The sequence below is a fragment of the Erythrolamprus reginae genome, chromosome 2 (assembly GCF_031021105.1).
Source record: "Erythrolamprus reginae isolate rEryReg1 chromosome 2, rEryReg1.hap1, whole genome shotgun sequence".
NCBI classification, from domain to species: domain Eukaryota; kingdom Metazoa; phylum Chordata; class Lepidosauria; order Squamata; family Dipsadidae; genus Erythrolamprus; species Erythrolamprus reginae.
The window spans coordinates 275536709-275815690 of record NC_091951.1 but is presented as its reverse complement, the minus strand read 5'-3'; the positions used below and the strand labels follow the sequence as shown (position 1 = coordinate 275815690).

At 39.3% G+C, this 278982-nt stretch overlaps 2 protein-coding genes across 5 annotated transcripts; one reads left to right on the top strand and one right to left on the bottom strand.

Moving 5' to 3' along the window:
- The first annotated feature begins 14949 nt into the window (after positions 1-14949).
- Positions 14950-30177, top strand: RFK (riboflavin kinase). The gene is made up of 4 exons (XM_070742692.1): positions 14950-15273; positions 19766-19917; positions 25627-25729; positions 27568-30177. The coding sequence occupies exons 1-4, from the start codon at positions 14979-14981 to the stop codon at positions 27699-27701; spliced, it is 684 nt and encodes a 227-aa protein (XP_070598793.1). The 5' UTR covers positions 14950-14978; the 3' UTR covers positions 27702-30177.
- A 7264-nt stretch (positions 30178-37441) lies between these two features.
- On the bottom strand, positions 37442-264027 carry PCSK5 (proprotein convertase subtilisin/kexin type 5). Of its 4 annotated transcripts, XM_070742701.1 has the most exons (38): positions 263037-264027; positions 238699-238803; positions 211955-212068; positions 183709-183852; positions 175971-176047; positions 169829-169917; positions 165004-165176; positions 154260-154472; positions 144102-144202; positions 132694-132797; positions 126046-126163; positions 124862-125071; positions 122935-123071; positions 115796-115939; positions 114969-115071; positions 112347-112540; positions 111508-111592; positions 110493-110590; positions 108688-108817; positions 107388-107503; positions 87555-87657; positions 86179-86318; positions 84328-84531; positions 82816-82884; positions 79356-79398; positions 76984-77126; positions 72723-72923; positions 71784-72023; positions 61092-61175; positions 57483-57678; positions 54314-54531; positions 51072-51308; positions 49431-49661; positions 46518-46692; positions 44752-44969; positions 42819-42919; positions 39605-39788; positions 37442-38191 (listed from the first exon to the last, which is right to left on the bottom strand). In XM_070742701.1, the coding sequence occupies exons 1-38, from the start codon at positions 263241-263243 to the stop codon at positions 37770-37772; spliced, it is 5871 nt and encodes a 1956-aa protein (XP_070598802.1). In that variant the 5' UTR covers positions 263244-264027; the 3' UTR covers positions 37442-37769. The 4 variants fall into 4 exon arrangements, with proteins under 4 accessions (XP_070598802.1, XP_070598803.1, XP_070598805.1 ...); XM_070742702.1 differs by lacking the exon at positions 71784-72023; XM_070742704.1 differs by lacking the exon at positions 71784-72023 and having other exon boundaries at positions 61092-61169.
- Positions 264028-278982: the final 14955 nt, after the last annotated feature.

Here is a 278982-nt window from a genome sequence, read left to right as displayed (position 1 = left end):
ACATCAGTGAACAGAAGCCATGATTTGTTACGGTCATCCACAGCTAATCTATATTAATCAATTCCACAGACCTCTATTAGTTGGAGCCTTATGTTTGTTTTTCCTATGCTCAGAAGGGCTTAGATTCTTTCAGCGTAACTCAATTTGTAGCTTGTACTTCCTTTGAAGGGGCCATCAAAGGAATTAGCCAACCTTTTCTCTAATAGTTCATTCAAAGCCGCTAAGCTGCAGATAGGGTTTGCTTAATTGAACTTTGGTGTTCAAAGATAGCCCTGGCTGTACAGAAACAGCAACAGAAACCAAACTCTCATGATAAAGGCTTAGTCTCTGTAAAATTAGGCATTTGGGATAATAGGAGATGTATTGGCATTTCATCTTATAAACATTGATGGGAGCAATTGAGAGGCAATTTAACAGCCCAAGTAGAATAATAACTCATATGAAAGTTAATCAAATCATCTTTTTTACTGGCTAATATGGAGAATATTCAGTTAAAACTACATCAAAACATTATGATGGTTGCTGCAGGGAAAGACTGGAGGATCTCTATGAGAAGCTAATGATTTCTATTTACAGTATAACAATTGACTAGAGCCTGTTTGTAATGTGATGTTCTTACATCGTGTTCGAAGAGGACCTTGACATCTAATGGGTTGTGGGCTGTACACGATGTGTCCACCAGTGGCTGGTGAGGCCTATTTGGGCACGAAATGTTCCGCCACATGTTAGGGAGAAATGTGCAGGCACCATTGTCACAGCATTTGCAGCTCTGACTTTGTGGAGTGCTCGCTTCTCTTCTGCTATGAATGTTGTTCTGGCCTCAGATGTCTGGCAGCCTTCGTGGATCAGCATGCGCCATGTTGGTCGATCTTGTACCAGGGTTTCCCAGGAAGTGATGTCAATATCAAGGGACTAATAACAAAAGATTTAAGTGCCAAAGCCTACTGCAACAACATAGCCAAGAAGGCTTCAAGAGTTGTAAACCTAATCCTACGTAGCTTCTGCTCTGGCAATCTCACACTACTTACCAGAGCTTACAAAACTTTCGCCAGACCCATCCTCGAATGCAGCTCATCTGTTTGGAACCCATCCAAAGATACTTCACCAGAAGAGCCCTTCACTCCTCCAATAGGAATAGAATACCCTACGAGACTAGACTTTCAATCCTGGGCCTAGAAAGCTTAGAACTAAGACACCTTAAACAAGATCTAAATATTGCTCACAAGATCATAAGCTGCAACGTCCTGCCTGTCGGCGACTACTTCAGCTTCAACCAAAACAACACAAGAGCACACAACAGATTTAAACTTAATATTAACCGCTCCAAACTTGACAGTAAAAAATATGACTTCAGTAACCGAGTTGTCGAAGCGTGGAACTCATTACAGGACTCCATAGTGTCATCCCCAAACCCCCAACACTTTACCCTTAGATTATCTACGGTTGACCTATCCAGATTCCTAAGAGGTCAGTAAGGGGTGAGTACAAGTGCACTAGAGTGCCTTCCGTCCCCTGTCCTATTGCTCTCCTATATCTCCTATACCTTTCTTCTATTCCTATATCTCTTCTTCTATTCTTTCATTGATATGTTCTATTCCTATATCTTCTTTCTTAGATATATTTTACTATGAGTATATCCTCTATAACCTTCATCATGTATTTTACTATGTGTATACCCACTAAAACCCTCATTGTGTATTGGACAAAATCAATCAATCAATCAATCAATAAATAAATAAATAAATAAAAAATAGATTTGAAGGAGGCTTTCAACGTTTCTTTGTATCATTTCCTTTGTCCCCCAGGCGATTGCTTTTCTTTAGACAGCTCACCGTTGAGGAACTGTCTACACATGTCTGCCTAACATGTGGCAGACCATTGAGGATGCAATGGCCTAGCATTCTAGCAACATGGCCTGCCCAGCGTGTTTGGGCTTTCCTCATCAAGGTGGGAATTGATGGCAGGCCTGCTCTGGAGAGGACTTCAGTATCAGGTACCTTATTCTGTCACTGGATCCTTTTGAAACGTAAATTACATTTACATTGAATAACATTTGAAATGTAAGTTGGGTATGAGTCACCTCTGCAACATTTCCTTCCTTAAAAGTGGTTTACCGATATAGAATCAGGTTGTTGAGTGAATTTCCATTTAGCTGGTTCCTCATTTTGAGCTTTAATCCCACGGCTTAACATAATTTAGATGGTTAATTTATGTGTAAATGCTCTGACAGCTACTAAAATGATCAATAGCGGTACTATTAAAACACACAGGCCACAAAATCCACAAGGGACACCCCGCGCCACTTTTTTCCATTTTAGCTTTAAACTTCATTTCCTCCATGAGTTCCCCCTCCTCCTGAAATACAGGAGAAGGAGGAACCAAGGGGCCAAGGAGAATACTGCATCTTTGACATGTAATCAAGTGGGAGGGATTGAGATTCATTATAGTGCATTAATTAAATCTCCCTGGAGTTGAGCACAACTCCTGATGATTTATGGACATAGGCATGTATTTTTCTTTTGGGCATGTATTTTTCTTCTACAGCTATGGAGAGCTTTTGGCCTTTTTAACTGCATTTGTTTGACTGCCAAATCTATAGCCCATGGCAGTGTTCCCTCTAATTTTTTGAGGGGTGGGCGGAAAAGTATAGTGTCTGAGCGGCAGTTCCTTTGGGACTGGGCGGCACTCTTTCCCTCTCACTCTTTCCCTCTCGGCTTCTGGGCAGGTTTGAAAAACTCTGAATTGATGACGATTTTTAAGTGAGCGATTGCTCACTGCTCAGCTTAGAGGGAACTATGGCCCATGGTCTTTCACAGATTTTCAAGATCAGTAAGGACATCAATTTAGAATATTCTGCTGCCTTCATAAGTCTACTTACTTGAACGTGGTTTGTATTTCTCCATCCCCCCAACTAAATTATTAATTTTTAAAAAGTATATCCAAGTAAACACTCAGTACCATTGAGCCTTTTAACCCTGTAATAATCTTACTGTAGATAAAAAAGGGGATATAAACTCGTGTAATAAAGTAATAAAGGACTCTGTTGGGAGGACCAACCCAGGGCAATAATGGCAATATTTTTTAAAAAGGGCAAGGCTTGACAATGAAAGTTATTAAACGAAAGTATCCCACAACAATATTAACCTTAAATCCATGCATATTTAATGGCAAGATTTTCCAGACCTTTACATAATGTACACGTCCTTCAAAGTATTTTTTTTTCAAAAAGTATTTGTTAATTTTTTAATTTTTAAAATTTATTTATTTATGTATTTATTCCATTTTTATGCCGCCCTTCTCCTTAGACTCAGGGCGGCTTACAACATGTTAGCAATAGCACTTTTTTAACAGAGCCAGCATATTGCCCTCACAATCTGGGTCCTCGTTTTACCCACCTCGGAAGGATGGAAGGCTAAGTCAGCCTTGAGCCGGTGATGAGATTTGAACCGCTGACCTTCAGATCTACAAGTCAGCTTCAGTGGCCTGCAGTACAGCACTCTACCTGCTGCGCCACCCCGGCTCTATAATTTCTTCTGAACATGTGCAGAAGCCAAGTTTCTGGCACCGTGCATTTTTGGCTTCTTTTAAAAAAAAAATTTCCCCCCTCGCACTGCGCATGTCTGTGCGTGAAGCACCCTCATGCCCACGAGGCTCGCATACTGCGTGGGAGGGAGTGAACCAGCAGCAAAGTAAGTTAGAACACATCCTGCAGCTCACCCTCCTCTGATGCACGTTGGGAAGCACACAAACATTTCCTATAACAGGACTGGTATCTACAAGTTTAGGTTGCCAAGGGCTGGTACCTTGGCAAGCCAAACTACTACTCTGCAATAGCATTATGGTTTCCTGGCTACTGTAACAATACCATACCGCCAGTGAAGGGCTACCCAAATTTTTACTACCACACTGTGGGCGTGGCTTATGCAGGATGCCCTGCATTTTCTTTCAACATCTTTCTGTGCAAATTGGGTGCTCTGGGGTGGAGCTCCATTTTTGCTACCTCACCCATCCGGGCAGTAGCCCACCCCTGCACACAGCTCATCATCATCATCATCATCCTTGAAAAGGACTTTATAAATAGACAACAATTGCAAATACAGTGTTCCCTCGATTTTCGCGGGGGATGCATTCTGAGACCGCCTGCGAAAGTCTAATTTCCGCGAAGTAGAGATGCGGAAGTAAATACACTATTTTTGGCTATGAACAGTATCACAAGCCTTCCCTTAACACTTTAAACCCCTGAATTGCCATTTCCCATTCCCTTAGCAACCATTTACTCACCATGTTTATTTATTAAAATTTATGAAAAAAATATTTATTAAAGGTAGATGAAAGTTTGGCGATGACATATGATGTCATCGGGCAGGAAAAACTATGGTATAGGGAAAAACCCCACAAAGTATTTTTTAATTAATATTTTTGAAAAACCGTGGTATAGACTTTTTGCGAAGTTCGAAACCGCGAAAATCGAGGGAACACTGTATAATCTGAATTTGTTTATTTATTTATTTATTGGATTTCTATGCTGCCCCTCTCTGAAGACTCGGGTCTGACCTTGCAACAAACAACAATAATAAGCAAGTGTGTTATTTTAGAGTTTGGGTATTTAGAATTCTTGGATGGAACTCTCAGCAGTTTCAAGGCCAATGATGAAAGAGTTTTAAACGTTTGAGGATCACGGAAGAAGGAAAAGCTCATGTGATGGCTTACAGAAAACTCGGATCCCCTGTCAAAGCGTCAAAGGTAAATGAAAATTACCTTTCCCTATTGGGAATTGGGACACTACTAAATGAGTCATGCAGCAGTAGGACTTGTAAAGCCTGCTCCAAGGCAATTTCAGGTTGTGGGAGGGTGAATTTCTCTTCTTACTAATTATAGTGTTGCTTCTTATTTCTCCCAGCCTTGCTCTATGTCTCTGTATTTGAATGTGTAATTAAAGTCTCAAAAATAGCACTCATTCCTTTTGTAAGAAGTAACTAATCAGTAAACAGATTGTAGTCAGGAACAGAAATCCCATCTCCCAAGGACAAAGGAACAAGTCAGTTTTATTGATTATAGATATAATGCGTTGCATTTATCCTTAAAGCGATTATTATATCCGCTCAGACGCCCCACCCAACCTTCTAATCACACAGCACACCTATGAACTATCAGTTTCTACAAAAGGAGAAATCCAATGTAACGAGAATTGAAACATTTTTGGATTGCTTTAGGAAAATTTCTGAAGATGGGATAGGTTCAGAAATCGGACTAGGTTACTAGCAGCTGGCCAATGACCCTTCATTAAAACCTGAGTCTTAAATCAACCCAACTGGAAATGTTTGTAGTTGATTATTCTAATTTGCTGTCTCCATTTGCCCATCTCAACTGTTTTAAACTACTTTTCCACAATTTTTGCAGAAGCAACAATAGGTACATGATATCGAGGGCAAAATAGCTTAGTTGGAAACCAGTATATATGATCAGAATCTAATGAGTTGAAGCAACATACAGCATTTAATCACTGACATTGTTTTAGTAACACTTTGTTTTAATTCCTGAGATCTTTCCCTTTAGGCTTATAATGAGAGCAGGTGACATAATCTGGGTTTGTTGTGTGTAGGACACTCAGAGAAAGTGTAAACATGAGTTTGTGCATATCAACATAGGTAAATTCTTGTAATAGCCTGATCATTTGAAAAGGTTTTTTTAACCCAATGGTAACCTCTTTAACAACCTCTTTAACACATTCTTCGCCTCAGTCTTTGTAAATAGCAATTGCTCATGCCAAATATTTCCTAGTCCTATGACATAACTACAACAATCTAACACAAATCGATTTTACAGAAGATAATGCTGGAAAGGCTTTACACAACCTAAAACCATCTCTACCTATTGGACCCGATGGACTATGTGCATACTTATTAGCTCTCCTCATCCATAGCTGAGCCTCTAAGCATAATTTTTGAAAAATTCTTCAGAATTAGCTTCTTACCCAATTTATGGTCACTAGCTACAGTCATCCCTATCTTCAAAAAAGGAGATCGAAGTAATGTTGAAAATTACAGTTCAATCTCTTTATGTTGCACTATCTGCAAAGTCATGGAATCAATCATAAACCAATCCATTACCCTCCATCTAGAAACCAACAACCTACTCTCTAACAAACAATTTGGTTTCAGAAAAAAAATTATCCTGTAACCTGCAACTCCTACACTGCAAAAATCTTATGGACTACACATCTCGATCAACAATATAAAACAATAGACACCATTTACATAGACTGTAAAGCCTTTGACTCAGTGGTACATGACAAACTTCTGAAACTCAGATCCTAAGGCATCTCAGGTCCCCTTCATGATTGGATAACTGCATTCTTGTCAATCAGACAAGTAATTAAAATAGGAAGTGCCCTATCAAATCCTGCACCTGTCAACAGTGGTGTCTGGTGCAGTGGTTCTAGGACCAACACTATTCATACTTTATATAAACGACCTCTGTGATCATATTACAAGCAATTGTGTCCTCTTTGCTAACAATGTTAAATTATTTAATACCACTGACAATACTGCTACCCTTCAAAAAGATCTTGACCATGTATCAGAATGGTCGAACAATTGGCAACCCCAAATCTCAACCAATAAATTCTCTGTCTTGCACATCAGCAAAAAGAATCAGAACACAAAAAACAAACTTGGAGGACATGACCTTATAGATCAGTGTTTCCCAACCTTTTTTGAGCCGCGGCACATTATTCATATTTTCAAAATCCTGGGGAACACTGAACGGGGGGATGGGGGGGCGCGGGGGGGCTAAAGAAAAGTTTGGACAAAAAAAATATCTCTTCCTCCATTTCACTCTATTTCTCCCTCCCTCTTTCTCTCTCTTCCTTCCCTTCTTTCTCTCTCTCCATCCCTCTTTCTTTCTTCCTCTCTTTTTTGCTCTCTTTCTCTCTCCCTCCCTCCCTCTATGTCTTTCTCTCTCCCTTTCTCTCTCTCTGCCTCTCTTGCTATCTCTCTTTCATTCTCTCTCTTTCTCTCTCTTTCTCTGTCTCTCTTGCTATGTCTCTTTCTTTCTCTCTCTATCTCTTTCTCTCTCTCTTTCTCTGTCTCTCTCTCTGTCTCTCTTGCTATCTCTTTCTCTCTCTTTCTCTGTCTCTCTTGCTATCTCTTTCTCTCTCTCTCTCTGTCTCTCTTTCTCTCTCTTGCTATCTCTCTTTCTCTCTCTTTCTGTGTCTCTTGCTATCTCTCTTTCTCGCTCTCTATCTTTCTCTCTTTCTCTGTCTCTCTTGCTATCTCTTTCTCTCTGTCTCTCTTTCTATCTCTTTCTGTCTCTCTTGCTATCTCTTTCTTTCTCTCTCTCTCTCTTGCTATGTCTCTCTTTCTCTCTCGGGCGGGGGGTGGGGGCTAAAGAAAAGTTTGGACAAAAAAAATATCTCTTCCTCCATTTCACTCTATTTCTCCCTCCCTCTTTCCTCCCTCCCTCTTTCCATTGTATCTCCCTCCCTCTTTCCTTTCTATCTCTCCCTCCCTCTTTCCTTTCTATCTATTTTCTTTCTATCTCTCCCTCCCTCTTTCCATTGTATCTCTCCCTCCCTCTTTCCTTTCTATCTCTTTTCTTTCTATCTCTCCCTCCCTTTTTCCTTTCTATCTCTCCCTCCCTCTTTCCATTGTATCTCTCCCTCCCTCTTTCCTCCCTCCCTCTTTCCTTTCTATCTCTCCCTCCCTCTTTCCTTTCTATCTCTCCCTCCCTCTTTCCTCCCTCCCTCTTTCCTTTCTATCTATCCCTCCCTCTTTCCATTGTATCTCTCCCTCTCTCTTTCCTCCCTCCCTCTTTCCTTTCTATCTCTTTTCTTTCTATCTCTCCCTCCCTCTTTCCTTTCTATCTCTCCCTCCCTCTTTCCTTTCTATCTATTTTCTTTCTATCTCTCCCTCCCTCTTTCCTTTCTATCTATTTTCTTTCTATCTCTCCCTCCCTCTTTCCTCCCTCCCTCTTTCCTTTCTATCTCTCCCTCCCTCTTTCCTTTCTATCCTTCTCTCCGTCCCTCAGCGGCGGCAAAGAAGAAGGAAGGCAGGCTGCAGAGGGCACCGAGGACAAGAGCATTCGCTCGCTCCCTCACCCTCTGACTTCCCTCCCTCGCTGCTGAAGGGACGAGCGCAGGCACGAGCGCGCGCGCGGGCCCGTTGCAAGAAGTTTTTGTTTGTTTGTTTTTTCCTTCCCCCGGCTCACGGGAGAGAGAGAGAGAGAAAGAAAGAGTGCAGCCAGGGAAAGCGGCCTCAAGCCGAGTGCGAACTGCAGGATGTGGCAAAGGACTCCTTGCCAACCAAAAAGGGGGTGGGGGTGGTGAAGGCAAAGCCTGGGAGGCGGGGAAGGGAAGAGCGGAAGACCCCCAGACAGAACAGCTGAGGGGAAGGAAAGACGGAAGGAGGGAGGGATTGAGAAGCGAAGCCAGGGAGGGCTGAGAGAAAAGGGGAGCGGCGCGTGCGAGAGAGGGGGGGCGGGCATTCCCGAAACGGACGGAGAAAGCCCTCTCTCGCAGCGAAAGCGCTCCCAGCTAGGGGGCTGCGAGAGAGGGCATTCTCCGTCCGTTTCGGGAAAGCCCGCCCCGGCACCGGCAGTGCCCCGCCCAGCTGGAGCTTCCCTAGGAGCTCCACGGCACACCGGTTGGGAAACGCTGTTATAGATGACTCTCACTCTGTTAAGGACCTTGGAGTACTCGTATCTAATGACCTAAGTGCCAGAGCCCACTGTAACAATATTGCCAAAAAGGCACTAATAGTTATTAATCTAATCCTGCATAGCTTCTTATCTGGCAATACAAACATTTGCTGTAAGTGGTTCTCAATTTTTCTAATGCCGCAATCCCTTAATACAGTTCCTGTATTGGTGACCCTTAACCATAAGTCAACGCCAGTTCTCCAAACAGCTTTAAGCTGATTGGCAGGAAGGTCAGAGGGACACCCCCACTATAAACACCTGATTGGTTGGATTGTAAAAATATATTCCAAGGAACCAGAATAGAAGCTTTAGTTCCTAACACCATGAAAAAATTGTCTTTTCCCATGATCCTAGGCGACCCCTGTGAAACCGTCGTTCAACCCCCAACGGGGTCCCAACCCCCAAGTTGAGAACCACTATGCTAGACCAATTCTTGATACAGCTCACCTGTCTGGAACCTGCACTGCATATCAGATATCAATACAACCGAGAGAGCCCAAAAACATTTCACAACAGACTACCTTATTACGCCAGAAATTTTGGCCTTAGATAGCCTAGAACTTCATCGCCTTTGATATGACCTAAATGTAGTTCACAAAATCATTTACCACAATGTCTTACCTGTCAATAATTTCTTCAGCTTCAACCGCAACAATACACGAGCACACAATAGATTCAAAATTAATGTAAACCCCTTGAAACTCGACTGCAAAAAATACTTCAGTAACAGAGTGATCAATGTCTGAGATGCACTACCTGATTCTCTGGTTTCTTCCCCAAACCCCAAAAACTTTAACCTTAGATTGTCTACAGTCTACCTCACCCCATTCCTAAGAGGTCTGTAAGGGGCGTGCATAAGCGCACCATTGTACCTACCGTCCCTGTGTTACTGTCCTGTTGTCTAATTCAGTGTTTCCCAACCTTTTTTGAGCCGCGGCACATTATTCATATTTTTAAAATCCTGGGGAACATTTAAAGGGGGGGGCGGGGGGGGGGGGCGGGCTAAAGAAAAGTTTGGACAAAAACCCCTCTCTCTTCCTCCCTTTCGCTCTATTTCTCCCTCTTTCTCTCTTTTCCTTCCTTCCCTTCTTTCTCTCTCTCCATCCCTCTTTCTTTCTTTCTTCCTCTCTTTTTTGCTCTTTCTCTCTCCCTCCTTCTCTTCCTCTATGTCTTTCTCTCTCCCTCTCTCTCTGTGTCTCTCTTGCTATCTCTTTCTTGCTTTTTTATCTTTCTTGCTCTCTCTCTCTTTCACTGTCTCTTGCTATATGTCTCTTTCTTTCTCTTTCTCTCTCTCTGTCTCTCTTGCTATGTCTCTCTTTCTTTCTCTTTCTCTCTCAGCCTCTCTTGCTGTCTCTCTTTTTCTCTTGCTATGTCTCTCTTTTTCTCTCTCTCTGCCTCTCTTGCTATGTCTCTCTTTCTCTGCCTCTCTTGCTGTCTCTCTTTCTCGCTCTGTCTCTCTTTCTCTGCCTCTCTTGCTGTCTCTCTTTCTCGCTCTGCCTCTCTTGCTATGTCTCTCTTTCTCTCTCTCTCTCTGCCTCTCTTATATGTCTCTTTCTTTCTCTCTCTCTCTCTCAGCTGACTGCAAGCGGGAGCCCTGACAGCGGCAGCTGGACATGCTGCTGGACGCCGTATATGCCAGGCCCGCAGCGCCACCATGTACGGCGTCCAGCAGCATGTCCAACCGCCACCGTCAGGGCTCCCGCTTGCAGTCAGCTGAGAGAGAGAGAGAGAGAGCTCCCTCTCGCCACCGCCTGGAGCTCCCTCTCGCCGCCGCCATCTCCCCGCGACTGCCTGCGGCCGCTGCAGCTACCCCCTCCCACCGCCAGTGCCCTCCCGCCGGCCCCAAAGGACACTTGCCGCTGACGCCAGAGAAGCTCCAGCTGGGCGGGGCGCTGCCGGTGCCTCCGATCTGGGGCTCCCACTCGCAGCTGTCCCTCGGCTCCTGCCTGATGCCACGGTTTCTGGCGCTCTCCTGCTGGGCCTCAAAGAAGGAAGGCGAGAAAAAGGTGCGAAGAATGAAGCTCTCCTTCTTCCTGCCTTCCTTCTTTGGGGCCCAGCAGGAGAGCGCCGAAAACCGCGGCATCGAGCAGGAGCTGGGGGACAGCTGCGAGCGGGAGCTCCAGGTCGGCACCAGCAGCGCCCCGCCCAGCTGGAGCTTTCGTGTGCCACGGCACACCGGTTGGGAAACGCTGGTCTAATTTACCTGTACCTACTTTACTTTTGTTTATGTTTATACCAATACATGCTATCTTGTACACAGTTTGACAAATAAGCAAATACAATTAAATAAACAAATAAATAAATAAATTATATAGCACACTGTTTTAAAATTCAAACTTCTGTTTTGAAGTGATTGTTCCTTAGGAGTCTTTTTTAGAACAATAGGTAATATCTGCCATCTAGTGGACATAAGAGAAATATTTAGTTAATTTGGCTTTTTACCAAACTTCTACCTTCTAGATATGTTAGGTAGAAACTACCCTTAGGCCAGCTAGCAGTTGCCATCACCAGACTGGCATTCTCTACATATGTTCCAACAGAAACCTTTTAAATAATAGATCAGGATTGTTTAGGTGAATTCCAAAAAGAAGCATGTCTTAACTCATTTACAAGAAAGCTCCACACTGAAATATTTAAGAGAGCATGTTAGAGAGACATTAGGACGGCACGGAAGGTATGCTGGTGCACTTATGCATGTCCCTTACTGACCTCTTAAGAATTAGGTGAGGTCAACAGTGGATAATCTAAGGGTAAAGTTTTGGGGGTTAGGTGATCATACTACAGAGTCAGGTAGTGAGTTCCGTGCATTAACTACTCCATTACTAAAGTTGCATTTTCTGCAGTTGAGTTTGGAGCAGTTTACTTTAAGTTTGCTTCTGTTGTGTGCTCGCATGTTGTTGTGGTTGAAGCTGAAGTAGTCAGGAAGGATGTAGTGGATGATTTTATGGGCTATGCTTAGGTCCTGTTTAAGGCAATTTAGTTCTAAGCTTTCTAAACCTAGGATTGTAAATCTAGTTGTGTAGGGTATTCTATTGTGAGTGGAGGAGTGCATGTGTGTTTTGGAATTTGTTATGTGGCACTTCCATTCGTCTTTGTAGTGGATTATTTTAACTTTATTTAGTTATGGGTTTGGGGGGGGGGGGTTAGTTAACTTTTAGATATTTTAATACCTGACTTGATAATATAATTAGAGCTACTGAGCATGGGATTTGCTCCCTGTTCATATACTTCTGTATATTTGCTCTACTAATGCAGGTAAGGCTTTCTTCTTGGTAGTTTCTCAACTAGGATATTATTCTGCTTGATTGTTCCTTTAGTTAATCCTTCATTATCTGGATGTAGGCTGCTGGAAAGGTTGTGTTCTGCACTTTATTTATTTATTTATTTATTTATTGGATTTGTATGCCACCCCTCTCCATAGACTCGGGGCAGCTAACAACAATGATAAAAACAGCATGTAGCAATCCAATCCAATACTAAAATAACTAAAAAGCCCTTATTATAAAAACCAAACATACATACAGACATACCATGCGTAAATTGTAAAGGCCTAGGGGGAAAGAATATCTCAGTTCCCCCATGTCTGACCGCAGAGGTGGGTTTTAAGAAGTTTACGAAAGGTGAGGAGGGTGGGGGCAATTCTAATCTCTGGGGGGAGTTAGTTCCAAAGGGCCGGGGCCGCCACAGAGAAGGCTCTTCCCCTGGGTCCCGCCAAACGACATTGTTTAGTTGACGGGACCCGGAGAAGGCCCACTCTGTGGGACCTAACTGGTCGCTGGGATTCGTGTAGCAGAAGACGGTCCCTGAGATAATCTGGTCCGGTGCCATGAAGGGCTTTATAGGTCATAACCAACACTTTGAATTATGACCGGAAACTGATTGGCAACCAATGCAGACTGCAGAGTGTTGGTGTAACATGGGCATATTTGGGAAAGCCCATGACTGCTCTCGCAGCTGCATTCGGCACGATCTGAAGTTTCCGAACACTTTTCAAAGGTAGCCCCATGTAGAGAGCATTGCAGTAGTCGAACCTCGAGGTGATGAGGGCATGAGTGACTGTGAGCAGTGACTCCCGGTCCAAATAGGGCCGCAGCTGGTGCACCAGGCGAACCTGGGCAAACGCCCCCCTCGCCACAGCCGAAAAATGTTTCTCTAATGTGAGCTGTGGTTCGAGGACGCCCAAGTTGCGGACCCTCTCTGATGGGGTCAATGACTCCCCCCCCCTAGGGTGATGGATAGACAGATAGAATTGTCCTTGGGAGGCAAAACACACAGCCACTTTCCTTGGATTTTTTAATTGTCTCTTTTGAATGGTCTGTCAGTGTGTTCTATTCATGCGTCTGTTGCTGGCTTGATTTATCTGAATGCCAAGCTTCTAGGAATTCTGTAGCTTTTTGCATTTGACTTGGCCTAAAATGCTGTTTATTTATTTATTTATTAGATTTGTATGCCGTCCCTCTCCGTAGACTCCTTTCTTGCCTGGTTGAAACTCTGGTTATCTGGGTATTAAGGATTTAAGGATTGTTCATTGTCTTCTGCTAGTTGGTGTTCATGCATGTGCTCCGCTAGTCTTCTGCCCATTTAACCTACAAAACCCCTATCATCTCCATCCAGCATACTCTTCCAGCTTACAGAGATAACTGTTAACTGGTGACCTCCCAGTTTGGGAAGGCTGGTTTTATCATACCCAATATTACTTTTCGAAAGAGGGCCCTGGAGTCAATTTCAGTAACTAAAGCTGTACATTGTAGGCATCCATGTATTGAATGAAACACCTTGTACCTTTCAAAGTGGATGCTCGTAACATTCAGCACTTTTACCAGCTTTTCCCAAAACTGATTCTCTCCCCATGTGCTTTTATTACAATTCTCACGAGTGGGGGTGGGGAGGGTTGTTGATATGAATTAAAAGTTTTAAACGCTCATTATGATCCAAGGAAGGAAAGGGGTAATATATATATTTAAATTGTTGAAGTTTGTCAGCAAAATAAGTCTCTTCGATAGTGCGGACTGCCCGAGAATCCTCGTGATATATAGATTATAGTTCAATTACCAAAACCCCAGTTGAAAACATTTACAAACTCCAAAATCATTGTACCTACCATCCATCTTACTGCCCCATTTACCTGTACTTACTTTATTTATGTTTATTCAATGCCTGCTATCTTGTATGTTTTTGAGAAAAATAAATTTTAAAAAATTAAAATGAAGCCTTTTCTCTAAACCACAAGAGTCATTGGTTTCTATCTATCTATCTATCTATCTATCTATCTATCTATCTATCTATCTATCTATCTATCTATCTATCTACTATCTATATATTTTTGCTAGTCTGTCTAGAATCAAGTACCAACAATACACCTTTTTATAATTAAAAAGAAATTCAAACTGTTAAAGTAAATTTTAAACCATTGGTCCGTACATTCACCCATTTATCTACATTGCTCAAAAAATAAAGGGAACACTTAAAAAACAGAATATAACTTCAAGTAAATCAAACTTCTGTGAAATCAAACTGTCCACTTAGGAAGCAACGCTGATCAATTTCACAAGCTGTTGTGCAAATGGAATAGTTGTGCAAATGAAATATTCAATGAGAACATTTCATTCATTCAGATCTAGAATGTGTTATTTGAGTGTTCCCTTTATTTTTTTTAGCAGTATATAGCTTATGTTGTACCCAAAGTTCTTCACCCATTTTACTATACAATATGACATATTCATCTTCCATATAAAAATGCTTCAGTAATTGGATGGTCATTTCCAGAACACAAGTTGATATCCAATTCAGTATGATTTTTAAATTTTATTTATTTATTTTGTGAAGCACGTACAAGGTATTGGTATAAAACATAAACATTAGCAAAGTAGGCAAATTAGGCAATAGGACAGTAAGACGTCTCGAGAATCCCTGAAAACAAGTCGGTGCCTTTTCTTTCATAAAGCCGGCAGCAGCCTCCGGCCTTGGACTGCCAACCATTTCGCGGAATAAGAAGGGCTCGTCTGGAAGAACCAAGGTCGCAGCCACCACCACCGTCATCTCCTCCCCTCAAAGCGCACAACGCCGGCGAAGATGGCGCATGCGCCCTGGCGGCATTTTTCCCCTCTGGCCAATCTCTCGCGCAGGGCGGAGATGCGGGCGGTCCCACCCACCGGCGGCTGACGAACTTCGGCACCACCTTCGCAGAAAGGGCAAACCGCCGAGCGTGCTAGAACGTTCCAGCGTCACTTTCTTCTTCCTCCTTCTCCTCCTATCCACCCTCCCCACTTCTGTGACGCAAGATGACGCCCCGCCTCTTCCGCACCGGCAGTTCTCTCTTACAATCGCGTGCGGTCACGTGTGCCTCCGCCGCCGCTCGGACGAGACACAACTTGAACATTCCGGGCAGCGCGCCGCTCTTCTCGTCTTGGGGACCGGCGCCGCGATTTGACGGGCACCCAGCCTTGAGCCGTCTCCTCCGCCTTCCGTCCCGCGGCTGCCTTCGTTCCATCGCCATGAAGAACCTGCCCTACTTCTGCCGCGGAGAGGTGGTGCGAGGTTTCGGGCGGGGCTCCAGGGAGCTGGGCATCCGCACAGGTGAGCGGGTTGGGGATACGACGACGACCGGGAGCCGCTCCCGGGGAGTCGGGAGGAAGGACGGGCGGGCGGCGGCACCTCCTTCTCTTCGACGGCCCCGGTGGGGCGGGGAGGAGGTCGGTTTTCCTTTCTCTTTCTTGGCTTCAATGAAGAAACTAAGCTTTTAATGTAAGCCGGAGGTCGTCAAACTTGGCAACTTTAAGACTTGTGGACTTCAATTCCCAGAATTCTCCAGCCAGCTGGCTGGAGAATTCTGGGAGTTGAAGTCCACAAGTCTTAAAGTTGCCAAGTTTGTGTGTGTGTGTGTGAGTGTGTGTGATCTTTTCCCCCTCTCCACACACCTCCATACAATGCAATAAACCTTCCAGTTTCACACTTCTTTTCCTTCCTGCCATTCTCATTTTGTCATTCGGATAAGTCTAATCAAATTCATTATTGATGTTTCTTAATCTATAAGAAAAAAGCAGTATCTCTCAACATTTTAAACAATAATCATGAAGCCATAGCGCCTCTTTCTCCTCTTTATACACTTTCTAAACCAACTATAAATATACCGTATTTTTCGCTCTATAAGACGCACCTGCTGATAAGACGCACCTAGTTTTTAGAGGAGGAAAATAGAAAAAAAATACTTTGAGCCAAAAAGTAGGCTAAAATATTTATTACAATAACACTGCCCTAGGGGAATTGGGAAAATATACAAACAAGCCCCCCTCTCTCTTTCTTTCTATCTCTCCCTCTTTCTCTCTTCCTTTCTTTCTCTTTCTCTCTCTCCCTTTCTCTGTCCCTCTCTTTCTTTCTCTCTGTCCCTCTCTTTCTTTCTCTCTGTCCCTCTTTCTTTCTCTCTGTCCCTCTCTTTCTTTCTCTCTGTCCCTCTTTCTTTCTCTCTCTTATCTCTCCTTCTCTCACTCAATCTCTTTGTATCTCCCTCTTTCTCTCTCCCCCTTTCTATCTCTCCTCTCCCTTTCTCTGTCCCTCTATTTCTTTCTCTCTGTTCTTCTCTTTCTTTCTCTCTGTCCCTCTTTCTTTCTCTCTGTCCCTCTCTTTCTTTCTCTCTGTCCCTCTTTCTTTCTCTCTCTTATCACTCCTTCTCTCACTCACTCTCTTTGTATCTCTCTCTTTCTCTCTCTCCTTCTCTATCTCTCTCCCCCTTTCTATCTCTCCTCTTCCTTTCTCTCTCTTTCTCTCTCCCTTATTTTTTCTGTTTTTCTGCTGTGGGCGGTTTAGGGCCCCTCAAACCCCGACGACCTTGCCCCCGGATCCTGGCCGGGACAGGACAGCTTCCTCTGACAGGCGCCGCGCGGGGCCGAGGGGGCTCAGCAGGAGGCGCAGCGGCGGGCGGAGAGAGGGAGGGGGGGCAGCGGCGTCCCTCCTGGCCTTGGCGGGCCACCCGATCCTCCCCACCTCCTGCAAACGCGGCAGGCAGCGGGGGGAGAGCGAGGGGCCGGCTCTGGCGGGCGCGGGGCTTGGCTGGCTGGCTGGCGGGGGGAGCGCCGCTGGTGGTGCGAAGGGAGATCCTCCTCCGGGAGGGAGGAGGCCAGGCAGCAGCTAGCCAGCCGAGTTCGCAGCCAAACTTTGCACAGGCGGCGGCCGGCTGCGAGCGACTGGCTGGGTTTTGTGTCTTCGAGACCTCCCCGCCTCCTGAAGCGATTCCCGTAGCCTTCCCAAAGGCTCGGAGCCGCCAACGCTCCTCCGGTGCCGCTCCGCCTCCTAAACCTGCGGGGTGGAGGCGTCCCCCGGCCCAGCATTTCCGGAGGCCGAAAGGCGCGGCTCTCTTCGGGGTTGGGAAGAGGAGAGGCGGCGACAGAGGCGGCAGTCTCAAGATGAGTATATCGCCGCCCCCCCTCTGCTCCAGCGCCTCCCCCTCCCTGCCTGCATCTTCGCTCCATAAGACGTGGCTGATTTTTCATCCTACTTTGGGAGGAAAAAAACTGCGTCTTATGGAGCGAAAAATACGGTAATATAAATATTGTTTATATCTTTGTATACTACCAATATGTACTTGACAAAACAAATACATAAACTAAAAACCCTTACTTAAATCACCCCTACTTAAAACTACTAACAAACAGAAATACAAACACAAAACATAGGAATATTTTTTTTTGCATAATCAAGGTCCAGTCATCCCTTTTCACATTGCCATCTCTCTTGTCTAAACTCAAATACTTTCTTATCTTTTTAGTCCCCTTTAATTCCTTTTCCTTCCCCCCTTTTCATCACTGAATAAACAATCTTTCCAAGATTTTTAATTTCAAATTTAATTTCTCTTTTAGTCTGCCAACTCCAGTGTACCTGATCACGTCTTTTCCATTTTTAATAGTGCTTATCCTCATATCATCACATAGAGTGTGACCTTCAACCCCTTCATTAGTCAAAACATTTTCAAATTATTTTATCCTTTTACCTCTCTTTTCCTCTCCTTCCACTTCACTAATTGTCACTACGCAATATGAATTATCAATCATATACTGTATCTTTGAATCTGTCCAGTTTGAATCACTTCGTTATTTTTATCTTCATAGCTTTCTGTAGGCTGCTCAGTCTTTTCATCATTCTTGTTTTTATCTTCACCTCCTCCATCTAATAGTATTCATCTTGATCTGGAACTTCTTGTAGTTTTTTTGTGCTTTTGATTGTAAAATCAATGCCATTTCTCAATGCCTCTCTGCATTCCTTCATGCTTCTAAGTATATCATTATGTAAGTTTCTTATTTGTTGACTTTCCATTTCTTCTTTATTTTAAAAAAGACTTTATCCAGCTGCCTAGTAGACATTCCAACAGCCTAAAAGCCTAAAAAGAAAAGCCACTTCTTTTTTTTAGACTTTACATGAACTTTAGAGTTCATGTAAAGTTCAGAGTAAAATAATTTCTCTATTTTTCTTCTCTATCGCTTTTCATAAACACCCTGTTCAGTTCTATTGAATCAAGGTCACATCTGGTAAAACAAAAAATTCCAGCCAACAGCCTCTCCAGTCAACTTCCACCAGCAGATGTCAGCAATGTCAATTACTGACATCTGATGTCAATTCTTTTACTTTTCTTTAAATTCTTTAAATTCAAATATAATCAAAACTTTAAGTTTTAACTCAGTTTTTTCTTCAAATTTCTATTTTCCACACTTGTTTTTTAGTTAGCTTTTCAAGTCCATTTAGTATAAATTGAACACTTTCAGTAATAGGACAGCTGCTGTCTCTACCACCTCTTTATCTTTTCTCCAGATCTCCAAGAAACAGTTCTTAAAAAGGTTTTTGTTCCGACATAAAAGCTTGAAAGTTGCCAAGTTTGAGGACCCTTGTGGAGCTGGCCTTGGAGGCTATTTTGGATCTGGTTATGCGAAGTCCTGTTCAAAATCCAGCTCAAAGACTACTGGTACAGTAGTACCTCGTGACACGAACAGCTTGTCATACGAACTTTCCGAGATATGAACCTGGGGTTCGGAAATTTTTTGCCTCTTCTTATGAACTTTTTTCGCCTTACGAACCCGCCCGAATGCCGAAGCCAAAAGTTCGGGTTCGGGAGGCCGCCGAGAAGCCCCGCCGCCCGGCTGTCGCCTTTTGAAACAGCCGGGGGGCTTCTCGGCGTCCTCCTGAACCCGAATGCCGAACCCGAACTTTTGCCGAACTTCCGGGTTTGGCATTTGGGAGACCGCCGAGAAGCCCCGAGCCTGGCTGTTGCCTTTTGAAACAGCCGGGGGGGCTTCTTGGCGTTCTCCCGAAGGTCAAATCCGGAAGTTTGGCAAAAGTTCGGGTTCGACGTTCGGGTTAGGGAGGATGCCGAGAAGTGCCCGGCTGTTTCAAAAGGTGACAGCCGGGCAGCGGTGCCTGGCAAAGCGCCGTTTTTGCGTTGTTTTTTTTGCTTGTACGCATTAATTGATTTTACATTGTTTCCTATGTGTTTCGTCTTACGAACTTTTTGCCTTACGAACCTCCTCCCAGAACCAATTAAGTTCGTAAGACGAGGTATTACTGTATTTATAAAGTAATAACTGCTGGAGAAATATCAAATAAAAATAAAGTATTTTTGTCCTATGGCCAGCCCCCCCCCCCTCCAAATCTTTGGAGGTATTCCAGGAGGCCGGATCCACCCAACAACCAGCTTTTTTCTTATTTTCCTACCCAAAGTCTAAGATGTATCTTACAGTTCAAAAAATATGGACTATGTAAATTACAAAATCACAAAACAAATGTCTGTCTGTCTATCTAATCTATCTATCTATCTCCATTTGTATGCCGCCCAACTCCCTAACGACTCTGTAGCCTGGCCTTCTTATTGAGTGTATGTGCATGTTTGCATTTGAAGAGTGCCTTAAACATTGATGTAACTTACATATATATATATATAGACTACCCTAAGCTATAATCAATCTCATCTGGATCACAACAAGATATTATTAATATAATAATATGCATTGATCTAAGATTTGTGCCTGCTCTTTTCACATGTGCTATGAGTTATTTCAGTGGTCCATATAAATGTTTTGTTTTTCAGCTAACTTTTCTGAAGAAGTGGTTGATAGTTTCCCACCTGATATATCTACTGGCATATACTATGGATGGGGTTGTGTTGGAACTGGAGATGTGCATAAAGTTGTTTTGAGTATAGGCTGGAATCCATTTTACAAGAATGTTAAGAAATCAGTGGTGAGTATGTTGTATATTAATATCTTAAAACCAGCTCAGGACCTGATCAATAGAAATTTATTTTTGGACAGTTTTTGTTGGAATTTCTAATTATTATTATTTTTATTTATTTATTTATTTATTTATTTATTTATTTATTTATTTATTTATTTATTTATTAGATTTGTATGCCGCCCCTCTCCGGAGTAATATTAATTACTATTAATATAAACATTTACCAAGATTTGCTTAATGGCAATTTTAATTCCTGACCATTGTGAATAAACCTTCAATAAAGTGAATTCATTATCAAAATCTTATTCAATACAGAATATACTAATTCCTTTATTCTATAAAATAGAGACTTTTGTAACAGAAATATTATGCAGGTAACCCTCAACTGTTAATTTTGCTAAATGAAACATTAAGTGAATTTTGCCCCCTTTTACAAACTTTCTTGCCAGTGTTGTTGAATGAATGACTGCAGTTGTTTAAGTTATTAACCCGGTTAATCTGGCTTCCCCATTAACTTTGCCTGTGAAAAAGTCACAGAAGGTGGTCACATGACTCTGGGACATTGCAGTTGCCAGGTGTCTGAATATTGCTCACCTGACCATGGGGATGCTGCAACAGTTGTAAGTGTGAAAAACAGCCTGAAGTCACTTTCAGTGCTGTTGTAACTTTGAAGGATCACTAAATGAACTGTTATGAGTCAAGGATTACCTGTACAGGTAGTTCTCAATGATCTAGTAGTGGGTTCCTACCGGAATGGTAAAGGATGCCATACAAATCGCAAAACCTGAGCTGCACATGCAGCTTTGGGTGTCTTGTGCATGTACGTATCCCAGCATGTTTTTGCACAAGCATCAAAATCTCGTGAGGATACGGCCGTGAGATTTGGGCAATTTTTTTGCTTCTGTGCATGTGCAGAAACAAAAAAATTGCCAAAATCTCTGACGTGCATCCCCTCGCAAGATTTTGCTTCCTGAGCATGCGCAAGAGAAGCAGAAACACACTGGGATGTGCACATGTGCAAGACACCTGAAGCTGTTCATGCGGCGCAACGGTAGGAGCAATCCATCCCTGCAGTGATCCTAATTGGATCATTTCCTAAGCGAAAGAGTTGTGAAGCACAACGTTACATGATCACAACACTTACCAATATCATTTTCAGAGGTTCCATTTGTTATATTGTACGATTGTTAGTCCAGGAGCTCACACTTATCCTACACTCACCTTTGTTTTAACTCCTCCTCCCACCCATTATTTGGGTGGCAGGAGGAGTTTGCCTTTCGCAAACTTCTTAAAACCCACCTCTTCCATCAGGCATGGGGTAACTGAGTCATCTCCCCCTGGCCTATATAATTTATGAATGGTATGTTTGTGTATGTGTCTTGGTTTTTTTAAATAAGGGGTTTTTAGAGACTTTTTAATATTAGATTTGTGATACATTGTTTTTTGTTATTGTTGTGAGCCACCCCGAGTCTGCGGAGAGGGGCGGCATACAAATCCAATAAATCTATCTATCTGTCTATCTATTTATCTATCTATCTATCTATCTATCTATCTATCTATCTATCTATCTATCTATCTATCTATCTATCTATCTATCTACTGCCCCCCACCTCCCCAAAATCTCTGCTCTTTTGGGCATCTGTTTATCCTTGCCATCCCCTGCGGACTTTTTCTGTCTTCCCCTCCTGCTGTTGGCCACTTGCAATCCTGGAATGTGTGCAGCAGAGCAGGGGAGCTTTCTCTGCCTTGCCGTAGGGAAGTGTATCATGGGGTTTGTTTGTTTGTTTATGTTTATTTAGATTTGTTTGCCGCCCCTCTCCGCAGACTCGGGGCGGCTCACAACAAAGTGGAAACAACAGTATATAACAAATCTAAATTTCTACTAAAACATTTAAAAAACCCATTTTTCTAAACACGCATACATACACACATACCATTCATAAATTGTATATGCCCGGGGGAGATGTCTCAGTTCCCCCATACCTGACGACACAGGTGGGTCTTAAGAAGTTTACGAAAGGCAAGGAGAGTAGGGGCAGTTCTAATCTCCGGGGGGAGTTGGTTCCAGAAGGCCGGGGCCGCCACAGAGAAGGCTCTTCTCCTGGGGCCCGCCAACCGACATTGTTTAGTTGACGGGACCCGGAGAAGGCCCACTCTGTGGGACCTAATCGGTCGCTGGGATTCGTGCGGCAGCAGGCGGTCTCGGAGATATTCTGGTCCAGTGCCATGAAAGGCTTTAAAGGTGATAACCAACACTTTGAATTGTGACCGGAAGTTGATCGGCAACCAATGCAGACTGCGGAGTGTTGGTGAAACATGGGCATACCTAGGTAGGCCCATGACTGCTCTTGCAGCTGCATTCTGCACGATCTGAAGTTTCCGAACACTTTTCAAAGGTAGCCCCATGTAGAGAGCATTACAGTAGTCGAACCTGGAGGTGATGAGGGCATGAGTGACTGTGAGCAGTGAGTCCCGGTCCAGATAGGGCCGCAACTGGTGCACCAGGCAAACCTGGGCAAATGCCCTCCTCGCCACAGCTGAAAGATGGTTCTCTAATGTGAGCTGTGGATCGAGGAGGACGCCCAAGTTGCGGACCCTCTCCGAGGGGGTCAATGACTCCCCCCCCAGGGTAATGGAAGGACAGATGGAATTGTCCTTGGGAGGCAAAACCCACAGCCACTCCGTCTTATCCGGGTTGAGTTTGAGTCTGTTGACACCCATCCAGGCCCCAACAGCCTCCAGACACCGGCACATCACTTCCACAGCTTCGTTGACTGGACATGGGGTGGAGATGTAAAGCTGGGTATCATCAGCGTACTGATGATACCTCACCCCATGCCCTTGGATGATCTCACCCAGCGGTTTCATGTAGATATTGAATAGCAGGGGGGAGAGGACCGACCCCTGAGGCACCCCACAAGGGAGAGACCTCGGAGTCGACCTCTGACCCCCCACTAACACCGACTGCGACCGACCGGAGAGGTAGGAGGAGAACCACTGGAGAACAGTGCCTCCCACCCCCAACCCCTCCAGCCGGTGCAGAAGGATACATGGTCGATGGTATCGAAAGCCGCTGAGAGGTCAAGAAGCACCAGGACAGAGGATAAACCCCTGTCCCGGGCCCGCCAGAGATCATCCATCAACGCGAGCAAAGCAGTTTCCGTGCTGTAACCGGGCCTGAAACCCGACTGCTGGGGACCTAGATAATCGGCTTCTTCCAAGGATCGTTGGAGCTAGAGTGCCACCACCTTCTCGACAACCTTCCCCATAAAGGGAAGGTTGGAGACTGGCCGGTAGTTATTAAGTACGGCTGGGTCCAGGGAAGGCTTCTTGAGGAGAGGGCGCACGAGCGCTTCTTTATAGAGTGTTGGAAAAACTCCCCTCCCCAAGGAAGCGTTGGTAATCTCCTGGACCCAGCTCCGTGGCACCTCCCTGCTGGCCGAGACCAGCCAGGAGGGACACAGATCCAGTAAACAGGTGGCGGAACTCACAGCTCTAATGGCCTTGTCCACTTCATCAGGTGTCACCAGATCAAACTCTTCCCAGACAGGTGGACAAGTACGGGCCCCAGTCACCTCAACTGACTCGTTGTCAGCCGACTCTGAGTATGGCTGTGTCCAGGGAAGGCTTCTTGAGGAGGGGGCGCACAAGTGCCTCCTTATAAGGAGCCGGAAAGGACCCACTCCACAAGGAGGCGTTGACAATCTCCCGGACCCAGCTCCGCGTCACCTCTCGACTGGCCGAAACCAACCAAGAGGGACACGGATCCAGTAGACAGGTGGCGGAACACACAGCTCCAATGGCCTTGTCCACTTCCTTAGGTGTCACCAAGTCAAACCTCTCCCAGACAGATGGACAAAGACGTTTAGCCCCAGTCACCTCGACTGACTCGTTGTCAGTTGACTCTGTTTTACAATTGGAGTCGAGGTCCGCCCGGATCTGAGAGATTTTATCAGCGAAAAACGTGTTAATCGGCACTACTCTCTAAGGGGTCCCCAACTCCCCTCTGATTAAGAAGGGAGCGGGTCACCCTAAACAGAGCGGCTGGGCGGGATTCCGCTGATGCAATCAAGGCGGCATGATACGCGCATCTTGCCGCCTTGAGCGCCACTTTGTAAGTCTTAATAAAAGCTCTTACAAGTGTTCGATCGGATTCAGACTTATTCTTCCTCCATCGCTTCTCTAGACGTCTCTTCTGGCGTTTCAACTTCCGGAGCTCCTCGTTGAACCATGGAGCTCTACGGGGTCTAGCGCCATGGAGAGGTCGCAAAGGCGCAATCCGATCAAGAGCCTCCGCTGCAGCCTTGTTCCAGGCTTCCGCAAGAGACTCCGCCGAACTGTGGACGAGTGCATCTGGAATAACCCCAAGCGCCGTCTGAAAGCCCTCTGGGTCCATCAGGCGTCTGGGGCGGAACATCTTAATTGGTTCCGCCTCCCTGCGGGGAAGGATTGGAGCCAGGAAGTCAAGCCGTAGTAGAAAATGGTCTGACCATGACAAAGGCAATGCTTCTAAGCCCCTTAGTCTCAGACCATTACTCAATTGCTCGGAGAGGAATACCATGTCAGGTGTGTGTCCTCCCTCGTGAGTCAGACCCTGAACTACTTGAGTCAGGTCCATGGCTGTCATGGTGGCCATGAACTCCTGTGCCAACCCAGAGGTTTCGCCGAGTGACGGCAGGTTGAAGTCCCCCAAGACAATAAGTCTGGGGAACTCCACCGCCAGCCCGGCTACCTCCTCGAGTAGCACAGGCAGGGCTTTTGACACGCAGCTGGGAGGCAGGTACGTGAGAAATAAGCCCACCTGAACCCCTAAGTCCAACTTCATCAAGAGAGACTCGCAACCTGCAATCTCTGGAGCAATGAGTCTACGTAGACAAAAACTCTACCTGGCTACAATAGCCACTCCTCCCCCCCTTCCCTGGGGTCGAGGTTGATGCCATATCTGAAACCCGGCTGGGCAGATTTCAGAGAGAGGAACTCCTCCCTCCGGGCCCAGCCAGGTTTCAGTAATACATGCCAGGTCGGCCTCCTCATCCAGGATCAAATCCAGGGGTGCTCTATCAGTGGCCACAAGAAAGACAGGTCATAGCTCGCTGGGCAAAAGTGGAGGCTGTGAGGAAGCGGCTGTTCAAGGTATTTGCAGAACTAAAGAATGGAGGGTGAGGGCTTCTTGGAAGTTCAGCGCATGCACTACAGCTCACATTGGGAGCAGTCCGGGAAAGCATCTTCAGGGCCAGCAACGGGTTTATGTTATTTATTTATTCAATTTTTATGCTGCCCTTCTCCTTAGACTCAGGGCGGCTTACAACATGTTAGCAATAGCACTTTTTAACAGAGTCAGGATATTGCCCCCACAATACGGCTTGGAGGTGAACCCAGCCTTGGCAGAGCCTAGTCACACTCTCTGCTTGTTCTTGCCCTCTTGCAAATGCTCCTGCAAAACGTGGGCAGGCTACAAAGCGTCCAGGTTTTGATTACGTGGCCACAGGATCACACGCAACAGCAAAAAAATATTTTCAGTGCTCTCCTAACTTGGAACAGTGACTGAATGGTCAATAGGCAAGAACTATCTGTACTTTGTATAGAAATTAATAGTTGTTTTGGTTTTACTCATATTTAAAACGTTTAAAAATAAGTACAGTCTGTCTTTATTTCAGTGCTTTAATATATACATAGACATGCTGTAAAATTGTTGTGGGTTTTTTTTTTTTTTAGGAAACACATGTTATTCACACCTTCCCGGAAGACTTTTATGGGGAAATACTTAGCATTGTCATTGTTGGTTATATAAGAGCAGAACAGAACTTCAATTCTTTAGGTAAGTCTTGAGTATCTATTTGACAAATGATAATGCCTATTCATAAAAACAGATATTGAATATCATTACTATATGACAGGAGTTCTTAAAATTTAGGTTGCTGGAGCAAACAATATGAAAGAACGTTTATTTGGTATTATGTACTGTACTGTTTTTTTATTATTGTTGTGAGCCGCCCCGAGTTTGCGGAGAGGGGCGGCATATAAATCCAATAAACCTAAACCTTATACCTGTATTGGTTTGGGTGAAATTGTAGATTAGAAACATTTTCTTCCTGAAGAAAACTTACACTTATAATGTCTGTCTGTTGTGCGCAGAAAAGTTTGGAAAATTATTTATTTATTTATTAGATTTGTATGTCGCCCCTCTCCGTAGACTCGGGGTGGCTAACAACAGTAAAAAGACAATATGAACAAATCTAATATTAAAAGTAATGTAAAAAACCCCAATTTAAGAAACCAATCATACATACAGACATACCATGCATAAATTTTATAAGCCTAGGGGGAAGGGAATATCTCAATTCCCCCATGCCTGACGACATTGCAATTGTATGGGTGTAGAAAGCACTACCCAACTGATAAATATCAATTTGAGTGGTAATTACATTGTACTGGGAACAAGAAGATCCAGTCTATTGGCAATATAATGCTGGAAGCTTATATCGCTCAGCCCAATTTACTTCACAGGATTGTTGATCTGCTACAAAATCCATTTTGACTTCCTGGAGAAAATGTATAAATGTATAAATTATAATTCAGTAATACCATGGTTTGACATTATATGAATAAGACTCATGGCTTTTTTCTTCCTCTGTTTCTTCTTCCTCTTTGGCAAGATATGGGTTATGCAAACTATAATTAAAAGCTACATTGTTTCGAAGTCTTTTAACTACTTCCTCAATTCCTACCTTTTCTCCATAGAAAAAGCAACATGTATATAGGCACTCTCAGACTATAACTCACCCAGTTTAGGTGGTATAAAAGAAATGTATAGAGAGGCGATGCTTTAAATATTTCATCTTGAATCAGGCATTTGGCAATATTATATAGTTTGGAATTTTACTGCCTGCGGGCTGCGAGAGCAATCATGGGCTTTCCCAAAAATGCCCATGTAACACCAACACTCCGCAGTCTGCATTGGTTGCCGATCAGTTTTCGGTCACAATTCAAAGTGTTGGTCATCACCTATAAAGCAAGGTATCTATGATTTGCCGCACAAATCTCAGCGACTGGTTAGGTCCCACAGAGTGGGCCTCCTCCGGGTCCCGTCAACAAAATAATGTCGTTTGGCGGGGCCCAGGGGAAAAGCCTTCTCTGTGGCGGCCCCGGCCCTCTGGAACCAACTCCCCCCGGAGATTAGAATTGCCCCCACCCTCCTTGCCTTTCATAAGCTCCTTAAAACCCACCTCTGCCATCAGGCATGGGGGAACTGAGATATTCTTTCCCCCTAGGCCTTTACAATTCATGTATGGTATGTTTGCATGTAAGGATGTTTGGTTTTACAATAAGGGTTTTTAGTTGTTTTAGTATTGGATTTACATGCTGTTTTTTGTTACTGTTGTTAGCTGCCCCGAGTCTACGGAGATGGGCGGCATACAAATCCAATAAATAAATATATATGGTTTACAGGTGATCCAAGTCTGGCCCGTGAAGGGTGAGACAATGACAGTGTTGGAGCAGGAGATCATCAATGGGGTGACAGCAGCAGTCTAGGGGGGTTGGGCAATAGCACTGTGACCTTCCACAGCAATCCCAGTTTGTCATGTGGCCCTTTGAGAAAATGAAATGCTCACCCCTGCTTTCCAAGTAGTTAATGTTTTATTTTTTCACCCACAGAGGAACTTATAGCTGCTATTCAAAACGACATTGACCAAGCTAAAAATCTACTAGATTTGCCAGAACACCAGAAGTATAAAGATGACAACTTCTTTCACAGAGGAAATGTTAGCAGTATGACTAATGGGCATTAAATATTTCCCTTTCTTTATTTTCACTGCAGTTATTTAGACTGAACTGATCTTCAGATGTTTCTTTTTAATAGAGAAGACTGCTCTGCTCTTTAGTGTTATACTCTGTTAGCATTACATGAAAATGGTTAGTGATTCTCTAAAAGTAACACTATTTTTGTTTTTTGTTTTAAAAAGGGCAATGTAACTTAAGAAATAGAAAGTGCAATCTGTTACATGTTGTTAATGCCATCCAATTGCAGACAAAAGTTTGTTTCCTAAATGTTTCTAAATATTTCTAATGATTACTATTTATTAATTAATAATGCCCATGCTGAATATTTTTGTAGTGAAAGATTTCCAATGGAAAAGTAGAAATGGTATCAGTAATTTTACTGCCTGAATAATTGTCCTAGTGGCTTTTAATTGTTCATTTGAAATATTAGCTGGATTCATTCGAAGCCCTTTTTAATCTCTTTAAAATAGGATTTAAGCCCTCTGTGACTGAATTATGCTATTAATTTCAGTGGGAATGAAAACATAACTTAATTTTTTCTGCCTTCAACTGAGAATTCCTAGATATTTATAGAGCTTATTTATTTCACTGTTTTATACTAGAGTCAAGAATAGAAAGCCTTGATCTTAAGAGAGGCATCTGAATCTGGAATAAACCTTTATTTTCCCAAAAGCTCCTTTACTTTTGATGCAAGGTAGCTGTAACAAATCAGCCTTTCATTTGATTAAATGCTCCTTTAATTTTCTTGGGAAGAAATGTGATGAATTTGGGTCTGGATGAATGTCAAAGTCATAGAGCAGAATGGTTGTCAAGTGATATGTCATGTGACTGCTTCACTTAGACAACGTAATTGTAGCACTCTCCATCATGGTCATTAAGTGATCTCATGGGGGTTAGCCGGACTGAGTCACAAGGAGCATGGTGGTACCTTGGGGTAACCGAGGCCCTAGGAGGCTTTGAACAGGCAGTAGGTGAATTGGATTGCAGGGCAATGCAAGGCCAGAGAAAGAAGCTGTAGCCATCCCTGGAAGTCACAACTGCAAAAAATGCCTGGGAAGTTGCAAGTGCACAGCACAAAGCAGCCACCCCTCATACACAAAGGGCTGTATACACAGTGGTGTACAAAGCAGCTACCCTGTGGAAAGTGGAAATTAGAGGGAGATGGGTTGGTATTTGGAGTTGCAATGCCTCTGCAGTCATAAGTACATTGTACTTTTTATTGTAGTACGCTGCCCGCAGTCCACTAGGAGAAGGGCGGCCTATAAATTTAACTAAATAAAATTAAAATAAGTACGGATAGGCAGCCAGGTATGTCTACAAGGCCAGTGCAATACCTGTAACTTCAGTTATGGGTCACAAATCCCTTTATTCAGTGCTGTAACTTTGAATGGTTGTAAGTGAAGGACTACCTGTATGTATGTGTTGTATGTCTGTGTATGACCACATACGTGCATATCTATATGTACAGTCAATTCTTGTTATTCATAGAAGTTACATTCTGAAAGTAATAAATGCTGATTTGCTAACTATTGAACCATTGCTCCTAGGGGAAATGTAAAGTACTTTTATAGTATGGGAAATGATATAAAAGGCAAAGTATCACTGTATCAGCCTCAGTGGGGAATATGCATGTTAGGTGACTCACATTTTTCACTGCTCTGAGCCTGTCTCCAAGTGACTGCAAAATTGCCATGAGTAGCTGGCATTACATACACATTTCAGTGCATAGGTGAAATTGTCCATATGAAATCCACAAATAATGAGGATAAGCTATGCACATGCATTTGTGTCTGTATACTTGACTTGTAAGCTGCCATAAAAATATATGTGTATATATGCAGATGTGTGTATTAGAATGTAACTAGCATTCCTAACATGTTCCTGTTGTTGCAGCTGTCATAGCATCTCTGTCAATATAGGGATTTCCTTGTCCAAGGACATTTATATGCTTGGAAAAACAAAACAACACCAGAAGCTTATTACCAAATTATGTTTTGTTTTCCGCTTATATTTTTCATTTTGATACATGTTTTTATGTAAAATGCAACATAAATTCTTTTAATTAAATGTTAATTGGATTGGTAAATGTTGTTGGAAAATGGGATGCTTGTTTAATCGAAAAGTCTAGTCTGGAAATGTGTACACTATGTGTATGGAAGATGAAGTAAAAAATTCAGTGGATTGCACTTTGTTGATTTTACAAATGCACTAATGGATACGAGCTTCGAGGGATTGTGTAGAACATTTGAATCTTATTTGTCTGTAGGGAAAAGCTCATATTGAATATATGTAAATAAATGCGTCAGGGGAAAGACCACCCCAAATACATGGTAACCACATGAGCATCATGAATTGGAAGTCTTGTGTCTTTCATTTAACAGGCCCCAAATTGTTCATTTGCAAGGAATCCTGAATTATGTTTTTCATGGTTCAATTTTTTAATTATTTCATACTTTTATGTTACCATTAAACTTTAAAATCATGGATTCCTCTTATTTATGTCTTGATAAAGTGCCCATGTTTTCTCTCTTTACACACTCTGCATATGCAGTCTTAGCAGTATCAAGACTTTACAGATAAGCCTCAATTTATGACCACTTGTTTAGTAATAGTTTTAGGTTCAATGGCGCTGAAAAAATGACTTCATTTGCTGCTGTTTGCACTTAGAAAGTGTTGCGGCTCCCCCACAGTCATGGAATCAAAATTTGCAAGGAATCCTGAATTATGTTTTTCATGGTTGCCTACCTATTTGGATTTGTAATGGTTGCCACATTTTGTTGTCACATGGTCACCATTGCTTAAACATTTGCTTAATGACTAGAAAAAAAAAAGGAAAAAAATTTGTGACTCAGCGACCACATCGCTTAGCAACAAACGTTCTGGTCTCAAATGTCATAAGTCAAGGACTACCTGTGCATATTTCTTTGTAGCTTAATACCATCTAGGACTGACACCCATTTCAACATGTGTGCCAAATAATATATTTTTCAGACTGCTGATGGGGCTGTGTATCTACAGGTAGTCAATTTAAAACAGTTCACTTAGTGACCATTCAAAGGTATAACAGCACTGAAAAAAGTGACCATTTTTCACAATTGTATGGTCGCGGCTTCCCATGGTCACATGATTAAAATTCAGACGCTTGGCAAAGGACTCATATTTGTGATGGTTACAGTATCCCAGAGTCATATCATTGCCTTTTGTGACTGAGAAGCAAATTCGATGGGAAAATCTGATTCACTTACCAACCATGTTACTTACAGGATGTCTAGCAAACCTGGAAAACAGGGAAATCGGCGGTCCGGGAAATATCAGGGAGTTTGTGAAAAAAATGGTATAAATCAGGGAAAAAACAAACAAACTGTTAAAATGCTTAAAAGTCAGGGGAAAATCAAACAAAAATGAGCATAACTGTGGCAACAACTTGCTTCCTCAGCTACCAATATTTCTCCATGTCTTAGCTGTTTGGTATGACGTCATCTAAGACCGCAACTTAACTAGGTCACAAATTACAGGGAAATGTCAAGGAAATACCAGGGAATTTCAAAATGCTTTCCCCCTGGACACCTTGTACTTAACAACTGTAGTTAAGTAACCATGTTGCTTAATAATTGTTTAACAACTGGGGCAAGAAAGGTCATAAAATGGGGTAAAACTCAATGTTTTACTTAGAAACATAAATTTTGGGCTCAATTGTGGTCACATGTCGAGGACTACCTCTATAGCCACTAAGACTCATGCTGTGGTTGCCATCTCCAAAATGTTTCACTGCAAATAGAAATCTTTTTATCTGAATGGGATGTCTCGTCTGTGTAACATTCTGAATCTTGCAACTTTCAACGTGCTTTTGGTTTTTAAGGAGTTCAGCAATGAGTAGAATTGGGGGGTGGGATGTCTTTGTCAGCTAAAAAAGTTGTAGTTCTAAGCAATTTGGGACCACAATAATTGGTAATAAAGTTAATAGATTTTCAGCACTGTTGTTTTCCCCTCTTCCTCCTCATGCTCAGCATGTAGCCTTACTAGTTCCATAACTAGGAATGTTGCAAGATCCCAGATATAATTGAATATAATGTTGGTGGTGTATATTTGTCAATTGTTTTGTTACTTTAGAAAGTGCCTTCTGACAGGGTTATGTTGTGAGATTGCTAACCTATCAATCATGACATGTATATAAATTATTGTTTAAGAGAATGTGTCACAGACAAAACAAAGTTTTGGAAGCAGCAAGTACAAACCAAAAATCAAATATATTGAACAGTTCCGGTTTTAAAACAGCATATGGAATCAAATGAATATGTATTGAATTCTGCCTTTATATATATATAGATAGATATGCAATTTTAAATTTATTGTGATTTTATTGTTTTATTTTTCTATTAATTTCAACAAATAAAAGAAAGAAAAGATATATGTTTTGTATTTTTTTTCATTCCACACAAATCAGAAAAATATCAAATACCATTATATTGTAATGAAACCGTAGGTAACTTTTGGATGACTGCCAACATTGTTTCTGGAAAGGGTAAAAGAAATATGATAGAGCCAGTTTTTTTGTAATAATTATGGCACCAGGCAAGAAGCCAGGAAACATTGTTCTAGTCATATCTTTAACACAAAGCTAGTTGGGCAACCTTGGACCTGTTACTGTCATTCAGGTTACCTCATAGCCCTCTCCTAGAAAGGAGGCCAACACAAACTATTGCAAAATCTTGCCAAAACTTCAAGTTCAGGCAATTGCCAGGAATCAATGCAGACTCGCTAGAGCAGTGATGGTGAACCTTTTTTCCTCCGAGTGCCGAAACTGTGTGTGTGCATGCTACCCACACCCATAATTCAATGCCGGGGGAGGGTGAAAACAGCTTCCCTCACTGTCCTGGAGTCACTCTGGAATGTAGAAACATCCTTGTTTCCCAACTTCTGGTGGGCCCCTTAGGCTTGTGTTTCACCCTCTCCAGACTCCGGGGGAGGGTGAAAATGCCCTCCCCCCTTCCCCCTGGAGGCTCTCTGGAAGTCAAAAATGCCCTCCCAGAGCCTCTGTGCAAGCCAAAAATCAGCTGGCCGGCACACACATGCACGTTGGAGCTGAGATAGGCAACGGCTCGCGTGCCAGCAGATATGGCTCCACGTGCCACCTGTGGCACCCGTGTCATAGGTTCGCCATCACTGCTCTAGAGTTTCTTTTTTGAATCCCTATTATCGTAATTTCCTTGTACATTACATGGAAAATTCCCCTTGGGATGTAAGTCCAGTCAAGGTTAAGGTTAGAAATCAAGTTAGTTTTAGAATTTGACATTGCAATCTACTGAGATTTGCATTTAGGGCTTGGGTTAGGGTTGCGCTTTGTGTTAAGAGTTTGAGTTAGGGTTAGGGTTAGCATTAGGGTTGTGTGTTGCATTAAGGTTAAAGTTAATGTTCTGGTTGCTGTTAGGATTAAGCATTAGTGATGGGATCCAAAAAAGGTTTGGGTTAATCCACTGTGAACATGGAGTATAAAACCATGAGAAGCTGATTGAAAGACTTGTTATGCTTTAAGAGACCTCATACTTCTAATCCCTCTCGCTTCATTATAAAATGTACAATAAAATATTATTGGGATGTAGGTGCACTTTTGGGGTTTGGAGTTAAGACATCCATGAACTTGGAACATCCCTAAAACATCAGTAGTTTCAGAAGCCTTACTATTCTTAAGAGACCACTAACAATTCTAATTCCATTTATACTTTTCTCGAAGAGTATAAAAGGTTAGGGTTAGCCGACACTGAATTTGGAGTATAAAAAAAGTTTTTTGTTTCTAATCTTATTTTTGTTTCATTATAAAAGGTACAGTAACATGGATGGAAACACGTAGGGGTAGGTTTAGGCATCCATGAACTCGGAGAGTAAAAATAATGTCACTAGTACTTTTGTAGAGCCTCATTATGCTTAAGATGCCACTAGTGAATCTAATCCTTATGAATAGGAATAGAAATCAAGTTAGGATTAGAATTAGAAATCCGGTTAGGGTTAGGGTTAGAATGGCAATCCAGTATGGGGAAGATTTAGGGTGGAAATCCAATTAAGGTTAGGGTTAACATTTAAGTTTAGTGTTAGAGTTTGTATTATGGGTAGGATTGGGTGCTTGGGGATAGATTAGTATTAGAAATGGAAATTCAATTAGGCTAAGGTTTAGGTTTAAAGATGGATATCCAGTTCAGTTTATGGTTAGATTAGGATGGTGGTTAATGTTATGGATGGAAATGCATTTAGGGTTAAAGTTAGGATTATTGTTAGATTCTGAATGGAAATCTAGTTATGGTTTGGCTTCCTTGATGTTAGGGTTAAATTCAGAATCTTTTTAAGATAGGGAGTGAAACTTTCATCAGAAAGGCAAGGCTTTAAAGCAGTGGTTCTCAACCTTTCTAATGCTGTGACCCCTTAATATAGTTCCTCATATGGTGACCCCCAACCATAAGTCTAGCGCCAATTCTCCTAACAGTGCTTTAAGCTGATTGGCAGGAAGGTCAGAGTGATAACCCCACTGTAAATGCCTGATTGGTCAGATTGTAAAAAGGTGCCAGAATAGAAGCTTTAGTTCCTAACACCCCGGGAAATTTGCCTTTTCCCCTGGCCTTAGGCCAGTGTTTCCCAACCTTTTTTGAGCTGCGGCACATTATTCATATTTTCAAAATCCCGAGGAACACTGAAAGGGGGGGGGGGGCGGGGCGGGGGGGAGGGCTAAAGAAAAGTTTGGACAAAAAAACCCTCTCTCTTCCTCCCTTTCGCTCTATTTCTCCCTCTTTCTCTTTTCCTTCCTTCCCTTCTTTCTCTCTCTCCATCCCTCTTTCTTTCTTTCTCTCTTTTTTGCTCTCTTTCTCTCTCCCTCCTTCCCTTCCTCTATGTCTTTCTCTCTCCTTTGCTCTCTCTCTCTCTGTCTCTCTTGCTATCTCTTTCTTGCTTTTCTCTCTCTCTTGCTCTCTCTCTCTCTTTCACTGTCTTGCTATATGTCTCTTTCTTTCTCTTTGCCTCTCTTGCTATCTCTCTTTCTTTCTCTTTCTCTCTTTCTCTCTCTCTGTCTCTCTTGCTATGTCTCTCTTTCTTTCTCTTTCTCTCTCTCTCTGTGCCTCTCTTGCTAAGTCTCTCTTTTTCTCTTGCTATGTCTCTCTTTCTTTTTCTCTCTCTCTGCCTCTCTTGCTATGTCTCTTTCTCTGCCTCTCTTTCTTGCTCTGTCTCTCTCTCTCTGCCTCTCTTGCTATGTCTCTCTTTCTCTCTCTCTCTCTCTTTCTCTGCCTCTCTTTCTTGCTCTGTCTCTTTCTCTGCCTCTCTTGCTATGTCTCTCTTTCTTTCTCTCTCTCTCTCTGCCTCTCTTATATGTCTCTCTTTCTTTCTCTCTCTCTCTCTCAGCTGACTGCAAGCGGGAGCCCTGACGGCGGCAGCTGGACGTGCTGCTGGACACCGTATATGCCAGGCCCGCAGCGCCAGCATGTACGACGTCTAGCAGCACGTCCAACCGCCACCGTCAGGGCTCTCGCTTGCAGTCAGCTGAGAGAGAGAGAGAGAGCGCTCCCTCTCGCCGCCGCCATCTCCCCACGACTGCCTGCGGCCACTGCGGCCGCCCCCACCCCCCGCTCCCATCGCCAGTGCCCTCCCGCCGGGCCACAAAGGAAACTTGCCGTCGACGCAGGAGAAGCTCCAGCTGGGCGGGGCGCTGCCGGTACTTCCTCTTGGGGCTCCCGCTCACAGCTGTCAACCGGCTCCTGCTCGATGCCGCGGTTTTCGGCGCTCTCCTGCTGGGTCCCAAAGAAGGAAGGCGGGGAAAAGGCGCGAAGAATAAAGCTCTCCTTCTTCCTGCCTTCCTTCTTTGGCGCCCAGCAGGAGAGCGCCGAAAACCGCGGCATCGAGCAGGAGGCGGGGGACAGCTGCGAGCGGGAGCCCCAGGACGGAAGTACCGGCAGCGCCCCACCCAGCTGGAGCTTAGCGGCACACCTGGCCATGTCTCGCGGCACACCGGTGTGCCGCGGCACACCGGTTGGGAAACGCTGCCTTAGGCGACCCCTGTGAAATGATCCTGACCCCCAGGTTGAGAATCACTGCTTTAAAGCAATTTGCACTTATCATATGCCTGCATTGAAATATAATGCAAAATGTTATTTATTTGGAATTATATAGAGCAGCTAAAGTCTTTGTTTCTATGTTAGACTAAATAATTTGTAGTTAGTGTTAAGTATGCTTCGTGGAAGCAAAATCTTCATATATTTTATTTTTCTTCAGGGTGTTAGGGTATTAGGCTAGATCATTGCATAACTACAATTGGAATTGTAAATTGCCAGGCCCTGAATAACTGAATTTAGAAAGTGGAAATAGAAAGTTTAAACTTTCTGATCCCAGGGTTCATTGCAGTTCAGTCTTGCAATGCTAAACCAGGTTTTATTGATGTGTGCAAACCACGTCTTTCTCATTGGTTGATTAATTGGTCCTACTTACTTCAATAGAAGAAAAAAACCCTCATGAAATTACCTAAGAGCTTTCTCTATTCATCTGTGCTGCAAAATAGATTCCTAGTCACACAAATTATAAATGTGTATGATATATTCTCACCAAAAATCAGATTATTTTTTGCTATGAGAAAAAGTTTCGGAAGACTGGATTATATAATGACCCCAAACATTTCTTTGAGAATTACCAAACCAGTGAGGTGAACAAATGACAAACTCTCTATATAATAGGCAGCTTTTGCCTCTTGGTTTTATAATGTTCAGTTGTTCATAGTTAGTGTTGTGGTTCGCTCATGTCCGGTGAAATTAGTCATGGACTCAGAGCACGCAGACAGTGGAGACGAGGTACAGGCATCCTGTGTTGTTGTTGTTGTTGTTGTTGTTGTTGTTGTTGTTATTATTATTATTATTATTATTATTATTATTATTTGGATTTGTATGCTGCCCTTCTGAGATTGAGATTGACAGTGAAGGAGTTGTGGTGTCAGAGGCGGAACAACAACCATTTCCTGAGAGGAGTAACTGCACTTCCTGAGAGGAGTGACTCGGCACTTCTTGAGATGAGTGACTCATGAGAAGAGGATGAGTCTCTTCTGGAAGCTAGGGTGTGCAGGGCATCTAGGAGACATGAGTGGATTTCTAGGAGGAGATTTACGCGTGAGTAGCACTACTGGTTATTGGGTCACACCCTCAAACAATTTAAGTATGAGGCACACCACGCCTCTTTACAGAGAGCAATGCAGTTGATTTTGGAACATCTCGTATTATCTATTGAATTTGGCATGTTTCAAAAGAGCACATTCTTGGTTTTGCTAATGAGTTTTGGTCTTCCAGGTAACTTCTGATATCTACGCCTTTGAAACCTTGCTTCACCTGGTAATTATTATTGTATTTATTTTCTTTCTGGGAGTCTGGCCAGCTGATAAGACTTTGCTACATTTGGTTCTCCTTTTGAATTTTTTTTAAAAAGACTTAAAAAATGGACACTTTTGTAAATATTAAATCCTTTTATTAGTTATACAATTTGTGTGCATTTCATTATTGGGGGCTCGGCGCTGAGACAGAACAGTTAGGCTGTTGCATTTTTTTTTCTTGTTCTACATAGTCTGAACTCATATTATTTCTTGTTTCATCTCTGTATTGGTACATGAGGCAAGAGGAAGTTAAAATAGAGCCCTGCATCAATGGTGCCATTTTGTCCAATGTTTGAAAAGTTGTGGGCAATTTAATTCAAGAAATGTCAGTTTTATTAGAAACATTTTATCTCAGACAAGTGCTTCATGATTTGAATGATATAATTTTAATATAAAAATGCAGGAAGAAACGTACTTGAAACATGAATGAGTGAATACAGACAACCATTTACTAAAAATGGCAACCTACTATGGTGGATGATGATTGCTTTGCTCAACCAAATAGTGAAGAAACATAATACCACAATACAGTATTTGCAGATATGTAGTAAGTGCTTATTTTTATCATTTAGGTGAGATTCTGAACTTGTAATAAATTTACATACATCTTTGGGTAACTTTTTCAGCAAAGCATTACAAATGCAATGACATTTGCACAAACACTAACATAGAAACATAGAAACATAGAAGGTTATCTAAAGGAGTAACTTTCATCATCATATTCTAGTTCATCTACGTCATCATCTTCCAGAAGTCCATATTTAAATTTACGATAGACAGTGCCATCACGACTCATATAGACAATATCGTGGTCATCTTCATCGTCGTCGTCGTCATCATCATCATCCCGATCCTTGTATTCATTCACTTGATTTCCTGGGGAGCTGGTGCTCTGGTAGTGATTGCTCTTGAAAGAACTGAGAGCCTTTGCATTATCTGACAACTTCTTATATCCAACCTGCTTAACAGACATAGGTCTGGCTCGCAATCTTTTCCATATGAAGACAGAGGCCCCAATGATGACACTCAACAAAATGAATAATGCCACTGTCAAAGCCACAGCTTTGCCTCTGATATTCTCTGGCAAATGAGGAATGACCAATATACACTCATCTAAAAAAGAATTATAAACAAATTTGTCATATATTGCTGGTCATGGAGAACAAACACATAGCCATATTGCGTAATCAATCTTTTCTTTTATGTACACTGAGAGCATATGAGCCAAGGACAAATTCCTTGTGTGTCCATCACACTTGGCCAAAAAAAGAATTCTATTCTATTCTATTCTATTCTATTTATTCTGGCTGAAGATTCCTCTCACTATCTCTGTACCAATTTTCTCTCTATTCTCCACCTACACATTGACAGAGCATTTTCTGTAATGCCTCTTCCAACTTCTTGTAGTCTGGCGGCATTTTGGAGATTACTACTGCCCTATGATGAGAAGATCTGGCTTTGCGACAAGTCATTTGGAACCACTTTTCTGCCCTGCTGCCACCACCACTTCCATCATTCTGTGCATTCATTGTATGCATCTGATTATTGGGGGCTCGGCGCTGAGACAGAACAGTTAGGCTGTTGCACCACTAAGAGGTTTTTAGAGACTTTTTAAATAAGGGGTTTTTAGAGACTTTTTAATATTAGAATTGTGATACATTGTTTTTTATTATTGTTGTGAGCCGCCCCGAGTCTGCGGAGAGGGGCGGCATACAAATCAAATAAATAAATAAATAAATAAATAAATAAATAAATAAATAAATAATTAATAATAATAATAAAAATAAATAAATAAATAAATAATAAATAAATAAATAAATAAATAATAAATGAATAAAAACAAACACAAACAAACAAACAAACAAACAAACAAACAAATCATCACCACTATCACAGCAGCAACAGTAGCCACCATTGCTCTTATGGGACAGACGGTTGCTAGTCTTGTGGAATCATGGTGAGAAGAACATTACGGTAGCAGTGGTTTTAAAATCAATCTACTTTGCTTACAATCTTAGCCCTGTGATGTGGATTTAGCAGCAAAGGCAAAAGCTTCTCCACAAATTTTTGGCAAATAACAAAGCTGTCTATTTAGACATATTTAGACATAAATATCAGCACTAAACTATAAAGTCGGGTGACTGCTTTATGATATTGGTTGTAGTATGGTCAACCAATTTCTTAGATAGATTTGGTATTTTTATTTGCCTTTTGAGTCCTTCTCATGAATCTGAAATGAGCAAATGTCGTGGTTGGTTGAGCTGAAAAGTATCGTCCCAGGATATAAACTGTTCCAAGTACAGTAAAGCTGCTTTTGTAATTGACTGATTTTGTCAATGCTTTCAAGTGGTGCTCTAGTTGTTTTGAGATTGCACCCATTAGTAGTTGTATTACTTTGACTTTCATTGCTATTGGTATATGGTATGCACTGCCAAGCTAAGACAAAGATAGAGATTGAAATTTTAGAAAGATTAGAAAAATTTATTGGAAGAGATATACGGTATAAAATAATGATGAGATTATTACCTGACATAGTGCAATTACAACATTCCTGAGTTTCCATCAATCCAGCATTCTTACAGCATGGCACACATCGATATTCATCAATATATAATCGGGCATTAAGATGACATGAAGTACAATTGAAGAGACCAGGTCCCTTGCACTGCATACAGGAATCATGGCATTTCTCACATTCTGATGCTTTAACCTTGCATTCAACAAAGAACAGACAGAAAAGGGAGCTTTGGTTAAGGTTTTCAGGGGAAATAGACAATGCTATTGCTGAATTAGCATATTGCATAAAGTTATCATAGGATTTATTTGATTTTGTCTTAGCAAATTTTATGTGTCTTGCCATTGTAAGTAAGTAAGGTTCTACATTTAGGCAAGAAAAACAAAATGCACAGGTTCAGTATATGTGGTACCTTAAGTTTAAGTTTTATTAGATTTGTATGCTGCCCCTCTCCGAAGACTCGGGGCGGCTCACAACAACAGCAATACAATATACAAATATACAAAATACAAATCCAATATAAATTAAAAGCAATTTAAAACCCATAAATATTAAAAAACAATCATTACTACACAATCATACCAATCTCATATATTACAGTCAGAAAAAAGGTGGTGCTGGGGGGACAACATAGTTATCCCCCCCATGCCTTGTGACATAGGTCTTCAACATCTTACGGAAGGCGGGAAGAGTAGGGGCAATTTGAATCTCTGGGGGGAGTTGATTCCAGAGGGCCGGGGCCGCCACAGAGAAAGCTCTTCCTCTGGGTCCCGCCAAACGGCATTGTTTAGTCGACGGGACCCAGAGAAGGCCAACTCTGTGGGACCTGATTGGCCGCTGGGATTTGTGCGGCAGAAGGCAGTCCCTGAGGTATTCTGGTCCGATGCCATGTAGGGCTTTATAGGTCATTACCAGCCCTTTGAATTGTGACCGGAAACTGATCGGCAACCAGTGCAGGCTGCCGAGTGTTGGCGAAACGTGGGCAGATCTTGGAAGCCCCACGATAGCTCTCGCGGCCGCATTCTGCACGATCTGAAGTTTCCGAACATTTTTCAAAGGAAGTCCCATTTTTCAAAGGAAGCCACCTTACTCAATAGCAGTAACTGTGACAGGGATCTAGGATTCCTAGTGGACAACCATTTAAATATGAGCCAGAATTGTGCAGCAGCTGCCAAAAAAGTCAACACAGTTCTAGGCTGCATTAACAGAGGGATAGAATCAAGATCACACAAAGTGTTAATACCACTTTATAATGCCTTGGTAAGGCCATACTTGGAATACTGCATTCAGTTTTGGTCACCATGATATAAAAAGAATGTTGAGACTCTAGAAAGAATGCAGAGAAAAGCAACAAAGATGATTAGGGGACTGGAGGCTAAAACATATGAAGTATGGTTGCAGGAACTAAGGAGAAATTTCCTGACAGTTAGAACAATTAATCACTGGAATAGCCTGCCTCCTGAGCACTGGACATTTTGTAAGAAGACCTTCAAGGTCCCTTCCAACTCTGTTATTCTATTCTGTTCTGTTCTATTCTATTCTATTCGTTAGTACTACTGTATACAGTAGTCCCTCGCTATATCGCACTTCACCTACTGCAGCTTCACTTCATCGCGGGTTTTCAAGAAATATTAATGAGAAAAATTATTTGCGGATCTTCGCTGGTTCGCGGGTTTCTGAGGAAGTCGATCGGCAGATTTAAACAGCCCGCCGAACTCGATCGGCAGGTTTTTCAAAAAAAATATATCTAAAATTGTAAATACTGTATTTAAATACTGTATCTAAAATAAATACTGTGTGGGAAGGGTTTATAAACACTTAAAACAAGGAAAACTTACCAAACAATTACAATATAAATACTTAAATAAGTACTATCAGTGGATAAATTCCCCATCGCGGATTTCACCTATTGCGGCCGGGTCTGGAACGTAACACCAGCGATAGGTGAGGGACTACTGTATACAAGAAGTTGGGTTTGCAATATAGAAACAAGCTAACAATGAATGTCTATATGTATTGAATTAATATAGCTTTAAGAGGTAGTGCTGCAAATTGCCATAAGAGGGAGCCGGAAAGCATGATTCTCTTTCTCTGCTCTCTCTGTTCTTTCTGCTGATTCACTGTGACTGATGTAGTAAGCTCAGTGTTAGTTTGGTGTAATGGAAGCTGTAATGCATGTCTGATATGTAAGACAATACAATACGACACAGTACAATAATTGAGAGATATTGACTGATTTGAATGTGAATGACTGGACTGTTTAACTTGATTGTGCTATTTCTAAGTAAATACTATTTTATATACTGTACTTTAATGTATCTGTTTTTGTATGACTGAATAATTACTCATATCTGCTGGAATCCCACATTTTCTTCTGTGCATGTCCTTGATAACTCAAGAGTTCTGCACACTCCTTAACACTGGTTATGGGCCCAGTGAGCTATTTCCAGTGAGGCATTTCCAGTGAGATATTGATAGTGAGTAGTGAGAATATTCAGTTTTTATAATCAGACAGTTAAAGTTGTATTGTTGAATTAATAATGGCACAACTACAGTCGACTAGATTATCCCTGATAGCCCAGCTGGATGGAACAAACTATGTTTCCTGGCCTACAAAATGTAGCCTGTTGTTACATTGTGAAGAACTATGGACTACGGTAATTAACCCACCAGGAATAACAGTCTTGGATGACTCAAATGATGAAGATGCAAAGAAAATAGCTGACTTTAAATGGGATAATGAAAAGGCTCTTAGCATACTTGGAGTAACATTGAATGACCAACAGCTGGTTCATATCTGTGGTCAAGAATCTGCTGCTAGATGTTGAGAAATTTTGAAAAGGATTTATGTTTGTGATAGTGTGAGTGCATACATTCATCTTAAACAAAAACTGTTTAGAGCCTGTTTGCTGAAAGGTGGTGATATGTTAGCTTTTGGAATTGATGAAGAAGAGCTACATGAAAAAGAACTGATGTTTTCTGAATTGCATCAGGTTTACAAAATTCTTTCTTCATTGGATGAGAATTATGATGATTATGTGTTTTCATTTGATGTTTTGACCAGAGATGAACTGACATTGACTGACATAACTGGAACACCGATAGAGGAGTCAAGGAGAATACTTATAATGTAGAATATTATTTATAATGTTTCAGAATGAATGCTAAAATTCAGGTTTATATAATTGTATTAAATCAAAATTTTCATTAAAAAAAAGAAAGTACCTCCAAGTCTTTATACTCTCCAAGTAAGCAGACCGAGTTGCACAATCCAGCTATGAAATGATAACTTGTTACGCAGGTTGTACATTCAAATTCTCCCTTCCCTTAAAAGGAATAACATTAAGAAACAGTTTGTTGAAAATTGTCTAATTCATACAGTAATTGCTTTCTTTTAGCAGCTTTTAACCTTTGCAAATGTGGAATCCTTCTACTCCAAATGTGTGTTTGAGACCCTAGATTTTGTACAATTTGTGGGGGTTGCAGTCTCACTAGAGCGGTGGTTCTCAACCTGGGGGTCGGGACCCCTTTGGGGGTCGAACGACCGTTTCACAGGGGTCGCCTAACACCATGGAAAAAAAACAAATTTCCCATGGTGTTAGGACTTAATGCTTCTATTCTGGCATGTTGGAACATGCCTTTACAATCTGACCAATCAGGCATTTACAGTGGGGGTCCTTCTGACTTTCCTGCCAATCACCTTATCACCTTAAAGCTCCATTAGGAAAATTGGTGCTAGACTTATGGTTGGGGGTCACCACAACATGAGGAACTGTATTAAGGGGTCGCGGCATTAGAAAGGTTGAGAACCACTGCACTAGAGTAAGAAAACATTAGTTTGGGGAAGGCTGGAACAGTAACACTCATCTCTTGGTTGAAAACCAATGTCTCAATCTCTCCATTAAAACAAATGACACTGATCTTTTCAATTCTGAATATGTTGAAAGTAATGATGGTAGTATTTAGGATTATGATGCAATGGATTTAAACTGTGATGCTAAAGACCAAGGGTTTATGGAATTGATGGAAGAGAATATTTATAGTCCAGGGTTTAACTGTGGGATCCTAGGTGTTCTCTGAGCTTGGTGGTTTTTTTGCAGTCATTTCATTACCAAACTAGGTAACATCATCAATGCAAATGTCTGCAAAAAAGCCACCAACCTCAGAGGGTGCCAAAGACCTCACAGTTTAAGGAATTTCGGAATGCTAAATATTTGAAGGGATTCAAGAGAGGCAGAATTATTCAGATGATTGACTGCTTGGGACTAATCACTAACTGACTCATTGGTATGTGATTTCATTTTAAAAAAATCTATAAAGCAACAAATACAAACCGTTGTACTGTATTCTAATTCAATTTTCACTGTGTTGTGGTTCAGCCTGAGGCTGCTCAGGGACCGGCTGTGTCTCTGCTGGCTCCATGCCCGGAGGAGGATGACAGCGAAGAGGAGGGGGCTGAACAGTCGGACGGGGGAGAGGAAAATCAGGAATGGGATGAAGGAGAACAGCATGAGAGCCCCGGGGGGGGGGGCCTCTCCCCAGCCAGTAGTTTGGAGTCATTAGGTGATGAAGCTCAAGCCGTCATTGACATGCGACAGAGACAGTCAGATCAAAGAAAGGAGCAATTAAAGAAGTATTATCAGCACTGAATTAGGAACAGCTGGGTTTGGGTGTGGTCCTCCTTAGCAGGGTTTAAAAGGCAGGCAAGCCCTTGAAGCCATGTGGAGTGTTATCAGTTTGGAGTTGCATTATCCTGTCTTGTTTCTCGGTGTCTCTGTTCCTGGCTTGTGGCCCAGCAGTTTGAAAGACCCATGGGAGGTGTAGGTCTGCTATCTACAGCCTCGTCTTGGCAGCAAGAATCCTGTATTGCTGCATGGACTTTTGCCTTTGTGGATATATTGGAAGTTCTAGCGTTTCCCTGTTTGTAAGGACATTTTCTGTTACCTGTGTTTTTCTTGAATTTTATAAACTGCCTTTGCCTTTTAACTGTGTGTCTGGCTTATCTTTTTGGGTTGGTATTGGCTTCTGGAGTGACCCAGACAGAACACACTGAGAGTGGGGGTTTTTTTGTTTGTAATCTTACCAAAGAAATTATTTTAAGAATTGAAACTAAGTGTGACTTCAGCCTTTATTTATATGGCTCTGAGCCTGAACTTACCTTTGCAAGTGTGACAAATTGGATGGCACCGTTCACAGGTCTGAGTATCAAGATCGGCATAGTAATATTCAGGGCAGGGAGAGACACATTGGTCAGAGGAGTGCAGGAGGAAGGAATTTTCCACACAGGATAAGCATTCTGTAGGTGCCGGTCCCAAACATTTCTGGCAGCTTGTGTGACATTTCTCACAGGTCCTGGTGACATTATTGACATAATACCTGTACCAATGAAATAGTAAACCTGTAAAGCCAAGCTGAGTTGAGTAGAGAACAATTACATTGTAAATAAAGATATAATTTATTTCAATGCATTTTGTACTTTGTAAATCTATGTTGTTAAGTAATGGGATGGGCTGAGAAGATGGAGCTTCTCCGAAGGCAACTAAGCTATTGAATCTGATGTCCTTCCTAGTGGGGAGTCTTCCAAACTTAAGACTTGTTTGTATGTAGTTTGCCTCAGCTAATATTCTAACCCCGTAATTGTGAACCTATGGCATGTGTAGGGATGAGGGGACATGATCGAAACATTTAAATATGTTAAAGGGTTAAATAAGTTTCAGGAGGGAAGTGTTTTTAATAGGAAAGTGAACACAAGAACAAGGGGACACGATCTGAGGTTAGTTGGGGGAAAGATCAGAAGCAACATGAGAAAATATTATTTTACTGAAAGAGTAGTAGATCCTTGGAACAAACTTCCAGCAGATGTGGTTGGTAAATACACAGTAACTGAATTTAAACATGCCTGGGATAAACATACAGTGTTCCCTCGATTTTCGCGGGTTCGAACTTCGCAAAAAGTCTATACCACGGTTTTTGAAAAATATTAATTAAAAAATACTTTGCAGGTTTTTTCCCTATACCACGTTTTTTCCCACCCGATGACGTCATATGTCATCGCCAAACTTTCATCTGCCTTTAATAAATATTTTTTTTAATAAACTTTAATAAATAAACATGGTGAGTAATAATCTGAATGGTTGCTAAGGGAATTGAAAATTGCAATTTAGGGTATTAAAGTGTTAAGGGAAGGCGTGTGATACTGTTCATAGCCAAAAATAGTGTATTTACTTCTGCATCTCTACTTCGCGGAAATTCAACTTTCACGGGCGGTCTCGGAACGCATCCCGCACGAAAAGCGAGGGAACACTGTATATCCATCCTCAGATCAAATACAGGAAATAGTATAAGGGCAGACTAGATGGACCATGAGGTCTTTTTCTGCTGTCAATCTTCTATGTTTCTATATCTCAGGGCACGTGAGACGTTACCATATGTTAGCTCCAGCACACATGTATGCACTGGCTAGCTGATTTTTAGCATTCGAGAAGGTGGTGGAGGCCGTTTTCACCCTCCCTACGCTTCAGGAAAGTCTCTGGAGCCTGTGGAGGGTGAAAAACAGACCCAGCGGCCCAACCAGAAGTTTGTTTCTGAAAACAGCCTTCCACCCAGCCAACGGGCCTACCAGAAGTGCGGAGGCTTCAGTGCGGTCTATGTGCATATGCGGGAGGGCAGTATGTGTGGGTTGTGTTCACATGCATGGGGGGAAGGTTTTGTGTTATGAGTGTGGACACACATGCGCTTGCTACTGCACAAACACACAAACACTTTTGGCACCCAAGCAAAAAAAGGTTTGCCATCACTGTTCTAACCCTTTTTGGATAGTTGCCTGTCTAAGCCTTAATCTCTTTGCTGTTTTGTATCTCTTTCTTTCTCCTTGCTATTTTATTCATCTCTTCCACGATCCTTGTCCCCTTTTCAGGCTCTTACCCAGCTGTACATTTCTGGACACACAAGTTGTCTTGCTTATACCGGTTTAGAGGGCATTGAAGGCACTGGGTGCTGTGTTTTCCGCTGCAGGTTTTACAGGTTCTGTGACAAGGGTGGCAGTGGGAGTTAGTATCTTCATGGTACCCATCAGGACAGGAACCGACACAGGTTGTATCTAAGGCGAAATAGCAAAAGACAACCTAACATTTGGGATGACAAAGATTTAATACAATATGTAGCAGAGACATGGGGAAATTCTTTGGACCAACCAAGCAACCTTTCTACATTTGAGCAGTGACTGAGCTGTCACCTGCTGTTTTGAATGTGAATAATAGGATTACAGTACTTGAAATGAGCAATACTTTAATTCTCTATTCTACTCCCAGAACCTTTGTAGAATGAAATCTAATATTGTGCAAGTGGACTTCACACAAAATAATTCCCTCCTCTATGGAGCAGATTTTGAAAATGCAGGAAAAGCTGTAGAAAAAAGGGCATTTCTTTATCATATTGTCTTTGGGTTTATACTATTGAGTGTTGCTTTGTTTATTTGTGACTTATTTGTGATTTATTTGTGACTATGTGAATTCATTCAGTGTGATCGCTAAACGAAATATTATGGTGTTTGGCACACTGTACGAACCCATACACATTATACAGTTCTACAGAGGACTAATTGAGTCTGTCATCTGCACCTCTATAACTGTATGGTTTGGCTCTGCAACCCAACAAGACCGACATAGACTTCAGAGGATAATCAGAACGGCAGAAAAAACAATTTCTGCCAACCTGCCTTCCATTGAGGACCAGTATACTGCACGAGTAAAAAAAAAGAGCAGTGGAAATATTTTATTTATTTATTTATTGGATTTGTATGCCGCCCCTCTCCGTAGACTCGGGGCGGCTAACAACAGTAACAAAAAACAGCATGTAAATCCAATACTAAAACAACTAAAAACCCTTATTGTAAAACCAAACATCCATCCATACAAACATACCATACATGAATTGTAAAGGCCAAGGGGGAAAGAATATCTCAGTTCCTCCATGCCTGATGGCAGAGGTGGGTTTTAAGGAGCTTACGAAAGGCAAGGAGGGTGGGGGCAATTCTAATCTCTGGGGGGAGTTGGTTCCAGAGGGCCGGGGCCGCCACAGAGAAGGCTTTTCCCCTGGGCCCCGCCAAACAACATTGTTTTGTTGACAGGACCCGGAGGAGGCCCACTCTGTCGGACCTAACTGGTCGCTGGGATTCGTGCGGCATTTACTGACCCCTCGCATCCTGGGCATCCTGGACATAAACTGTTTCAACTCCTACCCTCAAAACATCGCTACTGAGCATTGCCACATCAAGACAACTAGATAAAAGAACAGTTTTTTCCTGAATGCCATCACTCTGCTAAACAAATAATTCCCTCAATGATGTCAAACTATTTACTAAGTCTGCACTACTATTACTACTAGTTTTTTCTCATCATTCCCATCATCCATCTCCTCCCACATGACTTTATGACTGCAACTTGTTGCTTGTATCCTTAAGATTTTTATTAATATTGTTTCTTCATTGCTTATTTGACCCCTATGACAATCATTAAGTGTTGTACCTCATGATTCTTGACAAATGTATATTTTCTTTTATGTACACTGAGACAAAGACACTGATGCACCAAAGACAAATTCCTTGTGTGTCCAATCACACTTGGCCAATAAAGAATTCCATTCTATTCTTTTCTATTCTCCGAACTGTGACTTTTCAATATGTTAAGGAAAGTGTGCTTAGTATGTTGTATAAACATGAATGGAAATTGCTCAGAGACATGGCAGTTTACTATTACACTTTCCCTATAGAAATTCTGAGATCCTGGATTCACATATTGTGCTAAGCAGCCTTCCTGGGCCTAAAACAAATTTGGAAATGCTAGTTGGAGCATCACAATTCACCCTGTCTCTTGTGAACTTGCACAAAATGTCACCAAACTTACAGAAGGGTTTGCATGTTTAGTGTGGTGGGCGAGTCCAGTAACTCTTGATATGTAAACCATATTTTATGACTTGATTTTATGTGTTTTTCAGATTGTGTGGCTGTTTAGGAAAGTAGAGTTAAAATTTACTGCTTAGCAAGTGTTGTGGTTAGCTCTGGCCCAGCTCCTGCCCCAAGGACTGTGGATGTGGGGGAGACATCCACATGCTGCAGGCCTGTTTTGCCCCCGGTGGAATCTGCTGATGAAGGCTCCTCTGACCAAGAAGACATGCGTGACAGGGAGGAGGAGAGTGTGGCAGACAGCTCAGAAGGAGATAAATTATCTAGGTCCTCCTTGGATTCAGAACAAGAGTTAATGATACAGCCACGCATGCGGAGAGCGATGCATAGGCAACAACAACTGAGAGATTATTATCAAAGAAAATGAGGCCACCTGTGGTTGAGTGGGGCTGGGGTAATTAGTGAGGCTGCTATAAAGAGCAGCCTGTGGGTTTGGCCATTGTGGAGGATTATCTGATCGCTGTGTTTCGTGACTGCTTTACTGACTTTGACCTTTTGTGTGCTGGTTTTTCGCCGCTTTGAAAATAAACCAGAGCAAAGTGTGTTTCACTTTGTGAAAGAATAAGGACTGTGAATTGCCTCACAGCTGCAAGCTAAGTATCACAGAACTGATAAGGGACTTGTACAAATCACCAGTTTGGTTGGAGACGAGTGCTCTTTGTTATACCAAAAGAGGGCTTGGTTTAAGTGAATTTTCCTTATAAAGAACATTGTTTTGAATTTTCAAACGTGTGTGTGTCTGAAATTTGTATCTGTGAATTTCCAGGAGGAGTCTACCAGAGAGCCCGACAGAACAGCAAGATGTGTAATCCTAGCTATCAAACAAGGCCAGTGGTTCCCCTACAGAGATTTAAAAAGACAAGTAAAATACTTACTGAGAAGATGCAGACCACTCGGGCAGCTGAGACACTGAAAGTTCCCTGGTCCTTTGCAATGGAGGCAGTCTTTGTGGCAAGGCCTACACGTCCGGCTCTCCCTGTCATAGTACTGATTGGGCAAGCAGTACTGAGGGATTACACAGTGGCCACTGCTGGTCATCACCAGGCCTTCTTCGCAGGAAAGGCACTTTGTGCCAGAGGAACAAGTTGTGCAGGTCTCATTGCAGGCTAAAAAGTAACAAAGCAAAAAGATGTCATCATTTTTTGGGAGTGTTTTATTCTCAATGGAGACCTGCAAGTTCACATCTGCAGAATTCAACATATGTGAAATGAATAAGCTACTCAAATGAGTTTCATGCCACAGGTGACTGAAGCACATTTGTTAATAAGTTCTTCCTATAGGAAAATCACTGCAAAGATTGATGGTGGAGCAGTTATGCCCTCTTCACATAATAATAATAATAATAATAATAATAATAATAATAATAATAATAATTTATTAGATTTGTATGCTGCCCCTCTCCGTAGACTTGGGATGGCTCACAACAAAATAGTGACAGTGTAAAAAATCTAATATTAAAAACATTCTAAAACCCAACATTGGAACCAAACAACACAATCATACCATGCGTAAACTGTATAAGCCTGGGGAGTATCTCAGTTCCCCCATGCCTGGTGACATAAGTGGGTCTTTAGTAACTTAAGAAAGGCAAGGAGGGTGGGGGCGGTTCTAATCTTCGGAGGGAGTTGATTCCAGAGGGCCGGTGCCGCCACAGAGAAGGGTCTTCCTCTGGGGCCCACCAGATGACATTGTTTATAGTCGACGGGACCCGGAGAAGGCCAACTCTGTGGGACCTTATTGGTCGCTGGGATTCGTGCGGCAGAAGACTGTCCCCTACGCCTTGGTCATCTTGCATGTGGACCTGTTGCAACATTCTCCATGTACTCTTGAAGACAACTTGGAGTTTACAGCTGGTCTGAAAAGCTGCTATTTATAACAATCTGCCCCTAAGCATTTAAACTGCTCATTTTCTATCCTTCTTTAAGCAAATCTTAAAGATCCGTCTTTTAACCCAGGTAGGGAAGGGAAGGGCTTCTTTGTGAGAATTGTGGGTTGTTCTTTATTAACTATTTCTTTATTAATTGTTTCTGGAGATTCTCAATCATCCAGATCATGGTTGTCCCTAAAGTGCTACTCAAAAGGCAACTGAGGTTTTGGGGGGGTTTCCCTGAAAACCTTTTGCTTCTCTTCCAAGGAGCTTTGTCAGGAAATAAAGAATTTTGGGGGGAATGAAAAGTGAAACATTTTCAATGAAAAACCCAAAGTTAAGTTTTGAATAGCACCTTTGGGACATTCTTGATTCATTATTTTCATATTTGGGTTTTATTATTCACCACCCAAGAGTCATCCGGACTCCAGTAGCTTTATATATCTGATTTAAATAAACAGGGAAATAAACATGCTGAATATGAGTGTCTCATGCATGGTACATTCTTGTATTATGGGAGAGGATTAAAAGAACAGGTCTAAAACATAGAGCTGCGAGAAATTTTTAATTTAAATGTCATTTTGACTGCAGTGTTTGAATCAAATAGACTTTCTGAATCGGATTACCAGTTGAACTGAAAAAGGGATACCTCTGCAGCTGCTGGTCTCATCTTCAAAGTAAGTGCCATCTGGGCAGTATTCATAACATCTGCCTCTGAATAATGCATAGGAAGTATCAGGACAGGCAATGCAGTCGTCATCTTCTGGGCCTTCGCATTCTCTGCAGAGCTCATGGCAGGGCAGGCAGTGGGCGGAGAGAGAGTAAAAACCAGAGGGACAATTCTTCAAACACTGACCATTGTACAGATGGAAGGAAGGAACACAAACTTTCAAGGGAAAAAGAGAGAGATCCAATCAAGATATATAAAAAAACACAACTGTCTTGATTTTTATATGATACGTAGACATAGCCCCTCGCTTTGACATAGGGTGAGTCTTACTGGGATGTACAGTATATGGGATTTGACGTCGAGTTTCACTTTGTGGAAAAACTCTACTCTTTAACTGTACAGTGGTACCGCTACCTAAAAATGCCTCTACTTACTAACTTTTCTAGATAAGAACTGGGCGTTCAAGATTTTTTTGCCTCTTCTCAAGAACCATTTTCCACTTACAAACCCGAGCCTCCAAAACTGTAACCGGAAAAGGCAGGGAAAAGCCTCCATTGGGCCTCTCTAGGAGTCTCCTGGGAGGATATCGGGGCGGAAAAGGTGGGGAGAAGCCTCTGTGGGGCCTCTCCAGGAATCTCCTGGGAGGAAACAGGGCAGGAAAAGGTGGGGAGAAGCCTCCATAGGGCCTCTCTAGAAATCTCCTGGGAGGAAACAGGGCCTCTACCCTCCCTGTGGTTTCTCCAATCACATGCATTATTTGCTTTTACATTGATTTCTATGGGAAAAATTGCTTCTTCTTACAAACTTTTCTACTTAAATTCACGAAACGAATTAAGTTTGTAAGTAGAGGTAGCACTGTACTCTAAAAATAGATGGAAGTTATAGGGTCAGATTCTGGAATAATCAGTGACTTTACAATTATAATTTTAAAGGATTTTGAACAACTTCAGAAAAAGTTGTCTTAGCCTAACATGTTTTCAGTGGCATTATTATCAACCCAAACATGTTTTGAGTATGATAAAAGCCATGCTGGTGCAGTAGTTTGAATGGAGTACTGAAGACTATTTCTGCTGACTGCTGGCAATTTGCCAGTTTGAATCTCATTAGGCTCAAGGTTAATTCAGTCTTCCACCCTTCTTAGGTCAGAAAAATAAGGACCCAGATTGTTGGGGCCAATATGCTGAGTCTATAAAGACTCAGAGAAGGCTGTAAAGCATTTTGAAGTGGTATAGAAGTCTAAATACTATTGTTATTCAGATGTCCTTTCCCCCACTTTCTATGGAATCTGTTTATGAAATCAAACCAATGTCAAAATGAAAATGTATATGTAAATTTGTGAATGAAAATATATATTTAAATTTGAAATTTCTGGTATTCCTTACTTATAGCATAAAGAATGAGAATAACTGAGAATGGATCATCAGAAAAATGGTGAAGTTTGCCTTTGGAATTAAAGTTAGTTGATTATCATATTTTATTCTGAGTTTATTGGATTCCTCAAAGAATGAATGGGAAAGAAAAGATTCTAGATTTTCACTGTAACAGATAAATGGACAGTATATCAACATATATTATTTAGTCATATCTGGATTGATGTGGGGAGTTGAAAAATATTGCAAAAATATTAGTAATATTATATATTTATTTCTTTATATGATTTATATAGTGACATTTCACAATAGTTTTACAAAGTTTAAACAAACCTTATTTCACAACAGTTGTTACAAAGTTTAAACAAACCTAAAAATCACGATGCCTGAACTTGCTTGATATAGGGATATTTGCAAGTTAAAAATATGAATGTAATATTAAATTATAATTCCACAATCATGGAATCCAATCATTTTGAGAAATATTGCTTGTATCAAACAATCATCATCATCAACAACAACAACATCAAAAGAGTTGAAAGGGGCCTTGGAGGTCTTCTAGTCCAACTACCTGCTTAGGCAGGAAACCCTCACCACTTTAGAGAAATGGTTATCCAACATCTTCTTAAAAACTTCCAGTGTTGGAACATTCACAACTTCTGGAGGCAAGCAGTTCCACGGATTAATTGTTCTAACTGTCAGGAAATTTCTCCTTAGTTCTAAGTTGCTTCTCTCCTTGATTAGTTTTTATCCATTGTTTCTTGTCCTACCCCCAGGTGCTTTGGAGTAGGTTGACTCCCTCTTCTTTGTGCCAACCTTTGAGATATTGGAATACAGCTATCATGTCTCCTGTGGTCCTTCTTTTCATTAAACTAGACACACATCTTTCCTAAAATTGGACTGCATATGTTTTAGCTTTCAGTCCCCTAATAATCTTTGTTGCACTTCTCTGCACTCTTTCTAGAGTCTCAACATCTTTCTTACATTGTGGTGAACAAAACTGAATGCAGTATTTCAACTGTGGCCATTCCAAGACATTATAAAATGGTATTAACACTTTACTTTTGGGGAATAGTTAAGAGAATCATTTGAGATATTAGAAAAGTACTATTACCGCACATACCAAGTTTGAATTCAAGAAATGTGTAATTTATTCATCTTGAAAGAAACTATTTTTCTCACTAATAAAAAAATAGCATAATACCATTTGGCATACATTTATTACAAACAGAAATAAGGTTTAATTTAAAGTTTGATATATTGTTGTTCAACAATTAAATGAATATGCGCTGTGTTTAGGTGATTTATATCAAAATAGTATATTGTGTTTTATTGTCTTTTTCTATTTGCTTGTTTTATTTTATTATTTTTATGGTCTTTTATTGTTTGTCTTGCTGTTATCACTGTGTACCTAATTCATTGGTTGGATAAGTGCATACCACTGTTCTTTAATTTCTTGATATTGTTTTCCTGGTATTTATTTTTTTTAAAGTACCATAAAATTATAGAAAAAGAAGAAGAAGAAGATGCAGCACCTCCACCTATACAGAAGTGCAAAAACCCAGCCTCTCTCCCTTCGTTGTCTTCAGTTGGCTGGCAACGGCTTTCAGATTGGGATTATTTATCAAGACATTTGCATCATTGGATTGTGAGTGACTGGATCTCATTGCTTTACTTCTAACTTATTAAACAGTCACTTGGGAAGTTGTTATATAGTCTATGCTTGAAAGATAAAGGTGCCCAGATGAGCTTTGAAGAGCTGAACTGAGCTCAATGCGTTCAGATGAAGTTTCTACATTTTGGATGAGTGGAAAGGTTGAAACTGCATGGATCACTGGATTCTTGGCTTACCTTTGCATTTGTTTAGATGAAGACATTCCTGACACGTCAGTGGACAAGCTTCACAGACTCCATCGACAGCAAAATGTCCCTTGGAGCATTCAGGTTTGCATGTGAAGCCCTCTAGCATCAAGGGCCTTTCACAGGAGAGGCATGTGGTGGCATTTTTTCTACATGTTTTGCAAGGCGAGTTACATTCCCTGCACTCTTCATCTTTAGCAAAAAAGCCCCTGCAACAAGAAAGAGGGGGAAAAAACCCATTAAGTGACAGACTACATTCTAATTCTCAGCAAAAGTATTGCATAGCCTGCCTTGCTTCTATCTGCACCCCTCAAATTTGCTTTTTCTCTGCTCCTTTCTCTTTTTACCTTTTAATTTTTCTGTTCTTGACTTTTTATATGTTATATCCTTTTGAAATTTAATAAAGTTCTATTTAAAAAATATTGAGAGGATGAGTTTAAAAGTTTTTACAGTGATACTTCACTACTCATCATTAATTGGTTCGGGGAAGTGCGATGAGTACCAAAATTGATGATATCAAATATTTTTTTCCCTTAAGGAATAATTTAGTGAGTCACAAGGTAGTTGACATAGACAAGTTCTAGTTTGTACCAGCCAATGAGTACCAGGACAAAATATTTGCATCACTGAGTGCCAAATTTTATGAGTTTTAAGGCAGATGAGTACTACCAAAGAATCGTAATTATGTACTTGTTGCTCGGTTATCTTTGATTCTGAAAAATCAAAATTTCCTATCATAATACTGTACTGAAGTCCAGTTTCTGGATGATTTTCTTTTCAAGAAAAACTTCAAAGTTCTGTTTTACTTTCTCATTCTGAAAAGTACAATTTGCTGGAGTTTATGAGCTAACTTTATAATTGCAATGAGGTGAAAAATGCTGCTGCTGATGTTTCCTGGGACACTTTTGTCCAATATTCTGGATTCTCCCTGTTTGCCTACATTTCTTGATCTAAAAATAAATAAATAAATAGACTGTCCTTAAGATGAACTTCCCCAAATCCTCAGGATTTATCTGAAAGTAAAAAACCTGAGTTGTTGAAGACTAATAGACTCAGACAATCCCTTTGCCAAGGATCTGGATTTCATCCAAGATAATTGCACCACCAATTTCTTCTTTGAAGAACAATGGCAAAGCAATTTCATTCCCACCACATTGAAGAAGAACAAAATGCAAAGGAAATGCTCAACTTAGCACCAGATCCAGGGGTGACATGCTACTGGTTCGGCCCGGTTCAGGCATACTGGTAGTGACGGCTGCCGGTAGTTCGGACAACCAGTAACATGTTTATTTTTACGTGAAAGGACTGCCCTTTGCTTGCAGTGCCACTGCAGTGTCCTTTCATGTAAAAATAACAATGTTTATTTTTACGTGAAGACCTCCCTTTGAAGGAGCTGGGGAATCCCTCCCACAAAGAGATTCCGGGGGTGGAGCCTTGACGTCACCAGCAGGTTGCTAAGGACGCCAAGGTGATCACTTCCTGGATTCCATGGAATCCAGGAAGTGATCACCTTGACGTCCTTGGCAACCTGCCGGTGACGTCAAAGCTCCGAACGCTGAATGCGACCCTGAACTTTGCCCGAAGTTTCAAACAATTTTGGGTTCGTGTTCGGCATACCGAACACCCCAAAATTCAGTACGGACCCGAATTGTGCAGGTTCAGTTCGCCCATCACTAATCACCACTTTCTTTTTTTAACCCTCTGCGCATGCGCAAAACCTACGCATGAGCAGAGGGTGAAAAAGCATGCATGGTGGCAGGTGCATGCAAGAAAGAAGTGAGCATGTATGCACAAAGCATGTACACACAAAATGTGCACTTCCAAACTGGTAGGGAAGGTAAGTAGATTTTACCACTGACCAGATCCACACATCTCCTTATTAAACTAGAAAGATCAGGTCCTCCAGAAGAATCCCAAAATATTTTAGTATATGTCTCACTTCCTTTGGAAATAATTATACTTCTTAAAAAAAATATAAGTTAAATTAATATTAATTCAATTTTGTTTTTATTTTCAAGCTTCTGATACCATGAATAAAGCAAAGCAAGCAATACAGGGGATTTGCTCAGAAAGTTTAACAGGGGATTTGAAAGGATCAAAGCAGCAACTTTCATCTTTTGATGTGGGAACACACCCTCTTAAGGGAAACGATGCTATGATTGTAATATGGACTACTTGGCCAATATTGCAGCTGGGTGTCCTTCGATCCCGTATTTAATGATTCTACAGCCTTTAGATAGTCATGTTTTGGGAACAATCAGCCTTTTGTAACTGCCAAACAGTCCTGAGAAAGAGACAACTGCTTTAAAGCAGGTGCATACAAGTGGTTTTTTTTTTTTTTTCCCATATCCTCCCTTCCCAGGTACTTCAAAGCCATTTTTGGAACAGAATCTGAGGCCCTGAACAAACAAAATATTTTAGAAATAAAATAGTAAAATGAATGCCAATCACTCAGTCTTTCTCTGCCTGGTTGCTCATCTGATTCTAAAGGCTTTGTAAAAAGAAGAAAGAAAAATGCTTCAACAAACAGCATTAGATCCTGTAGGGCCCTTGTTCTGAAGGCATTAATATTCACCCTGATTCTTATTGTCCTTCTACTTTCTGGATCATCATTAAGAAAACTCTGATCTCCGACCAAGGCATTCACCCAGCTGAGTCACTATCTTCTGTTTTAAATCTTAACATAAGTTTATACATTTTTGATATTACACATTTATTATTTTTACATGCTGGTAGTTCAATTTCAAATTCCGTTTTCTGTTTTTCAATTCTAATTATCACCGTATTCCTATTCAATCTTTCTTTTAACTAAGCATATAAAAATAATTGTATGCTAGATCCTTCTTCAGTCGGTGCATCTCTTGACTTCATCCTATTTTCTCCTTCCTTTATTATAATACCTTCTCAATAAGTTCTCAAAGGAATGCTCACGTTCTTAGAATGCTGGAATGGAAATTTGTCTAGGAAATCTACCAGAGAAAGCCAGAGGAATATTTATTATGTAACTTTGCAAACATTCTGAAAAAGCCAAGGGATCTCATTGCTTTCTCCAAGGAGAAAGTTACAAGTATTGCAATGTAGAAAATGGGGAAGTGGAAATGCCGCGCTGAATGTGAAGAGAACTAGGAGTTTGCAAGAATGAATATAAATGGGTACATACATGGAGCACTCCTGCACGCATTCATGTCCTTGCAAATAGCGTGGTGTGCTTGTATTGGACAAACATTTCAGACAGTGTTGCTTTGCTGTGCATTCTTCACAGTCCTTGGTGCAGTTCTCACATTGTTTTGTCTTCGTATTGCGAAATGTTTGAGGAGGGCAGTCATGGACACAGGTCCCAACAAAAAGAAATTGGCCTGGGAAAAAAAATGGTATAGGTCAGTGGTTCTCAACCTGTGGTCTTCTGAGGGAGCCTAGAACTATGGCGTCTAAAACATGATTTAAGTATTGCCCACAAGATCATATGCTGCAATGTCCTACCGGTCAATGACTACTTCAGCTTCAACCGCAACAACACAAGAGCACGCAACAAATTCAAACTCAATACGAACCGCACCAAACTTGACTGTAAAAAATATGATTTCAACAATCGAATTATCGAAGCGTGGAACTCATTACCGGACTCAATTGTGTCAACCCCTAACCCCCAACATTTCTCCCTTAGACTCTCCACGATTGACCTCTCCAGATTCCTAAGGGGCCAGTAAGGGGCGTACATAAGTGCACTGGTGTGCCTTTCGTCCCCTGTCCAATTGTCTTTCCTTTCTCTCACTTATCATATATATTCTCTTTCTTTCATATATCCTCTCCTCTAAGCCCACTTTCACCCTTTCTATATTATCACATGTCTATTTTCTTCCTATATACTTGTGTATTGGACAAATGAATGAATGAAAATGAACATGGGATCCATGAAAGCTTGAAAAAATGTTACGATTTAAATCTTGAGTTAAGTCTTGTGGGTCCATTGCCATGGTCCATGGCCACAAAAGCTATTTTTAGCAGGTCCAGGGTGAAGAAAAGGTTGAGAAGCACTGGTATAGATATAAATTATTTGAAAGACAGCTAGTGGTACTGTTGCAAATATTGACTACCTATTATTATTAAGACTTTCCACCTCTGCTCTCTTGTGCCCATTTTGAAGTTTAAAAATCCATTGAGAACAGTCATTAAGATTAAGACATTCTGGGGATATACTATTTATTATATATTCACTGATGTTTAATGGAGAGTTATTCTTTTAGTGGCGCTGCATAGGGACTTACCAAATAATGTTATGCTCTTTTTTGTATTCATAGCTTAATGAGTCATTATTAAGAAGCCCAAACTGTTGTCAATAGGTACATTACACAGCCTTAGAATGGACAATGAAGATAATAATGTGGTAGGTAGTTTTTGCCTCTTAGGGTCAACCTTCAGAGTAAAGTAACCAGAAGTCAAGAAATATACTACATATTGGAATGTGATAGTATAGCATTGAAAGCTTTGGAAAAGAGATAAGGGAATTCTATGTGACATTTTATGGAAGCAAAAACTGGACTTTGAACAAGCTATACAGAAAATGTGTTGATGCTTTTGAACGTTGGGACTCTTGACAATATCATGTACAGCCATGGAAACAAACAAATGGCTCATCAAATAAATCAACTCAGAGTTTTCACTTGCGGAAACAAATGACCAAGCACAAATTATCCTACTTGAAGGCACAGCTAGCTCTCTGGAGAAGGCTGTAATGCTGGGAAAGTTAAAAGGAAAGAAAAGAAAAGACGAGTGTTATCAACAGTAAGGTGGATGGATTAAATTATAGTAGCTATGGATGCATTGTTGAAAGGCCTGAATAATCAGTTTTGGAACAAATTGTTATGGATATAAGACAACTAACACTCAACATAGACTTGCTGGCAGGTCAATCATCAGCCCAATACTAGTGGCTGAAAGGTCTATTATTGTTTTCTGTTGCCTATATTGATTTAAACTGACATACCCTGAGGATAAAGATGGAAGGATAGCAATAATTCCTCCCATAAATAAAAATAAATAACATGGAATTATATTTTAACACAATGAAAATGAAAATAGCAGGTCACTGAAATTCAGTGCCTCAGTTTGAATTTGAGCAGAAAAAACAAGAGATAAACTACTATAACAAATGTGAAACTTGTCATTTTGTATTTAAGCCAGCTTCTTACAATTTTGTGCAAGAATCTTGCTTTCCAAATTCTCAATGTGTCTGCTAACTTGACAAATGACAGAATCTCTACCCTATCTAGTAGTTTTCTCCAAAGAATCTCTCAGTTGTACCTCACTTCTATAAAGTGACACCTATAGAAGCAAGAACCTATTCTTAAAACTAAACTTTATTCCTTCTATTACTTAATTATGGCACTCTTTCCGGATGAGCGATTCTGTGATTAATGTTATCCCCACCATTAATAGTAGTAATATTTATTGTCCTTATGTTCTTGTTCTATGTTTATGTCTTCGTTCTATTTTTTTGCAAAGTATTATTGAAATTGTTGATTGCATTTTTATTTATTTAGAAAATTTACATGGCCACCCAACTGTCTGAAAGTGACTCTAGGCAACTGACAAAAATAAAATCCCAGTACAAAAAAACAATAAACCCTTACTCCTGGGCTGACCACAATCAATCACATATTGGACTCCATATCACTCTTGGGCCACAGGCCCATTGTCAGAATCATGTCTTCACAATCTTGCAAAAGAGTGTCAGAGTCAGTTGTAAGCCTCTGGGACCGCCTTCTGCCGCACGAATCCCAGTGGCCAATTAGGTCCCACAGAGTTGGCCTTCTCCGGGTCCTGGCAACTAAACAATGTCGGCTGGCGGGGTCCAGGGGAAGAGCCTTCTCTGTGGCGGCCCCGACCCTCTGGAATCAACTCCCTTCAGAGATTTGAGCAGCCCCCCCTCTCCTTCCGTAAAATGCTGAACACCCACCTTTGTTGCCAGGCGTGGGGATAATTACCACCAACCCTTTGTTATGTTTTCGACCTTTATTGTATGATGGATTGGGTTAAATGTGTATTATTGTGTAGTTTGGGATTTTATTATAATATTGGTTATGATATTAATGTTTTAAATTTTTACTATTGGATTTGTAATGCATTGTGTTATTGTTATGTTGTGAGCCTCCCTGAATCTTCGGAGAGGGGCAGCATACAAATCTAATAAATTATTATTATTATTAAGCCGCCCTGAGTTGATTGAGGAGGGTGGCATAGAAATCTAATAAATAAATAAAACAAATCATCTCTGCAGGGCTTATATTCCACAGGGAGGAAGCCACATGAAGAAAGCCCTTCTTGATTCAGTAGATCAGTGTTTCTAAACCTGGGAGTCGGGACCCCTTTGGGGGTCGAACAACTGTTTCACAGGGGTCGCCTAAGACTATGAGAAAAGACAAATTTCCCATGGTGTTAGGAACTAAGACTTCTATTCTGGTGCCTTGAAACAAATTTTTACAATCCAACCAATCAGATGTTTACAGTGGGAGTGTCCCTCTGATCTTCCTGCCAATCAGCTTAAAGCTCTGTTGGGATAATTAGCGCCATAACATGAGGAACTGTATTAGGAGGTCACGACATTAGAAAGATTGAGAACCACTGATGTAGAGTTACAATACCAACATTGAGAACCACTGCACTAGATGGACTTAATCCCATATTGCAGATACTTTATTGTTGATTGTTACTTTAAAGTGCTGTGAGTCTGGAGTTGATTATATGGTATCTTAGTGGAATAAATAAATACCTGCAGGGCATGAAGTACATCTATCCGCAACTGTTTCACAGGTTTTGCATGAAGGAGCACATGGCTGAAAATCAGTAGCTGTTGCTGTATTAAAAAGAGAGAGAAAAGAAACCAGTTAGTAACACTGGACATCTCTTGATATCCTGGCTGAGTACTTGATTCCAAATATGATTATGACATACAGTGTTCCCTCGATTTTCGCAGGGGATGCGTTCCGAGACCGCCCGCGAAAGTCGAATTTCCGTGAAGTAGAGATGCGGAAGTAAATACACTATTTTTGGCTATGAACAGTATCACAAGCCTTCCCTTAACACTTTAAACCCCTAAAGTGCAATTTCCCATTTCCTTAGCAACCATTTAGATCATTACTCACCATGTTTATTTATTAAAGTTTATTAAAAAAATTTTTTATTAAAGTCAGATGAAATTTTGGCGATAACATATGACGTCATCAGGCGGGAAAAACCGTGGTATAGGGAAAAAACCCGCAAAGTATTTTTTTAATTTATATTTTTGAAAAAACGCGGTATAGACTTTTCGCGAAGTTTGAACTTGCGAAATTCGAGGGAACACTGTAGTGTCATTTCATACCTTCCACAACAAAGAGACAGATGTTGAGAGGATGAAATCCTTCCTTCTATTGTAGGACATTGAAATTCAAATACAAGAGAAACAGGGCCTGCTTACCCCATAAAAGCATTTCCAAGCTAAATATATCTTATTATTATTTATCTAGATAGTTATCTACAATTGGCACTCTGACTTCAATATGTGCACCCAGTGTCTGAATGGCCAAGGCAAGCTACCCATTGTACTTCTTTTTCATAAGCTCAGTTTACAGGAATACAATCATTATAGTTTTGGATCGGGAGGAAAGGTGAAAGTTCGATACTATGAAGAAATGACTAGGTCGACTGTTCATATTCTTGTCCTCTTCGTTACCTTGACCAGCTTCTGAGATGCCTACCGGTAATAAGTTTTGTCTTAGATCATACTGTATTTTCAGCATTCTCTGAAGAAGGATGATGATGATGATGATGCAGTGATATCCAACTCATTACCTACAGTACATCTATCAATAAATAATCAATATTAGCGAGCAGCAGCAGCTTTCAAAAACTCAAAGCAGTTAACAACAGACAATCCTGGTGAATTGGTGTCCATTGAACCAGGAAGGGCATTGAATCATCAACTGCCAATTAGTGGATTGGATGTAGGCATCTCCCAACAATGTATTCTTTAATTTTCAATGCAACATCTGAACATTCTTTGTTAATTAAGTGCTTTAAGAACTCTTGTGAGCAGCTGAGATTCCAATTCTAAGTGCTACTACTGTACTACACATGAATTTCCAGCAGAGGGTAACATTCATCAGGAATTGGGAAGCAGCTGGCCCATTAAATAGTTACAAGCCAGCAATTCAAACTATCTTCAGCAAATCTAGATTTTTATTAATATTTATTAATTCAGACCTGAATTTGACATTGCTCATTGTCAAACTTGCATTCAAATATAATACGGTTGCCTATTAGCTTTGCTTTTCCTGGGAAAATTTGAAAACCTCCACATTGCAAAATTCCTCTAACAGAATGGCATGTACTTTGATGTGCTCAAATATGCATTTGTTTCTTTGATTAATTACATAGCTATGCTTTCCTTGTATCTCGCTAAATGCAGTAATCAGTTCTTCAAAAGTCTGGCAACAATACAAACAAAACAGCTCCACACATACTGTAGCTTCCAAAGCAGTTTGAATTCTGCAAACAGGTGCTATAGCCTCAGAGATGGCAAATTGTTAGGATATAATGACAGCTAGTGTGTGAATCCTAGCTGTCTTTCTGGAAATGTGCTGATCAAAAGTTAAATTACAAGTGTAACTCAATTGGAGCACTTCTAACATTATGTATTATATTACATAACATTATGCATATTAAGAGCATTATTAATGCTTGTCTACTTTTCTGTTCTTAAGCAAACGTATTAAATTCAACTAAAATAATTGTACATGTATAAATTAAAGTAGGGATGATATATTCATTGCATAATTTATAACTTCACAGTACAGTATCTTTACATTTCCACCCGCTGTATCAAAATTATAAATAAAAATAATTTATATTATTGATAAAATTCTATCTTTGCTTACTAAGTGCAACAGGTGTGGGAAGGCTATAACTACTGGTTTGTGCATGAATAATATTTTTGCTACATTTTTTCCTCTACTTGAAGAATTTCTTTTTGTTTCATAAGCCAAAGTAAGGTCTTCTCTTTCTATGATTTTTAATCATTTATGGTTTTTCAAAATATAAAAGTGGTTGTTTATTTATCATCAATAGCTTTTACCTTGCACTTATTAATGGAAAATAAATGGAACAGTATCTCAGAACCATATTCCACAATAACAGTAAAAAAAAAATTATTCCTTTTTTTAAAATTTCAGAAAAATGTATTGATAAATGAGGGACTGAACAGCCGCCCTGAGTCCTTTGAGATTGGGCGGCATAGAAGTCGAATAAATAGAGATTGTATCATATCATGCAGTTATATAACAATAATTTGTGTGGCCAAGATAGCATAAATTGGCTTTGCTTTCACATCCAAGTTGGAGCATGTTTCTTAGACTGTTAATTTTGCAGAACTATAGTCAGCCATGCACAAACACTGAACAAGACTCACATATGTAACATTATAGTTTTAAAATAAAGTTTAATAGAAATAAAAATATACTATTGATATAATAGTATTTATAATGAGATAAATCCTAGAAATTGTGCAGTTTCTGGATTTAAGAGATTGATAAAGGTAAGAGTTGTGGCGAAATAAACCGTAACCCAGATATCTACATCTTTAGATACCTCCCCCAATTTCTACAAATGTAAAGTCTTCATAGAAAAGGTATTTCAATTTTATCACCTTTTATGTTGAATGTTCTGCAGAACTCTCATTTTCTATATACTTTACAAATCATTGAGAAGCTTAGTTGGCTTCAGAGAGCCTAGCTCAGGGTGAGCAACTGATTTTCCCAAGAGGTCACATGAGAAATTGGAATTGTTGTGGAAGGCTGAACCAATAGAGTTATGAAGGTGCATAGCTATACATGCATGCACAAATGTAAACGGAAAAACAACAACAACAACCAGACAGTTCCAAAATAAAAGCAATCCACGTGGTCCTGACAAGGACAATCAAAAGGCCAGAAGTGGCCCAGGGGCTTTAAAATGCTTAGTTCTCGCCTACCTATATAACCAGTCACCATCATTGAATTGGGAGGCTGTATAGGGCATTTCACTGGATTTCAACATAACAGGATCTCTACATGGGGCTACCTTTGAAGAGTGTTCAGAAACTTCAGATTGTCCAAAATGCAGCTGCGCGAGCGGTTTTGGGCCTCCCAAGACATGCCCATATCTCGTCATCACTCTGTGGACTGCATTGGCTGCTGATCAGTTTCCGGACACAATTCAAAGTGTTGGTTATGACCTATAAAGCCCTACATAGGACCAGACTATCTCCGAGACCGCTTTCTGCCACACAAATCCCAGTGACTGCTGAGGTCCCACAGAGTTGGTCTCCTTAGGATCCCGTCAACCAAACAATGTTGGCTGGTGGGACCTTGGGGAAGAGCCTTCTCTGTGGGGGGCCCAGCCCTCTGGGATCAGCTCCCCCCGGATATTCGCACTGCCTCCACCCTCCTTGCCTTCCCAAAAAGCCTAAAACGTATCTTTGTCGCCAGGCCTGAGGCTGCTAGATCTTCCCCCTGACCAACGAATGTTTTTTAGTATGATTGTTGAATGAATGTTAATGGAAGTTTTTTTTTAAAAAACTAGAATTTTAAGGATTGCTTTTTTATGTATATTAATTGTATTGTTTTACTATTGTTTCTTGTATATGTTGTGAGCCGTCCCGAGTCCTCAGAGAGAGGCGGCATACAAATCCAATTAAACCTTAAACCTTAAACAGTAATTCAAGGGCATCATGATGCTAGAATGCATAGGAAGTGCATGGTAAATATATCAAGAGTACAGACCAGTTTGGACCGGTTCTATAGAATTTACCTATAGAATTCTTCCTGCTCACTGAACTGGCAATGATGGCCATCTGCACCCCCCCCCCCAAACTGGCTTTCTCGGTGCCGTAGATGCCACCATCTTATTTTTTGCTTCTGCATATGGGCAGAAATGTTTTTATGGGTTTTAAGCAGTGCGGGTGTGCTCGTGCGCATGTGAAGCACACCCGCACCCATGCATCGCATGAGGAAGCAAACCGGCAGCGAGATAAGCCAGAACCCACCCCTGCAAGAAATATGCAATTAAAGCACCATCCCTTGCAGCTTCCTAAAGAAATGTGGGCCTAAAGAAAATGAACCAAATAGAACCAAACCAAATCCTTCATCTAAAAATCTGGTGGCTCTCTCTCTCATTTTGTATGAATACAACGCTAGAGCTACAGAGACCAAGAGTCTGAATCCAAGCCAGATAATTTCCTTTGCTCTGAATGCCCGAGAGGAGGACCTGAGCCAATGCCTCTTGTTCCAGATCCTTCTGAACTCTTTTTTTTACAGGCATGGCGACTGTATGTATTTCCAACCTATCAGTTGTGAACAAAACCCAACAATATAAACGGACATAAAATATGGTTTGAAATTGCATGTTGATTTTTTTAAAAAAATAGTCTTTAAACCTTCCCCAGCTGAAAAACATTTGCACAAATATACTGTATTCACCTTATTTTCTTTTGTTTAACTACCCATTTTTAAAATTTATTTTTAATTGAATATAAAACATTAAAAAAAACATGTAAAACATATAAACTAATACATAAAGAAAAAAGAAAAAGAAACAGACAGACAAACAAAAAACAATACATTAAATCTTTATAACCCCCTTTTTTCCCTTTAACCGTAGATTATGTTGATGTCATATTTCCTTAAACTGGAAACCTTCTTATTAGGCATATTTGATGGAAAAATAGAAAAGAAATATCGATATATCATTTTATACTTATTAACACCAACAAGGATAATGTTGGCACAGCATTGGAAACAAGATAAAATACCAAATGACAAACTTATTATTAAAAAAATATTAGTGTGCGGAACTAGACAAGTTGACATATGAATTAAATGACAAAGAAAATTCAGAATTCTATGAAGTTTGGAACATGTTTTATCAATGGATTAAGAAAAAGAAACCAGAGGGGGGGGAACGAGTATGTACTCTTTTCATAATGTACATATAATTCGAGGTATAAATATAAGGAGAAATAAGTGTTAGGAAATAGTAAATAAATATATAAACAAGGATTAACTTATTGTATAAAGAATTTAAGTAAGATTTATGTTGAGAGGTGATACCAATAATAATTACATATACTGAGAATTGAAAAATGTAGAAGGAATACAGTTTAACTTCTAAATATATTTAACTACCCATTTTTATGTGTCTGTGGATTGATGGAAGAATCTAAAAGTTTGATGACTTAACATGTTAGTAATCTGCCTGTTCATGCTTCTTAAATCAATTTTCAAGCCGAACTGCTGTATTAAAATGCAGTGAATCAAGGCCTTCATTATTGTGTCTCCTGGCTCCCCAATAACATCATCTGGTACACAAGATAAAATACAGATGTTCAGAGCAACACTTACTGACCCAGACATTTTCCTCCCCTTGGATAGAAAAGAAAGAGAAGCTTGATAAATTCAAGTTCATTATTTTAGACTCTGTCACAGTTTATTTAGATTAGCCTTGCTAAGAACTGATTTACTAAAACTGTCCTCTTATTAACTCCTTCTTAGATGTGAAAATCTGGCATCCGATGCAAAGGGTATGCATGTAGATCTTGCTTGTGTATGTGAATTTGTGTGAGTACATCTGTGCGTATGTAAGTATGTGTGGGCTTGTGGGGGGAAGAGGGAGGGAGTAGACTGAGACAGTCTAGTTCCAGTCCTGCATCTTCTAGTTTACTATTTTCTGCTTTTCCAGTTGGAAACAGACATTGGAAAAACTCTATTCTATGGGGGAAGCAGTTTGCAGGAGATGATCCAACTTTGGTTAAGGAAGACGATGGGCTCTGGGTTTTTTTTCCCCCTGCACACAAAAATTTACAAGTAGGAAAATTGTCTGTCTGCAGAAATCATTTGTTTCTTAGGTCTTGGATCCATCAAAAAACGACACCTGTCTGAAACCACGTTTTGAACAATTGCCAGATTGAAAATAGTAGTAAGCCATATCCAATTCATCTGAAATTTATTTTTCTGTCATAAGGCGTATCGTAGCCAGTCTGTAAGAAAATGGATTCAATTCATTGGATTCAATTCATTCAGAATACAGAATAGCAGAGTTGGATATTCTTCTAGTCCAGAGGTCTTTAAACTTGGCAGCTTTATGACTTGTGGACTTCAACTCCGAGAATTCTCCAGCCCAGTGTTTCCCAACCTTGGCAACTTGAAGAGATCTGGACTTCAACTCCCAGAATTCCCCAGCCAACTATGCTATGCTGGCTGGAGAATTCTGGGAGCTGAAGTCCACAAGTCTTAAAGTTGCCAAGTTTGAGGACCCCTATTCTAGTCCAACCCCTGCTTAAGCAGAAGTTCTGTACCATTCTGGACAAATGTATGTCCAATCTCTTTTCAACCACCTGTGATGGCCTACCCACAATTTCTGGAGACAAGCCATCCCACTGATTAATTGCTCTCACTATCAGGACTTTTTTTCCTTAGTTCAAGGTTAAATCTCCCTATTTAGGAAAGAGAAGTATGTTGGCATGCCGACCTCTCAATCCCCCTTGGAGAGATTTTAGAAAAGATTTCTTGGTTCACTAAACCAATACTGCATCCAAACTGGGAAACTAAGAACAGATTAGTTAGTTTTGATTGAACAAGGAGGCCAAAAACGGTATTGGAATTTGTTACTTGTTTGTCTTCCAAGAAATCATGCTATTTGTTACTGGATCTGCCATATCTAAACCAGGCCATTCTTTGAAGAGGCTAGAAATGGGGATATTTAGCATAATCCAAATTTTGGATATGAATACAGTGATACCTCGTCTTACAAACGCCTCATCATACAAACTTTTCGAGATATAAACCCAAGGTTTAAGATTTTTTTGCCTCTTCTTACAAACTATTTTCACCTTACAAACCCACTGCCGCTGCTGGGATGCCCCGCCTCTGGACTTCCGTTGCCAGCAAAGCACCTGTTTTTGTGCTGCTGGGATTCCCATGAGGCTCCTCTCCATGGGAAACCCCACCTCTAGACTTCCGTGTTTTTGTGATGCTGCAAGAGAATCCCAGCAAGTGAATCCCAGCATCGCAAAAATGAGTGCTTCGCTGGCAACGGAAGTCTGGAGGTGGGGTTTCCCAGAGAGGGGAGCCTCAGTGAAATCGCAGCATCGCAAAAACACAGAGGTCCGGAGGTGGGGTTTCGAGGACTTGGGTGTTTTTGCAATGCTGCGATTTCACTGATGGTCCCTTCGCTGGGAAACCCCACCTCTGGACTTCCGTTGCCAACGAAGCACTCATTTTTGCGATGCTGGGATTCCCCTGCAGCATCGCAAAAACACAGAAGTCCAGAGGTGGGGTTTCCCATGGAGAGGAGCCTCAGGGGAACCCCAGCAGTGCAAAAACGGGCACTTCGGCTGGCAAAAGGGGTGAATTTTGGGCTTGCATGCATTAATCGCTTTTCCATTGATTCCTATGGGAAACATTGTTTCATCTTACAAACTTTTCACCTTAAGAACCTTGTCCCGGAACCAATTAAGTTTGTAAGACAAGGTATCACTGTATAGCATTTTGCTAATGATTCCCTGCCTCTATTCTTCTCACTGTCTCGGCACATAATCAACCATGTGATTAACCATGTGATGGGGTTGGTAATATTTTGAGACTGCGGATAAATTCTAAATTCTCAGTGAAATACCTTTCTAACCATCTTCCTAAGGCACCGTCTCCATCGCTTGGGCAGAAGAAATTTCCAGACGACAATCAATATTTGTCTGTCACATGACCTGGATTACACAACATGGCTCAGTGGAAACCTAAGGAGGAAAACCTAAATATTTTGCAGAATGCAAAGTCATTATGGACTGAGTTGGGGACACTTTCATACAATCAAGGTGTAAATTTGGATTTGACAGGCTAATCTGTGGTTGCTAAAAATCACACATGGGAAAAAACTCTCGATTTATCACTTTTTAAAAAGAAAACCTGTATTTTTAATGGAAATCAACACAGTATATTCATATCTTCCCCTAAAATCTTCCCACCACAGCTATGTTCATTTTATTCAAATGGAAAGATTACTACAGAGGATTTTTGTTTCTTGGGATTATCCAGATGTGTCTACAGCAGTGTTTCCCAACCTTGGCAACTTGGAGATATTTGGACTTCAACTCCCAGAATTCCCCAGCCAGCAAATGCTGGCTGGGGAATTCTGGGAATTGAAGTCCAGATATCTTCAAGTTGCCAAGGTTGGGAAACACTGGTCTACAGCACATGGTCCGTAAAATCATGATGGCGGCAACACTGGAACATCCGCTCGTTTTTATGTGCATCAGGAATGCAATTTATGTTAAAACAGGCAGAGCTTTGAGCATATCATTGCTGCCAACATTTTTAAACACAGCAACCATACTGGTCTTTCCCACTGTAGTCACAGTGAAGCCAAGCACTACATATGCTTTGTCATATTTCCTTATCTTGGCTTTCAGGAGACTTATATTTGTCTCATTATCTCCGTCTCTCTCCTTCTTTCTTTGCATCCCTGTTAAATATTTTTCCATGGTGTCTCTTAAGGGTTTGTTAGCTGCACTTTGTATCTCCTGCTCTGTGCTGTGTGTTATTGTTCAGTGAAAAATTCCCTACTACCTGTGGCAAAAAAAGCACATTCCCTGGGATCACGCACCCCCCTGGCATCGCTTCATGCCCACCCAGGGGGGCCCCGCCCCACTATTTAAGAAGCACTGCCCTATGAACACCTGACACTCTTCCACATTGCTGAGAGATGATATAGTCCACCCATCCTTGGTTGTAAAAAAACTATATTAGCATGGAAGTCATAATTCCCATTGCTTATATCTTTCCTTCACCTGTGTGGCCCACCATTGTCAATAACCTGACTTTTTAAAATTAATATTGATTGTTTCTTCATTGCTTATTTGACCCCTATGATAATCATTAAGTGCTGTACCACATGCTTCTTAACAAATGTATATTTTTCTTTTATGTACATTGAGAGCATCTGCACCAAGACAAATTCCTTGTGTGTTCAATCACACTTGGCCAATAAAGAATTCTATTCTATTCTATTCTATTCTATTCTATTCTGCTCTGCTCTGCTCTGCTCTACTCTACTCTATTCTATTCTATTCTAATTTCTCTGAGAAGTGGGAGAACCCCTAAAGGTGAACTCACCTTTAGATTACCTGGATGGAAAGAGCCTACTTAACATCATTAGAACTAAGCATGGAGCAATTTTTTTAAAAAAGCTACCAGGATATATTTGTGCCATGTTTAGGCACAGGGAAAGAAATGACCTTTAGAAAGGAAACATTTCCCCAGCATCTGTTTGTCCCTCAAGAGAGAAATCTAATGTAAAGCACATCTGTTCGGTGTAAGAAAGATGACAGGCAGGTTGAGGGTTCTCCTGTTCCAATTTCTGGATTTCATTTACTTCATCAGAGTACCTGTAACTCAATTTGGATAGGGAGATTCCTCTCCTACTCTGCCCAATTATTTAGGAATAAAACTTTTGCTTGTTAGAATGCTGGAGATGGGTTCAAGAAAATGCTTTGCATTAATTGTAAGCACCCAATGGCATTTTAAAAAAAACAATCCATGCTTGCTTTGAGATATTCATACAGACATTTCCCACTGTCCCCATGTATAAACATACAGGATGCTAAAGTAATGGAGAAAGTACAAGTAGTCCTCAACTTTTGACCATGATTGGGACTAGAATTTCCATTGGCAAGCAAGGCGGCTGTTAAGTTACACTCAATTTTATGCCTTTTTGCCATGGTTGTTAAATGAAACTTTGCAGTTGTTAAGTGAATCACACGGTGATTAAGTGATTTTGGCTTTCCCCATTGGCTTCGCCTGTTGAAGGCTGGCTGGGGAGGTCGCAAAAGGTGACCACATGACCTGTGGATACCGCAAAGGTTGTAAATACATGCCGGTTGCCAAATAATTGAGTTTTGATCATGGGGCTTTGATGGTTGCAGGTGTGAAGATACAAGACACTTTCTTTTAGTGCCGTTGTAACTTTATCCCCTCACAAAATGAATGGTTGTAAGTTAAGGACCATGTATACTAAATCTGTTTGTTGTACTAAGACCGGCAAGCCTCACGTGCTTATAAATTAAATAATGATCAAAATAAAAGAAGTGAAACACAGTTTAAGTACTGTTTCATTAGTTTGAATAATACATTGTGTCAGGATCGTGAGGTATTGATTCTTGGCCATAGGAACTGCTACTTGTTGGGCTGATGACAATTATTTCATACTGAATATGTTTAGCACCAGGATCACTGTTAAATTAAATATAAATCCTGGATTATTTTCCTCACACCCACATATTAACTTCCTTATTGGGGTTCTTGGGAAAAGCCCGCCTTATTTTACATAGTGAAAAATGAAGTCCTGCCCTTTCCATGTTGGATAGCAATATTTTTTAAAAAAATTGTTTTAGTCTTACATCGCTTCCGGATAACGCTCAGGCTTGGATTTTGGTGAGCCTTGAAGAGAAAAGCTTTCGGCAGCACCTGGGCATTCTCCAAGAATGCCTCTTTAAGTGCTTGTTCCATCTCAATTTGATGCCTGGAGGACACTGAGAAGATCTCATCTGACTGCAAGAATCGCGACGGGACATAAGGGAAGAAGCGGCCCTTCAGGAATGCGGAGCCCAAACCGTCTGAGGTGTGCAGCTTCAGCCTCTCTATCAGTAAAACAGGACGAACAATAACCACGTGGTCTTGTTTTGAGGTCTTCTTCACATGGGGTACTTTGCTAGTAAACATATTACAGTAAATAATGGATGCAAATTTGGGGTGAAAATACAGTATCCTTCTCACACTAGTCTAAAACTGTGCATTTGTCAATAATTTACTCTTGGTTTGGGGGAGTCCTTGACAAAATGGCCCCTTCTAAGGGAAGTTTCCTCACCAGCCCATTCACCATTTTTACTGGGCGCAAGATCCCTGAGAATTTAACTGTGTAAAAGAAGGGATGGCAGAGCCCTGGGGGTGAAGTGAAAAGGGGAATTAGCCTAGAATCCCTACATAGCCACAAAAGAATTAAGTCCAGCCCCCTTGAATGCCCTTGATCCTTATCTAACTCAAAAAAGCTGCTGACTATTAGTTGAGAAGATTCCTCCGCATAGGCTTTTAGTAAAGAAAATAATATCTGAACCTTCACATATGGACCTGGTCTTTTACACCAGACAAACTATGGCAAGTCAAGCCACCCCGTATCAGACTCACGTCAAATGTCAGTAACAACTCAATTTCCAAGTCTGCCAATAACATTGTTTCTTCTTCTGCAAGCCCAATTTGCTTTGAGAGTAGATTCCTTCCTGTTCTAAGAGTTCCTAGCTAACTAACAGTGAAAGCAATGCAGCAAAATGAAAGCCACTTACCGTTCCAAAATTTCCCATGTTTTCCTTTGTGTTGAGGATTGACACACTTCCCATGCAGCAGCTGTAAATTTCTTTGGCAGCTTGTACAGTCATTGTAGTTGACCCCTCTGCATGTTTTGCATGTTCTGTAGCATGGTTCGCACTCTTCTGTAATTTCATCTTTGTAAAAGCCAGCTCCACAATCTCTCACACACGCCCCATCTGAAGCATCAATACAGAGTCACATAATTGGACAATCTGACAATACAAAACTCAGTTTCTACTTATCAAGTATTGACGATGGATGATGGGAATTAGTGCTGCACTAATCACTAACACAATTAACAAATGCAAATAATTCTGAAATGAACTGGCTACCTACCCTCTTCAGAGAATGTGCCCATAGCTTCCTCAAAAAAAAAATGGACCTCAAGTACAGACTGATAATTATTAGAACTGCAAATGTAACTCTGTGCTGTATTAAAATCAATGTTTCCTGGCCTTGGCTACTTCAAGAGTGGTACTCTTCAACTCCTAGAATTCCCAGGTTGAAAATATGGAAGAGCCCTTCACTCCTCTACTCAAAACAGAATACCCTACGAAAATAGACTAACAATACTGGGTCTAGAAAGCTTAGAACTACGACGCCTAAAACACGATCTAAGTATTGCCCACAAGATCATATGCTGCAATGTCCTGCCTGTCAATGACTACTTCAGCTTCAACCGCAACAACACAAGAACACGCAAAAGATTCAAACTTAATATTAACCGCTCCAAACTCCAAACCGCTCCAAATATGACTTTAGCAATCGAGTTGTCAAAGCGTGGAACTCATTACCGGACTCAGCAGTGTCAACCCCTAACCCCCAACATTTTTCCCTTAGACTCTCCACGATTGACCTCTCCAGGTTCCTAAGAGGTCAGTAAGGGGCATACATAAGTGCACTAGTGTGCCTTTCGTCCCCTGTCCAATTGTCTCTCCTTTATCTCATATATCTTTTCTTCCTTTCATATATCTTCTCCTCTATTTTTATATCTTTTCTTCTATCCTTTTCTTTATATATATTACTACATGTCTATTCTCTTCAATATATATTGTGTATTGGACAAATAAATAATTTTTTAAAAAATGGAAGTGTCCCAGGCAGGGGGAAAATGCTCCCGATTCGATTGTGCCTATTGGTCATCGGAGATCCCATCGCAAACGGAGCATGAGGCTCCCCCCACCCACCCAGATGCTACCATTTGGGTTCTTTTACCCTCTACGCATACACAAAACATAGAGGGTAAAATAACCCAAATGGCGGCATCCAGGCAGGTGGGTGGAGCCTTGCGGTCCCTTTGTGACCAGCTCTCCAATGACTGAAAGGCACGAGCGAACTGGGAACATTTCATTCCTGATCCCACGGTATTAGAATCCTACTGTTTGCACAATTCTAGTGTACTCTTTCTATGGACAAAGGTGAAGTATCCCTATGGAGCAGATAAAGTCAAATGGTAGCCACAAGTTCACAACTGAAGGTCTGACTCTTATTTACATGTGACATGATGCATGCAAAAAGGATGCATGGATCCTTGGTCATGTTAGCCCAGCTTCCATCTTGCATTTTTTGATACTGGCACTTCATGGGCATTTTTGAGACCATCTAATTTATTTTATTTATTTTATTTAATTTATTTATTTATTTTGTCCAATACACAATGAGGGTTTTAGTGGGTATATATCTATATACACATAGTAAAATACATGATGAAGGTTATAGAGGAGATACTCATAGTAAAATATATCTAAGAAAGAATAGAAGAAGTGATATAGGAACAGAAAAAAGGTATAGGAGATATAGGAGAGCAATAGGACAGGGGACGGAAGGCACTCTAGTGCACTTGTACTCGCCCCTTACTGACCTCTTATGAATCTGGATAGATCAACCGTAGATAATCTAAGGGTAAAGTGTTGGGGGTTTGGGGATGACACTATGGAGTCCGGTAATGAGTTCCACGCTTCAACAATTTGATTACTGAAGTCATATTTTTTACAGTCAAGTTTGGAGCGGTTAATATTAAGTTTAAATCTGTTGTGTGCTCTTGTGTTGTTGTGGTTGAAGCTGAAGTAGTCGCCGACAGGCAGGACGTTGCAGCATATGATCTTGCGGGCAATACTTAGATCTTGTTTAAGGCTTCTTAGTTCTAAACTTTCTAGGCCTAGGATTGAAAGTCTAGTCTCGTAGGGTATTCTAATTCGAGGGGAGGAGTGAAGGGCTCTTCTGGTGAAGTATTTTTGGACATTTTCAAGGGTGTTAATGTCTGAGATGCGATATGGGTTCCAAACAGATGAGCTGTATTCAAGGATGGGTCTGGCAAAAGTTTTGTAAGCTCTGGTAAGTAGTGTGAGATTGCCAGAGCAGAAGCTATATAGGATTAGGTTTACAACTCTTGAAGCCTTTTTGACTATATTGTTGCAGTGGGCTTTGGCACTTAAATCTTTTGTTATTAGTATACCAAGGTCTTTAACCGAGTGGGGATTATCTGTGATAATTTGATTATTCAGTTCGTATTTGGAGTTCAGATTCTTCTTCCCAATGTGTAGGACAGAGCATTTGCTAGTTGAGATTTGGAGTTGCCATGTGTTAGACCACTCAGAAATAGCGTCAAGGTCTTTTTGGAGAGTTCTTCTAAAACAGCTTAGAATTGAATATAGATTCTTTTCTTTGTAAGTAATCTGAAACTTTACTTCCATTGGTAAAATATCTTTAAAAGAAAATATATTTTAAGCAATATCAGTTTTTCAGATATGCTTTCTATGAAAGTAATTAAAAATACCAATAACCCTGCAGAGGTTGGTTTATCATGTTTCAGTACATATTGATCTGAGTGCTCAGTACAAAATTTGATTTCTTTGGTAAGAATCTGCACTAAGAGAACAACAGTTCACAATCAAGTAGAAATGAACAGATATTGAGGCATGCAATTCTGAAAGAAACAATAAAAGGGAGCTTCCCAAGTACAACTCCATTCTTGTTTGCATACAAATGGATAAGTTGTTGTCTTAATTCAAAGGAGGAATGGGTATATATTTAAAACATGTTATGTATAGAAATTATGTAAGAATCAAATTGGATCACAAGAGGTGATTTGACCTTCCCTGCACTTCCAATGGATGCTAGTTTTGGAAATACTAGGGATATTCTATATGTGCAAAATATTTACTGGCCAAGTTCCATATTCCTGATTTGAAAATTGGATGTTCCTCTACCCACATCTAAAAGATCTGGTTATTTGTGCTTTGGGTCCCTCTTCTTTGTGGCAACTCCTGAAGAATTGGAACACCTCTATCATGTCTCCTCTAGTCCTCCTTTTCATTAAACTAGCCATGCCCAGTTCCTGCAACTGTTCTTCATATGTTTTAGCGCCTTTTCTAGAGTCTCAACATACTTTTTACATCATGGTGACCAAAACTGAATGCAGTATTCCAATTGTGGCCTTACCAAAACATTATATAGTGATATTGAAGTTTTATTACCATATTTTATAGAGGTCAACATGTCACCTCAACTTCTCCTCTCTTAATGGACCTACTAAGTACCAAAAATGAGGTAAACATTTTACTTCTTGTGTTGGATCTCTGGACCTTTTATGAATTCTGAGCCAAATTTTGTGCTGAAGTTATGAAGACTTTCTCAGAGATAACATCCAGTATGTTGAGGAATTTACCAAATCCATATTAGAATAGAATTCTTTATTGGTCACGTGTGATTGGACACACAAAGAATTGTCTTTGGTGCATATGCTCTCAGTGTACATAAAAGAAAATATACATTTGTCAAGAATGTTGTCAAGAATATTATTATCTTTCAGACTGTTAATTGTCTGGGTTTGCTCCCTTAATGAGAATCCAAGATAAATGGATCATATTTGATTACATAAGCATCACTAAGCATTCCTTTGTCGGTAACTAGCATTTCATTTTAGTGTGTTTTGATAGCTAATGGTTATTTGATTTTAGACTTTGGCATGTTTTAGCATATGTGGTCCTTACAACATCTAATTTGTAGTAGGAAATGAAATAATTAAATATATCATGTCTTTGATTTTCTATATGTAGATTGTGTTCACAATCTACATTCAAGAAATATGAACTTATTTTCTCATTTTTTTGATGTCATCCATTGTCTGCCCGAATAGACAGATCCTATTCTGTCATCAGTATCAAATCATGGATATTAACTCTCAATGAAAGGCCTTTATGTTCCTGGGCATTTTTACAAGGTTGTTTCACTTACCTAGAAGGAAAAAATCTTCTTTGCACCAATAACATTGATATCTGTCACAGCTTTGACAATTGGGTTGACACTCAATGCATATATGGGAATTGTCATCTGGGACAGTATTTTGAGGACATCTTTTGTAACACTGCTGATTGTACCTACCCAAAAACAAAAGTGAAAGGGGGGGAGAAAATAGTCATTTGTTACTGGCATTCTTAAATTGACAAACATGAACAAAAGCTGATAATGTTAAATAGAAAGAAATATAAAGAACACTAAACAGAAAAAAAATTGAAGTCATCTTCAAGTATAAATAAGAAGCACAGAAATGTAATATTGTCTTCCTTTTCCTTTTATTACTTTCAACAGGATAGTCTATAACAGGGATCTCCCAGAATTCTGGGAGTTGAAGTCCACAACTCTTAAAGTTGCCATGGTTGGAGATCCCTGGTCTATAAAACACAATTTAGTATACAGGTAGTCCTCACTTACTGAATGCAATAGAGATGGGCAGCTCTAATTTGCTAAGTGGCATGATTATTAAGTGCAATGTCATTTGACCATGCCAATTTATGACATCAGTTCTGGCTGCAGTTGTGAAGCGAATCGTCTGCTGTCGTTAAGGATAGTATCACATGAGCATGATTTCCAACTCCCCCTTAACTTCCCCATTCATTTTGCTCATGAGAAATTGGCTGGGAAGTTTGCAAAGTGCAGCCATGGGACCATGGGGTGCTACACCCCCCATAAATGCATGACATGACCCCAAGGATACTTGGGATGGTTGCAGCATCATTTTTCAGGATTGTCGTTTCTTTGAATAGTTTCTAAATGAGTGATCGCTATGTGAAGGCTACCTGTATTCAAAATAAACCTTATTCATACCATGATTTGTGCCACAACCAATTTACTTGGGAGTTAGCTTTAAGTGACCCAATCTGAATCAGCTAGAGCAGGGGTGTCAAACTTAAGTCCCACAGGTCTCTTGAGCTCCATTTTCACTGGCAGAGGGCTGCAGGAGGCTGTTGTGACTGAACACGAAGCCTGGGGGAACCTTTTTGCTGGCAGATGGCTACAGGAGATGTCACTGCTAAAAACCCGGGGCCCGATGGGAGGGATGCATGCAGCCCCCCCGTAGGCTCTGTTTTCACTGGCAGAAGGCTAGCAAAACAAACTAAAAGCAAAGCAAAACAAAAGGAGAAATATTTCCCCTTTCCCATTTGAGCATACAAGAAGGAACAGAAAAAGAAAGGGAAAGAGGAAGAGGAAGGAGGGAAAGAGGAAAGATTGGAAGAGAGCAAGTAAGGAAAGAGGGGAAGAAGAATAAATGGAAAAGAAGAGAAGGGAGGAAGAAGGGAGGGAGAAAGAAGAGAGGGAGGGATAAAAGAAGGAAGGAAGGAAGGAAGGAAGGAAGGAAGGAAGGAAGGAAGGAAAAAGATTATAATGAGAGAGACGAAGGGCCTGAGGGAAGTCCTGACTAAGCATTTGGTCACTGCAGGTGCCCCCGACATGAGTGATGTTGAGCTGGCCATGTCTCCAGCCTTAACTTTGCCAAGGTCAAACACAATCCTGATGTGGCCCTCAGTGAAATTGAGTTTGACACCCTGACCTAGAGTCACATACACGAGACAGGCAGCTATATAAAAGGAATGAGTAAATTAAGAAACACATGAAACAGAAACATTTCTCTATTAGTTACAACATAATAATAATAATAATAATAATAATAATAATAATAATAATAATAATAATAATTTATTAGATTTGTATGCTGCCTCTCTCTGAGGACTCGGAGTGGCTCACAACAGAATACAATGTCACAAATCCAATATATTAAAAAAACACATTAAAAAACCCATTATTAAAACCATACAACTCAGTCATACCATACACAAATCTACCATAGCCTAGGGGTAACTCAATTTCCCCATGCCTGGCGACATAGGTGGGTTTTAAGTAGCTTACGAAAGGCAAGGAGGGTGGGGGTGGTTCTAATCTCCCAGAGGAGTTGATTCCAGAGGGCTGGGGCCGCCACAGAGAAGGCTCTTCCCCTGGGTCCCACCAGACAACATTGTTTAGTCGACGGGACCCGGAGAAGGCCAACTCTGTAGGACCTTATTGGTCACTGGTATTCATGTCTTTGAATCTCTTTTCTCTGATTAAATATTCCAAAACCATTTATAGGCACGTGAATAGCCTTCCCCAAGTGGCCCCTTCGTAATGTGCCAGAGTTTAGCTCCGACATCTCCAAAATCCATTAACAACATGTCTGAAGGATATTCAGTTGGGGAAAGTTGGCCTATCACCATGTAACAGAAAGCACCGCTTTCATTTAGAAAAGAAAATGAGTCACCAATAAAAAAAAGAAACAAGAGTGATAAACTTACATATAATAATTATGGATACACGAAGTACAGGTTTCTGGATTATCTGGAATAAATAAACAACAAGAAAGAGAATCAAATGATTTCTCAAATCAAATTAGGACCATGTAGGCTTTGAATTCAAACACAAAATGAGCACTTCTGTTATCATTGTCATTATCATCATCATCATTTCATCATTAAAATCAAAATGATACTATCACACATTGCAAGATTTATGTGCTATCTCATGGGAACTAGAGTGCATGGGAGTGATATTAAATAAATTTGGATTTCTTGAATCCAAACAAATCAATAATGATAGTTCTGGTTTAAGATTTTACAAAAAATAGTGTAAGAATACTTCTGGAATATCAGATATTTCCTTTTCATTTCAAAGTTAAGTATGGAAAATGATGATGCATAATAATAATTAGATTTATATCATGTCATTTTCTTGTAAGGAATTAAGAAGATTTATCATTGTTTTCAAATGTCACTGCTAGACATATTGCTTTGAAATGTTATTCCTACATTTCTAAACAGTGATATATTTTTTTAAAAAACTAAAAAGCACCATAAAAATATAAAGGTGTCTTCAAATCAGAGTTTACTCTTGAAGATTGATTGACTGAAAGCTATTTATACAGCTGCCCATCTCATAGGGATGATAAAAAAAGTTTTTTACTTCTCAATCTAGTGAAAAGTTTTTGTATCTGATGGTTTCCCATCCAAATACTAAATATTGTTATTGGATCTTGTTTACCACTTTCAAGGTCAAATAAGGTGAGGGTTATCAGATGCCTGGCCAAAAGAGGACATGTCCTTATTTTTATCATTACGACCTCCTTTTAAGAGTTTTAAAATCAAATTTTCTTTTCAGTATCTAACAAGCTTTCTCATTAAAAACTATCTGTGAGATCTGGTTAGTGATTTTCTATGGCTGGCTGATTCACCTTGTAGGCCAAAAATTGCTGTAGTATAATTGGATTTCAAGGTTGTCTGCAGAGTGCAGAATTCAAGGTTGTCTTCAGAGTGAAGTAAAATATTCAAAATGGCACCCGTGATGGTTGCCTATTTTGTGAGGACAAAATAGGCAACCATCATGGGTGCCATTTTGAATATTTTACTGCACTCTGCAGACAACCTTGAATTTTTGTTTGGCACACACACACACATGCAACAATCCCATCAGTGAAGGAATAAACATGCTATGGCTTTCACTCAAAAATGTCATGTTCCTGAGTAAAAGCAGCATTTTGGCTTCCGATTTTTCTCCCCTTCAATTCTATTTTTGCCTCCAAATACAGCTTTCAATATTTAACTCATCTTTTAGAAGGTTATTAGAAACAGGTCAATAATCTACCATATGGTGTTTGCCTTTATTAAAATCAGCTTTTAGTCCTGCCTCAGCCTGAGAACTTCTATTTTGAGTCAGCTAAACTGCATCCTGGATTCCCTTCCTTGCTACCAACATTTTATCTTTCAGGAACCAACAATTGTAATTGGAGATATTTTTGTAAATCTCCCATCTGGAATTTTTTTCTGTGTACCTCTGACCATTAAACATTGTGATTTTTCTGGGTCAACTTGATCTGAGTTAATCCTAAAGTCCTAGCTCCCACCAATATATTTTTGCCAAGATTTTTGAGAACAAAAGTAATTAAACGAAACAATTAATTATACTTCACCATGTCTTTTAAAGGGTGAGTGTACTGTATACAGATTAACTTAGATGTAACTAAGAAAGACATTCAAATACATGTAGTCCTTGAGTTATGACCACAGCGAAACCTGCTTATCACCATTGTAACTCATAATGGTAGTAAAATTTGCCAATAGCATGACCAACCTGTGTTTATCTTTTTTGCAGTAGCCATAAAGTGAATGCAATGGTTGTTAGGCAAACTAATAATTCCTTATAGGTGCAGTTTTGTCAAAAACCAGAAATAAATGCTGGGATTTGATATGACCTTTGCACAATATAGTCACATGATTGGGGAACACTGCAAATGGTTGTTAATGCAGCCCATTGCCAATTTCAAATCTGCATCATAAGTTCTCCCCAGGTTGCCCTTCAGAACTTCAAATGGTCACTAAGCAACTGGTTATAAGTTGAGAACCTCCCGTAATCATACTGAGTTACCAACCATCCATGTTTAAACATTTAATCTCTTCTTTCCTTTGAACATTATTTAGATGACAACTATTAGAATTAATACAAAACATATGAAGCATGGGAAGTATTCTTTTTTTGTCCTGGAAACAAATATACAACTAATATATTTTAAGACAGTAAAACTTCAAACATTCAGATCGTCCTGCAGTAGAATTTTAAATTGTTAGTGGCAATGTAATACATCTTCTTTAATGTTTTCAGAGATAGAAAAACATACAAACTGAACTAAGGAAGACAAAATTCATGATGTAAATTATCCGCAATCAAATAGTTTGAAGGCTTTTGATTAATTTAAAACAGCTGTTCTGGAAGGCTGTAATGGAACAGACTCAGAGCATTTAGTTAGAATTTTTTCTCTGAAAGGCCCCACTGGTCTTCACAGAGATATGGCCATTATACTCAGAAAATAGGCAGAGCCAAGATTTTAAAAATATCAGGAACAAAATAGAATTACTCTTCATGGATTTAATAACTTGTCTTTCTGTAATGTTTAGCATGAGAATCCCAAGAGTAATGCCTTCTTTCTCCCTCCCTCCCATCCCCCTCCCTCCTTCCCCCTCTCTGTCCTACCCATGGTCCTTTGATGATCTGTGAGATTCACATCCCAGAATCCCTCAGCCATGCAGTCTCAGGAATTCTGGGAATTGAAGTTCACATATTGTCAAAGGGCCATGGTTCCCCATCCCTGCACTAAAGCAACCTCTCAGATTACTTCCAAAGATTTCTGAGATAATACCACTGTAAATAGAAAGAAAAAGAAGTGAACCAAACCAAGATCACATGAAGTGTTAATACCACTATATAATGCCTTGGTAAGGCCACAGTTGGAATACTGCATTCAGTTTTGGTCATCACAATGTAAAAAGGATGTTGAGACTCCAGAAAGAGTGCAGAGAAGAGCAATAAAGATGATTGGAGGACTGGAGGCTAAAACATATGAAGAACAGTTGCAGGAACTGGGTGTGTCTAGTTTAATGAAAAGGAGGACTAGGGGAGACATATATCTCAGGGGTTGCCACAAAGAAGATGGAGTCAATCTATTCTCCAAAGCACCTGGGAGTAGGACAAGAAGTAATGGGTGGAAACTAATCAAAGCGAGAAGCAACTTAGAACTAAGGAATGCCTTGCCTCCAGAAACTATGTATGCTCCAACACTGGAAGTTTTAAAGAAGATTTTGGATAACCATTTGTCTGAAGTAGTGTAGGGTCTCTTGCACAAGCAGGGGGTGGGCTAGAAGACCTGCAAGGTCCCTTCCAACTTTGTTATCATTATTATTATCATTAAATTTTAAAAATACAACGTACCCAAGTTGCAGATGAGGCATCCTTCAGGGCAAGGGAGGCAATCTTCTGAGTTGAGATCTTTGATTTCCCCTGGATATTGGACAATAAAATCAGAGTTTCATATTACTCAGAAAAGGCACACACGCATACATGCACATAAACACACATAAGGGAAATGTCGTACTTTGGATTCAAAGGTTTATAAACTGCTTCAGAGCACATGGCAACAACTCCTAGATTTCCACACAGGAGTTTGATTTTAGGAAACTCCTGTTTCTGAAATGCTATATATGCCTCCCACGTGCTCTGAAGCCCCTTAGTGCTTCAGGAAACTGTCTTGTAAAATAAGAGTTGCTCTCATAGGTGAGGCATAAGTATGTTTTGATGCTCTGAAATGTTCTGAGTTCACTGCACTGAGGAGGGGAAGATTGCCATAAGAAGAATAGTTTGGGGTTCCAAATCAAGCTGCTGTTGCAGAAGAATAAATAAAAATGAGACCCAAACATCTGGGAGGAAAGAAGAAATATTTATTCCTAAAAGCAAACAGTTTGCTTTTAGGGGCAGCCATGGAGAAATGGGGTACAGTCAGGGGTGGAGGAACGCAGTGGGGTAGTGAAAATGGAGCTCCACCCCAGAGCACCCAATTTACACTGAAAGATATTGAAAGAAAATGCAGGATGTCCTGCATAAGCCACGCCCACAGTGTGATAGTAAAAATTTTGGTAGCCCTTCACTGGGTACGGTGGCAATTTTTTATAGAGGGGGTTTGTTCAGAGCAGTGGTTCTCAAACTGGGATCAGGTTCCCTTTGGGGTTTGAACAACCATTTCACAGGAGTTATTATTATTTATTATTTATTGGATTTGTATGCCGCCCCTCTCTGCAGACTCGTTGTCTAAGACCTTGGGAAAAGACAAATTCCCCATGGTGTTATGAACTAAAGCTTCTATTCTGTCACCTTGGAACATATTTTTATAATCTGACCAATCAGGCGTTTACAGTGGGGTGTCCCTCTGACCTTTCAGCCAATCAGCTTAAAGCTCTGTTGGGAGAACTGGTGCTAGACTTATAGTTGGGGGTCACCTCAACATGAGGAGCTGTATTAATGGGTTGTGGCATTAGAAAGGTTGAGAACCACTGGTCCAGAGTGTGGAGGTGTCTAGTGCTGATTCTATGGAGACACTTGAAGTGTGTGTTTTTTGTGTGCGTGTAGTCTTATGAACATGTAGCTCCTGTGGGAAACTTAATTTAATTAACTCTGTTTGTGTTTGCAGAGCTTATCCTTTGATATTTAGATTAGTTCCTATTTGTAGGATTTGTAGTTTTGAGGAAGTTTGGCTAAAAGATCCCCCCCCCCTTTTTGCTATTTTTACTTGATTAATTTAGTGTCAGTTTGACTGTCAACTATCTAGTGGAGACATTGATTCCTCAGACCATTGTGGATTCTGTTAATGTGTTAAAGGGAAGATGGAAACAGTATAAAGAATAAATATTTGATATAAAACTTGTCATGTTGCATTGTAAGTAGCCGTACCTTTTTTGCATTTGTGTTCTTGGCAGCTATTATTAACGAGAGAGTATCCCTCTAAGCACCTCTCACAGATGGTTTGATTCAGGCACTCTTGACAGTGCTCAAAGCAGGGTGCACAAGTATTGTTGGCCTCAGAAGGGTAGAACCCCAAAGGGCAACTCTTCCTGCATTCTCCCAGGTAGAGGAAATGAATGTGGCCTTTCTTATCTGGAAGAGGGAAAGTCAGATTAAGTTTAACAAAACGACCAGGATCATTGTTTTAAATACCCGGGATTGTGCTGGAAGGAATCTGAAACAACCTGTGATGACATAGTAAAGATACAATAGACATAGTAAGACAATAGTTCAAAAGGCTGTAAACACTACAGAGTAAACCACACCTAACTTAGTATGAATCACCTCTTTGTTATCTGTAATTTTCAGATGTGTGAGGACTCAGCCCAATCATTCACAGCTTTCTTCCTTTTTGCTTACATTTCAGATACTTTGCACCAGGAAGGATGAAACCTGATAAGTTGCATCGCCATTTCAGAAAATTAACTACTAACAATTAACACAGAATGATCCTTCCTTCCTTCCTTCCTTCCTTCCTTCCTTCCTTCCTTCCTTCCTTCCTTCCTTCCTTCCTTCCGTATGATGACTTTTGGCAGAAACTCTTTAAATTAGACAAAGTTGTTACATACATAATATGGAATGGTATCAAAGAAATTGCCTGCAGGGTTGGGTTTTTTCCTGTTCTCATTCCTAATCCTTGAACATAAAATCACAGTTTATGTAATTTTGATTCAGAACTTTCTATGTCGACCTGAAAAGAAATGCCTTTGGCCAAGAACAAAGCAACTGTTAATACCAAAAAGTACAATTAAATGGCTGCCCTAGGATTCATTGCCCTTCCACCCAGCTTTTTCTAAAGGACTGGAGGAAATAAAAGACTTGCCCCCTCCTCCATCTCCTAACTGATGGACATGATGGCTTGTTTTTGACACTGGTCTTTAAAAAGATGGGATTGCTTATTATCTTTGGAACAATGTATACATTCTATTGATAGCCTGTAATGAATACCTGTGATTTAGCACTACAGTACTACAGTGGTACCCGTACTTATGAATTTAAAACGTTCTATGACCAGGTTCTTATGTAGAAAAGTTTGTAAGAAGAAACAATTTTTCCCATAGGAATCAATGTAAAAGCAAATAGTGTGTGCGATTGGGGAAACCACACGGAGGGTGGAGGCACTGTATCCTCCCAGGAGATTCCTAGAGAGCCCCCATAGAGGCTTCTCCCCATCTTTTCCAGCCCTGTTTCCTCCCAGGAGATTCCTAGAGAGGCCCCATGGAGGGTTCTCACTGCCTTTTCCGGTTACAGTTTCGGAGGCTCTGTTTTGTAAGTGGAAAATGGTTCTTGAGAAGAGGCAAAAAAATCTCGAACACCCGGTTCTTATCTAGAAAAGTTTGTAAGTAGAGGCGTTCTTAGGTAGAGATACTACTGTATTGGGCTTTTTTAGGATATGGAAAGAAGAGATCAAGTAAATATCACCCAAACCACTTAGAAGCCAATGTTCTATGAGTCTACTTATATATTGAAATCCCCCCCTTAAATTCTTTTGCATACTCTCCCCTTTTAAATATACTCTGGAGGTTTATTTGGGTATTCAAACTGGAGAGAGGATAACATGAGGTGAGAAGAATTCTTCTTACTCATGTTAATTGGTAGAAGAACATTAGATTATAACCACACAATATAAATAAAACTGAATTCCCACCGTTACAGCAAAATCCTACCGTCCTTTTATTCTCTAGACATTGCAGTTCAATTAACAGAAAATAAATGGAAGGTAAAAAGAGAATGCCTTACCTTTAGCACAACTAGTACATTCATTAGGTTCACTTCCACTGCATTCTGTACAGGACTCATGGCAAGAATGACACTGCTTGTTAAATTCAAATGTCCCTCTAGGGCATTGAACAACGCAGCGCCCGTCATCCAAAACTCTACTGCAAAAGAAAAGTGGGGAACATAACATTAGAATTAAGTAGCTGAAGAATAACTTACTTTTAAAGAATGAACTTAAACCAATCTGGAGATCGGCTTCCATATTCAGTTATATTCCACATATTCTTTGTACTTTGATCTATTTTCAGTTTGAAAACTATTTACGACACCCGAGAAGCTAAACTTTGAACTTTACGTTGATCTGGCTAATAAAACTCCTTGATATTGTTTCCCAAAGAGGTGAGGATTATTGTCTCTTTCCAGACTTAGGGAGAATAAGTGGTTAGATCAGATGCTGCAACATATTATGTCAAGCTGTTTTTAATTTATGTTGAGCTACTGTTTATTTATTTTTTAATGTTTTTATGTTCACACCATGGCCCTTATATTTTCATGTAAAATGTTACATTGATGGTTGTGAACTGGGAAATCATTTATGCTTGTGTAAAACATTCAGGTTTACCACATTCTCCAACATCATCACTGATATCTCTTATCTATTTATCCATAAATAACCTAGAGGACATCACACATCCTTGTTTACTCCTTGTTCTATGATGAGCCATTTACTAAACATTTATTTATCCTCGTGAATACTTTATTTCCGTTGTATTGTTTTTAACTCATTCGGCAAACAATGATCAATTCCACATTGTTGAGTTGTCTAGTAAAACCTATAAATACAAGTCTTTCTTGTATTTATAGGTTTTACTGGATTTCAATATAACTTATTACTATTTTTCTTAGATCTTTATTGTAACTCAGTTCTGATTCTGACCTTGGGCTCTGTCTGACAATGGAATCCGAGTTGCAGGAGATTTTGTAATTTTGTTACAGTATATCTTCCAAATTTCCATTGACAATGCAAGGAATTCAGGGGAAAAAGTTGGCATGCAAGTGATGGAATGATTTATTATTGTGTATTCCCAAACTCTTTTTAAAAATCAACACCAGTGTAAATAATAGATTCTGAAATTCCTCAGGTTTTTCAATATCACTTTTTCCTATATACAGTAAGGAACAAGATATTTTTCACCTTTCAGGAAAAGAAGTATATTTTGTATGCAATAGTAGGGGCAATATAAAATGGTTCATTCCAGTCAATTAGGGATTATAAACTCAGATTCTACTTGTCTTACATACTGTAAATTCGCAAAATAGTTTGAATTAAATGCAGTAAAACATGGATGGTATTGTAACTCTACATGGATAGAGATTATTTAATAAAAATGGCTTACTTTGCATACGCACAACCAATGCAGTCCTTCAAAGTTGGTCCTATGCATTTAGAGCAGGAAATGTCACAGAACTGGCAGTGACCAAGAAAATCAATATATTCTCCTATGAAATAAAGAGTTTATTGATTACTAAATTTCTGCTTAAAGCCACAAACCACCAACAAAACAGACAAGTATGGTTATTTGCTGAAAAATGCAAATTAATGTGTTATTACTAATATTTCCTGGCTGCTTTCAAAAGAAGTTAGTTTAATTCAGGATAAGCATAGGACAGGGGTGTCAAACTTGTTGCCTGCGGACCAGATGCGTCACATGCTGCCCATGCCTGATTGAACAAAGGGGAAATGCCACATGACAACGCCGGTGGTATAGTGTTGTGGTTAGCTTTGGCCCAGCTCCTGCCCCAAGGAATGTGCAGGTGGATGTGGGGGAGACATCCACATGCCGCAGGCTTGTTTTGCTCCCGATGGAATCTGCTGATGAAGCCTCCTCTGACCAAGGCAGCATGAGTGACAGGGAAGATGGGAGTTTGGCAGACAGCCCAGGAGGAGATCAATCATCTGTATCATCTTGGGATTCTGAACAAGAATTAATGACACATCCACGCATGCGTAGAGTGATGCATAGGAGACAACAACTAAAGGATTATTACAAGAGAAAATGAGGCCACCCGTGGTTGGGTGGGGCTCCAGTAATTAGGGCTGCTGCTATAAATAGCAGCGTGTGGGTTTGGCCGTTGTGAAAGAGTATCTGATCGCAGTTCTTCAGGAATCGCGTGTTGCTGTTTTCTGAACTTTGTTTGTTGATTTTTTCATGGCTTTGAAACCAAAGTAGAGCAACGTGTGTGTGTATGTGTGTGTGTGTGTGTGTGTGTGTGTGTCTCACTTCGTTGGAAGAAGAAGGGGTGTGAAGTTTCTTCATAGCTGATAGCTAAGTACATAATGACTGCTTAAGGGAAATTGTACAGACTACCCGGCTGTTTTGGGATGAGTGCTCTTTGCAATACAAAAAGAGTGCTTAGTTTATTTTGAATTTTGTGATAAAGAACATTGTTTTGAATTTTCAAACGTGTGTGTGTCTGCAATTTGTACCCTTGAATTTTCGGGCAGCTCCTACCAGAGAGCCCGGAAGAACATATAGAATGTGTTTCAAGCAAAAACTTACAGCATCTGCCATACAAGAGTGTTACACCCTAGACCCGTGATGGCAAACCTATGGCACATGTGCCACAGGTGGCATGCAGAGCTATATTGAAGGGTATGTGAGCCTTTGCCCTGTTTAAGTGCCAGCATGCATGCATGCGTTGGCCAGGCTGATTTTCGGCCTTGGGAAAGGCCATTTCACCCACCGGATGCTTCAGGGAAGTTTACCTGAAGCCTTGGAGGCAATGGACAAACCGGAAGTTTGGAAAAACATACTTCTGGTTTGCCGTTGTGCTGTTTTTTGCACTTCAGAGGGTTCAGGGAAGCATCTTGAAGCTCCAGAATACGAAAAACAGCACAACAGCAAACAGGAAGTGTTGGCATTTTTTCACCTAGCAGGCTTCCGTAAGGTCTGTGTGCGTGCGTAGGGGGGCCGTTTCAGGGGTGTGTGCCGGCATGTAACGGGGGAAGGAAGCGGAATGCTAGCCCATCCACAGACACCCCTTTTGGCACATGAACAAAAAAAGGTTTGACATCACTGCTCTAGATTTTCTTGTGGGTAACAAAGACCAAAAAAAGTTTGAATAGTGGAGAGAGCAATACTGGGAGACACCAGAAGGAAAGAGAAAAAAACTGGAGAAATTACAAAAATATAAAGACCTGCAAATAGACGTAAAATGACTGTGGCAAAAGAAAGGAAACATAATGGCAATAGTAATAGTAGTAATAGTAGCTTTGATGCCATTCCAAAATAGCTGAAGAACCACTTGAAGTCCATCAGCATTGACAAAATCACCATCGGTCAATTGCCAAGGCAGCTTTACTTGGAATTGCTTACATCCTGGGGTGATACTTTCAACATCACCAAACAACAGTATCTACCTATCTCAGGTCCTTGACTCAAGGATTCAATAGGTAGCACAGGGGAAAGCCAAATCCAGTCTATACATAAGCTGCCCATGTGAACAATCATAATAATGTAATAGCGGCGATAATTCTGAAATTCCTCAGGTTTTCCAATATCATTTTTCCCTATATATATTCAGAAACAAGATATTTTTCTTTCTTGGTGGGAGGAGATGTTATTTATGGTGTACAGCTGAAAAGCGCTGCACTTAGAATGCAGCTCACAAATTTGGATTATGTTGCAACTCTTCAGAAAGGTTTGTCCAATATCAGAGGGACAATCAAAAACATTATTTCAAATGATAAATAACAAATTTTGGATGTAGGTCAGTTTTCTAATGTAGGTATAAGCAAAGTATTTTTTTCCCCTGCGGGCGAAGATTACCCTGCCATTCATATATTACCAAATACAGATAGTTCTCGACGTACGACCACAACTGAGCCCAAAATTTATGTTACTAAGTGAGACATTCGTTCAGTGAGTTTTGTCCCATTGGATGACCTTCCTTGCCACAGTTGTTAAGTCAATCATTGCAATTGTTAAGTTGGTAGCACGGTTGTTAAGTGAATCTGTCTTCCCCACTGACTTTGCTTGTCAGATGTTTGTAATAGCTGATCACATGACCCCGGGACACTGCATAAGTCATAAATATGAACCAGTTGCCAAGTATCTGAATTTTGATCACATGACAATGGGGATACTACAATGTGTGTGAAAAATGGTCATAAGTCACTTTTTTCAGTGCTGTTGTAACTGAACAGTCACTAAGTGAACTGTTGTATAAGTTGAGGACTATTTGTAATGTAAAAGCAGGGAAATCTTGTATAGAAACCTTTTGGTAAAAATTTAAAACATTTCTTAAACCATTAGAATGGTTCATGTAACTTTTTAAAACTTTACATATACAAATTAGTATGAAAAGTTTTCTGAAACATAAATATGAATTTTAAATGAATTGGTGTATAGTTTGGAAGATTTTATTATAACTGCTTATGTCAACAAGTCATTCACAGGACCTGAAAGAGAAAACAAAGTCAGTAAGTGATGTAGCAAGGGTGAAATAACTAATTAGATGATAGAGGAAATTAAAGAATATTATATTAATTTATCAGGCAGCCAGAATAGAAAGTCTTTTTCAGAGACTACAAAAATTTGAGAGTGAGGAAAATGGAATATATTGTTTATGTTGATACAATAATGACATTTATCTTCTAGAAAAATATTAAGCACACATAGAAAGCCAGTTAGGTTTTTGGTTAACGCACTAGACTAGAAAGCAAGGATCGTGAGTTCAAGTCCTGCCCTAGACAAGAAAACTAGCTGGCTGACTTTGGGCCCATCACTCTCTCTCCGCTCAACTTATCTCACAGCTTTGTTGATGTTGGGCAAAAAAGGAGGAAGGTGTGTGTTAGATATGTTTTCTGCCTTGGGTTATTTAAATAAAGGTGGGATATAAATGAACAAATACACAATAAATAAATATACAAAAGCTGATGGGAAATAAAATGTTCTGAAAAATGGAAGTTTATATAAATGCAATTTTGAGATAATAAGAAAAAAGCCCAATATACTTTAGGCAAAAATTCAGGGGTGAAATCCAGCTGGTTCTGACAGGTTTGGGAGAACCGGTAACAGAAAGTTTGATCAGTTTGGAGAACTGGCAAATACCACTTCTGGCTGGCCCCAGAGTGTGGAGAGATTGGAGATTTTGCAGTATCCTTCCCCTACCACACCCACCAAGCCACCCCATGCCCGCCAAGCCATGCCCATGGAAGTGGTATTAAAATTTTGGATTTAACCATTGCAAAGATTGTCTGATTCAGCATAAATAAAAATGTAGATTGGCAAACGTATTGGAGATAAATAAATGAATGAAATAAATGAAACATTGCTGGAAGAATTTCCTGCACAAAGTTGGCTTCAAACATAGTAACAAATGAAATGCTCTGCATTGGGCATTTGCAAATATTCACTGAATTCCAGGGACCACTAGCACATTTGTGTCTGGCAAGGGGAAACCCCCCCTCAATTTTTCCATCTTGCTTATTTTTTTGGCATACAATATTTTTGCTTACTTTCTTTATACTGAACCATAATTCTAAGAAAAATATTCAGGAAGAAATGAAAATATTGATTTATTTCTACTCTGGTCAGAGCAAGCAGGCTTTGATTTGTTCCAAGCTTGGATACATCTTAGAACTGTGATGGAAACCCTATGGCACTCATGCCACAGGTGATATGTGGAGCCATATGGGAGGGCACGCAAGACTTTTCCATGTTTCAGCTCCAGTCACATGTGCAGCTTGACCAGCTGATTTTCAGCCTTGGAAAAGGCCATTTCATACTCCGGATGCTTCAGCTCCAAAGGCCCCAATGGACAAACCAGAAGTTCGGAAGATTCATTTCCAAATTTGGAAATGGAATTTGGTATTTTTAATTTAAAAAAAATTAAAAATAAATTTCTGGTTTGCCTGTTTGGTCATTATTTTTTCAACTACCAGCAGTGGTGGTTTCATGCTGGTGTGGTTCGGAATGTATCTATGACCACTGGATTGTATACATTTCTGTTTGTTGTTCAGAAGAGAAAAGAGCAATACATGATTTATAGCTGGATCAGTATCATCTGAATATGCCAACTCTGAAGCCAATGATACAAGATCCGGGGTAGCGCAGCAGGTAGAGTGCAGGACTGCAGGCCACTAAAGCTGACTGTAGATCTGAGGGTCAGTGGTTCAAATCTCATCACCGGCTCAAGGTTGACTCAGCCTTCCATCCTTCTGAGGTGGGTAAAATGAGGGCCTGGATTGTGAGGGCAATATGCTGGCTCTGTTAAAATTTGCTATTGCCCTGAGTCTAAGGAGAATGAATAAAATAAATAAATCCAAATCAGTGGTAGTTTCCTGCTGGTGCACAAGGAGACTCTGTTCTGCTAGCGGCTGCCAGATTCTGGTGCCATCTTCGCTGGTCCGTCAGATAGTGTCATATTTTTTCTTAATTTGGGGGCCTTTTTTTGCTTCCTGCGCATGCACAGAAGCAAAATTTCATGAGGGGACATTTGCACGCATGAGATTTCAGCAGTTTTGCCAAAATTGCCAAAATCACACATGCGAGAGCATCCCTTCATGAGATTTTGCCACATTTTTACCTTCTGTGCATGCACGGAAGCAAAATCACGTGAGGGATGGATGCGCACACATGCGGGCACGGCCGCACCTGAATAGTGAGGATGTGCGTGCAGCACATAGGTATGCGGGTAAGTACAACCCGCCGCAGATAACAAATATTCCTGTTTGCTGTTGTTGCCATTCTCACGATCTTCTAGTTTGGTTAGAAGAAGGTGCCTACTTATCTAATGCAGCTGTGAAAATCTTTATCAAAAATAGCGGTGGCTCGCTAGTATTTGGCACTATCATTGTATTTGCAGAACTGGATTGAGAAACCAGGGGATCAAATATTATAGTTAAATCTATTTCAGTTCAGTACCAGAGGTAAACAAAAATAAAATGTTAACATATGAGAAAGCTAGAGGGAAAAGTTCTTTGAAAAGAATTGAATTCTGTGAATAATTTTGCAAGTTTATCCACAAAAAAACCCAAAGCTCAGATGGTGTGCATAAATGAGGTACACAGGTGTGAGTATTCTGGTTCCCTGAAAAGTATTTCTGCATCTTCTTTACAGACACACATATTTCTGCAAATCATGATGCAAAAATTTAGGATCTTACCATGCAGTGGAAGAAGTACATTTTATTGCCAATTTTTGATGGAGAATGAAGGAAAGAGATGTGTTACATTTAAAAAAAATATCTTACTATAGATACAAAACTACTCTCACTGAAGGGAGTCCCCTAATATATAAAAAAACCAAATTGATAAAAATGCAACCTCCATGTAATTATTTTTTATTTGTTTGTATTTATGATTATTTCTCCCATTTCCTCTGCATCCTCAAAGCAGTTTATAAAGGAATTAACTTTCCTGTGAGGTCCACAACAGCAACCAGGTGAGGTACACTATGTTGTTCGAACAGTATTTCCCATGTTTGGTGACTTTAAAATGTGTGGACTTCAACTTCCGGAATTCCCCTACCAACCATGCTGGCTGGGAAATTCTGGGACTGAGGTTCACACATCTTAAAATCCCCTGAGTACTCCAATTCCCTCTAGGGAGTTTCTATGGCAGTGAGGTTGGCCTTGAACTTGGGTCTCCCCTATCCTAGATCAACACTTTTGCCACAGACATCACTCCTTACTGCTTGTCCTACATGATCTTCAGCAACTAATTTTATTTTACATTGTCCCCATCATTGTACTAAGTTAAGATTATTTGAAATAAGAATGTAGTTCAGGATGCATAACTGACTGAAAAATACTTCTATATGACACCTCATGCTTGCCTAGGGCGAGAATCAGGGGTAGGTTCTGGATTCTCCCGTTGCCAGTTCATTCAGTGACATGCTGCATGGAGGCTCGTGTGCACATATGTGCAGTACTTAAAAAAAACCTTCTTCACTGCAGGTTCTAGTGACCCAAGCCACCAAGTTACTACCAGTTCTATAGAACCAGTTTGAACCAGGAGGAACCCACCTCTGGCTAGAATGAATTTTTGGGACTTGAAATGTCTCTAATACCACACCTATAAATAAACTTAAGGCATAACTGAACTTAAAACCCATTGTTTCTTTTATAATTGCCAGTCTTTCACTAGTACCATTACTTTACATATTCTCTGCTTATCTACATAGTGCCAGCATGCAAAACCAGAGAATGTTTGAGAGTTTTGTTAAAGCTTAAATTTACAAAATAATTAAAAACAATACCAAGGGCTATTGTCTTTTTAACAAGAAGAATGGAAGCTGTGCTTTGCTGCAAAGAGACATATACTTTATTAATACTGCTGCAAAAGCAGACTGTGAAAAATATCCTTTATTTTCAGTTCGCCCTATTTATCACAAACATAGCTTAATATCAGCGATGTGTATTAAAATGCAAACTGTAGCAGTACTGCACAATGATCATGACCTTCATTGGTTTCATACTAATATGAAACGCAAACACATCTTTTTTAATATAATGTACATGTCATATATATTTATTTCTGGCATGAAATGTATCTGCGTAATTGTGATGGACAGAAAATATTTTACTATTCTATAGTATTCTGCTATTTTACTACACTGATTCTACTATACCACAGGGTGCTGTAAGAATATAATTATGTTATAATTAAGTTGGCATGTAATTATGCCAACAGTAAGTTTCACAGAGCAATAAAAGTTGACAGCAATGTAATGCAAAATAATAATGAAAGTTTCTTTGGGTGTCCTTTGGGATACAACTCTAATAATTTATGTGGCTATACAATCTGTCAATAGAATTGTGGCTTCATATTAAACATTATATCCACTAGGAAAGTTTTGCTTATAAACTACAATTATATGTAAGCTTTTTTAGAGAATCAGTTTGGTCTAGTGGTTAAGGAGACCTGGAGGTTGTGAGCTCTAATAGCTCTAATCATGCCTTAGACATTTATTTATTTATTGGATTTGTATGCCACCCCTCTCCGTAGACATGTAAGCTAGCTAGGTGACTTTGGGCCAGTAACACTCTTTCAGTCTTCAAGGTTCTAGTGAGGAGCTGGTCAGTCAATTCTTGTTGTAACCAATGGATCAACATTTGATTGATCAGAAAAAAGTAGCATTTTTGGAAAAATGCTAGGAAGGAAAAAGTACATTCAGCCGTTGTTTTCTTTGATAGGTTCATTACACTGAAGAGTCAGTGATTACTTTTCTAAATAGATTATAAAATAAAATTATAGCATTGTACCTCTCAAGTTATGCACTCAAAAAGTATATCTTTATACTTATTGCTTCAAGTATTCAACTATTTAATCTACGGAGCACAAATAAACAATTGTTTCCTTGGATCATTTCCTATCTTTGTATGAAATATTTAGTTAACTGTAAATACTCTTGGTGAAATTGTATATCTGCAACATTTGGAGAAGTTTCAAGAAATTCTTTTAACAAAACTTTCATTTATCATTTTGAAATATTTGTCTAATACTAAGCTTGGCTGAGAAAGGTAGATCTGGATATTTTTTTCATGGTTGCTTTTAGCATTAGTTGAATGTCAAAAACCTTGCAAGAAGGGTGATCTGATAGACTAGGGAATTTTAATAGCTGTTTAATAGCATCAATGACTTTTGAGCAAATTTATCTGTCATGACATAAGGGATGTTCTCTTATCAGTTTGTAGCATATTAAAGTAGAGGACCAAAAATAAATTGACATCATCATGAAGTGATGTAAATGCTGCAGTCCCCGAAACTAATATTTTTCAACTTCTTCATAACAGATCTAGAATTTAGAAGTGACTGGAGATGTGGTAGAGATAATTTACTGAATATTTTTTTTAAAAAAAGTGAAGAGATCATTTTAAAGTAGTGGTAAAGTAGTTGATGCAACTCAGTTGACAAATTTAGATACATATTCCCACATATGGACAGAAAAATAGAATGGCATTAATTTAGAATGGTGAGGAAATATGTGAAAAACTGAATGTCTTCAAAAACCAGAAGATAAACATAAACTAGGAATGAGATATAGCTGCTAAAAGCCAATGCTACTTTGAGGCCCAGACTCTAGATCACAGGCCATGATTAAACTCCTCTACTCCCTGATCCAGTAAGCATATTGTATCCAGTTTGGGCACCAAAGTTCAGAAGTGCAGAAAAAAATGAAAGAAATTTAGACAAGGACTACCAAGATGGAAAGCTCTGGAAATCAAGTCCCATAAGGAATGCTGAAAATATATTTGCATGTTTACCTTACAGAAGAGACCATTGAGGTAAGATATGGCATCGATCAAAATATCCAAAGGGTTAAAGGAAACAGATATTCTCAGTTAAAAACAATTTGTTTAAAATTTCTCAGATATAGAAATAGGAGGAAATTCTTGATTGTATGATATTTTATCCAGTTAAATAAGCTGCCCAATGATGCAATAAGATCTCCTTTGAGGAAGATCTTCAATCAGAGGTTAGACAATCATCTATCAGAAATGCTCTAATGAATCCTGTACTAAGCAGGAAACCAGATGTAAGGTCACTTCTAATTCAACAATTTTATGACTCTCTGAAGTTGTCTGTGAATAAAAGATAGCTCAGATCCACACTATAAATCAGAAACATTCATAGTAGTTTTTCATTGCTGCTGCAAAGCTTCCTTCTAGAGCCAGAATTTTCCTGTTAAATTCTGGACTGTCACTCAGAATCTCCAAGGCCTGAGAACCCATGACATCTTATAGACAAATCTATCTGCTGTGCTCTGAAATATCAAATGGGTTAAGTGGAGTGGGATTTTTAGAGGGGAATAAAAAAGCCTTCAGAATTTCAATCATAACCATTCAATTCAGCCCATATTATATTTGCATGTTATAAAAGGTAAAATATGGTAGTTTTGTGTGGTTTTGACAATCATCCTGACCATGGACCATGGACAATCATGGATTCCATTTTTACCCCAATTCCTAGTATAGTGTTATCTACCATTCTGTATCAGCTGAGCCATTTGTTTTCCAATAGCTTCTATTAACAGCACATTTGATTTGTATTCTCTGAGTTGACCTGTAAGACTCTCCTTTTTACCACAATCTTTGACATCTGAACTTTGGACTCTGCTTCTGATAGTGAGTGGAAGAAAAGTTATAGTAGGCTGCAATAAGGAAAGGAAACACAGTCAAGGACATCTCTAGGAGTGAGTCATAAGCATAGTGTTCCTCCTCCCTGATAAACTACAATCCTTTGGGAGAATGACTTAGTAAAATAAACAACAATAATAATGCAATGTGATTATTGCTAGGATTTAGAAATGAGGTCATAAATGCTTTAGTTTGGATTGCTAACTGAGTAGAAGGTTGTGCTCTTTGGCCCAAATGTCACTGAAATTGACCATCGATTGCGTAGCTGCAGGACGACTTTTTAGTTTATCTGATGAACTAGACCAGGGATAGGCAAGGTTGGCTCTTCTATGACTTGTGGACTTCAACTCTCAGAATTCCTAAGCCAATTGTGCGAACTCAGGAATTCTGGAAGTTGAAGTCCCCATGTCATAGAAGAACCAACTTTGCCTACCCCTGAACTAGACCAATAATGGCTAACCTTTTTCTCATTGTGGGCTGAAAGTACATGTGTGCGTGCGGTTGCATGTGCAATGTGCCCCTGCACATGTGAAAATGACCCCCCACTCTTCTCACACTCTTGTGCATGTGCATACGACTATCACCCCGCTCCCCCCTTCATGACCCTCTACCGTTTGGGGCCTAGCATCCTCCTGGACCAAAAATTGGCTGTAGGGGTGGGCTGGGAGCATCCTCCTGGGACCAAAAATTGGCACAGGGGTGGGCTGCTGCCTGGACGGGGGGGACGCAGTGGGATAGAAAAATGGAGCTCCACTCTTGGGCACCCAATTTGCACTGAAAGATGTTGAAAAAAAATGCAGGGAGTCCTGCATAAGCCACACCCACAGTGTGGTAGTAAACATTTTGGTAGCCCTTCACTGGGGATGCACCACACCCCATGCCCCCTTTTGGGCCTAGCAGGCCTCTCTTTAGCCTCCTGGAACCAAAAATGGGCCACAAAAAGGTGCTTCCCCTGCCCCATGCACTCCTCAGTGTACGCACACATGACCCCCCATATGAGTGTCTCCCTCATGTGCCCTGTCCCCCGCGCATTCCAAAAATTAGCTGGCTGGTGGGTGTTGCGCCAGTATGCATGTGGAGCTAAGCTGGGTGACAGCTGTGGCACACATGCCATAGGTTCACCATCATGGAACTAGACCATTCTTTTTTTGTCTTCCATAATGAAAATGTGGATTAAATTATGTTCCTGATAGAATCAATAATACTGAAAAATACAGTATTGTAGCATTGAAAGCAACTCAAAATTCCAGGATATCTCAAAAAAGAAGAGAGGAAACAGAGGACACAGCAAAGTCAAGAGTCATACTTCTTCTGATTCAGTTCTCATTTCTGTAATTCCCCAACTACCTCAAATCTATAAATGTTAAGAGTAACACCCCAGCTGATAAATTGTAAATTATACTTATATTTTATGAAAATATAACTTGCCATTATAATTTGGAATTGTCTCTTTCTCTCTGCCTCTGTCCCTCACTCTGCTTTGGGGATATACAGTTACTTAGCAATTGCAATTAATTAGGGCTCTATAAAATGAAAGAAACTAGGAAATGGATTCAAGGTTTCAGCAGTGGGGAAAAAGACAATAAGAATGCCAGATCAGACTTCTGTAGAATTGCTCAGAGCCAGATGTACTCACTAGCAGGCCAAATTATTCTACCCTGCTGATGTTTAGTCACCAGCTTTTATAGAAATGTGATAGAAATGAGAGATTTATTTGTTCATTCCATGCTGAACCTCAACCCCCCCCCCCTCTCGTTATTCTCTGTCACTTTTTTGTGTTTCAAATAGCTAAACTACTTAGATGCTCTGTTTCTGATTCATGCTGTTGCCACCTTAGCTAATAGGTGCATAATTCTACCTGGAAGCTACATTTATATATTTATTTAGCTGCTGGTTTGTGAGGCTGCAGTAGATGCTGTGAAGCAGATAGGGCTGTCTCACTTACAACCATGGGGCACAGGCTTTATTCATTGTCATGGTGAAGGACATTCAGTTTCCAATTAAAAACAGGTCTGACATTTGATATTAAACTTCCATTGCTTATTTAATGTTAAAAGAATTTCACCAATTTTAAGCAGAGTTTTGGGTCAATTCACACATGCAATTAATTCCTGTGTATGTTAGAATAAGCCCCGAGTTTTTAAGTTTATTAACATCTGGCCTTCACTTAGGTTATCCCATACTTGTTTAAATCCTACAGTGGCACAAACATTACAGCACAGCTTTGAAGAACCATACTTTTCACATCTTCATGAGTTGACCCTTTGTATGAAGTATTGGACACTCCATGGATAATTTCTGTTCTCCCACTGGAAGAGAACAACACTGGGACACAAATTCAAAATAAGGTGACAAAGACTACAGCATGTCATTAAATTGCAAATTTGATGAATGACCATAGCTTTCTCAGAATTGATTTTATGTCCTGTAAAAAATACTATAAAATGATTTGTTAACAGTTGGTGCCTCTGTCCCTTTGGAAATAAATAAGAGTTCTGAATATTCTTCTACCCCAAGACTAATAGTTTAATATAAAACATTCTTTTAGTTTATTTAAGCAATTTTTGTTTAGTACCAAATTACTTGTTTAAAAAAATGAGGGAAGGCAAAAACAGAAAAAGTAACATCTAAGCAAAAGAATATATATGCCATATGCTTATGCCATATGTCATAAATGTGCTTTACTAGGCTGATGGAGAAAAGGTTAATTTAATAGAAAAAATAAAATGTAGAATAACATTGCTTTTGGCCAATAACAATTACAATGCTACCTGTTTTTACAAAGAACAGCTGGACGTTTTACAGATGTACAGTATTTTTCAGTAAAATGTATCTGGATTTAACAATGTCAGTATATAAAAAATTAAATTCTCCTCTATATTAGTGTTTAAAGCAGTTTAAAGTATCCAAATAAAATCTTTATTTTTATCAATATATTATATTATATCACAATTTGGAGACATACAAGCATACACACACATATGGATGTGTTTTCACGTGTGTATGCGTTGTGTAATATTTACTTATATATCTATATCATTAACTTAAATCATGGAAGCATTATTTTCTAATTCTTTGTCATATGAAAATGAGACAGTCCAGACAGTAATAATACAACTAGAACAGGATTATGAGAATTTTTGAAAATTAGGCATGAGTGGCACTAACCATATCATGCTTACTATGTGTTCTCCGAGTACAAACCACCGCCCAACATACATAAAGTTACATCAAACTTAATTACTTTTGAAAAAGAATAGACAATGAGTGATTAATTGAAATGCTATTAATCTCAAAGAAATTTATACAAAGCTAGACCAGGGTAGCATATCTGACTTTCCCCCCATTTTCACCAATCATTTCCTCAGCTGTAGGTTACTATGCTGGAGTTTTGTCTTCTCATGGATTCTGTCTTTCACTCCAGCCAATTTCTTTGAACTTCTCCTTTATTGAAGCCATCTGAGATCTTAGTTTAAGTTTTAGAATAAGAGAGTTGGTAAAAAGAAATATGTTTTTAAAATATTGTCTAGAATTTACTTTGTACAAATGCTTTTCTCAGATTGTGTTGGTCTTTAGTAAATTTAAGATAGGTTTTTTTCTCCATTTGAAATGTTGTTAAAATAGCATAGGATTGTGTACTTTGTAGCTATGTTATGGACACTAGAATTTTTCTTACATCTACCTTTTTCTAGAATATAAATAATAAAAAAGAAGATAGCTGGCTAGATTTTGTGCAAATCCTAAAAAATAGTGAAAATACTCGAGACTATGAATGGCAGCATCAAAGCACCTTTATTCTTTTTGCTGGTCTGTTAAAGGTTTCAAGTTATTATAATAAATACTGATGGTTTTAGATGAAATGAATTTTCAAGTGATAATTATTCATTTCAATCTTAAAAGAAATTTATTTCTAAATAATTTGATGGTGAGCTAGATGATTTTTGTGCATATATATTTATATTGAAAAGAGATTCATTTCTATATAATTTGTAATGTTCAGGAAGCCCTATTTTTCTGGATAAATAAAAACGACTTTTATTTCATATAGATCTGTGCTATATACAGTGAGAACAATTAAAAATGACAGAATTATCTTATATTTTTTGATAAATGAATGTTCTGATTATTAACTAAAATGCACAAATTATATTTTAATACTATTTTCAGTATTAAAATAGAATATAGAAAATATACTATGAAATTTGATACTTATTTTGGGGGTTTTCTCTACATATGGTAGCAGAAAAGCTTTAGGCTTAGGACTTCATTTTTTCTATTATTGCACAACAGTAACAAATTGTTTCACTCTTGATGGAATACTGATAATGCATGTACATTAAAAGTGTGGTTTAGTATATTAATTCCAGTTATAGGTATAGATCACACAAATGTTTATAGTAGTACCATGGCACTCTAGATTTCATATTTATTTGTTTTTCACAATTGCTGAAATCCAGAGAATTTACTCTTTGTTCAGAAAGCAATATATCATGAATGTATTGAGCATACTACACATAAAATAATCTATATGTGAGCCAATACATATTTACTTGTTGAAGGGATATTGAAATCCATACATGGATATGTGATTGTAGATGTGCTCATTTTATTCACTTTTATGCACCCCACCCCCACACCCCCAAGCAAGATCTGTTTATAGACTTTATTTTACCGCAAAAACTAAGCAAGATACTATTTGGTGGATTATTTGGTATATCCATGTATGCATCACACTTTAATAAATGTATGAAATATTTGGTAGGAAAAATACGAGATACAGAAAGTATCAATAAAAGGATCTAATGTTAGCTAAAGGAAAATAAATGATAAACATAAAGGTAGGTAAAAGTAAATAGGGAAAAAGAAATAACAGATTTTTGGAAAGTTCTTTAAAAAAAACTAATGTAAGGTATGTATTTTTGTTGAAGACAGTTTTAAGATTGAAATTAATTAGGTCTACTCATATTCCACTATGTATGTTATATGAACTGATATTTGATTGCTATTTACTATTTTTTGACTTGATAGACTATTTCATGGGTGTTAGTTACTGCCAGTTTGACACACTTGGACTACTTGGTTTACTTAAATTAGATTTTATTTATTAAAATTATTTCCTTTAATTTTTATGTTTAACTTGCCTGATGTGAAGTCATGGCCCAACTCCAAAGAAATATATCGGTATCAAAGTTTCAAAAGTGCACACTCTATCTTATGGATATTGGTGAATTCCAGTTTCAAGTATAAAAGCTACACTTAAAAAGGGAGGGCTACTTGCATCTTTCAGAGTTTATTCATTCCAGAATGAAGCCCTAAAACTTCAAAATGTATGTTTAAAAAACATACTGGTTGATCTGGCTAGATTCTGAACAGCTGTTGGAGAATTTAGCGATAAAATGAATCTAAGCAAATGCTACCCAACATACAATCACACTTTTTTAAAAAAATGCAGACACCACTATAATGTACACAAAGCATGAGCTTCCAATAAAAAAAATGTTATTTCTTTTTCAGAGTTCTTCTCATTCTTATTACATGAGGACAAAAAAGAAAAGACTAATGCAAGTATGTTTTTTGTTTTGTTTTAATCCGTTGTAAACCTGTGCTGTATTGTTGACGCACTCTACACACCTTCAAGGGAAACAAGCAGAAAAAAAAAGAAAAGCAGATTTTTGTCAAAAAAATAATAATCCAGGCATGTCCTTAAATTGATAGGAAGTCGAATGACTTTAATTTGGCATCAAATGCTTTGGTCACACCCTACTGACACTCTGATTCCAGATGTTTTGTTCTGAACACCCAGTAATGAAAGGTAGGCTCGTTGTAGTTTTTATATTTTAAGTTCCAATATACAGTTTGCTGCCTCCCCAAAGGAGAGGAGAAAAAAAGGTGGTTTGGGGAGGGTTTCCCCATTTTTAATAATATGGATTAATCTATAAGTCTACTGGAACAAGAATGCCTGGAGAGAAGCCAAATCAACCTTTGAGTGTACATGTTCTGCAGCAAAGTTGCTGAAGTACTTTCCGCTGGCAAAGATTATTCTTTTTCACTAACATACAGAAGCCGCCTTCTGCCCAAGACTCTTCCGTTGCTTCAGGAGGTCATAGAGAGTGGAAGGAGGTTGAGTTTTGAGCAGCATGGTGTCAAGTAGAGGGAGATTTAATTGGTCAGACAGGCAAATTTGATAGAAGAGATCATTCAGGAACAGGTAGCAAATAGGAAATTGGGTTTCCATCAAAAGGAATTTCAGTCACAACAGCATTTGTTTTCAGGAAAACACATTATGTTGTAGCAAGGAGTGATTTGTATCCATTTATGTAAGAAGAAAAAAAAAGATCAGAAAAGAAATATTAGAAAACAGTGAAAAATGCAGTCAGAGATATCTTATTGAGTATTATGAATTTAAAAAGAGTACTAAACAGAAACACACAAGATATAATTTTAAATCATACAGAATTTAATAGAATAGTATTCTGATTTGTGTGTGTGTGCTCCCCAAAATGTTTACAGTGAAGATTCCTTTGCTCACTGTGCAATTTGCAAAGCATGATTTATTATAATGTACACAATCATTTTTTAACTGATTAACTTGTTACTTTATGGAGCAAAATCTTAGTTTGATTTATAATCTAATGCATAATTTTCCTACAATTTAAAAGAAAAAGCAATAAATAAGTTGGGTGGACTGTATTCTTTGATCATTCACTTTGGGGAAAATTCAGAGATAAGCAGCTGCCAATGGAAGAACATTTGCCAGTGGGAATAAATGTTCTCTAGCCTAGCAGCTCCTTCTGACCTACCCCACCTCAACCCCTACTATAGAGAGATTGAAGGCTACAGTCAGGAGGATTCAAAGGGTAAATTGAATATTATCCTGTCTTTGTGAAGAACATGATATTCAATCTGATTTTAAGGCCAATCCCACATTCAGATAAATCTGCCAGTGTCCTGTTTATCACAATCAAAGCTGTTAAGCACTTTTTCCAACGTCAGACAGCTAAAAGAATATTGTAATGCTTGGTTGGTTTAGAAATTTTACTGTGTAAAAAAGCATGTTAATTTACACATGCTTTTTAAGGGGAAATATGAAATAGTGAGATGGGAGAAAAAATTAAAATGACTCTTGAAACTAAGATGTGAATGAAAATATTTCTTATTGGAGATTTTCTTAAATTCATTGTTAGTGGCAAACTCACTAAACATAAAGATGTTCTCAATAGCACTTGTGCATATTGTCATTGATATTGCAATTATTATGTTAAGGAGGTTACATTTTGAATGGTACTAAAATCAAAAGGGATCACAAGCAGAGGCCTAGCATCATGCAGACATTAATTCTCTGTAAATTCAGAGTTCTGCATATATTACTGTGATCATAAAAAAATATTGTTGTTACACAGTAAAGCTTTGATTTAGCAGACCAGTGGGGAATGGGGTTGTCTTGAAAGCAGATATCCATTAAATCCAAATGTCTTTTATGCAAGTATATTTCATGTATTTTATGCATATTATAGTTTCATAAATGACAAAAAGGGATTTTATCCTGTACAGAAAGTTAAAGTTTATGGACATATTTTGTCTGTTGCATTTAAGATCTCCTAAAGTGTTTTAATTGAGGGGTACTGTGGCTTAAATAATTTGATTTCTAACTCATAGGTTCCTTTAAGTATCAGAACACTCCTAGCTTCACCCCTGAATATAGCTTAAAATTATTCTGAGCATGTCAAGAGAAGCAATAACCAGGATGTGAGTTAGACATCTTAGAATGGAGTATTTCAGTTTGGAGTAAATTGTAGTTGGATACAAATCATGAAGGGAACACCTGGACAGGATATAAAACAATCAGATCAGGAACAGAGGTTAAAAAAATACAGATCACACAGTCCATCGATAACTTGTTAAAAACCACTCAGCTGCAATGGAAGGAGCAAGAAGAAAAGCTGGTAGCACACAATAGTAGGTGATAGAAAAAACTGAGTGTAGCTGCAGTTGTAACTGCAGATGAGAGAAAAAAAATATTTGGAATGAAAGGAACATTACAAACTTTACACATCATTAAAACAAGCTGAGATGTTGTGCCATTTAGCCTGAAAACAGTGTGCTTCTTTAATCTATTTGATGCTTACCCCAAGCTGCTTGCCAACTTTTGAACAATGCAAAATTAAGACTCTTTCAGTAAACTTGCACTGTTTGCTGATTAGCCTGTATGAATTTCTTTCCATTCAATAAAAGGGTTTAAGAAGATGCACTATGGTCTGCTACACCAGTGTTTTTCAACCAGGGTGCCGCGAGACATGGTCAGGTGTGCCGCGAAGCGAAGCTCAGAGGGGGGAAGGAGGGAGAGAGAAAGACATAGAGGGAAGGAAGGAGGGAGAGAGAAAGAAAGCAAAAAAGAGAGGGAAGAAGGAAGAGAGAAAGAAAGAGGAATGGAGAGAGAAATAGAGCAAAAGGGAGGAAGAGAGAGGTTTTTTTGTCCAAACATTTTTTAGCTCTCTCCCCCCCCTTAATGTTCCCCACGTTTTTGTAAATGTGAATAATGTGCCGCGGCTCAAAAAAGGTTGGGAAACACTGTGCTACACCACTGTGTATCTTTATTACAGCTGATTCATTATGGATACTAATGAAACCAACTATAAGTTATTGCTTGTTTCACTATCTCAGCATATTTTTTACACGATAAAGAAAAAGTAGAGTGCATGGCTTTTCCCCATTTAACAGCAATTTTGTTCTAATCATTTGACTGGAAGGGAAAAGTCAAGAAATTTAAGTTGGTAGAATTTTTTTCTGGATTTTCCCTTTGGTTAGATCTGGCACATTTTCAAATACCAGTACTTATTTATTTAAACAACTTTCCCCCAAAATCCAAATTTGCCACATCCTGTTCTATTTTCAGATAGACAGACAATATAATTACTTCAAAGATTCTTTTGGCTTGGAAATAAAAGTGGTAATAAATTTAAAAGAAAGTACAACTTATGCATACATAGTTATGGTGATCATTTTCTAGAAGTAGCAATAGGACTTTTCTCTTGTTAAATACATGGTTGGTTAATTTACCTATCCCTAAAGAGAAATCTTAATACTCATTCCCAAGCTTGGTCTGTTTTCTACTATGTATTCCAGTACATAGAAGAACATTGGTCACATCTGACCACATAATTTGTCTAGTTGGAAGCTCCAAATATTACCTACTCATATACTCATGTCTTTCTAATACATCAGGAGGATACCAGGATTAAGGTAGCTGACTTTTGAGAAAGAGGATTCAGCTATAACTGTGAAGTCTTGAAAAGAACCCAACTGTTTCTGATTGAGGATACTCATCCCCCCCCCCAGGGAGTTGATATATTATATTCACACACTATAGCAACTATGTGCAACTCCCACAATAAATAACAATTCTTTTATATTTTGAATTTACAAAATTAAAATTTTCCAGTATTTCACATTTGGGAGACAATTTCAACAGCTGATTTATTCTATCTTTGTTTAGAGTCTCTTTCTTAAATGGTTTTTTAAAATTATTTTTATTATTTCATTCATGCAGTATTAGATCTCTTAATACTGTTTGTACATACAATTTCTTCTCAGAAGCTTTTAAGCAAATATATGAAAACAGAGTATTCTTTTATGATAAACGATGCAAATATTAAGCTGGAAGGATAGCCTACTTTTTCTTCTCAGGAATAAAAACAATAAAAAGGTCCAGCTTTCCTGAGATTATTTTTTAAAGTCCAAACAATATTAAACAGAGGAAAAATCTCACCAATAGAAGCCATTTCGCACCCAAATCTTTTAAAAGATGGTAAGATATGGAAATATAGAGATTTATTGGATAATCAATTAAAATTAAGAACTAAACAAGAATTGCATGAGATAGGTGTTGATATAGATTGGTGGCAGTATGTACAGATTAACTCTAGATATCAAAAAGATGTTAGAACTTTTATTTTTAAAAAAGATAATAACATACTTGGGAAATTATTGATTCAAAACCAGGGGAAATTAATTGGGAGGTTATATAAATACTTAATAAATTATAAACAGAGGAAAAATCAGAAACTTAGTTGGAGAAATGCACTCACCATCTTTACAGACAAGACCAACTACACAGAGACCTGTATCTAAGATGTAGCCATTTGGACAACTTGTACAGTTTCTTTCTCCTGGACCACTGCACCCAAAGCAGCTGATATCACATCTTAATGAAACAAAACAAAAAAACCACACTCAGCAAGTTATACATAGGACCAAGATTGATTATTTCTCTTATAATAAAATACTGCTGAATTTGATTCATATTTGAATTACAAGATTCCAAAATGTAGATGCTAACACAGAAAATAACATAGCATGAATATTTAAATCACTAAAGCCAGTCTGTTTTACACATCTGAGATCTTGAAGGCTAAACATACACAAAGAAAACTGTTTATGTCTACAATATTTCCACATGGTCATTTATAATCTAGTGGCCGTGCCAAATAATCTGGCTCCTCAGAAATTTCAGTTAATCAATTTCCCTTTTATATGCCTGTTTTGGGACTAGAAAGCATTTACATATATTAGTCTCATTCTCCTCCCCCCCACACTTTTTAGCTAGAAAACCAATTCCATAATATGTTTCAACCCGTTTTCCTGGATGGGAAAAAAATGAGATTGATGGGGAAAAATTCTCACCTGTGAATTGTATACGGTAAGGCTGTTTGTCATCACCACAGACTATAATCACATTTTCATACCTCACAAAATTATGCATAACACTCTGCCATCTTAACTTTGGCTTGGAAGGATTTGTGCCCTTAAATATGTCATACTGTAGAAATATTTCAAAGGATTCTGGATACCGAGAAGCTTCAGTGATGCAGCTTGAGTGGAAGTTGCTACTAATATTAGGTATACGTTTGGATAATTAAAAAGTTGAGTACTGGGAAATATTTTTTGAAATAGAATTCCTTTTCAGCAGGGCAGTTATTTCTTAGTTAAGGTTTACATATAGGAGTACCCTATGGATTTTACTCATTGCTGACTATATTGGGCAGTGTTCATTCTGTTTCAAGGCCATTGAGCCAGCACTGTCTGAAGACATTTCCTTGGTCATATCATAGAGTACTTTTACTATCCCAGCAAAATGGTACCTATTTATCTACTCGCATTTCCATGCTTTCTAACACCTCGATTGGTAGGAGCTGGGGTAAGGATGAACGTTTACCCTATTGCATGCCGCTTGAGTATCAAACCTGGGCTGCTCGGTTTCCATGCGATAAACCCAATGTCTTAACCACTGAGTCTGTTTATGGTTCTTTTGTGGTTCTTTTATGGTTCAAGTATAAAATGGCTCAATTTTTGCATTTAAATGCGACATAGCTTAAAATGACCACTTACCTTTTGCAAGTTTTATATCCATTTTCTAATGAATGATCCAAATAGTAGACACTGCTACAAGCTACCACACATCTTCCATTCTCCATAAAATACTCTTCTGTACAATTGATGCAAGCATCTGCTCCTGGGCCTCAAAAGCCAACAAAACAAAAATGATAACACAGTGCTGTGTCCTCAATAAAGCATAGATAATGAATATTCACTAAATAATGTAGTAGTGTGATTATTAATTTGATTCTATGTAATCAAGAATGTTAAAAATATATTCAAGTTTATCTAATTATCTAAAGCCCTACATGGCTTAGGGTCTGACTATTTACGGGACCGTCTCCTGCCATATACCTCCCATAGGCCTGTTAGATTGCACAGAATCGGCCTCCTCCAGGTCCTGTCGCCTAAACAATGTAGGTTGGCGGGACTATGGGGGAAGGCCTTTTCTGTTGCCACCCTGGCTCTATGGCAGTGTTTTTCAACCAGTGTGCCGTGGCACACTAGTGTGCTGCGAGACATGGTCAGGTGTGCCGCGAAGAAGGAAGCTCAGGTTTCCGGTCTCAAAACTTTTTGTTGAGAGAGTGAGAGTGAGAAAGAGAGAGAGAGAGAGAGAAAGAGAAAGAAAGAAAGCAAGAGAGAGAGAAAGAGAGAGAGAAAGCAAGAAAGAGAAAGAAAAGAGAGAAAGAGAGAGAAAGCAAGAGTGAGAGAGAAAGAAGACAAGAGAGAGAGAAAGCAAGCAAGAGAGAGAGAGAAAAGGAGAGGAAGGGAGGGAGAGAGAGAGAGAGAAATGAGCAAAAAGGGGAGGAAAAAAGAGAAATGAGAAAATGATTGAGACGGAGAATGAGAGGAAAGAGAGAGAAACAAAAGAGAGAGAGAAGTGACTCTTGATTTAAAGCATATGATAAAAAGCACCCAAAGAATGAGAGAAAAACCCAGCCCTCACCTGCTTTTGGAAATGGTTCAAAAGGGTGTATATATATACACACACACACACACGGGTGGGGAGGAGACAGGGATGAAAAAAGAGAGGAGAGTGTCTTAGGGTGTCATTTTGTGTCATTTTGGTTGGTGGTGTGCCCCAGGATTTTGTAAATGTAAAAAATGTGCCACGGCTCAAAAAAGGTTGAAAATCACTGCTCTATGGAACCAACTCCCTCCCAATGTTTGCATTGCTCCCACTCTACTGGCTTTTCGAAAAGCTGTTAAAACCTGGCTTTGTCGAAAGGCCTGGGGCCTGTGAACTTTAACACCAGACGTGCCTGAATCATCATGTTTGGTATGGATGTTTGTTAGATTGTGCTTTTTTGTGTGTGTGTTATAATTGAGTTGTTAGGGTCATGGGGTTTTATTTATTTCTGTTGTTTGACTTCTTTTTTTATTATTGTACCATTGTATTGTTTTTTTATTGTTGTAAGCCGTGCTGAGTCCTACGAAATTGGGCGGCATAGAAGTCGAATAAATTAAATAATTAAATTAAATTAATTAAATTATACTGCTAGTCCCTTCTCATAGTTTCATTGATTTTCTAGAACTATTGGTTTGTCACTATTGGTTTGTTTTAGATTTGTTTTTCTCACTAATGTTGATAATAGTTCTATTAACCCAGACAAGGAAGCTACCATGCACACTGAAGCTGTTCAATCTGTAATCAATGGGTGGTCAATGGGTATTATCTAAGCATGGCATAATGACAACCTGTATTATAAACCTGTATTTATAATAGTATTCTGTGTGCTACAAAGCTTAGTACTTATTCTATTTGGTTGCAACCAAGGCACAAATCATTTAGTTAACAAAAATAATATTAGAAGTACCTGCACAAGAAGCACAGGAATGATGGCATGGCTCGCAGTCTCTGCCATTATAATATTTGCCTGCTTCACAGCGTATAACACATCTTGTTCCTTGTAAACTACACAAAAAACACAAGATTTAGATAACTTCTGCTAATACCTAAGAGGAAGAAAAAATATATATTTATGGATTATAGTGCGTTCCACTTATGCCATTTATTAAAAACCCTTTAAGATGTGTTTATAACTGATGTACTGAACTTCAGTTTTAAACATAATACTGCAGAAAATTTTTGCATGTTTGAAAGAAAACAGTCTATCAGCTGCTAAGCTTAGCTATGAATGCTTTTGTTGATTTTGATGTTTTGCTTAGTTTTTGGGGCTTCTTTTTTGATCAATGTCCAATGTACTTGTTAATTTAATATAGATATTTTAACAAATCACTCCTGGGCTGTTGCAGCTTTAATTTCTCTCTCTCTCCTAAGTGATATCTGTACTGTAAGGAATATATATGTGCCTTAAAGGATATAACATATGTAATTAAAACATTACATTATAATGAGATAATTACATCGCAGTTAGATTATGGTACCAATTTTATATATGTGTTTTCTTTATTGGTACAAGAATGTATGTACAGTGTGTACCAGAAAAGTAAAGTGGTGAAGGAGTAACACAATTCTATAGATGGGCTGGAATTGAATGTGTCTTTTCAATTTTTTAAAAAAGTTCTTTCAGTATTGCTTCTTGTACCTGACAGGTTACAACATCTAGCAATAGCTAATTCATTTAGATTATATATTTCATGAAAAATAAGTATTCTTATAAATTGCAAATGTCTAAGCTACAAAATTTCATGAAAAATAAGTACTCTTATAAATTGTAAATGTTTAAGCTACAAAATTTAGCCTAAAACAGAGCCTTAGGATCCCCCACTGTGTACTTCCCTCCATGTAGATCCACTGAGGTCTATATGTGGAATATGGTTGGTCAACCAGTTACAGATTATTTTAATTAAAGTCAAACATTTCCTTACCTTAGACCATGTCTGCATTCTGTGCATGTATGAAATTCAGTGCATGACCTACAATTTTCACTGCATTTACGGCAGACAATCTTATCTTGAAAGAAACACAATGCCAAAAAAAAAAGATTAATCATATTCAAAGACACATTAAATTAACACTTAAATAATTTACATACATTTTTTCCAAATTATTTGTAATTTGTAATTATAAATTTATTTCCAATGTGTCATTACTTCTGGAAAAATAAATCCTATTCATTTTTTAAAATAGCATATATAAATTACATGAATATATTACAGGTAGTCCTTGACTTACAGCATTTTCAATGAACTGTTTAACCTTGTCATACCATACCAAAATGTCCACACCATATCAAACTGTACCCAATCTTTTCCTTGCCTCCATTTCAGAAACTTGGCAATATTATTATATAAAGACTCTCTTAAACTATTTAAAAATTAAAACCCAATTTTTCTACTGTGTCACATCAAGCAAAATCACAGTTGTAATTGTAATATAACTTTATTTTTTGGCTTACCCATAAATATGGTATGATCTGCTATGGGAATCTTTTTTATTTGCATCTACCTTAATTTTTCAAAACCACACAGTCTTTGGTTCATCAAGCTTTGAATAATAGTTTATCTGTTTGCTTATGTATTTATTTGATTTAATTTCCAAGGCTGTCCAGTCAATGATTTGGTATATAATTCTAAAGTTCTGATTAAAATTTCACAGAGTTCAAACTGAAATGAACAGCAGTATATTGAATGTACCGCATATAAGAATTTAATTTTATAATTCTTTCCAATGTTATAACAAATGAATAATGTAAAAAAAATCTTACTGTTATCCAGGTAAAACCCTTCTGGGCAGGAGGTAATACAATTTCTAGACTCTTCATTGATAAAGTAGCCAGGTTTACAGGTGTTACATTGATCGCTATGACTTCCAAAACATGTTTCACAGTTGGGTGAACACTTTTTACAACGTTTCTTGTCTGCGCTATAGTGACCAGGTGGACAGTTGGGAACACAGATTCTTTATTGTAAAAAACAACAACAATAAAAGACAGAGATGGCATTGAGCTGGACAGAATTAATCAGTTAACAAATAATTTTGTTTGGATAACAAAAGCAGAACAATGGTTTCCTGATAGTAGAGCCAGATACAATATAAATCAAACACTTCTTTTTGTCTAAACAAATGCACCTCAATACACTTCCAATCTTAATTGGATAGAGCGCTACAACTGTAAATATATAATATTTAAGATAAAGGTTGTATTTTAGATGAGCGGGATTTATGAAAATTAAGATGCAAATTTTTTAGTAAATGTATCATTGATCCAAAAGCACATCCTCCATGACAAAGTTTCAAATATTTCTAACCTTGTTGAACTCTTTCCCATTCTGTATTCCAATGTTCAAATTATTTTTTTTAAGAGGTATAAAGTAGAATTACATAAATATATGGATAGAGAAAAATTATTCCAAAGAATGTAGTCCAGTAGTGGGTTCTAAAACACTTTACTACCGGTCCATGTGTGCACTCATGCACATGAGCGATGCTTCTGAGCATGAGCAGAAGCATCCTGGACAGGTGGGCGGAACATCTCTCTGCAGGTGCTACAGGTCCTTAGAACCACATTGAACTGGGTGTAGCGCATTGATGATGTAGTCCCATGACAGAAAGATATGTTACAATCAAAGGAAAAAGACAAAACGCAGAATCATTTTGATGGAAATAAAATGTTGTAGAAGTGGGTGAAGAGTGGTAAATAAGGAACTTCCAAATGAGCAAATAGATTTGAAAATAAGCGATGAAATGATTTGGTATGAAACTAAGAGGGAATGCTGGAGGGAGCATTTTACAGATTTGTATGGGAATGAAAGTGATATGTCAAAATGTCACTGTACAGGATAAAACATAAAAATGAACTAATAAATAAGTAAGAATGCTAAGAAATAATAAGGCTGCTGTGTAGATGATGTAATTGTTAACATATGTAGTTTTCTAATGGAATCACCACAAAATGTGATTAATATGGGAGTGAAGATGACATCTGTGTCTGACAATTGGAAAAATATTATCGTGATTTCCCTGCACAAAGGGAAAGGCAGAAAAACTGGATGCAAAGTCTCTAGGGAATTTATGCCTATAAAGGTCATTGGCAGAATTCTGGCACTGATTTGTAAAGTCAGAGGGCTACAGTGATATATAGTGAATGCTATCTTAACTCATGCTTTTAATATCTTTGGCTTACTATTTCTTCCTTCCTTTGTGTGCTCTCCATAACACTGCTTATCTGAGATGAGAATAGCATGTATGTATATACGTACGTATGCCAGATTGTAATGCATGTATTTTCATATAACAGATAGTGATGTCAATGTGTCATTTAGACAGGCTTTCAAAATTCTGCTGTTATTTCCTACAGCAACAAAGCAGCATTTCTAGAAATCCTGAATGTTTCTTTCTTGATTGGGCCTACCTCAAAAGGTGACATCATTCTTGAAAATTTCTCCAAGTTTCTTTCTGTCCTATCTTATTTTAAACAAAACCTAGGTGGGGTTATTTTGATTTTCTTTCTTATGTCTGGACTATATAACCTCTTGTCCAAGTTCTTCCGTGAAAGCTCATTCATACTTTCCCAAAGGTCAGTTCTAAATTCCTCTACAATAACATATCAGGAAAGACTTAATGAACTCAATCTGTATAGTCTGGAGGACAGAAGGAAAAGGGGGGACATGATCGAAACATTTAAATATCTTAAAGGGTTAAATAAGGTTCAGGAGGGAAGTGTTTTTAATAGGAAAGTGAACACAAGAACAAGGGGACACAATCTGAAGTTAGTTGGGGGAAAGATCAAAAGCAACGTGAGAAAATATTATTTCACTGAAAGAATAGTACATCCTTGGAACAAACTTCCAGCAGACGTGGTTGGTAAATCCACAGTAACTGAATTTAAACATGCCTGGGATAAACATATATCATTGTAAGATAAAATACAGGAAATAGTATGAGGGCAGACTAGATGGACCATGAAGTCTTTTTCTGCCGTCAGTCTTCTATGTTTCTATATATTTAACCCCTGTATTCCAACTTCAGCAACAATTCATAGTATAGCAGTGATTTTTAAAAAGTGGTTTTATGATCAGTTCTCACATTTATAACTTGGCAGAAGTTAAGCAAAAGATATCCAAAGTAAGATTGTAAGCACAGCTGCTGATTCACTTAGCAACTGCTTCACTTACCAACCAAGTTCACAGGATCAATTAAGATAGCTAAACAAGGACTACCTATAGTCTCCTGAAAATGTAATGTTTTATACTATGCTAAATGGGATAATCCTAGAATGAAGCCATCTTGGTATGATCTAATAAAAATTTTCTAAATAGGAATTCTGACTAGTTTCACACTGGCTTATTGCATGCATATTGTATGAGGAGTAATAACTATTTCATACCGTGTATTGTTTTTAGATTTATAGTAATAGTGTAGGCAGTCATTGCAATGGTCTGGCCCTGGTCCACCACATCCAACTTTACTGCACTCTGCATTGCAGGGACCTTTGAAAAAAGGCAAACAATCTTTGTAATTTTGTTTTTATAGAAATTACTTCAAGTCCATTTCATAACAGATAGCTTGAGTTCCATGACACAACTAATTTGGAAGTTGAAAAAAACTCAAAACTGAATCTCTCTCTCTCTCTCTCTCTCTCTCTCTCTTATGAGACAGAGAGACAAACAGGCAGTGAGACAGAGACAGACAGAAATTTAAACAAGAAGGTAAAAGCTAGCACAAACCAATAGAAAGGAAAAAGTAAAAGTAAAAAAAAACTATAAGAAAGGAAAAAATACTGTGTTTTCCCGAAAATAAGACAGGATCTTATTTTATTTTCACCCCTGAAATATAGCCTTGGCCTTATTACCGGGGGGGGGGGGGGGGTATTATTTTGGAGTTGCAATAGGCAGTGAACCTGATTGGTGTTATTATGGGTAATAATAATATTCAATATTATTAATATAATATCATGTATTATTTTGGGGGAAACTCAGTAGTTGAAGGAAAAGAGGAAAAAAAAGAAAATATATAGTAGCTTGTAAAATAATCTTCATAGCAATTATAAATGCAAATATTCAAAATATCTATAAGAATGTAAGTTATAAGAAAAAGTATTGAACAGAGTTCAAGGTTTCTAGAGACTGGTTTTCTGGCTTGGTTGAAGAAATTGATAAAGAGCAAGAAAAAAAGCTTGTTAATATTAATGGTTATATTTATAAGAAATGTTACCTGAATAGTCATCTATTTCATAATCTTCCGTAGGGTCTTCAATTGCACTCATGCGTACTCTATCGCCTTTAAAGAAATCATTTCTTGGGGAGTAAGGCTGAATGGATGTCCCATAAAGTACTAAGGACCATTCTTTTAATTTACCTAGATGAATCATATTGGGAAGACATGAAATTTCCTGAGAAGTGCATTCTCTTTGATATTTATGGTAGCATGTTTCAAAGAACTGTCAACTTTACCTGCTGCTGTTGAAACTATCTGGCTCAGCACATAAGGGATGAACTGCCCAATGAAGAAGAGAAGAAACACTCTACACACTGTTGCAATTGGGGCAGCTCTTTCTCCCTCTTCATACAACCTATTGAGATGAACTGCCCTGTGAGGACGTGCAGGAGAATCAACTGTTCTGGAAGTGGTAGGGTCATCTGGATCTCCCTACAAAGGATTTGCTACATCTATGTTTGCTAGTTATCTCTTTCCTCGTATTCCTTTTCTCCCTCTGCCTTGTGTTTTTAGATGTTAAGCCTAAAATGTTTCATTATTCTGCATGGAGTAGTTAACATTGTTGCAAATATAATGAAAGCAAGGGAAGCAGTGACTATGGGCCCATAAGTACAGGCAAGCTCAGGGATGAAATGCTCCTGGTTCGCTCATGTCTGCTGGTTATCAGAGACACAGTCGCAAAGGCAGTGTGAGGTTCCACCCACACACCCAGACACTGCCATTTGGGTTCTTTTACCCTCTGCACATGCACAGAATGCTTTGAGCATGTGCAGAGAGTAAACCCCTTTCGCTGTCTTTGCAACTGGCTCTCCAATGACTTACAGGCACAAGTGAACCGGGAATATTTTACCCCTGGGTGGGCTAGATTTAGATTACCACCCCTTCCTTGTTTCTCAATTTTAATACCTAACCTGATGGCATAGATTAAAGAGCTTTAGTTCGTTCACCACTGGGGTCCAGTTCTGTTTCGGGACCCCGAGAGCTATATAAGATGTATAAATGTGCATGAACATGCTTAAAAACGTATTAATACAAAACATTACATTTTCTTTCCTTGTGTCTCTACAAACCTTCCAATATGAATTTGCAATTTTAGTATTAGGAGGAAGACAGTGAGTTTTGAAATATTGTAATAAATAAAACATTATAATAAAATATCACACTTATTCAAATAGCTTATTTAAAATTATTTTTATTATTTATCTATGGAGCAGGAAAGATGGATATATTAAAAGACCAAAGTTTCCTTCAGTTGATATCAACTCCTGGTGATTATATAGGTACATTATGTAGTTTTTTTGGCAATAGAATGGTTTGTCACAGCTTTATTCTTACATTTTTGTTTTTTATTTTTGCTTACTCAGTCTAGTTTTCTGCCCTAGTCTTCCTGGCAACTTCCTATGCATGTACTTATTAGATTCAATCTCCTTAGCATTTTCAAAATAAGCACAAGTTGTCTAGGCCCTAACATGGCATATGAGAATATGCAACACATTTAAATTACATTGCTGCTTACGCTCAGTCTTTCTAACTCCACAAATTATTATTAACATAATTTCCAGGGAGAGATTTCCTTTAGTGTGAATGTGTTAGAGATGATAAGATATGAGAAAACTGTAGTAAAGGCATAATACTTCATACAACTACACCACTTCATTGTTATGTAGTAATTCAGATGACTGAAATACATTATTCCATAGGGAGACTTTCATATTTCATCAGTTACAATGCTGTTCAAAGCAAACAACGCATTCATTTGCAAATGATAAAATGCTGAACAAATAACAATACCAGATCAAATGATGAATGTATATTTGTGAATTGGATCCCAACCATTTAAAGAATATACTTAACTTTACAGAAAATATGAAAAATGAGATGATCCAGAGGGTAAAATTATTGGTGACTATAATTCTGTAATTTTGGGCATGAGAAAAAGATATTTCTTTCCATATTTTTAGCACCAGGAATTCCTGTGCAGCCAATCAATATTGCAATCGATAGCTTAATATCAGTGAAGAGTTAATAAACAAATATTCACTTCTATTAATATCAGCAACCTGCACAAAATAACTATAGCAGTACAATACAATCAGCCCTTTGAGGTAGTGCAGACAGTGCAGACAAGAAGAATAAACCATTAATATCGGCACTGTCATTATAAGGTAGTAATAGCAATAGCACTTAGACTTATATACAACTTCATGATGTTTTATAACCCTTTCTAGGCAATTTACAAAGTCAGCATGTTGCACCCAGCAATCTGGATCCTCATTTCGCTGATCTCAGAAGGATGAAAGGTTGAATCAACCTTGAGCCAGTGACACTCAAAATGTCAAACTTCTGGCAGTCAGCAGTGAGCAGAAGTAGCCTGAAGTACTGTATTCTAACTATTACACCACTATGGCTCCTATAACAGAAATGTGCAAGTCTAAAAGCCATTCTCCCGTGTTTTATTTTACTTTCCAGAAAAGTAGAGAAGGTCCCTTTTGAGACATTCTCACATCCCTTTTCCTTCTGTAGATTAAGATAACTTTTATATCATCTAGTCCAGTGGTCCCCAACCCTTTGGGCACTAGTTCCATGGAGAAAGGTTTTTCTGCATACCAGAGGGTTTGTGGTTTTGCATGCTGCCTGCATCCTATGGATGGGACTTGCTTGCGTGCATGGCTGATTGCTGGCATGCCATGATGCTGATTCATGGACCAGGAGTTGAAGACCCCTGGTCCACTCTCTGTCTCTTCCTGATATTTCCCAGTCATTCCCACATACTTCAAATCCTGAATACAGAACCTTTTGTTCTATCAATCTTTAATTGCTAAAGTGCTATTGCTAACATATTGTAAGCTACCCTGAGTCTAAGGAGAAGGACGGCATAAAAATATTGAATAAACAAACAAACAAAAAATAAAAATAAAAATACTAGTGGCAAATAATACAGACTGTTCCAGGAGCAATTTGGGGTTGTTTGAAGCATCCCATTTCTATTTAATATCTCTCAACCATTGGGTGGGTCTGTCTGCTGTCACAGAGTTTTTAATGATGATTTTGTGTTTGTGAGTTGCCCATGTATTTGAATTTAAGGTACAAAACTATATAAAATATTATAGATGAATAAATGAACTGTTCTCATATGATTGTATGGCTAGCCTATATTACAAACAACTGACAGGATAATGCTGGCATCCTCATTGTTTTTGCTCTCTAATCCTCAGAAGCCCTTCATGGCATTGGACCAGAATATCCAGGGCCGCCATCAGGAATTTTGGGGCCCCATACAGCCTAAGTGTCTGGCCCCCCCCGGCCATTTTAAAACTACTGCCCCCCAAATCCGGTGCCATGCCCACCATGGCCACACACCATGGGCAAGCCCTCCCCCGGCCCTCTGAGGTCAAACACAGCCCTGATGTGGCCCTCAATGAAATTGAGTTTGACACCCCTGGCCTAGAGGCTAAATCCTATGAACAAGGGCTAAGAGAATGAGTATGTTTAACTCAATAAATAGAAAACTGAGGGGGAATATAATAGTAGTTTCCCAATCCTTAAAGGGCTGCCACAGAGCAGATGGCATCTATTTATTCTCCATGCCACCTGAAGGTAGTACAAGAAGCAATGGGCGGAACCTCACCAAGAAGAAATGCAATCTGGAAATAAAGGAAAAACTTGGGACTGGGCGACATAGAAAAAATAAATAAATAAATAAATAAATAAATCCCTTCTTTTTTATTAAAAAAAATTAATAGAAACATAGAAACATAGAAGACTGATGGCAGAAAAAGACCTCATGGTCCATCTAGTCTGCCCTTATACTATTTCCTGTATTTTATCTTAGGATGGATATATGTTTATCCCAGGCATGTTTAAATTCAGATACTGTGGATTTACCAACCACGTCTGCTGGAAGTTTGTTCCAAGCATCTACTACTCTTTCAGTGAAATAATGTTTTCTCAGGTTGCTTTTGATCTTTCCCCCAACTAACTTCAGATTGTGTCCCCTTGTCCTTGTGTTCACTTTCCTATTAAAAACACTTCTCTCCTGGACCTTATTTAACCCTTTAACATATTTAAATGTTTCGATCATGTCCCCACTTTTCCTTCTGTCCTCCAGACTATACAGATTGAGTTCATGAAGTCTTTCCTGATACGTTTTATGCTTAAGACCTTCCACCATTCTTGTAGCCCGTCTTTGGACCCGTTCAATTTTGTCAATAATAATTTTAAAAAACCAAAATCCATTACTATTAAAACTAAAACAACCAGCAAAACTATTAATAAAAACAGGTGAGGGCTGGATTTTTTTCTCTGTTATTATTTAAGTGCTTTTACCATATGCTTTAAATCAAGAATCACTTCTCTCTCTGTTTCTCTCTCTTTTCTGTCATTCTCTGCCTCAATCATTTTCTCATTTCTCTTTTTTTCTCTCCTTTTTTCTATCATATCTCTCTCGCTTCCTTCCACTCTTCTCTCTCTCTCTTTCTTCCTCTCTTTCACTCTCTTCCTTCCTCTCTCATCTCTTTCTTTCTTTCTATTTCTCTTTCTTTCTTTCTCTTTCTCTCACTCCCTTCCTCTCTCATCTCTTTCTTTCTTTCTCTATCTTTCTTTCTTCCTCTCTCTTCCTCTCTTCCTTCCTCTCTCATCTCTTTCTTTCTTTCCTTCTCTCTCTCTCTTTCTCTATCTTGCTTCCTTCCTCTCTCTCACTCTCTTCCTTCCTCTCTCATTTCTCTCTCTCTTTCTATCTCTCTATCTCTCTTTCTCTATCTTGCTTTCTTCCCCTCTCTCTCTTTCTTTCTTTCTCTCTCTCTCTTTCTCTCTATCTTGTTCTGTCATGGCTCTCACTCTCTCTCGTTCTCCGGAGGCTGGCGAATTACTTTCAATTGTAATTTTCAATTACAATCAACCCTTCTTCCTTTCCCCCCTCCCTCTTTTCCTTTCCTTCCTTCCCCTCCCCTTTCTCCTTCTTTCCCTTCTTCCTTCATTCCAACCAACCTATCTCTTCTTCCTGTTTCCTTCTCCTCCCTCTTCCCCTTCCTTCCCCTCCGTCTTTCCCTTCCTTCCCTCCCTATTTTTCCTTCCTTCCTTCCCTTCTGTGTCCTCCTGGCCCTCTCTTCCCCTCCCCTCTCTTTTCCCGACGAGGGCAGCCCGTAGAGTCACACCCATCCTGGGCCGAGTTACAAGAGCTGCAGCCGGGCGGGGAGCGCCCCACTCGCTTCGTTCCCGCCGCAGGGCTCAGTCGGGAGCCCGCTGGTCAGGGCTCGGTCGCCGCCACCAGGAATCCAGGAAACCGGGGTCAGGGGACGGCGCCTGGAATGTCGGGCGCGTGGATTGACGCGCGCTCTCTCCACCCCCCTGCTGCCCGGAAAATTCAAAGTAAGAAAAACCTTCGCTCTTACTTTGAATGCTCCGGGCAGGATAGCAGGGAGATGGAGAGAGCGCGGTGGCCCCCGCTGTGAGAATGCCTGCAGGGAAGAGAGGCGGAGCGGACGGGCGGGCGAGGGCAGCGGCGAGTAGCCACGGGGGTGCGAGGGGGCTAGAGGCACGGGGGAGGCGGGGGCGGCCGCGGCTTCATGCGCGCCTTGGAAAAGGGTGCACGGGGGCCTTTTGGGGGACGCTGGCGCACGCGTGCGAAGCCTACAACTTGCGAGTCGTTCCCAAATGGATTTTTTTACACAGAAGGCTGCTTAGGAAAGAAACAAAATTTAACACAAGCGCAAGTTGCAACTGCCACCCCAAAGGGGCTCCTACCTTCGCCGCACGCTCTGGGACTGGAGGACCGCGCTGCCTAAGGCTCCGTCGGGGCTTCTTCGAGTCCTGCCTCGCGAGGGCCAGAGGGCCCGCCTTTTTCGTTGGTGAGGCAGGCAGCCGGCAAGAGAGGCGACGGCGGGCAAAACCGGGGGCCCCTCATGGCCGGGCCCGGTACACCCTATCGGCGGCCCTGAGAATATCTCCGAGACCGCCTTCTGCTGCACGAATCCCAGCGACCGATTAGGTCCCACAGAGTCGACCTTCTCCGGGTCCTGTCAACTAAACAATGTCGGTTGGCGGGCCCCAGGGGAAGAGCCTTCTCTGTGGCGGCCCTGACTCTCTGGAACCAGATTAGAACTGCCCCTACCCTCCTTGCCTTTCGTAAACTCCTCAAAACCCACCTTTGCCATCAGGCATGGGGGAATTGAGATATCTCCCCTGGGCCTATATAATTTATGTATGGTATGTTTGTAGGTATGTCTGCTTAAAAATGGGGTTTTCTTAACTACTTTAAATTTTAAATTGTAAATTATTAGATTTGTTATGAATTGTTTTATTATGTTGTGAGCCGTCCCGAGTCTACGGAAAGGGGCGGCATACAAATCTAATAAATAAATAAAATAAAATAAAATAAATAAATAAATAAATTTGACGTCTTCGCTTTTGCTAAAGTGAAATGCTGATCTCAAGAATTGCATTCCAACCAAAACTCATTAAATCCCGCAAGCAATTTTACTCTCTACAGTGCCCAAAAGGAAGATATGGGAAATCAAACCTTCCCCAGGCTTTTCTTATTACTCTTCTCTGATGCAGAAGAGAATGAAGAGGTTGACAAAAAAAAATATCTTACCATCATTCTTCTGCTAATTTTTTTCTAAGCAAAGCAGAGAGAGTTTCAAACAGCATTTGCTGTAACATGAATCTCAGGTTCTAGAAGTGACGCAAGGTAAGATTTCTCTCCTAGGTTCCCAGCAATCTCAATTTTACTACAGCTGAAATAATCAGCTATCTAATGAGATTACATCATAGAAACACATAATTCTGAAACTGCTTTATAAATGACTCATAATCCTCTAGTTGAAGTGGTTAGTTAAATCTCTGTGAAAAAGCATTTAATAGGTCAGAATTGGAGGTTAATACTTCTTCTGCCATCTCCACACCTGGAGTTATCACCCAATCTTCCCAGCAGATGTCATGGCTAAGTATGTAAAAGTCATTTGTTGATTAATACTAGGGTTCCCTAGGTGTTGATGCTAGGAGACTTTGATATATAGCAAAAGATTTTTTCAGTTTTTGAGTCTAAACAATATTTTATCTTTATAAATCAACTCAGCAACTACACCATGCTATATTACATTAAATATATAAAAGGTATACTGCATATGTGTTCATACCTGGAGTCTTTACATTTCTTAGTTGAGATGGAGTATCATAGATTTCTAAAATCCAGTCACCAGCTGCTTTTTCACCCCAGCAGTGAGTTGTCATGAACTCCCAGTTTTTAAAACCTTCCATTGAATGGTCAAATAACCTTTTAAAGAAAAGCACAACAATGTATGTATAAACACAGAAGGAAAATATATTTATTAAAAAATTCATTCGATGCATTTGGTTAGAATCTATATGGGTTTGTGTCAGGCTCCAATATCTTCAAGGAAAGAATATAGAGATGCTTCATAAGTATTCTAGGAATGCTACATTTTGGAACCACTAACTATGAACCTACTTTTATATGAGTATAAATGCTCATATAAATTGCACAAATATTCTGTTATTAAATCTAACAACAATCAAGCATAAACATTTAAAAAGTTTAGAAGTTTGTGAATATGAGTGACATTATTCATATGGTCTGACATGATTTTATTTTAATATATCTAACCTACATGTGTCATAATTGTGAAATAAGAAAGTGAACATTAATTTGTAGTTATTATTGCCAAACTATTAATCATATCCTTCTATAGAATATTAAACTGGACAAATGGGAGCATACAGTTTATTTCAAGCTTAAGAGAGGTCAACCATTAATAGTATTTAGAGGTGTGAACTCTTGGGAATTTCAGGCTTATTGATGAGATTGGGAAATGGAATTAACTGAATGTCAATTCAGTTCCTTAGAACTGCCAATAAAACTGCCTAAATGCACTTGACTGATGTCATGCTGGCAGAACCTTCACTCTTTTATAATGGGCAGCACAATGTTGCACAGCATTTATTATAATCATCACTTTTACAAATAACATGAGAGGGCCCACAAGTGGCAAGTAATTAAGCAAACAGCCACAAAGAACACTATTTTTATACTTATTTTTTAAAATAAAATATGAAACCAACATTCTCCATTGAATTAACAATTTACCTCTACTCAACTGTTGCTTGTAAATGCTACCGATAAAATTTAATTCAAAGCATAGTTACATTTTCAAAACCCCAACATTTGATATTCTGCTAATAATGAAACGACAATCTGCTTGCTTTAGAAAACTATGTTGGCAATACAATTAGTCCCAAACTTGGGGCAGTCCAAACTATCCTTGTATCTATTTGGGGGCTCTCTAGATTAGCATATTCACTAGAGGAATTCAGGAGGAAAGAACCAATAAACAAAAGAGGGTTCTATGTTCTATTTACAGAATAGCCAGTTTTAATCTAAAGTGCTTTAAATAAAGAAATATATAATAGAAAGACTTCCTTATCTTTCTTATAACAACCAAAATTGTTTATCATAATTCTTGAATCTGATAATAATTATATTATATACAACGCTACATATACAGCGCTACATTCCAGGCACACTTTCAACAGAAAACATGTTCAGGGATCAACTAGTATGATCTTTTTAAAGGATGCTTTTCCCCCCAACCCTGTTATGACCAGAATATACTCCTGAATGAAATATCCTTTTTTGAGCATCAGGACAAAAATTCAAGACAAAAAATACCACAAATGCAATTCAGATAGACCAGACTATATTTTGTACAGTATATTTTGTATAGTATCAGACAGACCAGAGTATATTTTGGCTTGGCACCATCCTTTTTTCAGAAGAACAGTGAGAAGATTCATTAAGATTTATTTCTTCCTCCAGTTGTTTCTCTTTTGTAATTTGCAGTTATCATTCCCAGTATCAGACTAAAACTACTGCAGAAGATTTCAGTTATTCTTGCCTCTGCTAATGCTCATGACAAAATTTGAGATTTTCACTTGATGTGTTCATTAACTCAGAGTGGTTCCTCAATTTATCTTTTTTAAATGTTCATAATTTTTAAGTGCACACAATTTGGAAATTGAGCTTCCATAAAACTAGAAGTTAAGTACCTGTTAGACAATAGCTGAGATCTTGTTCCAGAAGGAGAAGTTAAATAAATTGCCAGATCACCTCTTCGAGGATGCGTAATAGTGATTCTTACCACCACATGTTCCAGATATATTACATGGTGATTGGCATTGTCTGCACATCCCGTGGCTTTGTATATTGAACGAACGCCATTATCTGGTCCATTACGAATATTATCTGGTCGTATTGTTCTGTTTGAAAAAAACACGCCAAATTGAATATCCAGGATACATATAATAAATTTATATCTAAAACATTTCTGAAATACATCTAGTCCTCAACCTACAACCTACAACCATTCGCGAGCAAAATATAGAGTTACAACGGCACTGAAAAAAATGACTAACCAATTTTGATGTTTATAACCATTGTAGCATCCCAGGGTCACATGATCAAAATTTGGGTGCTTGGCAACTGGCATATATTTACAATTGATGCAATAACTCAGGATCATGTGATCACCATTTGTAACCTTTCCAACTGGTTTACGACAAGCAAAGTCAATTGGGAAAAGCCAAATTTGCTTACATGGCATGATTCCTTTAAATATTGCAGTGATTAACAATTATGGCAAAAAAGATTTTAAAATAGGGCCGAACTCATTTGGTGAATCTACTGAAGCATATGAACCTGTTATTGGAACTGTTAATTGTTACTCCCTTGAAAGGTGGCACAAATAATGTAAGGCTCCCTTACATTGTCTGAGTATGCATAGATTTATCATGCATAAAGTACAGTAGTACCTCTAGATACGAGCTGCTCCACATGCGATTATTCCAAGTTACGAGCCACGACGCGAGCAAAATTTCTGTTCGACACCCGAGCTCAAATTCGGGATACGAGCCGAGCTTCCGCTAGGTGGTGCAAGAATCTCCTTGCTTCCAGTTATCTCGGAGCGAACAACAAATTCTAAAGGCATTCGTTCGAGATGCGAGTTGATCGACTTACGAGCTCGGGTCTGGAACGAATTAAACTCGTATGTCGAGGTACCACTGTATACCCAAACAGCATGCATTGAGCATTATTTGCATTAAGCTTTTTGTTCAGCAAAGGAGCAAAGAAGATCCTGTTTAACAACTAGCTTATAAAAACATTAATGTAAAAAAATTAACCACCATTCACAGCCTCAGTAAATATATTGACCAATATCTTTAACAAATATTACTTGATTTGTCGATCTGTGTTCTCAATGCAGACATGCTGTGGAGGGACTGTTGTCCACTTTTCTGCTTCTACCACCATGGCTTCAGCATCCATCAGTCCAAATCCATATAAGTGGCTAACTACAAAACATAAAGCATTATTATAATCTTAGAGTAGTTATTTTCATTTTTGTACAACACAAATATATATACTCTATTTAATAACTTTTCCTCAAAAACACTTTGTTTCATAATATCACATGTATTCTGTCTTCTTAAAATTGCCAGTTAGAGCTGCAATAATTGGTCTGATAATATCAATTATTAATGTAGGTTTTGGGTTTAATGTTTACATATATGATCAATTTATCCCCCCCCCCCCCATATGATTTTGCAATCAGGACAAAGATAATGAAAGAACCAGTATCAGTTTAATGGAATATGGAGAAAACTGTAGGAAATGAGATAAATAAAGAATGAAAAAAGGTAGTGGGAAATACTTGTTGGTGAAATGTATGAGTTATAATTCCCACCAGCCTGACCTGTGTCTTGTTGGCTTTATCCAATGACATGTAATTTAGCAAAACCAGTTAATAATTTGTCAAAGCATTAAATAAGAAATAAGAGTTACATCTTTAATAACCATTATTAATCAATGATATACAAATATCATGATTCAGACTAAAGTCTTGTATCCAAAGCAGGATAAATTATGGGTTTAAAAGAATATTCCATTAACAATTTACATTGTAAGATTTCAGAATACAACTGTGACTCCTTTCCATGTAAATAAATTGCAATACTTTTGAGAATTTGTATCTATAAATTTGATGGATTATTTGGAGAAATACTGTACACATTATTTTTTTAAAGTAATGTGTATTATTCCCATTAAAAAAGCCAAAATCTGTTCACATAGTGGAAAAAAAATTCATTTTTTCCTTCTTGAGAAAAGATTATAATTCAATATTATAATTTCTAGTTTAATTTGCCATGAATGACACTACTCTTAATGTTTCAAACTGGTTTGGGTGATGAATATAATGAGTAGGAGTCCGATGTACCCTGTCATTAAAAAAAATGTACACCTAATATACATTTAAACATAATCCCTCCTCAATCCAATTCAAGGACCATCACACTGAGCAGTTATTAAAGTTTCCATATGGAAATGTTCCAGACAGCTGATGGATGGCTGTCTGAAATACATTGTACTTTAAAGTTTCTGAACAAATGGATTGGTCCAAGCAGCTGCCAGAATCAAGACAAGCCCATCATTTTAACAGACTAAATAATAACAATTGTGGAGAAACATTACAGGGTTGCTAAAACTAGCTGACCGTTTGCATTTTGAAGGAAAAAATCCCATCAATTCAATCTCAGTTATCCCTTTATGTGTGTGTAAATTAAAGCTATGAGTGTTATTTCAACTGATATTAACTAATCCTAGTACCTCTTGAAGTTATTATGCCATGTCTTGGAAATGACTTTTAAGTAATATTTAACATTGTAATTTTCATATTTCTGCCTGAAAAACATAGCTGTTGGGCATACTATTTTTTAAAATGCCTGTGTGTTGTTGACTGGATAGGTTGCACATGATTTTCACAGCCTGAGAGCTGAAGAGAAGTGTCAAGAACAGAATTGTGAATTGTACACCACCTTTGTGGATCTCACTAAGATTTTTGACACTGTCAGTTGTGAAGGCCTTAGCGCATCATGTCAAAATTTGGGTGCCCTGATAAATTCATCCTGATGGTATGTCAGTTTCACAATGGTATGATGGCCTGTGTGCTGGACAATGGAGAAGCTTCAGAGGCCTTTTCCATTACAAATGGCATCAAGCAAGGTTGCATGCTGGCACCGAACTTGTTCAGCATAGTGTTTTCAGCCATGCTGTCGGATGCTTTCCAGAACAGTTCCTTGGGAGGTAGCCTGAGATACAGGATTGATGGGAAACTGTTTAACCTATGAAGACTCCAGGCTGTCACCAAGATAAAAGAGACTGTGCTACGTGACCTCCTATTTGCTGATGACTGTGCCCTGAATACTGGATCAGAGCAGGAAATGCAAACCAGTGTGGAAGATTTTGCAGCAGCATACGACAACTTTGATCTCCTTATCAACATAAAGAAGACTAACATGATGCACTAGCCAGCTTCGAAAGCCAAATACCAAGAGCCCACCATCACAGTAAAGGGACAAAAGCTACAAGCAGTGGACCAATTTACATACCTTGGCAGCACCTTTTCCCGTGCAATGACAATTGACATTGAGGTCAATTGCAGAATTGCCAGGGGAAGCTCTGCCTTTGGCAGACTCAAAGTCTAATGAGCAGTAGTGCTAACTACCTACAGGGGACATGCTAGGCAACTGAACCACTTCCACATGACCTGCCTCCATAGAATTCTGAGGATCCGGTGGCAGGATAAGGTGCATGACACTGAGGTCCTGTCCAGAGCAGGCTTGCCATCACTTCCCACCTGGCTGATGAAATCCCAAACATGCTGGGCAGGCCATGTTGCTAGGATGCCAAACCATCGCATCCCTAAACAGCTCTTCTATGGTGTGCTGTATAAAGGAAAGCAATCACACGGGGGATAAAGGAAGTGATACTTACCTAATGTGCTGCTCAGACACTATACTTTTCCACCCAAACAAAAAAAAATAAATTAGAGGGAACATTGTAGTGTTCTAAGACCTACAGAGGTGAAAACCTAAATGGGGCAAAATTCCCTATAATATATTATTCCCTATAACAGCGATATCTGCTGGCAAATAAGCCGTTGCTCTAGCTCAGCTCCAATGTGCATGTGTGTGCTGGCCAGCTGTTTTATGGCTTGCACAGAGGCTCTGGGAGGGCATTTTTGACTTTCAGAGAGCCTCCAAGGGATGTGGGAGGGCATTTTTACCCTCCTCCAGCTGCAGGGAAGCCTTTGGAGCCTGGGGAGGGCGAAATACGAGCCTATTGGGCTCACTAGAAGTTGGAAACAGGCCATTCCTGGCCTTCAGAGAGCCTCTGAGGGGCGGGGAGGGGGGTAAGCTCCTTAAAACCCACCTCTGTCATCAGGCATGGGAGAACAGAGATATTTCCTCCCCCTAGGCTTATAAAATTTATGCATGGTATGTCTTTGTGTATGATTGGTTTCTTAAATAAGTTTTTTTAAAAAAAATTAACGTAAACATTAGATTTGTTCCTATTGTTTTAATATTGTTGTTAACCGCCCCGAGTCTACGGAGAGGGGCAGCATACAAATCTAATAAACAAACAAACATTTTATCTATTATCTCTGTGATTTTTTAAATTTCTAAACTAATATCCTCACAATCCTGCCATTCGGCTGTTTGTTTATATCCTGTGAAGAAAAAAACTCATTGTTCTCCATTCTGTTTTTAAATATTGCAATTTATTTGGTAAAAGTATGTAGGATAGTATTATAGCTTTAGCCAGTAAATGGCTAAGATTGCAGCCAAGTTAGTTTTAGAAAACTGCTTGGCTTGTTTTGCTCATACACCTTATTATGATACTGTCAGTGAAGAAATATGTTCCAGCCATAAAGAGAATTATAGTACATTTCCAAAGGGATTCAGTCTGAATGGTGTAATTCATTCTATGAAAAACAGGTCTTTAATTATTATTTTTGGCTGCAGCTGGGGACAATAGTGAAATATTACACTAAATAATGCCACGTGCAATAGTAAAATAGAGTTCTATTTTTGCCAGAAGCAGTATAGTGTGCCCATATATACTCCCCGCATCAAATTAAACATTGGAGGTTGTTATTTAATCTAAATCATTTGCTTTTACTTCATCCAAAACTAACAAGAGGTTGAAAAGGAGTTAGAGTTTTATTGAAACCATTTGCTCAGTTTTCATTGCCAAAATAATTGACTTAAAACTATTCACTTTAATTAGGTTAAAGTTGATTTTTAGTTCCATAGTGAATAGGGATTATTTTGTTCTTTCCCCCCTCTTTTTATAATTTAGTATGAGGTAGTGTATAACCACATACATGTACATATATTGCACTATATGGAATACTAACTTGCAACTGCCACAAAATGCAGTGGGATAGATTTCATTAATAATTACAATCATGACAGAAAATAAGATGGGTGGAACTAAACAAGGAGAGAAGTAACTTAGAACTAAGGAGAAATTTCCTGACAATTAGAACAATTAATCACTGGAACAGCTTGCCTCCAGAGGTTATGAATGCTCCAACATTGTAAGTTTTTAAGAAGATGTTGGATAACCATTTGTCTGAAGTAGTGTAGGGTTTTCTGCCTAAGCAGGGGGTTGGACTAGAAAAAGTCCAAGGTCCCTTGTTGTTGTTATTTTCATTGTTGTTATTAAATATTTTCTAAATATTGGTTTAAAGGACTCACCTCCTAGGTGTTTTGTTATATTCATGCACTGGATAACATTCCAAGCAATATGGCACAATATTATTTATAAATAATATCCCAGTAATATTTATCAATTTTCCCCACTATCTTATGTACTATTTGGTTTTGATAAGTTGAACACATATTCTCAAAGAAAAGTAGCAAATAAATTAAGCTGCATAAATAATAAACCAGCATTCAATTATTTTAACAATTTTTTTTGCAATTATTGTAGCATTTAGAATCATAGCCAGTATATACTGTTATTTTGGCACTGCAATTAGAAATATTTGATAGCTAATATACTCCTTGAGAAAAAGTGGAATATAAATTAAATAATTAAATAATAAAACAATGATTAACATACAGCAAATGATTTTTCAGTTTATGCTATCACAAATATAATAAATTTTTAAATACATAAGAACAACATAAAAGATTAAAAAAATTAAACTTCAAACTGAAAATTATGGCTTAGAATTTGTTTTACATTCTAAGTGGGCACCTGCATTTATACTCTGTATGTCATGAATCTTTTTCTTATAAGCATTACATTTAAATCAGTATAATTCATTTAATGGATATATATGAGGTTCAAACGTCACACTATTTTAAACAACTGATTTATGTGAAAATTTTTAGAAACATCTTAAAAAAAGATATTGTAATATTGCAGGTACTATTTGAAAACCTAAAATTTACATTCAGAAATAATATTGTCAGTACCTAAGCAAGGAATACTCCGTTTTAATTTTGCTTAATATCTCACTTTTTCAGATGACATGTTCCTTTATCTTTATGTCAGTTCACTTGCATATTTATTCAGTGTTATCATGTATTCTAGTTTCCATAATATATTCATATTCATATTCATAATATTTTATTATATAATCATTTTTCAAGATGTTTCTCCAAATGCATAATTTATGTATTCCTTAATACATATATTTTTGTTAATATTATTCTCTCTCTATATATATACATTTAAGTACACCATTTATTTAATAGTGAATTTTATCAAATAATATCAATGTATACATTGTAGTATGCTTCTCTTAGAAGTCAGAAAATACATATTGTTCGAATTTATATTATTTATTTATTTATTTATTTATTTATTTATTTATTTATTTATTTATTTATTTATTTATTTATTTATTTATTTATTTATTAGATTTGTATGCCGCCCCTCTCCGCAGACTCGGGGCGGCTCACAACAATAATACGAACAATATATCACAAATTTAATATAAAAAAGTCTCTAAAAAACCCCTTATTTAAAAACAAACATACACACAAACATACCATGCATAAATTATATAGGCCAGGGGGAGATGTCTCAGTTCCCCCATGCCTGACGGCAGAGGTGGGTTTTAAGAAGTTTACAAAAGGCAAGGAGGGTGGGAGCAATCCTAATCTCTGGGGGGAGCTGGTTCCAGAGGGTCGGGGCTGCCACAGAGAAGGCTCTTTCCCTGGGTCCTGCCAGATGACATTGTTTAGTCAACGGGACACGGAGAAGGCCAACTCTGTGGGACCTAATTGGTCGCTGGGATTCGTGCGGCAGAAGGCAATCCCAGAGATATTCTGGTCCGATGCCATGAAGGGCTTTATAGGTCATAACCAACACTTTGAATTGTGACCGGAAACTGATCGGTAACCAATGCAGACTGTGGAGTGTTGGTGTAACATGGGCATACCTACAGAAGCCCATGATTGCTCTCGCAGCTGCATTCTGCACGATCTGAACTTTCCGAACACTTTTCAAAGGTAGCCCCATGTAGAAAGCGTTACAGTAGTCGAACCTCGAGGTGATGAGGGCATGAGTGACTGTAAGCAGTGACTCCCAGTCCAGATAGGGCCTCAACTGGTGCACCAGGCGAACCTGGGCAAACGCCCCTCTCGCCAGAACTAAAAGATGTTTCTCTAATGTAAGCTATTTAACTATGAATGCTATATAACTAGCAGATTTCTCCAATCAATCCATATAAGAGGTAGCTGGGAATCATTTTTACTTTCAAGAATAATATTTTCTTTGTGATGATGATTCGATGATTCCTTATTTTATCTAAAACACAGTTATATGCAAGAGGCATAATTCTTGGTCTTGCAACCTCATTTACTTTATTAGTGTAAATAAAAAGAAGCTGCATGAACTATATCTGGTAGAAAAACACTTGAGATTAAGACGTAAAGGGAAAAATATTAAGGGAAATTTAGAAATAAGGAAATACTAGCGAATATTGAATAAGGCTTGAAATGTTGACTCTGAATTGACAACTTACCCTTGTAACCAGCTCCATTGGTTTTCCAGTCATTGGCAATTAGATGTCCAGCCCCTGAAGTCCTTACAATAATATGTTGAATATCCCTCCATGTTAGTAAACGACTAGAAAAAGACAATAAAAATGTGATTTCTTAAAGGAAAGAAGTATAGATGCAGTTATCTAAAAGAGAGAAAAATGTCAAAAATGTTCAGAGCAAGAATAAATTATGGGTTAAACTAATACTTTTTCATAATTAATATTTGGAAGGAAATGTTTTAACAAACAAACAAAACTATTTCATTTGCATGAAAAAAATAGGTAATACCATAGTTAATTTTGTGATATTTAAACAACAGTTTTTGCACATGTATGTATATTGGCACATGAGCTTGTCAGTGTGGCTATGTTTTGCCATGACACTTGGAAAGAGAGACTGAATCAGAGTTTCTCTGAGCTTGCTTGTTTTATTGCAGACGTTTCATTACCCAAACTAGGTAACATCATCAATGCACTGATAATCTTATCTAATTTGGGCAATGAAATATCTTCAAAACAAGCAGGCTCAGAAAGCACTAGTCATTCCATATTTCAACGCTGAACTACAAATATTCTCCTTTATTGGAGACTGCATCACCTCTATGCTAAGCTGCAAATAGATTGTGTTGGATATGTTCATACCAGGGGCGAGCTACCATTCCCAGCCCTACCGGACTGGGTTGGGAGCGTGCACCCCCCCTGCATGCCCCTGCCCCTACGTGCTCGCGCCCCCACACCCTGCATGCACACAGCCCCATGCTGGTTCAGCAGCTGCGCATACGCCAATGCCTAATGTCGCAAGAGGATTAGATTTCTGGGTTTTTTCCATGTCTGCACATGCCTAGAAATGAAAAAAAACCCCAGAAATAGCCTTAAAAAGGTTAAGTGGCCACTTGCTGCTGCCGTTCGCTCTGCTCGCCACCATTCGCCCCCCCCACCTGTGCACCTGTCATGGCGGCTCCCTGCCGCCTTATATCCTGCCCACCCCAGTGCCTCTCGCGGCTGTAGTAGCCTACGGCCGCCGACTGCCTTTTCCCCTATCCGTTATCCATGCCTTTTGCGGCAGAGGCTCCCCACCACCACCCACTCCCATCCACTGTGCCACGCTGTAAGCAGCCCACCTGGTCCTTACCTTGCCTGCAGGGGCGCCGCAGGCATGGTGCAGCCGGAGATGGGCAGCAGCCGGAATGGCGCATGGGCGTCTTTCTGGCAGCAAAAATTGCCAGCTTCTTTGCTTCCGTGCATGTACGGAAGCAAAAAAGCTGGTATTTTTTACTGGAATTGCTCTATCTGCTCGTGCATGGGCCTACGAGCTCCGCTTTCCCCAGATGAACGATCATTCTGGGCGTTCCGGCTGGAGCCCACCCCTGGTTCATACCCAGGCCATGGTCTAGTAATTTTGGCAACACTGAGAAAAAAACATTAAAAATCTCCTTGTAGGTTATGCTTAAATCATTATTTCATGCTTGGCTTGCAAGGACCGGATGATACAGCATGGTTTAAGATCAAGAGATCTTGTTGGAGGGAGGAAAGCAATGGAAAGATATCCAACCCAGATTCTGACCCTTGTGCTGGTAGAGATTCCAAAATTTGCTAGATTTGGGGAAAGAGTATCTCCACACATTTTATTTATTTAAATTTATATGCCTGCCAATCTCAGTGACTATGGGTAGTATACAAAGATTAAAAACCCAACAGTTAAAAACAAATGTTACCATGATCTCCAACCTAAATGTTACCTTACAATTATAAAATGATATCAATCACAGAGCAAAGATGTAAGATTTGGGGGCTTTGTGCATATGCCTCAGCTTGTGAAGAAACACCTCCTAGCAACCAGTAGCAAACAAGATCATTCCAAACAATTTATGACTCATATTGTTAGAAGTATAACATGGACATTGAATCTGCCCTTTGCCGTTAGTTGTTTTTTTATTTTCTTTCAAATTATTTATCGATTTGTTATTTTTAATCATTTTTATATTTTATTCATTTTTTAATTTTTAATTTTTATTGGCTGAGGAACATGTTTCTCTCAAGCATTAAACTCAGATACTGAAGAAGTTCTTATTGTTCTAAGCATATTGTGTTCTTATTTTTCTAAGTATCTTATGTTCTATTTGTTCTAAGAACATTATGTTCTATTATGTGAATATGTTCTAAGAATATTGTTAATATTCTTCTGAAGGTGAAAGACATATTTTTGCTGCTTGCCACGAGCATTTGTGCTCTAGCACTAAAATTAAGCATAAGAATGGAAAAAATCCAATTTATATTAAAATTCATAGATGGAATTAAATTCCACTTAATTACATAGCATCATCTACATACTTGCTTGTGTAATCTGTTGATTCTGTTTTGTGCCTATTCATGTATAAATGCTTTCAGGGTCGCAGTTATAGAAATAATAGTGTAATATTTTTAACAGTTTGAATTCAAATAATAAGGAAGTTGTCTTCTCTAACAAGATAAAACCATGCAGAGAAATAAAAACAAGAAAAAGCAAGTCTGACCATATATATCTGTGCAATGTCAATTTATATATCCTTGCAGTAAACAAGCAACATGAATGCCAAAAGCCTTCAATTTGGTTTTAAGACTTAATCAGCAAAGGACTACAGCATATCAAATTTATGTCTGCCTAGCACAAACATTCTGCTGCACAATTCTTTGATATACACTGTATGTTTCCTAATTCTTTCTTCTTTAATTCGGCTACTGTATATATTCAGTTTGCACAGCCAATGTATGAAAATACTTTTCTAGCAGAGATTGTTTGCTAAACCAGTGATATAGCCAGGAGATTAAGAGTAAGAAAACTCAGTTTAATGATGCAAAACAGATGTGTTCAGTATTATGCAGACTTTGTACTCTGTACCTTTAGAAAAGAAGGAAAGAAAATCTTGGCTATAAAAATCTGGGAATCATATCTGGAAGTATATCGTTGAGACACAGAATGGCAGTTGGGGCCTGCCACAAGGTTATTATTATTATTTATTAGATTTGTATGCCGCCCCTCTCCGCAAACTCGGGGCGGCTCACAACAATGATAAATCTAATAATTAGAATCTAAAATAACAATGGTACATTTAAAAAATCTAAAAAGCAAGGAACCCCAATATATAAAAATAAATACATACAGTCATATCATGCACAAAAAACTACATTGGCAGGAGGAGATGTCTCAGTTCCCCCACGCTTGATGACAGAGGTGGGTTTTAAGGAGTTTACGAAAGGCAAGGAGGGTAGGGGCAGTTCTAATCTCTAGAGGGAGCTGATTCCAGAGGGTCGGAGCTGCCACAGAGAGGGCTCTTTCCCTGGGTCCTGCCAGACGACATTATTTAGTCGACGGGACCCGGAGAAGACCAACTCTGTAGGACCTAACTGGCCGCTGGGATTCGTGCGGCAGAAGGCGGTCTCGCAGATATCCTGGTCCGGTGCCATGAAGTTGCCCTGAACTCAAATAATAAGGATAACTCTCAAACTTTTTCTCTGATGCATTTTATAGGGTTCAACTGGATTATATTTAAGAACAAACTAGCCACATAATCCCTGAGAATTTATGGGGAATATAGCACAGAAATTTCTATTGCATTTAATTTTTATTTTAAAGCTGTATATTTATAGTTCCACTTCTTCAATATTCATGTGACAAAAACCTATCTGCTTGTACTTTGCTTTACTGTCACTAGGAGACACTGTAATGCCTATTAATCTACATACATAAATGTCATATTTTAATAATTGTTCCTAAATTTAATTAACAGGAATATCTTGAGAAAAACTTCCAGTATTAACTAATTTCTGTAACTTATAGCATTCTTCCAACTTCTAGTTAATGCTGTATTTCTTAATCCAATACTCAATAACTTTTCTGGGTTTTGCCTATTTTGCATAGAAAAAAGCAATGCAGGAATAAATTATAATTTTTGTTATAAAATTATAAATTTAAAAATATCAAAATGTTGATATACATTCCCCCCCAGTCCTGTTATAGTCTCCACATCTATCATTAAAAAAAAAAAAACAAGGTAAAAATTCTAAAACACCATTATTTAAAATTATCAATGACTTCAGAAAATCTCTGTCAGGCTACATGTTGAATTGATACCCTAAGCAGGGGTCCCCAAACCTGGAAACTTTAAGACTTGTGGACTTCAACTCCCAGAATTCTCCAGCCAGCTATGGGAGTTGAAGTTCACAAATCTTAAAATTGCCAACTTTGAAGACCTCTGCCCTAAAGCATGGGCATTCAACCAAATTAAACATGCTGGTTGGAGAATCTTCTCTGATTAACATTTTTTTCATTAAACAGCATAAGCTTTCATGTGTAATACTACACATGAATTATAATTATAGTATTATAATACTATAATACTAACACAGTAGTACCACTACTTAAGAATTTAATTTGTTCTGTGACCAGGTTCTTAAGTAGAAAAGTTTGTAAGAAGAAGCAATTTTTCCCATAGGAATCAATGTAAAAGCAAATAATGTGTGCAAACCCATTAGGAAAGAAATAAAAGCTTGGAATTTCAGTGGGAGGAGGAGAAGGAAGAGGAGGAGGACAGTTGCTGCCAAAGGAAGAAGGTGGTGTGGGGAATCAAAAAAATCCAATACGTTTGGCTTAAAAAAAAAGAGGGACTCTGAAGAGGCGAGGAGGAGCATGGGCCTCCCACACACCGGGCTCGAGACTGCTTCCCATACACTGCACCAGAGAGAGAAACCCAGGCGGGCGAGAGGGGGGAACCTCCCGTTCCTTTTCACCAAAAAGGCTGCTGTTGCTGCTACCTGCTTCCTTCCCATGCTGAAGGGCTCCCCTCTCCTCTCGCTCACTTGCTTTGTAGTCAGTGCCTTTCCTTCATTGTGGTGACCCCTCGGTTTGGCTGAAACTCAGTTGATCCGGCTGGAGCAAAGCACCTCCTTTTGCCCAGACATTATGGGAGGCAACCACGCACCGGGTGTATGGGAGGCAGCGTGAGGGAGTCACCACAGCGAAGTGGCTTATTCCCTCTCTAAGTGCCCAGAGAAAGGAAAATGCTCTGTTCACTCTGGGCTGTCCAGAGCGAAGGGAACGTTTTTTATCTTGAGGCGCTGGCAGAGTTTTATTCCCTCTCCAAGCACCCAGAGAAAGGAAACTGCTTCATTCACTCTGGACTGCCAAAGCCTCCTTAAGCGCCAACGAAAGGCTCCTCTGGCATCCCAGAAAAGCCCAAGATGGCCGGGATCAAAAGAGGAATGGTAGAAAATTGGCCGGGCCTTCGTGCCGCTCTCAAATTTCCTGGGAAATTTTTCTGGGATGGGTTCTTAAGTAGAAAATGGTTCTTAAGAAGAGGCAAAAGAATCTTGAACACCTGGTTCTTATCTAGAAAAGTTCTTAAGCAGAGGCGTTCTTAGGTAGAGGTACCACCGTATTTCACTTTGTCACACACACAGTAGCTAGATTGATGTAGAATTTACTTTGGTGAAGAAGGAGGGCAAAGGTTGCGGAAATTTTAGGAACAATTTTTTTTAAATGACATTTAAAACCTGCTGGTCTTTCAAACTCTATTTTTGGGAATATAATTACAGAACATTAAAAGTCTGTTGGAATTTCAGCCATTCAGAATTGTACCAAACACAGTCAAAGCTCCTACCATTCTCAGGACTTTAATGTAATTTACAATCTTTCCTATCTGTGAACTGTTCTGACATACCTTCACTGACTTTTCTTATTATAATATTAGTTAGTTGAGGTACCTATCTAATTTTGGCTGAATCTGAAAAAGTAAAGCAGGCCCAGTAGTATTTGGATTTGGAGAATCTCCAAACTGGGAAGCTGAAAAACCATAATGGAAGGCAATGGCAAATTATTTCTATACCATTTTCAAGAAAGCTGCCTAGTGACATCCACGTAGTGATTAGCACTTTTATTTGACTGCAGTTTTGTTTGTTTAAAGTAGAGTTCGAAAAACGTATCAAAATTGTTTTTTTGTCTGAATGAGTCACCAACTAAGCACTCATTAATTTTAATTGACAACTTGAATCTCCCAAAGGATAATTATTACCCCATTGCTAAACCTTTTCAATGTTGAAAAATGTATTTAATGCTGTACCCAATGTTAAGTAGAAAATTGGCTACATTTCAAAAACAAAACAACCTGCTTACAAGAACCCACAAAGGACTATCTTACTATATTTGGACTATGCTAGTCAGATAAATTAGAATATAATTTAGAATGTAAAGGGATAGCTCCCATGAATATGAACCTAATAAACATAAGGCTTATCTTCCACATAGCAATCATAGTTTCTTTCATACTCCAAAAGTAAATTTGAAGTAGGAAAAGAAAACATATAATTATTAGACTGAAAAAAAAATCAGAATTACTAATTAGTCTATAATTATCATTAGTAAATGCACTTTTCTACTGAAACTAATGGCAAAACTTCAATTGTTTATCATATTTGCTACTTATTTGGAATATTTTAAAGAATGATTTAATTTTAACTCAATTATATCTGCATGTATAATCCTGTAGTTATATTTGATTATAGGAAAATAGGGCTTGTTTATATTGGTGTATTAAAGAAGATAGAAACTAAAACAAACTAGTATAAAATGAGAGAAGAAGAAGAAGAGGAGGCGGAAGAGGAGAAGTAGGAGGTGGTGGTGGTAGTGGAGGAGGAGGATCAAAGAAAAAACTAAAAGTGCAATTAAGGAAAAGAGTAAAAGAAAACAAATACCAAGAAGTATCTTCCAATGTTCTTTATAGCAATTATAAGTACAATTATATATTTAACTCTTACTCTATAGTTACAACAGCACTGGGTTGTTCCTGGTTCAGACCAGTTCTTAGAACTGGTAGCGTTAATAATGGGAGACTCCATCTACCCACCCAAGATACTTTGCCCATGTGCAGAAATGTCACGCACACTTGCGCGTATGCGAACCGGTGACAAAATTATTTGGAACCCACCACTGACTTACAATGTAACTCTGTAATTTCTATAATCTGTTCTGTCCAATTATCAAAACCATAGATCATATGATCATTTTTTTCTGTTTCACAAAAAAAAGATCATAACAGGTTTCCAGTAATCAACACATGTAGATATTGTCTTTTCATTCAAAGAAGTCAATTTAGCCCTCTCAGAATTTCTATCATCTTAAGTAAACATTCTTTGACTATGGGTAGTGACAAAACTTCCCATCTTTATGCATACAATTTGGGAATTCTTGCAGTAGTCATCATGTAGAAAAACAAAATTCTACCTGTCTAAAGTCCCCCCCCCAATTGTTCGACCCCTCCCAAAAAGCCTCTGGTTTCAATTTCATATGTTTAAAACCTTTTGGATCACTGTATGTAATAGAATCCAAAATTTTCTAGCTTTTTTACATGTCCATCAAACATAATAAAATATCCTTTCTTGTAGCTGACTATTTCAACATAAATTTAAAGTGCCTTTGTAACTGTAGAAAAATTTATCTGGTGACACACACTATTGATACATAATTTTTATACAAAATTATCTTTAATATTATAACATAATGTAAACTTCAGTCCTATCAGCTGCATATTTTCTCATTGTTCCATCTATACATAGATTTACTCCACTTTCACTTGTCTTCTGTTTCAAATTTCAATAACTTTGTATATTTTTAACAATTACATGCTCATCATTTGTCAACAATTCTTTCAAACTCAGTCTTGTAATGTTCACATCTGTTTTGCAGAGCTTTCCATCTTCTTAACTTCTTTCATCTGCTCTTCTATCTTTATAATCTTCCATTCTTTTTCAAAAGTTGTTAATTTGGTATCAAGAGATTCCAATATATTATTCATATAGAAAAATAATTTTTGAAGCAAATCTAATATAATTCCTTTCTCTGCAGGTTGCTCTAAGAGGTCTTTTCCTCTCCTTCATTCTTGCATGTTTCTGCAGTTGGTATTATAATCCAAAATTAAAAGTGTCTCAGGTAATGAAAATGTTCTTTTTTCCTGTTTTATCTTCCTGTTCCTTTAATACACTTGTCTCTATTATCACTCTGTAGTTTCAATTAGCATCACAGTCTGGCTAATATTTATCTTTTGTTTTAAAATCCACCAACTGTTATACTCTTTAATAATAAACAGATAACTTTTCCACAAAAGTCCACTTTGTTTCTCGTAATTCCAGCTTGTCCAAAAGCACTTTCATCAAAAAGTAATCTTTCAAAATAACTAGTCCATTAATCCATTTAAATGTTTTTTTCAATAACTTGTTAAGCTTTCTGTTAAACGTGTTTAAATCTTAAATATCTTTTTGGGGGGGTCTTTATTCCCTTGTAAACTAGAAAAAATAATAACTTACCAAGTGGATTCCTATCCTGCCATTCAGAAAATCTCTCTTTGGCTGTAAATTAATTACATCAAAAATGATTAAGAAATGATGCTCTTATAAACTTTATATCCATAATGACTATATTAAGATTGTGGGCTTGTCAAAAGCCCTTGATTTCTAGCTTCTTAGTTCACAAACTAACTACAAAAATTTCAGCTCCTGCAGTCTACTCATGAGGAACAGTTATCTGGAGTGCAGGTAGGTGATTTCAAGATCTCCTTTTTTCCAGAGAAACTCTGCTGGCCAGAATTCACCACTTGGCCACTGCGGTCCATCACAATGTCATTCCTGATTCTTCAGGAAAATTTAGTTTCCCAGCAGAAATTCTAGATAAAGGGCTTTCGAATTGACTAAAGAAAGTTGGTTAGGGATTGGTAAGTAACAAACGAAGACATTCTTATTGACCTGCTTTCCCAGTAAAATCCCATGAATGAATTAGAATAAATGCACGTAAAAGTCTGGAATCCTTTGTCTCCCACTTCAGGAAACAGGTGGGCTATCTTTATTTTATAATCTGATTGTCAGCTCCAATGTTTTTGTTAATACCTTCCTTGGTACTAAGCTTTTTCCCCCCCACCCAACCTATTTTCCCCAGATTCTTTTCATTAAAAAGAACAAACCAATAAATGGAAAAAATAATATACTAATAGCGTAACCAATAGCAAATCCCTGCATCAACCCTCTTAACTAAATACTTCTGAACCTCTCATGGGTCCCCAAACTATTATTATAAAATAGAAATGTTTGATCAGCAGTGGAAGATTATTAAAAAAAAAATCTCAGTGTACACAGAAAAAAAATAGAAAAGCACATTCTGAAGTACCAAGCGGAAGTCAGTCCGTCTGTCCATCCATCCACCCACCCACCCACCCACCCACCCATCCACCCACCCACCCATCCATCCATCCATCCATCCATCCACCCATCCATCTATCTGCAATTGCATCATTATCATAAAATAAGATGATACTCCTTACTAAACAGTTACCTCCAGGTTACACATATGATACGGACATATATTTTCAACAAATACAGTAACATCACTTTTATTGAATTAAAATATTTCTGCTGAAATATTCTCCCTCATTTTTGTGACTTTCAAGTCTCTTCTGGAGAACCAGAGGAACTTTGTTATGGGAGAAATGCCAGGTTTACAAGAGAGAAGAAGATCCATTGCCCAAACAGCTGTTTCTCAGACGTCAGTAACTGTAGTCCTAAACATATTTGTTGTTTTAATTGTTCAGTTAGTTTCAACTCTTCATAACCTCATGGACATCATTTATCAGGATTGGGTATAACTTCTATTTTAAGAAAAGCAATGTAGATTGTTGATAATTACTGTGTACAACTATTTGTTTACATATTTTTAGCAAAAGAGTCCTGCAACAAGCCATTTTTGTTATTTTCTTTTTGAATTAGTGTAGTTTAAGCAACTCAGTACAAAATGTTTGTAGCCTAGAACAGGGGTCCCCATGGCTTTAGTGTAATATCTGATTGTTAACTGTTATGACTATTGTTTTATCCTTAAAACTAATTGGTTATATGTGGAATTTGACCTTGTGTTCATTACAAGTGGTAGAGCTATACCTACAATTATTTATGGTGCACTAAACAAATCTGGAATGTTGATTTAGGATTAAACTCTAAATATACTTTAAAAGATAGCCACTACAATGTAGCTATGATATATATCTAAGTTACATCTATTATTTATTTGTTCATTCACTCATTCAAATTCTATAGCTGTTCATCTCAATCAGTGACTCTAGGGCCTTACAATTCCAAAACAAAAAATAAATAAACCAATTAAAACATTTAAAACCAATGGAAACTTCACTTCCAAAATAAATATAGATAACAGCCATTAGCCAATGAACTGTAAAGTTAAGAAAGGAGCCCTTAACATATTTAGTGCCCCAGGCTCAGGAAAATAGCCAAGTTTCTAAAACCTTATAACAGGCTAACAGAGCATTGGGAACATTATAACCTCCCAGAGGAGAATATTCTGGAGAGCAGGGGCCACTGTAGAAAAGACTCATCTTCTGAACTCTGCTAGGCAACACACTATGGTTGATCTACATGATGCTCAGTCTACTAGCTTGAATTGGACAGTAGAGATTCCTAGAAAAAGGCAGTCTCTCAGGTATTCTATATGTATGTATGTATGTATGTATGTATGTATGTATGTATGTATGCATGCATGTGTTGTATGTATGTATGCATGCATGTTATGTATGTATGTACGTATGTATGTACGTATGTATGTATGGACTTGGGGCGGCTTACGACATATAAAGGAAACAATATAAAACTACCTAAATCCAATTTTTTAAACTAAAACTAACTATCTAAAACCCCAATTTACTTTTTTAAAAAGCTACTTTCATTCTAACAAACAAACATGTGTTCAATTCATCGGCAGGGTTCTGATGTCTAGTGTCCCCAAACATGTCGGCACAAGGTAAGGAGGTGGGGGCAGTATGAATCTTTGAAGGGGGAGCTGATTCCAGAGGGCCAGAGCACCCACAGAGAAGGTTCTTCCCCTAGGCCCTGCCAAATGACATTGTCAGGGTTGATGGGACCTGGAGAAGGCCAACTCTCTAGGACCTAACTGGTCACTGGGGCTCATGTGGCAGAAGGGGGTCCTGTAAGTACTGTAATCTGGTCCGATGCCATGTAGGGCTTATAGTCATAACCAACACTTTGAATTGCCTTCAGAAGCCGATCGGCAGCCAATGCAGCCCACGGAGTGCTGGAGAGATATGGGCATATCTGGGAAGGCACATGACTGCTTGTGCGGCTACATTCTGCATGATCTGTAGTTTCCAAACGCTCTTGAAAGGTAGCCCCATGTAGAGAGCGTTGCAGTAGTTGAACCTCGAGGTGATAAGGGCATGAGTGACTGATACATGAATAAGGATAGTTGCACAAGCATTTTAAAGTGAAAGTAACATTTTATAACAATAAGGGGAAGAATCTTATGCCTTAATTATTTTTCATTCAAAAACAAAAGCAAAGGTACTTACTTGGCTTCCAGTGCCAGTGCGATGATTCCTGCAGCCATAGGTGCAGAAGCTGACGTCCCTGTATGACTATCTGTACAACGCTGTCTGAGGTCTGTCGTGATCTGGAGGGAAAAAGTATGCCATTAAGAATAACGTTGCTGCAGACAACAAAAAGTTTCTTTTGTTGAAATAACCTATACGCATTTGAAACTTTATTATTCAATGGAATAACTTTTCTAAATGCTGGTTTTAGCTCTCTAAAGCATATGGATATCCAAAAATAATTTGGCTCTCAGAATACTGTAATAATGAAATGTCTGGCAACTGTCCTATATTGCCTTCAGGAGACACTCTCTTAAATGATTTGACACTTGAGCATTTTATGGTAGTGCTGCAAGCAAAATTAAATTCCAATCTAATACGAATTTTAGCAGCCCATTTTTATCCCTTTGAACAACAGAAACAGACACACTGCATCAGCCAAGGCTGCTTGCATGACAGCATCTCCTGCAGACACTCATAACTGAATACAAATGTACAGTTGTACATATATTGGCTTTTACTTGAGTTGACATAAGGTCCTTCCTTGTGTAGTAGCTCACACAATTTCTGTCCTGTGGATATTTATGCTGTAAGTGCAATGGTTCTCAACCTTTCTAATGCCGTGACTAGTGATGGGTGAACCTAACGGTGTTCGGGTTCGGCAAATTCGGACGAACTTTATGCAAAATTTGGCTGAACCTGAACCAAACCCAAACTCGAACTCCGAACGCTGCGTGACGTCAAAGTGACGTCTCCATGACGTCAAAGCCCCGGTGTAAAAATAAACATGAGGTGGTCCCCGCCGGGGCTTTGACATGTTTATTTTTACGAGGTGGTCCCCGCCGGGACTTTGAGGTCACAGAGATGTCACTTCCTGGTTTTTGGTGCAGAGGTTGGGGGAGTGGGGGCAGGGGATTCCCCTCTGCCTGCCACCACACCCCTCCCCTTTGACATTGGAAGGTGGAAGGGGGCGCATGGTGTGTGTGGGGAGCATTTCTCCATTGGGAAAGTAAGACGGTGGCATGCTTCTCGATGGGGACCACCTCAGAAGCGGCTTTAACGCACCGAGAAACTTGCCACAGTCTTACTTTCCCAATGGAGAAACGCTCCCCACACACACCTCGCGCGCCCTTCCCCCTTCTGACATCAAAAAGGAGGGTAGTGGTGGCAGGCAGAGGGGAATCCCCCACCCCCATTCTCCCAGCCTCCCCACGATGGGATTCTGGGGGCGGGGCTTTGATGTCACGGAGACGTCACTTCCTGGCTAGCCGAGGTGACCGAATGCCGAACACGACCCCAAACTTTGCCCGAAGTTTCAAAAAATTTTGGGTTCGTGTTCGGCATACCGAACACTGCAAAATTCAGTACAAACCCGAATTGTGCAAATTCGGTTCGCCCATCAGTAGCTGTGACCCCTTAATACAATTCCTCCTGTTGTGATGATCCCCAACCATAAGTCTAGTGCCAATTCTCCCAACAGAGCTTTAAGTTGATTGGCAGGAAGGTCACCCCTACTGTAAACGCCTGGTTGAAAAAATATGTTCCAAGGTGCCAGAATAGAAGCACCATGGAAAATTTGCCTTTTGCCATGGTCTTAGGCGACCCATTTGAAATGATCTTTCAACCCCCAAAGGGGTCCCAGCCACCCGATTGAGAACCACTGGTCTAGAGGAATCTAAGTTATATATGCAAAGTCAATGGGGCATCTTTGAAGTGTTTGAGTATTTACACGGATGAGGGATCTGGATATCTGAAACTTGACTTTCAATAAAATCCATATAAATAATTGCTGAGGGTATGGGACCATATCTAGCCTTTCAAAGTTATACAAGAATCCTCATTCTGAAAATGTATGAGGCAAGGATAAATACTTGGTTTAGGGCAGAAAAAAGGAAATCTTTATATTAAATATATTTACTCTGATTATTTCCCATTATTTATTTTCCTAAATTTTCCCTGTATAATCTATTTAAAAGTATATTTCATTATATACTGCTCAAAAAATAAAGGGAACACTCAAATAATACATCCTAGATCTGAATGAATGAAATATTCTTGTTGAATACTTTGTTCTGTAGAAAGTTGAAAGTGCACAACAGCATGTGAAATTGATTGTTAATCAGTGTTGCTTCCTAACTGGACAGTTTGATTTCACAAAAGTTTGATTTATTTGGAGTTATATTGTGTTGTTTAAGTGTTCCCTTTATTTTTTTCAGCAATCCATTTTAAAATAGTATTTTAAAATATATATGTACCGGTAATTGTTTTATCTTTAACGTTACTACTACAGCTACATAATAGGAAGTATTAATATATACATCAGAAATAGCTACTATTAAAGGTTTCCTCCCTGATTAATTCCAATTCCAATTAGCATTGGAAATTAACTGTTAATTGTAAATGAGATGTGAAATATTAAAATATAAGCCATCTTCCATATAATCTGAATATGTAAAACTTTGTAAACATATGCAAACACATTTATACTTTGTAAACATATGCAAACGTAGTAAACATATCCAAATTACCATTATGTAGTTACACCAATTAGAAAATAAATATTAAATTACAATTATCAAAATATAATTAATAAAACAAGCATACATTAGAACTGAATGTACGACATCCATAGAAAAGTACATCAGAGATCAACATAAGGAAAAAGAATAACCACTTGTTATAAGTTTAGCCTCAGGACATAATCTACAAAGCTGCTAAAACATGGAATATAAATTCATAAAATGTAAACTGAAACAATAAAGACCACTACCAGTAAATTATAAATATAATTGCCAGTAAAAGAGTTAACAGAAAGCCCAAAAGGTGACATGCACAGGCATTTAGTTATGTTTGTGTAACAGTATTCTGGGTAGAGGATAGGGATGGATGCATGGGAAATGATGCAAAAACCAAGTTCTTGCTTTCCTAACAATTATTGTATATAAAGTACTTACTGTGTGCCAAACTTGATAATTTTATATTCAGTTCTACACAAGTTATAAATCAAGTATCAGTAACAGTGTCACTTCTGTAAACTTCTCAGTGACTTTGCATTAAATAATACAGCACATCTTAAAACTTTGTCAGTTTGTCTACATCAGCAGTCGGCAACCTTAAACACTCAAAGAGCCACAAAGGTCCTTACAGAAAGCCCCAACTCCACCCATTCAATTCTGAAGCTGACTGGAAGTCCAGTTCCCCCACTATAGAGTCTCCTTTTAGCACAGCAATCTTTTTCCTCTACCTGTCCTAACCAAAAGCGCTATCAATTCTAGACCTGACTGGAAAACCCACCCTTTGCCATCCTGGTCCTCCTGGTGCACTGTGCTCCCCGTCTCTAATTGGAAGCTCCTCTCAAAATTGTGGTGCCAACTGGCTAAAGGGAGCCGCAATAGAAGGATGAAAGAGCCACATGCGGCTCCAGAGCAGTGGGTTGTTGATCCCTGCTCTACATCGTATTTCTTAAAGTTTGATCCTAGATTCTCTGGGCATCCACAAAACCCTTTCAGAGGTCTGCAAAGTCAAACTTATTTGCTAGCCTATGCTGAAAAATAATGTAATATTAAAATCTCATCAAACAATGGTGATAAGCAGCAATGACAGTGAATGTGTCAGTATTAATATAAATGTTAACGATAATCTATATTCTTTTTGTATCATCTGTCATTTGAAAAAGTGGGAAGGGGTCCTGAGAGAAAAAAGTTTGGGAAACAATATAAACAATGTGAAAGAAAATTTGTATAAAATGATGTATTTAACGACTGATAAACATCAAAAATGTATATGGGAATGTCAAATAAGTGTTGAAAATGCAACCTATTCCTTTTATCACTTCTGGTGGACCTACCAAATATCAAGAAATATTGGAACAAAATATATGTTTGACTCAAACATATTAAAAAAATGCAATTAAAACTGGTGGCTTCTCTTTTATGTATGACGGATACCAGACTGAAAGGAAATACAGGCATTTGTTTTTATATTTAATATCTCAAGACTTCTATCTACATGGAATGGAAAGATATGCAAACTCCTAGAATAAATTGGGAAATTAATAGAACTGGCTGAGATAGCAAAACTGACCACTGATGAAAAAGCATTGTTTAGCTTTGTTTCAATTTGGATACTATTTTTGAACTTTTTTGCTCAAAAATAAAACTGATTTGGGGATTTGATTATTAGATGTATTATGATTATAGAAATGGTGTGTTGTTTTGCTTTTATTACATATGTTTTACATATTATGCCTTTATTTTAGTTTAAATGTACAGACAGGTTACTTTACTATATATTTGTATTGGTACTGAACAAAGTTGGAAGTTATTCTTTTTCTACATCTTTTTTCATCTTTTCCCCTTTTCTTGTTATAATTCTTTTTATTGTTCACTTGTTTTTATTTTTTTTCTATTATTCCATATTTGTGGATTATTGAAATTCAATAAAGTTATATATATATATATACAGTGGAACCCCGACATAAGAGCTGCTCTACTTAAGAGCAACTCGAGATAAGAGCTGGGAGGGGAGAGATATTTTTGTTCTACTTACAAGCCCAAATTCGAGATACAAGCGCCAAGGAGCTGTCTCCTGAAGCCAAACGCTAACTTCCGCGTTCGGCTTCAGGAGACAGCTGCGAAGCGGCGCGCATGTTTTAAAAGGTTGCAGCCGGCCTGGGGGGCTCGGGGGGGTGCTTGCAGCTTTCTTTCTTGCTCTTTTTCTTTCTCTCTTTTACCTTCCCTTCCTCTATTTCTTCTTTTCTTTCTCCTTCCCACCTTCTTCCCTCCCTCCCTCCCTTCACTCATTCCTCTCTTACTCTCCCCTTTCATAAGTTTCCTTGCTTCCTTCCTCTGTTCCTGTCCCTTCCCCTTTCTTTCTTTCTTTCTTTCTTTCTTGCTCTTTTTCTTTCTCTCTTTTACCTTCCCTTCCTCTATTTCTTCTTTTCTTTCTCCTTCCCACCTTCTTCCCTCCCTCCCTCCCTTCACTCATTCCTCTCTTACTCTCCCCTTTCATAAGTTTCCTTGCTTCCTTCCTCTGTTCCTGTCCCTTCCCTCTTTCCTTCCTTCCTTCCCACCCTCCGTCCATTCATTCACCCATTCCTCTCTTGATCGCTTAAAGCCGGTCCCTGGTGGAAAAAGGGTTGGGGACCTCTGTCCTACAGGATTGGGTGGCAGAGAAGTTGAACATATGTAAATTTAAAAGTTTAAGAAAGTTTACAAGTTAAGTGAAAGAAACTTCATTATTCATTTATATGTACATGTACATTTCTTCATTAAAAACATGTCTTTCTGCATAATTTAGACTAACTTTGTGAGTTTTTTGAGGGCTGGAACCAATTAAAATTATTTACATTAATTCCTATGGGGAAAAGTCGTTCGAGATAAGAGCTGCTCGACTTCTGATTTTCATTAAAGTGGCTTTAGTAGTAACATACAAGAAAAATCAATCAACAATAAAGTATGCTCCTCTGTTCCTTCCGTAAAGTAGAATTATGTGTGGAGCTGGATAGGCTGTGATAAGTGTTAATTAAAAATAAATAAATAAACCCACTAATATGTCGATATTACCTTTATATCATTGATTACATTTCCTTTTTAAAAATTAAACACAAAATAATGTCAAGTATTTTTCAGTCATTTAATTTATACAAAACAGAGCCACTTAGAAATATAAAAAGGGAAATTAGGAGCAACAGCTTGCTTTTGATCGCTGTCAACATTTTGTTTGAGAATAGTCCCATTATTTCAGCTAACCAAATAAGTAAAAACTATTATGAAAGAGATCAAAGTACCCACCAAATAAACTTCACATCAAGCAATTGTATCACTTAAGCTCTGCCCAAAGAAATCTTGAATTAAAATCTTGCAGAAACAAGTATATCCCAGGTTTATAACTTTTCTGAATTGTGCTCCTCCTTATAAAGTGGCTGTCACTAAAGATGATCCAGAAACTCCAGCTGACACAGAATGTAATTGTTTGACAATAGAAGTCAATATAGTAGAGAGATGGTGTCGTTTGTTGCACTATTACTTTCAAACAGCATTCTCATTGGGGTTGGTTAAAATTGTGCTTTTCTATAGAGACTTTGAAGAGGAGGGCTTCATATTGGATTAACAGTAACACTAGGGGTCATTCAATTATTTTAGCTGTCTGATGTTGGTTATGCTTTTATGTTGTCTTTATTTATTTTCTTAATATGCTGTGACTGTAAGCTTCCTGGAAACTATGGAACGGATGGCATACATCGTATTATTTATAAATAATAAATAAATGTAGACCACAATATATGTACTGACTTTAGATATTCACATTTATATTATACAGATTAATAAGAACAATAAGATCCAGAATTAGTTTTGAAGAAAACAGCAAAATATGCCAATAGCATAATTATTTATAATTCCCTTTCCTATTAAGGTTCAAATATTATATATTTTTTTAAGTTGCCAAATTCTCAGGAGTGGTAGTTTGGACTATAGAGAGTTGAAGAAGCAGGAAGAGCAAAAAAGTCTTACTGACTCAACAGATTTTATTTATATTAACTCTGAATTCAAATATTTATTAGAATGTTTGTTTTAGCTCAAGGCTCCATTACAACATTATTAATAGAGTTATGATCATAATAAGATTATGTATAATTAGATTTATGCTGGATTACAGCCATAGACACTGAATTATTATTCACATATTAATCTTATCATCAGTTTTATTTGGAGCTATTTAAAGAGACATTTCACTTAGAAAAGGATAAAAAAATTCTCTGAATGGAAATACTTGAGCCACGTAAAATATTTTGATGTAAACTGGCTGAACTGATTTTTCTTCTTTAAATCAAAGTTGATTAAATATATCTGCTTTGCATATTATCTCAATTACCATCTAATATTTTTTTTAAATGATGAGAACCCAGAAATTGCCTTATTTGATTCAATACCTGCTCGCTCTCCTTATATTTAAATGTCCTCTACTCTGTTTTTCTTCAAGAGCCTTGAAGATCTTTTCCAAGTTCTTGCATGGGAAAATTTAGCTTTTCCCTACAGATTAATCATTCTGATAGTTTTTATACTTGGTTTGCCATTCTAGCCATTTTGAGTCAAACTGATTTATAATTATGGATTCTGGAGTAGGTGTCCTTATAATTAGGCATGTGCAAACTATTTTTTTCTACCTGAAGTGGCAACTCCAAGTGTTCTAACTATAAAGCAAAACATGGATTTTTTTTTTGTAAAATGAAATCTCATGACCTTTTGAGCAGAGCCCTTCACTTTTTTGGGGGGAGGGAACTATCCCAAGTGCTGAAGTTTTTTAGATTGTGCCTGAATTGCTTTTCCCCGCTCTCCAAATCTACCCAGCCCATAAACATAAAAATTCAGTTTTTGCTGTTAGTGGTTTGGATTGGATGGAGCAGAGTGGAGTGAGAAAATAATTCAAAGATCAAGAAATTTGGATAGGACCACCAAATTACATTATATTACAAATGATATGATCTCAAATTCTATATAAATAATCTGGAGAGATTATAGAGTAGCTCCAATTCTGTTATTGTTTGAGACTAGCTACATTCTTCTCATAACTAATAGGATTTCTTGAAGGAATCTGAGTCCCTCAATTGAAAAGGGGTGCTTCGGAAGATGCTATTCAGGCAGCCAGATAGATGGCTGCCTGAAAATGCATGTAGATTTATAATAGACAGATGCAGTTGGAAATTACAACGGCCAGATTACGCAGAATTAGGATTATGCTTGGATGTTACCACTCCATCACTAAGTAGCAACTTCAGACTGTCAAGATTTCAAGAAACTTTTAAAATAAAACTGCCTCAACAGTTGCTTGCATGGCTTTGAATTAATTTATCCAATAAATGATAAATTTGTAATAAATAAATGATAAATAAATAAAACAAATGGTTTATTGACACTCTGTGGTTTCTTCCCCATAACTCCCCAAACTTTAATCTTAAACTGTCTACCACTGACCTCACCCCATTCCTAAGAGATCTGTAAAGGGTGTGCATAAGTGCACCAATGTGCCTACCATTCCTTTTTATTTGTATCCTTTTCATGTATTGAAAATCATGTCTATACTTTTATCTATTATCTTATATATGCCTGACCAATAAAATAAATAAATGAAATAGATAGCATGGGGGTTACTGGACAGGTTTAAATGCATGGTGCTACTCAGTCCAATAGTCTACTGGCACTACGTGAGATCAAGAGAAATCACAGATTCCTATTTTTGATATTGTTGCTCTTATATCAGAGAAATGTGAATAAATGTTGAGAGGGCATTATCCTCTTCTTGAACCCTGATTATCCTCTTCTGGATTAGCATTGATGACACTATCAAGTTTGGGTATGTCTGCAAGAAAACAAGTCCGGAGAGAACCAATGACACCTTATTTCAACCCTGGACTACAACTATTTTCCTTTATTAACACTACTGTGTTTCCCTGAAAATATATTCCCTGTCTTTATATTTTTTTGAACCCTGAAATAAGTGCTTGGCCTTATTGCCATGCACTCATCAAAAGCCTGATTATGCTTATTATCAGGGGATATCTTATTTGGGGGGAAACAGGGTAGAAGGCAAAATAATTTTTATACGTTTTGCATGTAGCATGCTGTAATCTATGATTAAAGGTCATGCAAAGTTGTTTTTGGAATCCTTGCATTTTTAGAAATCATTATACAGTATTTGAAGTTCTTGGAGTCTTTACTTCTATTTTATGTAATTAATTAAAAACACAAAAATGATCCTAGACTGAATTATTTATGGCTTCAGAAAGGAATGTTTAAGGAAACTTTATCTAGAAATATTTAAACTTATGTGTGTTACATGATATCATGTGAGTGAATGGGAATTAAAGGATTGTACAAGAGTAGATTATCAATTAAAACTTATATTATCAAAATACAGTGATCCCTCGATTTTCGTGCTCTCGATCTTTGCGAAACGCTACACCACGGTTTTTCAAAAAATATTAATTAAAAACTACTCCACGGTTTTTTTGCTATACCATGGTTTTTCCCACCCGATGACGTCATACCAAGAGTCACTTCTCTGTCTCTTTCTTTCCTGTCATTCTCTTCCTCCCTCTCTCATCTCTTTCTTTCTTTCCTTCTCTCTCTTTCTCTATCTCTCCCCCTCTTGCTCTCGACCGGCGGGTGGCCGGGCGAAGGGCAGGCGAGCGGCGGGCGGGCGAACGGACGAGTGGCGAGTGGCGGGCGGGCGAACGGACGAGTGGGTGAACGGACGAGCGGCAAGCGGAAGGCGGTCGGGCGAATGGACGAGCGGCAAGATGTTTATTTTATTTATTTAGATACTGTAGATGTTTATCTAATATTAGTTGCACTTTCGTCGCTCCCCGGCTCCACCATCTGCGCATGCGCGGCCATGGAAAAAAGGGCACGCATGCGCAGATGGTGTTTTTACTTCTGCACCACTATACCGCGGAAAATCGATTATCGCGAGAGGTCTTGGAACGTAACCCCCGTGATAATCGAGGGATCACTGTATTCTTGAATTCAAATGGTAAATTTCATCATGGGAATATTTTTGCTAGAAAAATAAATGACTTCTTCCATATTTTACCATTTTTTGAAGAAATTATAGAAAAAACCTCCAAATATATGAAATTTATCAAAAGAAAAATAAGTAGAAGAAAGCAGATGATAACAGAATACCGGTAATTACTGGAATGAAGAGTTACCTCAGAAATTGTCTTTAAAATTAATCATCTGAAAACAGCAAGGTTTCCAGGAGAGATGGCTAATATCCCAGATTATTAGAAGAAACGATATATTTTGAAAAATAGCCGATCTTAACTCCTTATTAGCAGCAAGAGACTGAAAAGGAGAAAACATTAAACAAATTTGTATTCATGATGGAAAACTAGGATTGAGAGAGAACAAATGTGTTTCCCCTCCCTTCAGTTGGAAGATTTTCTGTATGTTTGTTTTTTGTGAAAATCAGTTTTTGGGGATGCAAAAGAGGGGAGGTTTTTTTGGAGCAAATCCTTTAAAACATAAAAAAAAGTCAAGTAACTTTAAGATAAATAAAACCTAGAATATATTTACAAAAAGAAGTTGTCAATTTTATTTTCAATTGAATTTCAATCATGGTGAAAAGACCACATACTATTTTCCTGTCATAGGATTCTCCGCTGCTGTAGGTTGTAGCTAATGTTGATGAACATTCTTCTAGATACCAAGGCTTCCTTCCACTTTCAGCTGTGCTACTGATGGAGATGGTATAGATGCTGTTGGTGTAGCCATCACACGAGCAATGATCCTTACTTCTTCCACCATTTCCAGATGCCCACACATAAATGGAGCCCAAGTTGTTTCTGCCCTATTTGAAATAAATTAAAAAATATTGAAATTAGAAGTAGATAATAAGTTGTAATAGCCCTCTTTTATAATTTAATTTAGATAAAATGTTTTATTTGTAATTTAATAACAAATAGAGATTATAATACTTTTCCGTTTTATGTACTTGTTGCTAATGCTTGCTGTCCCAAAACGGTTATAAAATTACCAGTGAATAAATTAATAAATTAAAGGATTTAGGGACTATTTATTTATTTATGCAACACATAACATTTATTTTTCTTATTTAATCTTGTAAAAGGAATATTCTATTCTTATAGCATTAGACAATGAATATATATTAATTCTTTCCACTTCCATCATAACTAATTCTTCAATAGATGAATTATCTGTTCCTGGTTATAATATTGTTTTTACATTGTGTTTCTTATAAAGCTTAATTGGATTAGATTTATTATATTATTAATATACTACAAATAATTGTATTCTATTCTATTATTCATAATATTTCATGGATTATATGTATTATACCATTTAATAATTCAATATAATTACAAATGTATAAATCATTTCTTCTGAAGACTAACTACCTGGACATAATTATGGATTTTTAATTAAGATGAATTAGGGCAGTAAGTTTTTGAAATTTATACCAATTTAGCATGCAACTTTCAGGGCCACCTAGTTATCAAATATTTAACAGGAGGTCCATGCATAGACTTTCTTTTGATATCAATCTGGAGCATTCCTTGATTTAACAAGAAGCTCCAGGACAGGAAGTACAAAATAAAGTAACTGGAGCAATGCTGGCAGGTGATGAGAAATGACAATACCCAGAGTTGAATACAATCCGATGTTTGGACCTATACTGTGGCAATAAAAGCAATGAAACATCAATAATTGTTCTGCGCACATCAGTACTCAGCTTTATTCCTCCCACCACCTTTTTAAACAAAACCATGGTTGATAATAATCTTTTGATAGGATATTAGACATCACCAATATGCTGAGGATATCATTTTACATCTTGGCCTAAGGCAAACAGGAGATGTGGTGGCAAGCTTAAATGCAGCCTAGAGGCTATAAACTAAGGATAAAATGGGGGAAAACATTATGAAGGATTCACAGCAAGATGAGGTTACTATTACTTCAGAGTACCATGCTACCCTCTTATAGTACAGAGTACCGTTTTATAGTACCATGGAAGTTCCATCTAAAACTCTTGATGATGAGCATTTTCCAAAAAGGAGCTATTATGCAGTCTCATTAAATATGGCTACTTTGGAAGCAACAGGTGGAGGATATGTCTAACTGCATCTTTGACTATTTTTTGCCCGTTTGCCAGTTATACCTAACCCTTTCCCAAATCAGGCAATTTTTATATAAATTCCAACTTCAACTTAAATGTCATCTTTAACTTTTCTTTGCAAATCTAGCATTAAACATAACATTACAGTGATCAATACAATATACTTTTCAAAATTTTAGCTTCCACTATATTTAATATTTATGATTAATCTTTATAGATTACAGTTTTGTAAATATCAAACTATCTGTGTTTGCCCATGGCTGTTTCATTCTAATCTTTATAGATCACTGCTTTTGTTCTCCTATATATTTTGTGCCACATAAAATTAAGGTCCTCTCTTCCAACTAATTTTGTCTTTTTTGAACTAATTAAAGCAAATCAGAGAAAAATAATTGAAGAAAGTTTCAGTAATTAAATTCACTTTCAACTTGTCTGTCAGTCATATAAATGTTGATGCTGACTTAGGAAATACTTTAATTTTATTCAGAGAAATTTTTGAAGAAAATATTCTGTAATTTTCTGACATTAACATTTAAAGCTTTGTTTCAAACTAATCTCTCAGTGGGCTATAATTGTTTGTAGGATCGGTTTTAAACATACATTATAATCCTTTGGCATTGCAAAAATGATTTATTTCATTTATTAATATATGTTTAGCACAACTTTTTAGGAAAGAGAGAGTATGTATGAGAGAGAACCGGTCTTATCTATTGTTTCACTTCTGTACAAAATTCTTGGGAATTAGTTTACCCAATATAGTCTGTTTTTCTTTTCTTTTTTTCTTCAACAACAATTTGCTTCTAACCATTAATATTTGTAACAGCTGGAATGAATCTTTTAGGGATTTTAGGGATACCTCATAAGTCATCTAAAACTCAGAAATATTAGTCCTCTCTAACCTAAGTCTCTATTACTTGCACAGCATAATTGTTTTTTAAACCTGACCTCAGTATTATTTGCCTCCAGATATTTGTAGTGCCAAAAAATAGGCTTTGGAACTTCATAGATCAAGTTTCAAAAGAACTGCATGAATTCTTCTATTTAAGATGCAACTTTATTTATTTATTTAAAACAATCTTCAGAGTAAAAAAAAAAGCTTAATATTTAAAAACTGATCAAATTATATAAAAGTCATTTTTAGTCTGGATTTTCAAATGAATAATAAAGAATCATAACTGATTGCACAATTTGAAACAGACAAAATAGCTTCAAGCTATTCCCTAAAGAGCTATAATTAGTATTTAATTTGTAAGCACTGCAACAACAAAGCAAAACAATAAAAGCTGCCTGCTGAAGCAAAAGTCAGTACATATACAGACTTTTCATTTTCACTTTTCAAGCTATTTTAGTTGTCCATTCTTCAAGCAGTCATGTTCTAAGCGTTTCTACCACCATAAATATATTTTGAGATCCTGAAAAAGATAAAATGATTGGCAATGCCTATCATGATCCACCTAACCTTAACCCAACTGCTAACCCAGCTCTAAGAAATGTCACCTCAGGTGAAGGTTGGCTGTGAACAACCCGTTCTAGCCACTTTAGCTGCGTTGGCCATGCGTCAAAAGGATTGTTTTGTGTATTGACGGTCATCATCTGGAGAAAGAAGAAGTAAGCACTGTGTAGGAGAGACAGACGTGGTGGAATTAATACAAGATTGGTGATTTTTGCCAATAGAAGTGACTTTTAAAGCAACTTAAAACTTAAAGAGGAAAGAACAAAGGGACCGGAAAAAGAAATGGCGGCTATAAAAGCAAGTGGAGACTAGAAACTTAAAATCACAAAAAAAGAACCGTAACTAAAACCCAGGATTTATGGGTATTATATTTAAGACTGGATGGAGATACAATTAATTGAAAACAAGTGGAAGAAAACTTTTTTGGTGAGGTAGATCTAACTTTTAATTGGAAAAGAAAAGAATTAAACCAGAAGAAACAAATAAAGTGTTACCCAAGGGATGGAGTAATCAAGGCTGTGGAGTTTTCTATCTAGCAGCTGGACAATTTTGATGATTTTTGGTGGGGTATATAAAAGATTGGAAACAGGCTTACTATATGGACTGCATAAAAATTGTGAAAACATATGAAATTGAATGATTGGCTATTGATATTTGATAAACATGAAAGAAATGAATACTTTTGTGTCTATGCCCATCTTCTTTTTGCATCATTTAGTGAGTCAATAAATATTTCTATTATATCCACCTCAGTGACTAGGAGTGAAATTCAAGCAGAACTAAATGAAATTTGAAAGAAATCAAAAGTAGAAGAGGCAATTAAAGAAGAGGAGTTGATGGAGGGAACTATTGAAAGATATGAGAGAGAAGAAGAAGAAAAGACTGTTGGAAATGAATTAAGGATTTTGGACTATTGTAATAAATGTTTTAAAAATGATTATGAATATAATGATGATTATGACCCTGAACTTTATGAATATACTGACAATAGTGATGATATTGAATGCACTGAAAACAGTAATAGTAATAAAGAGAGAAAAGTGAATACAAAAAAAGAAGGGATTGAAATTTACTTATAAGATTCAAATACGTTTTGTGAGATAGGGAAGAGGAATAGAGAGGGAGAACAGCCAGAGAGATAAAAGGTTGTGGGAATGCAGAAAATGTAAGTATAAAGACAAGGTTGAAAGACTGAAAGAAAAAGGATGAAGAAGGCTAATAGATGAAGAGGGATGAAGGGGGTCAGTACATTGTTGAGTGTTCTTCATTTCATGGCTATACCCTGGTTAACATTTTAGTCTTTTTAAACTGTAAAACATGAAATTAGAAAATGATTTGGTATTCTTAAGATATAGTATAATGATTTTTAATTTTCTTTGGTTTCAGTCATATATAATGTTCTTTAAGTAATGATAGAAGGGATAGATTAATTGATTTAAAATAAGATAAAGAATGTGAAAAATGTAATACTAGAATGAATTATGAAACTTGAAATGAATGATAAGATTTATTTGATCATCATCATCATCATATTATTATTATTATTATTATTATTATTATTATTATTATTATTATTATTATTATTATTATTTAGTTTGGAAACACTCTTTCAGAACTGAATTGATGGAGACTCTACTCAAAAAGAGGATAAATCAGCACCTAAAAAACAATAACTTATTGGACCCAAATCAGCATGGCTTTACTGAAGGCAAATCATGTCAGACTAATCTCATTGATTTCTTTGACTATGTCACAAAGGTGTTGGATGAAGGTGGTGCCGTGGATATTGCCTACCTGGACTTCAGCAAAGCCTTTGATACGGTTCCACATAAAGAGCTGATAGATAAATTAGTGAAGATTGGACTTAATCCCTGGATACTTCAATGGATTTGCAGCTGGCTGAAGCGTAGACATCAGAGAGTTATTGTTAACGGCGAGTATTCTGAGCAGAGTCAGGTTACAAGCGGTGTGCCACAAGGGTCTGTTTTGGGTCCTATTCTTTTTAATATGTTTGTGAGTGACATAGGGGAAGGTTTGGTAGGGAAGGTTTGCCTATTTGCCGATGACTCTAAAGTGTGCAATAGGGTTGATATTCCTGGAGGCGTCTGTAATATGGTAAACGACTTAGCTTTACTAGATAAATGGTCAAAGCAATGGAAACTGCAGTTTAATGTTTCCAAATGTAAAATAATGCACTTGGGGAAAAGGAATCCTCAATCTGAGTATTGTATTGGCAGTTCTGTGTTAGCAAATACTTCAGAAGAAAAGGATTTAGGGGTAGTGATTTCTGACAGTCTCAAAATGGGTGAACAGTGCAGTCAGGCGGTAGGGAAAGCAAGTAGGATGCTTGGCTGCATAGCTAGAGGTATAACAAGCAGGAAGAGGGAGATTATGATCCCGCTATATAGAATGCTGGTGAGACCACATTTGGAATACTGTGTTCAGTTCTGGAGACCTCACCTACAAAAAGATATTGACAAAATTGAACGGGTCCAAAGACGGGCTACAAGAATGGTGGAAGGTCTTAAGCATAAAACGTATCAGGAAAGACTTCATGAACTCAATCTGTATAGTCTGGAGGACAGAAGGAAAAGGGGGGACATGATCGAAACATTTAAATATATTAAAGGGTTAAATAAGGTCCAGGAGGGAAGTGTTTTTAATAGGAAAGTGAACACAAGAACAAGGGGACACAATCTGAAGTTAGTTGGAGGAAAGATCAAAAGCAACATGAGAAAATATTATTTTACTGAAAGAGTAGTAGATCCTTGGAACAAACTTCCAGCAGACGTGGTAGATAAATCCACAGTAACTGAATTTAAACATGCCTGGGATAAACATATATCCATCCTAAGATAAAATACAGAAAATAGTATAAGGGCAGACTAGATGGACCATGAGGTCTTTTTCTGCCGTCAGTCTTCTATGTTTCTATGTTTCTATGTTTCTATGTTTCTATGAATTCAAAGTGTTATGCAGCTTCATTTTACATGTGAAAACAGAACATAGTAATTTTTTTCTTTTTCTATAACTATGGAAATATTTATTTAATGAACAACTGTTCTTTTAATTTGGATCAGGATTTGCCAGAGTAATTAGCAACACTGACTGATTCTGAAGTTGGTGTTTATTCTTAGCAACCACATAGTAACATATTTTTGATTTATTGGGCATGATGTGTGAGGGGGGAAAAATCAGAAGTGTTTATGCTAGTGACTTTCCATTTTTTCCTCGCATTTTTTTGGGATTGGATTTCCTGTTGATTAGTTTAATGTAGATTGATGCTATAACTTCACCAAATGTGAACAGCTAATTAGACTTGATGTCATTTTTTTTTTTAAATGAAGCCTCTGGGTAAGGAAAATGTAAAGATACAATTAATAATTTTTCCCAAATAATAGAAATGGACCACACCCAGATTATGAACAATCTGCTGGCTGAGTGCTTAATTTAATTTACTAGGCCTTAATTATATGCACAATTGATAGAAACTTGAAATTCTATTGCCAAACGTTTTTGATAAATAAAGTGTTGGCTCAATTGCAATTATCAAGAATTCATTAAGTGAGAATTATGCCAATTCTTAAAAACAAAACATCCCTTCCCCCATAAATAGTTATACATTGCATTACTGGGAAATGTACTACAAATTATACATTCCAGTTCATTATCTTGCAGAGAACAATTGTGACTTCACTTTATTTGTGATAATTATAAATAGATGTTACATGAACCGTCATCATTTGTAAAAGTAATGATGTTTTTTCTTTACATAATTGAAAACATATTTCTTTCCTGGTGGATTATTATAGACATCTGTAACTTTAATTAAACAGAAGTCTAGTGCTATTTACAGAATACAACTATAGGTGATGTTCACTTAACAATCAAAATTGGGACCAACTATTTATTTTCTAAGCAATAAGGTCATTAAGCGAGACCTCATATCATGGTAACTTCCAATTTTACTGATAGAATCTCCATTGATTCTGCTTGTGCTTTGAAGTGTGCAAATAGTGTGCATGTGAGTGCAGGAGGTTGCAAAGTCGTAAATTCCTGCTGGTTGCTGTTGCGAGTGCTCCTTGTCCACCTCTGGCACCTCACTTCAAAAGAGATATTGAAACTCTGGAGAAGGTGCAAAAAAGAGCAACCAAGATGATTAAGGGCCTGGAAACCAAGACTTACGAAGAGAGACTGAGGGAACTGGGCATGGATAGCCTAGAGAAAAGGAGGGCCAGAGCGGACATGATAGCAGTCTACAAGTATACGAGGGGATGTCACAGAGAGGAGGGGATCACTTTATTCTCCAGGGCACCAGAGGGCTGGATGAGGAACAATGGCTGGAAGCTGACCAAGGAGAGATTCAACATGGAGATAAGGAGGAACTTCCTGACGGTCAGAGTGATCAACCAATGGAACAACCTACCAGCGAACGTTGTGAATTCCAACACTCTGGACATTTTTAAGAGAAGATTGAACTGCCACTTGACTGGTGTGCTATAGGGTTCCTGCTTGGGCAGGGTGTTGAACTTGATGGCCTTCATGGTCCCTTTCAACTCTAACAATAAATAAATAAATAAATATATATATTCTGAGGAGGTTGAGCTAGGCCCATCTTGGTACCCTGGGCCAGTGGTGTTACCAACTGATGCAGAGAGTGAGAGTGAGGAAGAAATAGACTGGATGAACCTGAAGGACCACCAGAGGTGACAGATATGCCAATGACAGTAGAGTCTGATTTAGAGGAGGAGGAGGAAGATCTGGAGCCTTTGCTAGATGCCCGCTTTAGAAGATTAAGAAAAAGACAAGAATACTTGTATGGGAAAAGGAAGTAGGCTGTAGTTTGTTAACTCTAGGGAGTTGTTGACCACTTCCTATAGGTATTTAAGGGTGGCATATGGGTAATTTGGGGTGGCGTTACAACGTTTTGCAATGGAGTCGGATGATGATTTGAGGCCTCAGCCAGGTTATGCTAGCCCCGTTATTTTCTTGCTAAAAATCCTTGGAGAAAAAGTGCACTGTCTGCTGAGATGCTGGGAAGCTGTAATTAGTAAGTCTGTGAAACTATAGACTTATTTATTTATTTTACAGTGGAACCTCGGTTAGTGAACGCCTGGGTTAGTTAACAATTCAGTTAGTGACCAAAAATGTTGCTAAAAATTTGCACCGGTTAGTGGACAATATTTTGGATTGTGAACAGTTGACGTCACCCCCACGTGTCCCTGCATCTCAAACCAAGCATCATTCATGCTCAAGACAGAGTTACATTTGGTCAGTCATTATCTTTATTGTGCTGCTTCCTTCTTTTTTTTTTTAGTGATTTTAGTGCTTTATTTTAATAATATAGCCCTCAATCAGAATTTGGCTGAGGAAATGTCTTTGGAGGAGGGGGAGTGAAGGGGAGGAAGGGAAGGAAGAATCCCCAAGTTCAGTGATTAAAGAAATGTTTGCAAAGTGGGGGGGGGGGATTGCAATTGTTTGTAGAAAAATCTTTCCCTAACAATCCAGTAGGTAACAGGAGCCTAAACATGTTAAATGATAATATGATGTTGTATTATCATAATGTGTTACAAAAAAGGCAGAAGTAGCAGATACTGGACAAGTTTTTTCCTTCAATCTCAAAGCGACAGAGAAGGGAAGTCACCCCTGAATTCACAATGCCAGTTGTTCTCATGGAGGGGGATTCCCCCTCCCAGCAGTTAATTCCACCCTTTCCACCCCACACATCCGCTCACGCCAACATATTGCAGTCAAAAAGGTAAGTTTTCTTATGTTTAGTTAAATGTTTTCTTATGTTTAAATGCTTTCTTTAATGTTTTCATGTTTATTTAACTCTTTATGTACTGTATTATACAGGGTGCATTCCAAAAGTAATGCAACTCCTATTGGTCGGAGTGGGACCGAAGAACTTGGAAAGGGGGGGGCGCTAAGCTTTGCCATGAAACCTGTATCAGTGCTCTCCAAGCTGTGGAAGCGGCAGGACGTCAGTTATTGTAAACCTCTGCACACTGAACGTGTCACAAAAAAAATGGAATCAACGATTGAGCAACGTTATGTGATTACATTTTGTGCTAAACTGAAAAAAATCACTTGAGGAGACTAACAAAATGATTTGTGAGGCTTACGGGGACTCTGCTTTATCCTACTCACAAGTTTCTAGGTGGTTAAAGGCCTTTAAGGAGGGTTGGGAATAGGTTCACAATGAACAACGCTCTGGGCAGCTGTCAACCAGCAAAACCGACAACAATGTGGTCCGTGTTCGACAATTGTTGGACTCTGACCATCGATTGAATGTCAAGATGGTTGCCAATGAACTGAACTTGTCATCTACTGTTGTGTTTTGCATTGTTACTAAAGATTTAGCGATGAGGAAAGTGTGCGCCAAGCTCGTGCCCAAGGTGTCAGATGACCAAAAGACCAACCGAGTGGAAATTTCAAGTGAACTTTTGCAACGCATAGAAATTGAACCTGATTATTTGGACAACATCATCACTGGTGATGAAACCTGGGTTTTTGAATACGACCCAGAAACAAAACGCCAAAGCTCTGAGTGGCACACCGACCAGTCCACCAAGCCCAAAAAGAAAAGAATGAGCAAATCAAAAGTGAAAACAATGCTCATTGTCTTTTTTGACAGTAAAGGAATGGTCCATAAGGAGTTTGTTCCTCAAGGACAGACAGTTAATGCTGCCTACTACGTGGATGTGCTGGAAAGACTCCGAAAAAGGGTCATCAGGATGAGAAAAGACATCTCCGCTACCTGGCAACTCCATCATGACAACGCGTCTTGCCACAACATGATACGAGTCCACGATTTCCTGGCCAAACACCAGGTACCAACGCTGCCCTCCCTGTAGTCCTGATGTCGCCCCAGCATACTTCTTTTTGTTCCCTCGGATTGAGGCAGCCCTGAAAGGAACCCGATTTTCCTCCCGTAGAAGAGACCCAATCAGCCGTGATGAAGACATTGTGAGAGGTCCTCGAAGACACCTTCCAGGGCGCATACCGGTCATGATTTTTTTCACTTACTGTTTTCTCCCATATACTGAAGAATTTGGGATGATGCTTTTTACTAGTGCTATTGTTCTTTATCTGTCTGACCCAATGCTTGAAGTATGGAGTGCTAGTGGCATCACAATATCTGTTCTCACCATAATCTTATTGAAACACTATTCAAGCTGGTCTGGTTTCCCCTAGACTATAGGATTCCTCAAGAATAAACATTTGTTGTAAAAATACATGTGTATACATGTTTGTTCGTATCTTAAAAATGATTTTATGTATATGTTGTTTGTATACATTTGCAATAATGCATAAGAGAGCCTGTTTGCTCTAATGGACTTGTATAGGAAGTGACCAGAATTCAAAAAGACTTGAAGGCACTAAAAATAAAAAATCATGCACATGCCCACATGTCTAATCCTAACTGAAAAATGCTTTTGACATTAAGAGGAAAGGAGAAAGTTAAGTGATCTCCAGAAAAGCCCATGGATTCCAGGATCCCTATGTTGGTGCACATGGCATTTTTGCTGCTGTTATTATCAATTGGTCTGTAATTTTGGGGAATCCCTATTTGGAGTGTGGGTTTCAATGCTGACATCCTAGAAGCATTCTTTATTGACATATCTTTATTATTGATTTATTTTTAATATCAATATGCTTCGAATGCTAATGCTAATAATTAAAATAATTAATTAAAATAATTAAAATAATTAAAATAATTAATTAAAATAATTAAAATAATAATAACAACAATAATAAAAATTATGCAGATATATGTGTATAACATACCGTTCTGACCCCATTCTCAAAGGCCTGCCTTGTTAAAGAAGCTGGTCCATCAACTGTTTTTCCATCATCATCAGGACCCCAGCTAGCGCTGTAGATATGTATATGTTGTGGATTGAGGCTCAATGATTTTGCTTCTACCATATCTGTAACATCACCATCTAACATCCGCACTCCTTGGGGGGAAAAAGAAAACTTTGATTTCATATAATGCCTTTATATGCCCACTTAGCAACAAATAATCTTGTAAGAAACAACATAAAATATTCACAATGTATGTCCCCCAATTAAAAATAGCAGTAGTAAAAAGCAGCACCCCCAACTTTCCTTATAACTGTGATCACATAAAACAAATAATTAGTCTCTCCAAATAAATATTCTAAGTTCCGAGTTGCTTAAGAAACCGGGTTGAATTAAATGAGACTTTCCGGATATCTTGTTTCATAACTGAGATGTCATCATGAAGGTAGTCCTTTCTTTAGTAACCACTCACTTTTATTTCACTAGCAGGAACATCTTGAGCACACTAATTGTTTAGGAAAGCTACTTCCAAGATATTAAAGGCTCTATGAATAAGAACCAACAGTTGAAAATAAATTAGGAAATTAACTGAGACTAAGTGCAGTTAGGAAATGCACTGGCGTAACAACATAGGAAAAGATCTTTCCCATGTTTATATTGTCCCACAAAACTTGCAGTACTTAGATCATCTAGAATTTTATTCATTATGTACCATTCTCTCTGTCTCAACTTCCTATCTATTGTATCTGCAAATACACAAAATAAACCTAAAAGTAAGTACATAGCAATTCAATAAAACATTAACCAGTAAAGTTTAAGAAACAATTACTAAATCAGAGATTCCCAAACATTCTTAGTTTGTGGTGCACCTATTAGTTCTAGACCTGTATGCCCATGTGCCAAGGCAAATTTACTAAATTAATAAGAGTTACATTCATTTTGTAGGGGGGAAAAACAGTGCCCATTAGCACCATAGAGTTGCATGGAGCAGTTTGGAAACCCCTGTATTAGGTTGCTATCTAATTCAAATACAGTGTTCCCTCGATTTCCGCGGGGGATGCGTTCTGAGACTGCCCGCGAAAGTTGAATTTCCGTGAAGTAGAGATGTGGAAGTAAATATACCATTTTTGGCTATGGACAGTATCACAAGCCATCCCTTAACACTTTAAACCCCTAAATTACCATTTCCCATTCCCTTAACAACCATTTACTCACCATTATTACTGGTACTCACTATTGAATAAGACACTTAGTGATCCTGATATTTATAAACATAACTATTTATTAACAATAATGATTTTTTTGTTATCTATTTGCAAAAATTATTAGTTTGGCAATGGCATATGACATCATCGGGTGGAAAAACCCGTGGTATAGGAAAAAAACCGCGAAGTATTTTTTAATAATTTTTTTTTGAAAAACCGTGGTATAGGCTATTCGCGAAGTTCAAACCCGCGAAAATCGATGGAACACTTTACTTACTAAATTAGAAATATTATGATATGCTGGGTAAGAAAAGAATCAAGCCTCTTTTGCTGGCAAAGTTAGGAAGACAGTACTGAAAAGGCCATTAAATCTACCTAGTTTAATTGAGATAGGAATGGATTGCAGAGTCAACAGGCAGAAAGTAGTGCTGCTAATCTCTTCATATGTTCCACTCAGCAAGAAACGAGCAATGATCATCTTAATTGGAGAAGTCACTGAAGAAATGTCATAATCAAAGAATGAGGTGACATTAAGGAAGCCTCAGAAATTATTCCTTCTTGCCATTGGGAAAGGACCCAGTGCTTGCACGCTTTTGAGATAAACTGCTAGAACTCTGGCCTTATACCCTGAGATAAACTATTTACATACAGATTCAATAGTTTCCTGACTTCCTCTTCTCTTTCTTGCTAACTCAATTAACTGCTGGACTTTGGTTGGGCAATATCTTGCCTCAGTTGTAATCTGTCTAGAAGGAACTAGCCCTGCCTGCCTGTCACTCTTTTCAGGAAAAGACAGGAATAGCAGGAGACAAAGCTCAACACAAATGCATGTATTTGGGAATGTGTGACACGTAAGCAAAGTGACAAAATAAAACAAAAGAAATAAATGCTAAACAAGACAAGCATGATTCTTCATATTAAATCAACAGTTTGAGTCAACAGTAGTTCATTTCTCAAAGCTGGACCCAACCCAAAGATGACAAGAACTGGATAAGGTGACAAGAACTAAAAAGAAGCAAGCTCATACAATCCAAGTAGATTGTGCAAAGTAATACAATTTCTATGATTTAATTAGACAGAATAGTTTCAAATTAACCTGATACAGGTTAATTTGAAGATGTACAAAGTCTAAGATCTTCCCACAGTGGTTAATTTTAATTGTATTAAGTGACAAACTAAAAAAAAACAACTCTCAAGTTTTACTCTTTATAATCACAATCCTATATCTTTATTTCTATTTCCATTCTATTGTAGTTTAATTTTTGGTATATGCTATCTGTCTAATGCTGTCTCCATTGTCTATTTTGTCATCTGGGTTACACAAATCATATTTCTCATTTCCATTCAACTTTGTACAGAACAAAGTTTTCAATGAAAATATTTCATTCATTCAGATCTAGGATGAGTTATTTGAGTGTTCCCTTTATTTTTTTTTGAGCAGAGAGCTTCAGTAAGGCAATTTTCTCTTTTTTTAAAAAGCATTATCATATTTAATATACTATGATTGAACTAATCCTAGCCATAAAATTGCATACTTTGCCCACCAAAGAACTTTGTTCTTTGAAATCCCTTTTTTCATCTGATATTTGAAGAATAACATCAAAAGAAAAATCCAAATTTTCCCGAAGCTGTGATTATTTTACTTTTAAGGAAACCAGTTGCAATGTATCATCTAAATTTAGACATTTCTCTGTTCTTTGAAGACGTTCTGTGATTTTATTTGAATAAAAGGATATTTGTCTGGTTTGAATCGCCCATGTTGATGAAGATTGTTAGTCATCCAGGTAGAATTGTCTGGAAGTTGAGTTGTGAAAAGTCAAAAACTCAATGCAAAAAAAAGAAAGAAGAGAAGACAGGGCAGCGCAGAGCAGAGCAGAGAAGTCTAGTTGCAATGACTCAACTTTCAGTCAATATCTCCCAGTTTTCTGCTATTATACCTTAACCACTATACTAAGTACCCAAATGTATATGTTCTGATGCAAATTTTCATTCTTACATTTGTTGCACATGTAAAATGATACCAATTTTTGACCAACTTTTCCTTGCATAGGTATGTAAAATTAAGACTACAATAAAGCTTATTACTGCGAAATATTATTAGGACTAGGTGAGATGAAATTTGCCTCAAAGTCAGTAGTGGGCTCCTACCGCTACACTTAATTTTGCGCAGCTCTATGGCTCTGGTGTGCAAGGCGCGTTCGCATGAAATCTTGCTTACTGCCTCTGTGCAGGTATCAATATCTCGCATGGGACGCACGTGCGTGTGTTTCGGTGAAGTTTTTTTGCTTCTGTGCATGATTCTGCACAAAAAAGCTCACCAAAACACGCATGCACGTGCTTCCCTGTGCAAGATTTTCCTACCTGCACAGGTGCAGGAAGTAAAATTTCACTTGAATGCACCTCTCCTGCCAGAGCCACAGAGCTGTGTACAATTAGGCATAACAGTAGGAGTCCACTACTGCTCAAAGTGGCATGTGGTTTTGCAAAAGCATTGCATTTTATATTGTTGAGGAAAATAATGAACACAATTTGCTTCAAGTCAACTAGCACCATTTAGTTGGGACTTTTAGTAAATCAAACACTTCTGTTGAGGGGAAAGAGAATTCTCTTCAGCACATAAAAATTAAGAGAGGCCTTTATACATGCAGAGAAGATATCAGCTATTTTAAATGCCAGAGAAAACTGCAGAGAAGACCTCAAAGTAGTAATCAATTAATTATTGGAAGAGGCCATATTATTTAATGAACTGTCTTATGAACTTTTGTTGAAGCCATTCATCCCCTAAAAAGATTTACACAGTACTAAAAGTTATAGAAGGGATATAAAAATAACACAGTGTAATTGCTTCATTATTACTGCAGTAAAGTAATAGTGAAGGTATTGTTTTCTCAAAGAATGTATTCCATCATAAAAATAAGGCTTATCAAAGTGTTGGTAATGACCTTTAAAGCCCTTCATGGCATTGGACCAGAATACCTCCGGAACCGCCTTCTACTGCACGAATCCCAGCGGCCGATAAGGTCCCACAGAGTTGGCCTTCTCCGGCTCCCGTCGACCAAACAATGTCATTTGGCGGGCCCCAAGGGAAAAGCCTTCTCTGTGGCGGCCCGGCCCTCTGGAATCAACTCCCCCCAGAGATTAGAACGGCCCCCACCCTCCTTGTCTTTCGCAAGTTACTCAAGACCTACCTATATCGCCAGGCATGGGGGAATTAAGACATCTCCCCCAGGCTTTATTATATTTTATGTTTGTGTGCTATGGTTTTTAAATTGTTGGGGGGTTTTAATATAATTTTATTATTAGATTTGTTCCATTATTATACTGTTTTTATTATTGTTGTGAGCCGCCCCGAGTCTTCGGAGAGGGGCGGCATACAAATGTAATAAATTGAATTGAATTATCAGTCATTCTTAATCATCTTTAAGTTATAGTTAAATGTAAAAGTGCACAAAATGTCAAGTAGAAAAACACTTAACAATATATCTATACACACACTTACCAGGGATAACTGACATGCTTAGGAAACAAAGTGACTTCTTTTGACTTATATACTACTTTATTGATTTTTAAGTATTTTTTTAAAAAACAATAATTACACTTGCCTCCAATTCTGGCATTAAATGCAATTCCTACTATACAATGTGAGTTATTTGCTGTAGCTGCCACTTCTCCAGCACAACGGGTTCCATGTCTAGAAAAGGAGGAAAATATTTTAAATTAGGCGACATTATTGCATAAAGAAGTATTTTAAAAATATTTTAACAAGTCAAAATGAAACAACCTAAATTTACTCCCAAAAATTAACTTGCACTGGCGGATGAAATAATTGATAAACCAAAGCAAATGATACAGTTTGCCTCATTGGAATAATTCTGGTGTCCAAAATGTGCTTATTCAATGGGTAACTGGACTTTCTTTGTTTTTCCTTGAAGACGGATCACTTCTAATCCAAGCTGCCTTTTCACTTCAATGAAAAGCAAAGAAAGTCCGTTGTTTTTTTGAAAACGCACCGGTGGGACAACCATGAGCTGGATTACTGAGAGTCTCCATAGACACACAACTTTGAATGCATTCCAATGGTAGGTTGGGCATAGGTCAAAGTTTAGAAGCACTTTAGGACTCACTGAAGAAGGTTCCCCTCACCTTTCTTGGAGAGTGGGTCCGGCCTCTAAAAAGGTGAATTGTAGTCATTTTACTTTGGTCTTAGAATAAGATTTTCTCAAGGACTTCTAGAGAAAAAGATCTCCCTTTCTTCAGGAAACAAGGCTAGACTTATGGTTATTGCAGGCGCATTAATGCCAAATAAGGCAACTGAACAGTACTGATTTGTAGTAAAGCATCTTAATATATAACCAGAATCTATATATGACTATATTTTAATCCATAAATGTTTGCTTAAATATAACAGAAACAAAACATAAGAATGATGGAAATTGATGAGGTAAAGAATTATCGTCAAGCAGTTTAAGAAATTGCCTTTACACAGTTCAGATGGTAATTAAAGCCCATAGATATTCTTTAAAAATACTTTATGGCATAAGGCTGTGTAATAGCTTTAATATATTTTTGTTGCACATGAAGGAAATTCTGGTGGCTGGAAGCCATATCTTATCAACTATGTGATCTACTTCAGTTTTAATAATTTTATAAAATGAATCTTTGTACAAGCAAAGTACCCAAGAACATAGAACTACACTGAGACATATTGAACTGGACAAGCTTCCCCAAGTATTATTGGCTGGCAGCATTATAATAATACAATTATTGAGTACCGGTAATTATCTGCTGTAGGTATATAACTCTTCTTTGAATGTTAGTAAATCAAAAATAGAGAATTGTATCTGCCATACTTGCTTCTTTGGTGGTGGATTTTGGATAAAATCTTGAATATTATTATGTATGGTAGTACATTTTTTGTCTTAAAATATATTTTAGTCCAATGTATTTATTTTGCTTATTTACTCATCCATTTATTTATTAATTTAAATAAATGGAAGAAATAGCAGATGTATATTGAAGTGCAATGATGGCATTTAAAAATGGATCTGAAAAAGATAGGGAGTATGTAAGATTTGCATATTTCCTCATAAAATCAGTTATATCAATTTTGTAGTTATGCCTCATCACCAGTTAAAATTAATGTAATATAGAATTATACATCCATTATTAACATAGCCAAATGGTAAACAAAATCACTTTTTCTATATGAAAAAAATATGTAGAAACAATTGATGCAATCTTTTTGTAGTAATAAAACTATCCTTTCAACTGTTCGTAATCAAAACTTTGAGCCTGTACAGTGCAATATACACACTTTTATACTAAAACAAGCTGAGGAACTCAAACCTGAAAGGTATCAGAAGGTATTTAAATGGATATTTAAAAGGATAGTCAAACTTTACAAAGTAATTAATCACTTTGCTTGTTTATATGTTGTAGGGATTTAAAAGAAATTACAGTGTACCACAGAGTACCAATAAACTAATTCTTGAAGTACTGGAAAAAGACATCATCTAGGCTTCCTTTAAAGAATTGTAATTATGATAAAAAATTATATAATGATAATATAGCATCAAATCTATCAGATGTGTTCCTCCATAAATCTGAACACATTAATGGCATTCTCAATAAGGAATTTTAATTTGTTTTCAATGTATATATATAAATGTGCATACACTTATAACAATTTCCTTACAGGATATCATTGTTGTTTCAGTGCTGCTCACCGTATTCTATCCCTCATATTATTTTTCTTGAGATTTACAATGAATATCTCTTTCTTCTTCCAAAAGCTTTCCTCAATTGCAGTTCTACAGCTCTTGATGTCTGACACTCCACTCTCTTTTGAAAGTTTAATAAAATATAAAACCAAATATAGCTTCATTCAATTTCTCTCGATCCCTGAAATCTGCTATTGAGTTTAAGCCTCTTCAATATACAGCAAACCTCAGCTGAGAAACCAGAAAGGATAATGAAGAGTAAAAATGAATGTAATTATGAAAAATTAGACTGTAGAGGCAAGAATTAATATAATATAAAGCTCATAATAATGCGATAAACTTAGTCAATAGCAAAGATCAATATTTTCTTATGCTGATCTGATTATTTTTCAAGTTCTTTTGCAATAAATATATTCCCACATAATTCACTGAACAAGACACTTAAATGTGATGCTTTTTATGCTGTGGAAGTTAAAGAATGCTGGCAAAACGAAGTCACAAATTTTCATGTTATTAGCCATTTACCCCAAGTACGTCAGCAATGTTTGTGCAGCTGTGTTGAAAGAATTTCAAGGGATTATATGTTATTTTCTTCTGTCCTCTCTGCTCATCTACTGATCCACCTGCTGCTTTGGAAGATAACTTCCTTAGAAGTAGCAACAACTTCTCAATAAAAAGAATAAGGCTTTATTGACAGTTTATGAAAAAGATGCTACCATAGCTTTTGAGAATATAGTAATAAAATTATTTCAAACAAGATTGAAATGGAAAAAGTGGACATGCATGTTCAAAGCAGAAGCATTGCTTATAATGAACTGATAAAAACTTTCTGTAATTAGATACTAATATTTAAAGTTGTTAAATATTCATTTTCCTATTCTGAAACCAGCATCCATGCTGAATCCTGGTTACATTTTCTTTGCACAAATAGAAGAAGAAAGATATAAAATGTTTGATTTACAAATAGACTGTAAATAGATTGACAAAATTTAATTAAGGGAATCAGAAAAAAGTACACATTTCTCTAAAATTGCATAATGCATAAACAGATAATGCTGAATTCAAATAATTTAACAAACGGTTCTCTAATGATTTCTTTCTACAACCAGCTAACCAAACTGCTCAGAAGGTTAATACTGGTTCTTCCCCCAAAGTGGTGCAAACTGACTGAATCCCACCACTGCAAACAAACATGTCAAACTGTTGTTTTTAATTCTCTACACATACTTTTCCACATTCCGTAGTAGTAAAGCAATCTTAGCTTCCTGCTTGACACACACATTAAAGTCCACTGTCGATAATGACAAAATAAAGAGAGTGGAGCAATGGATAGCTTCAGATGATGCTTCCACACAGCTGATTTTTGTGGTTGTTGTTGTTATTATTTAATAGGCAAGAATAATGTAACAACCGCTAAGTGAATTAAAGGCTTTGTGTGAATTACAGTTCCAATTCTTTGCAGTAAGGGGAAAAAATACCAATACAGAATCCAACTGAATTACATGCATATAACCTTTCCCAATGCTTTTTCAAAAGAAGTCAGGGAGAAATCACATATTGCAGTCATCTGTATCAGTGAAGAGAGATATTTCTCATCTCTGGTACTGATCCTGATATTTTATAAAATAAGTTTATTGGTTCCAAGCTCAAGAGATTTTGGTTTTCTGTTACAAGACGCAAGAGTAAAGTATAGAGGGAAATGCCCTTTTCCCAAATTCTCAAATTCTCATTTATTAAGAAGCCTTAATAAAACTCTGTTTCAGGATATCTGGCGCTGTATCACTTATATGGTGTGCATATATTTCACATCTTGTTACAGACTCCATTTGTTTTTATAATAGAGTTTTAGAGTTCTAATGGCTGTTACTTTGGATGAAAAATGAATCGATTCACATTATAGGAAGAGATTTGATCTATCTTGTTTAAAGGAATGCATTATATTAAATGGTTTTTTAATTTTAAAAAAGCCCAAGAATCAACTGTGAGCTCGCAGAAATGCAGAATGCAAGATAATGAACTGTTAAAGGCTTGGTGCTCTCCAAGTTTAATTGAATTCCACAGAATGGTCAGGATAGAATTTGGAATAAATAAATTGAAATCAGATTCATTGGTAAAATTAGATGCAAAAAAGGACAAGAAGTATGATCAAGGAAATGGAGCACCTCCCTTATGAAACAATGTTGCAGCCCCTTGGTCTCTTCTGCCTTGAAAGACAGCGTTTAAGGGGTGACTTGATTGAAATGTATAAAAATGGGATAAAAAAGGTGGATAGAGAAAATTCTTTTCTCTATTACACAATACTAGGACGAGGGGGCACTCCCTAAAGCTAAAACAGGCAGCTAAAACTTGCTAGACATTATACTAAACACTAATCTTACAGAAATAGGTATAGAATATGACATTTTCTAAACAAGGTTCCAGTTATTATAAATTATCTGGATGTATGCATGCAACTTATGTCCCATCTTTTGTGCAAAATAGCACAAATAGTGTTTCCTCTTCCTACTTTATCCACAAAAGAACTTGTGAAGTAGATTGGGATGAAAATGAAAGAAATCTAAATGTGAATTTCTGCATTGACAGTTCAATAGTATTTTTAGAAGTTTTCATTCATCACAACAGAAGCTGATACAATTTGCTGCTCAATATTACAAAGATAAAATTTGGAGAAAGAAAGATTAGTCTACTGCTTAAGTCATGTATATCTTCACATGTATTAAGTTAGCTAAACTGAGATAATACAACACAAAAATACACATACACGGACTGCCTTCTGCTACAGGAATCCCAGCGGCTGATTAAGTCCCACAGAGTTGGCCTTCTCTGGGTCCTGTCGACTAAACAATGTCATCTGGCGGGACCTAGGGGAAAACCTTTCTCTGTGGCGGCCCCGGCCCTCTGGAATCAACTCCCCCATGAGATTCAAATTGCCCCCACCCTCCTTGCCTTCCGCAAGATGTTGAAGACCCATCTATGACATAAACTTATCCTATTCATATATGAAGCAGCTACATCCGCACAAAATCCTAAATGATAATATTATTCTGACTCTTAAGAACTGTCATCATGATAAAATTATTTGCAGTGGGTTTTATTGCTTCATTTTCATATAACAATTCTGGTAAAAAACCTGATAAACCAAATTAGAATATTTTTGTACATGGCTATATAAATGTGTACAAAGAACAGGAGGGAAATACTCATCCTACCAACTGAAGGGTCAGTAACAACTGACCCTTCAGAAAGTAATACAGATTCTCATCTCAGCCTATAAGAAGCAGTTTAGTGAAAGAGTCTATTGAACATATTAAGATCACAGTTCTATTTCTGAGAAAATTTTCATTCTACTTCATATCTGTTCTGCTGATAAGCCACCAATCCAAATGCTGTCACCATTTATTTATTTGACAACTTTTCTATTCCTACAATGACAGGCATCCTTCATAACATGAATATTACAAACCTTTTGAAAAGTAATTCTTTGTGACTGGTGGAAAAATGGCAACCATACTGAGGATAAGAAACTATTTTTTATAATCCTATTTTCTCTCTATAAATCACTATGCAAATCTGCTCAGAAAGGTCACTGAATTTTCAGAATAAATTTAACGGGAAGTGTTAAATATTTTTTCTACCTGTGGAGGTTCTACCATTGGATAATATTGAAAATCATTAGCAAACATTAAAAAATATTGCCATGGAAATAATAATTATGCTGAAAATAAATAACAGTTTAATGTTTTCATCTTTAAGTTATTCAATATCTGCTCAGGCAATTCATTCTGTAGATTAAATATATCATTGTTACACACACACACACACACACACACACACACACACACACCTATCTATCTATCTATCTATCTATCATCTATCTATCTATCTATCTATCTATCTATCTATCTATCTATCTATCTATCTATCTAACCTACAAACACACACACACACAAACTTAATTTATCCATAAACACATTTTCATTAAAATCAACAGATTTAATATTCTGTATCTATACAATGGACTTACTTGTTTTCATTGCTGGCATCATACCGAGGCATGGGGTCAATATCATTACCATTGACATCAAAACTGGCATCTGGGTCCTGTAACCAACAGTGAAGTAAGATGGAAAGAGAAGGGAGAGCAGAACTTCATTAATTAGCTATTGATTCATCTAAATTCATAAACCTCAGCAGGTTTTTACAGGCATGTAATTAGGTTAACTAAGATTCCTGTGGTTCTGTATTGAATGCTTGACCAAAACTAACAGTTTAATTGTATTTAGGAAATAGAATTGTTCTTAAAGCATGGGTCTCATGAGAGCTAGATGAGAACTAATTCATAATATGAGGACTGCAAGACTGAAGATATGTCATACATTAATACAGAATCTATATTAATACTTTCGTAAACTACTCAAGACTCATTTATACTGCCAGGCATGGGGGAGTTGAGATATTCCTTCCCCCTAGGCCATTACAAGTTATGCGTGGTATGTCTGTGTGTATGTTTGGTTTTATAATAAGGGTTTTTAGTTGTTTTATTATTGGATTGTCACATGCTGTTTTTATTATTGTTGTTAGCTGCCCTGAGTCTACGGAGAGGGGCGGCATACAAACCCAATAAATAATAATAATAATAATAATAATAATAATAATAATAATAATAATTACAGCAATTTCAAAAAAAATGGCCAAGGATGATGATAGATGCTCATTAGAATAATTTTAGAAGCATTCTAGAAGCATTAGGCATCATTCTAACATCATTATGCCAGTTATATTTTAAGGAGCTGTTAGAGGATCGTTGTCTCAAAACTGTTTAAGATGTGTTACTGTTACAATAAAGGTTAGTTGAGTTACAGTTTTTTGTCTTGGCTAAGTTACTACCCCATTGGCTATTAAGCATAGCAGTGGTGACAAAGGATGGGATGTAACTGAGGTTATTTCAAGTCATAATAATAGTCTGAGCTACCTGCATGGGGAAAAAAAAGTTTCAGAAGCCTTTAATTCAATGAAAGATGGCTACCCAACACACTTTTGTACCTTTTAATCCTCACAAGGAAATATGGGATTCATATGTGGCCAGATTTGAATGCTTCCTAATTACAAATGCCTATACTGAATTGTCTGGTGATATGAAATGAGCCCATTTTCTCGGGTTTTGTGGCACTGAGATGTTCGAGACAGCTAGAGCACTTTTTGCACCTCAGTCCATTCACACAGTATCTTGGGAAGAAACACTAGCTAAATTAAAAGACCATTACATTCCATCTCCCTCCAGATGTGCCAGAAACATAGAAGACTGATGGCAGAAAAAGGCCTCATGATCCATCTATTCTGCCCTTATACTATTTTCTGTATTTTATCTTAGGATGGATATATGTTTATTCCAGGCATGTTTAAATTCAGTTACTGTGGATTTACCAACCACGTCTGCTGGAAGCTTGTTCCAAGGATCTACTACTCTTTCAGTAAAATAATATTTTCTCATGTTGCTTTTGATCCTTCCTCCAACTAACTTCAAATTGTGTCCCCTTGTTCTTGTGTTCACTTTCCTATTAAAAACACTTCCCTCCTGAACCTTATTTAACCCTTTAACACATTTAAATGTTTCGATCATGTCCCCCCTTTTCCTTCTGTCTTCCAGACTATACAGATTGAGTTCATGAAGTCTTTCCTGATACGTTTTATGCTTAAGACATTCCACCATTCTTGTAGCCCATCTTTGGATCCGTTAAATTTTGTCAATATCTTTTTGTAGGTGAGGTCTCCAGAACTGAACACAGTATTCCAAATGTGGTCTCACCAGCACTCTATATACATGTTTTACCATAGGAATCAGGCTGAAGGGGAATCTGAGAACTAATATGTGGCTGCATTGAGAAAAGCAGCTCTCTATTGTGAATTTACTAATGAAGAGATTAGTTAGGTCAACTAATTTTTGGGGTGCTATTAGCTCCCGAAGCTACTATTTCTCAAACTCAAAAAAATCTGGGTGGAAAATTTAAGATTAACCCCAGAATGGAGGGAAAGAATTGTCCCATGGAGATTGAAATGGGATCTGCTATATCGCTAGTATTGTGGAGCACTTTAAAGCGTCTTCTACCTTACATGTCGAAAAGACGTCTCAGGTCCTGCCCCTTAATTTTGAAAGATTATCAGGGTTCACCTATTCCGATTGTGGGAAAAGATCTTTTTAATGTGCAGTAAAAGAAATTCAATTGCCATTTGCCACTAAAAATATTGGAGCATCCCCTCATCAGTATTTTAGGGCTAGACTGGTTGTCAGCCTTGGGGCTCTCTAAATTAGCCCACCAGGTTGTGAGGAAAATGACAGGAAAGAGCATCCTGTCCATAGCTCAGGAAGCCTTCGACAATCAGAAAGAATCAGGCGCCAGCCACCGTATTTACGAGGTGATGCTTGCGCCAACTTGGAGGAAGAGAGTGCAGTGTTCTGTTGAACCTCTAGGGGCTGCTTTAGGAGCAGAGCTGTTGCTAAACGTTGATTGGCTAATGCAATTATGGCAGTTATATTTTAAGGAGCTGTTAGAGGATCATTGCCTTAGAACTGTTTAAGATGTGTTACTGTTACAATAAAGGTTAGTTGAGTTACAGTCTTTCGTCTCGCCTGAGTTACTACCCCATCAGCTTTTAAACATGGCAAGATATATTAAAAATAAAAACATATTCATTCCTCTACTCTATTCACCCACTCTAGTCAAACTTTGTGTTTTGCTCCTAGAAATAAAAGTGGAATAAGCTCAGAATTTTGGACTTATTTCACCCCAACTTTTGACAGGTGTCTTGAATGAGGTCTTTACAGTTTTGCATCCTTGGTGCTGATGGTAGCCCCAAAGAAGATTTTTCCCATTTTTGCTTTCAGGATCAATCTTTCCTACAAAAAGCTGCTAAGCTACATTTCTTACAGAAAGCTGCTAAACTTTCATCAAGACAACCTCATCTACCAACCATACTGGGGGAAAATTGTTGGAATGGTACCTCACATTTCCTTCTCTGATTATGCTTCCCACCCACTCTACTTTTTTGGGACTTTTTTGTATCAAAGCCCAAGTAAAGGATGATATACAAAGAGGGACACACTTTACTCCTCTTCCCAGCTGTTGTTTTGTTGTCAGAGAAAAGATGAAAAAGAACCCAAAGAAGGGCACCTATCTGAGATACCCACAACTACCAATATAGTGATGAGGTAATGTTTAGTCCTGGCCTCATTGCAACTTCCTCTCCACTCCTTTTGTGGTGAACAAATAGGCAAGCTGCAGCTGTTGCTTCTACTTTCCTCAGCACCAAACAGCTGTAATAATAGAATAAATCAATGGTGGCAACCTCAACTCTCTTTCTGCTGGTCAGTCGTTCTTTAGCTCTATAACTTAGTGCGCAACCAAACCCTTAGATGCTAATGCTGGGAAGTCCAACTTTTCTACCTTCCATCTTGTCCCTAGTGACTTCTACTAGGTGGGTTGAGAGAAGTAGATCAAGGGAGAGTCTTCATGTTTGTGATCCATGACTATCTGCTCATCCCCTCTATAGAAAGTCATCATATATATTTGGAAAGAAAAGTTGTGAATGAGAGTACATGCCAGCTTTTGGCTGCAGCATGGCATGAATGGATAATGCATATCCAGGCTACAGGGAATAAGATGAAGGAGGGCTGCATGGTGCCCACTTGTTGCAACTGCTGTAGTAAGTAATTATTTCTGATTTAACCTAAAATTATTTCTGGTTTGACTTAAAAGTCAATTAAATTAAATTAAATTTATGAAAAATAATTGCCTTAGTTAAAATAATTTTCATGTGTTTCTAATTACTCCAAGCTTCTATATCTAAATCCTTTTCAACACATATATTTATTTCCAATCTGGATTCATTTTTGCTAAAAGACACAGCTATTTAAGTGACACTAAGGGAACATTACTTGCCTAAAGGAAATATCAGCATGTGTTGATAAAGGATTTGTAAACACAACTTCAATTATAAGCCCACTTTGGAAATGATATGAAACATGTATCAGTTACTCTTTTTCATATATTTAAGGGGTGTAATGGGTGTAAAATTGGATTTTATTTTCTTCACTTTTCCCATAGAAAACAGCTGTTTTTTATTCCAGCCAAATGATACAGTTGAATGAGAAGGCAATTTGTATGCTTGTGCAGATTTGACTCATATTGACGATCTGAGATTCAAGGGGAACATGATTTGATTTGAGTTTGTGATTCAATAGTTGAGGGTAAACCAATTCAATTCAAAAGTTTGAAATTCAATTTTTACAAATGTCGCCAGTTATAATGAGAAAGCATTGAAATGTCTGTAAGCGAAATCTTAAAGCTGACCAGATTAAAAATTCTGAGAGATGAGAATGTGAATAAAGTGCAAAGCACTGTCGTTTTAAAAGAGTTCCAATACATACAGTATAATAAGATGATGCAATTCACTGATTAGGAAAGAGAAGAGGAGGACAGCCAGCTGCAAAGTGGCTAGAACTCAATTACAGTGAGGGTGAGTGCACAGTTGGGAGACTTAAAAAAAAGATTAGGAATAGATAATCATGTAGAAGATCTATGTGAGCACTAAGGGATGAAAACAACTTGATGGCATATAATCAATCAATTCAGTGATTGGCTGCTCATGTCAAATGTCAGAAAGGCTACCATATCATTCAGCATGACCAGGTATGGATATAAAGTTGCAAATTGTATATTGCCTATAACACTTCTTAACTAGAAGAAATACCATTGAACGTGTATCAAGTTTTGAAAGTATTTCATAGCTATTTGGTTTTCTTGGTTGTTTCAAAGGACAACCCTGTTTCAATTCACAAATTTCTTTTGGTTTGGTTTGACAGGTCAAACCAAATGGTCAAACTGAGACACTCCTTTGGAAATCTGTGCACACTTATTTTTTTAATTCACTTACATTACAACAATATCATTTTTTAAATTCAAATAATTCTGGATATAATATAAACTACAATGATAGCATGTGTGTTTGATGTCTTCTCAAGAACAATGAAAATTAGGTCATAATGCACATGAAGTCACTTTACCTCCCCAAGAAAACTCTTGGTGCTGAGTGAAATTGAAAACATTTTTTCTGCTGATACAGCATATGTGGAACCCATTATGCTTTCCCTTTGTTGCCTTGTATGCTCCCATATTCTATATTAATGTGTGAATGGATTATGTAAAACAGAATTTAAGAATATGCAGTGGATATACCATGAGAAATAATATTTTTCCTAAATATTGTCAGAATATTGAGTTTAAAATAGGAAGTTAAGAACAGTGTAGAATATTGCTTAATTTATCTTTCAATGTCCCCTTTCCATCTTTTTAATAATAAGTAGCAGAAAAGAGGGGGGAAATATAACAGCTTTTAAATAAGCAAAAACCCTGAGTTGCTCTGAACCAATGTAGCAAATTAAACCTGCTTTATTTTCATCAACTGCTTTTTCATCTTACTTTTTGTAGGATGATATGCGCAGGATGACACTAAGGAATGCTCAGTGACTTGGTTTGGTGAGAGACTATGGTTTGTTATGTATGATAATTGGATCTGTGCATATCTGGAGGGCTAGCATTGTTAATTGGCAAATCTGGGCTGCCCTGGAAAGAAGCCCTTATCAATGGCAGGTTGTGACTTGCAGGCACAGTTATTTATTAAACAGAAGAAGCTGGCATGATGAGCTACATTACCAAGGAGACTGGCAAACCACAGAGAAAGTAATGTTCATGGCTTTGTCTTAAAGCTTGTAGCTGTCAGCTTGGTATCTGTTTATTGACTGTTGAGAACTTTCTGATTGTTGTTTAGAATTCTAGAATTCTTTATTGGCCAAATGTGATTGGACACATAAGGATTTTTTTTTCTTGATGCATATGCTCTCATATGAAAGATTTTGCAAGCCTGTAAGAGCTGAGAACATTGTTAGTACCTGGTTAGGGATGGAAAGAAATATTTGGAGCAAATAGAACAATTAAAAAAAATCTACAAAGACAGGCTTTGGAAACATCAATCACAGAGAGTAACAGTGAAAGAGCTTGCAAGTGGGTAAGAGCTGGGAACATTATTAGCACCTGGTTAGGGCTAGAAAGAAACATTTGGAGCAAGTTAGAGCAATGAAAAAAACCCTGTAAAGAAAGGACTTGGAACACATTCTTATCAGAGTGCAATAATGGAAGAGCTTGCAAGCAGTAAGAGCTGGGAAGATCCTTAGTACCTGGTTAGGGCTGGAAAGAAACTTACTTGGAGCAAGTTAGAGTAATGAAAAAAATTCTGCAAAGACTTAGAGCTTGAAAAATATTCTTTACAGATAGTAACAATGAAAGAACCTGCAAGATAAGAGCTGGGAAGATCCTTAGCACCTAGTTAGCACTTAGTTAGCTTTGAAAAAAGTTGCATTTAGAGTATAAGATGCACCTGAATTTTCAGCCTCTTTTAGGGAGGAAAAAGGTGCAGTAATTTCTAAAAATCTTATATGCTTAAAACAATTCTTTAATATTCAATACTTTAGAATAGAGTGTTGGGAAATTTATACACACACACACACACAGAGAGAGAGAGAGAGAGAGAGAGAGAGAGAGAGAGAGAGAGAGAGAGAGAGAGAGAGAGAGAGAGAGAGAGAGAGAGCTAAGACCTGTATGTTTTTAAGGACATCCAGAAGAAATGAGTTACTTTAGAAGAGTGTATGGCATAAGTGGGACTTAAAACTTATGTTACCTAATTTTTATTACAGGCATCTATGGCACATTAAATCATTAATATTTCCCCTTTTCCTATTTTTTCTTATTTATCTAAATATACATGTATAGACATAGTGTTTGTAAAAGAAACCAATCATTTCACATTTTCTTTAGATACTTTTAGGAATCTGATACCAAATCATTTTAAAAGGATTCATTATAGTAAATTACTATAGTGATGTGGTTAATTTCTTGCAGCTTAATGCGCCATATGAACCCAACCATTATGGTTTTTAAACTATGATTTATACCTAGTATGTAAACACACAGCCAAAGCTGTTTTCTAAAAATAGCATGATTAATGTGTATTTAAGAGAAAACTATATCCTCATTGTAAAGATTACAGTTAAGAATTTGATAGGCAGGATGAAGTAAATGTTTTAGAAAATGTTGGTAATAAAAAAACTCTGATCTAAACAAACTGCTGAATTTTAAATGTTCATTGGCAATGCATATTAATGCATTATATGATTTTGCACCTCAAATGTTAATTGATAAATTTATGATGAAATATATATAACTTTCTAGTAAATATATTTTTCAGCTGTAATCTAAGATATATTCAGTAGATAAGTAAGAGGAATATTAAACTTGAGAATGAATTAAAGTCAACTAGCTTATAAAACAAGACATAGTTGTACAAAGTACAGTATGTGATAATAAGAGAGAGATTAAGAACTCAGTGTACATGGAATAGAAACAACTGATCACTTCACTCGATTGCTCATCCCTGACTTTGCTTATAGTTCAGTTATTTAGAATTTCATAGTAACTGCCCCAGAGTACTACATGTATTACACCTTGGTCTGCAGATACAGTTTGATTGGATTCTCAGTTTTCAACTTTTGCCTTTGAATCCAGCTTCTCTACTTGTTTCTCTAAATATTCTATATTGTATAAATACACAGGTTTTGTGTACTTTTATTACTGTCTTTGGATCACCAATCAGAGGCAGTCTATTATTAATTAGCAACAGGCTCTGTAGTCTGAAGCGACAAGGATACTCACATAATTCTGCATCAAGTCTGGATGGTTTCTTTCAATTCCATCGTCCAAAATGGTGATCACAATATTCTTTCCAGTGTAGCCTCTCCTCCAGGCACCAACAATATTCATATCTGACTGACAAAGATGTATATTATCACTGCAATGCTGGAGAAAAGGGAGGGAACAAAACAAGGATTGTATGTAAGTGATTAATTCACAAATGCAAGATAAAGAAATATTAACCTTTTTCCTTAGCATAATCAAATAAATTGTCAATGTATTGATTTATTAAACAAGAGATTGAAAAACTAATCTAATTAACAAGCAGCAAGGTAACTTTAATGAAGGACAAATGAAATTAAAATGACTCAAGCTCATTACTTCTTCTGAGAATCCTTTTTTTATAGAGAAATATCTTTCAGGTAATATTTTGTTATTATACCTTCCCAGAAATCATCCCAGCAGTTATAAAAGGTCTTTTCTGAGTATTCTTTACCTTTCTGGGAATTCATTTGAATTTTTCATTACTCAACATGGTGAAAGTAGACTATGCCTATGCATGGAAAAACATACACATATGGACGCAACCTCATGGACAAAAGCTTATGTGTGGGATAAATGGGCAAGTATGGTTAGAATTATGAACTGTATCACCTATGAAATAGTTACCTAAAATCTTATTTAAATTATCTTATATTTGTAAGACAGAGAGAAAGAAGGAAGGAAGGAAGGAAGGAAGGAAAGAAAGAAAGAAAGAAAGAAAGAAAGAAAGAAAGAAAGAAAGAAAGAAAGAGGGGGAAAAAACTTTTGGCATGTTTAGTGGAGCAGCAGCAAAAGATGAATCTGTAACCAAAACAATTTCTGTGTAAAATTTCAGCTTAAATAGCTTGTTGAACTGAAGCTGACTGTAATAGCAAAAGTTCTTGAAGATTACTTAACTTAAATGAAAATTGAATATTTTCTATTTTATTTTGCATAGCTCTCAGTTACAAAGTAATGAACAGACAACAGTGCACTCATTATCCCCACCCGATCTCTTAACCTTGCTGAGAAATGAATCATTTTAATGAATATCCTATTGAGGCTCTCAGTGGTCATGCTTTGCTTCAGCTTCTCTGGACTCAAGGGGAATAAGCAGGAAAAGGAAAAAAATAAATTCTTAGAACTAGTATCATAGCAACACATACTACCTACAAGAGTTCTCAGTTCCTTCATTCTTATTTTCCTATCTCCTTTTATGCTTCCACTCACAGCTCTATACAGTACAGTACAATACAGTAGAGTATTTTGGAATGTGTAAAGGCGGCCAATAGACAATTGGACTCCATTCTTTCTTTCCTCTTTACAACTTTACGCAATCAATAAGTTTTTTTATTTAATGTTTTTTCCAAAATGGTTGAGAATGTCTCTGAATTATGTATATGTAATTGCATTGTATTGTTTGTTTGCCAAATTAAAAATGAGCTAGCTAAATGAATTGTTTCTCTGCCTACTCTTTCCATGAAATCTCCCAATTTCTTTTTAAAAAAACCTCACTACTACACAGAGTAATGTCAGAGTAATGATGATTTAATAGCTGACCAGCTGATGTAAGGTTGTAAACTGAAAAGCTGATGCAATGAGGATGAGTCAGCAGGGTTACTGCCGCTTTAAGAAGCTTTCTATATAAGGGAGGCCATGAGAGAGCGTATCTCTTTGTCCCTGTGTATCAGTCTACATTAAAGTTCCAGTGTCGAACTGAAGATTGATTGATTTCCTGGTATGTGCTTACCGCATGTATTATGTATATAGAAGTCTTGCATATAAATCACTGTTTTCAGTTCTAATTTGGAGAAAATAGTTTAAAGAAATACAGTTATCATACATTTTGTGAGACCAACAATTAACACCATAGTTGTGAAAGTTCTTAAAGCCAAATTAGGTTAGATCATTGCTAAATCCATGGTTACTGAAGATATTAAACCACAGTGTACTGAACACCCTCCTCCCTCCCTACAAATAGATGCAAAACTATTGAAGATGTAGTGTTGAGCTCCAATACTGAAGAGACAGGAGACTGGTGGAGTGATTTTAGCTCTTTATTAGGTTACAGGGAGTAACTTCCAGCAGCAGTATAGAAAAGGCAGGAAGTTTAAACAGGGAGCCAAAGTGGCAGGGAACCAATCAGAATTTTCTTACTTCCCTGTCGGACTGGAGTGAAAACTTCCCAACTTCTTCAGGACATAACATGTAGTTTGATAGTTAGAGAAATCTTTCATAGTAGCTATATTAGCATTAAAATAAATCTCTCTTTCCCTATCTCTCTCTCTTTCAAAGTTAAAACAATCCTACCCATGTTCACTTGCACCTTCATTTTTCACAAAAATTGATTCCCAAATTGATCTTACTCCCCCCAAAAAGAATGCCACATTCAGTTTCTAATCCACGAATAGGTTTCCCATACTTAAATTAGGCAGAAAATCCTCCTCCCTTTTTTCACCCCCAAATTCATGTGCTTTAGCTTCCAAGTTTTATTTACACTGGGGGAAAAAAACCCTGCCTATAGGAGCTCACTGAGAAAAATATCACACTTTTGCTCAATGCCTGAGACTGGGCTGTGCTTTGATTTGTAGAGAAGGGTGTGAGATTATAAACCCTGTTTCCTTGAAAGGATTTGGAAACTTGCCAGAAGACAGTTTTTCTTTTCTTTTGTAATATCAGTGGGCTGTCCTTGCGTGAACCTTTCCTTCTTCAGCAATATCTTTACTGCCATAACTGGCAAAATACATCCAGACTAAATAAAATATCCATGAATCCATTCAATTTTTTAAAAGTTCACTTTGACACAGGAAACAAGCTTAAAAAGATGATAAACGTCTGATCAATACTACTATTTTCAGAAAATTTAAGCGGGGTAACTAGCTTTACATATCCCAGTGAGCAAAGGAAGTCATATATGGAATTTAGACCCAGAACAGGGGTGGATTCCACTTACCTTCGCCCCCGGTTCACATCGCGACATTTCGTGCACGTCCCCAATTTCACTTCTGCGCATGCTCAGAAGGTGGATTCAGCCCAAAACACAGCTGAGGAGCTGATCAGCTGTGCTTTGGGTGAACAAATAAAGGTCAGTATTAACCTAGGGACGGCTGGGCTTTTTTCAAAGCACAGAACAAAGAGAAGCTATCCAAACATAGGAAAATCGGCTGAGAATTCAGAATAAAGATGGCGGCAGGCATGGATCAGCAAAGACAGAACAGGATCCGTGATGCCCAAATTACATTAAAAGCAGGTCACTAACGATTCAGGTGAGTTGGTCTGAACCAGGAGGAACCCACTCCTAACTCAGAAGAAAACTGGAAATTAGTGCATGTTGCAAACTGCAGTGCAACATTGACCACTGTTGGGAACCCAAGAATTGTCCCCCAATTGCTTTCTGTAGAAGCTGCAGCTTCTAAATACACTTCATGTGTAACCCCATGTATTTCCATATTTCAGATTGGTGGTAGAAGGCTATGGCATGGAGGATGCAGCCCTAACTGGGATACAGAAAGATTATCATTAGCATAAGAGAGAAAGGAGGATGGTTTCCTGAACAAGGAAGAAGAGTCAAATTCATCTTGAACCGTATCACTGATGTTAAAATAATAATAAGAGGGGGAAGAATAAATCTCTGTTTCTCTCTCCTAGAAGCTGGCATTGGGTCAGTTACTTCCAGTTTTTAATACTGCATCTACATTGTAATGCTTTGATGAAAATACCATGATTAAATTCAAGAGCTGGTAGTGAACAGAAGAAGCTGTTAATTTTTGCCTTAGTTTTCCAAATCTACTCTATGAAAGCGACTTAAATACCAACTCAGGTGGTTTAGCATTTTTTGCAAAGAAAGATGCAAAGTAATAAATAGATCAGCAATAGAAAAATATGATCTGGAGCCAAGTGTTCTATTGCTGCAATCTTTTCTTGGACTATCTAATCATCAAGCTTATAGTAAATAGTGGTGGTGAAAATTCTTTTTACTGGTTCTGTAGGTGTGGCTTGATGGACATGGCCGGAGAAGGATACTGCAAAATCCGCATCCCCTCATTGGGAAACGATATTGCAAAATCTCCATTCCAACCCCACTTTGGGGCCAACCAGAGGTGGTATTTTCCAGTTCTCCCAAGTACTCAACATTTTCACTACAGGTTCTCCAGAACTTGTCAGAATCTCCTCCTCCTCCTCTTTCTCCACTATCCACTTGAGAATAAAGGCCTCTTCTACATGTTTCCAACCTATATGCTCCTAAGCTTTCTTTTCCAGCCTGCAATACCTGCGGATGTCACCGATCCATCTTGTTTTAGGTCTATTTCATGGATGCTTTTTATCAAGTGGTATCCATTCTATGACTATCTTGATTTGCCTGCCATCAGTCCTTCTTGCTATGTGACCAGCCCATTTCCATTTCAATTCTTTTATTCTCTTGATAGCAATAGTATATCAAGATAGCAAGAGTTATATACTACTTCACAGTAACAGTTTCTTAAAAATAAATTCCATGCTGATTAGAACTGGGGAAGGAACAATAGTAACAACAATAGCATTCCTATATAGTGCTTTACAGTCCTCTCTAAGCAGTTTAGAGTGAGCATATTACCCCCAACAATCTGGGTCTTCATTTTACTGACCTCGGAGGATGGAAGGCTGAGTCAATTTTGAGCCTGTGAAAATCTGAAATGGCTCTTAAAAAGTACCTCAGGTGGGTTAGTGTTTGCAAAGAATATCGCCGGCTGACTTACCGGCCCCACGGCGCTGTTGCGGAAGGGCCGGGCAGACTCGGACCCTTCCGATGGCGGCCGCCATCTTGTTTTCGGCCGAAATCTCGCGAGGCGAGATTTCGGCCGAGAATGCCCTGCCCACGTGGCTGGGCATGATGTCGGGTCCGGGCGGGGCCTGCTGGCCCTATTTAAGGGACAGCAGGCCGGGAAGACAGCCTTTTCACCCGGACCTGGTGCCTGAGCAGACACTTGCTTGGTGCTGCTCGGCCGCCATTTTGGTTCCCCTCGTGTCGCGGCCGCCATTTTGTGGCCTACCGAGGGGGCGAAAAGTGCTGCTGCTTCAAGACGTCGTTGAGGCCTTAATCCTCTCCACTTGGGAGCTGTTTTCAGCGATCCCCCTCAGCCCGAGGGGGACTGGTAACCTCCTCCCGGCTGGGAGGAGGGCGCGGTGGGGGGTGTTCGGTGTGGGCCCCCGGTCTTGGGCGGTTTTTGTTCCGGATTGCAGGCCTTTAAGGCCTACCTGTGCAAGGAGGCTTGCTAATAGCCCTGAGGGGAAAAGGAAAGGCATAAAATAAAATAATAACATAAAGGGGCCTAGGGGGTAGCAGGGGCTTCCCCCCCCTTTTTTCCCGGTACCAGGCCCTAGGTAGGGCCCTGTGGTGGGGGACCTGTGCCTGCCACTCGGTCAGGGGGTTCGGTCCTAGGTTGTTTTGGTGGCTCATTGCATACTAGGGGAAAACTTGTGATGGGTCCAAAAAAGAGGCCTGCCACTGCCCCTATGGCTCCGCCAGCGGCGCGCCCCAGGAGGGCCCTTAGGCCTTCTGCCCGGGCTCGGGCCAGTAGGGAGGGGACTGCGGGGGTGGTCCCTGAACAAGGGGGGGTGGTCTCGTTGCCTCCTGCCCCTCAACCTGATCTTTCTCCTGCCATGTCTTGGGCCAGGGTGTTGGAGAGGCTCGACGAGCTCGAGCAGTGGAGGAGCGGTGCGGTCCCCGGAGCGTCCAGCGATCAAGTGCCCGTGGCGTTGGGGAGAGATCCGGCGGCGGCCCAGGCTGGGCAGATGGCTCCGTTTGGACGACAGGCCCCGGCAGGGCCGATGGCGGCTTTCCCGGGCCCTGCAACATTGGGCCCCCCGTGGATGTCATCGACCCCGTACGGGGCAGGTGAGGCTGCACCACACACTACATCACTGTCCTTTCTTCCTCCCCCCGCCCCGGGTTTTCCCCCGGCGGGGGTCGGGAGTGGGTCCAGCTTTTTGGGGTCCTCCGCGGGCACCTGCGGGCAGGTATGGGCTCCGCCGGTTCCTCCTCCGGGGCCGCCGGCGGCCGGCGCGGCTCCGCTGTCCGGGACGGGCCCTGCGGGGACACCTGCGGTGCCAGGTGCAGGGGGGTGGGTTCCCCCGGCCCCTCCTGTCATGCCCCCGCTCCCGGTTTTCCCTTACCCCCACGGGGCGGGAGTTTTTGGTGTGGCGGCCAACTCGGTATGGGACCCGTTCGCTTGTATTAAAGCGGGGGCCATACCGTGCGGGCTGCCGTCCACCCCTCTAGGATGCCACCTTCACCCGTCGGTCAAGGAGGCTATTTGGCGGGGTGAATACGTGGATCTTTTTTCGCTTTTGAACCGAGAGGTTCCCAAGCAGGAGAAAGAGATTGTCCCGGGGGAGAAAACGAAGAAGACCAAGGTAACGAAATGCTTCAGCTCCTGGCTGTATGCTTTTCTTACTTATGGGTCTGTGGTGATCCAACGGCAGCCGGCTATGGCCTCTGCCATGTTTAAGTATATAGACTTGATTGCCAGGGCCCACTTCGAATATAAGGGCACCATATGGCGCCATTATGACAAGGGTTTCCGTATGAGGATGTCGGTGGAGCCTAACTTGCCATGGGATATGGTGGTCCCGGACCTGTGGTTCCGGGCCACGCATATGTCTGGAAAGGAAGGGTGTGAGCGTACGGATAGTGGGCACTTCATGGAGGAGGAGCCTGGCGCGGCTTCACCGGCCAAGGCGACTCCTGGTGTGGCTGGCAAGGGGGCCTCGCCCGCTTGTCATGAGTTTGCTGCAAAAGGGGCGTGTTTTCGTCCCTTTTGTAAGTACAAGCATGCCTGCGGGAATTGTGGGGGGTCCCATGCAGCTTCAGTCTGTCCCCGCCCCAAGAAAGGGGCGGAGAAGAAGGGCGGGGGTCCAGGAAAACCTCCCCCACCAGCTGGGGGAAAAGGGGCCCAGCCCAATTAATGTATCTGTGCTCGAGGGTTGGTTGTTTGACTACCACCCTCGCCCGAGAGCCGAGTTGCTCTTGAGGGGCTTCTCCGAGGGATTTAGGATCCCTTATGTGGGTGTTAGGAGGGCCTTCATGTCCGACAACCTCAGGTCGGTTGTCGGACATGAGGACATTGTACGGGCTAAGATTCGAAAGGAGGTGGCTGAGGGCAGGGTCCTTGGGCCCTTCCCGGAGCCGCCCTTTCCGAATCTTCGTGTGTCCCCCTTAGGTGTGGTCCCCAAAAAGGCGAGTGGTGAATTTAGGTTGATTCACCATTTGTCTTTTCCAAAAGGGGAGTCAGTGAATGACTTCATTCCTGACGAGCTTTGTTCTGTCCGGTACGCATCCTTTGATGCGGCCGTGGCCATGGTTAGGGAGTGTGGGGTGGGAGCCCTTATGGGTAAATGCGACATTAAGTCGGCATTTCGGCTCCTCCCCATTCACCCAGGCGACTTCGAGCTGCTGGGCTTCCATTTCGAAGGTGGGTTTTACGTAGATAGGGCATTGCCTATGGGCTGCTCTGTTTCCTGCTCCCTTTTTGAGAGCTTTAGTACCTTCCTGGAGTGGGTGCTCAGGAGGCGTAGTGGCCTGGGTTCCGTCGTTCATTACCTTGATGATTTCTTGATGGCCGGGCCTGCGCAATCGGAGCAATGCTTTGCTTTGATGCGGGACTTCGAAGCCCTTTGTGCTCAATTGGGGGTGCCTTTAGCCTCCGAGAAGACCGAAGGCCCTGCCACCAGGATTACCTTCCTGGGTATTGAATTGGATTCAGTGGAGCAATCTTCCAGATTGCCCCTGGATAAGTTGATTAAAATCAGGTCCAAGCTTGAGGCGGTCTTGGGCTGCAGGAAGGTTACTCTTCGGCAGCTCCAGGAGTTGGCTGGGATTCTTAATTTTGCCTGTCGGGTAGTGGTGCCTGGTAGGGCCTTCTCTCGCCGGTTGTATGATGCGATGAAGGGGCTAAGTTTGCCCCACCATCGTACCCGCTTATGTGCAGGGGTCAGGGCTGACCTCTGCGTGTGGCGGGAGTTTTTGGAACGTTTTAACGGGTTGTCTTTCTGGCGGCAGGAGCTTCTTTTGGAAGCGGAGCTGCAGCTGTGTTCCGACGCCGCAGGGACTTGCGGTTTTGGGGTAGTTTTAGGTGACCAGTGGTGCTGGTCGGCATGGCCTCCGGAATGGAGTGCCTGTTCATTGGTTAAGGACTTGACCTTTTTGGAGCTTTTCCCCTTAATAGTGGCCTTAGAGCTCTGGGGAGAGCAGTTCAGGGATAAGACTGTGCATTTTTGGTGTGACAATCTAGCGGTTGTCCATGTTGTGAACGCCCTGTCCTCTAAGAGTGACAGGGTGATGCGGCTTGTCCGCCATTTTGTGCACAGGTCCTTGTCTTTGAACGCCTTGTTTTTGGCTAGGCACGTCCCTGGTTTAGATAACGGGGTGGCTGACGCCTTGTCCCGTGGTCAGTTTTCCAGGTTTCGGACCCTGGCCCCGTGGGCCCGAGAGTCGCCAGAGGTGTTTCCAGCCCACCTGTGGAGCCTGGGCGGGCTCTCGAGAGCTGGAGAGATGAGGCCTCCAGGGCGATCGCCTTATCAGTAGCTCCTAGCACCCTGCGAGCTTATCAGCGTGCAGGTAAGGAGTTTGGGGATTTCAGGCTGGGTAAGGGTTACCCCCATTGCTGGCCTGCCCCGGTTGAGCACCTAGCTGAATTCTGTGTCCTGCTGAAGGGGCGTGGCCTTTCAGTGAGGACTATCAGGGCTAGGTTAGCCGGCCTCGCCTTTCTGTCCAAGGCGGGGGGGGTTTGGTGATTTTTCGGGTGATTTTCGCATCCGGAGGATGCTGGAGGGTTGGGTGCGGGAGCGACAGGGGTTCCCCTCCGACACTCGTCGGGCCCTGACGGTTCAGCAGCTGTCTCTGATTAATCAGACATTTGGCAGTCTGTGTGCCTCTCTTTACGAGGCTCGGCTGTTCAGGGCAGCGACTTGTGTTATGTTTTTTGGGGCCCTCAGGGTCAGCGAGGCATTGGCCTCCTCGCAGTCTGACTTGTCGCTCCGCGCCTTCCAGCTCGCTGATCTGACCTTTAGACAGGGGGGTGTCTCTCTTTTGGTGAGACACTCCAAGACAGATCAGTTACACAGAGGGGTTAGACTTGATCTTAGCGCAGCCACCGATAAGTCTGTTTGCCCGGTGGCTGCTTTGCAGCAATTTTGTGTTTTGCGTGGGTCAGGGCGTGGGTACCTTTTTTTACACCAGGATGGCTCCCCCCTGACCCGGTATCAATTCTGGGCGATAGTGTCTAAGGCAATGTCTCAGGTAGGCATGGATCCCGCCGGCTATGGAACGCATTCGTTCCGTATCGGCGCCGCCACTAGCGCGGCACTTTCTGGTTTCCCGGCCCAACGGATTCAGGAGATCGGCCGCTGGCGGTCAGCGGCATATTTGGGTTATGTTAGGCCCGCTGAGGATTCTGGGCAGGGTTTAGGCTAGGTAACCTCTCTGTGTGTGTCCTCTTCCAGGTTCCCAGTCCAGGCAGAAACCGACGGCGCTGCTGTGTGGCCACAGCATGGTCTTCTGGGCCGGCCGCTCCTCAGCCAGAAGTGCCATCGGGACCCAGCTGTCATTGGGACGGTGGGTCAATGTTGTTTGGATGGGCCGGAGGGGTATGCGGTGGGAGGGGCTCCTACCGACGTTGCTGGGTACTCAGCATCTCAGGGCGGTACCCGGCGCTGCTGGGCGGGCGGCTACCCAGGGTCGCGCCCAGATGGGACTGGGTGGTCGGCAGCCCATAGCCGCACCCAGATGGCTGGTCTTGCACCTCGGTGGCAATGACCTATGCCTGCTTGGCGGTCTACCGTTGATCGTCCAGGCGCGCGAAGACCTGCGGTGGCTTCGCACGGTATGGCCCACCACGCAAGTGGTGTGGTCAGAGATCCTTCCAAGGATCGTTTGGAGGGACGCCATTTCCCTTAGGGCCATCCACCGGGTTAGACGCAGGGTGAATAAGGCCGTGGGAAAAACCGTCAAAGAATTAGGTGGGGTTGTAGTGGCCCGTCCCCTCATCACCGTAGATCGGCCTTGGCTTTACCGGGCCGATGGCGTTCACCTGTCAGAACAGGGGAACGCCATTTTCTTACAGGACCTGCAGCGGTCTCTGCGTGAGCTGGCGCAGATAGAGGGGGGAGTCGGGGGGCCAAGATAGAGATCTGACCCCCGCTCCGTGGCAGGTTAGGGGCGGAAATCTGGGTGGTTTCAGCAACTGCGCGTTCTCCCTTGGGCATCTTTGGGGATGATTGACAGGTTCTCTCCAAGCCCATGGTGGGTGCTACCTGCGCACTTGGGGGGAACCTGTCTTTGGGTCCCGCTATTGAAGTCCCAGGGTAGGGGTGAGCCGGCGGGACCCCCCTCATGCGAGTGTATGGCAGGGTCTCAGGTGAGGGAGAGGTCCCTCACCTGGACCAGCATCGACTACGCCCATAGTTGCCCAGGAATGTTGACCTTTTACGTCATTTCCGCCCCGGAAGTGTTTGTTTGACCCTGCAGGTCCACTGTTTCCGGGTCATAGTTGAGTATGTTGATTTATGCAAATTTATGCTAATTCATGCTAATTTAATTAATAAATTATGCAAATTTATTATAATAAAAATGACCCAAGTTTAAATCCAGCTCTGGTGTCCGAGTCGTTACTCCGTCTCTTCTGCAATATCGCCGGCTGACTTACCGGCCCCACGGCGCTGTTGCGGAAGGGCCGGGCAGACTCGGACCCTTCCGATGGCGGCCGCCATCTTGTTTTCGGCCGAAATCTCGCGAGGCGAGATTTCGGCCGAGAATGCCCTGCCCACGTGGCTGGGCATGACGTCGGGTCCGGGCGGGGCCTGCTGGCCCTATTTAAGGGACAGCAGGCCGGGAAGACAGCCTTTTCGCCCGGACCTGGTGCCTGAGCAGACACCCACCCGCCCTTCCCTATTTTGCAGTGTGCCTAAGGGGTCGCCTGCGGGGGCCGAATGGGAATTTTTTGCAGCCTCGCCCATTAGGCCAGGCTGTTTTTTCGCCCATTCCACACTGGGGAGATGGATGTGCGGTTAGGGGGTGTTTGCATTTAATTAGGTTAATTGGCTTACCTCTGGTCATTGGGTAGGCAGGTTAGGGGCGGAAATCTGGGTGGTTTCAGCAACTGCGCGTTCTCCCTTGGGCATCTTTGGGGATGATTGACAGGTTCTCTCCAAGCCCATGGTGGGTGCTACCTGCGCACTTGGGGGGAACCTGTCTTTGGGTCCCGCTATTGAAGTCCCAGGGTAGGGGTGAGCCGGCGGGACCCCCCTCATGCGAGTGTATGGCAGGGTCTCAGGTGAGGGAGAGGTCCCTCACCTGGACCAGCATCGACTACGCCCATAGTTGCCCAGGAATGTTGACCTTTTACGTCATTTCCGCCCCGGAAGTGTTTGTTTGACCCTGCAGGTCCACTGTTTCCGGGTCATAGTTGAGTATGTTGATTTATGCAAATTTATGCTAATTCATGCTAATTTAATTAATAAATTATGCAAATTTATTATAATAAAAATGACCCAAGTTTAAATCCAGCTCTTGTGTCCGAGTCGTTACTCCGTCTCTTCTGCAAAAGATAATACATGGATCCTTTTGTGTGCTTTTGTTTGTTCTCTAATCCATGTGTGAGTCTTTCTATCTTGTCCTGTAATGCCAAGCATTTATCTTTCCACGGCTTTTTGTGCCAGTCATAGCTTTTCTATTGATTGTGAGGCTAGTGTCCATGTTTCACTGACATATGTTAGAGCAGGCAGCAGACACTCATGGAAATCTTTTCTCTTCAGGCCTAAGGAGAGGTCGTTCTTGAAAATTTTGCTTAGCTTGTCGAACGCCACATTTAATACTTCATTCAATTTCCTTTGTTGTATCCCCCCTGAGTTTCCGAAGAAGGGCAGCATAGAAATCAATGAATTTAATAAAATAAATCTATTGAGATCTGTTGGCCAAGATATATGTAGTGATCTACTATGTCTAGTTCTTCTCCAGATATTTTCCCCCTTTCTTTAGTAAATTTATTAAACATAACTTGCCTCTTTTTCATGTTTATTTTTAAGTCAAATTATACATAACAATCTGGACAGTAGTTGACTTTTGCCAGTTTATCAGTGTAAAATTTATTTGTTTATTTGTTTGTTTGTTTGTTTGTTTATTTATTTGTTTGTTTGTTTGTTTATTTATTTATTATGCCGCCCCTTTCTGTAGACTCGGGGCAGCTCACATACCTAAAATGCCTTCTTGATCTAAAACCAATTGAATCACTCTCAGCCCATTGATACACCCATGTCTTCTGTTTTAAGAGTGTTTGCTAAATTCTGAGGCATCAGTGATTTTGGCAGCTTAAGTTTCAGGATGCAAATTTTCATACCTTTTTTTTTAAATTAACACTAGAGATTGGTGTCAAATTATCCAGATCAGATTTGAGATTAAAGTAATAAAAACTGTTTTAGGATATCCAGTATTTCCATGATAGTTAATTTTCCATGTTCCATGTTAATTTCTTGAGTGTTATGAAAAAGCATTTCCCTCCTCCAAGGTTTCTTCTGATCAGTCTGGTGTTCTTTAATTGAGACTTGCTTATTCAAATTTCAAGGGTGCCTTTTCAGTTGGGGAAGTACTCTGCAGTTGCTATGTAGTTACACATCTTGGTTCTGTGCCAGCTTACAGAACTAGGAAGCCAAGTTTGACAGACAAGTCAGGAAATATTCATTTTGGATAATTTTGGCACAGAACAAGATGCTTCTTCATTTTAAGTAATGTAAGCAAGATAATTAAAATGAAGAATTTAATGTAATTCTGCAGCTGCCCTAAAGGGCAGGAAATCAGTTCATTGCTTTGAACTGGCATAAACAAAAATTGGCTCAAAAAGGAAGTGACTGATTTGGGTGAAGTTTATCTACACTTGTTCTTTGTTGCTAACAATAAGAAATACATATCTGTTTGAAGTATATATGAGGATACAGGACTCATATTAAGATGAATAGTCAGATTCTAAGTACTGATTGATTAAATTATTTCTGACTTTTCCAGGTGCATCCTAGCTGGCATTCATGATGCCTTATAGAGACTTAGACAAAGAGTAGGTGTAAATCTCTAAGTAGTGCATCAGTTTTTATTGATAGAATAATTATGTTAATAATTCTATCAGTTCTACCAGTGTTTCAACCTGAAACAGTGCTCCTGGGAAAATCTTATATCAATCTGGTTTTCCATACTGTTTGCACGCCCAAACAGATATGAAACTTTTATGTGGCACGGAAGAAATAACTCATAATCAAATAGTGGAAATCTAGGTCCAATTTCAGCAGAGTTTAGGGGATCGAAACAATTGCCTCCATTTACCGAAATCATTGTGTTGCTTTTCAAAGGAAGAGTTAATTCACTTATATTCAGTTGTTGGATTACCTGAATTTGACTTCTGTCTGTCATACATAGTGGTTGTAGGAGGCTCGTTTGGCTCATTGAAGATGTTTTAGAGGCCTCTAACTTGTTTTTTCACATCTTAAAAAAAATATTCTACAAGAAATTAAATGTTTCTCATTTCCAGCCATCAAAATGGTATCATCAGCACTTCTCAGTAATTTTAATTCCAGTTTGATTCCTTCTAATCCATCATTTCCTGGATATTTTCTGCATATGTTAAATGAAGAAGATGACTTTATAGAACTTGGTAACTTCTTACTTCATTTTGAACAATTTAGTTGCTCCATATTCTGTTCCAACATTTTGATCATCATGCCAATCATTAACAGACATATCAGGTGTCTTGGTGTCCACCTATTTTGCACATGTACCGTCTACATATGGTAATCAAAAGACTTTGATTCATCAGTAAAGCAAAAAAAAAAAAGACAAAAAAATAGATGTCAAGATTACTGAATTTTTCTTGTCTTTACCATCATCCAGGGGACATAAGCGCTGTGTGGCTGGAGCGTCTGCCTTTTCTGAATTTTCATATATCTTTGCCAGTTGCCATTCTACTATTGAACACCTCTGTGTATCCTTTTTATTTTAAGAAATGGACATTCAGGATATTCAGTTTCTGTTTAAAACAGCTTAATAAAATTCCTTAGCATTTTTCTTTTCAACAGCTTTGCTAGGGCAGAAAGTTCACCTGTAAAAGTATAGTATTTTTTATTGTCTGACATTCCAAATCCACTTCTTCCAAGAGGCTGCCTACAGAGCAGCCTCGAAGAAAGGTGAAACAACCATCTTCACACCAGTGAATATATTGGCATATCAAAACAAATTGGAAACCATGAACTCAGGATCAGATATTCCTTTTGTTAATGTTGTACAATATTCTAAAGGTAAAGGTAAAGTTTCCCCTTGCACATATGTGCTAGTTGTTCCCAACTCTAGGGGCTGGTGCTATTTTCAGCTAAAGCTGAAGAGCTAGCGCTGTTTGAAGACATCTCCATGGTCATGCGGCTGGCATTACTAAATGCCAAAGGCGCACGGAACGCTGGTCCGTATTTTTCTAGTTGCATTTTTACATGCTTTCCAATTGATAGTTTGGCAGAAGCTGGGACAAATAATGCAGCACATTCCATTATGCAGCGCTAGGAATTCGCACCGCTGAACTGCTAACTTTTCTGATTGACAAGCTCAGCATCTTAGCCACTGAGCCACCGCTTCCCTTAAGATCATAAGGATGATTAAAATAAATTCTTCTGTAGATGGATCAATTAGGCATGAGATGACATTGTTTAGAGATTATACTGCACAAAGTTATGATGACTTATAGTTGTTAGGTCTTTTGATAGCTAGGCAATTTAACTGGTTTTAGGAACAATTGCTTCATGCATTTCATATTTTACATATTATGATAGGAAGCAAGAATTTATCAATGTTTGAATTTTAATAACTGCTATTTGTTGTTGTTTTATAACTAATAAAATTATTAAATAAATGTATTATAATACTAAGTGGAATAAAAGTTCATCTGTCTAAATTCTGGTAAGCAAAAGAGGAAGCATATCAAGTCATAGTTATTGATAAAATTAATGTATTGTTAATAATATATTAATATAATAATGTATTTCCTTCTCTACCACAGATATAAACATGGGAAAACTATGCACACATATACTTTATTTCTTACAATACCTTTAAAATAGTATTTTTATATAATTTTCACATCTTAATATACCTCTGTCTCATTTGGATCATATTTTTTTTAAAGATCCTTTTAGGGGTGTAGATTCTTTTTATAAACAATTAAGCTCATAAACAATCAAATGAAATAATATACAGTACTGTATACCTAATGCTGAAGAGAAGAATGCTATTGTTATAACAGAATAGCACTGGTGGTCTTTACTCACTGGTGCCTTTTGCTGGAGGCCCAGGGAGACAGGGGCACATGGCGGCCGCCATCTTGGATTTGGCCGAGATCTGGCCAGGGTGGCCTGATCTATGACGTTTCCGGGCGGGGCCTGCCTGCCCTATAAAGGGGCGTGCAGGCCTGAGGCTCTTCCTGTTCACCCGGACTCATCGCTTTGTGCAGACACCCGGTCGGGTGTCTGCTTGCGGCCGCCATTTTGGGCGGCCTCGTGGCACGGCGGCCTTGTCGGAGGCCTTTTTTGACGTGGCGGTAGCGGCTGGGGTTTGGCGGAGAGGCCACCCCCCACCCACCCCGGCGAAAGGACTCTTCTGCCTCATCGGAGGCCGGAGGTTTGGCTGCCAGTGGCAGTTATCCCTCGGGACCTGGCTAGGGCTCCCGGTGGGGGGAGCGATAGTTTTTTCCCCTTGGGATCGGGGCTAATGGGGGCCCTTGTAAGGGGAGGGGAGTGGCTGGCCTTGCTTCTCCTCGGGAGCGAGGAGGGCAGCGGGGGTCAGTTTGGGCTCCCTTTTGATAGGTAGCAGCCCTACTGCTACTCCCCTGCCTTCCTAGGCAGCGGTCTTCATTTTATTTTGGGGCCGGGGCCTTTTTGGCTTTGGCTCCTGGTTCAAAAAATAGAAAAAGACACACACCTAAAATGAAATTAAATAAATAAATTCATAAATAAATAAATAAATAAATAAATAAAAAAACAAAACAAAAACAAATCGGGATTGGATACTGTAGCCTGGAGGTTAATTCTCTGCCTTGCAAGGCAAAGGTTGCAGGTTCAAGTCCCAGTGCGGGTATGGCCAGCGGATGAGGCCAAAATACGGTCGAAATAGATCTATCCTAGTGGTTCTCCAGCCCGGGCAGGTGGCGGCGTTGCCAGGCCCCGTGGGACTGGGAATACCCTGGGTGCCTTATACACCTTTCGGGGCAGTTGAGGTCGCAACACATTCGACATCCGTTGCACTCCTTCCTTGGCCCGGGCAGGCCTTTGTCCCGCCGGGTTTTGGGGGTGGGGGCAATGGTTTAGGGTCTCCGGCGGGCACCTGTAATCAGGTGTGGTCCCCACCGGCTACGGCTGCCCTCCCTTGGGCTCCTGCGATGGCTTTTCCGTTGAGGCCCGGGGTATCTAGGGCAGGAGGTTGGACCCTGCCAGCTTCGGCTGCTATGGCTCTGACCCCAGTGATGGCTTACCCTTCGGGGCCTGGGGTGTTTAGTTTAGGAGCCTTTACGGTTTGAGCCGTCCCCAGTTTGGGGCTCCCATGCCGCTTTCATTTGTCCTAGGCCTAAGACGGGGAAGGACAAGAAGGGTGGGGGTCAGGCGAAGCAGCCCCCGCCTGCTGGGGGTAATGGGCCCCAGTTCAATTAATCTTGTTGTTCTTAAGGGTTGGTTAAAAAACTACCACCCTCGCGAGAGAGCGGACGCTCTTCTGCTAGGTTTCCTGAGGGGTTTTAGGATCCCTTCCAGGGGGTTAGGAAGGCCTTCGTGTTTGACAACCTTAGACCGGTTGTGGGACATGAAGACATTGTTAGGGATAAAATAAAGAAGGAGGCCCGAACAGGCGAGTGGTGAATGTTGGTGGATTCACCACTTGTCTTTTCCAAAGGGGAGTCAGTGAATGATTTCATTCCTGACGTGCTTTGTTCAGTCCGGTATGCATCTTTTGATGCAGCCGTGACCATGGTTAGGAAGTGTGGGGTCGGAGCCCTTATGGGGAAATGCGACATTGAGTCGGCATTCCGGCTCCTCCCCATACACCCAGACGGCTTTGAGCTCTTGGGCTTCCACTTCGAAGGTGGTTTTTATGTGGACAGGGCATTGCCTATGGGTTGCTCTGTCTCGTGCTCTCTTTTGAGAGCTTTAGCACCTTGGAGTGGGCGCTCAGGAGGCGCAGTGGTCTGAGTTCGGTCGTTCACTACCTTGATGATTTCTTGATGGTGGGGCCTGTGCGTTCAGAGCAATGTTTTGCTCTAATGCAGGACTTCGAAGCCCTTTGTGCTCAGTGAGGGTGCCTCTAGCCCCCGGGAAGACCGAAGGCCCTGCCACCAAGATTAGCTTTCTTGGTATTGAATTGGACTCGGAGGAGCAATCTTCTAGATTGCCCCTGGACAAATTGGTCAAGATTCGGGCTAAGCTTGATCTAGTTCTGGGCTGCAGGAAGGTCACCCTTCGGCAGCTCCAGGAATTAGCGGGGATCCTTAATTTTGCCTGCCAGGTCATTGTGCATGGCCGGGCTTTTTCACGGAGGTTGTATAGTGCGATGAAGGGGCTCCGTTTGCCCCATCATCGTACCCGCTCATGCGCTGGGGTCAGGGCTGACCTGTGTGTTTGGCGGGGGTTCTTGGAACGGTTTAATGGGTTGTCATTTTGAGCACGAGCTTCTCTTGGAAGCTGAGTTGCAGTTGTGTTCAGATGCCGCGGGGACTTGTGGCTTTGGGGTTGTGTTAGGTGACCAATGGTGCTGGTCTGCTTGGCCTCCGGAATGGAGGGCCTCTCCCATGGTTAAGGACTTGACCTTTTTTAGGGCTCTTTTCCTTGGTAGTGGCCTTAGAGCTTAGGGGGGAGCAATTTGGGGACAAGACTGTGCACTTTTGGTGTGACACCCTGGCGGTTGTCCATGTTGTGAATGCCCTGTCCTCTAAGAGTGACAGGGTCATGCGGCTTGTCCGCCAGTTTGTGCACTAAACGCCTTATTTTTGGCTAAACATGTCCCTGGGTTAGACAACGGGATTGCTGACGCCTTGTCCCGTGGTCAGTTGTCCAGGTTTCGGACCCTGGCCCCGTGGGCCCGTGCGTCACCTGAGGCTTTTCCTGACCACCTTTGGAGCCTGGGAGGGCTCCCGAGCAGTGGAGAGAAGAGGCCTGCAGGGCTATGGCCCTCTCAGTGGCTCCAGGCACCCTGAGGGCTTACCAGCATGCAGGTAAGGAGTTTGGGGATTTCAGGCAGGATGGGGGTTACCCCCATAGTTGGCCTGCCCCAGTTGAGCACCTGGCAGAGTTTTGTGTCCAGCTTAGGCAGTGTGGCCTTTCAGTTAGGACAATCAGGTCCAAGTTAGCCGGCCTCGCCTTTCTGTCCAAGGCGGGGGGGGGGGTTAGGGACTTTTCTGGTGACTTCCGCATTCGGAAGATGCTGGTAGGCTGGGCGAGGGAGCGATCAGGGACCCCTTCTGCTACTTGTCAGGCCCTGGCGGTGGAGCAGCTGTCGCTTATTAATCAAGCTTTGGACAGTCTGTGTGCCTCTCTGTACGAGGCCCATCTTTTTAGGGCAGCGACTTGTGTCATGTTTTTTGGGGCCCTACGGGTCAGCGAGGCTATGGCCTCCTCGCAGGCTGACACATCGCTTCGTGCCTTCCAGTTCATTGCTTTAGCGTAGCTGGGTTCTAGTTTCCAGGGTTTTTTTGGACAGGCCAGAATCGATCCCGCCGGCTATGGAACGCTCATTCCGTATCGGCGCTGCCTCTAGCGCGGAATTACGGTTTCTCGATATGGAGGATTCGGGGAAGTCGTCCGCTGGCGGTCAGCGGCCTGTTTTAGGGTACGAACGGCCGGCTGAGGGTCTGGGGTGAGTTTTAGGACAGGTTTACCTTTTAGCCCTCTTCTATGCAACCCCGTCAGGACGAGACCGACGGTGTTGCTTTGGGGTCATGGAGCGTTTTTGGGATGGCCACTCAGCAACAAGTGCCGCCGGGGGGGACCCAAATGTTGTTGGCAGATGGGTTGTTGTCGTCTGGCTGGGGGAGAAGGGGTGTGCGGCGGGAAAGGTGTTTCTGCCGCTATGGCTGGGAGGGCGGCATCCCATTGCTGCGCCCAGGTGGTTCTGGGATGGCGGCATGCCATTGCTGCGCCCAGTTGGTGCTGGGAGGGCGGCATCCCATTGCTACGCCCAGTTGGTGCTGGGAGGGCGGCATCCCATTGCTGCGCCCAGTTGGTGCTGGGAGGGTGGCATCCCATTGCTGCGCCCAGATAGTGCTGGGAAGGCGGCATCCCATTGCTGCGCCCAGGTGGTGCTGGGAGGGCGGCATCCCATTGCTGCACCCAGGTGGTGCTGGGAGGGCGGAATCCCATTGCTGCGCCCAGATAGTGCTGGGCGGGCGGCATCCCATTGCTGCGCCCAGATAGTGCTGGGCGGGCGGCATCCCATTGCTGCGCCCAGGTGGTGCTGGGAGGGCGGCATCCCATTGCTGCGCCCAGATAGTGCTGGGAGGGCGGCATCCCATTGCTGCGCCCAGTTGGTGCTGGGAGGGCGGCATCCCATTGCTGCGCCCAGATAGTGCTGGGAGGGCGGCATCCCATTGCTGCACCCAGGTGGTTCTGGGAGGGCGGCATCCCATTGCTGTGCCCAGTTGGTGCTGGGAGGGCGGCATCCCATTGCTACGTCCAGTTGGTGCTGGGAGGGCAGCATCCCATTGCTGTGCCCAGTTGGTGCTGGGAGGGCGGCATCCCATTGCTGCGTCCAGGTGGTGCTGGGAGGGCGGCATCCCATTGCTGCGCCCAGATAGTGCTGGGGGGGCTGCATCCCATTGCTGCGCCCAGATAGTGCTGGGAGGGCGCCATCCCATTGCTGCGCCCAGGTGGTGCTGGGAGGGCGGCATCCCATTGCTGCGCCCAGTTGGTGCTGGGAGGGCGGCATCCCATTGCTGCGCCCAGATAGTGCTGGGAGGGCGGCATCCCATTGCTGCGCCCAGGTGGTGCTGGGAGGGCGGCATCCCATTGCTGCGCCCAGATAGTGCTGGGAGGGTGGCATCCCATTGCTGCGCCCAGATAGTGCTGGGAGGGCGGCATCCCATTGCTGCGCCCAGGTGGTGCTGGGAGGGCGGCATCCCATTGCTGCGCCCAGATGGTACTGGGAGGGCGGCATCCCATTGCTGCGCCCAGGTGGTGTGTCTTGCACCTCGGTGGCAAGGACCTGTGTGGGCCTGGGGGTCTACTTTGGATCTTTCAGGCTCGCGAAGACCTGCGGTGGCTTCGCACTGTGGGGCCCACCACGCAAGTGGTGTGGTCGGGATCCTCCCGAGGATCACTTGGTGGGACGCCATTTCCCTTAGGGCCCTTCACCGGGTTAGACGTGGAGTCATTAAGGTCCTGGGTATGGTAGTCAGAGAGTTAGGTTGGGTGGTAGTGGCCCATCCCCTCATCACCATAGATCAGCTGTGGCTTTACCTGGCTGCTGGTCTTCCTCTGTCAGAACAGAGGAACACCATTTTTCTTACAGGACCTGCAGGGGTCTCTGCGTGAGCTGGCGCAGTTAGAGGGGGGAGTCGGGGGGCCAAGATAGAGATCTGACCCCCGCTCCGGGGCAGGTTAGGGGCGGAAAACTGGGTGGTGGTTTAGCAACTGCGTGTTCTCCATTGGGCATCTTTGGGGATGATTGACAGGTTCTCTCCAAGCTTGTGGTTTTGGCGACCTGAGCAGCTGGGGGGAACCTGTCTTTGGGTCCCGCCCATTTAATTCCCCTTTTAGGGGTTAGCCAGCGGGACCTCCCACATGCAAGTGCATGGCATGGTCTCAGGTGAGGGAGGGGTCCCTCACCTAGATTAGCATGGAGCTACGCCCATATGTTGCCCCGGAAGTTTATTATACGTCATTTTCCGCCCCGGAAGCAATTGTTTGACCCTGCAGGTCCAAGTTAGGCTCATTAGCTAATTATGTGATTATGCTAATTTGCTTAAATAAATTATGCAAATTTATTTTAATAAAAATGACCCGGTTTTAAATCCAGCTCATTGTGTCCGTGTCGTTACTCCGCCTCTCCTGCAATAGCACTGGTGGTCTTTACTCACCGGTGCCTTTTGCTGGAGGCCCGGGGAGACAGGGGCACATGGCGGCCGCCATCTTGGATTCGGCTGAGATCTCGCGAGACTTCGCGAGATCTCGGCCGATGATCTGGCCAGGGTGGCCTGATCTATGACATTTCTGGGCGGGGCCTGCCTGCCCTATAAAGGGGCGTGCAGGCCCGAGGCTCTTCCTGTTCGCCCGGACTCGTCGCTTTGTGCAGACTGTATACTGTATACCTAATGCTGAAGAGAAGAATGCTATTGTTATAACAGAAAGAGGAAACATGCAATTGATCAGAATAAAGGAATTAAGAATGTTACAATATTTAAACACTTAAAAATCACTTTCTCTTTATGGGGATTTTTGGAGTTATGTGAAATAAGTAAGAAAATGGTAAGTTAATGCACAACCAATAATGAGTACATTATGATATGTTGTATTTTTAAAAATATGGTGTTTAAATGACAAAACTGAGATGGTTACTGAGAAAGCATTCTTATCATGAACTAAAGAAAACAAACTCAACAAATAACTATATGCTGGATTTATTCTTTGGAATATGGACTATGAAAATTAAATACAGCAGCTATTTGCTTAAAAAAAAGCTTCCCACTCAGGTTTCATGACAAACAGCTTTTGAAGCAGGTTTATGATAAGCTTCTTCTGTGAATACAAGCAAGCTCTTTCAGTTTTAGCCCACAGTTTTCATTACGGAACTATATATAGTACCAAAAGAATCACTGGTAATCCATACTGTATTCTGATCCTATGATAAGCTATAAATCTATCATCCCAGTCAAGTTTTTTTCTATGATACAAAATTTGTTTTGCTTAAGGCATTTCTCAAAGGCCATGAACCCTGCAAATCCAGCTTCTGAGAAATTGCTGCAATAATTTACCTTCTGTGAATGTAGAATGCAATAATTCAAATTAAAATACATACTCATTGTTACTAGAGAAGCCTTTGTGTGAAAATGCTCATTTATTATAAAACAGATGTGATTTGTGTGCAAATAAGAAAACAGGTTAAACCACTTTGGTCTGTGGCTCAGAAAGATGTAACTCTGAAATACTTAAGATCCATCACTAATCTGTACAGACAAAAAAGGGAGATTATTTTTTTAATTGAAGGATCAAACTCCAAATCTGAAAAAAAGGCAATTCCAAGGGCAAACATGGCAAAAGTGCTAGTGCTACTAAGTCAAACCTGAGCCCCAGGAGACTGAATGGACAAATGCTTATAGTTTCAACTTATCTCTGATCATATTCACAGCTTGGGAAAACACATATCCCTGATTCTGATCACCTGTTTTATCTATTGTTTTTTCTTTAGTATTCTTTTCCCCTTAATACAGGAGTGTCAAACTCATGTTGTCATGGCAGCGTCACATGACATATTGGGATCTCCTCCTTCACTAAACTGGGCGTGGGCAGTTTGTGACACATCCAACCCATGGGCTTGAAAGCCCTGCCTTAATATCATCAAAGTAGAGTTATTCCATGTGCATCACATACCCAAATAGAGAGCAGCAGTTGTCTTTTATTTGGTTGCTGATTGTCTCCTCATTGCAATTCATGCTACTGTTAATAACATCTCAAATTCCATAATTATTTGCTTTCTATTCTAATGTCCAGCTTGCACAGCTGGATATTACTACTGGAAAAATCTGTAGCCTTGTGGTGTCATGGAAGAAGCCTTATTCTTCATAAATTACTCTAAATTTGTCATTGTTTTTTTCTCTCGGGATAATTTTCACTTTATATTTCTACCAAATGGTCTAGTTGAATTCAACCAAGCTACCTTCTCTTCTTCACCAGCAATGGTAAATTCATTAGCTGACATTATTTTTGTCTTCCTAATATCAACAGAGATGTTTTACTCTATATTTTACTTTTATAATTAACTCTTCTAACTCTTCCTTACTTTCATTAATGAAGGGATGTTGCCCTCATATCTCAAATTATTAGTATTTCACCTTCCAAGTTTGACACTTGGATTCTTAAATTTCCTACAGATTAAAAGGATAAGAAAACAATAAGCAGCCCTGTTTTATGTTTTTCCTTATTTTGTTTATCCAAACTTAATTCATATAATAGTTTATTTGTTCACTGTAAATATTCCTCAGAAAAACAATCAGATAGTCTGACATTTCCACTTGTCTTGGTACATTACATTCAGGCATGAACTATTGTACATAATCAAAAGCCTTGCTGTAGATGATAAAATACAGACTAATCTACCACTTGAATTCATTTGCTGTCTGCATTATCCATTTTATGCTCACCATATTTCATGTCTCTTAAACCTAAGAATTTTATGAAAAACTGTTAGACTGTTCATTTAGCTTTCTTCTCTCTTATCACTGTTTTCTTCATCATTACATCTTAAGCAAAATCATACTTCTGTGTAGAATTAGTATGTAACTCTACATAAGTAAATAAACCTAATTTTTCCAGGTTTTAGGTCATACTGTCTTGTTCCATATAGGTATGTCATATCTGTCTGGTACTTTCCTATTTGACATGTGGTCAAATAAGAAAGTACCAAACAGATATGACATACTGTACCTACCCACTGAACTTTTGAAGGGGCAAAATGACAAGACAGTGTGACCTAAAACCTGGAAAAAGTAGGTCTTATGCCTCTTATTTTTCAGTATCTAGTATTTTTTTCCTGAATGTATTGTCTATTTACAAATGTTTCTATAATCCACTTGTAAAGATTTCACTCCTGATAATTATTCTTCAGTAATCCACCTTACCTATATATTTTTCTGTTATTTTTTCCAGTCATTTTCTTCTATTTGGTGAATTTCCACATTGAGATATCTTTCTTTGACCTTACTCACCTGTGATTAGAATATGGATTCATTTCTCATAAAGCTTTGCCTCTATTCTTTTCTTGCACTCCTAAATTCAGGTAATCCCTTGAGATAGGCCAGGTCAAGAAACAGACATTGCAGAGACTTCCAGAATGTTTCTTCCTTATGGTAAGGTTTAATAGCAGAATGTTGAAAGTCTGTTCAATTTCTGTATGCCTCATCTCTTACTAAACAATCTTCTCCATCTCTAAATTCCTTTACAATAACCAGACTACATAGCACCTTTATTTTGTACATGCAACTATCTTCAGTTTTATTTTGGAAGTTTGAGAATCTGTCATCCACATTTGTCTAAATGTTTTCGTCATGCCAAGAGAACTTGAGGTAAAATTTGTTTCACATTGCCTTATGCTGGCTTTGACTTTAGAATTCCATCTTTCAGCTGGTGGGCTCTTGTTATGCTTGAAGAGCAACAAGTCCTCTAATCACTATAGTAGACAATATATTCAACCCCACCCCCATTTTTAACCTTACTGGCAAAGGGGACACTGTCTGGATAAACATAAAACTTGCACATTAACTTCCTATATACATCTATTTGTAAGTAAACAGCATTGTCTCTGTGGAAAGCTCTACTACTCATTAAATAAGTTCCATAATTTCATTGCATAGTAGAGAAAACGATAAAGACATTTTTGTTGCTGCTTTTAGAAATTTAAAATATTATATATGTATGATTCCTTTTTGCTAGAGACAGACATGAACCAAAAGGTATTGATATCTGACATATGAAATGTAAAGATGAAAAAACTCCCTGAAAATTCAGACATTTTGCCTAACAGTGCAGAATAAACAAGTTATTTTATAAAGTATAAAAAAATTATTTTGCTGTAACAAAATGAACAGTAGTAAGCGAACAATATATTTATTGATATTTTGACGCAACACTGGGAGACAGGAGTCTTTGGGGAGGTGATGTTATCCATGAGAAGCAAATTTTAAAAAATGATATAATTGCTAGATTTCATATCTTAGTATCTAGGGTCAATGAAAATTATGTACTTTGCAGTTGTAGAATATTACCAAATGCAACTCCATATGAAAAGACATGAACTGTGTTTACAATTATTTATAGAGTATCAATAAATAAAAAGATAAGCAATATTGCCAATTAACAAAAAGATAACACATCTTTATTTTAATGTTTTAATTTAGATGTGCTTTTGAATAATAAAACAAATTTTCATTCATTTTGGTATAAAAATTAAAAATTTTCCTTTAATTTAAGAAATTAATACAATACAATTGAAAATGTGATGTACAATAGAACAATAAGATTTAGAAAGTGAGTAACCCAGATTTGGACCAAATGATACAAGGTATATAATCAGAAGCATCATTCAGGAAATTAAAGCTTCTTGTCATCAATTAATTAGCACATAAAACTCAAAATTGACTCATTTTGTTGTTCTCTACTTTCTATCAATACTGAATAAAAGCTAAAGGAAAATAGATGCTTCAGAGAAGCTGTAACCTGCCCATTCTCAAATAATTATTTTAAACTCAGTAAAGGGGACACATAGATTAATTCTTTTGTTTTTTGATTAATTAGAGAATGCTTGTAATATCATTACTTCATCAAAGACATCAAACTCAATTTCTAGTAAAGGATACAAAACTTTTCATTTAAAATACTATGATTAAAAATTCCGTGTGATCCAAAAATTGTTTCATTACAAAAAAAGAAGACTGAAAGATATTATTGATGGGTTCCAATTACTATACTTTTGGGTTTTGACTTAATATATGACCCAGTTTACAGTAGAACCTTCATCGTTTTCTGTGAATCAGATTACTACGATTGTTTAAATAACCATGGTACAATAAAAACAATAAAAATAGTTTAGAACACTAAAAAAATATCCAAAAATAAATATACACTGCCACTGAGCTATTTGGTCAGTTGACAATAAAGCCAGGAAATAGAGCTCTTGACACATTCAATACCCCAGACCCCAACACAACCAAGCCTTACGATAATGGGCTGGGGCCATTCTAATCTCCAATAGAGAATTTCCAGAGACCAGGAGCTTTTGTACTCCCTTCTATTTTTATTTTATTTATTCAATTTTTTTATTGCGTCCTTCTCCTTAGACTCAGGGTAGTTTACAACATGTACTCCCTTCCAGTCCCTCCTAGCTAAACCTCTTTGGCTAATGGGATCTGCAACATTACCAAACTGATAGATTGAATTGGATGGGTAGAGTTGCAAAAAAGGCAGAACTTCAGCTAACTCAGTCTCAAGCCATGTGAAGCTTTTAAAGTGACAACCAGCACTTTGAATTGCATCCAGAAACATACTGGTAACCAATGGAGCTCACACAGTAGTTGTGGTGTTATTGTGCTATATATCTAGTACCATTTAGTGTTCTGTACCAATTGAAGTTTCTGAATACTCCTCAGAGGTAGCCCCATGTAGAACATGTTGTAGTAGTTTTATTGAATTTTGTTGTATCGTTCTAAGATACTTCAATATTTTCAAGTGAAAAGCAGTATAAAAAGATAATTAATAAAGCCAACAAAGTTAATCATTGGTTACAAATCTGTTGAAATATCATATTAAATCAAAACTGAGCTAGCATATGATACTGTAATATGACAACCAGTGACTAGATAAAGATATTATTTTTAACTGATCCTACACCATGATTTATGGAGATTAGGCATAAACTCTATCCTTTACTGTCCCCCTTTCCCTTTCCATTAATCTAGGCATATGAGAGATGAAGAAATAATTCCTAATTAGTTTCCTAGATCCAGGATTAGTTTCAGCATGTTAGTACAAGCTTTTGCTTTGGGGATATTTTGTTAGTTGTGCAGAGGAAATGGAAAGATTAAAAATGAAGAGACTGAAAAAGTAAAAAGGAGAATGAGAAAACAAAAGTGGAGAATGCAGGCAGCAGATGGGTTGCAAAGTACATGGTGAGAATGGAGATTATGAGAGACCGGGAAGAGGATGAGAATGAGGACAAGGACATAAGGCTGTAGAGCTCCATGGAATCAATCTGGGATTTAATACAGTTTTCATCGAGATGTCCCTGAAAAGAGCACGGTGTTCTTAAAATGCCATGGAAATACAGAGGTGGGAGGGAGAAATTGCATTGCTGCCGCAAAGCATATGCCAGGAAGTCCAATGCAACTCCTTGGTTTGCTGAGCAGTGGAGATATATGAAGCAATTTAAAAGAAGCAAATCTCCCAAAAAAGTAAAAACAACTGATGATTGTTAAAAGCTCATGTCTAAAGATCAGGAAAATGTATATTCTTCTCCAAGCAGATTGCATCTGTGCATTCCTGTTCAAAAGCACTATTTAGCAGGACTAAGGTCTTTTAAGTGAAAAATGGAAACGATAAAAGGTCTCTTGCACAACAAATAAATTTGCTTATATTCATACTGGATTGGACAGCAGCCAGAGTAAGAGAAGTGGCTTCTTACTGATGGCAACTCACCCGTGCCCCTGGATGATCTCACCCAGGGGTTTCATATAGATAATCTCCCCTCCAAATGAAGAAAATCAGGAGAATAGAGTAATAATTGTTGGACAGCAGATAATGTTAAAGAATAGAAAAGGAAACAATTAAGAGAATAGATTTTGTAATGAATTTCTCCTGAGGTTGGTTGCTTGCACAAAAGAACCCACAGATAAGGTTTAGAAAAAAACCTGGTGATTAAGTACAGTATAGCTACATCTAGGCATCTATATTGTAGACTACTCTCATATATTTAGGACATGAAATATACAAATCATTCAGAAGAGAAAGAGGACTGATGTCTGGAAAATGTGATAAAAATACATTTTCTTGCACCTTGTGCTATTTTTTTCAGCAGCCTCTTTTAATTTAATCAGCAAATGTAAACCCACCCAATTCTTCCAATCAGACATAATTTTGGAAAGAAAAAACCCCTAATCTAGTATAATCTATATTAAATATGATGCACATTTTGTTACTCATTTTGATTTATAGGTATTTGAGAAAATTGTAAAAAGTACATAATAATCTTTAATATTTAATTTAACCATTTATCATTACCCATATATCACAGGATGTAAAAGTATTGTAATATAAGAAACAAATTCAGTTTTGGTTCTTAGCTGTCAGATTTACTACAGAAAATACTTGATAAATTAAGTGTATTTCTTTTTGAGATTAGTACTTAAATGTATTATAACAAATAAATTCAGTCTTGGTTAGAAATATTAAATAGATATTCAAAATGCAATTTCTGTGCAAATATTAGTCTATATGAACTTACCATGTACCACATACTTTGCCATTTAGGATCATTAAAATACATCGATGGGATGCTACCAACTTTGTAATCTCTCTTTCTTCTTATTTTTACAATTTGCTGTTCTATCCATTCTACCTGTTTTAAAAAAACACATATCAAAACAATATCTTGTATATTTAAAAACACAGTGAATAGATACTAAACATAAACAGCATCTGAAGACAGGTATCTTTGGTTTATTTAATATATATGTTTAAAAATGGGTCTGGATAATTATCATAGCAACTTAAAACATTCTACAAAAATGCTTTCCAAGAATATTTGTTTTTGATGCATGCTTATTACATATACATGATAAAACATAAAGAAAATGAAATAAAACAAAAGAGAGAAGAAAGAATACCTAAATAACAATGATCTACCATTAAAAGATCAAACATTGTTTTATGAATTTACTTTATTCCACTTGGATTTCATATATTTTAAAAGGTTTGGTATCTCAATGCCATTATTCTATATTAAAAAAAGCTAAGCCTGAAACACTCCAGAAAAAGACAGTGGGAATGATTAGGAGAAGGATCAATCAATCTTTATTTAAGCAGAGACAATATTAAATATATATGGAATGAAAACCATCCCAGGAATTAGAATTTATGGGATGACAAAATGGAAAAAAGATTAAGGAAATCAAGTCTTTTTTTTTATTGCCGAAATCATCAGACTATCATAATGTTGGGCTCTAATCAAATTACCCCCTGGAGTGATGTTAATCATGCAGGGTAAAGGGAGTACTAGATACTGTTGTAAAATTAGTTTTATAAGGTTTGGAAGTTGTGCTAGTGACAACCAGAAAAATGGACTGAGGAACTGAAATGCATTGAACGGGTTGCATTCCCCCTCAACAGCATATTTAAATCTGGAAGTGTTCCTGGAAATGGGTTGAAATAGGATTTGAAAACTGTAATTATGATGTCTTTGTACCATTAAGGGTTCAGCATAGATTGTGACTCTTCCTAAACTGGTTAGTATTATTCATGCCTTAATTACATAAAAGAAATACAATGGGAAAAGTGTACTGAAATTATATACAAAAGAAATATCAACATCCAAGATACTTCAGAAGACCCCCCCCCCTACTTAGAAGAATCTCTGGTATTAGAAGATGAAGCCTTCTAATTCTGTTGATTACCAGTTTGGAAAGTTACAGAATTTTATAGAATTATCCATAGAAATATGGCAAGCAACAGAAGTAAAAGTTCCAACCAAGCTATGCCAGCAAATCCGAAGAATAACACAATAGCCAACAGATTAGAAGATATCAATCTATTTATTTTATTACTTATTACTAATTGGACATATGCCACCCCTCTCCATGGAATCTACATACCAATACCAAAGAAAAGAGATATAATAAAGTATAAAAACAATTGTACAATATTCTTAATTTTACATTTTACCAAAATAATGCTTCCGATATTCAGCACTGTCGGTATATGCCTCATTCAACAGAGAGCAAATTCCAGAAAAATCTTATTATGCTCATGCAAAACATTAATTTTATTATTTGTTTGTTTATTATTTATTTATTTATTTATTATTTATAGAGTGAGAGAAAGAAAGATTTGTTGTTACTTGATCAACCACCTCCAGAATGTGGTTTCCCCCCCCTCATTGAGGTCTCAGAACCACATCATTATGCCCTTATGAAAGGACAGGAGGGTTGGGGCCAACCTATCATTGGGAAGCAAGATATTCCAGAGGGCAGGAGCCACAGCCCCCTCCTCGAATCCATCAACCAGAATAATCGGGATCCACAGCATGCCTCCTCTGTCAAGATGAGTGGTATGGTTCAAAATGAGATGCTACAATATAGCCAAAACATAGCAAACATTTTCGGTCTGGGTTGGCAAAGAAGTGAGACAAGACTCTATACTAGGGGTGTCACTCATTTTAGTGAAAGCGAAAAAAGTCACAATACATCGCATGACAACTTGATGCAGAAGGTTTGACACCCCTTCCCTATACTGACTCTTTATTTAATCTATATGCAGAATATGCAGTATATGGAAGAAAGCTATGTGGGGTTTTAAAATTAGAGGAAGAAATATTAATAACTTGTGCTGTACTGATTACAATGTAAATGATCTGCAAGCTCCAGTAATGAAAGCTGAAGAGCCCAATGAAAAAAACTCAATGTATGATTAAATGTAAAGAAGACTAAAGTAATGACAACAAATACAGCACCCAGCCTTAAGAACTGACAATCAAGATATTATAGTAGTAGATAGCTTCTGCCTTTTAGGGTCAATTATCAATAATAAAGGAACCAGCCAGGAAATACACCACACAGCAGCAATGAAGGCCTCACAATAGATCACAGATGTCAAACCTGATTATGTCACGTGACATATCATGACTTTGTTTTTTACTTTTGGCATCCAGTGCTTCCAGATCTCTGTTGAGACACACTTGGGAAGAAGCTTGAGACACACGTGGGAAAACTCAGCTCTTTATTAAAGCAACAAGTAAGATCCAGCAAAAAGCCAGGCTGACAGCTCTTCCTCTTATAGGGAACTATCAGATGGCTCGACCAATCAACAGGCTTTATTTGCCTGCTTGAATAGCGGACCTTGGAGTAAACAATACAGTCCCAGTTCTTAACAATCTCTCCTGGCCCATTCTCGACTTTTTGCTACCCTGTTTCCCCGATAGTAAGACACCCCCGATTGTAAGACGTATCGGGGGTTTCAGGGAGGTCGGCTAATATAAGCTGTACCCCGAAAGTAAGACATATGTCTTACTTTCGGGGAAACACGGGGGGTTGCCGCCTTCCTCTCATCTAGCTGCGTGCCGCCTCCTGCCCACGTCTGCACCGTCCCCCTCCATACGTTGCCGCGCCGTCCCCTGCACTTGTCACTGCCGCCTCTGCAAATTTACTCGGGCACGTCCCTACTCCAAAGAAACCTCCCCCCCCGCCCGTCACAGAAGGTAAAATGCATATACACTAAAAAAACACATTTTACACAGTTTTTTTTAGCTGTCAGTGCCCCTTTAACAATATAAGACATACCCCGAAAGTAAGACATAGTGGGGCTTTTGGGGATAAAAAGAAAGTAAGACACTGTCTTACTTTCGGGGAAACATGGTATCTCTGCCAAAGTGCTGCATCAGAAACAGTATCTGCCATGGAATGTGAGAATGGGTGAAGGCTCCCAGAATGAAGGACTCCTCCAAATGAGAAACTTCAAGATCACACCTATGAAAGACCTGTCAGGTTCACTGATAAGCTGCCAGGCCACTGATACTTTTTCCAATGCCGCACACAATATCCTGGCTAACTAAGAATTATGCCTACCGGCAAAATATTATTGTTTGCCACAGAAAAATTATGTGGAATCTGCACATGGGCCATAACTTTGAAAACTTTGATCTAAAGGATTACAAAGCTGTGCAGATGTTCTTATTTGCCAGAGAAGCTTTTAGAATATGTCCCTTATGCCGATGCCTGGCTTTTTGGCACATCAGAGAGCCTGCTTTGCTTCCAGCTTATAGAACGCCCTGCTCTGTGAGTTGAATTTGGCTTTAACACCCTCAGCATTTAGAAAATCTGTCATGACTCCTCTTTTTCACCAGGCTTTAATTATTAAAATATGTTAGTACCCATTATAGTGTTAATTTTGATCTGTGCTTTTAACTTTTTGTATCTGCTTTTTGGTTTATATACTTTACTAGTAGCTGGATATCTGTGCTTCACCATGAAACTATATGATCAGGCTTGATAAATTGAAAGTTAAAGCTTGAAAATTAATGAGTAATTACAATCAGCTTGATGCTTTGACATTTAAATCTTGAAAATTTATGTAGAGTGTGTAACTCCTTAGCATCAGACTATGTTAATATAAGGCAACTGGCAATTGGAACAAAGTTCTTTTCAGATGGGGAAGGGGAGTAGCAGGTGTAACTCCAACCTGCAGGCTGGATGAGTCACATGCTGGCCACCCATGCTGGATTTAATAAAGGGGTAGATCAGAACCTGTTAATATAAGGCAATTGGTACTTGGAACAGAGTTCTTTTCAGGTGGGGAGGGGAAGTAGAAAGCCTAAACTCCCAGCCAAATAAATCATGCATTGGCCATGCCCACACTTGGTTTAGCAAAGGGATAGCATCAGAGCATGTTAATATAATACAGTGGTACCTCGAGATACGAGTTTAATTCGTTCCGGACCTGGGCTCTTAAGTCGAGCAGCTCTTATCTCGAACGACTTTTCCCCATAGGAATTAATGTAAATAATTTTAATTGGTTCCAGCCCTCAAAAAACTCACAAAGTTAGTCTAAATTATGCAGAAAGACATGTTTTTAATGAAGAAATGTACATGTACATATAAATGAATAATGAAGTTTCTTTCACTTAACTTGTAAACTTTCTTAAACTTTTAAATTTACATATGTTCAACTTCTCTGCCACCCAATCCTGTAGGACAGAGGTCCCCAACCCTTTTTGCACCAGGGACCGGCTTTAAGCGATCAAGAGAGGAATGGGTGAATGAATGGATGGAGGGTGGGAAGGAAGGAAGGAAAGAGGGAAGGGACAGGAACAGAGGAAGGAAGCAAGGAAACTTATGAAAGGGGAGAGTAAGAGAGGAATGAGTGAAGGGAGGGAGGGAGGGAAGAAGGTGGGAAGGAGAAAGAAAAGAAGAAATAAAGGAAGGGAAGGTAAAAGAGAGAAAGAAAAAGAGCAAGAAAGAAAGAAAGAAAGAAAGAAAGGGGGAAGGGACAGGAACAGAGGAAGGAAGCAAGGAAACTTATGAAAGGGGAGAGTAAGAGAGGAATGAGTGAAGGGAGGGAGGGAGGGAAGAAGGTGGGAAGGAGAAAGAAAAGAAGAAATAGAGGAAGGGAAGGTAAAAGAGAGAAAGAAAAAGAGCAAGAAAGAAAGCTGCAAGCACCCCCCCCGAGCCCCCCAGGCCGGCTGCAACCTTTTAAAACACGCGCGCCGCTTCGCAGCTGTCCCCTGAAGCCGAACGCGGAAGTTAGCGTTTGGCTTCAGGAGACAGCTCCTTGGCGCTTGTATCTCGAATTTGGGCTTGTAAGTAGAACAAAAATATCTCTCCCCTCCCAGCTCTTATCTCGAGTTGCTCTTAAGTAGAGCAGCTCTTATGTCGGGGTTCCACTGTACTGTAAAAAACTACTAATGATCTGATAGTCATTTCAAAAAATCCTTTCTTAGTGAGCACCTAGAACAGTGATATTGAACCTTTTTCTCATTGGGAGCCAAAAGAATGTGCGTGCATGCTATCGCATATGCATGAGTGACCATACCCATAATTCAATGCCTAGGGAGGGCAAAAACAGCTTCCCCCCACTACCCCCAGAGGCCCTCTGGAGGTCGGAAACAGCCTGTTTCCCAACTTTTGGTGGGCCCAGTAGGCTTGTGTTTCACTCTCCCCAGGCTCCAAAGGCTTCCCTGGAGCCGGGAAGGGTAAAAATGCTCTTCCCCATTCCTCTGGAGGCTCTCTGGAAGCCAAAAGTGCCCTCCCAGAGCCTCTGTGTGAGCCAAAAATCAGCTGGCTGGCACATACATGCACATTGGAGTTGAGCTAGGGCAACAACTTGCGTGCCAGCAGATATGGCTCCATGTGCCACCTGTGGCACTGTGCCATATGTTCATCATCACTGACCTAGAAACCAAGAGGAACATAGGTGTCGTTTACAGTTCTAAAGATGATAGATAGGTAGATAGGTAGATGGTAGATAGGTAGATAGGTAGATAGGTAGATAGATAGATAGATAGATAGATAGATAGATAGATAGATAGATAGATAGATAGATTTAGATATAGATATAGATATAGATATAGATATAGATATAGATATAGATATAGATATATAGATATAGATACAGATACAGATATAGATATAAGGTGGCTTGAGTAATCACTTATTAAAAGCAGAATATAAATAAAAAAATAAGCAAATACAAAAAGTATTTTGATCTCAAATGATTCTGATTTAATGATATAATATGGCTGAGCAGTTCTTTGGATTATGTCAAGAATGTATTGACTTAAGTATGTTTTGGAATAGTCTAAATCTATACAAAATCTATTTCCTATTACTTATTCCCTGAAGGATATTTTACAGTAAGTAAAGAAAATGAAGTTGAAAAGAGTTGGACGTTTGGATGCTTCACCACAATGTTAATCTGAAACAAATCAAACCATTAAACATTTAGGAAAAGATTTTGGCGTAGCCTTCCCATTCCCCAGACTTGTATGTTATCTATGAGATCTCAAACAGAAGCACATGGAAGGACAACCAGGAATATTTTTGAGCCAGAAGGTATCTTCAAGGAAGAGTAGAGAAAAATATAAAAATAAAAATACGAAGTGTCTTAATTTGAAACATTTGAAAATATTCTCAAAAGAATTATTTTAGCAACAGTACAAATCCAGTAACTATCTAGTAACTGTTCTTTGCAGTTCTTTTTCTATGATTTTCCATAAAGACAATAGTTCTGATCACAATAATTCCAATATAAAAATATGTTGCTTTCTCGGGGGGAAAAATCTGATAGCATAGCATAATTTATTTTACTGTTGGAATAAATTATTACATCTTAAATTCTGGAAACCACAAGTTTAATCACAATTAGTGTGATTAAAAACTGTTACATACAATACTATTAAGCACTAGTGGATTCAAATAGGATACAAAGTTTGTTCAAACCGTAAGTAAAGCACACGGGTCCTTTACATTCTATTCTAAGACCTTATGATTAGCTCAAGAAATACTGGATAGGATTAATCCTTTAAGTAGAATTTTAAAATGTTCAATAAATAGATAAATATATGAGTTACATAGTAGTTAGCTATAAATAAAAGTCCTGTTTAGGTTGCATTCTAAATTACATAAAATAAATTCTGCTTTGTCTTCTGTACAGGAACTTTGGTTTATGTGTCCCCGTTTCCCATTGATCAGAATTTTAATGTGTAAACTTGCAGTTATATCATGAAGTAAATGGAAATGCAATCTCACAAATGTAATTTTTATTTTCTATTTAAACTGTGAGAACAGCTAACTCTAGAATGTTTATAATAAGGAGTCACATTTTAAAAATTGTAAGTCAAACATCAAACATTCTAAGCAAATGCATTAGCTTAGAAACGTACATTAAGTTGAAGATGTGAAAGAAATTATAAACAGATGTATAGACTATTTTTTAAAATTTCATATGCAGTTCATTCAGTACATAAATTAAATTTATACTGCAACAATTTCCAGTTCATTGATTAATGATGTAATATATATGTTTTCTACTTTATTTAAAGTAATAAATGTATTAGAACTGGGCAAATGGTTGTATTTGTTTTTTTAAATACTGTACAACCATTTGCCCAGATCTAATACATTTAGACTTTTTTCAACAACCCTGGATGAATCATTAGTTGAATCACTGAAAAGTTAGCCTTTGAAGTAATAATTTGTTTTGTTTAATCTAAATCAGTACGTCAGTGGATCAAATATATGCATGGCCAAATTATGCAAAATAAAGGCACTGAATTCATACAACAAACAGGCAGAAAATAAATAGCTATTGTTATATTTCGGAGTATGAAATTCTTACTTTTTACTTTATCTTTCACTTTCCATGGCTCAAAACCATGGAAAGTGATTTTAAAATTAAAGTTATTTTAAAATTACTTTCTTCTGAAGTGAGTATTTTCTTCCTCTGAATATTAACCTTGTGTTTTATCACTAATAAACCTGCAGTGTTTGCTGTTCCAAATTTCTGTTGCTTAGCAGGCAAGCTGCCAAATTGCTATCACATCTAATTAAAGCTCTTTAACAAGTAAAACAATGCCCAGTGCAGAGATTTATCCTCATTTGATTTTCTTGACCTGAGATCCAGTTACACATTACTTTCTTTTGAACTCCCGATTCCCCGATGTGATTAAGGTCGGTGCTATCAAAACATAGAACTAAAAAGCTTTCATCCTACCTTTCATGAGAGAGGCATAGGAAAAGGGTCAACCCCCCAGGAATAAACTACATGGTGACTTTTTAAAAACTATTTTTTTCTGAACAGAAGTACACAATTGTACCTAGAAAATAATTAACCACTGGATTGCAATTCTTCTGTAAATAAAAGATGTAGCAACATTACATTAATTGTATTAAAGTGTTTTTTTCTTAAAGGGATGAAATGGGCTTCTTCTGGATTACATGAGCTGCCAGGGATGAACAATTTGTTGATTTAGCCTGCCTGTTAGAAAAATAACTTTGGAATCAAATGGCTCCTATGAAGATTTTACACTGCAAAAAATTGTGAACAGCAACCTATGCTAATTTTCAAACTCTTCACTGTTAAAGCGATTCCACTGACCCTTAACCACATTGGGGTGGTAGAAGTGTGTTTAGCATATGCAAATCCTTGACCTATGACCATGAACAAATGGTTGTTGACCAATCCCTGCAGTTCTGGCTGTACCAGCATTCCTTTAGTCATATGATTTCCACCTGGGAACTTGACAAGTGGCCTGCACCAAAAATTGGTTGCAGCATCCCACAACCACATGCATTTGCAACCTTCCTTGCCAGTGTCCCCAGAAAGTCATTGGGAAAGCTGACAGGGAAGGTCAGAAATAACTGGACTAACTTGTCCAGTGCACCTTTGCACAATCCATGCTGCATCACCGCCATATGCTTTTGCACCATCTCACAGCCTCACAGACCCTTATGGTGCCTACATCTCTCATCATGTCCTCTCCTGACCACCACCAACAACTTATTTCCTGCTGCCTTCCCCTCATACTTTTTTTTGAAAGCTAGCAACTTTCTGATGGCTTCCCCACTAATTCATCGTAGGAAAATGGCAGGAATTTGCCATGTTTAATGACCCTGGATTTTGATTAACAATGGTAACTGCCATTGTGAAGCAATTGAGGCCACATCACCTATTAATAGAAATTTGGGTCCCAATTTTTGTCATATGTCAAAGATTGGCTGTGACGAAAATGGCATTTTTAGAAGTTGTTCAATTGTTATAACTTTTAAATTAGGAAAAGGAAATACTTAAATACTTAAGACAAATACTCTACACAGAGTAAGTTTTTAAGGGAGAAATAATGTAAAAGCAGTAACTGGAAACAATTTCAATCTTTATAATTATGTTGATGTAATAAGTAGGGAAGAAATTTTTAAAACCTATTAAGTTTTTTCAATTTTGCGTTTACTGATTTTTCTCTTTTCTCTCTCTCTTGCTTCTTTCCCTTTTCCATTCCCTTTTCCATTTACACAATTATGCATTATTTTTCAAATTGCAACAAACAGTGCTCACATCAATTCCAATATTTGGAATTTTATTGACATTTCTAGTTATTTCTTAAGTTTACAATGAATGTGGTTCTACACATTGAATTAATTATATAATAACATGTATATTTTATCAAAATTGTAAACTCTTTGTTTATTTTCTCATATTTTCTTTTTTTATCCACTACGAATCTGTCTTCTTTTGTATTTGAATATTTATCATGTTCTTTAAAATTTTTAATAAATAATTTAGAACTAAGGAGAAAAAACATAATGCCAACCTGAACTTTATAGATGGAACATTGGTCCTACCTGAACACTTTTCTCATTCTAGGTTGCAGGATAGGCCAGGAATGGGTGATGACGTCTTCCTTCTGCCTGGAATCTGAGTCATAATTTTTCAGCCATGCCCTGTTGCCTCTCTCTCTGGCATTGCCTCCCTTTTTATCCCAGTTGTTAATGAAAGCACAGCTTCATCTTCATTAAGGGGCATGCATAAGTGCACCAGCGTGCTTACCATTCCTGTCCTAATGTTTCCCCCTCTTTTAGTACCAAATATCATGTATATAAACAGTTGTATATCTTTGTATACTACCAATACGTACTTTACAAAATAAATAAAAATTAAAGCTGTGACAAGACTAACTTATCCAGAGGTTAGAAGCACTGCCTTCCTCCCTCTGGATCCAGACTCTATGGTCAAGCAAGGGTGGGACTGGCCTACACTGAGAAAAGGCATTCAGATAAATTGTCTCTAGAGGAATTCTCCAAGGATAAGTCACAGACAGACTGACCAGGTCTGTTTGAAGATTGGCCGAGACAGCTATGTGCTCCACTTTGATGGAAAGGAGTTTGGCTTCTGACCAAGTCCCTAAGAGGAAGAATTCACTCATGAGGGGAAGAGAGTGAGTACCTCCCTGGTAATTAATGTGGGCTTTCACTGCTATATTATCAGTTAGTACAAGGACATGTTTTCCTCGGAGGAGATCTTGAAAGTGGAGCAGGGCCAGGTGGACTGCCCACAGCTCTAGCTAGTTAATGTTATGTTTGAGATATTCCTGTGACCAATCGGTTCTCTACATGAGCCCCCCAATCAAATTGACTTGCATTAGAGGTTACAGTCAGTGACAGACCGCACTTACCTCTGTTTACCGGGACACCTCCAGGCGGGTAGTATGGGAGGACAGGTGGTGGTCACAGTCACATGGGCGGGGGTTGGGTGTGTGTGCCCAGCATGATATTTGCTTCCTGCACATGTGCAGGAAGCAAATTCTCGTGCGAGGACACACGGGACCATGAGATTTCAGTGATTTTTGCCGTTTTTTTGTTTCTGCACATGCGTAAAAGCAAAAAACCTCCAAAAACTGCCAAAGTTTGTTAGTAGGCTAGAGTCTGTTAGTAAGCTAGAGACTGCAGGGCAGACTGAAGAATGGTCAGTAGGTTGGGTGGCATCTGGGGCTGACCCAAGGAAGTATGCTTCTGAGCCGGAATGCAAGCCCTTTCACCCCGCCAGCAAGATGAAATTAATGGCAGCTGTAAGGGAGAGCGGGTGGTGGCTGAGGCGATCTCAGGGGAGCTTGCTCCAAATCGACAGCATAACTCAGCAAGTTGGGCGATTTCAGCGAGTCCCAGTTTTCATCAGGAAAAAAGCCTGAATCTAATCACTGCTGAGGGAAACAGGCACAGCTGGGAGGCACCCAGGGTAGCCAGCTCCTTACTTTTCAGGCAAATGAACCACAAACCACCAGGCAGCACTTAAAGAGCTCATCTGGCAAGCGGTCAGGCAGTGTCTGGGTCAGAGCCAGGGGAGCAGACACCAGCTCTCTAGGTATTAATCTGGCCAGTATTGTCAGTTAGTGAAAGTGAAGACAAATGGTTTCCCTGGCTTTTTTGTAGTAACAGAGAAACTGCCTGACACAACCCGAGGGCCAGACGAGCAGAAAGAGCGAAATTCAAACCTGCAGCAGTAGAAATCTTGAGTTTGATGTCTATGATATTTCAGCAATAGGAACGAATCTTTCTTCTGACTGCACAGTTTAGCCACTAAATGAAGCATATCTCTCTGGCAATGACGGAGTCAATATCTAGCGCAGGAAGGGAGACAATGCCAGAGGGAGAGGCAATGGGGCATGGATGAAAAATTATGATTCAGTCTCCAGGCAGAAGGACAAAGCCACCAACCATTCCTGGACTATCCTGCAATCTCACTGGAGAAAAATATAGTTTATACAAAAAGCAGCACCGCAATAAATATGACTGGTGTTAAAGTACATTATATAAATGGAATTTAGCATACAATGATAAGTACAGTTGGGCATAATAATTTACACATGCATGAATATGCATCCATCGTGTATCCATATACATGTCATATTATCCAATACCGCTCTTTCTTACATTAATTATATAATTCAAAGGGTAGAAAGAAAGTAGTCTAGTAAATAATAGTAATTAAAGCCAATGTTTTATAAACTAATCCTCATTCATGCTATAACACCAAGCCACCTCAAAGCTTTATTTGTCAATTTCGTATGCAATCCATACTCCTTTCAGTAGCCATTTGCTCTACTCTCATATTACAGCTAGTCTCCAGTTTACAAGGTGGAATTTCCCCAAGCACAAGAGAGATTTCCTACAGCATGGGCCTCCCGCCAGCCAGCTAATTTTGGGATATCTGCCGCGCATGCATAGGGGGTGCGGCACATTCGGGAGCTGTGCGGGCATGTTTGGGGGTGTTGCACATACATGCACACGGGTGGGAGGAGAGCGGGTGTCACACATGCATGTGTAGAAGGGTTGGGCACATGGGGGGAATGTGCATTGCATTATGCATGCCGGAACATGTGTGCACACTCTTTTGGCACACCACAAGAAAAAAGTTAGCTAACGCTGGTCTATAGGATCAATCTGTCCTTAAATCAAATTTGTGTGTAAGACAGAACATTATTATTATATAATATTGTATAATTATTGTATAAAGAATTTGAATCATTATGTATTTAACTTGAATCATGCATTTAACTCAAATGTTGCTCTGTTTTTAACTATGGGTCATCCTTAACCTGGAGACCTGCTATGTTTTGAGGTTTTATCCTCATTCATTTTCTCCATTTGACCAAAACAACTTAAAGTATTTCTTATTTAGAGTAATCTCTTATTAGATTCTGATATTTAATCCACAATGATTCAATACTCATTCATTCTTGATCCTGCATCTTTTTATTTGAGTAGGCACATTTCCTATATTACCTATTACAATTGCATGCAACTTACTTCTAGGTTTCTCCTGACATGCTCAAGTCTTATTTATTTATGTGTATTTGTTTGTTTGTTTGTTTGTTTGTTTGTTCGTTCGTTCGTTCCTTCCTTCCTTCCTTCTTTCCTTCATTCATTCCTTCATTCATTCATTTATTGGATTTGTATGCCGCCCCTCTCCGGAGACTCGAGGCGGCTAACAGCAATAATAAGACAGCGTACAATAATAATCCAATAATAAAAACGATTAAAAACCCATGCATAAAATTGTAAAGGCCTAGGGGGAAAGAGTATCTCAATTCCCCCATGCCTGGCGGCAGAGGTGGGTTTTAAGTAGCTTACGAAATGCAAGGAGGGTGGGGGCAATTCTAATCTCTGGGGGGAGTTGGTTCCAGAGGGCCGGGGCCGCCACAGGGAAGGCTCTTCCCCTGGGTCCCACCAAGTGGCATTGTTTAGTTGACGGGACCCAGAGAAGACCCACTCTGTGGGACCTAACTGGTGGCTGGGATTCGTGCCGCAGAAGGCAATCCCTGAGATAATCTGGTCCGGTGCCATGAAGGGCTTTACTGTATAGGTCATAACCAACACTTTGAATTGTGACCAGAAACTGATCGGTAACCAATGCAGACTGCGGAGTGTTGGTGTGACATGGGCATATTTGGGAAAGCCCATGATTGCTCTCGCAGCTGCATTCTGCACGATCTGAAGTTTCCGAACACTTTTCAAAGGTAACCCCATATAGAGAGTGTTACAGTAGTCGAGCCTCGAGGTGATGAGGGCATGAGTGACTGTGAGCAGTGACTCCCGGTCCAAGTAGGGTCGCAACTGGTGCACCAGGCGAACCTGGGCGAACTCCCCCCTCGCCACAGCTGAAAGATGTCTTCGGAGAGGGGCGGCATACAAATCTAAGTAATAAATAAATAAATAAATAAATAATAAAATGGTTGGAATGAAGCAGTATTTTCTTCTACTGGCAATAGGTTTATTACTCACAATATGCTATTAGGATTTGATTTTTTTTTAAAAAAACCTTTCTCTGTCATTTCTCTTTTTTTAGTTAGCATTCTGCCATGATACATTCTCTCCTTGCTTTGTTTTTTTAAATCAACTTTTACATATAACTTGAAATTGTTTATCCTTTTTCTCCTGTCAAACACAATTCTTGATTTTGCTGCATTTATTTTCAGACTCATCCTCATTATATCATATACGCTCAGCTATAATATGCTGCAAATTACAATATACTCAAGAACTGAAATGGTTAACAACCCACATGACAAACAAGCATTCATGATCAGGGCCTACAAATTTGTACTTTGCAAGTTAGGAGAAGCTCATTTAACCTCTTGGCCCCATTGCTCTTCATTGGAAAGGAAGGGATTACAGGAAAGTAAGCAGGCACACAACGGGGAATACACACTGAAACAATGCACAGGCAGCTGTGAGTGCACTCAGCAAACAGTTTAAGTGTATTCTCCATTATATGGTTACTCATTGTGTTGTAATCTCTTCCTCTCCAATCTTTCTTCTCTGTGGTGTGGGGGTGGAGAATGGTCAAACACAGGAGGGAAGGGGGGGGAGTGAGAGAGCTGTAGATGTTTCTCTCTTGTTTTGCAGACCTGGGCAGGATAACGCACTTGGATGATTGATGAAGTGAGAAGAGGCAACTTCCAGTTTTCTGCCTGATCTTTCTTTGCCTGTCATCATCCTAACAGGACTGCACATTCCGTACTACCACCCTAATCCCCCCCTGACCTAAGCTGTTCCATAGAAACAGAGAAGTCTGACGGCAGAAAAAGACCTCATGGTCCATCTAGTCTGCCCTTATACTATTTTCTGTATTTTATCTTAGGATGGATATATGTTTATCCCAGGCATGTTTAAATTCAGTTACTGTGGATTTATCTACCATGTCTGCTGGAAGTTTGTTCTAAGGATCTACTACTCTTTCAGTAAAATAATATTTTCTCATGTTGCTTTTGATCTTTCCCCCAACTAACTTTAGATTGTGTCCCCTTGTTCTTGTTCCACACCTAGGCCCCAGACCTCAGCATTTCTTAGACCAAGTATTAGCTACCTCACTGCCCTTTCCTAAGCCACACATCACCAGCCATCCTCTCTCTGAAATCCATTCTACCCTCACCACTCTAATCTCACCAAAGTGGGGAAGAGGCAACAACACCAAACTATATGACAGGAATGACTCAGGGCCCCTGCCAAATTTGTTTCTTGCCCAGGGAGAAAACAGTAACCATGCCTCAGAAAGACAAACACAATCCTGACCAAAGCAACCTTCCTTTTTTTTCAATTCAAAATTCAAAATTGGACTAGAAGTCCTAGGTCCCTTCCAACTCTCTGTTAAATCTGTTAAATGACAATACTTATATGTACATACTTTTCAAACAATGAGGAAAGGAAAGTCTTCAGATCGTGCAGAATACAGCTGCAAGAGCTATCATGGGCTTCCCTAAATACGCCCATGTCACACCAACACTCCACAGTCTGCATTGGTTGCTGATCAATTTCCGATCACAATTCAAAGTGTTGGTTATGACCTATAAAGCCCTTCATGGCACCGGACCAGAATATCTCCGGGACCGCCTTCTGCCGCACGAATCCCAGCGACAAGTTAGGTACCACAGAGTTGGCCTTCTCCGGGTCCTGTCAACTAAACAATGTCGTTTGGCGGGTCCCAGGGGAAGAGCGTTCTCTGTGGTGGCCCCGACTCTCTGGAACCAGCTCCCCCCAGAGATTAGAACTGCCCCCACCCTCCTTGCCTTCCGTAAACTCCTTAAAACCCACCTTTGCCGCCAGGCATGGGGGAATTGAGATATCTCCCCCGGGCCTATACAATTTATGTATGGTATATTTATATGTATGTCTGATTAATAATGGAGTTTTTAAAATGTTTTTAAATTATTAGATTTGTTATGAATTGTTCTATTGCTGTTGTGAGCCGCCCCAAGTCTACGGAGAGGGGTGGCATACAAATCTAATTAATAAATAAATAAAGTCCTGGAGTTAGTTATAATTAAACTTCAGTAAGCTCACTGAAACAGCCGTCTACCAAAATGAATGAAACTGGCAAAGAATGTGAATGTGACAAAATGTGTGGCATGGGTCCAGGTTATCTGAGTAACCATCTCATCTCAATGGGATTACTTTATCCCATTCACATCAACAGAAAGGGCATGATGAGGAGCGCATGGGCCAAGGAATTCTGACTGCCAATCAAGGAAAATAGCCTTTTCTGCTATCTCTCCCACCTTCTGGAACACTGAACCCCCTGAGGTGAAGTCCACTCCCACCCAACCCTCAAGGGCCTTAAAACCTGGTTTAGGCAATTGGCCTGGGGTCCAGATGAGGTGGATTAAATAGAAGATTCCCATGTCCATATCACTGTATTCCCTCCCCTACTGTCTAAATAATTTATCTGCCAATTTTAGTATTATATTTGTTGTACTCCTATTTTAATCTTTCATAACATTGTTTTATCAGATTGTAAACCACCTGGAGTCACATGAAATGAGATGTGTGGCATATAAATTTAAGCAAATAAATAAATGAATACATATTGCTACACCATATGGCCAATCCAACGGTAGCCACATGACATTGGTCGAGCCCATTATGAAGCTTCCTGCTTGCTACTGTGCCCTCTGTCATCCCATGCCCCAAACCAGGAGAACTGAATCAGGTAGAGTTTCATCTAGTTGCTAATATGATCCTGCTGCTGCCCCAAAGCCCAATTACAGCCCCATAATCACCACCTTCTGCTGTCTGGGAAAGCCACAACAGAGTTGATATTGTTACTACTGCCCTATTACTTATGGGATCGCCTACTACCTCACACATCCCTATGACCAATAAGGGCCCAGCAAATTGGCCTTCTTCAGGTCCCATCTGCAAAACAATGTCAGTTGATGGGGTCATGGGGAAGAGCCTTCTCTGTGGCAGCTCCGACCCTTTGAAACCAACTGACCCCAGAGATTCACACTATCCCTACCCTGCCGGCCCTCCGGAAAGTCATTAAGCCTTTTCCTGGGACCATGAATGAATGGCTGAATGTTTGAGTGTTATTAATAGGGTTTATTGAACTGTTTGTTATATTTTATGCTGATATTGTAATCTTTATAATCCCTATTGTGATTTTATTCTGATAATTGTAATGCCTTTTATATATTGTTAGCCGCCCAGAATCCACCGAGGTTGGGCGGCATACAAATCTTGTTAACTATTAAACTACTATAAATATATTATGTTATCATTTTGATATCCTTGTGGCTAGTAATGAATTCCTCTGTCTTGTTCAAATCCAGTAACTAATTGATTCAAGAAGCAGTTGTAATGCAACAATAACATAAATATTGCCCATTACTAACCTTCCAAGAATAACATGTTTTGGCAAGCAGTGATCATTATTCATCTGTTTGGCTTAGACACTCTATTACTAAGATTGGGAAGCCTATGTATTATGCCAGAATGGATTGGATTGAAGAACATCTCAAGGAACCCTGCAATGCTATGCTCCTGGGAGAAACACCACCTGCTCATTTATTAATCTTAAAAGCAACAGTAAGTTACTGTAATACACAGTGCATATTATCCTATACAAAATGTCATTAAAACCCAAAACAGGTTGTTTTTTAGTCCTCTCTACTTGATATGCGATCCTTGCCAGTATGATCTCTTCTTTGGTTATCTTTGAAGTCCACTTTAAGAACATTCTGGCCATATGAAAGCTATCAAAATGCGGTTATACATCTTATACTTTCTGCTAATGTTCTTGCCTGTAAAGAGGGCCCAAACAAAACAGCTAATGTTATGGAACATTGATATGGAGTAAAGAGCCTTTCAAAAGTTACATTGCATGTATGGCTCAGGAATTGTTTTATGATGTCCATATGGTAGCTATAACACTTGAATCAACATTCAGGGTTTAATTTATTAGTTTTATTATGTTGGTCTATTGCCTTTAATGCATAATTCTATTAACTCAGGAGATGGATTACACAGTAATGAGTGTCCTGTAAATTGAACTTGACTTCTAGTGACTTCAGGAATTTAAGTAATTTTCTTGGTGATAATATGTAAGTAGGTTGTCATTGCTTTCTCCTAGGATGTTTCTCAACTTCCCTACTGAGAATTCTTTCTCTCCCTGGAACATCATATCTGCACTACTACTGCTTATTTTATCCTACTAAAAGGCCAAGCAGTAGCTCTCCATATTTCTTTATCCCCTTTCAGACTCTTCTTTTAAATATGTTATCTTCTTTCCATTAACCAACGACAATGAAATTATTACAACAAAGCTTTAATTAAAAATCAAATGTAACCCACGCTAATAAAAATATTAACCTTCAGAACATAAAGCTTGATTTTAAAAAAAAATTATCTGGGGAATATAAGCTTTGAATCAAAGGCTCTGCTTATTTCTTTGTCAAAAATATTCAACCATAGTAAGCTCTGCCAACTGTCATTGTTGTAACTGTAACTGTTTTAGCTATCATAGTTTTGCCATCTACACTCCTACAGTCAACTGTACTATCAATGCCATTTGCACTGCTTCACTTTATTTTATTTATTTATTTATTTATTTTGTCCAACACACAACACACATTGAAGAGACTAGACAAGTTGTAATATATATAAAGAAAAGGATAGGAGAAAAGATATAAAAATAGAGGAGAAGATATATGAAAGGAAGAAAAGATAAAGGAGATAAAGGAGAGACAATTGGACAGGGGACGGAAGGCACACTAGTACACTTATGCACGCCCCTTACTGACCTCTTAGGACCCTGGAGAGGTGAATCGTGGATAGTCTAAGGGAAAAATGTTGGGGGTTAGGGGTTGCCACTATTGAGTTAGGTAATGAGTTCCACGCTTCGACAACTCGAATGCTGAAGTCATATTTTTTACAGTCAAGTTTGGAGCGATTAATATTAAGTTTGAATCTGTTGCGTGCTCTTGTGTTGTTGTGATTGAAGCTGAAGTAGACGCTGACAGGTAGAATGTTGCAGCATATGATCTTGTGGGCAATACTTAGATCGTGTTTTAGGCATCGCAGTTCTAAGCTTTCTAGACCCAGGATAGTGAGTCTAGTTTCGTAGGGTATTCTGTTTTGAGTGGAGGAGTGAAGGGCTCTTCTGCTGAAGTATCTTTGGACATTTTCGAGGGTGTTGATGTCCGAGATTTGGTATAGGTTCCAGACAGATGAACTGTATTCAAGGATGGGTCTGGAAAAAGTTTTGTAGGCTCTGGTGAGTAGTGTGAGATTGCCAGAGCAGAAGCTGCGTAGGATCAGGTTAACAACTCTTGTACAAGTACTGTATAGATAGTCCATTTCAAATGTTTGAATCTAATGTGCAGATGATAGGAAAAATGCAAATAGAGCAAGGCTCTCTCTTGAGTAAGTATTGTAGTTTAGCAATCAATCTTTCTTTGTATATTGAAGGTCTGAGTTCTTTCTATTAGGGATTCTGTGTTCAGTTAGGAAATGTAGAAAATGATAACAATAGTCTTACTGTGAGAAAAAAAGTCCAGTGTTCTTGTAGATATTGTTGCAGTTTTAAAAGAAAATAAATATTATTTCTAAGAAATAAAGTTTGTTTTAAATGTACTAACTGTATACTCAATGTTCTGTCTGGGTTCCCCCAGACCTCAACACCAACTGGAAAAAACAGCCAGACACTCTGGTAAAAGCCAAAAGTATTTTATAACTGGAAAAAATAAGCACAGAGGAAAACCTGTTCTTCCCAACAGACAGGATATAATACGGTACAGCAGGGTCCTGATGTCCAGACAATACAGCAAGCTTCTTGCTGGCACCCCCCCCCCCCAAGGTTTCAATAGTCAAAGGCATAAACCAGGATTCCAAGACGCCAAAGTTCACAGCCAGGTCCCACGACTCTCAAAGATAAAACTCCACAAGCCAGGAAGGGTGGGTCTGCCTTTTAGCCTTTCCCAAGAGCACCACACCCAAACCCAGCTGTTGCCACTTTAATGCTGAAAGTATTTAGCCAATTGATTCCGTCTCTGAGTAGCTCTTCGTTGTCGCAGATCAATTATGGCTTGTGCACTTTCCTCTAAGGAATCCAGGCTGCTTGCTGGGGAGAGCTCCCCCTGGTGGGACTCTGGCTGTCCTTCCTCTTCTTCAGCCTGGGATTCCTCCTCCTCGTCTGTCTGCACCTCCTGTTCCTCAGCCTCTCCCTCTGAGCTGGAAACCGACAGAAGGTCAGCCGTTCCCGGAGGGGCCTCAGACGGAACCACAACACTCAACATACACTATAGGAATCTCTAGAGATAGGTACTCTTTCTAGAAAAGGTCAGGTTAAACAATTAGTCTGAAACAGTTTTCAGCAAGAATGCACATGCTTTAATAAGACAGTGCACTACAGCTTCTGAGTAGACATGGAAGAAAGCTAACTGCTATTTCAATGCTCACTTCCCAAAGCACTTTGCTTGACTCCTCCTGCATTTCATTCCCTTGCAAGACTCTAAAGGGACTTTCATTTTCAAATATCAATAGATATTTTCTCTGAACAAAAGTTTCTCCCAAGGCTGCTCCATGTAGAACATGTTACAGAAGCCCAAACAAATTGCAACCCATAGATACTAAAAATTCAACTTCAGAGGAAGTACAATCCCATCTTCAGTAATCCCAGACTGATGTTACTGTTGTTTATTGCAAAATAAAAGGCAATTTGATATTTGTAGGATTTAATTTGGGGTTGTTTCACTTGATTCCAGATGCTGATAGCTCTCAGACATTGGTTGAGGCTTTCCATGGCATCATGTCTGCTTAGGCTAGTCATGTATAATTGGTGTAATCATCATACTAATGACTCCTCATTCTGAACTGACAGATGATGTCTCCCAGCAGTTTCAGCCGCCAAACTTTCAGAAAAACTTTCCAAGCAGTCTCTGAAATCTCTGAATCTCCCTGAATTCATTCATCATCAAAGTCCCACAAGCGATGCACCTACAAGGTGTAATTTGACAAATGAACTGACCACAGCAAAAACAAATTCTAGTGTGCTTGTAAATTCCAAAATAAAGACTGTGTCAATCATGTGTGCCAGGCATGATAATTTGTAATACGTCGAAGAGTCAGATCATTAAAGTACCTTTAGGAACTTTGTAGTAATCATGACTCATGAGATAATATTCATATAAAAGGCAGCTGCTAAATGGTCAGGTAGTCATTGCCAACAGCAGTGCAAGTTATTTTCCAGCCTAATTCCATACAAAGGCACTCACACCAGCCATCCTCAAGGTCAATACATTAGCTCTTCAAGGTAGGCTAGACAAGAAACAATAAGTTACAATACAGAATCTTCCTGCTTTCTTTTTCTCACTAGAAAACTAGGGAAGATCTGATTTAAAATGATTCCCAACTGCTTTTGTGACCTGAAGTACCCTTTGAATAATAGTTTTGTAATCTGTCTCCCAAGGTCATTCCCACATGCCATTACACAATGCTCCTTGCCATTGCGAATCTTCTACATAAATTTATGTTGTGCTGCTCAAGGACCTGAAACCTGGATACAAAATATGAGAGCTACATATCCATTGCTCTCAGTCAGTAATATCCAACAGGTCAACAACCATGTTGGATATAATCTACAGCTCCTCCCGGAGATTAGAACTGCCCCCACCCTCCTTGCCTTTCGTAAATGTCTTAAAACCCACCTTTGCCGTCAGGCATTTGGGAATTGAGACATCTCCCCTGGGCCTATACAGTTTATACATGGTATGTTTGTGTGTATGTTTGTTCTTAATAATGGAGTTTTTAGTGTTTTTTAAATTATTAGATTTGTTTGACATTGTCTTTATTATTGCTGTGAGCCGCCCCGAGTCTACGGAGAGGGGTGGCATACAAATCTAAATAATAATAATAATAATAATAATAATAATAATAATAATAATAATAATAATAATAACAACAACAACAACATTCCAAAGACCTTACATTTACCAGCATCTTAGAGGCCAAGTCACCTGATAACATTTCTACTTGGACTAAAACTGGGGAAACTGACTTAGAAAAGACATGAATATGTGGATCTCCTACATCAACTTACTTAGTGTCCTGTCACTAGTCATGTCCCTGCCCATCACAGTCCCAACTCGGGAACCATTGCATCATCTCAACCAACAATTATTTCTGCATTGTCATCCTCATGTTTTTCCGAACTCAGCACATACACCACTGGTGTCAGCCATCAAGAGCACTTTCCACATCCAGAGTCAAATTATCCCAGCCCGGAAGCTGAGATCTAGTCTCCAACTGTTCTTTATGCCCCTGCTCAGCTTCTAAGGAGGTTGGTAACAACTCTACTTCAAAGCTCCACAATTGCTGCTGCTAGCACTGCTTTTCATAGTAGTAGGAGCATTCGTCATAACAACACACAACTAACTAGAGACAAGGACAAAGCAGGTACCAGACCATCCCCTGGACCTTCTCAAGTCCAAATCAACAGATCCAATTGCTTTCTCAAAAACAAAATGCAACATTCTAAAAATGTGACAAAGTCTATGGAAGTGATAGATAAACCTGTGGTACGCAGAGCCATACCTAAGGGCATACAAGGTGTTGCTCTATGTCAGCTCCAGGGCACATGTGAGCACTGGCCAGCTGATTTTGGGGCTTCTTTTCATCTGTTTTCGCTCTCAGAAAAACTGCCTGAACTCTGGGGACAGCAAAAAACAGCCCAACGGGCCAGCTTCCGGTTGGCCTGTTGGACTGTTTTTCACTATTCACAGGCTTCAGGAGGCTTCCCTAAATCCTGGGGAGAGTGAAAAACAGCCTAACAGGCCTACCAGAAGTCTGGAGGCTCCAGTGAGGCCTGTGCGCATGCATGGGGGGGAGCATGGAGGGGTTTGTGCACATTGAGCTGGGGTGGCGCAGCAGGTAGAGTGCTATACTGCAGGCCACTGAAGCTGACTGTAGACCAGTATGTCAGTGGTTCAAATCTCATCACCAGCTCAAGGTTGACTCAGCCTTCCATCCTTTCGAGTTGGGTAAAATGAGGACCCGGATTATGGGGGCAATATGCTGGCTCTCTTAAAAAGCGCTATTGCTAACATGTTGTAAGCCGCCCTGAACCTAAGGAGAAGGGCAGCATAAAAATCTAATAAAATAAAATAAAATAAAATAAAATAAAATAAAATAAAATAAAATAAAATAAAATAAAATAAAATAAAATAAAATAAAATAAAATAAAATAAAATAAAATAAAATAAAATAAAATAAAATAAAATAAAATAAAATAAAATAAAATAAAATAAAATAAAATAAAATAAAATAAAATAAAATAAAATAAAATAAAATAATAAAATAAAATAAAATAAAATAAAATAAAATAAAATAAAATAAAATAAAATAAAATAAAATAAAATAAAATAAAATAAAATAAAATAAAATAAAATAAAATAAAATAAAATAAAATAAACAAACATTCATTGCATTATGGGGCTGGTCATGTGCACACTCCCCTTTGGCACCCAAGGCAAAAAAAGGTTCACCATCACTGATCTATGATATTTGTTCTATCTTCTGATAAAGTATAAGCTAAATCCAAATGCTCATTAAAAACAAGTAGCTGCAGAAATGTCTTAGAATCATTTTTGATGCTTACTTTAATTTAACAAGAAGCAGCTGTATGAATTTTGCAACTCTAAAAATGATATCCAGGCCAATGAGCAGTGTAAGGGAAGGGGAAGGAGAAGGGGAAAGGGAGAAGAAGGTTTCTAGCTCCATAGACTGCATTTTACATGCCAATCTGGTTGTTATATTAATATGAACAGAATAACTATAAAGTTTCTTGCTCGGTAATACAAAACATCATTTTTGTTAAATATTCATTACTTACTGTAAATAGTTTAAATGGAGATGCCTGCGTTTTATTGGTTGCTGAATGGTATGTTTGAGTGTATGTTTTCTTTTTAATAAGGGGTTTTTAATGACTTTTAATTATTGGATTTGTCATATATTGTGTTATTATTGTTGTGAGCTGCCCCGAGTCTACAGAGAGGGGCGGCATACAAATCTAATAAATTGAAATGAATTGAATTGAATTGCTGGTTTGAGCGGGAGATTTGTTGGTATGTCAGTTAGTTTTTTTAGTATGATAAATCATTGCAAAGGACTAGGAAAGATGATTGGATTTTTTAACATACCATTTAAGTAGATTCATGTGCAATTTATTTGTGCCTTTTGAATACTATGAACCATCAAGAATTATTAAAATATAGTGAGACATAAATGCTACATTAATTCAAAGTATAATGTTCAACCCTTAAAGATATGTTGATCGGAAAATTATAAAGACAAAGTATAAATATGAGGAATCACATCACATTATTTTTAATATAAAGCAACTTTTATTTTTCTAAAGATTTGTCTGATTTATTCTGATTACATTCCTATCTTGCCAATAATATTTCTCATAAGAAATTATCATGACTGTATTTCTAGTTCATAGCAATTTGTTTATAATCAAAATGAAAACACCAAAGTAAAACTTAAAAATGTCAGTTATCCATATCTTTACTTAAATTAATTTTAAAAATAATTTTTCTGAAAAGCTTTTAAAATATTCTGTGAAATGTAGCCTGACCAAGATTGCCTGATTGTTAATTAATGTTCCTATCATATTATATACAACATATATAAAAATTATCAAAAATGACATCCATAAAAACAACAACCAACTACTCATATATTGCCAAAAAATGAGAGAATCTAACTTTTAATGTGTAGCTTTTCATCTCACATTTATAACATCAGCATATGATTATCATAAGAAGATACATCTTACTGGCATACCAATAAAATTAAGATGCAAAATAAGTTTTTTTAAAGTTGATATATTTTAAATAATCAAATATTATAATGGTTGTTATTAGAATTCAAGCAATGATAAATTCTTGTTATACTCACATCTATTTGTTTCACTACAATAAAAAGAACCATGATTCCTTATATACCAAAGGTAGTATTTTTTAAAGCTTTATTGTGGGGATTACTGCGGCATCACGAAGCTTAGTACCGGGAATAATACATGCATTAATGGGAATAAGGAGATCGCTGACCATTTCAATAGCTACTTCTGTTCAGTTTTCTCAAAAGACACCTTACAAAATAATACTATAGAGGGATATAGCATTGCTTCCAGCTGTACGGATTCAGCTCCAGTGATCTTAGAAGCCGATGTCTTAGAAGAACTTGAACGATTAAAGATAAATAAGGCAATGGGTCCAGATGGCATCCACCCCAGAGTTCTTAAAGAACTCAGATCTGTCCATGCTACCCCCCTGACTGATTTGTTTAACCAATCCTTGTTAACAGGAGAAGTTCCTGAGGATTGGAGAATGGCCAGTGTTGTGCCTATTCACAAGAAGGGCAGTAGAGAAGAAGCTGGTAACTACAGGCCAGTTAGCTTGACATCAGTTGTAGTTAAAATGATGGAGACTCTACTCAAAAAGAGGATAAATCAGCACCTAAAAAACAATAACTTATTAGACCCAAATCAGCATGGCTTTACTGAAGGTAAATCATGTCAGACTAATCTCATTGATTTCTTTGACTATGTCACAAAGGTGTTGGATGAAGGTGGTGCCGTGGATATTGCCTACCTGGACTTCAGCAAAGCCTTTGATACGGTTCCACATAAAGAGCTGATAGATAAATTAGTGAAGATTGGACTTAATCCCTGGATAGTTCAATGGATTTGCAGCTGGCTGAAGCGTAGACATCAGAGAGTTATTGTTAATGGCGAGTATTCTGAGCAGAGTCAGGTTACAAGCGGTGTGCCACAAGGATCTGTTCTGGGTCCTATTCTTTTTAATATATTTGTGAGTGACATAGGGGAAGGTTTGGTAGGGAAGGTTTGCCTATTTGCCGATGACTCTAAAGTGTGCAATAGGGTTGATATTCCTGGAGGCGTCTGTAATATGGTAAATGATTTAGCTTTACTAGATAAATGGTCTAAGCAATGGAAACTGCAGTTTAATGTTTCCAAATGTAAAATAATGCACTTGGGGAAAAGGAATCCTCAATCTGAGTATTGTATTGGCAGTTCAGTGTTGGCAAATACTTCAAAAGAAAAGGATTTAGGGGTAGTGATTTCTGACAGTCTCAAAATGGGTGAACAGTGCAGTCAGGCGGTAGGGAAAGCAAGTAGGATGCTTGGTTGCATAGCTAGAGGTATAACAAGCAGGAAGAGGGAGATTATGATCCCACTATATAGAATGATGGTGAGACCACATTTGGAATACTGTGTTCAGTTCTGGAGACCTCACCTACAAAAAGATATTGACAAAATTGAACGGGTCCAAAGACGGGCTACAAGAATGGTGGAAGGTCTTAAGCATAAAACGTATCAGGAAAGACTTAATGAACTCAATCTGTATAGTCTGGAGGACAGAAGGAAAAGGGGGGACATGATCGAAACATTTAAATATATTAAAGGGTTAAATAAGGTCCAGGAGGGAAGTGTTTTTAATAGGAAAGTGAACACAAGAACAAGGGGACACAATCTGAAGTTAGTTGGGGGAAAGATCAAAAGCAACATGAGAAAATATTATTTTACTGAAAGAGTAGTAGATCCTTGGAACAAACTTCCAGCAGATGTGGTAGATAAATCCACAGTAACTGAATTTAAACATGCCTGGGATAAACATATGTCCATCCTAAGATAAAATACAGAAAATAGTATAAGGGCAGACTAGATGGACCATGAGGTCTTTTTCTGCCGTCAGACTTCTATGTTTCTATGTTCTATGTTTCTATGATTATAAATGAAAAACAAAAACTATAAACCATTAACATGAGGTATGCAGTAATTAAATAAAAGCAATTTAATAATAATAAAAATAATGATATATATGAAAACATAATTTTGTAAAAATAATCCTTGCTTAGAAGTAATATAATAAACTGCTATATAATATAGCATTGACATGCAAATCACCCCAGCATTATTATAATATTCTATAAATAATGATGACATACTATTCTTAAAACATTACAATACTATCTTATTTTCCTATATGAAATAGAATCTTAATGAGCAAATGACAATCAATTCTTGTAATTGTAGATGTTATCCAGGTAAACACCCCCTGGCATAATGTTTCAAATTAAAAATGCAAAGGCTTGCATCAAACACGACTGACTAATTAGATTAACTTACCCTTGGCTCCATGGAAATGAAGTTGTGAGTACCTCTAGTTGAAAGAACTGACCTTTTAATTGTTTTACTATGGTAAAAATGGTAATAATCCTTCAATGCTCCAATCTGTAAGAGAAAAAAGATTTTGGAGAGGAGAAAAGAGTCAGAAAATTTATGAAAAGCAGTTTACCTCTTTTTCAAAAGGTCTATAAATTATGCAATTACTACCTGGGCTGAAATGTTACTTGAACCCAAGTACTTATCTTTCAGAAAGACAGATACAATATGGGATGGTTGAATGTCCTTGAGGTTGTAACTATATAACTGGAGATAACAACTGAATTGGCTGTTTTGTCTGTATTCATCTTTTAAATGTTTAATTTATATGCAACATTTTATGTAACAATCAAGATCCACATTAGCTTTTCAAACCATTAATATGATACTAAAATCATTCAACTTAAGGATATTTATTGTTAAACTATAAATATTTAATTCACGAGAAAATTCATTTCAATTTTGATAAGAAAAGCTTATTGCTGGAGAGACGGAGTAACGACACGGACACAAGAGCTGGATTTAAATTGGGTCATTTTTATTAACATAAATTTGCATAATTTATTCAATACTTTGCATAAATTAGCATAATCAACTATGACCCGGAAATGGACCTGCAGGGTCAAACAACTACTTCCGGGGCGGAAATGACGTTATGCCAAAAAACATTCCTGGGCAACTCATGGGCGTATCTCGATGCAAGTCCAGGTGAGGGCCAGGCCATCACCTGCGACCCTGCCATGCTGTGCATGAGGGGGGTCCCACCGGCTAACCGGAATCCGGTAATTAAAGGTGCAGGACCCAAAGACAGGTTCCCCCCAGCTGCTCAGGCAGAAACTCCCTCCATGAGCTTGCGGAGAACCTGTCAATCATCCCCAAAGATGCCCAAGGGAGAACGCGCGGTTGCTAAACCACCCCAGTTTTCCGCCCCTAACCTGCCTACCCAAATGACCAAAGGTAAGCCAATTAACCTAATAAATGCAAGCACCCCCTAACCGCACATCCATCACCTCAGTGTGGAATGGGCGAAAAAACAGCTCCGCTAAGAGGCGGAACTGCAAAAAATTCCCATTCGGCCCCCTAAGGGCGACCCCTAAGCACACTGCGAAATAGTGGAGGGCGGGCGGGTGTCTGCTCCACTCTGCAGTCCGGGCGAAAAGGGAGAGCCCCGGGCCTGCTCGCCCTTATATAGGGCGAGCAGGCCCCGCCCGGACCAATCAGGAGCCTGGCCAATCAGGCCCTGATCTCCCGAGCGAAGTCTCGCATCGCGAGACTTCGCCCGGGATCCAAGATGGCGGCCGCCATGAGGGACCGTGTCTCCCGGTCCCTCCAGCAAAGCCTGCCTGCCGGGTAAGTCCGGCGCTGCCCTTTTTTATTATTATTTTACTATGTATTCGACTTCTATTCTGCCCAATCCCAAAGAATTTAGGATTTGGAACATTTGATCTTTGAAAGCATGTTAAATTATTTAAAGACATTGTTTTCCAAAAAGAATTAGGAAATTGAGATATAATTTCTGAATTGTACATCCAGTTCTTTTGCATTGAAAAAAGTATTTGGTTTGTAGTCCGTTGCATTCATAGGGATCAGCAGGGCAAGGGAGAAGAGGCAAAAGATGCATCATGTCACAATACAAAATCTACAACTTGCAACAGCAAGACAATATGAAATTGGTTCTTGATCTCACCATGTATAGGTATGCCTCAATTTACAACAGTGCAGAAAAAAGTTATTAATGACATTTGTCCCCTTGCCCATTCAGATGCTTAACAACTGACTTATATTTATGTCGGCTGCAGTGTCTCAGACTTATATGACTTTCTGACAAGCAAAGTCAATGGGAAAGCCACATTCCCTTTACAACTGTTACTAATTTAAGAACTGCAGTGATTCACTTACTCACTCACTCAAGTCAGGGAACATACCAAATAGTCTTATTTTCCCCATAACAAGTACCTTGTGAGGCTTGGGCTGAGAGAGAATGACTGTCCCAAAGTCACCTAGACAGTTTTCATAACTAAAAAGGAATTAGAATTCACAGTCTCCTAGGTTCTAGCCTGATAGTTATTTATTTTTATTTATTTATTCAATTTTTATGCTGCCCTTCTCCATAGACTCGCCAGCATATTGCCCCCACAATCCGGGTCCTCATTTTACCCACCTTGGAAGGATGGAAGGCTGAGTCAACCTTGAGCCGGTTATGAGATTTGAACTGCTGACCTACAGATCTACAGTCAGCTTCAGTGGCCTGCAGTACAGCACTCTACCTGCTGCGCCACCCCGGCTCTTTATTTTAACCATTAGTCCTTCAGGTACGAAAAGCACACGTGTGGGCACTATTGGACGTGAGCTGTGCCCACATCCATAATTCAATGCTCCCCTGCACACAAACCCCCTGTGCATGTGTGCATGAACCCCTGTGTTGTCCCAACCCCACACATGCCTGCACCCCCCCTTCTTTCCCATTTCCTGACTTTTGGTGGGCCTAGTAGGTCCGTTTTTCACCCTCAGGCTCCAGAGAAGCCTCCCTTGCCTCCCGGAGGCTAAAAAAATGCCCTCCAAGAGCCTCCATGCCACCTAGCTGGCTGGCATACACATGCGCACCGGAGATGACCTAGGGCAACAGCTTGCGTGCTGGCAGATATGGCTCCGTGTGCCACCTGTGGCACGTGTGTCATAGGTTCGCCATCACGGCACTAGACCAAATTAGATTCCTATCATTCAAATGCCTAGCCAGAATAAATGCAATATTTTCCTCTTCTTAACCTCAGAAGAAAATTTTAAAAAAATCATTTACCTAGATAATCACCCAATAAAATTAATGAGAAGCAAGGGGGAATTTCAGCCATTTCTATCTGGCTCTTGTGAGCTGGTAGGGCTGACTGCACGAAGCCCTGCTCACCCACAGGGACATCATGATGTCCCTTTTTTGTGACAATTTTCAGACTCTGCGCATGCGTGCGGACATTTGCAAACCAATAGGGAAGGTAAATGAATTTCTCCCCTGATGAGAAGCATTTATTTAGATGTATACTGCCACAATGTCTTCCTGCAATAGCCACAAATCCCAGGGTGGAATTCAGCTGGTTTGGACCAGTTAGGGCAAACCGGATGCTAATTTTATATCTTGTTCCCCAAACTGGTAGTTACAAGGACTGGCTAGCCCTGCTCACTCCACCTCTCCCCGCCCTTCCCAAGTGTCTGCATGTGGCTTGTTTTGGATGCTAGTAAGTGCAGGGCCCGTGCAGAGTCTGTGAGAGGGTGAAAAATGGGCCTCTCAGAAGTTCTGGAAGGTTCTCCAGAGTCCAGTGAAAACTGTTTTCAACATCCCAGAGGCTCGAAGAAAGCCTCCAGAGCCTGGGGAGTGCAGAAAAAGGGCCTCCAGAGCCTGGAAGTCCAGAAATGGGCCTGTTTCTGGCCTGCAGAGGTCCTCCAGAGTCAGGGCAGGCTTTTTTTGTTTTCCTGGAGGCTCGACAAAAGCCTCTGGAGCATGGGGAGGGTGGAAATGCCCCTCACTATGGTGCAGGAGGTTGACTAGGCCATGCCCATCATGGCCACACCCACCCAGCAACCAGGCATAGATCCCGTTGCTAAATGTTTTGAATCCTACCCCTGTGACAAATCCAGAAAGACTGCTAATATTGCATCTACTTCCTACTACTGTCACCCTTTCAAGAGTTAAAGGCTGGGACAACTGCAATGAACAAAATGTAACTACATCTTACTTGGATTCGAGTTTACATGGCATCATCCCATCCACAGCATGATAGCCTCCAGTCACTAGGACAGAATACTGAGATATTCCCCTGATGGGCCTTATGCAGGCAAGAGGTTGCAGTACAAAGCCTAGTATAATCAGCATATGATGGTATCATACCCTGAACATTTAGATTATTTCCCACAGCAAAGGGAGAAGGAAATAACCCCTATGGCCCATTATTGTAGGGGAAGAAGAGGAAGAACTTGGGGGCAGAGTTAAGTAAGTAATTAACCCAGAGTTTTTTTATTTCCACAAATGGTCTAAATCTAACTCTTCTTGCATTTGTTGACTCTTTCCTAACACCAATTTGGTATTGACCATTAGTCATCCAGATTCTTGCGAATAGGCATGATTAATCAATCATTTTAAGTGGAACCTAAGGTGTGGTCCAGTGATAGGGTCTAAATTATTTTGTCACCAGCTTGCATGCATGCAACACTTGTGCAGATGCACAGAAGCTGCATGCACAGAAGCATCCTAGGTGTGTGGGCAGAGCCTCACACTGCCACTGCTACTAGTTCTAAGAACCGGGAGCAACTGACCACTGGGGTGGTCCTGATTCTTCATGCCTGACTACAGATCAAATTGCCTGACTGCTATTGACCGGAACTGCCCATTGAGGTAGGAACAAAATGACCATAAAATATGTCAACCAATCCTAACCCCCACATACAGTCCCTAGGCATGCATAGGTAATGGTCTAGCAAGAACAGGAGATTCAAAGATCTCCATAAAGATTGCAGCAAAGTTTATCGACTATAAGCAACTAAAGTCATAAACATTCTGTACTCAGGCCTTGACAGAGGCCAAGTAATCTATTTTCTTCAGGCTTCATCAATCGCTACACATTAAACTACCTTGACCCCAAAGTGAAGATCGGTATAAACAGTCTTCCTTTAAGGAGAGGATTGCCCAGAACCTATTTCAAGGATGCTGGAATCACCCTTTCCCACAGAGAGCATTAACCAACCAATATTATTATTATTGTTGTTGTTGTTGTTGTTGTTGTTGTTGTTGTTATTATTATTATTATTATTATTATTATTATTATTATTATTATTATTATGTCAGTACAACACAGCAAACAAAATCACTATGCTGGATTTCGTATTTCATCACCAGTCGGGCGCTTCCCAAGCACCTAGAACTGCGTGAAGTAGCGGCAAATTATGTTTGCCGATCCCAGTAAAGCGGCCTTTTGCAATTGACAGATGGAGATTTTGTCAATTCCGATGGTTTTCAAATGTCCGCTGAGATCCTTTGGTACTGCGCCCAGCATTGTTGTTGTTGTTGTTGTTGTTGTTGTTGTTGTTATTATTATTATTATTATTATTATTATTATTATTATTATTATTTGTTTATTAGATTTGTATGCCGCCCCTCTCGCCCCTCTTTGGATTAATCAAGTGACCTTTCCATCTCCATATAAGAGCTAGGAAGGACATGGTTCAATACTGCAGGTGGTAAGAGTCAGGGGTAAAATGTTTGTTCCTGTCGGTCGTTGGAGAGCCAGTTGTGAAGGGAGCGAGAGGCTCCATCCACCCTCCCCAGATGCTGCCATTTTACCCTCTGTGCATGCACAGAAGGCTTTGCACATGTGCAGAGGGTAAAAGAACCCGAATGGCAGTGTCTGGGCAGGTGGGCAGATCCTTGCGCTCCTTTCACAATCAGCTCTACAATGACCAAGAGGCATGAGTGAACCAGGGGCATTTCCCCAATGATAAGGATCATATCATTGAGACCCAATGAAGACCTCAGATTAGGCAAGCCATAATGAGTCATATAATAGAGCTAGGATGCCTCAAACACCACATTAAACTCTGCCCATCTCTGGCAAATCTAAGTGACTTTGTTAGCAAAATGCATCCAAAGTGAATGATCATCCTGCCCATTCTTTTCCAAAGCAAGGCTGTTGACCCACCATACTAACGCAATCAGGTAAGAAAAATAATGATACCAAAGACTAAGATTTGAATTCGTACTTGTGCTTGGTCATATTTACTTTTGATCTTTTCCCACCAGCTTTAGATATCATTTCTGGTGGTTCAACTCCTGTAACTGCTCAGAGAACTAAAGTGTGCCTCAGGCTCAGAACACCAAAAGTGATCACTTCAGAGAACATTCATTGAGAGCCTGAGCTACAGGAAAACAAAGCCACATCTGGGAAATTCCTCAAGTGCTTCCAAGAAACCATCTGGATTCATGCATTTAAAACGCATCCTAACCTATTCTATTCTGCAGAGGTCTTCAGAGCAATTAATCTTAATTGGGCCAGAAAGAGATCCAGTTTGACAATGAGGCAGATATAATCTTGTCACATTCTATGCAGTTGCTCTGAGCATGTGTCAAGCTTTAGAAGATGGTCCATGATAGCTAAACAGACCTCTAGCATTGAGCCTGAAGTCAATCAACACACTAAAGTGGTGTTTCTCAACCTCAAAATGTTAAGATGTGCGAACAATTGCAAGAATCCCACAGTCAGAATGCTAGAAGTTTACATAAATACCCACCTTCTCCCTAAAGCCCAACTTAAAACACGGTACTTCACACCTCCACTACCTCAAGAAGAATGTCTTCGGAGAGGGGCGGCATACAAATCCAAATAATAAATAAATAAATAATAAATGTCCCTTGTCACATAATATCCAGAAAGATGATGATGATGATGATGATGATGATGATGATGATGATAATATCCAGAATATCCAGAACATAATATCCAGAACATAATATCCAGAAAGATGATGATGATGATGATGATGATGACGATGATGATAATAATAATAATAATAATAATAATAATAATAATAATAATAATATATTAGACTTGTATGCTGCCCCTCTCCGAAGACTTGGAACAATACAGATACAAAGCTAATAATTAAAAACTGTAACTAAAACCCATTACCTTAAAAACAATTTATACTACACAATCATAACCACACATAACTTTCAATGGTCAGAGGGGGGGATACACTAGTTATCCCATGCCTGGTGACATAGATAGGTTTTAAGGCTCCTGTGGAAGGCGAGGAGGGTGGGGGTAGTTCGAATCTCTGGAGGGAGTTGATTCCAGAGGGTCGGGGCCACCACAGAGAAGGCTCTTCCCCTAGGTCCCACCAGACAACACTGTCTGGTCGACGGGACCAGGACAAGGCCAACTCTGTGGGACCTAATCGGCCACTGGGATTTATGTGGCAGAAGGCAGTCCCATAAGTATTCTGGTCCGATTCCATGTAGAGCATTACTAACACTTTGAGTTGTGTCTGGAAACTAATTGGCAACCAATGCAGGCCGCGGAGTGTTGGAGAAACATGGGTGTATCTGGGAAGACCCATGACTGATCGCGCGGCCGCTTTCAATACCTCCATCCCAATTCTTAGCTCAAGATTGCTGCAGGATTCAAAACATAGAGGACAAATGTTCAAAAATATCACCATGCTCAACCAGATCTTAATAATAAATGTCTGGCCCATCATCTTATCCAGAAACATGTCCATAGATCTGTGATGGCAAACCTATGGCACGTGTGTCACAGGTGGCACATGCAGACGTTGCCCTATGTAAGCTCCATAACGCATGTGCATGCTCACCAGCTAATTTTTGGCCTTAGGAAAGGCCCTTTCACCCTCCGGACACTTCATGGAAAGTTCCCCAAAGCCCCGGAGTGAAAATAACTGCCCAACAGACAAACCGGAAGTTTGGAAAATGCACTTTCATGCATTTGTGCTGTTTTTTGTACTCCAGAGGGTTCAGGGAAGCTTCCTGAAACCCCAGAGTACAAAAAACAGCCCAACGTTTTTCCAAACTTCCAGTGTGGCCATTTTTTCACGTCCCAGGCTTCAGTGATGGGGGGGGGGGATTGTGCACATGCCGGAGGGCAGTGCGTGTGGGGGTGTGCCTGCATGGGGGAAGGGCACATCCATGCATGCTAGCACACCCATGCACACCCTTTTGGCACGCGAACAAAAAAAGATTCACCATCACTATCATAGATTAAGCATGGCCTTGGACCTGGCATTTAACCAGCAACTTAAATACAAATTTATGAATGATTAAATCATCAGGACTTGACTGGGGCTGCCAAGCTGGAAATGGATGTTTGCAATAAATTCTGATTTTCTTCCCGGAAATTACTAAGCACCCCCTACTATATCTTCCAGGTACCTGGGATACCTGACCATAATTAGAATTGTGCACTCTATGCCCTTCAAATTGTGGAGCCATACTAAATCTAACTAAACATCTTTCAATTAAAACAAAAGAACCACATTAAGAATCAAAACACTAAATCACACAGTAACTCAGTCACAACTATATGTAACTCACACCCAAAACCTCACTTAACCCACAGCACCCAGAACAAACTTCTATAAATGTTTTACCCCCAACTATTACTACTCACATTCAAAAATTCCAGGCATCAACAATAAATCCCCACCTATCTAACATTAACAAATGCTGCTATGTTCAATACTTTCCCCCAATTTACTATATCTGATCAATCAATACATTATTCATTAGGAAACCAGCTCTGACCAGTCTCCCTAAATGAAGCCAAGACCACTAACTGTTCTCTTATTGACAAAGGGTTTCCTAACTCCCTTTAAGTATGATTTGATATACAACTTCTTTCTTTTCTTTCTCTTTTATCCTGCACTCTCTCCTTTTTTTGTTAAATAATCTTTATTTAAATTGAATGTTATGTTATAATAAATCTCAATAAAAGACTTTTTAAAATTCTGGGGCTTTCTGCCTTAGAATGTTTGTTTGATCAAGAGTGGACTAGTTTGTAAAAAAAAAAATCACTTACAATTCAGTGCTTAGCCTCTCCAGAATATCAATATTCTGCAGGTTTCTTCATTGTTCAGTTTTATTCTTTACAGTCCTTGTCTGTTTTATTATAATTTTATTGCAAATAGTGTGAGACATTGGAAATAGTATCTGATGGAAAAAAACCTACAGGTAGTCCTTGACTTATAATAGTTCATTTACTGACTTGGATACAGTGGCATTGAAAAAGGCGACTTACAACTGTTTTTCACACTTACAACCATTGCAGCATCCCCATGGTCAAGTGATCAAAATTCAGATGCTTGGCAACTGACTCATATTTATTGCAGTTGTAATGACCAGGGATCATGTGAACGTTTCTTGCAAACTTCCTACAGGAAAACTCCATGGGGAAATGAGAGATTCACTTAACATAGATTCAATTAGCAACTGTGTTACCAAAGTAACAACTGCTCTTATTCACTTAACAACTGTGGCCAGAAAAGTCATAAAATAGGGAAATACTCACTTAATAACTGTCTTATTTAGCAACAAAAATGTTGGGCTCAATTGTGGTCATAAGTAGAGGACTATTATTACAATTGTGGTCATAAGTAGAGGACCACCTAAAATGTTTTTATTAAGGGGTTTAAAATGGTTTTTTAAATAGTTTTTTTAGATGATACTCTTGCTGTAAGCTGCCCAGAATCCTTCGGGAGTTGGGCGACATATAAATTAAATTAAAATAAAATAAATAGAAGGCATAGATATTTTAAAACACACACTGATAAACTAGTGCTCCATCTCTATGTCTTTTTTTCCTAAGAGGAAATTCTGGAGCTCAGCATTTTAAGTTCTCACCAAAACTTATTATGTATTTGTTTATTTATTTACAGTGATCCCTCGATTTTTGCGATCTCGTTCTTCGCGAAACGCTATATCGCGATTTTTCCCACCCGATGACGTCACTCTCTTCCTTCCTTTCTCATCTTTCTTTCTCTCTCTCTTTCTCTATCTTGCTTCTTCCTCTCTCACACTCTCTTCCTCCCTCTCTCATCTCTTTCTTTCCTTCTCTCTCTTTCTCTATCTCTCCCCCTCTTGCTGGTGGGCAGCGGGCGGCGGGCGGGCGGGTGAGCGGGGGCATCAGCGAGGAAGACCCAGGGAAGGTTCCTTTGGCCGCCCAGCAGCTGATCTGCTCGGCAGCGCGGCAGCAGCGAGGAGCCGAATCGGGGTTTCCCCTTTGCGTGGGCGGTGGGGAAACCCCGATCTTTGTCTGCTCGCTGCTGCTGCGCTGCCGAGCAGATCAGCTGCTGGGCGGCCACAGCAGCAGCGAGCAGACGAAGATCGGGGTTTCCCCGCCGCCCACGCAAAGGGGAAACCCCGATCTTCGTCTGCTCGCTGCTGCTGCGCTGCCGAGCAGATCAGCTGCTGGGCGGCCGAAGGAACCTTCCCTGGGTCTTCCCCGCCGCCCACACAAACTCCACCATCTGCGCATGCGCGGCCATGAAAAAAAAGGGCGCGCATGCGCAGATGGTGTTTTTACTTCCGCAACCCTACATCGCGAAAAATCGATTATCGCGAGGGGTCTTGGAACGGAACCCTCGCGATAATTGAGGGATCACTGTATTCAACTTCTATGCTGCCCAATCCTGAAGGACTCAGGACTCATATCAAACCCTGAGCAAATTTCACATATAAATAATGTATATGCCTATTGCTATTAATCCAATCAATTTCATCTCCTTAATGATGATGATGGTTCACTCTCTGATTAAAGATAGGGGCTTCTTTTACTTTTGGTGAATGCTCTTTGGTCTTACAACACAGGATGGGTCAGGAAAAAGTTCAGGGCTCAGTTGCTTCTTTGCTATACCAGGCAATGGCATCTTTCAAAACCCTGGATATCCTCTCTTATAATATCTGTAACCTGGGCATTTATTCTCCCCATTCCTTGATTGCCTTGGATTTTAACTTCTTCTTGTGCAGAATAGTTCAACAACTGATATACACTCCAAGACCAGGGAAGTCTTAATACCACTCTACTACGCCCTGGTCCGACCACACCTGGAGTACTGTATTCAGTTCTGGTCACCACACTTCAAAAGAGACATTGAAACTCTGGAGAAGGTGCAAAAAAGAGCAACCAAGATAATTAAGGGATTGGAAACCAAGACTTACGAAGAGAGACTGAGGGAACTGGGCATGGATAGCCTATAGAAAAGGAGGGCCAGAGCGGACATGATAGCAGTCTACAAGTATACAAGGGGATGTCACAGAGAGGAGGGGATCACTTTATTCTTCAGGGCACCAGAGGGCCGGACGAGGAACAACGGCTGGAAGCTGACCAAGGAGAGATTCAACATGGAGATAAGGAGGAACTTCCTGACGGTCAGAGCAATCAACCAATGGAACAACCTATCAGCGGACGTTGTGAACTCCAACACTCTGGACATTTTTAAGAGAAGATTGAACTGCCACTTGACTGGTGTACTATAGGGTTCCTGCTTGGGCAGGGGGTTGAACTCGATGGCCTTCATGGTCCCTTTCAACTCTAACAATAAATAAATAAACAAATAAATAAACAAATAAATAAATAAATAAATAGATAGATAGATAGATAGATAAATAAACAAACAAACAAACAAACACACACACACACACACACACACACATACATACATACATACATACATAAATAGGGGAGCAGTTAATGATACTGGCTACTGTCAGCAGTAGCTGCCAACAATGGAACCCCCTTTCTATATTGTGTGTTTTCTTTATTAAGCCAAATATCTTGAGAAAAATACAGCTGAATTATGGGGTTGTGTATCTTTATTAGTTTATCAGTGTAAAGATTTGGCCAATGCATTTAACATATCCAGAATGGTGAGTAAAAGAGAACAAGAGTCTAGAAACTGACAGTCAATAAAATTTAATATTTCTAGTGTTTGTGTATGCTTTACATGTGATCATGTGTGTACAAGAAATGAATGGAAAAGAGAGGTTAAACAAATTTTAACACGGGTCATGTCTGTTTTACATCAAAACATTTAAGCTGACAATTTTAAAAAAGATCATTTTATTTGCTTTAAACAAAAATAAATAAAATTATTGCTTAAATTAGGGGAAATGACACTATATTAAATTTGAAGAAAAGTAATTTGTTTTACTTTGCCCTTTGCCTGACAATAGATTATTGCTGCAGAGTAGAAAAATGTAAGCTTAAAGGATTATATCTGATCTTTTCTATGCTCTGGACTCCTGCTGTGGTGTAGACAAATTCAGGTTCAAGGCACTGTTATTGTTTTGTAGTTCAGATTCCATAAATATCCCTTTGCTTTGCATTCACAAGGGTCCTTAGCTTGCCTCAGTAGAGTCTTCTTTCTGTTTTCTAGGCTCCTGCTGGGAGATGGACAAATGTGTGTGCAAAGCAACATTTTAGGAGTGAGATATCAAACAAAAACAAAAAAACAGCAACCTCAAAACAAAGTAAAACCTTCCTGTTACTTTTCACTTGTTAAAAAAAAGCAGTCTGCCTGTTTAAAAACTATTACTATTAAATCCTGTAACAGTTAGTTGGACAGAAAAATGTGTATTCCATGAATTTACATGGCATTCATAATGTGTCTGCAATTATCCCTCAGAATTCTCTGCAAATCATCTGTTAATTGCATAATGGATTAAGATGAAAAGTACTTAGGGAAGGACAAGAGGGAGGAAGAGGAAGTAGAAAGGAAGGGGAGAGAGGTAGGACAGAAGTAGGTAAGAGAGAGAGAGAAGTAGCAAGAAGGTAAAGGGAAGAGAGACAGACAGATAGAGGGAGGGGAGTAATATGAAATATAGAGGGAAAACACACAGGAGATAAAAGAAAAAAGGTGCAAATTTGAATAAATGTATAAGTATATAATGTTTTGATATTAAAGTATATGCATGAATGTAAAGTTTGTGAAAAATATAAAAGAATTTATATATAATAATGATAAAAAAGAACTCTTGCCAATATGTGGGTTATTGTGTAATACGTTCTCATGTGTGATGCTATCTCATAGATGTATAATGTACGAAGACTGTGGTTAGTGACCCTGCCCCACAGCCTCAGTGGTGAATATTACCCATTAAGAAGTAAGAAACAGTAGACGTGAGACCTATTTCCTGATAAAGATATACAGAACTTCACCAAGCAGCAAGGATCTTTGCTAATTAGGCTGATATGGTGTGAAAAAAATCATAGAATATTTTAGTAAGTAGCAAAATATTTGAAAACTGCATCGAACCATTCCTGACCTCTGAGCTTTCTGCTCACTGGTACTGTAGTTAGTACAGTCAAAACACCCCTCGTGAAACCTTAATCCAAGATTTCTGCTGAATATCTTGCAGGCAGGCATACATGTACACGTACTCACATAGTTTTAGCAAAGAGAGTTCTGTATCTTAAAAATTCTATTGGCAGCACAGAATTTTTTTCAAAACCCAGTAGAAAATTTAATAACACAAGGGAAGCAGCTTACAAACACTCAAACAGCCAATGCACATGTAGATGGTCCTCATTTTCTATGAGATTTGCAAGGAGAGCAAGAACTCTTTGCCTTTATGTCATATGAACATGGGAAGTGAAACAGAAGTTTAATTTTAGTTAGGCAACCAGGTTATGAGATTAATAAATGGCAACATGTGATACTCATATTGGCAACAGCAGAATTTTAGCCCATTTGCCTCAATGAGTGCCTGCTTAATGGCATCTGTTAAGATGTGTTTCTTGACATTCCCCCAAATAATGTATCTATGGATGTTTGTGGTGGTGGGAGGATACAGTAGTTAAATTACAAATAAGCATGCTGATGTCATTACACAAACACTGTAACTTATGGGCTTGTAAAGAAGATAGGACAAGTTATATTATTGCAGCACTTAACGTTGGAAAACTAATGTGGGTAATTTCCAGTTTAATATGCAGTCAGCAGACTCCCAATCAATCCCTGTACTAAGGTCAGAGCAAACTCTCACGCTACATAGTACAGCTAGCAAAAAAAGAAGAAGCTTGAAATGTATGAATACTAAAAAATTCAATTGTCAAAGTGGAACAAAAGCAGGAAGAGAAAGAAACATGGGCAAGAATTTGTATCATCTATAGATAGAGATAACACACACACACACACACACACACACACACACATGCACACACACACACACACACACACGTCTTGACACAGAAGTTTCCAGAGCTACTGAAAACAATACTATTCGTAAGTGGCATAGAGAATACCAATGGAGTGATCTTGTCTAATTTTAACCCTTTTATGTACATAATAGCAGAAGAATAGAGAGGACTCTTCCTCTATTCTTCACCATGAAGGAAACAATGTAGAACGATTAGGAGGATGCATTTGACAAGAAGACTTCTTGGGTGTCCTTAAGTTTGACATCTTTGCAGTTTGTTGCAGATGCCACTGGGGACAGCAAACATTGCTTTACAGATAGACTTTCAGTCACAGAGTTTGGAATGCAAGAATAATGGTGGTCTTAGATTACGTTACAGTATTCTTGACTGACAACTTTCAGTAGAAGCAAGCCTAACAGGAAGACCACTAGTGTAGATAAATGCATGCCTAAAACAAGGACTTAATTCTTAATTCTCATTCTTCATTTTAATACCTCCGTCTCTAAAATAATATAACGTTTGAAAAGCAAAGATATTGCACCTTAGATAATTGCATCCCTAACTTATTTGTGGAATATTATAGTGGTATTAATGTAATGTTCCTCAATTAAATTGTTCTGCAAAGTGCTATGTATCAAGAAAGCTTTAGTTTAAAGACCCAAATGTACTTCTGGCACAAAATAGTGTTTACAGGAAATAGGGGAAGCCACAGGATTTAAGGATACATCAATATACTGTAATTTTCGTGGTTGCATTCCAATACTTCTACTGTTGCAATATGTCTGTGAATTTAAATTTAGGTGACAAGACAGTTGGGATGGCAAATTTTAATGAACCTCTTCAAAAGGTTGCAGTTTTAAGATATACATCCCTAAAACAGATTTTTCACTGTGGCAAGTAAGATCCAGCTAGTCTAATGCTACGAATGCCAAACTGAATACAGAAAGCCATATTGAGTAATATCGGTACTTACAGAAAAAAATGAAACCATATTTTTTAGAAATCCTAAACATTAAATCCAAGAAGTATCAATACCAATGCAGTCATTTATATTTAAAAAATGTATCTTACCCTGCCCTTCCCCCCCACAAACAATAGTTACAATTTCATGCCTTTATTCTTCACTGTGTATGTATGACCACCCATAGATGCCCTATGAAGGAGATGGGTAGTTTCTAAATATGATATATAATCTATACATACAATGTGTGTGTGTATGTATCAGGAGTGGGTTCTAACTTATCTAACCGCTAGTTTACTTCCTCCCGTACTATGTCCCGTGCTAAGCTATGTGCATGCTTTGCTGAAAATTCACCAAAAAATCTCCCCCCCCAAAAAAAGCCAAAACCAAGATGGCGGCACTTGCCCAGCGCCGGAAACACGGCTTCTGCGCATGCACAGAAGAAGAAAAAATCAGCAAAAAAATCCAAAAAAATTTCTCCCCAAAAAGATGGTGGTATCTACAGACCAGCACCAACAGTACTGGCTTCATGACATCATCAACAGTTTGCTATCGCTTTTATAGAGCCAGTATGAACTAGGAGGAACCCACCTCTGGCTTGTATATACAGTATGCATGTATTTCCCAACTTAGAAATTATTTATTTATTTAAAAGTTTTTTGCTGCCTATCTGTTCGCAAGGTGACTCTGGGCAGCTTACAACATTAATTGTTTCCTGATTTGAGCCCTATGACAATCATTAAGTGTTGTACCTGATGATTCTTGACAAATGTATATTTTCTTTTTATGTACACTGAGAGCATATGCACCAAAGGCAAATTCCTTATGTGTCCAATCACACTTGACCAATAAAGAATTCTATTCTATTCTATTAAAAGCAGTAAAACTATTTAAAAATCTACATATAACAAAACAACAACATCATCATCATCATATAAAATTATGATTAAAAGTGAGAGGACGGGGAGGTGGATATATGTGGGCAGGGGAAGGTAGGCTCTATTATTGTTCCATTAACCATTGGCTTCATGGTGTTAAAAAGGAGTTGAGAGAGTACCAGGGCCCTGCAGCATGTCACAAAAAAGCAGCCAAGGCCTGGATCTTTCATTGCCACAGCATTCAGAGAAAGAAGCAAAACCAGCACAAAACTCTGCTGCCCAGCCTAAGAACCACTAGCCAAAACAAAAAAGGATTCCATGATTTATGGTATCAAAGGTTGAGAGCAAAGATGGCTGCAGTACCTGCTTCCCATTCTCGCCAGAGATCATCCACAAATATGACCCATTCTATATCTGTCTCATAACAAGGCCTGGTCCAAATAATCCTCTGAATCTGCCAAACAATCACTTTTTCTACTACCTTTCTTTAAAAGGGAAAAGTAGTAACTGGATGAAAATTGCCCAGGCAGGTGGAATGAAGCCATGGTTGTTTTTATGAAGAGTTTGAACCAGGGTCTCCCTGTCTGAAGCAAACTGCTAGTTGCTGTCCTGGAGGCTTTCACCAATCAGGGTGGGTCAGGATCTAATTGACAGGTGATTGCACTGAATTGGGTTGAGGAGTCACAGCCTCTGACAATCCCTGTGACCACTTTGACCAAGAGAGAGGGGGGGAAGGGAAGATAAAGGGAAAGAGAAGGAAGACGAAGAGAAGAGAAGGAGAAGGAGCCAGAGGGACAATGAAAAACAGAAAGAGGAATTCTGAGTATTGTAGTTTCAACATATCTGGAGAATGCCAGATTGGAAAATTGCTCTGTAATGTGATTATAGATCAATGTAGATCAGCATTATCTATACCAACGTTATGAAATGTGTCTTATGGCAGATGTTCCTGAGCTATACTTACCAGCATTCCTACAATGAAATATGCTAGAAATTTTGATTCAGCTATAGGTTGGCTACTCAAGATCTATAATGACTAGTAGCAGTTACAGACACTTTGAAGCAAGAGATTTTTGCTAGATTTCTTTAAAATGTCAGACATTAAACTGAATCACAGTTAAGGGGTAGTTAACATTTTAAAATATAAAATTAGCTTAAATTTTTTTCTTCAAGAGAAGTCTAAGAAAGGAATGTTTTAAGTTAATGTAACACTGGTTATACTCCAGTGAATACTTTTGATACCATCTGTGCATAAATTAATCTGTTAAACTAGTCTCATATAACATTATTTGGACTCTATTGCATAAAATAAAACAGACCAATTCCCAGGAACATGAACGAAGTAAAACAAAAAAGGCACCAACCAATCACTGACTGATTTAAGGTGCATGGTGAGCCCCAATTAAATTCTTTTTGTAGAATATGTCATATAATCTCAAGCAATCATGGTTAAACTACATGAATGCCTTTTAATACAGGAATATAAACATAGATATACCCAGAGAAACTAAAAGCTATTTCGGCTACTAAAAATGCAAGATCCTTTTCTAGCTCTTGCTACCTTTGCATTCAGTGAACCAGTATCAAGCTCAGCACAGTCCTCAAGATACATTTTCTGTTAGGATGTTATTTCAGATCATGCTGGCCAAATAGTATGCAGTGTTAAATCATAGTTTAGTATTAAATGAATGAGAATTACATTCTTCAGTTTTGCTTTCCCCTTTCATTTTCTGTTTGGTCACAGGAGGAGAACATAGGAAGTTTCCACAACTTTTAAAATTACTAGAGTTTCACATTATATTCATAGTATTATGGTTAAGAAGGTAAAGCAGGAAGATGTTTGGGGAAAAAACTAAAGGTAGTAACATCAATTTTAAAGCTAATCCATTTGCATTTGGTCATTAAAGGGAATTCTTGTCCATTTCAAAACAGAAGCAAAAAATTCAATTAAGTCAGAAAAAAGCTATATTCAAGTTCATAGCTAATGTTTATCACTTTACAGTAGTCCTCAAGTTACAGCTATTCATTTGGTGACCATTTAAAATGATAGGGACACTGAAAGAAAGTGACTTGCCACCAGTCCCCATACTTACAACTGTTGCAGCATCCCCAGGGTCACAAGATCAAAATTTGGTTGCTTTGCAACCAGCACATACTTGCAACAGTTGCATCCTCTTGGAGTCACCGTTTTTTATTTTCCCAGCTGGCTTCTGACAGGCAAAATCAATATGGGAAGCTGAATTTACTTAATGACTGTGTGATTCACTTCTGCAATAATTTTCTTAACCATGGCAAAAAAAAAAAAAAAAGGTTGTAAAAATCAGGCGCCACTCACTTAACAACTACCTGGTCCAAATTGCTGTTGTAAATCAAGGACTACCTGTAGCCCTTAAAAAGTCCATTCAGGAGGATTTTTGGGGGGCTCTCTAAATATTCAGTTTTTGAAAACACACACACAACCAGAAACTATATGTAGGATATAACATTCAGTCTAACTGAAAATCTCTCTCTCCCTCCTCACTTGAAAGGCATTAAATGTATATATAACAATTGTAAGAAATATAGTTTTGTTCCAATGTCTTTCTTGTTGGCTTAGAAACTTAAAAGAGGGAAAACCTTAATATCAGAAGAATGTAACATAGATTGTGGGAAGAAAGCTTTCAACATAAAGAAAGATGGCAGTCTTTACATTTGTTATGGGTTTTATGTGCTCTCTTAGAATAAACATAACAAATTATTACAGTGCTATTTTGTTTAACACTATGCTTTAACACTATGAAAAATTTCAATTTAGAAGACAATCTTAATATGGCAAAAGTAAATAACCCTGACAAGAGAGAAAAATGTCTACAGGTTTTATTGTGATTGCACTATATGAATGTATCCAATTAGATATAAAGAAAAGTCACAGCATTTCGTATACTAAATGGACACAATGCTAATTGATATGCGCTTTCTGAGTACAGAAAAATGATTATTAAGGAGAACTTGTTATCTACGAAGGAGAAATTCTAACAATGTAATTGCTCTCTTTCTGACCTCCGATTTTGTCCTAAAAGTAAATGAGTCAAAATATATCCTTGGCAGTATTTGTTGTTCCGTGGAGTACAAAGAACTCTTGGGTCAATAGGCTGTGGAACAATTCTATAATCTTCTATTTATCACATAATACTTTATGTTCTCTAGACTCTAGAGCAGTGGTTCCCAACCTTTTTTTTGGCCATGCCCCATCTAAGCATCTCTAAAATCCTGAGGCCTCCCCCCACATGACATGTAATTTTCATTATTCAAAAAGTGAACTACTCACGTGGAAGAAGCCTAAAAGGCCATTAATTGGCCCCTATTAAAAATGAAATTGCCCTCCTGTGGAGCATAGGGAACCAGGACTCTAGAGCCATGATGGCAAACCAATGGCACACATGCCACAAGTGTCACACAGAGCCATATCCGAGGCATACGAGGCATTCCCTATATCAGCTCCAGTGTGCATGTGCATGCTTGGCCAGCTGATTTTTGGCCTTCTGGAGGCAGGAGGCCATTTTTGCCCTTCCCAGGCTTCAGAAAAGCCTCTTCCAAAAGCCGTGTGCATGTGGCGAATGGCAGGGTGTCAGAATCAGACTGCCCCACCAATGAGATGAAGCAAAGTGTTATCTCTCTTCTTTTGGTGGCAGAGCTGAAAGGGTCCATTGGAGCAGCTATGAAGGTATGTCAAAGGTAAAGGTCTGGGATGCCAACAGGGCTGGAGTCGGTCTGTGAGAGTGTGACAGGTAAACTCCCATTTTGCCTGAAACAACAGGAAAGGGAGAAAAGGAGTTGAGTCTCTCAGCGAGGAGAGCGAGATCTGAAAGGCAGGTGGGCCTGGCCATAGCCTTCCCTTCCTCCATCAGCACCAGGTGCTCACCGGAGCCTTTCGGATCTCGCTCTCCTTGCAACAACTGTGGTGCAGACAAACAGGCAGGCAGGCAGGCAAGTGAGCTGGACCCATAAGGAAAGATCTCATACCAAAGGCAGCAGAGCCTGGAAAGAGCTGCCGCTCGGGAGCAATCAAAGGAGTGCTGGAACCAGGGGCCCGGTCTGGCAGGTGGGGGGAAAGCAGCTGGGAGCAAGGTATGTGTGGCAAGAGCACTGCAGGGGCCGGTGGAGCTGATGGACAGCAGAGCAGCCCAGAGCGCAGCGCAGAGGGGCCACCCTTCAACAAAACCCAGCTATGCCCTTTGGACGGGGTGGCTGGGACCTCTTCCTGCTTGGAACAACTTCATGGAAACCCTGCCCCTGGCTAACGGCGAAGCAACCATGAAGAAGCAGGATGTAAGAGAAAGCACAGACAGTGCTTGGCAGCCCGGATTCTGATCTTCGCCTTCTCGGTGGCTTGGAAGCCTGACAGGAAGGGAAGGGGAGGTGGCGGCTGGCCTGGAAATGGAGCAAGAGCTGCGCCGCTACCATCTTCCTGCTCCCCCCAGCGCCGCTGCAGCCCAGTAGGAGGGAGCATAAAAGCTGGGTTCACTAGTCATGCTCACTCCGAAGGGGGGAGACATCAGTGATGGGCTACCAAAATTTTTACTCCCACACTGTGGGCGTGGCTTATGCATTTTGTTTCAACATCTTTCAGTGCAAATTGGATGTTCTGGGGTGGAGCTCCACTTTCACTACCCCACTGCATTCTCCCCTGTCTGGGAAGTAGCCCACCCCTGATTATCTACTATATAAAGTGTATGTACACACACGGACGCACAGCTTTTCTAAAATTACACACATTCAACCTCATTTACTGCGATAGGAAAAACATACCCGGAGCCCAGAAGGAAAAAAAAGGAAAAAAATCAAAATTTTGCTACCGGTACTGCATACCTGACCATACCTGTAGCAGCCCACCACTGGGAGACATGCTCCCAAAGCCCATCATGGCCACTAAAGTGAGTAGAGCACCACGGCTGGCCTCCCACTTGCCCTCCCCAAGTTTTAAGAATGCTGGCTTGACTGCCCCTTTATGTTTTTCTTTTTTTAATGTGCCAGGCATGTGTGCTCTTAGAAACAGCAGCAAAGACTGATAAGAAAATGATGGGGGTGCGAGGGAATCCCCATAGGAGCGTGTGGTGCATACGAGGTGGCTGGTAGCTCTTGCCTTTCCCCCTGTGGCTGCCGGTGGTTTTCTGGGGTGGCAGGGCTGCACACAAGGAATGCTGGGAGCAAGCTCAGGTGCAGAGAGCAGCATTTGCTGACTAGGTATCCGCCTACCCCACCCTCTGCTCTTCCCAGGCAAGGATCATCTCGCGGCAGGCAAGGTGGGGGTTATGCATTGGCGTCGGGCCAGCTGTGGCTCACTTTGCACCTCTGCAATTTTTATCAAGCAAATTCTAAATGTGTGTGTATGCGTATACGCAGTGTGGTGGCAGGAGGGGGGGTTGTGTGCATGTGGGCAACATGTTGCATTATGGGTAATAACATGCACATGTACAATAGCATGCACGCGCTGCCATTTTTGGCACGCAATAACAAAAAAGTTCGCCATCACTGTTGAAGATATTTGGGCTTCAACTCCCAGAATTCCCCAACCAGCAAATGCTGGCTGGGGAATTCTGGAAGTTGAAGTCCAGATATCTTCAAGTTTCCAAGGTTGGGAAACACTGTTCTAGAGCATTCATTATAACGTGGGACTTAATAACCCATATTATTTCTTATATACCTGAATCTTTTTATATGACCATTATTTCTAATTTTAATTTTTTTTAACAAGTATTGCAAGATATTTTATCTTTAGAGAAGACAGAGATATACACATATCACAATAAAACAAAATAATCAACAGGCAAAACAATATTCTCTAGAAATAGTTTTTTAATATTAGAAATGTTAGAAAATATATAATAGTGGTATGTATAAGAACTCTCATTAAATTCATTAAATTGTTTGATACATGTGTAAATGAAATGTTTAATAACTTTTTTATTTAGTAGTTTTGGGTCTAGCAAATCCAGGTGTTTGTTAACATCTGTGGATTCTACAAATTCAGGTGTTTTTAAACTAGCTACTAAGGCTCAGACCAGATCAGTGTCAACATATTTAGCTGATCTGAACTAAAGCCAAATTTAAATCTCCCAAATACACCTACATTAGGCAGACTTAATCCACTCCTTTATGTAGAATTAAAACAGTACAATATCACTAAGTGCTTTTTCCAAAACACTTATGCTTATACAGCATTCAGTAATAACTATAGTTCAAAACATTACCTATTGACTCAGAACATTTTCTTTTCCATTACTTTCCTTGAACCTCAACAATTTTTTATTATTTCAACACATTCTTTAGCAGAAAGTATTTTCCCAATTCACTGAACTTTCTGTTCATGACAAGTTAATAAGTTAACAGTAACAATTGGCATGAGAAAGTTATGTTGTAATAAAAAATAGGTAACTCAAAAGCTGTCAATAAACATTAGTGATTATGAGTATTGTCTCCAAGATTTTAAAAAAATATTTCTAAATGTTGTGATATTATGCTTGGTGATTTATTGGATGTTTATAATGTCTCTAATTCTAAACATCCACTGATGGATGTTTGATGATTTATTGGAGGTGTCTAACTTTACAATTGGACACAGCAAGGACACAAAATATTGGACTGATCAGGAGTTTCATTTGACCCAGTAAGAACTATTTTTGTTCACATGAACTTTACAATTTCTCATTTTCTTCTAGTTACGTTTCTGTCAGATAAATTCCTATGTTGCCATTTATGAAAGGAAAGAGTGATGGATTAAACCTGTCAGTTACCCAAAGGTTCTGCATCAACTCTAGAAAGAGAGCAAAGTTTGGTCTCTATTGAGACTCTCAATCACCCAGGATGTGGTTGTCCAAAAGATGCTTTTCCAAAAAGCAACTGGACTTCCTTGGTGGTGGTTTGTTTGTTTGTTTGTTTGTTTTCCTTTGAAAATATTTTGCTTCTCAAGAAGAAGCAAACTGAACTGAAACAGCTTCTTGGATGAGAAACAAAACATTTTTCAAAGAAAAAAAAAACCAAGCAAGTCCAATTGCCTTTTGGAAAATCACCTTTGGAAAAGCAATGCTGGGATTCTCATGTCTCCTCTGGGGGAGGGGGGGTGGAATCAGCCTTCACATACTGTACTTTCCTTTCTACTTCATGTTCTCTGTTTACCTGAAATGAAGTTTAGTTCCTTAATCTCGCCTCTCCCATATATCAGTCTTAAAATGGGAAAGTATATGAAAGCATTAGCCTCTTTTAGGGGTGTCTTCTAAATTCAAGGTTGTCTTCCTTTTGGAAAGGGCCAACCTCAGCAGTAAAATGTTCTGTCTTGGCCCTGATGAGCTATGTTACAAATTAATCCCTGCTTCCTCCCTTTCTCTGTTATGCTGGCAAAGGCTCAGGCAAAATCTTGGCCCTTCCATGAGGAGGGACACACTCCATCTGCTTGTTAAAAACTTGGGTTTCCATTTGCTGGACTCAAAGTTCACTGTGGAAAGAGGTAGGTAAGAGTTCAAGACACGGGGAGCAGGAGCCAAGTCAATATGGCTGGGGATGATGGGCATTTTATTCCAATGCATGACTAGAATTTGAGATTGGGGAAAATCCAGGACAGACAGTAAACCTTTAACTGTCTGTTTTATTAAATGCTTTTAGTTTCCCAAATCTTTTTATCTTGATGACTGAGCCACAATCATAAGGGGGGATGAGGACAAACACCATAATAGGTGCAGTACACTAAATTTTTCCAGCAAAGAGAGAACTAAAACAAGGAAATCCACCGGGTTCTCTTTTGCAATCAAGGAAATTCCACCAAAAAAAGCCATGTTTCCCACTTATGCATCTCCAGTCCACAAAGAGTCTGTGTTAATTTACCTCATGCTAAGTTGATCAAGTGGCACTGAGGTGAAAATCGAGGGGGGGGGGGGGGGAGAGAAGTTGATAACATACATATGTTTAACGAAGCCAGAAAGTGTGTGTGTGTTCTAGGAATCCTAGAAATCCTCAAATGGAGACCCAGCTCAAGGAGGCTTATTTAAACCTAGCAATTAGGATGTATAATGAGTGCTTTTGAACAGGCACAAAGGAGGTCCCGCCACAGCCACGGGGCTTCCAAATCAACCAAACAACGTCAGGTAAGTTCAGCTTGCTGAAAGAAACCCAAAGGAGCAGGTTTTGGTGCGCCTTTTCGGCTCGCTCTTTTTTTAAAAACCCGGGAAGTTTGGAAACGTCTCCCTTTACACTGTTCCTGCGAGCCTCAGCTTGCATTAAAAAAATATATAGCCCCCCCCCCCCCGGATTCGGGTCTCCTCAGCAATCCCCCAACAGGTTCTTTTTGCGCGGCTGCCCTGAAAGCTCCTCAAAGCGGCGGCCCAGCAATAACCCACCCACTCACCCCTTCTCCTCTCTCCCCCTGCGGGCTCGGAAGCATCAAAACTATGTCGCCTCAGGACGTGCGCCGTGCTGCAACCGCCGCTCTCGTTGACAAACCGACGGCTTTTCGCTGGTCTGTCTTCTCTTCCCGAGTCGCTCAGTTCTCGGGCCGAGAACTCGAGGAAGACGCGTCCCCGGCCACTTTAGTAACCTGCCTTTCGCGCCGCTTGCTTCCATAAAAGCTGCCCGCAGGAGGTGACAGGGAAGGGGGGGGAGAGAGAGAGAAGGGCGCCCACCGCCTTCCTTTCCCGCGCCTGCCGCAGCACCAGCGCTTAGCAGCCGCTCGCTCGCCCCTCACCCGCGCGGGCTTGCGAGGGGCGCAAAGCGCGTGGCCCTTTTTCCGGCCGAGGAGGTTACCTGTCCTATGTTGATGTAGCCGTACTTGCTCGCTATCTGGTTGGCTTCCTGGAGCCCGCCACTTATCCTCACAGCCCAGTGGTTGGTGTACAAGCGAGTCCTGCAGGCGGGCAATAAGAACCCCAGCAGGAGAAGGAGCAGGCACAGGAAATCGCCGCCGTTTCGGACACCTCCGCAGCAGCAGCTGACGCCGCCCTTCCAGACCATCTTCTCGGCTCTTTTTATTTTTGTTGCCCCCCCTCCTCGCCACAAAAAAATCCCAAGCAGCTGGAGCGGCGGTGGTGGTGGAAGAGAGAAAGGAGGGGGGGGGGGTCTCCACAGGGTTTGCAGCCGAAACTTTCTCCCTTCAGGACTTCTTCCAAAGGCTCTTCCCGTTCTCCTCAGGGCGCTTCTTTAACCCAACGGCGGCGGCTGCGAAGACTTCCCAAAAGTTACCTCAAGAAGCAACGCCAGAAAGAGTCATTGAACCTCCCGAAGCGCTGAAGTGACCGCGGCATGGAAAGGACGGCAAATGTCTTCCTCCCGGCTTTCTCCAAACGGCTTGGGAAAGTTACAAGTCGGTCTCCCCCGCGCGCCTCACACTTTCCTCGGCTTCAGCCTCTTTCCTTGAGCCATGGAGAAGAGAATGGGAAGAGCGGGTTCTTTCCTTTCTTTCTCGGGGCTTCCCTCTCTCCTTCGCAAGCTTGAGTTTCCCCTCTGCCTTTCTCCTCCCTCCCTCCCCCCGCCCGCCCTCCTCGCTCTGCTTTCCACACTTGTCCAGAGCAGGAGTAGCAGCAGCAGAAGCAGCAGGCAGTTGGGAGTCCTTGGCAGTCCAGCGCTTGAGTTCAGTCAGCCTCGGTAACCTCCCTCTCCCCTCCTCTGTCTCTCTCTCTCTCTTAGCGGGGAACGCGAGGAGAAATGGCAGCGGCAGCAGCAACCACTCTGCACAGAAGAGATTCCAGCGGTTTCTCTCGGAGCCTGCTCGGTCCTAGCGCTTCCCGATTCCCCTTCTTTGGGGAAAGATGTCAGCAAGTCAACGGGAGAGAAAGGGGGCGGCGGGGGGGTGGGGGAGAAGCAGGTAGCCAATCATTTAATCAAGGGGGGTGGGGCTACCAAGGACCTAGAGCCGAACCTTTCTGAAAACTATTTACCTCAGGATTCTGAGGGGGAGAGGAAGTGTCCCTACAGCCTGGTCTATTAACTGAATGCAGTATTCCAAGTGTGGCCTTACCAAAGCCTTAATACCACTTGATAATGCCTTGGTAAGGTCACACTTGGAATACTGCATTCAGTTTTGGTCGCCACGATGCAAAAAAGGATGTTGAGACTCTAGAAAAAGTGCAGGGAAGAGCGATAAAGATGATTAGGGGAATGGAGGCTAAAACATAGGAAGAATTGTTTCAGGAACTGGGCATGGCTAGTTTAAGGAAAAGAAGGACCAGGGGAGACGTGATAGCAGTGTTCCAATATCTCAGGGGTTGCCACAAAGAAGGAGTCAACCTGTTCTCCAAAGCACCTGAGGGTAGAACAAGAAGCAATGGGTGGAAACTAAACAAGGAGAGAAGTAACTTAAAACTAAGGAGAAATTTCCTGGAAGCTAGAAAAATTAATCAATGGAACAGCTTGCCTCCAGAAGTTATGAATGCTCCAACATTGGAAGATTTTGAGAAGAAGTTGGACAACCATTTGTCTGAAGTAGTGTAGGGTTTCCTGCCTAAGAAGGAGATTGGACTAGAAGACCTCCAAGGTCCCTTCCAACTCTGTTGTTGTTGTTGTTGTTGTTGTTGTTGTTGTTGTTGTTGTTATCTGAGGCATTTTATTTATTTCATTTATTTTTATGCACTAACACAACAGCTAGCTTTCAAGTCTAAGGCTGGACTACAACTCAGAGTCTATTGATTTCTAAGCCAAGCATGTTAACCACTACACCAAACTGTCTCTTAATTTATATGCCGCCCAGAGTCCTTCAGGAGTGAGGTGGCATATAAATCCAAATAATAAATAATTACTATTAGTGGGACTAAGAATCTGTCAATTTTAGATGACTTAAATATTCTCATCCATCTACCATAGATGGATACATAGATGTATGGATGGGTGTCTAATAATGTCCAGATAGTGGTTCATGCAGTAAACCAACAAATTTAACTGATGTCTCCTGTTTGTTTATCATATTTTTTTAACCTATTATTAGAATACCAACAAAGAAATATCTTAGGAAAAACAATATAACAAAATTAACAAAATTGCCTCCTTGGTTTTTTTTTCAATTAGAATATATCAAATTAGCTAGATTATGGGATATCAAGATGAATCGAAGAAGTTATTAATGAATTTGATGCTTAAATCAGCATCTTGTTTTTAAAAGGTTTGAAATCATTTACTTGTGTAATCGTGACATTTTTAAGTATATTTCCCCTTATTTAGATAATACCTTAAATGCCATTGTAAACAGTATGGTATGGTATGGTATGGTATTGAGCCACTGAGCCCTGTCATTTGAAGGCAATACTACAATTTAACTCTGTCTAGTCAGGTTTGATTCTGACAGGCTCAGGGTTGACTCAGCCTTCCGTCTTTCCAATGTTGATAAAATGAGGACCCAGATTATTGGGGACAATATGCTGACATTGAAAACTGCTCAGAGAGTGCTGTAAAGCAGTGTTTCCCAACCTTGGCAAGTTGAAGATATCTGGACTTCAATTCCCAGAATTCCCCAGCCAGCATTTGCTGGCTGGGGAATTCTGGGCATAGTTCCCTCTAAGCTGAGCAGTGAGCAATCGCTCACTTAAAAATCATCATCAACTCAGAGTTTTTCAAACCTGCCCAGAAGCCAAGAGGGAAAGAGTGAGAGGGAACTGCCGAAGGGACTGCCACTCAGACACTATACTTTTCCGCCCACCCCAAAAAAAAATTAGAGGGAACACTGATTCTGGGAGTTGAAGTCCAAATATCTTCAAGTTGCCAAGGTTGGGAAACACTGCTGTAAAGCACTGTAATGTGATAAATACCTCACAGTGCTATTGCTGTTGTTGTTGTTCCATCCAGTTCTAAACAGCATGGGATTGTTTTTCTGCGAGATGCTTGATGTTTTAAAATCTCTATTCATACTGTTACCATTTTCTCCAAGGTATTAAAAACGGCAAGCAAAACACTGAAGACAGTGGATATTTTAATGATCAATACAGATATTGTACTAATACAGATATTGTACAGGTATTGGACAGCTATTGCTATTTAGCATTAGCCACTGAACCTGGAGCAAAGTGACTTCAGCTGAATTTCTAAACTCTGGATTTGGGCTAGCAGGATTTCTTCCTTTGAACATGGTTTGACTGGTTTTCCCCTTATTTTCTTCCGAAAGTGTAACATAATGGGTATCGTGGTAAACTTTATTCAATTGGGAGACTCAACAGGTTTTTCTTTTTTGCTTTGATCTCCCAGTACCTGCAGGACTCTTTCTTTAATGAAGAGCCAGAGAATTTTCTTCCCTAATTTGCCTCATTAATATAGAAAAGCAGGGTGGGTCCCTACCTCTCTTAGCTAGGATGTGGATGGTCTTTTAAACCTGATGCAGCCATGCACTACCTTCCACCGTGCTATTCCCTGTCTCCCAGATAACCAATGTCCCAGGCAGCACATGTGGTTGGAAAGAAGACATGGAAGTAACCACAACAAGGGTAATTTTTAAAAAAACGTACGGAAATTCCTTTCTCTCTCATCTGTACAGATTTCACCCAATGTCATTTGAGCAGCAAAAACAAAACAAATGTCAGATCCATTATCAATCCTTCCGCCCACCTGCCCCCCAAAACCTGGGATGAGCATTACTCCAGAAAAGCATTTAGAGCATGATGTGTTTTCTAACATCTATTTTTTTTTAACCTGATAGTGTCCAGCACAGAATAATAATCCACTGGTTTACATGACAATTGTTCCCCTTCTGATGCTGCAGTTTCACCTCTACCTACAAACGCCTCTACTTATGAACTTTTCTAGATAAGAAACAGGTGTTCAAGATTTTCTTGCCTCTTCTCAAGAACCATTTTCCACTTATAAACCCGAGCCTCTGAAACTGTAACTGGAAAAGGCAGGGGAAAGCTTCTGTGGGGCCTCTCTAAGAATCTCCTAGGAGGAAACAGGGCTAGAAAAGGCAGAGAGAAGCCGCTGTGGGGCCTCTCTAGGAATCTCGTGGGAGAAAACAGCTGGAAAGGTGGGGAGAAGCCTCCGTGGGGCCTCTCTAGGAATCTCTTGGGAGGAAACAGGGCCTTCACCCACCCTGTGGTTTCCCCAGTGGCACACATTATTTGCTTTTACATTGATTCCTATGGGAAAAATTGCTTCTTCTTACAAACCTTTCTACTTAAGAACATGGTCACAGAACAAATTAAGTTCATAAGTAGAGGTACCACTGTACTTTTAAAAAACTAACTTTCCCACAAACTGTTGGGCTCCCTACTTCCCAAGCAAGTTACCACAGTACATGCCCAACCATCATAATGCCTTAGTTCCCTGGAAGTAGCTCCAGAAGCCCTTTCACCTAAACCCTTGTTCCTACTTTTCTGTTGTTTTAAACCATTCTCCATTTCTTGCTCAACTCAGAGAAAGTGCCTCTCTTCAGGGAATTCTTTTACTGTAAAAACATATTTCACATCTATGCTACCATTCCAATTTTTAAGAGCAACAACATTCACTTAACTGCCCATAATTGTTCAGAACTATATTGGGGGTGGGGCGACGTGTCCATTTTTTGCATCCCTTTAGCTACAGGAGCCAGTAGGGTTGAAAAAGGCGGGTGATCCCAATGGAGCCTTTTATACATTTATAGAGGCTCTGTGGTGAGACAAAGACAGTCCTGAATTCATGTGCTGATTTCCCACAAAGAATCATCAAATAGACTTTTTTCAGCATTTATAGAATATATTTCTCATCCATCCCTTCCCCCATCATGGAGGTTCTAAGAAGTTATTCTTTTTCTTCAGGGGAACCCAATAAGAAAACATGTCCCATTTTCAGAGGTCAATATTAATAGCATGAATAGTAGAATACAAGTTGATTATAACTTCAAACATCTTAAAAAATTGAATTCAATTGGGATGCATTCTCCAATTTTTACTGGGGAGGGGATTTTTATACAATCAACTGAACAATCACCCTTAAAGCACAGTACATTTCTGTAGCAAATGAATCCCCCTCCTCTCTTGCAAATACTCTCACTGTACAAGTAACCCTAAATTTACAAAAAAATTGTTTAGCAACCATTTGAAGTTACAGTGCTGCTGGAAAAAAGCTGACTTAGGACACCTGCGCTTAGGATCATTGCAGCATCCTCTTAGTCACTATCTGAGCTCTTGGTAACCTGCAGGTATTTACAATGATTGCTGTGTGCCGAGGGTCATGTGATTGCCATTGGTGAACTTCCCAGCCAGCTTCTGACAAGCAGAGTCACTCAGGAAACCTGGATTCACTTAACAAACATGTGGCCACCATAATGACTGTTGGAAAAAATATAAAATCACAGACAGCTGCAGTACGACTCACTTAGCAGCCACCTTGCTTAGTGATGGAAGTTCCAGCCCAATTGTGATTCTAGTTTGAGCACTACCTGTAAATGTGTATCATGTCAAGTCCCACTTGACATGTCTTCTTTCAGCTCCCTCCTGAATTAAATCTCCAATCTAGTTAAATTAAATCTCCAATCATTAAGTGTTGTACCACATGATTTTTGACAAATGTAACTTTTCTTTTTTGTACACTGAGAGCATATGCACCAAGACAAATTCCTTGTGTGTCCAATCACACCTGGCCAATAAAGAATTCTGTCTGTCTGTCTGTCTGTCCGTCCGTCCGTCCGTCCGTCCGTCCGTCCGTCCGTCTGTCCATCCATCCATCCATCCATCCATCCATCTATCTATCTAGTTTGGGGAGCCCTCCAAACCAGGGGTGGGTTCCTACCGGTGAGGACCAGTACAGGCACAATGGTAGCAGCCTAGCTGGCGATGTAATTTTGACATGACAGTTCTGGTACTGTCTGTGCTGGTCCATGCGTACCACCATCTTTTTGGGGAGAATTTTTGGCAATTTTTTCAGGTTTGGATGGTTTCTCCTTGTCCTCTGCTTTGAAGAAGAGCCTTCACTCCCACCCCCTGAGTTAATACCAACCTTTATTTCTTCATCCGAAGCACAGCTGAACAGCTTCTCAGCTGTGTTTTGGGCTGAAATACGCTTCTGAGCGCTTCTGAGCATGCACGGAAGTAAAATTGCGCAAGGAAACATCGCAATGTGCACCAGTATAAAAGGTAACTGGAAGCCACCCCTGCTCCAAACCACAACAGCTAAATCTACTGAGGAATTCCATAACAGGTGGAACTTCCAGTTTCTCATGCTCCTCATTTGCCAAGCTGTCAATTCACAATCCAGAATTTGTTTTTGCACAAAGCCTCTTGCCTTGTCTGCTTTACGTCTCACTCACTGGTAGCACTTGCTAAAAGGGAGGAAAGGGTGTCCCAGCTCTGTTAGCATTAAGCAGCCTTACTAGTGATGGGCTGCCAATTTTTTTTACTGTCACATTGTGGGTGTGACTTATTTTGTGGGAGTGGCTTGATGGTCATGTGACCGGGTAGGAGTGACTTGCCGGCCATGTGACCAAGTGGGAGTGGCTTGAAAACATGTGACCAGGGTGGCTTAAAGGTCATGGGTGGGAGTGGCTTACTGACCAAGGTAAGTTTTCAGGTGCTTGGACTCTTTTTCAGTTGATTAAGTCACATTATTTGAATAGCCACAAAAAGAACAAATGATAGACGGGATTATTTGTTGAGGAGCACAATAACATTTTAAGGTCTTGTACTGAACCCACAAGGTTCAGTATGATAACAGATTAGGCAAGTAGCTCAATTTTTTAAATTGCTGTAAAAGTTGACTTCTAGATAACGATTAAAATGATTAAAGCATTTATGGTTATAAACATACCATTTAATTATTTCCTGTTTTAAAAGTAATAAAGGATCATACTAAGGTACTAGAGAAGAAAGGACAATAAAAAATATTCAATAAATTAATAATTCAATATTATTCAATAATAGCCCATTACTGAGCCTTGCCATGTTCTCTTCCTCTCTTGTTTCACCTGCCTCATCCTAACCAAAGCTTGCATGCACCATATATATTTGAAAGTAATGTATGTGTGTGAATTTCTGAGCAAAAGCTTTGTCTTGCCCCTAACCAAATCAGCTTATTTTTCCTCCGTTTTATCCCCCTTTTCACTACCTGACCTACTTATGGCTAGTTAAACAATAACTAGAAGCCAACAGATCTCACAGGAAAACAATCCAGTTCTTATTTTCTACATCCTGCATTTTATCCCCCCCTTGTTTAACTTTATTTTTCCTTGGCCTATACCATCTATACTTCAAATGCTCAATGCAAATGTATTCTCCAAATGATAAAGATTTAATAGACCAGAGATCACTTTCTAGAGACCATGCTTAAAACAGGAAGCAGATAGTCTTTAGGTATAGATAGATAGTATTAGAATGCAATTTATAATTAAAGAAATAATGTTCGACTGTCAGAAATGTCAAAAAGATCAAGACGGCACTTGCAACAATGTGATCAAAGCACAGCCTGATTTTACATTATATATACAGAACATAGTTTGTTGGCTATGAATAAATTAACTGCCTTGTAATGGCCCTGGGTTGGGCCTAGAGGCAAAAAGGAGCTGTGACGTTCCTTCAATATACTAGGGTGATCCAACAGAAAAAACATATAGCCCCTCCCTGTTACAAAGCTGGAGGGATCAGATCGGGAGGCCTAGAGGTTAATTCTCTGCCTTAGAGGCCCCAGGATCAAATCCCAGTAAGGGTATGGCTAGCTGATGAGGCCAGAACAAGGTCGAAATAGCGCTATCCTAGTCTCCCTTAATTTTAAATATTCAGCAAAAATATGTGATATGTCACATGTTTTTTGCTGAATTTGAAAATTATATATATATATGAAGGTCTTGGCATATTCGGGTTTCTTCCCGTGTAGGATTTAGAGATTTCTGGCGATGTCATCTTCAGGCTGGTGCTTCTGTCCTTGTTCTATAGCTCTTTGGAGGACAGAAGGACAGAAGCACCAGCCTGAAGATGACGAGTGGGTCAAAATGTCGCCAGAAATCTCTAAATCCTGCATGGGAAGAAATCCGAATATGCCAAGACCTTCATACCTGTACCCGTGAAAATCTACGAAAACACACACACACATATATATTCGTAGATTTTCACGGGTATATGTATATTGATTGTTCTGAGTTCGGGTTTTGCCCCGTGTAATATTTTGAGTGTCTTTGCGAGGTTTCGGTGAAATCACATTCACCATCATCAGGCTGAAGTTATAAGCTTCGTGCTGCTGTAAATATAACTATATTTACAGCAGCACTCCTTTGCCTGAATGCTGTCCTGGTGATTATGTGAAATTATGTGTGCAGTTTTGGGGATAATGATATGGAAATGGGTTGCTACTGCTGGTGTTTGGGATCCCCCCCAACTTTTAATTTTTATTATGGGCTGGAATTCCCATTCCACTTTTAATGAGACAAGATCCTTATTCATTTCTGATCCTTAGTAGCAATTGAAAAGTGGGTTCTATTACAATACCTTATAATTTAGGCTTTAAACCTGATCTTTTCAGAAAAGTACTTGAAAATGCAATATAATTTAATAACAATTGAATTCCAAATCCATATGTCTCAAGAGTTATGTGGGGCCAAAGTCTAGTCATGTTTTTCTCCTTCCATTATGGTGGTGTGTTCTGACCAGTTCTGCAGAACTGGTAGCAGAAATTTTGAGTAGTTGGGAGAACTGGTAAATACCACCTCTGACTGGCCCCACCTCCTGAGTCCCAGATCATTGGGAGGAAAGGGGGATTTTGCAGTAACCTTCCCCTGGAGTGGGGTGGGAATGGAGATTTTACAGTATCCCTCCCCTGCCCTGCCCACCGAGCAATGCCCACAGCACCAGTAGTAACATTTGTTGAATACCACCACTGACCCCTAAGTATAAATAGTTATTTCAGATGCTCAGCTGAATGCCTCTAATTTAAATATGTATAAAAGGACCCATATTACATTTTTAATTGATAATATAAGAATTAGGATGTATTTAGATACCCTTCAGTTGAGCCTGACACATCTTTTAAATTTAAGAACAGTGATTTGGAGGGAGAGACAATTTGGACTAAAATATATGTTGAGGTCTGCATTTTCATATTAGGTTTTCCTGGAAAATATTAAGTATTCTTGAGGTAAATTTATTGATTGTTCTCTATAGGTCAAAAGAACACTATCTGTAGGCTTTTATTTATAAGAAAAATATCAGCTGCCTGGCAGATTTTCAAACTATTGAGCATATATAATTGTCCCACACTTCAACCCCCATCGCTGACATTAATGTGAGATCACACATTATGTCAAGTCTCATGTACAGCTTAATCTTCATTTAACCTTGTTCCAACCATTAATGACTTTGGATTTTAGGAATCTGATGTAGCTTTGATATGATGGGAAGACCAAGGGATTTAAGGGGTCTGACATAACTTTGATATAATGGGAAAACTAAGTCATTACAATCAACATATAGATAGCAAATATGCTGCAAATGATTGATTAGTCTCATCCAGCAGTTTAAGAAAAGAAAAGCAATAACCAATTTGGAGGCAAAAAACAACAACAACCCCTCTTAGAAGACTCCACAGTTTTTCTGACTCATGTTTTCTCTGAAAATGTCCACCCAGAAACATCTACAGTGAGATTACAGAGCCTCATGTAAGATCAAAACAAGGTTCAGAACAGCAAACAGAGAAACTGGAATACCACAGGATTTACGACTACTTCTAAGTAATCACAAGCGTTTTTAATTAATCTGGGTTGTTAATGATTAAACAGTTGTTTCTTTCAGTCCCTTATAGGCTAGTCCTATAACATTTAAGACTCTATCAACGGAGTTTTCAATCTAGAAGCAATACAATTTGGCTTAGATTAAACATGACAGAAAACCATGATTTCTCAACCTAAGGGGAAAAAACTGCCACATTTGTGCACATTCCCTCCTCTTTATTTAAAAGGGAAGGAAATTTAAAGTTCCTCAGCATGTGTTAAACTATAGTGTTTATACTGGTACAAGTGTGGTTTTTATAAGTATTTGTATCTTTATCTGCAATTTATAAATCACACTTTACTAAAGTAAATGAAATACCATATTAGAGATGAAAATAATAATAATAATAATAATAATAATAATAATAATAATAATAATAATAATAATTTATTGGATTTGTATGCAGCCCCTCTCCACAGACTCAGGGCGGCTAACAACAATAATAAACACAACATATACAATCCAATAATAAAAAACAACTAAAAACCCCTATTATAAAACCAAACATACCATGCATAACTTGTAATGGCCTAAGGGGAAGAGCTATCTCAACTCCCCCATGCCTGGCAGTATAAATGAGTCTTGAGTAGTTTACAAAAGACAGGGAGGGTGGGGGCAGTTCTAATCTCTGGGGGGAGTTGGTTCCAGAGGACCGGGGCCGCCACAGAGAAGGCTCTTCCCCTGGGGCCCGCCAAACGACATTGTTTAGTCGACGGGACCTGGAGAAGGCCAACTCTGTGGGACCTTATCGGTCGCTGGGATTTGTGCGGTAGCAGGCGGTTCCGGAGGTAATCTGGTCCATTGCCATGTAGGGCTTTAAAGGTCATAACCAACACTTTGAATTGTGACCAGAAACTGATCGGCAGCCAATGCAAGCCACGGAGTGTTGAAGAAACATGGGCGAATCTTAGAAGCCCCAAGATAGCTTTCGCGGCTGCGTTCTGCATGATCTGAAGTTTCTGAACACTTTTCAGAGGTAGACCCATGTAGAGAGCGTTGCAGTAATCGAACCTCGAGGTGATGAGGGCATGAGTGACTGTGAGCAATGACTCCCTGTCCAAATAGGGCCGCAACTGCTGCATAAATGACCAAAATGACTTTGGAATTACAGGGAAAAGATAAAATATTCTACAAAATATGGGAAAATTGGTTCAAATGGCTCAAACAGAAAAAATACATTAAAAGATTTAAAGGAAGAGCAAAACTAGACACTCCTAAATAAGATGAAAATATAGAAATACTGCACCATAAATTGATGGAACATAAAACCCCTAAAAACGAATCTGTATCCAAATTTTGGAAATATCCAAAATGAATACAATGTAATATACAGAACTAAAGAAAACAAACACACAATTCCACACACTAGAAGCAAATACTCAACATTAGGTCGCTTGATAGTGATGGTAAACAATATGGTTGACAAATTATGTCTTCTATATAATAAATATATGTATGTAGTGAAAGATAATACTAATTGATGATAAGCAGATAAATATCTATGTGCATATATAGAACACCACTGAAACTGAATATGTTTTATATGTTTTTGCTTCTCTTTCTTTCTTTCTTTCTTTCTTTTCTATGTATGTTTTGTTTGTTTAAATTGTTTTTATTTTCTTTCTATTTTTATATGTAGAAACTTAATAAAGATTACTTTTTTTAAAAAAAAGAGATGAAAAGATTCAATGAATGGAAACTTAAATTTCTATGTGACTACATCAATTTAAATTTTTATTCCTGTTCTTCAAATGATGCTTATTAAATAAGCTAATTAGTATCTCTTGTACTAAACAGAACTGTTAGATTTATCAGCTGTGTTTCTCTGGATAGTTTATATAGCTTTTTGTGCATATGATTGATTTTGGACTTTCATAGATTCAGATGAAATAATTATCTATTGACAATTACTTTGCAATGGATTATTGTCCAGTAATGCTGTATGCATTACTGATTGTATAGTAGTGCTATATAGCTGATATCAGACAGACCATCTGTATCCATTAGAGAAATAAGACAATTAATTGATCAACTAAAGCCCAATAACGCCCCTGTTGGTGATCTTATTCCCTGTGAGCTTTTCAAAAATAACATTGATTATCGGACCAAGTTTTTTCAGTACAGTATTTTGCATATTTTTTCGGCAATAGCACTCACATCCCAGAAGATTTGAGCCCAGCTATCATAATCTTAATCCATCAAAAATGACAAAAGTAAAATTCAGCCACTACCATCTAATCAGTCTGGTGAATGCAATCAACAAAATCTATGGTAAATGACTACTTGAGAAATTATATGAATTGAAGGTAATGTTATCCTAACTGAAGAACAGGCAGGATTTAACCTAGAAGAACTTACTACAAACTAAATCAGGCATCCTCAAAATATAGCAATAGCAATAGGATGGAGTGGGAATGGGAATGGAATGGAATTCAACGAAGAATCCCAGGGCAATGCCCAATGCCCATGATTGAAGGGCATCCTGCAGAAGGCACCCAGGAGAAAGAGGGGTTGAAAGAGATATGGAAAGAGAGATAGATAGAAAGAGAGAGAGACACACACAGAAAGATGATAGATGATAGATAGATAGATAGATAGATAGATAGATAGATAGATAGATAGATAGATAGATAGATGATAGATAGACAGACAGACAGACAGACAGACCGACAGACCAGAGGGCTACAAGCTGCAACGCTAAATTGCACTTTCCGCCGCGGCTCATAAGTTATTGCGGGACCAGTGCGATTTTGCTGCTGCACCTGTGGAGATAGCAAAATTGCGCATGGAGCCACAGGTAAAACCTTGCCGAAACACAGGTGCAATTTTGTTACCTCCCAGGTGCAGCAGCAAAATTGCGCTGGTCCCACAAGAACTTACGAGCCGTGGTGGCGAGCACAATTTAGTGTTCCGGCTCATAGCCCATCGCTGGATAGATAGATAGATAGATAGATAGATAGATAGATAGATAGATAGATAGATAAATAGATAGAAGATAGATAGATAGAAAGATAGATAGATAGATAGATAGATAGATAGATAGATAGAAAGAAAGAAAGAAAGAAAGAAAGAAAGATAGATAGATAGATAGATAGATAGATAGATAGATAGATAGATAGATAGATAGCGGTTAGATACAGGGAGAGAGAGACTTGTTGATTGTAAGCTCCTTGTAGCTGAGAAGAATTGCTGCAAAGTAGAGTATAGTGAAGTGGCTAACTAAACAATTTTTTAAAAGATCTAGTAAAAAAAAAGCCAATCGAAAGAGCAACATGCAAACAATGGATTGCTAAATTGACAAAAATAGATTGCTAAATTGGCCAAGCCCACCCAGCCACATGACCATCTAGGCACGCCCACCCAGGTGATCCACCCCCCCAACAGTCAGAGGGATTGTGAATTGGCCCCTTGTTTCAAAAGTTTGAGGACCCTTGGTCTAAATGGTCATAGCAGAATACCCAGGAGAATAATATTCTTATTAATCCAAAGGCTTTCTTGATGCAGCTTTTGTAGTTCTTAGATCTGTGTGTCATTCCATATTGCGAGAGCTACTGTGGAAGAAGCTTATTCCTATCAAGACAGCAATTATTTTTACTGATGTATAAATTCTATAGTAATACTCAGAGTTAGACATGGTCCAGAAGGCAGTTAACTAACTCTATCATTTCAGCATGAGGAAAGCAAGCATTATATCTTTGTTCCATTACTTTTTAAACTTTTACATAAACTCAGTTACAGAACAGCTCAGCAAAGCAACTTTTATCCTTCAATGCTAGCCAACGCTTTCAATTCTCCTGTATTCTAACAATGTCATTATTCTATCACTTTCTGTGGCAAGGAAGCTAGGAGATCTTAGAGGCTTTGCTCGATACTGTGGAAAAGAAAAACAGATGATAAAATAGAGAGTTTTATTCAGGTTTTAAAAATTGGTCATGCTAATCCTCAGATGCATCTCAGATGCAGCTTTAAAATTAGAACTAGGAATTACAAAGATAGAGGCCAAGATTTAGATTGTTATATTTAGCTGTAAGCTAAAAACTATTGATTTACTGAACCAGACTGACATTTCTGGTTAATAGGAGTAACTTCCAATATCCCTGGAAGATATCCATCATAGATAAACTGGAGGCCTATGGCTTCTCTAATGAGGAAATACAAGGACAGGAAACGTTTAGGCAAAAAAGATCACACAGGATGCCAGCAAGATATTATCTTAGCACCAAGGCAACGTAAGTCTTAGAGACTGTTTTTTACCATACGGCAGCAGATTATTGCCAAACCCTAGTAAACCACAGATATCATGGAACATTTGTTATGGCTAAAATATTTCTTTCAGCAGTCACCGATGATAAACACAAGGAAATCTTTTCTACAAACAAGTTTGCCCCTGTAATTCCAATGCCATTGAGAATGTACAGCATGTTCTGTTGTACAGTACTGTGATTTCTACACAAACTTCCATGATGTCTTAATTCCGCCCTCATAAAATAACTTCCAGGAAGAGTTATTGTTGATATGTCTCTGTTATTTATTATCTAACCAATTTTCCCCCTCATTGCCATTAAGATGAGGCAGCAAACATTATCTAATAAAATTGCATTTTTTTTATAATTTCAGAATTTTATTTACTATATTTTTTGGATATAAGATGCACTGGATATAAGACATACCTTAGTTTTTGGGGTGGAAAATAGGGAAAAGAATCTGCTTACCAGGTATTCATCTGGCTAGCATCCTTAGTCTGGTCAGCTTCAGCACATTATTTTATCCCCTGGTTAAGGGCTTTTTTTTTTTTTTAACTCTGAGAGAGTAACAATGAAAGAGCTTGCAAGCCAGTAAAAGCTAGGAACCTCATTAGCACCTGGAAAGAAATAGTCCGAGCAAGTAGAGCAGTGGAAAAAACCCTGCAAAGACTTATGGCTTGGAAAGCATTCTTCTTTGCAGAGAGTAACAGTGAAAGAGCTTGCAAGTGGGTAAGAGCTGGGAACATTGTTAGCAGCTGTTTAGGGCTGGAAAGAAACATTCGGAGCAAGTAAAACAATGAAAAAACCCTTAAAAGACAGGGTTTGGATACATTCTTCACAGAGAGTAACAATGAAACAACTTGGGTACATTAAAAGGAGAGCTAGTGTTTTGCTTACAAAATACATTATAAAATGCATGTTTTAATTTCTCCTGTTTTGTTTTGTTTTTTAAAAATGCATTTGGCTTATTTCATATAATTCTGTTTCTCACAGGTAGCTCTTTCTTTGAAATGATTTCATCCAAATCAGGAGGTTCTAAGAATGCATCAGCTGTCTTATAGTTGTTGTTAGATACTTGGGAGGACAAGCCTTTCTTTTAACCGTGCTTATTGGGTTCTTACAGCAAAACTAGCAAGGCAGGATGCAACTGGTGGGAAGGGACTGTTTATTAGCCCTGTTGTCTCAGAGTTGTCACAAGTCAGTCAAAGGTTTCTATAAAAAATACTTTTATGTTTCTTTTGCATTCCTACCATAAGAAGAGACATATATAAAGATTCATATGAATGCATTCGTAAATGCTGATTTTGATATTTTGATATAGTTTGATATATAACAAGCTCAAACTCAACCCAGACAAGACGGAGTGGCTGTGGGTTTTGCCTCCCAAAGACAATTCCATCTGTCCGTCCATTACCCTGGGGGAGGAATTATTGACCCCCTCAGAGACGGTTCGCAACTTGGGTGTCCTCTTCGATCCACAGCTAACATTGGAACATCATATTTCGGCTGTGGCGAGGGGGGCGTTTGCCCAGGTTCGCCTGGTGCACCAGTTGCGGCCCTACTTGGACAGGGAGTCATTGCTCATAGTCGCTCATGCCCTCATCACCTCGAGGTTCGATTACTGCAACTCTCTCTACCTGGGGCTACCCTTGAAAAGTGTTCAGAAACTTCAGATCGTGCAGAATGCGGCCGCCAGAGCCATCGTGGGGCTCCCTAGATTCGCCCACGTTTCTGCAACACTCCGTGGCCTACATTGGCTGCCGATCAGTTTCCGGTCACAATTCAAAGTGTTGGTAATGACCTTTA

Excerpts from the sequence above, each read along its gene's own strand:
- PCSK5 (XM_070742701.1), bottom strand. The coding sequence starts at position 263,243 with ATGGTCTGGAAGGGCGGCGTCAGCTGCTGCTGCGGAGGTGTCCGAAAC. Across the intron at positions 125,072-126,045 it reads AACACAGATCGACAAATCAA|AACAATACGACCAGATAATA; the intron begins GTAATATTTGTT and ends TTTTTCAAACAG. Across the intron at positions 61,176-71,783 it reads GAGCGTTATCCGGAAGCGAT|CAACAGCTACTGATTTTCAG; the intron begins GTAAGACTAAAA and ends TTTTTAATACAG.
- RFK (XM_070742692.1), top strand. The coding sequence starts at position 14,979 with ATGACGCCCCGCCTCTTCCGCACCGGCAGTTCTCTCTTACAATCGCGT. Across the intron at positions 15,274-19,765 it reads GGAGCTGGGCATCCGCACAG|CTAACTTTTCTGAAGAAGTG; the intron begins GTGAGCGGGTTG and ends TTTGTTTTTCAG. Across the intron at positions 25,730-27,567 it reads ACAGAACTTCAATTCTTTAG|AGGAACTTATAGCTGCTATT; the intron begins GTAAGTCTTGAG and ends TTTCACCCACAG.